The 288,358-nt window shown below is 40.3% G+C and overlaps 10 protein-coding genes across 16 annotated transcripts in view; 6 read left to right on the top strand and 4 right to left on the bottom strand.

The window, feature by feature from the left end:
• Positions 1-3,378: 3,378 nt before the first annotated feature.
• SNX29 (sorting nexin 29) lies at positions 3,379-101,819 on the bottom strand. 2 transcript variants are annotated; one of them, XM_071570749.1, is made up of 21 exons: positions 101,716-101,819; positions 96,361-96,425; positions 95,416-95,468; positions 94,894-95,018; positions 93,446-93,626; positions 92,208-92,278; positions 91,114-91,362; positions 88,723-89,101; positions 87,925-88,043; positions 85,659-85,737; positions 85,073-85,155; positions 76,886-76,949; positions 75,521-75,649; positions 69,936-70,018; positions 65,815-65,921; positions 61,875-61,991; positions 61,478-61,533; positions 60,822-60,903; positions 47,949-48,089; positions 33,638-33,777; positions 3,379-8,851 (listed from the first exon to the last, which is right to left on the bottom strand). In XM_071570749.1, exons 1-21 carry the CDS (start codon positions 101,720-101,722, stop codon positions 8,722-8,724), a joined length of 2,460 nt encoding a protein of 819 aa, XP_071426850.1. In that variant the 5' UTR covers positions 101,723-101,819; the 3' UTR covers positions 3,379-8,721. The 2 variants fall into 2 exon arrangements, with proteins under 2 accessions (XP_071426850.1, XP_071426851.1); XM_071570750.1 differs by lacking the exon at positions 3,379-8,851 and adding an exon at positions 14,456-14,648.
• Positions 101,820-103,343: 1,524 nt separating this feature from the next.
• On the bottom strand, positions 103,344-114,397 carry TNFRSF17 (TNF receptor superfamily member 17). The gene is made up of 5 exons (XM_071571167.1): positions 114,312-114,397; positions 107,924-107,990; positions 104,899-105,036; positions 104,634-104,765; positions 103,344-103,882 (listed from the first exon to the last, which is right to left on the bottom strand). The coding sequence occupies exons 3-5, from the start codon at positions 105,014-105,016 to the stop codon at positions 103,626-103,628; spliced, it is 507 nt and encodes a 168-aa protein (XP_071427268.1). The 5' UTR covers positions 105,017-105,036; positions 107,924-107,990; positions 114,312-114,397; the 3' UTR covers positions 103,344-103,625.
• Positions 114,398-118,024: 3,627 nt separating this feature from the next.
• GSPT1 (G1 to S phase transition 1) lies at positions 118,025-139,959 on the top strand. The gene is made up of 15 exons (XM_071570817.1): positions 118,025-118,459; positions 129,208-129,255; positions 129,645-129,686; positions 130,427-130,654; positions 131,673-131,706; positions 133,083-133,160; positions 133,895-134,075; positions 134,435-134,589; positions 135,561-135,701; positions 136,436-136,529; positions 136,865-136,945; positions 137,529-137,702; positions 138,143-138,232; positions 138,572-138,740; positions 139,467-139,959. The coding sequence occupies exons 1-15, from the start codon at positions 118,159-118,161 to the stop codon at positions 139,517-139,519; spliced, it is 1,869 nt and encodes a 622-aa protein (XP_071426918.1). The 5' UTR covers positions 118,025-118,158; the 3' UTR covers positions 139,520-139,959.
• A 6,867-nt stretch (positions 139,960-146,826) lies between these two features.
• On the top strand, positions 146,827-151,400 carry RSL1D1 (ribosomal L1 domain containing 1). The gene is made up of 9 exons (XM_071571543.1): positions 146,827-146,933; positions 147,175-147,314; positions 147,744-147,882; positions 148,443-148,591; positions 148,725-148,826; positions 149,392-149,485; positions 149,566-149,694; positions 150,427-150,633; positions 150,867-151,400. The coding sequence occupies exons 1-9, from the start codon at positions 146,865-146,867 to the stop codon at positions 151,209-151,211; spliced, it is 1,374 nt and encodes a 457-aa protein (XP_071427644.1). The 5' UTR covers positions 146,827-146,864; the 3' UTR covers positions 151,212-151,400.
• Positions 151,401-153,192: 1,792 nt separating this feature from the next.
• Positions 153,193-158,818, top strand: LOC139679632 (transmembrane protein 238-like). Its single transcript, XM_071571548.1, has 2 exons — positions 153,193-153,760; positions 155,982-158,818. Exons 1-2 carry the CDS (start codon positions 153,345-153,347, stop codon positions 155,989-155,991), a joined length of 426 nt encoding a protein of 141 aa, XP_071427649.1. The 5' UTR covers positions 153,193-153,344; the 3' UTR covers positions 155,992-158,818.
• Positions 158,819-160,070: 1,252 nt separating this feature from the next.
• Positions 160,071-173,398, top strand: RRN3 (RRN3 homolog, RNA polymerase I transcription factor). Of its 2 annotated transcripts, XM_071571542.1 has the most exons (18): positions 160,071-160,193; positions 160,307-160,415; positions 160,821-160,877; positions 161,862-161,951; positions 162,039-162,168; positions 162,363-162,422; positions 162,893-162,956; positions 163,448-163,517; positions 165,110-165,208; positions 165,818-165,913; positions 166,358-166,493; positions 167,295-167,425; positions 168,522-168,652; positions 169,501-169,685; positions 170,143-170,251; positions 170,672-170,824; positions 171,704-171,791; positions 172,169-173,398. In XM_071571542.1, the coding sequence occupies exons 2-18, from the start codon at positions 160,317-160,319 to the stop codon at positions 172,325-172,327; spliced, it is 1,857 nt and encodes a 618-aa protein (XP_071427643.1). In that variant the 5' UTR covers positions 160,071-160,193; positions 160,307-160,316; the 3' UTR covers positions 172,328-173,398. The 2 variants fall into 2 exon arrangements, with proteins under 2 accessions (XP_071427643.1, XP_071427642.1); XM_071571541.1 differs by lacking the exon at positions 160,071-160,193 and having other exon boundaries at positions 160,205-160,415.
• A 707-nt stretch (positions 173,399-174,105) lies between these two features.
• Positions 174,106-181,583, top strand: NTAN1 (N-terminal asparagine amidase). The gene is made up of 10 exons (XM_071571544.1): positions 174,106-175,139; positions 175,946-176,048; positions 176,133-176,198; positions 176,745-176,853; positions 177,782-177,855; positions 179,132-179,185; positions 179,990-180,043; positions 180,534-180,631; positions 180,944-181,057; positions 181,250-181,583. Exons 1-10 carry the CDS (start codon positions 175,059-175,061, stop codon positions 181,427-181,429), a joined length of 933 nt encoding a protein of 310 aa, XP_071427645.1. The 5' UTR covers positions 174,106-175,058; the 3' UTR covers positions 181,430-181,583.
• Positions 181,584-181,801: 218 nt separating this feature from the next.
• PDXDC1 (pyridoxal dependent decarboxylase domain containing 1) lies at positions 181,802-207,996 on the bottom strand. Of its 2 annotated transcripts, none has more exons than XM_071571539.1 (23): positions 207,867-207,996; positions 201,898-201,971; positions 201,329-201,394; positions 200,612-200,695; positions 199,543-199,710; positions 198,812-199,001; positions 197,227-197,295; positions 196,654-196,732; positions 196,041-196,125; positions 195,149-195,197; positions 194,941-195,042; positions 194,665-194,790; positions 193,542-193,592; positions 192,342-192,405; positions 190,955-191,043; positions 190,153-190,258; positions 188,970-189,141; positions 188,240-188,358; positions 187,304-187,425; positions 185,852-185,944; positions 185,663-185,759; positions 184,484-184,588; positions 181,802-183,685 (listed from the first exon to the last, which is right to left on the bottom strand). In XM_071571539.1, the coding sequence occupies exons 1-23, from the start codon at positions 207,885-207,887 to the stop codon at positions 183,426-183,428; spliced, it is 2,391 nt and encodes a 796-aa protein (XP_071427640.1). In that variant the 5' UTR covers positions 207,888-207,996; the 3' UTR covers positions 181,802-183,425. The 2 variants fall into 2 exon arrangements, with proteins under 2 accessions (XP_071427640.1, XP_071427641.1); XM_071571540.1 differs by having other exon boundaries at positions 199,543-199,689; positions 207,867-207,994.
• Positions 207,997-209,352: 1,356 nt separating this feature from the next.
• On the top strand, positions 209,353-269,030 carry BMERB1 (bMERB domain containing 1). 3 transcript variants are annotated; one of them, XM_071571547.1, is made up of 6 exons: positions 209,353-209,706; positions 245,809-245,932; positions 260,252-260,325; positions 263,024-263,138; positions 264,299-264,381; positions 265,679-269,030. In XM_071571547.1, the coding sequence occupies exons 1-6, from the start codon at positions 209,400-209,402 to the stop codon at positions 265,789-265,791; spliced, it is 816 nt and encodes a 271-aa protein (XP_071427648.1). In that variant the 5' UTR covers positions 209,353-209,399; the 3' UTR covers positions 265,792-269,030. The 3 variants fall into 3 exon arrangements, with proteins under 3 accessions (XP_071427648.1, XP_071427647.1, XP_071427646.1); XM_071571545.1 differs by lacking the exon at positions 209,353-209,706 and adding an exon at positions 225,271-225,465; XM_071571546.1 differs by lacking the exons at positions 245,809-245,932; positions 260,252-260,325; positions 263,024-263,138; positions 264,299-264,381; positions 265,679-269,030 and adding exons at positions 211,152-211,222; positions 212,462-212,491; positions 212,650-216,812.
• Positions 269,031-270,318: 1,288 nt separating this feature from the next.
• MARF1 (meiosis regulator and mRNA stability factor 1) overlaps positions 270,319-288,358 on the bottom strand; it is a 25,608-nt gene continuing 7,568 nt past the window's right edge. For both annotated transcript variants that reach the window (XM_071571085.1, XM_071571084.1), the window contains exons 7-27: positions 287,678-287,850; positions 286,446-286,880; positions 285,768-285,937; positions 285,505-285,666; positions 284,639-284,828; positions 283,796-283,974; positions 282,807-282,887; positions 282,241-282,477; positions 281,373-281,492; positions 280,865-281,040; positions 280,399-280,619; positions 279,568-279,710; positions 278,299-278,432; positions 277,588-277,790; positions 276,862-277,089; positions 275,833-276,063; positions 275,523-275,735; positions 274,688-274,748; positions 274,450-274,590; positions 273,283-273,453; positions 270,319-272,768 (exon numbers count right to left, since the gene is read on the bottom strand). In XM_071571085.1, the coding sequence (XP_071427186.1) occupies positions 272,536-272,768; positions 273,283-273,453; positions 274,450-274,590; positions 274,688-274,748; positions 275,523-275,735; positions 275,833-276,063; positions 276,862-277,089; positions 277,588-277,790; positions 278,299-278,432; positions 279,568-279,710; positions 280,399-280,619; positions 280,865-281,040; positions 281,373-281,492; positions 282,241-282,477; positions 282,807-282,887; positions 283,796-283,974; positions 284,639-284,828; positions 285,505-285,666; positions 285,768-285,937; positions 286,446-286,880; positions 287,678-287,850 (3,902 nt within the window). In that variant the 3' untranslated portion in view covers positions 270,319-272,535. The remainder of the gene's footprint in view (positions 272,769-273,282; positions 273,454-274,449; positions 274,591-274,687; positions 274,749-275,522; positions 275,736-275,832; positions 276,064-276,861; positions 277,090-277,587; positions 277,791-278,298; positions 278,433-279,567; positions 279,711-280,398; positions 280,620-280,864; positions 281,041-281,372; positions 281,493-282,240; positions 282,478-282,806; positions 282,888-283,795; positions 283,975-284,638; positions 284,829-285,504; positions 285,667-285,767; positions 285,938-286,445; positions 286,881-287,677; positions 287,851-288,358) is intronic.

Genomic DNA, 288,358 nt, shown 5'->3' on the forward strand with positions numbered 1-288,358 from the left:
TCAAGGTGTGTTGTCTTTGACAGTTTCTCTGTAACTAAGGAGTCGATTAACAAGGTCCGACACAGCACATTTTCACATCCCTGTTATCTACAAAACAAGAGCAGACCTGTTCTGCATCTCTAGACAAGGCAGAGGGCCATCATTATCCTCTGTGATGTGAGGAAAGGCTGCAGGTGGATGTGCAAACTCAGCAGGGCACTGAGGCCACGGGTCAGGTCTGGCAGCAGGACCATCCAAGCTGGGCAGAGCTCTCGGCCCACACTGGCAGTGCCAGGCTCGCTGTGCTCCGCTGTTTGCACACCCAGATTGCCCCTCAGTTACCCCTCAGCAGGAGCTCTGTGTGCAGCAGTGTGGTCAGAGACAATTCCAGTCCCTAAGGAAGAGCAGAATGGCACAGCCTTCCAATGCCGTGAGGGAGGAGAACCTGCCCGGGCTGATTAAGTGCTGCAGTTGACAGCAGATGTTATTTGTTAATTACTGACATAACCAAAGGGGGCTGTGGCTTGATAGGCTCCAGAACAGATACATTACCCACTTTGTTGTATCTCCTCATGGAACATATGGTGGCATTTTGATGTAGTACAATTTTAAACATTTCCTTAATGTATTCCTACATTGAATTCCTCACTCTTTCTGTTGCTTCTTGCTGGGTCAGAACATGTGCTTTCCTTTATTTTCCTTTTTTCTAGGATCCAATTACCCTCTATTTTCCGATACAGTAGAACTGCTCAGAGGTACTGATGTGTCTTTTCTGCCAATTCACACTTTTTTTTCCCACCTTTAAAAAATACCAACCAGATGGTTTCCAAAAATGCCAATTATATCTAATATATTGTTTGAAATTAAAGCATCACTGCAAAATGCCTCTCATCTTATTAACTGCTTGAAGCCATATGTATCCTTTTGGATGCACAAAGAACCGTGTGTTCCATCCCTGTATTAAACAAAAGCCTACTGAGAGTTTGAGCTGCTCCACGATCAGTCTGAGCACAGAGCTCACTTGTGTGATACAAAGTATTAGTGTGTATCTAAAGCTCAGATCTCAAAAGCAGATCCTTCAAACCGCTCAGCAGCTCAAATAGCACTCTATAAAGGACATTATCTTCTAATTTAGACTGGTAATTAAGAAATAGACCTCAATGAAGATACATATTTCCAGTGACAGATGTCTAAGGAATAATCTGCTTTGATTTGCAGCTAGGACGTTTCTTAACTATATTAAATGGTATTTAATTTCCTACTTTTCTGTAAGCCCACATTCCCACTCTGGAAGTCACCTGGGGATCTCCATAGCTGAAAGTTTTCTTAGGAGCAGCGTGGCCAGCAGGGCCAGGGCAGGGATTGTCCCTGTGCACTGGGCACTGGTGAGGCCACACCTCCAGTACTGTGTCCAGTTCTGGGCCCCTCAATTCAGGAAGGACACTGAGGGGCTGGAGTCCAGAGAAGGGCAGTGGGGCTGGGGAAGGGTCTGGGGCTCCTGTGAGGAGCAGCTGAGGGAGCTGGGGGTGCTTGGCCTGGAGGAGGCTCAGGGGGGACCTTCTCCCTCTCTCCTCCCTGGCAGGAGGTGCAGCCAAGTGAAGGTCAGGCTCACCAGTAACAGCAACAGGACAGGAGCAAGTGGCCCCAAGTTGCACCAGCGCAGGGTTAGGTTGGATTTAGGGAAATTTACTTCTCTGGAAGGGTTGTCAGGCACTGGAGCATGCTGGCCAGGGAAGGGGCAGAGCTCCCACCCCTGGAGGGAGTTAAAAGATGTGGTATTTGTGGGTATGGGTTAGTGGTGGACTTGGCAGTGCTGGGGTGACTGTTGGACTCGATCTGAGAGGGCTTTTCCAACCTAAACAACCTGATGATTCTGTACAAAATTGGGAATGTTAATGATCATAATTTAATTTCCTCCTAGAAACTGTTGCTGAAATTGACACATGCAAATGACTGAATTCATGGATGAATTAACACTTGGACAAAAGAGGGAATAAAGTGAAGAAAAAGCAAAATAATTATAAACCCCAGGTATTTAAATATTAATAACCTGATTAAATCTTTTCTTGCTATATTTGCTTAACCTATAAATATTTTTCACAGAGTGAAGCTACAGAATATCAGTGTGAAATCTAGTTTAAAGTAACAATAATTCCCAAGGAAAGGCCTTGTGTTTGACAGCTCTGGCAGATGTTAGTTGGAATCATCAAAAAGAGGCTTATGTCAGGCAAAGCTGATGACATGGAACTCACACTGAGTAAAGTAAACCCTTTATGCACTTAGCTGTTTCTGAACACCACGTAGCACCAGGAGTAAAATCAATTATGAAAATATTCCTAATAGGAGGATGAAGCAGTTAAAGCCAGAGCTGAAACTGTGCAAGGATGATTTTGCCAGACACGGGAATTCTAGAAAACTGTGGAAGGGCAGGGTTTAGGGATCCAAAAGAGACTCCAAAAATACCAGAAGCTCAACACAAGAAGGTGTAAAGAGCAAACAGCCAAGTGCACAGAGAGTCTGTGAAGCTTCCCAGGGAATGGCCAAGCACCAGCACTGCAGGCCTGGCATCGGGAACAGAGAGCCCCAAGGGCAGAGGCTCAGCCACAGCACAACAGGTCACGCAGCAGGAAGATCTAAAGGGGCAATTAATGAGGGGCCTACATAGGTGAAACAGTTCTAAGCTGCATCTGAGTAGGGATATAAGATCACTTTTCAAATAGAGACATACTTAAAATGATAAATGCAGTGCACTGAATAAGCTGTGTGCACTTGCTGAGCAATTTTAAAAACTGGGATATCAAGAGATGTTGCAAATGGCATGGACATTGTTGAACTGGCAATAAAATGGAAGTTATCACTGTAGTACTTAGAAACCTCACCAAGTAAAAACCTGCTGTTATGATGCAGGTCAAAAAAATGGCAAGAAAAATTCAGAAAATAACCATGACAAACACACACATGCCAGAGTTTGCACGATGATTTTCTAGAACAAAATCCAGCATGATTTGCAATATATCAAAATGTCGTGTATCTGTTTCAATTTGGGGAATACAGTGAACTCACAATACTTCAAAGGTCATTCATAAAGACTGAAGTGCAGTAGCAAAAATCTTACTTTAAACATTATCTTAAAAATATCTTTGCTCTTTCTTCTGACAGATCGTTTGTACAATGATTTTTTTCCTTATTTCCTTAAAATTTCTGTGGGGTTAAAAAAAAAAAAAAGGCAGTAAATGCTGCACAGGTCTTTTCCTAAAAGAAAACCTTTAAACTCTGTAGGCCAGTGTAGAAATGCCAAACCATTACATTTGAGGTCTAGAAACACATTGAAAAAATGAACACAAAACAAAGAAGCAAATACAAAAGAGCTGAATAAAGGAAAGTGTAAACACGCTCTACTTCAAACAAGAAATTATGGTGTTTTTTATTTTCTTCTTGATAAAGTAGCATATTTTAATAAGATTACAATAAAATTACCACAGGATATTAACAAAAAAAACCAAAACAGGTATTTAGAAAATTTTCTATATACACATTTGCTTAAAAATTCTATAATGTAAACATTAGCATAACAAGTTAAAATAATATTACAGTTTATTAATACCTATGTGAATACTGTACATGTATATGCTTAAGAATTAATACTATCTTTTCTACAGCTTAACAGGAAAAAAAAAGATTCCTCCCTCCCCACAGGAAAAGGGAAATGCAGCTCCCTCAGTTGCCAGCAGGTCTGGTCCCACACACAATTTGACACAATTTATCTCAGGGGTAGGCAAGAAGGAAAGCACAGCCTTTCTGAACTGTCTTTTCAACCACATTTACAGCTTGATAATTTTTAGTGTCTTAAATTATTAACAAGAAAACCTCTTATCACAGTTTAACTCCTGGGATGGCATGGAGATAATTTCTGCAATCTTGTCAGAGGAAGTCATTCCCCTACGTGGAAGTGCAATAAACTCATTTTGATGCAATAAAAAACAATGTTGGGGGTTTTTAAAGTCCAGATATTTGCAGCAATTTGTAAATCTGGAAAATTCATTCCTCTCTAAACATTTCAGCGCTGTTGTCTACTATAAATTCATGCCATTATGAACCAAAAACTAAGCCAGTATTATTAATTAGAAGTATGCTTTGATTATGTTTTTAAAATAAATTTTATATATAATCTAAGTTGTCTATACCTGGAGCACAGAAGCACAGTCAGTGCAGAGTAAGAAAGAAATGTACAGTGTCAGACCTCTGTGCAGGACAAGAGTTTTATCTGCCATTCAATATGTGAGATACAAAGCAGGTTAGCTGAGAGTTTTTAACATACTCTATATTTCATATAGATACTTTCATATAGTGAAGTGTTGCTTTGAATACAAAATGCTAAGAAACTACTGAAATTACAAAATAATCATCAAGGGAATATTCCATGTGGTGCTCACTGGAACACCCTGACCTACAGAAACTGCAGGAGACAAATTCTCTACTTCCTTGAGTTGTTAAATCACTATTCCAGAAGTGACTCAAGGTCCAATACAGAAGTATTATTATTGTTCCCAAGGAAAAGGTGTTAAACAGGTTTCTTCCCAGTTATCCAAGAGTTCCAGCTGAAGAGCCCAGAGCTGTTCCAGCCTCTGCCAGAGAGTGTAGCAGCAGGATTTGGGCAGGGAATATTTCTCTTTCTTTCCAACAGCTGTTCCACAGGTTTCTCATTGCAATTTCAAGCAGGTGACTGTATTTCTATCCACAGGTAAATATTATCTGTGCTCAGAATTCCAAAGCATGAGATGAAAAATGCTTTGGAGTAGGGGGGAGGTTGAACCTCTGAAACAGCAGGACACTTAGAGCAGAACTGAGATCCCTGCGTTCTTTGGGGGGAAAAGAATGACATCCATATCTGAAAGCACTAAAAACTGATTCTGGCAACAATCTCATATTCTTAAACCATTAATACATCCTGACAGAAGCATCATTAGTTCATTGGGGTCTCATTTTTTATTAGCTGGCTCCTCTGAGTCAGTCAACCCCATTTGTTAGTAGGTTCTTATTAATTAATTTGACAGCTACCATGCAGATATTGTTCTGTACAAAAAACCATGACTTTGTAACAAAAAAATAAAAAGCACCTTAGCAATAAGTCACAATTTTGAGCAAGTAAGCTTTAATACCATTGTGTTCTTTCTCTAAAGACTTGTATTAATCCAATCTCAATAGTTCATGACTCAGTAGATTCTGTAAGGTAGTTTAATTTGATTACAACTATCACATCAACAATAAATTCCATAAAAAAGACTGGTTTTGAAATTATTATCTTCCCAAGAATATGTGACTTAATGGACATATCAATTTAAGCCTTTATAACTACGTCAATATTCTGCCTCATATAAACCTTGAAAATTTATTGTTATTATGGAGAACTTTGATTTAATTTGCAAAAGCCAAGTCGACACAATGCTATAATGAATGACAGAATCTCCAAGTAAATGAGATTCTGAAAAACCACAGTCAGCCTGTGATAAATACTGGTAGACACATCTGCAAAAGCTGGAAGACCTTTGCCTGCTCTGTGTTTCTTAGGAAAATGTTCATTTTCCATGTGATTGGGCAGCAGCATTACAGTGAAAGTTGTGCCACTTTTTTACAGTTCATTTTTAATAGTCACTGATGAGAAGCCCTGGAGACCCAACACATCTAAAGATGAAGCAGGAATGAAATGCAAATGATAGCACAAATTCCTCTGCGCTGCCTCATGCCACGCCATAGCCCAGGGCTTGCAGGAACAGCTCCAGGCCCAGCCCAAGGCCCCTGTCTGGGATCACAGGAATGGGGAACCCATCACCTCGCTGAGCACATCCAGGGCTTTGGGAGCTTGGAGTCAGTGCAAAGGAAGTTAGAACTGCACAAAAATTGTAACAATGTGCACAGAATTAGGTGACAGAGAACAAACTGATCAAATCATTCCGTTGATAGAATAGTTGTTACACTTACAGCTATTTAATAGAATAACAGAACTACTTGGGATTCTTAACACCAGCTGGTCAACCTTCTCCAGCAAATTTTGTTCATGTTGGTTAATTATCAGAGGTGAGATTTGCAAGATACATGTGATTCTCTCTAAGGGCATTTCAGAAAGTCTTGAGGTGCTTAAAACGTGGCCATTCCTGTCCCAAGGAATCCCCCTGCAGTCATACAGGTCCTCCCTGATCTTCAGAATAACCAGGGCTATGGAGTGGGAGAGCCACCTTGAGAAAAAAGGCTTTCATTTGATTACTTTCTGGGACTTTAGAGAAACTACAGCTGAGCTTTTAAGTGGATTAGTGACACCCCTATTCCGGTCTCTTGTATCACCAAGTGAACATTGTTTGCACACTGTAATCTCAGGAGCTGACACACAATTCAGCTGAAGTTAACAAAGCAATTTGTACACGGTAAACAAGTTTAGTATTTTTATGTGATCTACATACATAGATTAAAAATTACAAGAAGCAAGACAATCAGGGATTTTAAGAGCCAGATGCAGACACAAACAATTCCTCTTAAACAACTAAAAAAGAATTCAGTCTGTGCTAAATGAGATTTCTTATAATTTTCAACTTTCTATTCTTGCATCTGTGGATTATTTCCTGAAAATGAAAACAGCTTTATGTGACAGATATATCACATAGGTTTCCACAGAGTGTTTGCTTTCTGATTTACTTGCAATTCAGTGCTAAAAGATGTGTGCCATATTACTATTAACCAACTTTCTGGAAAATGAATTAGAGTTGTTTCAAAGTGGGACCATCATTATAGCTACTTTTCTTTCCAACAAGGACAAACTAAACCACCAGCAGTGCATCAAAGAGTTTGGAGAAGGTGCTTAACTGACAAGGTACTCACTTTCCTTTCTTCTTAAGTAAGTGTCCCGCTGTAAGTTACACAGAACAAACAGTAACTCCCGTGTTAATGCAAACAAACCCGCTGGCTCCCAGGTTGGCCTTTGGGCTTTCCTATTTATCTGTTTATTTTGTAACTTGAGAACTCTTACTGGTTGAAAAACACTGTTTCATTCCTGTGTCATGATTTCACTTGGTGGCATTTCACCTACTGAAATTTCTGACCCGAGGAGTGAATTCCACTCCTCCCTGCCACGTTCTGCTGGTCAGTGCAATCTGAAAGCCACAGATGGCAGTGGTGGGAACCCGGCACCGGCGCTGCTCCCGGTGTGCAACAATCCTCTCCTGACTCAAGAAGTGCAACTGAAAATGACTGGACCACCCACCTGCCTGAATAACACAAATGTGCACAGGTTTGCAGAACGTAAGTTCCAGTTTGCTACAACTTCAGTAAAGCAGTGAGGTAAAAAATCTGTTATTAATAATCAGCTTGGTTTTTTTCTGGAGACTGATATAAGATTTCAGTATCCACTGATGTGAGAATTTAATATAATGAATGGGTAATAAAATGACAAGATACATCAATTTAAGTAACATTATCCAAAAAAACTTCTGAGAAGAAAGATGTTCTTACACAAAGGAAAACCAGAATACAATTAATAGAAAATGTGAACATATACTGCTTAAAGTTAATGAAGAGAAGAAGATAGCTAAACCATAATGAACTGCCTACGGCAGTGCAGCTAATGGATACTGAACTGGATTCCAGTTAATCCATGGCAGGACTTCCATCACTTGTAATAATTCTTGTCAATATTTTAGTCACTCTAACAGTAGTAGCATTACAAATTACTTTTCAATAAGAGGTGATGGGTAACAGGCACTTTCATTACAGGCATTTTTTGAGTATCACCACGTGAAGGGTTTTACAAAATCAGATTCATGATGGACTGTTCTGTAACAACAGCAACAGATGGGTAACAAAATAGAACCCAAGACTTGAAAGCACTATTTTGTAGCACACTCATTTTGTGTATCCTTGCAGTGGTTTGTAGAAATGAATAATATTGCACCTGCCTTCCAGCAGGACTGAAATTTTACTAAAAAATTATTACATTCTCTGATTTTAAAGAATACTTCCCACAAATGAAAGCTATTGAGAATATCTACCTAGAAATGTACAAAAAGATATTTTTCCACCTGTAATGTTTTTCTCATCATCTACATTGTCAAGTTTTTAAAAACCTTTGTGTGTCAGAGGTTTACAATTAAAAAAAACAATACAACCGAGTCTATTTACAAAAGGTAATAAATTAGTGAGGTTCTTTTAAGCACATCTTTCTGACATATTAAGTAGTGATAATTGTAACTGTTCTTCTAAGGAAAAAAATTATCTTGACATGATACCCATGTCTCTCTGGAACAGAAAAATGTACATGTAAAAAGGGAGAGAACATAATACAAACAAGGAATTCATTTTAACAGAAGGACTTCAGAGGAACAAAGGAGAATATGTGCAGTGCAGCTTTACAAAACAAAGGCAATGCCGAGCAGTTTGCAGAGCTCTGCTGAAGAGCCCTCGTATTCTTTTGAGAAAGTGATTACTGCCTTCCAAGTAGTTAATCAGGATGTGACCCTTGGTAATGAATGTCTCTTTTCAGGATTTGAGTTGATGCAGCTGTAGTCTCTTCAGGAGCTTAAATCACAAATGCAGGCCGGGGAGGCCTCGCAGCACATGTCCCAGCCCCGGAGCCCCCGCAGGGCCGGTCACAGCTCACGGCGGGGCCGGTCACAGGTCCCGGCAGGGCTGGTCACAGGTTCAGCGGGGCCGGTCACAGGTCCCCGCGGGGCCGGTCACAGGTCCCCGCAGGGTCGGTCACAGGTCCCCGCTCTGCGGCTCCAGGGTCCGCGTGTCCCGCGCGTGGCCGCGCGCCAGTCTGGGGAAGCGCGGGGTGACCCTCGGGCGGCCGCCCCTGCCCGCCGGCTCTCCAGAGGGGGGAATGTCACTGGGGAGACAAGAAAGAAAGACAGGAGGAGCTCGTTTGTGCTCCGTGTAAATCACTGCGTGGTTATTTCAAACATGAAGAAAGCAGATGTTATGAGAGCCTGGCACATGACTGCAGAGAACAGCACACAGCTCCAACACCACGGAATTGCATTCCTTCTACTGCTATCCGGAGTGGGAATTACAGAATGGGCTCTTTCAGAAATGAGAACTAGTAGAACTTTCAATACATTATGGAAGATTGCGAGTCACAGGATACAAGCAGATCTCTATGAGCTGCAGTTCCGAAATGGCGGGAAAAGCATTCGGAAGTGAGAAAAGTACAAGCAGAATAGACAAGAGCTTGGATGATGCTCAATTAACAATCCTCTAATTATGGATGGATGTATCATTACATGATGAAGCACATTAGTAATACATCCCTGTTGGGAATTCTTCTGTCTCTTCTGACCCACAACAGACTACAGCCCTACATGAACGAGCCTTTTGGCAAAGACTCGGAGAGGAAGAACATTAAGTCCAAAAACAAGCAGTAACAGAAAAATGGAGCTTACCCAGGTGATAGTCAGGCTATAGACTCCTCGGAAAACTACAGTATAAAGGGATAGCATTGTACTTTTGCCATTCTTTCAGAGGACTCCACATGGTTTTTAATTAAACTGCTTACATACAGATCAATAAATAAAAATCGCTTTGCATTTAGCAACTCGGCTAGGCAATGAAATTACACAGCATACAAAGCCAAGCTTATTTTCACAAGTTAAAAACCCCAACCTTTTAATACCTATCTTGAGAATGCAGTAAGTCTATAAGGGAGAAATTGCTCTTCTGCAGTTCTGGCCATATTAAACAAATACAGATATATTTTAAAACACTCCCTGACTTTCTCTGTGCAGTTCCCTTTTCCCTGCAGGGTGACCTTCCCCATGCACAGGTCAGACAGCCCTGCCAAAGCCACAGGCACACTCAAGCTCCACTGAGGCATTTTGAGCACCACATGAGAGGTGTTACCAAAGCAAAAGCCTCTAACAAGTCCTGGGACTGAGAGTAAAATTCACTTGCAGGGAGAAGAGCACTTCTGCCAGAAAGGGCAGCTGTCTTGCTGGGAACCATTAGCTTTGTAACCACAGTGCACACACACTGGCTCTTCCCATAGAAATAAGACGAAAAAACCACCATGGAAAAATTATGTTCAATTCAGACATGAAACATTAACAGAAAAATGAAAGTGATAGGTCTTTTTAATGGCAGTGTATTTAACTTGTCTACATTTCTAAGCAGAAAAACCTAAAACAATCTTAACTAAAATAATAAAGAATTTTCCTATATCAAGATTCACCACACTCCTCTTACAGTATTTAGTCTTCCAAGGTAACTAAGAAGCCCTTAATGTAAAAAAATGCCTAAAATACCTGTGATATACACCCTCTTCTTCTTCAAAAACAAAATTAACAAGTCAGGCCTTTAATTCCTTATTTTTCTTGTCACTAAAAGTCTAAAAATTAATTTAGCATGTGTTATTAATTCTTCGTAGCCAAGGATAATTGGACTTGCAACCATGGTCCTATGAGTTCTTATTTTGAAACTCAGCAATACTGTCTAAGTTGCTGTACAGAATTCTGATCATGTGAATCCAATTTCAGCTGTGCTCATTAGCATGAATTTCTTTTAGTAACATGAATATTATTACTCATAATTTTTACACCATTTATAAAATTGAGCAATGCAGGGTTGATACTCTTAATGCTTGTAAAACAGAGCATGGGATATTGGCTTCAGACAGTTGTGATTTTGTGTTAAGGTATGTATTTTACAGAACATGTAAACATAAAATAATCTAAATATCAAATTTACAATGGAATCAAATTAGGGTTTTCACCTGATTGGGCTTTGCTCAGTCTAAACTAGGTTAATTCACCAGCATGATGGCCACTGCTGGTGAGCTTTAGCTTCTTGAGCAGACAGACAGATGTACAGGTAGTTTACACTGCAGAGGAGAGCACGGACTTACTTGCAATTACTATAATTTGGTGATTGCTTTATTGAAAGCACATTTTAATCCACAAGCTCCTCCTGCTGGCACGTCCTCAAAACGACATTAGTGCCAGCCCATGGGGAGCAATGCCATGCAAAGGAAACAGGGCAAAAGGGGCAAGAGGAATTCCCCTAAAATGAAGAGTTATGGATCAATCCCAGTCTGCCCTGCCAGGCAAGGCTGAGGTAACCAGGTCATTTGGGGTAATTACATCAACACCAATGTCTGGGAGCAAAGGACAGACACTGCAAGTCACTCTGCTAATTTAAATGATGCTGCTCCAGAACAAGAGATATCTAACAACTAAATTAGAGGTAATTTGTCTTCAATGTCTTAGCTAATTTTTATAATGACAGTCCAGACTCCAAGACAAATCATTATGTTATGTAGGTTTGCAGAAATCAATGTATAGCTGAGGAATTAGCTCTTCACGAATCCAGCAAGAAAAAGGAAACTGAAGCTGAAATCAAATTCATCAACTTCCACACACCAGATGTTCTATGGGAAAAAAAGTTTAAAGTATTACAAAAGAGTAACAAATTTAAAGTTATATACCTTTCAGTCCCTTTCCATCTGCCCTTTTCAAAAGGCTGATGAGACAATCAGCCATCTCACTCGTATTTCAGTTCAAGCTTTTTTACCAAAAGGACCAACCACCCCCAAAACACGTGGTAATCAAGCAGGAGGAAAAGATTCATCTCCCATCTCTTCTGTCTTCTGTTACTAGGTTCAATAATTTAGTTCTGGCCCTGAGGTCAAATGATACCTATAAAGTCTCTGGCACTAAACAAGACACCTTTTTAAATGACGTGACAGTTCGATGGGTCAGATATTCCACAAACCTTTGGGCAGAGGTGTGGAGACCTTAAAATGATCCTGTCAGTATTTCTGGCAAATGGACACAAAGATGAAATTGAGACAAATCTATTTTTGCCTCGCTGTGTTTGGGACGGAGGAGGGAGGAATAAGCCACACCTCTGTGCAGTGCTGACAAACCCTCTCCTTTGCCCATCCGGCAGGAACAGCCCCCAGGCTCGTCAGGGGCTGAGTTCACCTACAGCTCATTGATTTACTCAGATTGAAATACAAACTTCAGATATGTAGATCTAAAGCAGGAGTAGCTGTGCTACAGTGACTCTGCCAGCCGCAGTCCCTGCAGTCAGCACTGACTCTTTAACCTACACCCATCCCAGCTACACCTGTTTGGTTTTAATACAACATTCTTCTTTTGCCTTCTGAGCCGCTGCAGTGAAACAGGGTTTCATTCTCTGGGCCGAGTGTGGCAGAGACAGATGCTTGCCAGGCACTGCACTGCTCAGCACTGGAATGTCCCTGTATTAAAGGCTCAGGTTCTTTTCTACATTCTCTCCTTGTCCCATTCTGAAGAAAAGAAGCAGCCTGCTGAGGCAATCAATTCCTCCTTCCCACCAGGCCATTGTTTAGCTTTCAAGCATTCCTGATTGATCTGCCCAGCGTTTGTTTGGCAAACGATTCAGTTTCATTGATTTTTGTCTTGGTGTCAAGTTCTGCCTGAGGTGCATCTATAGAAAATAGCTTAAAATAACCGGTCCTTTTCATCAGCTGCTGGTTTATTCATACCTTTGATTTATTGCTCTCCCTGTATCCAAATGTAAACTGCATTTTGTGGGGTTTTCTTTACATACTCAGCAGATGGAACTGCAGTATTCCCCGGGCTGATGTTGTGAACGTTTACATGAAGGAATTTATTTCCCATCTCACTGCCTACTCTCCAGATAAAATTAGAGAGAGGTGTTCCTATACAAACAGTGAAACATGCCTGCAATTGGACATACTTTTGTATCAGCCAGAGAGCAGAAGTCATCAGCAGGTCTTGGGAGTGTAACCAAGCTCAGGGTCAGCTATTTCATGTGTCTGTAGATCCATCTCACATGTAAATGCATCTCTGGAGACATTGGTAATTCTAGTGCTGCTTGAGTTGTGCTAAATACGCATCATGAAAAAAGGCATTTGCTGGCAGATAAATTTGGTGACTTTTGCCAGCTTCTTGTGTTATTAATTCTTTGTTAGTCGTTATAATAATGTAATTGCTGGTTATAAACCCAGTGTTTAATGTTGTAACTGGTCTCAGGCAGGAGCCTCCTCAGAAAGGCAGGATTAAACAATGCCCAGCCTGTCTTAAGAGATGCTTATTAGACAATTGAGTTTTAATTCTGACTTGCCAATACGACATAAAATCAGCTGAAATACCTGTTTAGTGGCATTATGAACTGAAATTCTGAATTCATAAAATCATTTCACATAATGTAGCAACTCATGCTTTGCAGTCAACTGGGCAAAATCCTTGTTTCCAGCTGTTCAAGTGTAAAAATAATCGGAGCCACATTCTTGCCGCTGCTCCCAATTTTGTAGAAATGAAATATAATTATTAATGAGAAACTGTAATCTCCATTTATTAATGAAAATGGCTGAGTTGGGATGTTTAAACAGTAAATTATTAACAGAAGAGATGGAAAGAAAAGGGAAAGATAATCCCTCTATAGTATACTTTGACACTGAAAATCCTGAAGACACTGTTAAAGCAAAGTTGTCAGGTTACAAACTGAATAATCATTTCCCATCAAGATTAGATCTGAAATGAAATTTCAAGAAATGGAAAGCATTAATTTTAATGCTCTGCCCAACCATTTGGTTAATGTACAGCTCCTTCTACTTGCACACACACACTTCTGCAGCAGAACACAATACTCATGAAGTATTTGATCTCTTCTGGCTGTGAAATAATGACACATAATGGTCCTTCCATTTGTTATAATTCAAATTATCCTGACTTGAACATTCACATGCCATAATTCAGTTTCCATACCCGCAGGAAGATATTCTTCATCAACATCTGCACAGATATTTGAATTTTTCTGTAAACCACAACACTGTACTTAAGTAATGATAGGATCTTTTTTTACTTCTGCTAACTTCATTTTGAAGCTGGCATAACAAGATGGTTACTGTAGAAATGAATAACACCTATGATTAATTTTGGCAATTAAATACACTCTCATTCAAGACATGCTCAGGACCTTTCATCCAAGCAATACTTAACCTGGAGTCTCATTCCTTGGATTTCCAATACTTAATGCCATCTGCATTTGGGAATGGTTACTTTGCATGGCCTGTGATGCCCCAGCCAGAATAACACAATGCATGAATACCAAATGAGCCCTTCACAGCTCACTAGAAAGCCAGAAACTTAAATACACATTTACAATGATTTATAAGTGGTATGATTGGTTTGTGTATTTCTGCGCTTAGTTGAAAGGCAGCAAGTTTGGCTGTTCCATCCTTTTCCATCCAGAAATCACCAACACTCCACTCCACTCCTCCTCCTCCTGTCAGGGGTTGACTGAGCTGTGTGAGCAGAACCATCTACACACACGAGGTGATTCACTGAGCAAAGGGGGCAGTAGCAGAACATGTTCCAAGGCTGTTTATATAACACAAAACACAGGATTTACTTTCAGAAGAACAATGCTCAGTTAATACCTGGATTTATTTTTTCCTGCTAATAAGTAATTATCTTTAATGAATGCAGAGACAGCTAGGATACATTTTTATTGAAAATACTGAGGTAACCAAAGACAGAAGATGTGCATCAGGATTCACAATGCATCTTACATGTGAAAATAAAAGGACTCAAACTCTTGTTTGACAAGTAGCAATTTCCATGTGCTGAGGCAGCAGTGCATTCCAGTGAATAGCCAGGCACTTCCTCCTCCATATTCACAAGCTGTTTGCACACAAAAATGACATGGAAGGAAGACAACTTTAATTACCAAATTAGCTTTTAAACAGCCCATAATCAATACAATTGGCATTGGGCACAACAGCAGAGCTTACACCAGCATCTGAGAAGCCAGGAGAAGTCAAGCATTAACCAGTGAGCGCCCCAGCTTCTAGTTTGCACAGAACACAAAATGCAGAAAATTAATCATGTTTCATGCCAAGGAGTGGGGAGAAAAAAAAAAGCTTAAAATATTTCTTCCTACCTGTTCATCCCTATCATCCCTATCATTTACCTGATAGTGAGCTCACTTGTTAGTCAGACTAATGGCAATTAAGGACTTGGTGCCTATTCCTGCCTTGCTTTACCAGGTGGGACTTGAAGCCTTCAACACTTCCTCACTCAGCTTCCTGGGAAAGGCAGCACAGTCACCAGTCTCCTGAAAACCTGCCACCTGTTTTACCACGTGCTCAGGAGCAAACAGCTCCTGAGGCTTCGGTTCTGGGCTGGGCAATGGCCCTGCTGCAGCCAATGGGCTGCTGTTTCCCTGCTGGGAGGTTCTGTCCCCTCCATGCTCCCTGACTCTGCTTTGCTACAAATCCAGCCAGGCAAGAAGATTTGCCCCAGAGCACTACCATGTACAGTGCTCAACAGAGTTGAAATAGTCTCCATGGGAATAATACAACTTTGCTTTGAGTTTTTCAAGCAAACTGCCCATCATAAAAAACAACCTGCACAATTGCCATCATTTTTAAGAACAAGCCCCTTCTTTCAAAATTACCATAAAAGCAAATGGAATGGTAAAGAAAAGTTGTGATCAAAACACTTTGTTTTGATCTTCCAAGGAAGTGCTTGAGTTTTAATTGCTCCATCAAGTTAAGAGGTATCAGCTGCTTCTCTCAAGTATCTGCATTTCTCCTGAAGATTGGACATGATGTTAACATGTGCAACAAGGCAGGAGGGAGCTCATGGGACAGTCTCAGGGGCAGATCCAGATTTGAATCAGTGTAATGTTAACAGTAATAGTTATGAATGTAAAGAATGAACAAATTTTAAAACTGTTCCTAAAGTCTTAGAGAATCAGAGCTCTCTTCTGGAAAATATGGTGGCAATGAGAAAGTGAAGAACTTGCTTTATAGCAATCACTCTTTCTAGTTTTTGGTTTTATTTTTTTAAATACTAAGAGCATGTAATTGCATTGAAACCAGAAGCTTGATACTAATAGTGATCCATGACCCAAAAACCTCAAAAAAACAGGCCATAATCACAACCCCCAGGAGCTTTTAGATCATTCTTCATTTTAGCCTATTATTTTTAGTTTCCCTAAGACAAAAAAAAAATCCCACTGAGTTGCACAGCCCAGAGAAAATAGTGCACCTGCACCTGGAAACATAATCACAGAAAGAGAGCTGAGACTTGGCATAGTGGAATTAAAATTTTACCCTCTAAATAAACAAAAGTAATCAAGATGGGGAAATATGTAAATAATTGAGCACTGTCAACAGAATAACAAGGGAAATGCTGACTTTGCTTGGTAATGAAGACAAGGACTGATGTTTACATTTAATCCAAGACAGAAGGGAAAGCTAATGGAAGGAATGACATTGCCTGGTAAATGCCTAAGGGAGCCAGCTTGGGATGCAGCACTCCTGATGGATCAGACAGAAACTAAACAAGCATCAGGCTGGCCAGCAAAAAGAAGGCCACAGGAACTGGCAACCAAAATCACATTTTCTGTTTAGTCATATTTCAGTTCTTTTCTCTGTAAAAAAGAAAATGTCAGTGATAAATACAGCTCATCTTTTTTTCCATTATGACTCCAAATTAGGTTAACAAGCAGCAAAATTTGCTACTGACTCCAGTGGGAGTTCAATGCGTGGTGCATTGCTGGCCAGGAGCCCCTGGAATTTGGGGTCAGCTCTCCAGGTATCATCTGATTCAGAGTATTTTAAAAGCTCCCTCTCTAATGCAGAACTTTGCCAATGAATTCAAAATAAAAATAAATCAGATTTGCAATAAGCTTGCTGCCTGCCAGAATATTAAAGAATCAATTGAGGACACCAGTGATCAGCTGGGACTCTCCCATTGCTGGCAGTCACTGCACTGTAGCTCCAGCCCTGGAGTGGCACTCCTGGCCACCAGGAGCTGCTGAACCTTCCTTGTTCTCAGCTCCATGGAGAAGCCTGGAAATGGCTGCTGCTGCCCAAGAATCTGCTTCTGTAGCCCAGCTGAGTTTTATCCCATAAGAAAGTTTCAGGATCACAAAACAAGCAATTTCATCTTTTACCTACGAAATTCCCAGTGAAGTTCTTCCTTTTCTTGTCTCTGAGTTTTGTGGCTTTTGAACACATGAAGATTTTGCTGTTAGGAAGACTAGTCAGCTTGGATAGAGGCCATTTATGGCTCCAAGTAAATTTTGAACTAAGTGGGAACTGAAAGAGCTGCTGAGATACCACTTTGCCTGGTTTAGGAACAGATCAGTGAAGGCCCTGTGTGCAGAGGTCAGGATTACACATGCATGTACCAGGGGGCAGTAAGATCACACAGAATTTTATCTTTGTTAGGGTAGTTCTGCTACTGCCCTGCTGGTGGGAGGCCCCACGAGGTGACACCCACGGGATGCAGAGCAGCCCCAGCCTGACAGGGAGCCTTTGCAGCCATACCCACACAGCTGCCCTGTGCTCAGGAAACACTGGGCACTGCATTTTATTGCTTTTAGGTGCATCTGACTCAGCTGTAACATTCACAGTGACAATATGATAAAATATTCAGTCTCCTGACAGTGCAGCCCAGCCCCATTTTCTTTCCTTTTGGTCATACCTTGCTATTCTCAATAGTGCTTTGGGATTTCTCTCTTTTAATATGTACAGTCCTTCTGTTGAAGGATTTCTAACAGAGCCAGACATTTAGAGCTATTCAGTATATTTATGATTTACCAGATTTACCCAGAAACTGTGTTAAGACTAATAAATTAAATCTTTTATGAAGAATTAATTTATGAGTTCTTAAAGGTTAAAATAGAAGATGAGAAACAAAATTTGAGGTCAAACAGACATGGAATAGTAAGAAAAGGGCTCTTTTGCTCATTTTTCAGTTTTAAAATTAGGCAATTTTATGCAAGCTGTTTGCAAGGCAGAGATTTCCAAGTTTGTGAACAGCAATTCCTGCAGACCCACATATTAGTGGGTCTCTTCTTACTATATATAATTCATTTTACTAAACTTTCAGGTGTAATTGTGTTACACTTCCAGAATCTTAATCTAAAAATAAACCTTCATGCTGCTATTGGTATAATCAAACTCTGGGGACTGTGTAATTAATATGTGAAGATTTGAAGAGAAATGGTTCTGGTCTGCTGTTGGCCATGGTGATATTGGCCAGCCCAGCACAAATCCTGCCTGGGATTCCTATCTGGGATGGGGTTGTCCCAGCACCTGTAAGCTGAAGAAGCCTGTTCCAGTATAAGGCAGATGTGCCTCAGGACATCTCAGCTATTCTGCCCAGATCCCACAGAGCAGGTGCCTGATGTTGGGCAGGTGCTGCAAACATGCCAAGTGCTCCAGCTGTGCTGTCCCTGGTGGGCGCCACACACAGTGGGTGGGATGGGCAGGGAGAGATTATTTGGAGACCTCTGAAGCACCTAAAGAATGTTTCAAAAAACCCAGCAATGATCACTGTTGTCACTCATTTGTTAATGGTGTGCAGGGCTATGGCAAGGAAGTACACAGGCACACTATTAATTTGTTTGTTATTAATAGACAAGTGCCTATAATTACACCAAGCTATTCTAGAATCCCTCAGCTAACTGTTCATGGACTGCTATCACCACAGAAGTGCCAAACAGATTAAAAATACACCACAAAAATAGCATCTGAAATGCAACAGAATTGAATGGTCTGTGTTTACAGCTGGCAGATAAACAAAACCAAGGAACAAAGCTTCTGTAGGATGTTTTGAATTTCACTGATGGCCTGTAGCTAATTCATGCTGTTTTCACATGAGACACTGAGGGCTGTTGCAATATTTTTCAATACAAGTTCAAATGAGGAAAAGAAATAACCCACCTCCTTTTGAAAAACTGTGCAGTTAGGCATAAACAAACTTGTTATGGTCTGGATTAAAGCCAAGTACATGCACAAGTACAAAGACACCTCCCTTATGAAGATTATTTGCTTTATGTATTGAGATGGATGCGTCCATTTATCCATTACTGTCAGTGTTGCACAGAAAGGAATATGAATAGGCACTGGAAGATGCAATATAAGGTGTATAAACAGGTTGTTCTAACCCACATTTTCATGAGTATTCCTTTCTGCTTCATATGCTAAGGGAAAGGAATAAAGTTTATATATCCATCTCTCAGCAAAGCCTCTTTTACTCCTCAAAATCTTTTCCACTGTGGAAAAGTAATTAAACTTAATCTTTGGTTTTATTCCCAGTGAAATAAGAATTATAGAATAGTTTTCCTTGTAATACTCAAAGAAAAAAAGTCATGTTGTTTTGTTAGCAAATTAACTTTTTAAAACCATTCTAGTCATTATGTAAAGTTTACATATATGAATATATTTACACACACACACATTCTGATTTCAAAAACTGTATTTTCAATAATTACTCCCCCTCTTTTTTCTCCCTAACAGATTTCTCAAGGGCAATTCCACTGAGATACTGACATTTCAGGGGATCTGTAGCAAACATCACGAACTCATGTCTGAGGGTTTAGCTTGTAGTACTCCTGACAATGGATTACAGAAACACACTACACCAAAACTGTTTGCAAATGCCACCCTGTGCCAAAAATGCTTGCAAATGTCACAGAGAAGCACCTAATGGGAGAAGGGCCCTTGGCTTAATGTGGAGCAATTCCTTGTGCCCAAAGGGCTGATGTGCAGGAAACAGGCACAGCCTGGGCCTGCCTGAGCTCACTGAGCCCCTCAGGGCAGTCACCAGGGGGAAGGAAAGCAGCAGTGACCTACAGGGATCATTCCCTGTGCACCAGATACCTGGGAAAAAATATCATTTGCAATTTCACAGAGTATTAGAGAGACAATTTGGTGATAAGACATTGGGTGTTTGGGAAGAGAGAAGAGTGGTTGTGCCCTGACTAGAAGAAGGAGACACAGGTGACCTGACAGCTCTGTCACTCACACCCTGGTTCCCAAACAATAAAGCCACTAAATGGTGCTCTCACTGGGGACTGCTGCCTCTGTACATCCAATGCACTGCTCTGTGAGTTCTTCCATTCTTCCACATTTGAGAAACTCTCAGAATAAAAGCAATTTTTAGATGGTCTGTGTTGTTGGCAAATATCTCAATCCAGCTCCCTTTTCAATAGCATTCAAGCTGAAAATGGCAAATTAAAGTCTTTCTCTTGAATACAGACTGAATTTCAGCAGCTCTTGTTTGTATCAGGAGTTATCTGTTATCAGTTTCATGACTTTATGTAATATTCTTTTAATTAATTAAATTCATGTCACACAGACCATTCTAGTGTAGTTTTGCATAGTATGTTTTGCCCTGCAGACAGGTTAAAGTGAGTAAGAAGCCCTTTAAGTTCCCTTCAACACACCAAAGCAAGCCAGGAGTAGAAATAACCTCACTCTTTGTTAGAACAGTTTGGCTTCAAAAACCTATTTAAGTGTCACAGTTGCACACTATGCAACTTCCAAATCTATTATAGATACAATATGTATGATAAATAAGACATTATTTTGTTTGGTTTTTTTCAGTACCATTAATCAGTTTCTATTCATTCTGTGAGCATATATTTAAATAATAATTCCCTCTTCAGTTGTACATTTCAAATTCTAATTTACAAAAAAACCCAACAAAACACTGATGGTGATTTGGAGTATGAGAACTTGTCAGTAGAGAAGGTACAGCCCCCCACCTGTCCGAGCCCCTCTGCCCTCCTGCCTACCTGAACTCTCTTTTAGCAATGCAGGGAATGCAGTGTCTCTTCCTGGAAGTGTCCTGGGCTTTTCCAGTGTTCTGCCATTCCAGCAGGGAGGTCAGGTCTGGGAGCACTGAGCTGTCTGTGTGTGCAGTGGGTCACACCATGAGCAGGGTCTCCTCCAAGGCCCTGCCCTGGAGCCCAGCAGTGGGGTCTGGATCTCCCGTCTCCATTCACACCTGCACACAGATGGCTCTGGCTGACCAGATGGCTCCTTACCAAACAACATGTTTAGAGCAATAGTGTTCAAAACACTTTCTGAGGCCACGCTTGTTTTCTGTCAGAGACCTGCAGATGGTTCCCTTCCCCTACCTACAAGTTCTCCAAAGCCCAGCTCCTGACTCGCTCTTACGCAATCTTCATATGCTGATATCTGACTGTGAATATCCAAAGCTGGCAATTTTCTTAAAATAATCTCCACAAAGAGAAACTTAACAAGCAATTATAGATCAGCTAGTTTAAGTGCAGCTGTAGAATAAATATTACAGACTGTTTTGCAGGACTTAGTAGGCCAAAATGTAAGCTTTGAAAGCCCAAACTTCATTATAGGGAATTCTTGTAGACCTGGGCAAGGCCAGGGTGGTCTTGTTCAAGTTGTATTCTTTGCCAATACCACTGCCATGGCAAAGCAGGTAACCAGTGGGTGACAATGCCTAAGGTTTCTAATTGTTATGACGTCTGATATAAGTTTCCACTAACCAGGAGGTAACATAATTTAGTGGGCAGGAAACTGGGCAAATGCTGTGAAAAGACCATTACACAGACCTATCAATGGTATCTGTGGGGTGCACACATAGAATCATAGAATCAGCTGGGTTAGAAGAGACCTCTGAGATCATCAAGTCCAACCCTTGATCCAAAACCCCACTTTGATTACTAGATCATGGCACTAAGTGCCATGTCCAGTCTTAATGACACATGACACAGTGAGGCACCTGAAACAGTCCTGAGCAACCATGTCAGGAATTGCTCTTATCAACCAAGTTTGCCATTATACATTCATTCTAGAAACTGCCATACAGAGGCAATTTAGTGTACTCTCAGCTGCTCAGTAGCTTAAAAAATTATACTGAGAAAAAAGTTTTCTTCATAACCAATAAAAATATTCACCTATTTCTTTGGCTAGTCTGGTGCTCTTTGATGATTTGGATGCCACATAAAAATATATATTAAGGTGTAACATAATTCTATATGTTTATGGACTTTTTATATTGAACATTCTGTGGCCATTCAAAAACATTGTATTAATATTTTGGACTTTGATAGGAAAAGGACAGAAAGATGCAGGTTTGGTAGTTCAAATCCATGCTGGGAGGTAGACACTGTCATACACCAGGGACAGCAAGAACATGGAGGAATCTGCACTTGCTCACATTCCCAACATTTTAGCACATTCCCAGCTACTGACTGTCTGAGCTGCAAACCCCTCTGTGTCCTCCTCCTCTGGAAAAGTCAATTCCAGCAGAGTAATGGAGCAAATTGTTGCAGACAGAGAAGATAACTAGGAAATAAAGTGTCCAGACATGTCTAGTCCCACTTACGAGAAAATGTAGGATAATACATAGAAAATAAAACCTTTTTTCATTAAATTAGGTATATTATTAGGAGCAATTTTTAAAAGGAATCCTATTCAAGCAATCATGCCAGAAACTGGTTTACACTGTAAAAAGAAATAACTAGAAAATTGCAAACAAGAGTATTAGACTTGGCTTCCTTTCATGTATACTTCTTAATGACAAAAAATAATCTGAAACTTTAATAATTACTATTATTTGAAGGGAGGAAGAAAGAAAATGCCCTTTAAGATTTCTTAGCAATAGCATTATGTTCTATGTGCTTACAAGAAAAGTTTTTATCAGTCCTGTAGAGATGTCAATCTCTCCCAAATACAAAAAGTTTGAATGTCATTGTTTTACAACTGTCAGCAATGAGGTGCAGAGCAGGAGGTTAATGGAGAGGTTTACATGCATTGTTTTCTATTTGACTATTTCCATGGTTGCACTTTGCAGCTCTTGATTATCATTTTGCATGAGAATCAAAACATGCACTTGTTTTATCCAAGTACAACCGTGTACCTGGAGACAAACACACACAAACAGCACATTAGCCCACTGCAGAGCTGCTGAACCAGAATGCATCTCTCTCAGGCTCTCACTGAGGCTTAATTTAACCAAGACAGGCAGGTAAAGAGAGTTGACAGGCAGAGTTTGAGGCTCTGGGCAAGCCTGGCTGAGCAGCAACACAACCAAAGGCCTGAGAGAGCCCAGTGACTCAGAGCCAGCCCTGACACAGCACCCAAAGAGGTGCCTCTGCCTGACCTAACAAATGGTTCAGATTCCTCTGTTTTCCCAAGGACTTCTTACCTTAGGCCTAGAGAATGAGCACAGTACCCTGGTAGAGATAATATAACAAATGCCTGTGTTTTAAATATTAAAATTGCTATTTAGATTTGAGTTTGTGAGTATTCACATGACCCACATGTGCACACTTCTTAATTTCATATATCCACTTACACTGTACTGATACCAATCAACAGTGACAACAGGGTTTTAAACTGTGCAAAGAAAATATTTCCTACAGAGGAAATACAGATATGGGTCTAGGGTTTCAGGATGAGCAGAGTGCACATACTGCTGCATGGAGGGCAACAAAAAAATCAACAGAGAAATTACCTGAGACTCTACTGAATGTTTACATGAGCAAAAATTGATTTAGGAGTATGCAGATGATGAAGATAGAAGATGTTTACTTGTGCATTTTCCAAGTTTCAGTACTTACAAAGAAACCCCATCCTGAATTATGCTGAAAGCACTTCACAAAAATATATTCAGGTATGAGAAGGAGAGAATATAAGCTTATAGGTATGAGAATTAAAGGAAGAAATCAAAGTTTTATCCCAGTAGCCACAGAACAGGCACAAGGAATGACCACCAAGCTGGTCAGATGTAACATAGAGGAGTCTCCTCTTGCCAGTCATTTACTTTGCTCTATACATGGAGCGACAGCTGAATGCAGAAAGTTCATTGCACAGATCTTCTCACCCCAAGATCCTATGTGGAGCTGAAACTTTACATGCAATAAGAATGTTCTAACATACCAGAATCCATGGATATATTTTGTCAAGCCTTGTTTTCGAAAGACAGAATACCTTCTACATAATGTTTAAGTCAAAAGTCTGTGCCTATGGTAAAGTTCTGCTTTAGATTCTGGTTAACAACCAGTGCCATTTCAAAACATGAGAGCAAACGCCAATCACTTATAATGAAATGCCTTCCTTTGTGTGTGCACAAAATCCATTAAAGGAAAATAAATCTCGAGTGCTACTGTGTTCTTTTTTTTACATTCTATCCCACCATCTTTCCTTTTTCACCTCATTTCAACATACATTTTCTTCATTTAGACCAAACTCTTTCATTTGGTCTCTTGATTGCTACATTTCACAGCACTGCTCTACTCTTCTCTACTCATTTATTCTTGTATTCCCTTCTCCAGTTCTATTTCCTTTAATAATTCCCATCAACAGCCAGATACCATTACCCAATCCTTTCCCAGCTATTGTTTGCTCCTCTTCATGCCTAATTCTTGCTCTCAACAAACTCCTGGGCTGAGTTGATTCTACACAGCTGAGTCAAACCTCCTGCACAGAAATCATCATTCCCACAGCTCCCCATGTAAACCAATTCCCTCTCCCTTCTCCTCTCTGCATTAACAACCTCCACATCAAGTTATCTCTTTAAATCAATTCACCTACTTCATGTTCCAGTTTGGCCTCATTTCACATTTTCTTCACTGCAATTTAGACCTCAGCTCCCTTTTGACTTGCTCAGGTTTTCAGCCACTCAGACCTGGAGCAGAGTGTGACCTTGGGCTGCCCCAGCTTTGGGAGGAAATCCTTCCTCTACCTTCCAAAACATATTTTGTGAAAAATTCCAGTATTTTCAGTACATTTCTCCAGGCTGAAAATTTCACTAGAAAATCCTTACTGAACAAGCCACTCCAGTTAAAAGAACAACTCCAATGAACAAGTGCCTGCTGTTGCAATCTGGACCCTTCTGTTTTCATGCACTGCTGTTAAATTAATTTAAACTAAATTAAAATTAAATTAAAAAACCCCTAAGGTATTATGATAATGACATATTTTTAGGATAAATTCTATTCCTATATGTCATTAATTAAATATATTAACCCATGTTGATAGACAGTAAGAAGAGAATCAAGTGAGAATATTGATAGAAAAGCACAGTGCTTACAAGAAACATGTGGTAGTTCTGATTTGGGATGTCAGGTACAGCTACATATGGATAGCCTGACAGGAACATCTCTGTCCTTTTATTGATTTAGGAAAATCATCCCACACTATAAAGACAAGGTCTAAGATGGCTGTCAACATTGCTGAAAGCCAAAGAAAGTAAGCTGATAGTCCATCCCTTACTCCCCAGTAAAGTGCTTTCATGCTGTCAAGAATGAGGACAGTCCTTTGAAGTCCTGCACACTTCACTGTATCAGCATTTGGAGCAGCACACTTTTCATAGCCAGGATGCAAAAAACTTGTTCCAGATCCAAAACTGGCATAAGGAGCTTTAAAAAATATTGGATCCATTGTTTATGAGTTAGAGATGGACAAAACAGAAGTGGGATTTTTTGTGTGTGTCTATAATTATAATTAACCAATCAAATTCACCTTGGCAAATCCTTGCCAGCTGGGCCAGGGAGCAGCGAGATGCTGACAGGAGCAGTTGCCTTTGTGGATGGCAAACTCCATTTGTTTTAAAATTCTGTTGTGCTCTACAAATTGTCTTCATATCTGTGCAAGAGATATTTGGGCATGGATGGTATTTATATTGTACATTTTCTGGTCTTAAGCAGCATTGTTCTTAGTTATAAGAGTACTGTTTGGTGTAAAAACCCCAGCAGAGAAAACCAAAAATGGGAATTTCAAGTAAGTGCTGAGAATTTTAAGACTGAAAAACAGGAATGGCAAGAGATTATATTTTCCCAAGTCTCTTTTCAGGTCTAATTTTATGTTGCTTGCAAAGTAAAGAAAAAAATTACAAATGCATTCTCTCCTCTTTTGCCCAACCTCAAGACTGAAAGTTTCTCTCCTGGCTCCAGAGCCCATTTTTGCTCCCAGTTTCAAACACCTGCTGCAGCACAGAAATACTGAATATAGAAAGAGTTCACTTTTTAACAAGGGAGTGCATGTGACTTGCCTGTAACCAAGGAAACAGGAGCACTGCTGTAATGACACAGAACTTTAACTGGCTGTGCGTTCTGCCAGGAGAGAAATCTTAACCTCTTCTTGCACTGCACCAAGTTGAGCGTGTTGGGGACAATCTGCAGTTTAGAAACCCTGTCTCATTGTGGGGATTTGCTGAGTTTGTTGGGAAGCAGGAAAAGAGCAAGACTAAAAGGAAGGAAATGCTACTGAGAATAACAAACCTTCCTCCAGAATGATCTTTCATTACAAAGCCTGTTGTTAACTGGGAGAGAAAATGATAGGAAGTGATGATAGAATTCTCAGGACCCTATGAAAAGGACATTCCAAAGCATCCTGATCCAGCCAGTTCCTTGCAAAAGACAGGTGGGAGTCAAGCATGTGAAAACACACAGCACAGGTAAAAGATCTTTTTGTACAGCCCTGGTTTGCTGCTGTAACATTGACCTTTTTTCCACATAATCTCCATTTGTTTCACAGCTTTAAGCTGTGTGTTTGTAAAGGAAACCAATCCATACCAGGGAGCTACCAAAGCAACACAGAAAGTGCTTTTGACTCTATTCATCTACTTGCTTCACATTTTTGACCCATTTTTCAAACCATGCAATGGAGAACATTTCCTGTACATTTCTACACATTCAAAGGGAATCTCATACCACAGCCTCTCCCTCGTTTGTTTCAATCATTTTAGACATAATTCTTTTTTCCTCTGGCAGCATTAAACAAGAGTTTATTCTGAGGCAACTGTAAAAGACCACCAGCCCTCAAACACTTCCAGTGGTGACTGGAGAGTATTTAATTCTAGTTGAGTATATACTAAATTATTCTTCTCATAAGCACTGTAAAGGTCACTTTGAATATAAAGAAGCATGACAAAAATCTCCTTTATGGAAATATGCTCATAAATACCTATTTGTGAGGCCTGTTGAACAATTCATGGCAATTAACTTTGCAAAGCAAGTCTCACTGTCTTTATTGAGATGGTAATTAGTATAAGTCAGAGTATTTGAAAGTGAAGTTGATTTTTGTTTTAATGGCAAGACTCAATAATGAGGCAATAAATGCAACACACAAAGCCTTTCAGCCTTACAGAGTTGCTGTATGACACCAGCTCTACTGAGCACCACACCAAGGCAAACAAACAACAAACACCTTTTCTTTGAGGTGTCTCAGTCCTGCAAGACCACAAGACTGAGGTGTTTCATTAGGGTGAGCTCCCAGGGATGTGTTTCTGTAATACTTTCACTATTACCCATATCTGCAGAACAGTGTTTCCAATTGTACTTTTACTGGATACTGAAACACTTCTGACTCAGTAGTGCCTTAAAGGTGAAAGGCTGAGAAAATGCAAGTGAGAACAAGAAATTGGGAGCCAAAGCAAGAAAACTGGTGGGCAGGAGTCAAGAGAACATAAACACATTCTTTCACCTGGATAAAACTTATTTCCATTGGGCACTGCTGGCAATTTCTCTTAGTAAGACCAAACATGAAATAGTCAGAAAATACCACACCACAGACAGGGCAGGGCTAGGGGGAACACAGAGAACATGAACAGGAATTTGGATATATCATTTGGATATATCATTGCTCTGATCACAAACCACATTAAGGAGCTTTGCCCTCTATGATACTTTTAATGGCACCTCTGTACAGCAAACTGTCCCTTGGGATAAACAGATCATCAAACAGACAATCCAATGTCTTGGCAGTGCAGACACATTGCTGCTTCCAGCACAGACAGCATCTCCCAAAAGTATTTCCACGCAGTGCTTTTCCATAGACACACTCCCAAAGATGAGCTAAAATTCAGTCAATGATGCACTTGAGTTAAAACAAAGCTTCCTTAACTCTTCTGCAGTGTCTTTCACACACCAATAAATAACACCATGCTCTGAGTTTGCATCATGGACACAATCACCTTCCACAGGTAATTCTTTCCCCGGCTCAGTTCAAGGATTTTAGCATTTATTCTGACCATTTAAAAAGGCAAACCCCTGCTAATAAAGTAAGAAATAGTTTTGGTCTGACTGAAATCAGAGGATGCTGGACAGTTCTTTGCCACGTGGAAAGGAGTAGCAGAGTTGCAACAAATGCTCCATGACAGACTCAAATAATCACTTGGAAAGTGTGTCAGTGATTAATGTCCTGTACAAAGCTTTAATTATTTCACAAACAGCCTGTCAGACCCCAGATAGGTCACTTGTACAATAAAAAACTACAATCAGATCATCTTCACCTGTTTGGATAAAATTACCTTTATAAAACCAGATGCTGCTAATAAGCCTGAAGCACCAGTATTATTCCAGAGCTCCTTACCAGATCCAACCCATGTTCCTTTTAACATCAAGCATCCCATGTCTCTCTTCCTGCATTTTCTTGCCCTCTTTATCACTGTTTATATTCCTCCTGATTCATTGTTCTCCTTCCTCTTTTTCCTCTAAAATTCATAAATCTTCTCAGCTACTCAGAGCAGGGAAAGGAAAATTTAAGACATTTGCATAATGGCATTAATACACATCTCCAGTGTCGACATGTGCCAAGACACAAAAGACAATATAACATGCAATTCTTGCAGAAAGAAATGAGATGAAAGTATGAATTCTCAGATACTTTGACCAAACAGTTTTTGCCCTACTTCTTCACATTTCACTCAGATCAAAACAGGCATGATGCTTTTTTTAAGTCTGATGTCAAGCATCATAGGTTATGAAAGACTAAAACCAAAACTGTCAGTTACAAAGTGAGGGATGCAGAAACCCAGAATAACAGTGAGACAACTCTGTGTTTGTTAACAACAATCCACTCAAATTCAAACATTTTAATGCTGTCATCAACAAAAGTTCCACAGAAGAACATCACATTTTTGCAATGAAACTCCCTGCATTGTCTGAACATGCTCATCGAATTTTAGGTATCTGAGATATTCTTGCTTCAACAATAATCAGCGCTTGGCAACACAGTTTTATTGAAAGATAAATACTGTGTAATGTCTCTACATAGTTTTATAAGTAAATCAATCAATTAACATAGCAATAAATTAGTTCCATTAGGATGTTTCAGGCATTAGGAGGTGCTTTACTAATTAGAAGTCCCATATTGAAGCAAATGCTATTGCCAGTTTGTTGATGTAAATTTTATGAGATCCTGAAGTTATTCAGTGCCAAGCTGACAGCACAAGCTGCCACTTCAGAGGATGCCACCGGGTGCAAACCTGGCCACTGGCCACGGCCCTTGGGGCTGCAGAAGCTGAGAGCTGCCACTGACCCTGGGGAAGGGACAGCTCCGCACTGAGAGCCTTGAGAAGGGCCTTGCCAGCACCAGCTCCGTTTTGGAAAAATTAACCTGTTTAAAATCGTATTCAAAACTTCCTTCCTTTGCACCAGAATTGTTTTACAGTGTCTCAGGGATTGCTTGTTTGCTTTTTCCTTATTGCTCATCTGAAGGTGCAGTGACAGCAGAACACTGGCACCTCTGTCTCCATATGTAAATATATTCATGTCTATGTGTTCAAAGATCTTATTTAAAATACTCCTCTACAGATGTTTCTGTGAGGAGAAACATCTGTTAGTTCTTTCTTTAGTTCATGCTTTACACCAAAACAGTGTCACATCTGCTGTGCATGACCTGCCCCTCGTGGGGAGAGGAAGCTGTTGAATGGAACACAATGGATGCACCAGTCTAGTTAACTTTAGGGCTGAGTAAATGTTTTTATCCCTCTAAAATATCTCAAAACTAACTTTGAAAGGGTCTATTGTCAACAACATCCACAGGTACCTCACAGTAATCTCCCTGAAAGTTTTGTTTCATTCATTCTTGCATAGCAGCATTTCAATACCAGCACTGGTTTGTAGAGAAGTTAAAGTTCTTTTTACCCCTCATGCCTTTAATACACACCTTTAAACGTTCTCAATGACACACTGAGAAGTACAACTGGAATAGGAATGATACCAAAAACACCCAAATCCAATGTAAACTGAAATTCTTCAACCCACTAAGGATAAACATCTATTCTTCCACAAAATTTTAACTTTGTATTCTGCAAGACCAAAAGCACGTATTTGGCTTTACACACTGTTTAGTGCTAAATAAATCTTTGAGGAGTTTTCCCAGAACAACATTTTTTTATTGATTGATTGATTGATTGATTGGCACTGAAGTTTGCCTGTCAGGTGGTACCTGTCTCTCTGTGACACTCCTCATAACTTTACCTTCCAGGAGGGGCAGAAGCATTTTACAAAATGAGAAAGATGTAGAAATTGTGCTTTCTATTTTTCTTTACTACAATGTAACTTGGTGACTCAAAGACAACTGACACAAACCACCTAAGAACACGACTTCTGCTATGAAATATGCTGCCAGTAATGTCACCCAGGGAAATGAAGACAACATATTTTTTAGAAAATTACAATCCTCTAATCAGCACAGAGAACTGATGACTCCTTTGGTGTTCAAACACATCCTGCAGACAACAGAACCTGCTGATTTACTGAGCAGATTCTCTGCTTTTCTTAAAGCTTCTGTTTGAGCAGCCACCACAAGGGAATAAATGTCCAGTTCTGCAGTTCAGCAGAACATACAACTGTTATTTAGAAACTGCTGTAGCTGTGGCCCAGAATATGAGACAAAGAAGTCCTCAGCACAGTGAAAATATTCACAAAGTTGCCTTTATACCATTCCTGCATATATTTTAATCCAAACATTTGCATTTCCAGTGCAGAGGAACTAAGTGGCTCTATGACTTGATCAGCACTGCAGAGCTGCTGGAGCAGTTTCCACTGTCCAGACTGGCCCTGCTCCCTCAGGACACCGTGCCCAGCTGTGACTGAGCCAACCTGTGCAGGGCTGATGGAAACACGGCTCAGGTTAAGGCTGCAGGTGGAGATTTTGGAGAATCACAGATCACTAAGCCAATCCCTGTGCCAGCCTGAAATCTTTAACTTTTAAAAAATGAGGCCAATTGATACAGAAACCACAGAGATGGAAAAATGGACCATCACAACATTATAGAGTTTCTTTTCCCAACTTTTTACAGCTTTTAGCTTTTTACATAATTGAAATCATATAACCTGTTGCGATGATTTATGTTGCAAACTCAATCATACAGTCCAGAGAACTGTGGTGATTGTTGCCAAAGATCCCTCTTGTTCTTACATATGTGCTAATGTGTGTGATATTTCCATATTGGTACAAATGTGACTAAAACAAAACTGTACTTGTTTCTCCATAATGTACCAATCATGAGTGCAAATAAATGTTAATTGAGGTAAGTACTAACAGCCAGGCCCTCCCCAGCTAGCAGATGTAGCAATCGAATTCAGCAGTGCCAACTCCTGATTTAGGTTTTGCTCCACATGGGCTGGAAAATTTATCTTGTGATGTGAATTTTATTATTACAAAGAATTCAGTATTCAGCATGTAAATAGACAAATTAGCAGAGCCAGAATCTATTTTTCAGATTAATCATGAAAGTGGACTATAAAGGAAACCCTTTGGCCAATCCTGTGGCTGAGCCAATAAAGTCTTAAAACTGGAAAATATACAAACTGAGATTACAAGTGGTAGAAATTGAGGAAAGAAAGAACACATTAATGACAGTTCACAGCATAAGGACTCAAACCAAATTACATTTCCATGATTAACCACCAGCATTTGACACAATAATGAAAAGAGATGCCAGCAAACTGATTCACATTATTGTACTGCAAACTGTTAACTGAGTTTCAAAATAAAAGCAATTTCATCCTTTGTGACAGTGGCAGGCTATTGCATACAGATAAATTAAAATGTTTTGCCTCATCAGATCTGTGCCTGATTGTATGGAATCACTGCACTTGCAAGGGAGAAATCCCCAAAGGAACAACCTCACAACAGAAATTCTGGGCAATATTCATTCCAGCATTAAATTATCAGCAGACTCAGAGACATTCATCTTATGTTCTGGTCACCACAATCATATCTTAGGACTAAAACCAGATCTTAAAAGTGGCTAATTAAAACTGACCCTGTAATTTCTATCTACAGGATGCCTAATCAGACATAACCTTCATGGGATTTTTCACTTTCACACCTAAGTTTGGTCATTTAATTTTGCAGTGAGAAGAAATTCCTGAAGACCAGACAATTATTTTTATATTTTATATTGCATTGCTTCCTAATAGACAGATCTAAAGCCCTAGAGACTGTTTATGCATGTTAAGACTGTAATTTTCCCCCCTAGACTGAGGTATCTACTCCCTGCACTCCTGTGCCTCATATCTCAATGTTTTGTAACTAATCTTTCATTGATAAAGGTGCAACAAACTGTACATACATTTGTGCTCCAAAGGACAAATTAAATATATCAGAATTATTATTTGTACCTACAGTGGTTTATACTAAAATATTATTAAGCCAAAATATTATTAAAACTAACAGAATAGAAGAATTACAGGCACAGTACAAAAGTTCCAACTGATTATTGTGATATACCCTTCAGAGTCCAGCACATCCAACACCTCCTGTCGATGAAGCTCAAAATCCATTAAGGAAGGCCAACACTGGGGAAGTTGGCAATATGAAGTGGAACTGAAATGCATTTTCACTTGGATGTTTTCTCTAAATCACCAACAGTGCCAGGTCAGGGCAGAAAATAAAGGACAGGGAGAGTTCAAATGATAGCCTGGAAATGATGATACTTTCAGACAATGACAGAAGGAGCACATCTTAGAAAATTCTTTATATTCATTTGATATTGCTGGTCTAGCTGCAGAGGAAGAGCCTGATATCTCAGTAGCAAAATGCATTAAAAAGCCATTTTGTCTGCTGCTGTAGATGGGGTATATAGTCATTGTGCTCAACAGCTTAATTTTTCCAGAATCCCACTAGTATTCCCAGAGAGGATGCTGAAACATCTACTATATGAGGAAAAGTTGTAAGGAAGTTAATTCCCAGGTACACACATGAAGAGAACCTCTTGGCCACATCACAGAATATTCTTGGATCCACTACAGTGCAATGTGTTGAGAACTATGAAATTGCCAAATGCAAAAAGTTGTGATGCTTCTTGCCAGAGATCCCTCCTGTTCTTATATATGTATTTACAAAGAGTTCTTGTGTATAGTGAAATATCATGAAAGCAAAATATTATTAAACAAGTAAACACCGCTTTCAAAAACCACTTTTCAGTAAAATTTTTTCTTAAATAGCTCTAATTATCATTTACAAATGCATAAAAAATGATATTTAAAGCAAAAAGGGAAGATTTTACCAGATTATATCCCTTGCATGATTGTGTATCAAAAGGTTTCTTTGGAGATTCTTAACAAATGACTGTGTTAAACTGTATCAGGACATATTGAACTTTAACATTCATGAAACCAGACCATGAATCAGCAGATTGCAAAACTCAGCTAGAAAGAGTCCAACAGCTTGAACTTTTAATGCAGTTAGGAAGTACCTCAATAGTGCTCTACCCTCAGCCCCCCAGATAAATTTATAAACAGTACAAACCTGACACAAGCAAAAGCAAAACAAAACTAAAAAAAAGACTAAATAAAAGAAACTGAAAACATCTAATGCTTGGAGGGTGCAGTCAGATGCAGATTTTGAACTCAGATGCTTCTGAAAGCTTTACACAGTAATTTGTATTCAAAGTCACCATCTAAACAAAAAAAAAATACTCCCTGTATCACATATTCCTTTTAATATAACAAAAGCACTTACAATGAGACCAGAAGCCTTCTATTTAAAAAACACCGTCTTAAAGATTTTGGTGATGTTGGCGATATATTTTAAATTATTTGTGATGAAAAAGCTTAATATTTTCTTGAGTACTTGACAGATACTTACACAAAAAAGGGCATCAGCTGAATAAGTGTCTCTTTTTTGGGGTTGGCTGTGAATTCTGGCACAGTTTGAATAATTTTGTTCATTACGTTCCTTAGGTAATTTTGTAGCTGCTTGCGTCGCTCTTCTACAAACTTTGCATCCTAAAAATAGAGGGGAAAAAATATAAATGGCACAAAGAATGTGGTTTTCAGTTCTATAATGTAGCTAAACTGTCCCAATAAGCATAAAAACTGATCTTTTGATGATCTCTGTTTATTATGTCTATATAAATACATTGGCAAGATGTAAAAGCCTTGTGACTCTGTCCTTAGAGATAAAGGGAAATCAAGAATCTGAGAAAAATGTGTTTCACAGAAGCACCCACTGCCAGGATGCTGAATCCTCTCCCTGGCAGAAAGTCTCCTCCTCTGGACCACACACCACTGCAGTCTCAGGGGCAGTGCAGAACAGCAGCACAAACAGTGGCAAAAAACTGATGTCATTCTTTGAGATGAGAATTGCCAGGAGGAAATGGCCATTTATTCTCACAGTTCATACTTTTCAGTTGTTGGGTGCAGAAACTGATGAATTTTCACCAGCATTTTTATTACTGTTAATAAATTAATATGTTGTGGTGGAGTTTTCATACAGCAGATTGCTTTTGCAAGTATTACAATCACAGCTCTCATTAAAATGTTTTACTGAAGTTTCTATACCATTTTAGACCTCAAGATTTTATACTATAAACAGTTCTATAAACTCCACATTCCACTGAGGGACTTAAAGTGTAACAACCACCAAAATGCCACAAGCCCTGTAACTTAAATCTAGTTTTAACTTTTTCCCTGTGAGGCACCACAACAGTGAACTATAAGATAAAGGTGGCACATTTCACAGTAACTCAGAACTGTAACAGGTTTCCAGTGACATCAGGTGCTGGATGGTTTATGCTCTGTCTCAGGAATGCAGGCTCTGATCACCTGGTTTAAATGTCACAGTATGTTCTTTAGGCGTGAAGCCAAACCTATTATTAGACAATTACAGCTCCCAGAGGTGACTGTTATCTGCAAGTTGCCTATCCAACCTCTATTATTTATCTCTGTAAGAAGGCATTGAAACAAATCCTTATTTCTTGGGGGAAAAAAAATAAAATAAAAAAGACGACCCACCACCAAATCCCCATAAATACATTTGACAACACTGAATAAATTCATTGTATGGAAAGGTTCAGACCATGGTGCCATGCATGGGATGCAAATCTGAGGATTATTGCTTCCTTAGATAGAACACACTGACATCAACAAGCAGGGATGCCCCTTGGAATTCAGGCGCTCTGCTGTAGTTCCTGGAACCTTCACTGACACTGTGTTCTGTTCTTCTCTCGCATTGGAAGTTGCCAGGAAGAGAAGTATTGTCAAGAATACGAAATTAGGCATAATAGTAGGGACATAATAGAAGAAGGCATGAGAAATTGCTGAAGACACACATACTCACAGGCTTCAAAAGCTTGGGCAGTGCTTATGTTGTTTAAATTCACAAAATTCCAAAATATATACGTATTCATTTTGTTCTCCACCTATGAACTTACATAAATGTCCAGTTCTGTTTCAATATTCCAGTTTTACATTAATAAGTTTAATAATCAAGACCTGAGTGAAAATAAAAATCCCTTGTGGTATTATGTGCTGTGAGAGTCTTCTGAGACTTCTTACCGTCTCATTGTTTTTCAGCAACACACACACACTACACACAAACTGTGTGCCAGTGATCTGATTCTAGGGATAATTAATTTACTGATAAATGAAGAAACTAAGTCTGAAAAGACCTGGAAATTCATGCTTTCCTAACAAATCAAAGCTCCCTGTGCCAACCCCAAGCAGTGCCCTCTGCAGAGCCCTCCCCAGCTGGGCATGGGCACTGCCTGCCCAGAGCTGAGCAACAGCCTCTTCTGTGCCCACTGCACGGGGATCTGCAAAGTGTGTGCAACAGAAGCCCAGACAAGCTGTTGGGAACGTTCAAGCAAACATTGTAATACACAGCGACTCATAATATTATCATAAAATGGAAGTATAATAATAAATAAAACTGCAGTTCAGTGCTAATTAACTGACTAACATCTGTGTGCTGTTTTTCTCCTTTTCACTAATATTTTTGTTCCTACTGGACTCTTTGAATAGGCTCAAGGAACAGCCTTGTATTCCCATATTTTGTCTCAAAGGGTTTAAATTATCACGCCCTGCCATTGATAGGGACACTAATGGGCTGCCACCAGCTGAGTGAGGCAGGGGACAAGAAAGGAGATGTCCAGGAAGAACAAGTTTGTCAGCAGCTTTGGTTCTGAATTAACCACATGGGCAGTGGTGATGTTTGGCAAATGAGCCCATTTCAGTTATGGAGTAACCCTCTCCCGAGGTCCTATATAGTATAATGTCCTCTATACAATAATATTATTATATTATACAGTCCTTGACTGTGTACCAGAAAAGCAGCCCTGCTTTGCCCTACAAGACAATGCCCAGGGCAGACCCAGCCTCAACTTTGGGCCATTCCAAGGAATGGCCTCACCTCCACTGCCCTCCCTTCATTCACCTTCCATCACTTCTGTCAATTCTGTTTTCAAGTCCACAAGAAAATCTCCATTTTTTAAGTATTACATTCATCAGCACTTTTTCAGTTCTTAAGTTTGTTTGGTCACAAATCCTCAACAACAGTGAAAGAGTTTCAACTCTGTTAAAATTTGCTCTTAAGCAGAAGCTGCATTGCTTTAGTATGACTTTGTACTCCACATGTATCTAAATAAAAACATAAAACATCTTTCACAGGCAGGGCCTCTGTTACAGACACAGGAACAGAATGCTGAAGGTAGGTACTTTCTATGTCTAATTGTAAAGAATCTCCTTGATTACAGATAATAATGGCACAAAGGGTTTTTCTAATTAGGACTGCCAGAACATGCTCAGGAACTGCACGTTTTGCTGCTTACAGCTGATCAAATCAGTGCTTCTAATACAGCAAAAGGCAGAACATGTCAGAAATTAAACTCAACCTAAAACCAGTTCAAAATGTTCTGTTAGCCTGACATAAACGTGACCTCTAAACCAAACCCCAAGCAGCGTTCCATGGAATTCTGCACCCCATTGTCCTCCCAAGAAGGAACATAAGCCAAGGTCAGAGCAATGCAGCTGCAGGTCTGCACTTCATCACCCAACGTGTGTTTTGCAACAGCAGGTTGGGTGCTCAGAGCAATGATTTTTAGCACACAGTTGTTACTGCCAAGATGTTGCAGCAATAAAGAGGTTTTGACACAATGTAGTAAACAGAACAATTGGTAACAGAAAAACACAATTGGCTCAAAGCCTGGCCAATTTCTTCAGTCTCAAATAATAAAAAGGTAACTCATTTCACTGGGCCCAATTATTTACAGCAGAAATCTAGTTAGTATTTTATATTCAAACTCGTAAACAAACTCCTATTTTTATTTACAAGCGAAAAGTAAAGGGAAATATTTTGGTTTCTATTTGTATCAGTGATCTCCTCATAGTTTTAGTCCATGTCTTTGGTGATTGTGTGAGGTTATATCTGTCAATACAAGTCCTCACTTGCAGATCTACTCACACAGAAAGCAGCAAGGACAGAAAACTTCTTCCCCTAGGATTTAATATACACATTTAGGTACACTTGATATGGACGTACTTTGAAGACAAAGTCATTTTGGTAAAATTACAAATACATATACTTTGGCAAAAAACTTATGTTTTCACATAATGAAAGGTTAGACTATATAGTTTCATTTTAGAAAATCAAACACATGCACAGAAAGATAAAGTAACAGTATTTAAACACACACTTTTAAGATTGCACTGAAGAGAGATCCTGCTTACATGGTTGGAAAAGGAGACCTGCTCTCAAAAATACAGGTGGGTATCACTGCAAATCTGAAACCCAGGTACAAAAAACATATAGAAGTAATGGAATGGGAAAGGAGAAGAAATAGCAGCTCTTGTCCCTAACAAGAACTTGTCTTGAATCAAGTTAGTCATTTGACCAGTTGGGGTCTGAAACAAAGCAAAGATCTTTTCTTTGCCTCATAAAGGCCTCTTTTGATTTGCAAGTAATATTTGACCTTTCTAATTTATTAAGAATATCTTTCCCTGTTAAAATTAAGGTTACCATATAGAGAAGGTTGTAGGAAAATATGCCCAAATTCTGATATACACCTGTAGGGCATCTTGGCCACACTTCCCACCGATTTATGCAGAGTAAACTTACACTGTACACAAATTGGGATTTAACACACCAGTATTCACCTTCAATCTTTGAGCATATTTTCTAAAAAATAAAGCTTCTATCTCTGCACTAACTACTGTGGAAGTTATTTCCCAGCCTACACTTCAAGAGCACACACTTTTGATCAAGAGTCCACACAACTTCAGATAACAGGCAAAACTGCCTCAGATTGCAGAGGCATCAAAGCACATCCGGGAAAATAGTTTTAATCTGAAAATCATGGTGTCCAAAATATTTTATGAAACTATTTGCCAAGTTTCTTCTTCCCCCAGCAAAAAGCCAATGCTGAATTACAAATCTCTAAAAATTGCAGTGTAGATAATGGACACCTTGCAGACTCTCAACAGATATTGGAGACGATGTTAAGCTATAAAACTAAGAAGCAGAGTCTTGATGCACCATATTTTATGTTAGGCTGTTTTGCAGTTTTCATTCCAAGCCAAGTTCATTCCAACTTGCAGTTTAAATTGTTTCACACAACTGCTGGGCTTTTATACACACTGTTGGTATGTAACAGATGGCAAAACACTGATACTCTTCATTATTAATGGACAGCTCACTTAAGATGTTTCAAATATTTTCCAGAGCTGCTGGAAATGCTCTGATTGCCATGGTTACCTGCCATGAGTTAGGGACAGATAAAACACTTTTAGATTCTGGGTTTGGTGCTGTTGCAATCAACACAAAACATGCTGCTTGTGATGTTCTAACCATAACTCATCATTTAACCAACCTCTGAAACAAAACCAAACCACAAAACAGCCAAGGGCTCAATCCAGCTCCATTAAAATAAAAGGAAATGTGGCTTTAGGACTTTAATTAATCAGCCTCTGGTACCACACAATGAATCCCACCCTAAATAAAGCTGACAACAGTGCTATTCAAAACTCAACCTGCAAATGCAGAAATAAATTCAGGTTATTCTAATGTAGCCTAATATTTTTCAGCATCTTGGTCAACCAGTCTTGGCAAAATTATTGCATCAGTTTTCATCTGTTTATGAGGTACCAAATCACGAACCTCAAAATGAAGCTGGAACTCAGAAGCTGAAATGGGAGCTAATTAAATATTGAATTGCTGAGTCATTCTCACTGTTTTGTGATTGAAAAATAGTTATACAGCAAGTATTAATTTTTACAGGCTAATTGACACCTTTGCAAAGGTCACAGTAAAATGGGACTTGAACACCTCTGTCCTTCAGTAACTGTTGCAGCACGAAACTTGTAGGAAGGTGCAGTTTCCAATACCAAATGTACCAGATACTACCAAATTAAACAAAAATCATCTCAAAATTATTGAAACTAAATGAGCTTAAAATTTCCACCTTACTTGCATTGCCAGGTTGTGTGTATTACACAGCATCACAAGGGGACACAACACAGCAAATTGCCATTTTCCCTACCCCAGGGTGAGATTTTTTTTGTTCATTTACTGTTCAGTGGAACAAAGAGGAATTTAAGAGGATGAGACACAAAGAAGAAATCACAGAACTGTCAGTTTTGAGAAGAAATCTATTTTCCTTTAAACAGAGATTTACTACATAATTGTCATTATTACTCTGTTTCTCCACTAAAATAGCTGATGCATTTCTATCTCCAACTCTGGGTTCACTTCAGTGGTACCAGAAAACCAAATAATGCTTTTAGATAATTTGAAAAAGGCACTGCTGCAAACCCATCCAGGAGCAGACATTTTAAGGGAGAGCTCCTGTCCTGCAATGCCCTCAGTGTCACACAAATTTCTGTGGAAAACTGCAACATTTTAATCAGCATTTCTATCTTTTGAAGCATCTCCTGCAGTACCATGTCGAGCTGCTCACACAAAAGACTTCTGATAAACCCTGCCCTGGACATCTCTCCATTGGCTCAGGCATTTACAGGGTCCTGGAACCCAGCAGACACTTGGCATGTCCAAGGCAGCAATTTATCACCCATCCAAAAGATCCTGAAAACCTACTCGAGAAAACAAGTGAAAAATGAAGAAATATCCCAACAGAATAAAGAATGCTTGAGAATAAACCTAAAACTGAGCTCTTTTTAGTGTTGAGCTTAACGGCACTGTTAGAACCCAGCTGGCAATGCTGGGCCACCAAAACCCAGTGGTACCTCAATATTTGGCTCTCTAAAGACACACGTGCCAGCCAGGGGTTCATCTGTCCACCAGTCAGGAATCAACTCTTCAATAAAAAGCATCAATAACTGCACCAAATCCACCAGGGTTTATCTTTTGCTCAGCTCTTGAACAGGGAAATCCTGCTTGTGTTTTCTCCTCAGATAAAGTATTTTCAGCCTACTCTTCATTCAGGAGATTCTGCAAACTACAACACAGCAGTTCTTGGAATTGAGAGCCATTTTTCCACCAGCCTATATTACAGTAATAACTATCAACAATATTAGTTAAAATGTGTCTCAGTTCAGTGCTTCCACCCAACACTGCAGTTTTCTTTCTTAATTTCTTTCTTTAATCAGGTTTGAAAATGCCCTGAAGACCAATAAAGACAGACTCTAACTTTAAAACAACTAAAAACCCCCTCAAAATGCTTGAGAAACACATCACATACAGTGCTTAAAGTATACAAGCTTATATATGTATATATAGGAAGCTTACAGTGATGCTTCCCCTTAAAAAACATATAATACTAAAATAAAAACTTTACTCTCATGTAAAAACTAGATAGCCCTTTAACAAAAAATTTATTTATTTATACTCCAATAGGATGATTCTGTTTCCTAAAATAAAAATAGAATGAATGAGGGATATTGGTATTTAGTGCCCATTATTTATTGTGCCTTCATGCAAAGATATTTCACATGGTACAATAAAGAAAACCAGATTTTTCATGCAGGAAGTGCCTCCAGCATTTCACACAATCTGAAGTATTCAATATTTAGTTTTCTTTTTAAAATATTAACACTGCATATGTTTAGTACCAGCAATTGCCCAAAAAGCTGTAGAGCAAGTAAGATGAAAATTTGCCAATATTTATAAAACAATGCATTTTAGGGGGCCTGTAAAATCAAGCATATTGAAGGGTTTACTTTTATTTTTGTAAGCAGGTGTCCCTGCTATGGTCTCTCTGAAAGGAAGTTTATTAACCCAAGTAACTTGGCAATTTAGCATCGCCATCACAATAAGAAATAAATTTAGAAAATTATTTTTGTATTTTCATTTCATACCAGGAGGCTACTAGAATATCTAAATGACGCAGGAGTTGTTATAAAACTGCCATATTTTTATCTAGCAGTTGTCCAAGCAGCATGTAAATGACTTGCTTTTTTTTCCACATAATGTCATGATGTAAAGCAACACCATCTGAACTGTTTCTATGGGCTCCACATTCAATAATTTGTTGGGATAAATTGCTTCCCTTCATTATAGTGTTACAAGACTGCAAGAATAAAAACACCTCTTGACAGGCAAAGTTTTGTTTTGTAGACCCTAAATAATCTGTATTTCTTCTTCCTAAACTTCACCAGTAATTAGCAGAAAATTTTTGGAAATTGAAAAGAAAAAGACTCAGTTCAATATTTCCTTGAGATGGTGCAAGTGAGCACCAAATGAACAGATTAATTCAGTGAGACATCCTGAAAGAGATGGAGAAGTATGAGTTGGTGAACTGTTTACCTTTGAAATTAAACCACTGAAAATGAAATATTCTGCTGTGCACTGGGCTGGATTAACCTCTATGCTGAGCTTCAGGTAACCCACACACCTCTCAGCACAGAATGAGAAGCGTTTGCTATAAAGTATTTGTCATATAAAAGCCAACCATTTCCTGCTGACTTATTTCTCTACTCTTTGATAGTGATATGGCAAAAAAATGGAAATGAAGGAGAACTGAATGCTCTTTTCTAAGTGCTGTATACATAAAATATCAACTGCAGTCTTATGAAGTAGGAAACCCTGAGGATTTGGATTCAAAATCTGAAATACTCTGTATTCCCCCCCAAGAGTGCAGGTGACTGTCAGGACAGAGGTGTGCTGTGACTACAAAACTGAATGATTATGCCAAGTGTGAATTATTTTTATTTCTATTTGCATGGTACTTCAATTAAGTTACATATTTGGAAACTGGATGGTATTCATTTAATCCCAATGGCTGTTTAGAGCTCATACTTCTTTGAGAATCAAACTTTCCAGCCATGAAGCAACATGTTGAAATCTGGAGGGAAAGTTTCTTTTGTGGCTTTGGAGTGCCATAAAAAGTGTGATAGAATTGCCACACAGAGCTATACATATAAGATTAATCTGAGTTCCTTTCCTGATGTGAACACAGTACAAATGGAGCCCTTTCTTTGCTTTTCACCCACATTATAGCACAATCACATCTGTCAAATTTATATTAACTACAGTTTTTCCTAAAGCCCTCAAGGCAAAAGAGTGTATGAAAATAACTCATCACACTAATTAAGTCCACTAAGAGGGTTGAAAATTAAAATCTACTCACTTTGAAAATCAAGAATAATACAGAATTTAAGCTTCTATATTACACCATCCAAAAATTAAGAAAGCATTAATGAATGCAGTCTTTAACTTTAAATTTTTAATACATAACTGAAGGATTTATATTTCCAAAGCTTTTCTCCTTTAATAAATGTATTCTAATTCTGAAACATCACAGAGTCATAATTTCCCACCATTTCTTCTTGAAGCCTTTGGATATCAAAGCTTAGCACTAAGAAACATTATTGAGCCACTGGCCCAAGTGCATTAGCTGCAAGTTTCACTTTCTTCCTGGGTCCCTGTGACAGTGTGACTTTGACAAACTAATCTGATGAAAGACAGTTTCTATGAGCCACTAAAGCCCATAAAGTACAAAAGCACATATATTTGTGCTTCCAATTTCAGTGCAAGTCAAACACATACTGAAATTTTAGGATGTCCTGAAAGGCTTTGCTGAATCGGGACACAAACACACCCAAATCTAAAATGAAATCACTTCCTTCCCTAAGATTGTTTGTGCATCATCCTCTTCCAAGCATCCCATATTCCTTCTGTTGTTGTCTATGCACTGGTTAAACAGGAATTGTTATACTTCCTATTTTAAAATCCATATTTTACGTGGGAGGGTGTGTGTGTTCCTTAAAAAACCTTGTTCCTCTCCTCCTCCTCCTCCTTTCATCCCTTTCCAAATGGACTTCAGTTCCTCCATCATCTGCTCTGAAAAGCTGCTTTAAGAGGGTGGTCATCTCTGAATAGCCAGGCCCTGAAAATGGCAGATCAACTTCTTATAACAAGGAAATACAGAACAGGAGTTACACATCAGTGTGAAACCCTTCAGAGCAAAAATAATACCATTCAAACTCTAATCTGAATGGCCTCAAGTTACCTCCCACATAGATATGTATACACACACAGCCAGACTTCTAAAAAAACAATAAACATTGTAAGCACAAGAGAAAGCTCTCTTGTTTTCTTTCATTAGCAGTAAAATCTTTACCTTCTACACCTTTTAATCCTAAAATAGTTATCATGCAAACTGTCTTAAACTCTTCCCTGTCTTCAGCAACAGGCAAACAGAGCAGTGACAGAACAGGGCTTTGCTGAGGGGAATAGTAGCAATGAATCCACCTGCAAAGGCAGGATTTCCACCGCCACAGATGGGAGAAAGGCAGAGCTGCTGGTGGAGGGAACTTGCAGAATTACAAGATACATTCCAGAAGCCAACTTGAAATATACCCTGAACGCTCTCTGATGTTGCATATGCACACACATGTGTGTATATGTATATACAATTAGAGATCTTTTTAAACATATGCACATAATATTTGTACTTTAAATACAAACTAAAGTACATACTATTTTAGTACATAAATAAAATAATCTACAATTTAGCTTTGTCACAAAAAGGTGAGAGGGTTACATTTATTTTACTGAACTAACATTTGGGCATGAAACAAGCTATGGCTACAGATACAACTCACAGACTTCAGCTGCATGGGCAAAAAAAGGATGAACTATGTTGCTCTCAACATTTTCTCCAGGACAGAAAATTTATTTTGGATTTCTCCTCCTGTGCAGGTGAGGAGTCACACCAAAGTCACTCTTCTGCTCTCCGAAAGTGCTGTGTATTCTTTCCATAAGGGATATCCAGTGTTTTAAAGGAAAGCACAGGATCTCGTGCAGTCAAGTCAGCACCCGGAGGAAACTGCCTGATTCAATTTCTACTCACTCAGACAGTCACTGAAGTCAAGTCTGCAGTGGAAGCATAGACCCATTTCTACTTTGATGTGCCCTCTGTTGGAACAATCCTCTTGCAAGAGGTTTCTTAATTAGATTTCTCCTTGGTTACACAACCTGCTCTGTGCAAAGTAGCAACTGAGATTTTAAGGATGCTGCAATGGTCAAAAAAGTAGAATAAGTCCAGTAAATAAGTATTATTACTTAACCATTAGTCTAAAGGTGAGACACCAACACAGCACTGACAAAAGTTCATAAGCTAAATGTCAGGGCTTACCTTAAATTAAGAAAATTAATCTGTATTTCTAGGCAAGGACACTCAAGGAGCCCTTTGCAATCAAGTGTTAGGTTTGTGTGAGGCTTCTGTTCCTGAGCTTCACATGGCTGGGCACACTCAGGACCTGGAATGTGCAGCCCCTTTGGGCGCTCCTGGCAGGAGGGCAGGAGCACAAAGACCTGAACTGGGCCAATGGAAGGTTGAGTTCAGAACAGCCAAAGCACCTGAAGGTTTGCTAAAAGGCACAAATCTATTTCATGCAAGAAAGATCAGAGTAGGAAATTACAATTCTGGGTATATACAGCTGCCTACAAAATCCTGAGCAAACCACAACCCAGGCTGACACATGGGGAGCATGTTTTAAAATTACAAAAACTGAACAGTTCAAGTGTCAAAAACACAGTTGAAATTTGTAGGTTTTAAATACAATGATCTGCAGCTTAAAAAGGAAGTACAAAATATATGATGAGTATATGACATTTCTCTTCTACATGCAACACAAGGGAACAAATATATTTCTTGGTTATATTCAAACAAATCAGCAATAAACTGAAGTTAGAACAATTATTCTTGCCAGGATTACTTATAAGGATTCTGACAACTATTTGCAACCAGCACTGAAATATCTTTAGTAGAAGATATACAGCAAGGGGAATAGTATACGAAAATTAATACATGGAGTCTTGCAAGCATTACTGTCATATTTTCCTTTGGTAAATACCTGCTCTAACTTGCTTCAAAGCAACATTTATAAATCAAATTATTTCCCTCATTGCTTTCTGTTGGTTCCAAGTTACTAAGTTCAAATGTTAAACTAATACACTGAAAATGAGGTTACCAACCTCAAAGGCAAACACACACTCTTCTCTGTAATGGAAAAAAGGTTCCTTGTCCAAAGCAGTGTTCCTTCCTCTTCTCCCTTCATTTTCAACTAATTGGTTTTTTGTATATTCAAGTTATGTTTCCTCAAGCATTAAAGCTAGTTTCTAATCCTATATACATAATTTGTTGAAAGATCATGAACTCTTAAGAGAAACTGTCCCAACTGAAGGCAAACAAATGAAAGGCAAAAACACATTAAAAACATAATAATTAGATTTATTATATTATAGTCTCAATATATTGGTTTATAATTGCTAAATATTTTCAAATTCCACTGCTACTTGATGAATATATAAGTAATAATAATTGATTTTCTGACTTTTTAAAACCCTCATTCAGCTGAAATTTGGCTTTCTTTCCACATTTTCTCAATGCCAAACTCTGCAACTTTGCATTTGAACCTGATCTGCCTTGATTTCTAATGCAAAAAGCAGGAAAATTATGTGTGAGAATTAATACTCCTCCATGTGCTTTTCTTCATTGTCTCTCCCAGGCAAGTTCCCTCCTCAGAGCTCCAATATTTAGCACAGCAAAACACTGGAGAGGACTTTGTCACTCTGCAGGAGCAATTCTGGGGCATTCTGCAGGACGTGGTGTCCTCTTGTGGCCCTGGAGGTTCCCAAACCTGAGCCAGGGAACTGAATTCCAGTTCAGTGCTCCTGTTAATCACAGAAAGACCTTCCAATGCCACTGACATTTAGAACAGTCACATCACCTGCAACCTCAAACAGTGCATTGAAGACATGCAACAAAAAACACCACTCAGGAACACACCTGAAGGATATAAAAGCACCAACACCATTTTCCAAAAGCTGTAAAATAGTAATTTTTAGCCATTTACACGTTTACGTATTTTTTACCAATATGTTATTTGGGCATCTGAGAACACTGAGGATTTGTAAAGGATACGGAAACCATAGATGGATGTAAGAGATAATTTTATAAGGGATTTCAGCTCCTGAAACTGCTCTTCAGGCACTGATTCAAGACTGCAGTGATTAATCTAGAAACAGGAAGACAGCTCCAGTTCCATCAGAACAGTGTAACTAATATCAGAGAGAAAAAATGTCTATTGAAATCTAAGTGAATCTTCAAAAGAGAATGTGCTTTGGTAGTCACTAAAGTTAAAAAAGCAATACTGAAAAAATAGTATTGGCAATATCTCTTCTACTGTTTATTGACAAACATTTGCACGTGTAACATCCTGCACAAATCCCTCATCCTAAACAGAAGGTTCTACAGAATTCCATGACAATGCATTCCCCTATGAATTAATTAATTTTACCCTGAATTTTTAACCCTTCAACTTGCCCTGCAGTGGAAGGAAGGGACATCTCAAGGCCATTAATCCATCTCAGTCAGTCACAGAGGCAATTATTGTCCAAGGAGTGACTGCACAAAATGATACAATATTCCTAAAGGCAACACAAACTGTGCCATAGACAGGAAACAGCCCCACTAAAAGGACATAAATATGCCTGCACAGAGTGCTGTGCAAAGAAGCTCTTGTGTGACAAACTGAGGTAAAAGCTCATGCAAAGCTGATGTGAAAGTATCACTGAGTTACTTAAAAGTTATTTACATCAGCCAGCCAGAAGTCTAATCATTAATAAACTAAATATTAGTTTATAATCACTAAACTAATATACAGAAGTATAATCACAACTGTCTCATGTCTCATCACAGCAGCCTTTCAGGAGAGCAGTGGATGGCACCCACTTCTTACTGCAAGAAATAAAGATACTTTTTCTGAGACCTGATACGACAGAAAGTGACTGTGGGTTTATGCAGGATTAAGGTAGAACTTTGGCTCAAAGCTAAAGCACTAAAAGAATAAGCAATGCAAATTTTTTAATGAGTTGTCCAACTGATAATTTTATACGCATCAATTGTGCAACTGAATTTGTAACTCAATTAGTATTTAAAGTAATTAAGGATGAAAGACTATCAAAAAAAAAACCTTAAAAGGCGGCTTTTGTAATTTACTGAAGTGGCTGATATTCCATCACTTCAAAAAAGCAGAATTAGTTATGTAACAAAGAAGAAAATACATTGTTTCTATTACAAAACCATCCACTAAAAATTAAATGACATATGCATGTCTTCTAACAGATGAAAAAAAAACCAAAAAGCTCTGGTAAGTGTGTTCATTTCCTGGGTTAGCAGCAATGAACAACCACATTAACTGGGGACTTCATGCCAAGCAGAGAGACCTACAGGTTTCACTGATGAATTTCAATACATTTATGTCACCACACTTATTCTGTATTCTGTTTAAAGAGCAGTTGGTGAAGAGCACAGGAAACACATGAAATTTAGACTGATACTTTTTGAATTGACAGAAATATTTAATGAATTGCTCACCTCTGTTAATTGCTGGCATTTTTGGAAAAAAATGGAGTAGAGACTTCATTTTACACACAGAGCTGTCCAGTACGATTTTTGAGGTTGTGTGCATTTGTTTATTGTGTATGCCATGAATATTTCATTTAATAGAACCAGTTTTCTTTTCAGTAAGTGGAAAAATAAATGCATTACCTACATCAGTGAATCTGCACCTGGTAAAGGGAACACCTGTATAAAAATAGCAGGTACTGTCTAGCAGGTGTAAAAACATTTATGAGTCACCTCTTTTTTGTGTGCATGAGTAAGAGAGGGTTTTTTCCCCCCCCAAATTCTACTGATACTGTGAGTTCTTTCAAGTACCTTGTTTCCAATGGCCTTTTTTGGTGGAAAGTTGAAAGTCCTCACTTGCTGGTATTTATTCTGCAATTTGTGATGCAAGCTTCTGAACTCTGCATACCTTCGATAAACATTCCATTCATCATCCTTTATCCTGATATAAACCTGCAAAACACACACAGGGAAGGAAACAGTAAGACAAACCCTGGGATGGTGCAGCTCTTCACTCCAAAGCCTCGTGTGATGCAAAGCACGAGGAGCTCCAGAGTCCTGCAGCCACGGGGTCAGCTCTGACTGTGCACTTGCTGCTTCTCTCCTACAGGTCATTACCCTTATTCTCTCTCTCCTTCCTTTTCCTTCTCTTTTTCTCTCTTCCTGTGATTTTAATCAAGACAAACACAGCTTGCTCATTTTAACCTGACTCTGGGGCAGCCCTGGCAGCACTTTTGTTACCATGGTTTCCAGCATATTCCACTACCCAGTGACCAAAGGAAAGAAATAATTTAATACCACTATAAAATTGATTTCTGTGTCCTCAACACAGTTTTTCAACTTTGTAAATTAGCTTTGTAGCATCAGAATTGCAAAACATAATTCTATCCCAAGTATGAAACTTAATTTACTTTCTAACAAAATTACATGGAAAACTGAACTAGAAATTTTATTGTTTGGAAAATAAACTCAGTTCATTCTTTCGGCTTGTATAGGACATTAAGTATAATTTAACACAGCTGTAGTTTTTGTGATTCTGCTTTTGTTTGCCACTCATTATTTCATGAGCATATTACCAATTACATGCTAAATATTCCCATTCTCTGGGAAAATTTCATGGAGAAGTGAAAGACACTGACAGAAAACTGAGATTTCACTCTTTTCTAGGGAACAACCTTTCCTCTACAGGAATGAACCCACCACAGTTTAGAAGGATGCTGAAACAGCCCATCAGAAACTCAAGATCCACAGTCACCTTCTCCTCACCTTCATTCATTCTTGTGTGTGTAATAATCTCAGTGTTCTGCATCAGAAATTTAACTGGAATTGTCCTGATGACCTGCACTGCCCTCCTGCACCAAAACCCAGCCATTTATTAGCAAGCTGTAAGAGAAGGATCAGGAGAACCCTGATGTGCCAAAGCAGCATCAAGCACATCACACAGTGGGCAGTAATAACTGTGGTTTTGGGAACACTTGGAAAAAATGAAATTTGGATTTGGATGTGGCTGATTTCAACAGCTCTTTGTGGTGACTGGAACATCAACATGGTCCTGCTCCTCTAGATCTGACAAGTCCTTAGAAAAAAAATTCTACTTTAGTAAGGACTTGTGGTGTTTCAGAGCTCAGGTGATGTCAAGTGGATGTCTCCTCCCACAAAAGCATCTCCTGGAGCCCTCCTGTGCTTTGGTCTGGAACAAGCCCTCTTATCCCTACAGAAACCTCATTTTTCAAATTTATAGGAGGCTTCTGTCTTTGCAACAAAACACAGTATACCATGCAAATACCATGCAACTTCTGCGAAATTAGACTATTTCAGTGTAGAAAATATGAATATATTTTTGACTGGAATACTCTAATTCCAAAAAAGTAATAGTATAATTCTAAAATTAGCACATCTAAGAATGCAAAAGATTGTGAATATTGTCTGAATTCCAAATGCATATGTAAACAAAAATTCATCTGGCTTTGGTAACAAGAATTCAGATAATGATGGAATCACAAGAGTAAGTCTGCAAGAAGTATTCAGATCTCTTTTTCACTTTGAAAATAAAGCCTGGATAATTAAACTCCTACAGGACCATCTGTTTTAACAATTAAGTACATCTTTCAAGGCAAATGAAGGGATATGAGAGGCAAGTGTTTTGCATAATTCTAATAAAATTTATTTAATGTAGTAAAAACTATATTAAAATCTTTCTTTACCCAGATCTAACCCCTCTCCCTGCCTGTTCTCACTTCAACCAGTTATTGTTTGGAATTTTGTGTACATTCCCAAGATTCATGATTCAATTTCCCTACAGGGGGTGGAGACGACAAAAAAACCCTGAAATTATTTTTAACTAAGTTATTTAATATGGAAATTCTAATTTAACTGAGCAGTTATCTTTGCACATGTGATTTGGTGAATCATGCAGTTCAACATTACCTGTTAAGCTGTAACCCATCGTTAACTAATTAAGGAATCCTGTACACTGTAATTGAAATTTTTAAGGACTGCAAAACCACAGATTAACTTCTTAGATGAAACCATTAGGAAATTTCTTGCTGTTCTTCTATGTACATGGATATTGATTTCATCTAGACAGTAAGAAATGAAAATGCAACATTTGGAGCCCTGTGCCATATTGAATCTATCGACAACCATATAATAGAGCAGGAAAGTTATATTACACTTCATGATCCAGTACACATTTAAGCCTTTATTATCTCAGAAGGGAATACTGTTCCCAAGCCAAGGTATTGCAAGGCAATGCAAATTCTTTTGGGAAATCAAACTAAGTAAATACTAAATATTAAATTATTTGGATAAACTTGTCCCAGTCTAGTCATTTAATGCATATAGTTATCCCCTTTTAGCTCAACTACAGGTCATACAAGCACAGGAAGATCAGGAGACAATTATTTTTGGAGACAAAATTTGGAAACGATACTGATAATACTAAATCAGTGCATGGTTTGAAATTGTCCTAGAAGTCACTAGGATTTTCCTTCAATGTATCCACAGTTTCAGTCATGCTCTTTCCACAGGAAATCAGTGACCTCTGTAGTTGCCAAATACACTTTGGTGTCTGTTTGCCCCAAATTCTCTCACTGCACCGTGGAGGACACTGACCTTTGCTACAGAAATACCTTGGCAGATGACATACAATTACAGAACAGTATTTTAGGATCACATTATAGAAAGTTTAAAGGACTACCCTTAGGCTTAGTCTCTGATCAATTTAAAAAATCAATTCTAAATCATTACATTTCTTTTCTAATGCCTGTTTTCCTGATATCATCCACTTCCTAACCTAGTTAAGTAATTGTCAAGGTAATGAAAACATTCAGACTAAATCAAAATCACCAGTAGAATGCTCATTTGTTTGTAGACAAAAGATTTGGCTTTAATATTCTCTTGAATATCAAAAAATTAGTTACATAGTTTCTGATTGCAATTTAGGAGCACTTTCCATTTGTGTCTCACATGTAAAGGTTGATTGGAAATTTTTCTGTAGCTTTGATTTACAGCAGCTCAAAGAAAAATTCCAGTTAATAAGTATGTGTAATGAATTACTCTGTTATTTTCTCATCACAAACATGTCTGAAGTCAAAGATGTGGAGAGCAACAGCAATAACAGTAGTAATTTAATATTGTGTTGATCAGCCAACCACCTGCTAACTTAATATTACTGAAATGCCAGAAATCTTCTGAGGATCAATTTGAAAGCACTAGTTTAATGATTGCATATTGAAATGAAAAATCCTACTGCCACAGTACTGCCCTTGGAGCCAAAAGTTTCTTTAATAGGTTAAGAAATCTTTAAGCAGTTCTGAGTCCAAAATGCTGTTAACAAGTCCTGGTAACAGACTGGTAACAACTGACACAGTTCCTCAGTACTTCTGTATAAAAACTTGAGGAAAATAAAGCACAAATGCTCAAACTCCAACCCCTCCATGTCCAGTGTCCAGCCCAAGTGCCTACAATGAGCACTCGCCCTCCAGCTCTGCAGAGCCCAGGGTGGGGCTTTTCCTCTTTGATGCAAGAACATGGATTGGCGTATTGAGGGTTCACTTGTGTGTCCCTCTGAAGTACAGTGGGCAGAAGAGATACTGGCTGGGATATTACAGAGTCTTCTTCTGGTGCATTCCTGGTTAGAAAAGTTCCAGATTAAGCCTCAGGAAGGATCTTCCCTACATGAAGTTACTCTTGAATCTTCCCTGCAAACACAATGGTCGCATTTCCTGGTAGGATGATCTGAAAAATGAATTCTAGCCAGAGAACTCTTTTCATGTGAGCTCCACAAACACAAAAATGCTGAAGTTAAAGTCCTTGTCAATCCATGGCTCATTCCAGAGGCAGGAAAAGCATCAGAAAGGGAGGGAATAATGCTAATGGAAGGGGAGCAGCCAAAGACTCAACCTTAATGTACCTCTTAATTATTCAAGAACATTAAATTAAAGAGATTTTGATCAAGTTCACCATTTAAGAAACAGTTGTTTTCAGTGGTTTGGGACTACCTTTTCTTCCTTTTAGGAAAGCACATTATGAAATAGGAGCAACAGATTTCAACCTGTTTAGGAGGTTTCTATCAAAATTATATATGTCTGCACTCAAGACAGATAAAAGAAGTAAAAGGTATGAATCCAAAGGGGAAGGATATAGCAAAAAAGGAAGAACTCATTTCATTTCTTGACTTCACTTGAGAAGAATGGGACTCTGTTTAGAATATAAACTCAAGCTCAATTCTCCAAAGTTACCCCTGAAGTGTGAGAAACAAATACAAATGCAAGTCATATTTTGACACAGCTGCAGGATGGTATTTATGGTTAAGTTTCCCCTTTGAAAACGATCCAGTTTAAGAATTTCTGCATAATGAAAAACAAATGGAACAATGAAACTTTTCAGCTGTGATATGAGCAGCTTTTTGTGTGCCACAGAGACATAATAGGAATTAAAGTGAATAAGCTCTTATCTCAATATGACCATTTTATCTACTTGCACAAAGACTACAAATACTAGAATACATTTTGTTACGTTCAATCTTCAAGGTTTTGCTATTTAATTCATAAAAATGAACAATACAGTGTCAAATGTATGACACAATGCACATCAAAGCATGAACCTTACAAACAGCCAATATTGTTCTACTAAAGAGAACATTGCCAAGCATTTTAGGCTCATCCCCAGTGACACACATGCAGAGTCATGTTCTCTGTGCTGCAGCCCCAGCTCTGCTCCCCTCACCACAGCACCCCAAAGTGCCTGGAACTGAAGAGCAAAGGCAGCACTGCCTTGGCTTTGCTGGAGGGGAGCAACAGTTCTGGTCTTTTTATATGCAAGTCCAACCAACACCAAAAAAATCACTCAATAATATAATAAGCTCCTTATGACAGTGACATGTGATCTATAATAACCCTAAATAATTAACATCATTTCACAAACATGCACTTTGAACCAATACAGTCATTGCAATGCATGACAACCACTGCAGTGAAAGAAGGTTCTGCAGAAGAGAAAATAGGTAAAATGACAGAAGTGCTGCCTTTTTCTCCAAACAGACTATTTTGGATGCTCTGGTAAGGGAAAGGAGGTTATCTCACCATTCATTTTCTAAGAGAGTTTTTATTTGAGATGTTTATTGGATCTAAATTATTTGCTTCTTTCTGTAGCAGTTATAAAGTTATCTGAAAATAGAAATTCTACTTTTGCTTTCCTAGTATTTTTTAATCCAGCATTTTAATAAGCAAATCAATGTATTAAATTGTATCATGGTTTCCTTTAGAAAATAAGTAGAAAATAAAGTCTTCAAGGACTGATCTCATCTTGTATACTCCCTCCAACACAGTTATTTAAAAATCTTTCTCCTTTAAGCTTTCTCTTATGCTTCTCTGACACATTCTGGGGTCCCACTGCAGAAAAAGGGGATTTCCACCTTTTTGGCTTCTGCACTCTCAAACCTCTCTGTCAGAATGCCACAAGTTGCATCTTTCTTTCAAATTCTCCAAATCATTCTACTTCATTTTCTTCTCTACTTGCCCTGAGCTGCACTGAAATGGAATATGATTACAAGCCTATTTATTTCTCCTTTTTGCCTGCTTAGTGCTGCAGCTGCTAAAGCCAACCAATTCATCATATCTCAGGAAAATTAAATGCAACTTTGTGGTTTATTTTTGCAACCCTTTGCTTACCTTTCAACTCTTAACTGCCAGTCCATTGTCTCTGTTGTTAAGACTTGGGTCTTTGATGAAATATTAAGGCTGTGCTGGTTTATGTACAAACTAAAGGTCAACAGGGAGGCTGCCCAGCCCTGGCACAGCTGCCCAAGCAAGGAGTGGAGTCACCACCTCTGGGGGAGTTAAAAAGATGTGTAGGTGAGGAACTTAAGGTCATGCTTTAGTGGTGGCCTTGGCAGGGCTGGGACAGTGCTGGGACTTGATGATCTAAAGGTGTTTTCCAAACAAAATGATCCTATGCAAACAGCCCTTCATATTAAGGAGTAATGGAGAGGAAAACATCATTGAAAGTAATATAAAAAGAAATATTATGAGCAAATATCTTGGTCAATATTCATCAGTAAGACTGAAGATAGTCAAAGGAATAAAAAAAAATCATAAGAAATATTTATTGATTATAATCTTAGGGAGTCCTATTCAGATGCAAATGGTAACAGTCTTGTCTGATTAGCATGTTAATCTTTAATCTTATTTGGTTTATAATGTAAAGTGTTCACTGCTCTGCAAACAAGGCATTTTTGCAAGAAGCCATTTAAATATTGATATCACTTTAAGAATCATAAAATCTCAGTTTCATTATCTTAAGTGTCAGGCATTGGTAATTATAGCAACAAAAGGCATGACTAATGTCATTTGCTGTACACTTCACAGGGAAGTGGAATCCATATGTACACAGAAAATAAGATACTCTACAGTTGAGAAATATGACAAAATAATATCATTGCAATAATCAACTTGCTTCACAGACACCAAAGGAACTGCATCTAACTATCACCATCTAGAGGTAAGATGCAAATGCAAAATTCTGTTTTATTCTGATCCAGATTCTGTCTTTATCTCTGTGAAAGTATCAGGCAAGAAACTATTTTCTAATGGTAGGCTGACTGAGCAGCATCTGCTACACAAAAAGGTGGGGATCAAACTGCAGAGAGCACAAACAGCAGTCACCAGAAAGCAACTGGTTAACTAGAGAAGACACGTTGTTTCCAAGAGAAGACTTTGGACAGCACGGCCCTGGTTTTCAAAGTCACCTCATACTTCAGCTGTGTGTTTAAAGCACTAGGCTTCCTTAACTGGTCCTTTGTTCAAAATATATTAGTTTCTCCATAGGTGATTAGCTCCTTTGATGCTTATAACTAATCAGTTTGCCACTCAGTCACAGCCACCACAGACTTTGTGAGAGAAGAAGCCTCTGAACCCCCTTTTGGAGAACTGCGGTCGCTCTGATGTCCCTGATAGAAGAAACAGTTGTGACAATCCAGACTGAGCTCCTGTCACAGCCCAGATAATTTCATTCAGTGATGTCTAAACAATCCTTATGATCTGTTGATTTCTAATAAGAACATCAACTGGTCATCTAATTAATTTTTCTACTCAGGTGTAAAATTAATTATAGCAGTAATCCATCAGCACTAATGAACGACAAGACAGTAGTTAAGATCTAAACCTGAGGCAAAGCAAATCTGAGCAAGCATAAGGAGAGAGGATGTGCTCTGAAAACATGCAGAATGAGCTTGCCATGCATAGAAGATTAGCATTAGTAGAAGGAAATATATTTCATCATCATAGTTAATATTTTCATTTTAGGACTAAATTAGCCATTATTAGCATAACTTTACAAGGGCAACCCATGTTTAGTTATCCTATGACCTCCAGGTTTCTTGCACCCTCCTCTTACAGCCAGGCACACTCATTTCAACAGTTCAGAAAATTCCTTGGGGAATTATAAAGTACATTTTATTCAGTACACTTAAACAGGAACAAAAGTCCAGTGACACTTACCCAGAAAAACTACCTTTCTTCCAAAATGTTGCTATCCAGGAATTTCCTAAGAAATAAGTCACGTCTTTGTGTTTGGATTGATTTGTCTTCATGCAATTAGCTCAATTAGTTTCTAGCCCTTTGTAAACTTTCAGTATTCACCCCAGTTACACATCGTGGACAAACCCACCGTCATGCACCTGGTTTGAAACTGCAGTGGGTGCTCCAATTTGCATTTTGAGACAGTTAAAACCCTCTGCATTTCCTTCATGATTTGAAAGACTGCTATTGTGTTCCCCTCTCAGCTGTCCTTCATGCAGGCTGAGAGTTCCCAATATGCTCTTCACTGAAAAAGTTTCATTTTTCACCCATATTCTTTCCATTTCTGATATATTTCTTTGGAGACAACTAGAACTGCACACAGATAAACCAGAGATTATACACAGCAAAACAGAGTTTTCTATTTTTCTCTCTCTTTCCTAATGACTTGTAACAAATTGGTTTTTAGATCTACCAAAACCCTTTTAAAAATTATGTCAGATTAGCTACTTTAAAATCTTCTGGTATGCAAGTCACAAACTATTTATCAGTCATTTTCCAGCTATTTCCTCTTTAAATTCCTGGTACACTGCATGTGGAGATTTATTCTTTATTTCTTCAACAAGATCTTCTACTGGTATCTCTTTTAAAACAGACAATCTGCTCATTCCCCACAAGCAATAACCCAGAATGGGAATAATGCATAACAACTCCATGGTGAAAAGAGATTTTAAAACATGCATTTTTCTGTTACTATTTTATATTCTGAGAAAACAAGTGAAAAAATAATTTTCATTGAACTTAATAACTGAGCTGAAGTTCATATCCAATTCTAAATAGCTTTTCCCCTAAAATTTATACACCTTCTAATTGTTGTAACATCCACAGCTGAATGGCTCTGTTGAGTCTTAAGGCAGTAGAGACAGAGCTGAGCTGTGAGCACTGAATTATCTGCTGCTCACAACTGTCCCCTCAAACTCAGTCATTCAAATTGAGCATAAAATTGGGCTGTTTCTAGACCTTGTTTTTAAGTCCTTAAGATCCATAACTAGTTCATTCTGCCAGTTAAACATTACTGCAGGAGCGCAGTGTAACTCTGCAAATACAGAGGTCTGATTGAAATTTCCACATCTAATAGGATTCATTATAAAATGTTGCTTGCTTTCCGAGTTCTGAGCTTGACCAGAATCCTTAATCCTTTATAGAAATTAAAGAAACTATTTGATGGTGGGAAGTATGTGACAAGTGTGTTTCTGGAGCTGCACTTTTTCCCTTCTACATTCCCTGAAGAACAACAACTGGAGTGTTTCTAAGCATGAAAGATGCACTGATTCTGAACATGACAACTAAAACCAACAAAAACATTAACGTGACACAACAAGAAATGCTGTGAAATGCCCTTCAAAGCATCATTACAAATCTGCATTCAATTAAATAAAATAAAATAAGATTTTAAAAACCAAACTCCAGAAGACAACTCCTGCAGGAGTCTATTCTTATCCAGGTCAGGCCCTCCTGATACGCAAATTAACATGTCCTTAATTTCTTTTCCTGTTTAAGAAGAACAGGTGCAGAATTGGCATTGACTTGGGAGAGGCACAGCAACCCGTATTTACTTCTCCTAATTCTTATATTCTTAGGAAGCATTTGTAAGCCCATGAGAACAGATGACAGATCCTGTGGAACTGGTAGGTTCATAATTTTCTAGACTACCTGAGGAACTCTGCAACTCTTTCCACCTTCTTTGGTCCTTTTCAAGGCAAGTGATACATACACAGTAATTCATTTTCTCCTAGAAAAGACTAATTTATAAGCAAAAAGGGACTGAAGAGGCAGAACAATTCTGAAGTGCATCAATACTAATGGTGACACAGCAAGTCTCCACTGGCAGACTGTCCTGCCCTTCCCATCAAGTGAAATGCTCCAGAGGTACCCAATTTCAAATCAGCAAAGGTTAACAAGGTGGCTCATAACAGGAGGGGAGAGGAGGTCAATCTCTTTAGCTTTCTAATGATAGCAAATGCAGAGGAAATCAGGCCATGTTAGAAATCCATTTACATGAACTGCATTTGGAAAAGCAGTGGCCAAGGTCCCTGCCCTTCTGTACCACCTTCATTTAGTAACAACATCCTACCTTAACAGTATTACAGATAGGATCTAATTTTCAGTCAGATTAAGCAGCCAAGGCTAATTTCCAATTAGCTTTAACTACAGTTGTCAGTACTTAGCATATCTCAAAATTATGCTTAACCAAACCAAAATTTCAAACTTTGCCTGTTCCAACTGGCACACTTTGACTTTCTTCAAAGTTCATTTAACATCTTTTTCTCTGATTTAACCAGCACAACCAAGAGTCAGTTTTTACACCTTAAGTTATGGTCACCGAAGTACTCACAGAGAGCCTGAACTCCAAAAGATGTTGGTAGTGATCTCACCAACATCAACATTCTGCAACATTGTTACCTTCCTTCACATTGGTATACCCCAAGTAAATTCTCATATTGCTTATCCAGAGAGTTATACATGCATTTTCATTTTCTGCCATTGGAGAAGTAAGTGATAAAGCAGTAAAATAATGTTTATTATGAATAAGAGGACTCTTGGAAATGAGCTCAATCATTCATCCTAATTGCACTCCCAGCCCTTGTCTGTTCAGTACATACTGGTAGCCTGGTAAATATCCTCTTCCACAATTTCAACACTGAATCAAATTCCCTGTAATCAGGAGCACATGTTTTGGCATAGATTTAACAAGATAAATGCACAGTGTTGTTATCGAAGCTGTTCTGAAGTTTTATAAATTAATGCTTTCCTGGTCACTATAAAGCATAAAATATAAATTCAGCAAGCACATGACCACATAATTGATCAGAGATGTGGCAGCCACTTCAAATGTTTTATCATGTGCTATGCTCAGAGTGTATGTTTACCTCAGAAAATTTCTTTTTTCCACATACACAGTTGGCACAAAACAAATCTATTTATCAGACAGATACTCTTCCCAGTCACACTTCAGCTACTGAGACCAGAAACTGGTAGGAATGCCCTGAATCTTTCCTTCCATAAGGAGAGATCTCAACAGGTACAATGAGCAAAGTTTAATAAGAATTATGGAAGCTTTAGGTCACTTCTAGAGGATGTTCTTCCTTGCTTTTTTTTAGCTATTAAAAGACAAAGTTGAGTAAAGGTACAACAGCTCACCAGAAGAATTCTGCAATACCCTCTGCTGTTCTATAAGTAAAGACAAACCAGTCTGACTGCATTCTATGTCTATTCTAGATGGCCATTATTTAACTTTTCCCGTTACATATATCTGTAAATTGCTACTGTGAATAGATAATGAGTAGGGCACATTCAAAAGAACTGGCACATTTTTCAAATATAGCAATTTTGCACACTATAAATGTCCAACGTGGAGTTTATACTGTAGACATAAAGAACCCAATAAAATTTTCAAAATTGTCATTTTGTAGATCCAGAATTTCCAATTCTTTAGAAATTTATAGTATTTTTATTCCTTTTTCCCTCTTCTCAAGAGGTTTATCCTTCAATCACAAGTTCTTTGTTTTCCATTGATGACAAGTAACAGAAATCTGAGAGGAACCTCTCACCCTCTACTCCCTTCAGCAGATTTTGGGTGAAGTTCTGAACCTCTTACAAATTGAGAAACTTGGTTTATCCCAGTATTTTCCCTTTTGAAATAGAACGAGCAAAACACACACAGTGTATGTGAATTGTGCACACTTGCCAGGCTTTCATGAGGCCACTTGTATAGTCATGTTCAGTCAAACTGCAGGACAAGTCCTGAACTCTTTAGAAACTAAATTTGATACCAAGTTACAAGTAAAATCAAAACCACATTAAGTTCTTCAAAGAATTCACAGAATGGGTTGGGTTGGAAGGGACCACAGCAGGTCATCTGGCCCAACCTCCTGCTCCCACAGGCTGGGAAGAATAAAACAGAGCCAACCTGGGACACAAGCAGGAGAAACCAGAGCTCTTCAGTGGCCATGGAACTGCAGCATCATTAGAGTGACAGAGATGTGGTGGGATGAGATGCTGCTGCTTTAAGAGCTCCTGTGCGGGCAATGAGTGTCTGGGGCTCAGAACATGCAGCTGGTGAGGGCTGAGTGGAGGAACATGTGAAAGCCAGAAAGACAAAAATAATCACTCTTGTCAACAAGTTAGGTTTCCACACACACTTGTGCCTCTGAATTTGATGGATTATTTGGTGAGTTTGAACAAATTACTAACTGTTCCATCCTGTTAGCTTTTCTTTCCATGACCTAAAGTCCTATTTTTCATTGTCTTTTACTGGCCGAAAGGTGGGTGTTTTCCTGTATTTTTCAACTATCTGCCAACACTTCATAAATGATTCAAAATTCTACAAAACCCATCATTCAGACTGAGAGGAATGTTAACAAGGTTCAGCAATCTTGTTCAGAACTAACTACAAGTGGCTGAAACAAAAGTGGAGAAATTTCGCAGCTGCTGATAATCCACAAATAAAGGAATGCAAACAGCCTGGCACAGCATATTAAATACTGTTTCAAGTTTGCTCTGCCATTCTGTCTGTGGAGGGTGTCACTGCTGAACCAAAAATTCAGGAATCAAGGGAGAGTATCAGCTTCTACCTAATAAAGGTTCAACTTCAATAATGCAATGCTTCAACTGCAAGTCAGGCCAGAGCACAGACTCCCAAATTCAGCCCTGTCTGACACAGAGCACACCATGAACACATTCAATGTCACACAGTGCAAACATTTTTCATCATTCAAAGTGGGGTTTTTAAGTGAAACTACTATAGTAAGCCACGCCTGTGTGTCTGTCAAGCAACATTTCTGGTCATTGCTATCCCCAAAATTGAAATAAAACATGTACATGTACATTGAAGAAGGCATTACTGATTAATACTGAATTGTTGCACTCCCTGATCAATGAAGGCAGGTTATTATCAGGCTTCTAAATATTAAACTACTAAAAGTCAACTCCCAAAATATGCTATTTGGATAAGCAACACAATCCTATGACTGAATACATATGAAGTTACTGTTGGCTGCTCCTTAGCTGATCTCTAATGAAATTATATGGATTTCTTTAAATTATTCAAATGTTCTATTTCAGTCAGAAACTTCTACACAAAATCTGTGTTAAATGTATCACTTACCTGATAAACATGGAATGCATTAGCAGCTTTTCCACGCAGGAAGACTGAGGGAATCCAAACATTGATCAGAGCACGATTTGATCTGGGAAGGAGAGAGAAAAACTTAAAATAGGGAATCATATTTATGTATATGAAATGCAAAGCAACTACAGCCAATGATTCAGATAATGAGCAAAGTGATCAACAGAGCAACTTAATATTTCAAATGAAGTATCAGAAAAATTGGAGTTCTGCCTGAACTTTTTATACATATTGTATTTAAAATTGTTCCCTAAAATTAACCCAACTGACACAGAGCACTAATACAGAGCACTGACACAACTCCTTCTGCAAGTTTTCTGGGGTTTGTTTCTCTTTTCACAGCATGGATTTGACAGCATTTGATTATACACATGGAACAAAAATTATTCATTTCATCAAATTCAACATTTTGGTCCACAAAACTCAACTAAATTTAAACTCCCTGCATTCAACATTATTAAAACTACACTAAGTCATGGACCATGCAACTCTCCATACTTTTTAACAATGGAATACCCAGCCAAGAACTGAATTATTGGAAATAACAGGAAAAGCAAATTCTTGAATCTGTTTGCTTATTCTTCTTTCCCATAAAGACAGTATGAAGAGAAAAATTCATGAATTATGATACTTACATTTCGAAATCTGACAAACTCTGATCTTCAGATGTTTGACTCAAATCTCCAGGGACCTATATTGACAAAATAGAAATAATTCCCACAAACTGGTTATTATGTTTTCAATTCAGAAAGCATAATATTATAAGGAAATTACAATTCAACATTCAATTTTATAAATGCCAATAAAAGCTATTACTGAGAAACAATAAAAGGAAAACATAATTGTTTGGAAGGATTGTGAACATATCACACTTGTGAGTCCTTAAGGTTTTGTAAAGAAACAACAATCAAATGCTATCAAAAATACCAAGTAAGATGTTGAGAGATCTGTTTCTTACAAGCTATTATGTATTTCATCATGAGTTTTAGTTGTTCCAGAGTCTATTCTACACTGCCACAAACAAACACTCACTGGCCCTCTCAGATCAATGAGTTCTTGTCTCATCTGGGACACCAGAGCTTCCTTGGCCATCAGGGCACGGTGCAGCCTCTCATTGAACTCAATCAGCTCCCCGTGCATCTCAGCCACCTGAAAAGCAAAGCCAAGAGGTCATTGTGTTCTAAACTTGAAAAAAAAACCAACACACTATGTAATTTCTTACATGTATATCACATTTTATTGATACTTTGCTTTATTTTGCAATACTCTCCAAGCAGTGCATCTCATTGCTAATGCATTAGTTGGAACTGACCATTAAGATCAGAGATTGTTATAATTTTGACTCATGCCTTGAAATGGGATTCTGATATTGAATTCAATAGGACAAAATAGAATTCTCTGTCAAATTTTATTCCTATCAGGGGACATCCTATGACAACTGATTCTAATAAAGTACTCATTAACTTTTGTTCTCAGTTTAATTCTTCAATGAACACAGCCCTCGACAGGTACAAACTAATGACAATATTCTGCACTGGGAGTAATGCAAAGTGCACAAACTGCATTAAACTTGTCAATAATTCATAAGTGATGCATTCTGCACTGTTAGCTGGAGTTTGAATAGGACTGAAGCTGGCAGTGCACTCATGCCAGGCACACCTGAGGGTCAGAGGAGCCTGAATGGCACTGGGGCACAGGTGACAGCACAGGCTCTCTGTGGCCTCCTTGGACACCAAGTCTGGCTGTGTCTGTGCTCCCCATTTTTGAGCTAAGAAAGCACCAAGTGGTGCAGGATGTTTCTGGAGTGACAAGGGTTGGATGAGCATTAAGGACATAAAGTGTACAGTGGTTGGAAGAGAACAGCAGCAGTCACTGGCTGGCCCCTGCAGTGGGGCTGCACCAGCACTGTCACACCTGCTCCCAGTTCCAGCAGCTCTGGAAACTCTTCGTGTCACCCTCCAAAGCTCAGGGAACAGCAGAGGCAAGAGGGCAACAAGATGAAACAGCTGAATGAGTATCAATCCAGTACCTTCAATAATACCACAGGGACTTGGACTGCTGCCAGAGTTTCCCTTCTGGAGGCAGTTCATTACTATCTATGAATTTCATGCTCTCCTTTACTTGAATTACTCTGCCTTCTCCCTCTTCCCCAGGGAAGGTTCCCAAATAAAGCAGGGGAATTCAGTTTAATTTAGTGCTCACTTTTAATTTTGTGCTTTGCTCCACACAACCTGCATCGTTCCCACAATCAAAGCAACCAGAAAAAAGCAGCTTCAATTTGACAAGGCAGGATCTGACATCATTGATTAAAAATAAAACATATATAATTTCCTGAGGTGAACTTCAAGTATTCTTTTCTAATTTCTTTTCACATTAGAGGAAGCCCTTCAAATCCAGTAATTCATCAGTGTAACACATGTGCAAAAAGGAGCTAAACTAAGTCGACTTTATACTGAGAAAATACTAATATAATGCCATAAACTCCATACAAATTATGTTCCATGCTAGCTTAACCACTAATTCCAATTTAAAGTGAGTGGTGTAACATTTAAGAATATCCTATGTGTCTGACTCTGGTTAATATTAACAGGTCACTGCTAATTACACAGAGCCTGGGCTGGGAGGCAGAACTTCCTTGCATTTCACATACAAAAAGACAGAGAATATTGCCAGCTGGAAATGCACAAAAAAACCCCATAATACAAATAACTGGTTATCAAAATCAATATACAAATTTGTGAAAGAACACAAAATTCAGTAGTTTACATAGCTGGAATCATGTTTGATTTGTCAGGGTCTGTCTCTATCAGAACAAAATTCAGACTATCTGATACAGTATGTGACTCTTCTCTTAGTCTAATTTGGATGTCCTTGAAATAACTTTCTACTTGCAGACTCAATTAATATGTAAATTCAACAACTCTCTCAAAGCACCAGAAGTAACACAAAAAATTATATGTCCCTAGCAAAGTTAAATAATAAAATGGAAATTGAACAGCAAATAAAACAACAATTAACTTGTTATGCATCATCAAAAGGACAAATTGCCAGGTATCACTTATTAGTAATTAGGTTACTTCAGTCCTTTTTCTTGTCAAACAAAAATGCATTACCCTCAAAGCAAACCCAAAGGAATGATCAGGTATCCTTATGAATAACAATACTAATTTAGGTTCCTTTAATTTTTCCTGCCTCAGTCTGCTAAAAACAACAGAGATCTCCTTATAATTATATCCTTTCAGTTACACTTCAAGTCATCACATCTTTATTCAATCCTCACTGAAGCTCAAGCAATAAATTTCCCTCCTGGGACTTCAATCATCTTCACAGTATTTTTTCTCCATACCAATATGTTTGAAGCAAAAAATCAAAGTAGAAATAAACAATCATTCAGACTTGTTCCTGTCCACATCAGAAAACACACTTAAAGAGCCCAAATTCTTATCACAAAGGGGGAGTGAGGTTAATGTGAAATACTTGAGACTCCACACTAACTAGTCCTGTGGTCAAAAGCAAACCTAAGCCTCCTCCAGCTGCCTCACAGCACAGCACTGTGAGGGGTTTTATTTGGACATAAGTTGTTACTGAGAAAATAAACAGACACATACATAAATGTATATTTTGCAATTCTTAGGAAATACAACAAAATGCTTTAAAGAATCACAAAAAAAGGCACTTCCCTGGCCAGATGAAATTCCATCTCACTGTATTTCAGTAATAGTTTCACTGACAAAAGCTACAGAAGGGCTTGTGGTTCCACAAAAGTGCTGGCCAATTTACTAAATTAAGACCTGCCTTCTGCACTGACTTCAAACACAATTAATTTAATACCAACGCTGTGTGCCTTGCTAAGACCTTTAAAGAAGGATTGTTACTGGAGTTTGTCTGCCACAAATTCCAGAAGTGTCAGCAACAAACTCCTGAACATGCAGAACAAACTTGGTAGAACTGAGGAGGCTTTCAAGGCTGAAAGAGATTTTACCTGTGTTCTTAATTAAGGTATTCTTTTGATAGGTACAGAACAGAGAGGAGTCAGAACCTCAGCAAAGGTGTGCATTAGGGAGAGAATTAGTTTCACTTGGTCCTATGAGAAAAGGATAACCAAGTATGAATGTTTTAGAAGAACTGTATTAATCTCTTTGATGCATGACCTGCATTTCTAGTCCTCTTCACGTTAATCAGTTAATGTGGGTGTTCAATTTCAGAGTATTTTGGGCAAGAGAAAGACATAGAGAATTGTTTTACTTTTTATAAAAATGTTCTTTTAATATTTAATAGGAGATTATGGGTATTAGATATTAAATTTCATTACTTTTGTCTTGAAAATAATTTGTATTTAAATTTAGGATGAAACCCTAATCTATCTTTCTTTTTTTCTTTAATGAATTTTACATTAGTCTTAAAAGTAAATATTGCATTAAGAACTTTTTCTAACCTGGCCATATCAAACAGAATTAGTGGCTTCCATCATCATTCCTGTAGTAGAGCACTGAATAAACAATACAAAAATGAAACATGGTTTGGCAATCAGAAACCAGCAGGAAGGCACAGAAAAAGCTACAGATTCCAGTATGTCCTCATTTTAAATAAAGCTCAAGTGCCAACACAGCAATGCCTGTAATTAAATACTGTGACTTACACACAACCTGAAACTCATTGCCTGCACCATCAGTTATAACCTTAAGGAACTTGTTTATTTATTAAAACTTTCATCTTAATATCAAAGCATAAAAATGTACCTCTCTTAGGAAAAATACTTTTAATTATCTGAATTGCTTTAAATGTGGCTTGAATGAAGAAATTTTAACTTCAGAATCTGAAAAGTCAATCTTTTTTTATTATTTTTGAAGGAAAAAATTCAGACTTTTACATTACTGGGGAGAAAAAATAACAACAAAGCAAAGAAATTATTTAAGCTTCAAATGTTATATTACAATTCTGATCCATTAAATTTGTGCAGCACAAACTTTACCTCAATCAGTTTTCTTTCATAGGAGCTGGCCAGTTCCTCATTGTTTTCTACTTGCTTTTGCTCTGGAACAGTAAAATCACCATCAGTGCTCCAAATGTTTGGCAGAACTGAAACAAAGAGATACCTCAAATTAAAATGCCATAAACATCTCAGACATCCTGTTTAGAAGTAACAGCTCTGTAAGAAACAGTTATTAAAAGTATCAAAACAGAATAATATTCAACAGTACTGGAAGCACTGAAACACAAATCCTGCAGGGAGCTTTTTTGGGCACAGTATTTACACTGGGACTCTGAATAGAAAAAAAAAGATGTAAACTAAAAGCACTTGGCTGTTCCATGACTAGAACTGTGTAATATATGTAGTAGCTGCAATTCCTGCCTAAAGTATTTTAGAACTAAGTCTGTGCTTCCCATTTAAGCCTTTCTTCTACCTGGCTTCCAAATATAATTTCATACTACTTGCACACACTGCTTACAGAACACAGGAATTACAGAAAACAGGGCTGAGAATGGACATTCCACAGCACATCAGTGTTTCATGTTTTTGCACAAAGCAGAATCAGCTGGAGTTATTCCATTCCTGACAGTTAATTATCTAATTTATTCCTAGAAACCTCCAGTAATGGAGATACCACGCTGCCCTGCACAATCTATTTAAATTTAAGTGTTCTTCTCATAAAGGTTGCCTTGATAGCTAATCAGGCTCCCTTCACCTGCCATGTAAGCCCATTACTGCTTCTTGGAGCTGCAGTGAATGAAAACTACAAGTTATTCTATTCCTGTTCCTACCTATCATTTTTGTGTTTGATGATCACTTTGAAGGCCTATTCTAAGCAAATCTCCAAGTTACACAAAGTCCAATTCAACTTTTCCTCAGAGATCATAAATTTCCAAGAACACAAGTGAGCACTTAAAAGTAAACAAGCCCTAATAAAAGAGGGGTTCAAAAATTCTTTCACCATTTTTCAAAATCTAAACTATATATACAATCACTATAAGACAGATAAAGACACTGTAATTCATCTGACTAAATACTCTTAAGCCTGAGAACTGATTTTTGCTTTGAGGAAGAATATATGCATTCAGAAGTTTATTACTATTTAAGGGAATTTGAATGCTATTTTAAGGTCTTTTTCTTGTAAATATTACTTGAAGTTCTTCAGCCAGAAACTTCTAAGATCAGCATTTTTATATAAATAATATTCTATATAAGCAAGTTTGAAGAATGGTACACAGCCAACTCCTGCTGATGACTGAGAAACCCAGATGATCATTTATTAAATATTTAAATACCAATATCAAACTGCTCAGTCCAGGGCAGTGATCACTCATTTTGAAAGCTGATATGATATTCTGAACTCAACTCAGTTCTGCCTCTTGGGCAATTTATTTATAATCACATTTGCTGAGTGGGGTTTTTTGGCTTTTTTAAGTCACCACAAGGCAAAGTATCATGCTGAGTTTCATTTATTATTTTAGGAAACTATTTAATAGCCATACTCAATAGCATTTTATCTGATTATTGTAGCAAACATGAAGAGCCTTTGCTATTTTCAGTGGTAAAAATAACAGCAGAAGCTCAATTTATTTTTACTCTTTCAAAATAGTTTCACAGAAAATCTAAAAAAAAGTGTCCTAAAATCCACAATGCATTCAAGGCTTTTGTTTTAATATCACTTGGAAGAAGATTAATTATCATCAAATCTATTTATTATGTATACAAACAATGAGTGAAATAATTTCTATAAATCTGGTAAAAGGAAAAACTTCCTTTGTTTCACTGTCCTTTTTTGCAGTTAGTTCTCAGCGATTATTTACATGCTTTAGTACTTACTTTGACTCAGAGGCCCAGTACCATTAAAATGTCACCTAAATCTTCAATGGCAGCTAAGAAAAAAATTTTAATTTTATAGAAATACATCGTGTGAAGTTAGAATGTCAGGAAAATTATTACAAACAGTGCATGCAGCTGAAATTTATTCTGGTCACTAATGATAAATATTACAGAAAATGACTGTGGATTGATTAAATATCCTTTGAGCATAAAGCATACATGTGTTCATTTTTAGAAATGTTGGTACTGTTCCATCCCCCTTTTTCATCTATAAAATCTGACCATCCTACTCAGTTTCTATTCTTATCACTCCTTAATTTGCATAATTTTAACATGGTGGAATATAGCTAGCCTAGGAATACTTTTTTTCTTTTCCTATAATTACTCTCATCATGGAAACTGTCACTATTTAATGAAGGATAATTTCTGCTATTATAAGAAGCCTAAGCGATGGTTTTCGTGAATAATTCTTAATATAAATCACTACACTCCAGTAAAGTTGAAAGTAAAAACATGTGCTCTCACTAACAAATATTCTTAAAGGATGAATGAAGTCTTTAAACTGCAGATAAGCAGAGTGACTGGCCCTTAAGAGCAGGAGAATTCATTCACATTGCCACTTACAGGACCACAATATTCACAATTAAAAACACATTAGACAGATGGTGCCAATTTCTGAAAAGCCATCTCGGCTCTCAAAACACCTTCCTGGAGTCAGTGGAAATGCAGGTCCCACCAGGAGAGGATTCAGAATCAGGACTTCAATTCATCTGGTCATGGGCACTTCTATCACAGACCACAGGAAAACAGGTGAGCCTGCTGATAACTCGTTATCTCTCAGATATCAAATCTGCTCATTGCTACTCACTACAGAGCCTACTTCAAACATACTGAACACCAAAACAAGAGTATAACCCAGAGATACTAAATTTTCTCTCCTCAAAATAATTATTTTTATGCTACAATATCACAGGAAGTCACAGATTATTGTTTAAACTAAATTTTCATCTGATAGCTTTTTCTGGAAAATTTCTTATCAAAAAAAGTAAGATCAACTCATCTACCAGAAAATGCTCTGTAAAAATAAGTATAAAAATCTACATCAGTACTTTTCTCAAAAGGAAAATACATAAATATGTTATTTTCACTATTGGGAGATATTACCCTAAGATAGTCGGAAGAGATAAATAGGGCTTATAATTATCTCTTGCTAAGCCCAGTTTCATGTAAATGATTTCATTTGTTTTGGTGAAGACTCAGTGAGGAAAGCAAAGACTTGGTCCTTGTTACTGCTCAGTAGTAATTTGACAATATCCCATCACATAGTTCTGTTGTTTGCTACCAATCTGCATTACAAAACCCCTCACACAACAGCAAACAGCCCAGCGCGAGATGAGTCAGGGCCAGTTCTCATGGAAACAGAAGCGTCCTCTCTCCAGCTGCTGGTGCTGCCCGGCGTGGGGAGAGCTGAGTCGCACAGGGCAGCGCAGGGAGCACGACCCTGTCCCGTCCCCATCCCCAGCCTGGCCGGCACTGTGTGACACCACCCTGTCCCTGTTCCATCCCCAGCCTGGCCGGCACTGTGTGACACCACCCTGTCCCTGTTCCATCCCCAGCCACACCGGCACTGTGTGACACCACCCTGTCCCTGTTCCATCCCCAGCCTGGCCGGCACTGTGTGACACCACCCTGTCCCTATTCCATCCCCAGCCTGGCCGGCACTGTGTGACACCACCCTGTCCCTGTTCCATCCCCAGCCACACCGGCACTGTGTGACACCACCCTGTCCCTGTTCCATCCCCAGCCACACCGGCACTGTGTGACACCACCCTGTCCCTGTTCCATCCCCAGCCACACCGGCACTGTGTGACACCACCCTGTCCCTGTTCCATCCCCAGCCACACCGGCACTGTGTGACACCACCCTGTCCCTGTTCCATCCCCAGCCACACCGGCACTGTGTGACACCACCCTGTCCCTGTTCCATCCCCAGCCAGGCCGGCACAGTGTGGGTCGGGAAGGGCTGGTTACAGACCAGGTTTGCACGGGACTGAGTGACTGCTTGTCTAAAAACATCCCTGCCAGGATCAATTGAAGAAAACCCCAAGAAGTCTCTTGTGGATCAGTCTGTTCACTGGGCGCTTTCACTGCTGGTTTCTCCGCGGGTCCAGGAGTCACTTCATCCTTAGCTCCTATCCCTGTGCCTCCAACATACTCTCAGTGGCAGCATCCAGAAAACCAAACCCTGTACATGGATTTCCTCCCTGCCCTTCATTTTATCTTTACCTTCCATTGTTTGACCTTCTCTTCTGAGCATCTGGACAGCTCCCACATACTTCTTAAGTTGCACTTTTAGCACCTCATTTTCTCTATTGATAAAAAGAACAGAATAAAAAAATATTTTTCAATGAAAACAAGCATACTATCTGTTATAAGCTTTACCCAAGTTGTGTCACCATAATGGGGGGAAAAAAATTACACATTAATATTACAACAACAGCAGAGCAGGAGGAAAACTGGTTTTCCAGGACCACATAAACACATCACGGAAACAGATAATGTCATAATCAAAAACTTTCATTAATTGTTCAAATGAGACAGTCTATTTAAATCAACAATCAATTAAAACCTAAGGATGGGATACTAGACAAGGAAATGCAGAATGGACAATATAAAATTACATAATTATGAGTTACAGACTCACAGAATCAGAATCCCAGAATATTCTGAGCTGGAAGGGACCCACAATGGTCACCAAACCCAGCTTTGAAGTGAATGGCCTGTACAGGGTTGTCCAACTATTTAATATCAAGCAAATAAGAATTTAGCTGTAGAAAGAGACTATCCCAGTAAGAAAATGTCAGCATTTCAGCAACAATATTCAAGGCAAAGGAGTTATTTTCCTGTATCTTAACAGAAAAAAAATAAAAAAATAACCTGAAACAAAACCCTGTTATCTGCTTCTTTAAAAAGATGGAAACATTCTCTAGGGCTTCTGTAAAATGAGCATGGCAAGTAAAACATTTTTAAGAGTCATTTCACATGTACCTCAACTTTAGTGGCTTGAAGAATACTGTAATTTTCTGCCACTAATATAAGATTCTCACAAGTGCTTTCTGTGGAGCTTCCTCCAAAAGGTGTCTTATTTTCAAATTCAGCATTGTAAAAAACAAAACAAACCCAACAAAAACAAACAAACCCCCCCACCAAAACAAAACAGCAAAACCACAAAAATCCAACAGATGACCTTGTTTTGATAATAACTTATGATTTTTAGAAAACACTACAAGGATAACAAACATCCAAACAATAAAAAACCCCTGCAAGGATCTTAAGAATGAATCAAAATAAAAGGTGAACTGCCACAATATGTAGCATCTACATGAGAGGCTGGGCTGGATGATTTCCAGAGGTGCCTTCTGATCTGAGTGATTCTACTGCTGGGAGATGCAAGATTGATCAAATATACCCTAAATTAAGTAAGGAAAATGAGAACTGTTACTCATAGAGGTGGAAGTTGAACTGCATACCACATAATGAGATTATATTACAAAACCAATCTCCACTTCTTCCTCCTGCTCCCTCTCAGAAGCAGCTCCTTCATCCCTTACTATTGATTAAGTTGATTACCATGTGTGCATCTCACTCTTTTTATAAAATGTTTTTGTAACTTGTGACATGTCACCAACTAAACGGGAAGAAAAAGTCGTTTATTACAGGAATATTCAAACTAGTTTTCACAAGCAGGAACAAGAGATATTTTTTCCTCTCTCTACGAAGCTTCTTGAGGAAAGTGAAGGAGTCATTTCAAGATGCACAACACACCATTTCACCCATCATTGATGGGCTGTGGCTGTGAATGAAGTGCTGTAAAACAGAATAATATAAAATGTCAAAGCCATATGCAATGTGGCCTGTAGAGAGGAGGTAGATGAAGTTACAGAATCTACAGCAAACGGAAGGCACAGAAAAGTGTAAGACAAAGCACAGCCAAACTCTCATCCCCCATTTCCCTACACTGTGCATTTTCATCTTCTCTATCTGCTTCTCTTGCTACAAAGCCTGTCCTTTGTAATGTGCTTTCCTCCAACGTTGCTGAATATAGTCTAAGAATATGCAATCTGAGATTATCCAATTTCACAGTCAACTTCAATACATTTCTTTGCCTTGCAAAGGGAAGTAATAGCATTCCATACAGAAAAAAGGAACCTCAATTAAAAAACTTCAGTATTGCCAAGAAGCCACTGGCACAATGTCCATGAATTTGAGAAAGGTTCATTGATGAGGATAAAAAAAAGCCAAGAAAAAACCAGCTGACAACATAATACTACAGAGTCTATTGAGTCTATTCTATTAGAAGACTAGGAAATAGGCTGAACACTGAGACTGCTCCTTTTGAAAGAATATAATAACTGTTATGAAAGAGCTATTCAGAGTTTTCACAAGAAAGAATGAGATTACCACTACTGGAAACTGAAGTGACCTAAGACTTTTTCCATTTTTCAAAGAGAACTTTGGAAACTTGGGGAAATTTCTCTCAGTAAGTAGCATTTTGTCTGGGAGACCAGAGACTCTTTGGAGAGTCCAGGAGTAACAGCTGAGTAACTGCAGACATCCAGAAGCCAACATTTCAGCATTGACTGATGTGTCACTGAAATTTGTGTTCTCAAAGCCTTCAGGAAGATACTTATGTCAAATTCTTCAAAATATCTTTGGGGATACATGTAAATATCAGCTCTCATAATGTGAAAAATATTCATTCATCAAATCACAACAGTCAGATTCTTACTGAATGACTTCTCCTGCCCTAGAATATTCAGGATTTTACAACTGAGGAACATTTTCTACTCTGGTCATGTGATCAATAGTTTTCAGTATAAGCTGAGATTTCACTACTTCAAAATACCTGAAACTTAGTTTCCTCTTACTCACCTATTCTATTATGCAGCACACACAAAGCAATTCCAAACTTCTTTGTTACTTCAAATTCTTTAGATTGTTCAGTTTTCCCAACTTCCTAGTTTAAACTATTATTCCTTAAAAAAATTTACCCCCCCTTACTAGTACAGCATCACCTACAGTGTCCAAAGTGAACCAACAAAAAAAAAAAAAGAAAAACCTATATTCCAAAATAACTATATGCAAAATTTCTTATGTTACTATGCTAGAAAATGAGTTGTAATGAATCACTAAAGAAATGCATTCCAAGTCCAAAGTAACTGCAGACACAAGAATTTGTTGTACCTAAGCAGCTCCCAACACTGTTTTTATCACATGACAAAACAAACTGACTTTCAGAAGAGCAATCAACACAACATACCCAGTCTCTGTAGCAATAAATCACATAAACTTCTTCAAAAATAACTAGATTAGTCTAAGTGAGCATCTCTTCAGATCTTGTTATAAAAGCTCCTTATCTATTTCTTAAAAAGGTCTGTGCATGACAAATATCTGATTCACCCATATGTCACTGCAAATTCTAAAACTGTGGGGGCAGTGAGTCAAAGAAATATGAATATACAATTCCTATAACCTGAAACGTGAATATTAAATCCTGAAGTATTTGCATTGTCTCTGCTGCCTTACAGCACATGAATGTCAAACTCAGCCATATCTCTCCCTCCCTCCAAGGGAGTAGTTTGGTTTGATGTGTCATCAAAAGCAGAATTAGTAATGTTCTAAATATCTTTTTCTTTTTTTTTTTTCTTTGAAGAAAGCTTTATATGTATCATTTTCAAACACTAGTTCTGCTATGCAATAAAAAGCTTACAGGACTCTCAGCTGTGGTACTTTATGACTGACACTGAGCACAAAGAAAACAAACACTTCTGTCTGGGACAAGGCACAGATTACTGTTCTTATTTAACTCTTGGGATGGGTTTGTTTACTATACATGTGACTCATTCCCAAGATCTTACACATCACAGATTACTCTAGAGATTATTTAGCATTGTAAAAAAATCAAACTATTACAGCAGCGTTTACCTTCAAAAGTCAGTCCTAAGCTGAATCCCATTTAGACAAGGGGAGGGTTACAATTCTCTCAGCACAGCTGTGGCACAAAGTCAAGCTGGAGGCCAATGCAGGGTAAGAGCTTCGCTAATGACCTGGATGCTGGGCCAGAGTGCACCCTCAGCAAGGTCCCAGCCAGCACAGAACTGGGAAGCCGTTGATCCGTGGGCTGTGCTGCCCGTCAGAGGGACTGGCACTGCCTGCAGAACTGGACTCACAAAAATTCTGTGTTCAGTAAGAGGAAATGGAGAGTCCTGCATCTGGGGAGAAATATATGCTGGGGGGCTGGAAACCAGCTCTGTGGAAAGTCCTGGAGGACAAGCAGCTGACCATGAGCCAGCAACACACCCTTTGTGCCAAAGAAAGGCAACAGCAGCTTGCACAGCATTAGGGACAGCACTGCCAATGAGTCACTGCCAGCAACACAGCCCAAAGGGCCTGGGGATCTTCAAAGCCTGGCTGGAAAGAGTCCTGAGCACCTTGTTCCAGCTGACCTTCCTAGAGGTGGGGTAAGACAGCTGCACCACTTCAGAAATTGGTACTTGTTTGTCAGTAATGTTTGGCAACAACTGTTGCTCTGATGGTCAGCCATGAAAACCTGTCAGGACAAAAGCAAAAAGCATCAGCCCAAAGAAAACAAAGTCATGCTTAAGTAATCCAACAGGAGAAAGGCAGACCAGATGGAAGTGTCACTGAAGAGGATGGATGATCCATTCTTTAGTGCTTACACACCTGAGGGCACATACAGAAGGGTACCTGGCAGGAGCAGCTGGCACTTACACTTGTTACATTAACTGAAAGCAATAAATAAGACATAAATATTCCTCCTCAAGTCAACTGACACTGGGACCACTCACACTTTCTACTGACTGAAGTAAGAACTTGCTGCGAGCAGAGGGGTCCCCATACTGATCTCAGTGTGACAATAGATAAAACACCTACCAAAGGAAACACTGTGAACTAATGAAATAGTTTCCAAACAAGTTCTCAGTGGCTCCAGATCTGACAGCTACAACCCCAACAATCCAGCTTGTGTATTTCAGGGGGAAAAAAAGAACAAGAAAAAAAATCACACAAAAAACTCACACCATAAAGAAACAAACAAACAACAAAGCTGAGTTACACATGCACCAAAACAGTCATTTCCACCACCAGAATCAGCATTTCCTTATTCCAGCACAGACAGATCAGTCCATTCACAGCAGACCCAGGCAGGGCGTTTCTGTTTCCCTCCCTGCCCTCTAAGATTCAAAAGCTGTATCAGGCAGCAGACTACTGTTTGTAGAAAGTGCTTTAACAACGTTAAGAATATCATATAGCAAATAGAAGGATAAAAAATTCCAGCATCTTGATATGGTCATTTGTTCCTGATTGGGCAGTCAGCTATACCAATAATCTCCTAAATATAAAATAAAATGAAAATGAATTAAAATTAAAATTAAAAGGAGGGGTAGAATTAGACAAAATAGGCATATGAAGAGATAAAAGTCTTCTTACATTTACCTTACCTATGAAGAAATCTTTGTATTAGTCTAGTTACTTTTAAAAATTAAACTTGATGTTGTCTTAAGTTCAGCTCCCTAAGGTACTTTCCTCTGGTGCTGTAACAGTGGTTTCACTTCTATTTTAACTCTCACTTACTGTTAACACCTAACAGAACAGAAATTTGTCAGAAAATCTTCCAAAGGTGGGGTTTTTTTACCTTAAATTCAACTAAAGTCTATGGGATTTTTAGGACTACGTCACCTACGTTCATCTGAAAACTGTAGTCTTTGAAAACCATTTTTCTTGGACGCAGATTATTTTCATTCCCTTTTTCCACTGCAGTTATTTTTGGAGACCTTTTCAGAGCTTCTTACCGTGCCAAGGCTTGGACTTTGGTGGCATGTCTCTCCTCCTGCTCTGCTACCTTCCTCCTGCAGTTGTCCATCTCCTGCCTCAGAGCTGCAGAGTGCTCCATCTCTGCGTCCAGCAGATTGCGCAGAGATCTGCAAGAAGGCAACAGCCCCTGGTTTGAACCCTGCAAACACTACTGAGTAATTAGAGTATGTTCTAGGAATCAGAGTAGGGTGCCTGAAGGATACCAATAATGTAACCTTAACATTTTCTTAATCAACGTAATAAATTCATCTCTATACAAAGGTCAGAAAAGCTACAAGGAAATAGACCCAATTTGAACAGTTGTAAATGCTTGCTATTAATTTGTAAAACATTCTTATCAACATGCCCAATGCACAACCTATTACAGGCCCTATGGAACCACCATGCAAAAAGAATTAATTATAACAAAGCTTATAGTCTGTTTTCAGTGCTTCAGTGCAAGTCCATACAACTCAGGAATCATCTATAAGGAATATTTTTACTAGCAAGGGCAGGAGACAGGTGGGCTCTTGTCTCTGCCACAGACCTGTGTAAAGCCTTTGATGAGATAGCAAAGGTCAGCACAATGGAAATTGGAAAAACCCAAAGCAGCCTGGTCCTTCTGCCAAAAATCAAAAAGCTGAATGGGGCAATAACTTGCAAATGTGTGAGTAGGAAGAGAGGCAGGAAAACAGGGTCAGTTGGTAGTCTCGACATTAAAAAAAACCCCAAAGCATGTATAGGAAAACTTAAACTACCAAAACAGCCCTACTAAAACATTGAATACATTTGTCCTTCATTCATCTAACTATGTGTTTCAATAAACTAATTAAATACAAAGTAGGTTTGATGGCATTTTAAGAAAGAGATTGACCATTTTTACATTTACATCATCATCTTGCCCCAAGTGGTCATAAAGACACTCACAGATGAAAGAAACTTTCAGCACTACATTGCAAGCCATCCTACATCAGCTCTTCACTGATCAGGGGAAAAAAAGAAATTTTCTGAGTATTTGTATAAGGACAAACTTTTGTTCACTTGCAAATTTGTCTTAAGAAATCCTCAGAATCTTTTAACTGTAAGCTTTGGGTTTGAAAAACTACAACTGCAAAAGCTCCCAAATACAAAGAGTTACCTGTAATTAAACTAAATTAACTAAAAGGAAGAAGTTGACATGAAAACATGACTTTCCATATCAACATTTAAATAGCAAAGTATTAGTTTATCTTTCACAGGAAAGTAATACATACATAAAAAAGATTACACAAAGATTATGTATAGCTTCACATAAATAACACCTTATATCAAAGAATTGATATTTTAAAAATTACAGTCCCTCTTGACTTAAAAAGGAGAACTACCTATTCTGCTCTTCCAGTTCATCCTTCCTGTTCATCATGGCCACGATAGCTTGACGAAGTTCATCTAAAGAGGAGGGACAAAACCGATTCAGTTTCTGTGTGCACTTCTGCTCATTTCAGATCTACAAGTCATGGACACACCAACACACCTCAGATGATGCCAACACCAATTGCTATTCAGCAAAACACATAAAAATGCTCTAAATCTCATCACTAATTTGAGCAAACTTTCAGAAGTATTGATCCAACCAAATGAGTCTGCAGCTGGTTTAATGCCAATGTTTACAAGTGTGCCCTGGGTGCAGCTGGTTTGGTTTAATCACAACTGTTCTGCAGAATGCACCTTTTCACTCTGGGCATATTAATGACATACATTGTTACTCATTCAGCTTCTTCAAATTGCTTCTTTTCCTTGGCATAATTCTGGCACAGGAAGTACAACCATTAAGGGAGATATGGGAGTAGAGAGACTGTCGCTGCTTCTTCGTGGCATTTCTTCTCAAGCTCAGTCTTAAAGATGATGGGATTTCTCAGCCTTGCATTTTCTATAAAAACCCTTCTATCTTTTAAAAATATCTTAAAAATACTTTCTGTCATTCAATTAAGAACAAAAATTTTTAAAAACCCAACTGACAGAATTTTAGAATTTTTAAAGATTTCTTGAGGGTTATGTTTACCATGATACCAGAACAGGCAAACACCATACAGAGAAGTGCCAGCTCAAAGCAGTGCCACCCCTGGAGTCCTGCTGAGGTTCTAATAAAGGTTTCACCATATAACTGTACAGATGTACCATTAGTACTTACTATAAATTTACAGGAAAATACTAGGACTTAATCATCTAATCTACAACAGATTTTGACTTCCAGATCTTGCATAAATACATGAAGTAAAAGAGGTCTTCAGAGATTTCAGTGGCTTCCAGCAATCATTAGGGTGGATATATGTCTTCTTAAACTAGATTTTTCTTAACACTTTCATGAATCATTTCACACATGTGAATCAACAATTTTATGAGTAGTACAAGGACACAATTATATTAAAACATCCCCCCCCCCAAAGTTAAATGAAAAGCTCCCATGTTTATATATAATAAATCAGCCAACTCTACTCTGCAAGTATTCAATGCAGATGTCAACAAATTTTGTGTGCTTTTACTGAAAACATTCCAACAGAACTGGTACTACTTCATTTCTTCAAGCAAGCAAAGCCAGTGGACAACATTTTTCCCTTTTACATTCAGTTCCATGATTTACTCCTCTCTTTCTTAATATTTTCTACAGTTACAGACATTTCTGCCCATTCAAAAAACACTTAACGTTGTCCTGTGGGCCAGATGAAGTGTGTCAAACTCCAGCAGTGGACAAAAATATGAAGGATTCGTGTCAACTCAATGTCCCAGCCAGTGCTGCAGACACCACAGCTCCAGTTTGGCACTGGCCAATCTGCAGGTGAACTCCAGCCCTGCAGGATTCAGCAGGGTTTTTTCTCAATCCAAATTTCTCCATGCTAAATTTTTGCTAAAACATTTTTGCTTCTTTGACCGCGGAGAAAGCAGATGATTATTCTTCTGCTCATTTCATATTATCCATATTACAGCTTAAGAACTAATTGACATTAGCAAGAAACATTTCAGTAGGTCATTAGAGGGATTTTGCACTTCATTAATTCAGCATAGTAAGAATAATTATTTTTCTACAGTAACAGCATCTTTTTTGGGTTCTCTATGCAACTCTCGAAGAGAAAAAAAAAAGAAAACAAATCCAAATCTTGCAGAAAAGTCAAAAGTGAATTTTTGTGGATATTAAATACTAGAGCACATTAAAAAAAAATCTGGAAGTTTCTGCTTTCTCATATTCAAAACCAAAACTGCCATGACATGGGTATTTTACCCAGTCCTCCCAAGGCTGTGCTTCCAGCAAAAAGGACGTTCCAGTTGCCTTTTCCATTATTGCCACCACGTCCCTTGTTGTGGCACTGGTGCTTCTACACACACTGGCCTGGCACGAATCCACCCAGCTCCACACTGGGGATTGTTTCTTTTTCTTCTCAGACAAGCAGGTGCCAAGTGGTTTGACTGTTGAGTTTAATGCTGTTGCTGGCACAGGACACGCAGCAGAAACCAGTCAGGGCAGAACACCTTCTTAGTTAATAAAAATGAGGAATAAAACATGGAATACCCTCTTGGGCAAGAGTAAAGTTCACATTGCATTGAAGTGACCAGGTAACCACTGTAACTTACACAGAAATTGCACAAAACCTTAGAGCTGAAGGTTATACGTGACATAATACACACTATGCTCCATTATTTTCACCACTATTTTTTCCAAAGATGTTCTGCAATAGCTTTGATAGACTATCAGTAATTTGGGGAGGGAGGGTGGGTAGGCAGAGGAACCAAAAAAAAAAACCACCAAATCCTACATTCTGAGATTTAAGTATTCTATTCAACTATAAAATATCAAACTTGGTGATAATGAAACTCACCACACTATGAGTATTATTTCAGTCATGATGAGACACTGCCACTTTGAGGGCAGATGGAAAGGTTGGGGATTTTGAGGTATTTTTGTGGTTTGTTAGTGGGACTTTTTGACGGTGAACAATTGTTGAGTTGTAACAGTTCTGAAAATATAATATGAAATGTTGTCAAAAGGTCCAAATGGACCACAGTCCATGAGCCTACCTGTGAAACAAACAATTGCCCTAATGATGAGGAAAACAGAATAATCCACTAAATGTTCAAGCACTGTACAAATGTACAACAGAAGCAGAAGGATCCACTGAAATCTTTCAGTACGGTAACACTCCGTAACAAAATAAAGACCCTAGACTAGAATGTTGAACTCAGAATCCTCTCAAGAAAGCATCAAGACAATGGTATTTTAAATATTTCACATGTGTCATTAAAATAGGATAATGCACAATCAACAGTTAGTTGCTATTATGTTTTTAACTGAGTAAATTAAAGCTGTTGCTACTCAGACAAGTACTGGGTGCCTCCTCTGCAATAATTGCCTGTGTGCATACTCAGGGTTTCAATGTGCACTGATCTACTAACATCTAAACAGTGAAACTATCATAAATGGTCTCCATTTCCTCAATTTTACCAGCCTATTCAAATTGTAACCTTAACTTGCCTAATAACTTCTTTTCCTTATTCCATCCAGAATCTTCTGCATGATTGGAGACCTGAAATCCCATCTTCTCTCAGTCCCCTCTCCCACACACACAAGCAGAGCACAAAAGCAAGATCCTGTCAAAGACCACGGTTTGCAAAAACAGAAGAAAAAAGCCTCTTGAAATAGATGATGTTAAAATGCTGTTCTGTTTCCATTTGCCTCATTTTTCTGAGAGTTCTGGAATCAACAACCCCATAGAGACACAACAAGGCAGAAACTCCAAATTTCATTATCACATATAGCACAAAAATCAATGCTTAATTTAGGACCACAAAAGCCAACACAACTTATATTCAGAATTTCTTGCTAATTTAGTTCAATTACAGATAGCAATGGAAATGTGGAAGAAGGTTCAACACAAACCACTGGTCTGGGCTGAGAGTCCAGAGTACCCAGGAGGCTGGAAGAGCCTGGGCCTGCCCAACCAGCAATATTGCTCATGTTGTTGGGATTGTTATTACTGGTGTTGTTTCTTCTTGGAGTGAGGAGTATGAAGGAGTAACATTTTCTATAATTTCTCTAAACAAACACAAGAATTACACAGTTTACTGCTAACACTTCTTTAACCTCTCCATCCACAATAAATACAAAAGAGTAAAGCACTATCAGTGTAATTAAACAAATAAAAAGAAACTTTAATTTCACGATCTTTTGATGCAAGGAATTGAATAGAACTAAGAGGGCACCATCCTATTTACATCAGGTATAACATTTAGAACTTCCAAAAATTCTAAATTCTTTCAGTTGTGCTTCTGGAAACATTTCAGCAGCACATCAGCCCAGTCAGCTGATGCAAACACAGGAAATCCAGCACCACACACGGAGGCAGGTTCCCTTCAAACGTGACAGAACGTCACAGCTCACCAGCTTTTGTCTGCCTGTTGTCTCCCCTCCAAGAAGAGTGTATGATCACAACCTAATTTTTCCAGCAGACTTATGTCTCATACATTGTGTGGGTTAGAAAAGGGAATAATTTTTTTTTAAATGTCAGAGTTGTAGCAGTAACCATAAATCTGGCATTTTCTGACTTCTGGACTTCGCAGTCTCGATCTTTCTCCTCCCTCTTCAATTTTTTTTTTTTTTAATAAAACAGTGAGAGGATGGCCAAGTATCCCTACTTCATGGAAGTGTTTGATGTTAGACTTTATGTCCTACTTTGGAATTGCTTTGTGCTTGATATGCCATTTCTGTTCTGCAAAGTACCACTAATGAAAAGTGATGCACTACAGTTACTGAGGATCAGTGTTCAACACCAACATGTCTAAAACTGAAGTGATAATCAGAGTTCTGAAAAGACAGAGATAAGAAAACTAGTGAAGCCTTTCAGATTATGTAACCTTAAGAGATATTTTTACAACAACTTCTTGAAAAAAGGATTGCCATGTGCAAACCCGTAATTCCAAACCATGTCTTTATTAAAAAGAAAAAAGAATAATATAAAAATCAAGGAACTAAATTTTTCATATTAAATCTCACTTTTTCAAACACTGAAAATCTTCTTTCAGGGTTGAAAATAATCTATGGTACATAATTACTCTTAAAGCAAATATTTGCTCTAAAGCATTTTTTAATTCAATTCCATACTACATGCAAAGTCTGCCTTCAGTAAAGCTTTTATAAGGTCCATTCAGAGCACAAAATATAGAACACTTTAAGAAACACCTGTCAATTTTCCAGCAACCTCCAGAAAAGTCGTAAGTTTCACAACTCTTCTGCTGTTTAGCCCAAGAGTGGATAAGTGATTTGCAATCACCTGTTGTGAAGAATGAGCTGTGAAATCATCTCTCAGAGTACACAAGGTCATGCAGAACTCCTCTGCAATCCTGCACACAGAATATCAGGGTGGGCTGGGAGCAGTCTACAGCAATGTTGTTTTTTTTTATTTTTATGAGTGCAAATTTACACAGATATTTTCAGAGACAAACAAAACTTCCAGCAGACTTGTTACATCTTAAATCAGAAGTCTGACCTTTAAAGGCATGTAGAGCTTCATGCTCCCCAAGCTGCCTGCATGAACACTGGCTGTTAACTCTTTACTTAGGGCTCAGAAAATCTTGTAAATATTATCCTGTCATGGCAAAATTCATAGGGCAAGTTTTAGTAGGAAGCAAATGAGACAATACAATGTTGGCCTTTGCAAAGGAGGCTCCTGACCAAAAATAAGTCTGTAAGATGAACTGCAGCCTTGCTGTTATTGAGGAAAGATAAACACCCCTTTCCACAGCTGTGCTTTCAAAGAAGCCACAAGAATTTAGTACCTGTCAGTGACCAGTGACAATCAGGTGACAGAACAGGTCAGGAGCTATTTAGAGGACACACAAAGTACAAAAACATACACCCTATTGACTTACACAACCAGGATAAAAATAAAACTGTAGGTTTGATTATTCAGTGATTGTGAGAAACCAGGGACTTTCTCAAAAACATATGAAAAAACATGGAATTATGTACAAAGCTACAACCTTTCCTAACCTTTGTGGTTAAGCCCAATTTTAAAAATTGGAGAAAATGATAGGGAAAAAACTAAATTACCAATTATTTACTAAAAATAGCACTGTAATGGAAGAACCTCGTAACAAAGGACACAAGTAGAATCCTTCTAAAATGAAAGTCCTGGAACTTCTTTTTTTTTTCCACTGCAAAAACAAAATGGGAAGACTTTTGATGGTAGAACAGATTGTTCTTCACCTGACCAATGCTGAAAACAATCTTCCAAAGGCAACACTCAGAAAAGACAAGGATGTTTGTGATTCAACTTTTTTAAAAACTGGAAAATGGCATAATAGAGTAGATACATATATGTATGTGAATATATATGTATGTAAATATATATATGTATATATAAAACTTCTGACAAACTCAATTCTTAATAAAATTGGTTCTAAGACAACAATCTGTAGAGTAGAGCAAGTTTTCAAACGATGTCTAACAATGAAGCTCTAACTCTATGGATTAGGATTTCTCTTAAGTGGAATCAGCATTTTTGAGCTGTATCTGCTGCTAAGTTAACCTGTACCTTACAAAGGTAAGGGACATAAATTCTGGAAAATAATTCAAAATGGCAGAAATTTTAAATTACAGCTTCTCAGCATGTAGTTTTCTAGCCTGCATATCAAAAAAAGCAGAGAAGGTTAAGTACCATACTAGTAAGTTGGAAAAGAAGGATGAAAAGAATAAAATTTTAAAAAATTCATTTCAGGCTTTGTCTTCAGAAGTGAGGAGCACAAAAATCCAGTCACTGGAGACCTCACAGCTTTTCTCACTGCACTACTGCATTCCATTTTTCTTGCCTGATGTGTTAGAATCAGTTGCTATGCAACCAAGCTATAAGCCTCACCATTTAATAATTCTTCTGTTAATTGCAATGGAGAAAAAGAGCTTCAGTGTCTGACTGTGCCACAGCACTGAATTCTTCCTGTACAAAGAATCTGCAACCAATAACAACTGACTTGAAAAAAGCATTTTTATTGAAGGTATCTGGGATCAGCTACTAAAAAGGTATTGACTGATGCTGCAAATGTAGTCATCTGAATTTTGATAATAATTATGATTCAATTATTTGCTAAGTGTCCTACTGCCTTTAATGATGGTTTTGAAATGCTTCCCCCCCTCTTTCTTCCACCAAAGCCTTCTCTGAAATGGGAAACTAATGATAGTGTGCATGCTTCTGTTGATCCTGTGTTTTCATTTCATTTACAAATTGCTAAGTATCAAGAATTGAACATGTCAAGATTTTCTTTCTATTTTATAGCTGTCTTCCCTACACCTCGGAACTCACTGAGCACTGAAGGAGACCAACTGCGGCCCCTGCTGGTCCCTGACATCCACAAACACAACCAACAGTGCAGCAACACCAGAAAATTGCCCATTGAAACTCTAGAACTGAAAAATCAAATAAAAATGCAAGAACAAAAGGATATTGTAGTAATAGCATCAGCAGAGAATATCTAGTGGCCAAAGTATCACAGTAACTAATAACAGTGACTCCATCTACACCCTCAATCGTGTCACTTAGAAGCCTCAAACCAGTTTCCCACTTCATGAAGTACTTTGCAAGAAAGGATTTTTCAGCTTTGTCAAGCCCAGACCAATGCCAGAGCCTGAAACCTTGCCCAGTGAAAACACATGGTCCTTTAACACCGACAGCATTTGAACATGACTTCAGAAAATGAGATTAGAATATCTTAAGGGTTCATCCGTTTTGTTGATTTCATGATTCAAGTTCAGTAAAGAATCTTGGCTACATCACTTCTAACTTCCCAAATGTCATAATTTAAAACTTGTACATATTTAAATTTATAAGAAGAATCAGACAAACACACTCCCAAGAGCTTTAGGAACAAAGCCAGTTCAGTTACAGAACATTCTGTACAGTGAGGAACATCAACATTTACTGGCTGACAGGCTTGGACTGTCAGTTCAAGAACTAAGTCTTTGTTCTACAAGAAAATAGATTAAAGATGGGGTAAACAAACTGCCTGTGCTTCTATTAATCTATCTCTACAGCAAGGGCTACTTTATCCTGTCTAGTTCTACTCTGAATACCACTGAAATATCCGTTCTCCATCTTAATCTTAAGTTTTTGCATCTGAAAGCTCATATTTATGTTTGGAGCACATTTTCATTTCAAAACCATGGTCTGAGTGTACACAGAAAGACTCCCAGGTTTGTTTGGTTTTTTTCTGAGTAGGGCACTAATGAAAGCAGGCAAAATAAATAAGGCCACATCAGAACCAACCACCAGTGTTTTCAGAGCTTGCAGAGATTTAAAGATGTTAATCAAATTAAATGATCATTTTTCATTTAACTTCTGAAGCCTCATCTACTATAAGGATATATCAGTTGCAATGAACCCTAACCTGGAACTGCCAATACAAAAATTAGCACATAAGAGGTGAAGTGCTCTGTGCCTCTCTAAACAGATCTTACAGAAATAAAAATAGAAAGAATTATAGGACTTTTGAATTTCTTTCCATCAATCCAGATACATCAAGGAATTACTTACTAATGGTCATGGATTCTGGCACGGTGGCTGAAGGCAACATACTGCTTAAGGTATTCCCTGGAGCTGGAGGACTGACTTCCACTCTAGTCATAAAAGTACAGTATAATCAATAAATGAAAACAAAGTCCTGAATTCAAACCTTAAGAAAAAAACATTCCAGAAACTAGAATTGCCACTCTATTCACTCACATTTAATCAACTTATGTTTAACTATCCTTTAATGATCTCCTGTGAACATGATTTAAGAAGACACACAAAAGAATTCCCAATTAACAGGACATGGAGAATAAAGTAAAAAAAATAACATAAATAAAACAAAATACAACTTATTCTCAAAACCAGGAGACCAAGTTTGTCTGTTATTTGTCTTGACAACATGAATTCTTCAAGATAATTAGAAGTTCAATATATGAAACCAGGCAAAAAGGGAAGTGCAGGGTTTTTGCATGTGTCTTTCCAAGCATTTGCAGAAGTACCCCAAAGAGTAGCTGGTTTTCCAGTACTGACTGCATTAGGTAACAAAAATAAGTTTCCAGCTACAGGCTGAAGGGTTTTTTCTTTTAAGAAAAACGTATTTGACACATACCTGTAAGGGAGATCAGATCTTCTGGGAACCAATTCTACTGGATGAACATGTTCGTGCCCCTCTCCATTCTCCAAGTTATCTAAAGTAGAATGCACAAGCATTAGCTTTCTTGAGTTTACAGTCCTTAAAAAAATAAAATTAAAACATAAACAAATCCAAAAGTAAGGTAGTTACAGTTTTAAATAGAAATACTCATCTTTACTAAAGTTTGAAACACTTTAAATTCCTTCTCCAAAGTTGGCTCTGCACATTCACCCTGAATGCCAGCAGGATTGTTAAGTCCCTCAGGAACACAGCCCTCATCCAAAAACTCAGTACAGCACAATTCCTACATTATATTTTATATGTACATTCAACACTAACAGTGTTGCAAAGCTAAGAAGAGACTTCTTACTGATGTTATTTCTGCAAGCCCCAGGAGTTTAACCATCACATGGCACCTGATACTCTGCAAATCTGTCTGTGACTTGCAGGAGAAGAATTTGTGGTTACTCCCAGCACATGAAACCTTGCAAAGACACCAGTCCTTTATGTATTCCCAACAGAGCACCATGGCTTTTCTCTGGCTCCCTGTGTCTGTTTAGTAAACATCAGGAATCAGACAGATGAGACATTGTTTAAAAAGCATGAATAATACCCATCTGTCCACAGACCCACAACTGTGGGGATCAAAACATACACATCACTGCACCTGACATTAAGGAAGTTCAGATGGAAAGAAACAAAAATCATATTTTATTGATGTTTTCTGCATCTCCCTATGTAAGGGTTACAAAGTTACTATAAGACTATCCTAAAAACATGAACTAAAATAGCACAGATTTAAAAAGCAGGGATTTTAGGAAAAAAATTATTGGTAATTAGAGTTATGTCAGAAAGACTATGGGTGAGAAAATTAATTTTTTAAACTGTAGTTTACTGAAGCTCAGTTCCTAAAATGCATACTCCATTTTTGTTCCAAGCAACTGAATTCTATCTGAGGCTTTCTCATTTCTACATTCATGGAGATGTGATATGCCCTGACACATCCCTGAAGCACTGCAATAGACTAACAGTGAAAACACAGACATCAACATACAACACTACAGATGAAGCTGTAATCTATTTCAAATATATGTATCTTATTATTTCTCTGTATTAAGACCTACAAACCAAAATATTGGGTTAAACTATATACTTTGCAAGAGATATTGAAGCTTGTTTTAACAAAAATGGTGACATAATAATAATGGGCTTGCCAGCTCCTGGGCTGAGCTGCCCTCAGAATAAGCTCATTCCTTCTGGTATCATTCATCTACAGCACAAGGGTAACTTGCAAAGCCAAGCAAACAACTGCCTAAGGCAACTTCCATCTGATCAAACTGTCAGTCTGACTGTACCCACGTGCCTCCCCTGGGCTGCAAGATGGGCCACTTAGTGTAGCCCTGCCTGCACCTCTGTCAGCTCCACACTGTCCACAGGGGCCCTTCAGACAGCACAGTCCACCTGGCTGTTCCCACGGCTGAGGGACAGCCCCTCTATCACTGCAGTGGTGTGTGACAGACCAGAGGGGTCAGCACAGACAGGGACACAAGGAGAACTGGAAATATCTGTGTGTTGGGCCACAAGGGATCTGAATGGGCCTCTTCATCACCTCTACTGGTCCAAGCATGGTATTTAAACAGTCCTGAGATGAAGCAAGACCAAACAAGGGTCTTTGTTACCCTCCCAACAAAAGTAAGCCCGTTACAGTTATTGTTGTCCTCTTTGGTCATTTGTATCCAGTAAAGTCTTGTCTCAGCCTCCTGACTTGGGATTTCAGCTGCAAACCCCCAGCTCACACTCCTGACATCCACTGACTCCAACAACTGCAGGTTGTCCCACACACCACTCCATAAACAGGAACAGTTACTTGCACTCCAGATTTCTCCTATGGGTGCTCTCCAGCAGTTTCCACATAAAATTCAAGGAAACATGATGTCACAAACTACACAATGTCTTCTAAATCCATTCCTTCATAAATTTGAAAAATGTGGCAGCGCAAATAAAAAATGAAAATGTACTTTCTATTTCCATTTTGAACCGCTGACATTTCTTAGAAGGTACATTTTAAAGTACAGCAGAGGGCAGTACAGCATTATTTTATGATTCACATTTTTATCACTGAATTCACAGAACTGAATTACACTTTTTCACAGGCCTTACAATCCCATTATTCCTTACCATTGTCCCTTGTTAGAAATTCCATTATAAAAGTTGCTGGAATTCTGAGAATTAAAATACCCACCTGTTTGGGAGTAAGAGCCAATGGCACTGACAGGAAACAGAACATCTGAGTCATCATTCAGGACCTGCAGAGGAGTCCAGCTGCATATCTGAGAATTGCATGTGACTATTTCATGAGTCCTAGATTCAAAACAAACAAAGAAAACAGTCAATATTCATGTTCATAATGCATATATTTCTTTCAGATACACCACTGCAATCTTTATTTCAATCTGCCTGCCAATTTCTTGGCCAGCCATACATTAATTCATTAAAGATGAGACATTCCAAAGCAGATGAGACAAATAGTGCTTGCCTTTTTCTGCAAATAAACTTGTCAGTAATAAAGCATATTAGTATTTGAAATTATTCTTTCTCTCTCTGTTTTGTTTAACTGCCTCCTGTGATGAAAAAGACTCACTCTGTTTATAATACACATTTTTATAGTAAAGCCAAAAGAGAATTTATATCATACTAAGAATAAAGAAAGACTAAGTAGGTCACAATTATAGTCTGGCTGTATCATGCAACAATTTTAACAATGGAGAACTTCAAGGAAAATGAGAAAACTGAATCTCAAAATGTTGGATTTCAGTGCAAATTAAAAGCCAAATATTGTCACCTCAGTGGTCCAAATGGTTTAAACAATGAAAAAGAAAGAAAAAAAAAGATTAAGAAAAAATAGGAAAAAAAAAAAAAACAAGAGAAAACCTATAGCTCAGTTCAACACATGAATTTGGCAGTACCCATGAAGGAAAGGGAGGGAAGGTTGGATAGAAAGCATGGAAAGTTTCCCACTACCTCCTGCTCCATTACTTACTTTTCAGAAGCTTCAGTTTCACCTTCTGTGCCTTTATTTGCTAATGTTTTTCCATACAGCTCATCCTCATCTGCATCTTCATCATCAATGCTCTTCACATCCAGTTTCTGGTACTCACACTCTCCATTCATGAGAGAATGAGGGAGCGAGTTGCTCTTCCACGAACTGTTACTTTCATCCCCATTCAAGTTTTTTCCAAGAGTGCTCTCAGATGAGGATAATGCAAGAACTGAGGATCTGTCTACACTCTCCTCTGAACTTTCTCCTGCAATCAGAGTCTTTGTGGAATCCCCCAAATTTTGCTCATCTTCCTCTTCGTCAAATGAGATAATATTGGTCACTCTCTTCTTCTTTTTTCGATCTTTTTTATATCTCAAATCTAGTAGGAATACAAAGTTTACATAATTTAGAAAGAGAAACAATGCAGTAAACCTGGTTTTACCTTAATAGAGCTCATGTACTAAATTACTTCAGTAAAGAAAAAGCCACTTATATGTACAAGGCATTCATTACCTTTCCATACATATGAACTTCTAAATCTTTAATTTTGTCTGCCTTATATAATTAGGATTTTAGAAGATATTTTAGAAGGTATTTCATAACATGATTTGATTGGAACTGGAAAAAAAGTTTAACAAACTCATAGAATCAAATTTAAATTCCCTTTCTCCCATGGAATACACCCAGTATATATTGCAGAGCAGGCCCACCTAACAGAGAAAACATGAAACACTTCCAGAGAAAAAACATGGAAAAGAACAAACACCATGAACAAAATCCATAAGTTGCAATCAAATAAAGTTAGTTTTGTCTATACTCTAAAAATTGAGTGGTCAGTTTCCAGAAAAAGAAATTAAACTTGTTCCCTCCCTCAGCTAATTAGCTCTTAGTCTAAAAGCAAACTAAAATCCTCTGATTACATCAGATCTGTTCAGTGACAGCATTTATTTTTAAATTGGTGCCTATTCTTACTAAATCTTCTGTGCACATGAAGCACAGAAGCAATGTAAAGTTGAAACACTCTAGGAAATATCAGAAATTTACTCATCAAAACAACTCACAGTGGGACTAAACTGCTTTGTTTAATTCAAGTCCAGCTGTTTTACACCCACAAAACACACTAACATACTTTTAAGAGGATGTTAAAACCTATTCTGCTTGCAAACAGAATTCCAACAAAGAACACAGATTTCAATGAAAACATCTGACTTGCTCTAAAGTTCCACATATAATTGCATTGGAGCAAACTCATTTCAGTGATATTTTACTCTAAGTTGCACATTTTATGTCCTGTGTACACATGCACTGCACACATAATGTACATTATGTTGCAGACTCATATGCATATATGGTTAATTATTCTCTTATTTCACCTTGCAAGTCTATTCTACACTAACAAAGTTAGCCCAAGTATCACCTACAGCTGTAATCTCATTTAAGTGCTGAACAACAAAAGCTTTACCACAAATTTGTTTTAAAAAACCTGTTTTGAGACAAAGTCTATCTTAAAAAGCAAATAAAACCCAGATTTTATCTCAACTTCCATTCCTATCAGATATCATTCACATGTGGGGTTTTTGCCTTTTTCCATAACCAAAACAATTTAATGCCTAAATTACAACCTTGTTTCTTAATTGAAAAGCACATAAATCTTCTGCAGTTTTGTAGCTTTACCAAGCAAAACAATCTTTCAGCTCAACGTCTGGAAACAGAGAAGATAAAATATTCCATTGCTATTTTTGAACTGAAAATACATAATGAAAAATCACATTTTGCTTGACTATTTTCAAATCATAAAAGATTAAGACTTTGGCTCTTTGATAATAACTGACATCCTACAAGTTGGTTGTAACTCTAAGACATTTAAAGGTAAAAGGAGCATATGAGTAAATCTTCATTTTGGCCATTATCTGCTTTGCACAGGAATCCAGACTACAAGCAGGGCCCAACTTCAGGAAGATTCCAAGCCAAGATGTGTGCCTGATATATAACAACAGATATATGGCAGTGTATTTCTGACTGATAAAATGCCACAGCAAAACACATTAAAAATGAAAAATCATTACAGCACAAGCTGCAAAGCATAATCTTATTAATAAGAAATTGAAATTCAGGTCACAAGCAAAGCACTACCAATAAAATAGCTTAGACTCCCTCTCACAGTGATGCAAGAAAGCTGAAATACACAGGTATCAACCAGTATTTACACCAGTAGTTCTAAAAACTTCATACTTTTTATTACACACTCAACCAGTTTGTATGTGCAGCACACACTTTTAAGATGTGTTCTACAATATTGCATTGAATTTAAATTAAAAAGTAATTTACGCATGCTTAAATATTTCATAAGTTTCTGAACACCACGAACATTGCATGAAAGTTTTTCCATACCAGCATTTACATTCCTGGAGAGAACAGGAAGGGGGTCTGTGTCTTGGTCAGGTTTGATGAGGATGGAGACGGCCGAGGACGCCGTGATCTCCCGCAGGAGGCTGCTCACCCCCTGCGTGGATTCCTTCAGCAGGGAAGTTACATTCTGTGTGGATTCCTTCAACAGATCAGACACTGTGGGTGTGCATTTGCTCTGCCCATTTAAATCCTTATTATCAATGTTGATTGCAAAAAGGATGGAGTTCAGACCTTCATATAAAAGAGAAAAAAGAGACCAAAAGCTCACTTTACACTTCACACAAAAGCTAAAAACATAGACCTCAAGGATTAACAAAGCTATGACATGTAAAATAATTTTCCCAAAAATTTCCCACAGTTCTCCATGCATGAATTCTTATTCCTTCATGCACCATTCTTTTTTAGACTATGTTCAAGCTGATGCAATCAGTTCTGAATTCATCTCAATGGCTGTTCGGCTGCACATTAAATAGGCAATAAGTACTGATAACTCATTTATTTATAACCTTTTACTTAAGCCCATTTCACTGCAACTTCAGTATTTGTAGGTTCCTATACTCTATTAGCAAAAACTCCTGTGAACCTTGTTTTGCAGAACAAAGCGTGTGACCACCTATCTGAGAAAAGGAGTATAAAATGTAATAATACACCACTTCTGTGGTTGAACTCTAGAAAATTAAATTATTTGTTATCATTCCTTATTGTTACTTTTCTTATCTCTACCTATAATTTGGATTCAACTACAAAATTCTATCATTACTCTTTTCTAGTCAGGAATAACCCATTTTGTTTTCTCCAAATTTCACTAGTTCTAAGTTAGCCTTGACTGTTGAAGAGCTAAAACATTTATGTGAAAGACTTTTGAATGCTAGGAAGGCCAGATCCAGGATTTTACCAATCCATCAATTCACAGCATAAACAGCATAATACCTTGACAATTCACCCTGACTGTGCCGCTGACACATTCTCCATATAAGCAGAGTATGTTAGAGAAGCTTCTCACAACCAGAAATAGATGTAACATCCCAAAATGCAATAGTTTTCCAAGGACAGTAATAGTTAAGAGACAGTCTTACCAGCTGCCATTGTAGGGATCATACTAGAACGTTCTTCGTCCATCATAAAAGACCAGTCTTCATAGAAGACACTAAAATTTGAAAGGGAAAGAAAAAAGAAGAATATGCAGTCCTAGAATAATGTGTATTCCAATGAAAAACAAGAAAACGCAAAAAAATAACTACGATTTTCCCAATGGATTCTGGAATAAGCCTTTTTAGAAACAGCATTACCATGTAGAGTGTGCTGATAATCCTGATACTGTGCAAGTATTACTACAAGCATGAGACTAATTAGTGACATAGCAATCCAAGTCACTAATTTCCTCACAAGGGTTTTCAGATTTTCCCTTATTGTTTCATTTGTCTTCACTTGATTTTATATAAAAAACTGTCTTTCAGGAAAGCTACAGAAGACTGGAACAAAAAAGAAAAGGAGGAACTAACAAGCTCAGTTTTGGCAATAAACTGATCCAGTACATCCATTAATCAATGCAAATAGAAAAAATGGCTTTCTGCTGAATCCACTGGATTTGATCAAGCTCAACAGTTCTTGCTAAAAGAAGGAGAACACCTCACATGTTCAAAAAGAACAGAAGCTGAAGATGTAGGAGGAAAAAGGTAGGGCTCAGTTTATGAACTTAAGTGCATTTTGCAACTGCAAAGCACTTTAGGATTTTGCAATGCAAGTCATTCTCAGTAACTGTAACAAAAAGTTCCCAAATTGCTCCCAAACCACTTCCAAGGGATCTGCAGTAGCAGCTCCCTTTGCTTCACTGCTGAAGCTTTGCAATTACAGGGCGAGCATCTCCAAAAGGCAACAGGCAATTGCCACTGATGAATTGGTCTGATCAAGGCTGCAGCTGTGCACTGTTCTTGTTCTAATGGAACAAGAGGAGCACCTCCAAGCACAGTGTCAATGTCTCAGTGAGGAAAACCGTTGAAAGAGCAGGGACAGGAAATAGGAAAGAGGATGGAAAGGGAAGTTAGGAAAGATGAGGATAAAAGCATATATTCTCATGTGGTAGAATGAAGCCAGTTTCAGATCACATGCTGATACAGGAACAAGCCACTGTCTTAATGGCTGCCAAAAATTTTAAAAGATGAACAAAAGCATCAAGTTCAGCGACTTGACCAGCATAGCAATTAATATGGTGTGTTACTCAGCTGTGGCTTTTGGTTGGTTGTCTGGGTTTCTTTTCTTCTCAGCCCTTCATTTGGCAACACGTGCCTGCATTGCAAAGGTGCAGAGCCAGTACCTGAGCCTGTTCTTGTCTGCCAGCAGCATGTGCACGTATCTCTCCAGGGAGTGCTCGTTGAGGGCGCAGCGCAGCCACGCGCGGCCCCGGCCGATGTCAGTGCCGATGGCCCGCAGGGAGTAGAAGCGCTGCAGCTCGTGCCTGTTCAGCACCTCCTTCACATAGTACCAAAACACGGGCTCTGCAATTTAATAACAAACTAATAATAACAGCAACTCAACCAAGGAAACCACCAAGCTCACACTTGAATGCATTTACATGTGAATTTATAAAACAAGCAGGTAACTCTGTAACTCTGAAGAAAGGTGAATCATTTACTGTCCTAGTGCAAAGCCCTTGTTAAACAGGTTATTTATTTCTGCAGAACTTTGGCTATTTAAGCACCCAGAACCTTTCACTTCAATGAAAAAGCCAAATACACAAACCATTCAATCTTATGCTTTTACACAGAACTCATATTTAATAGCAAACTTAAGGTAGTATTTCATCCATAGGACAGGCTCACATGTTCATCTGCAAATATATTATACAAAGAAAAAAAATTCTTTAGAATTCTCTTAGTGCTGATTGTGAAATGTTAGAAGCTCCATCCAAAGGAATGGATACCTCCAGAATCTGCATGTACTCAAAGGACAAATTCTTTTTTTTTTTTAAAAACCCAAAAGTGTTGCATTTAACAGGCAACAGCACTTCTTCAAACTAAAATACTTTCCTTGCCTTGTCTCCAAATACTGATAAAAAGTTTTTGCAGTTGCCTCAAATTTCTCAATTGGAGATAACAAAAATCTACATCAGTAATTGTAAACATACAACAAAACACCTGGTATTTGCCATATTCCCATTTCTGAGTAAGAACATAAAATAATACTGTACATCAAACTTTTCAACAAAACTGATTAATATCTTCATAGAGTTTTGATTAAAAAACCACAAGAAATATCAAGGTGAAGAGAAAAATAAAGGAATCTTCTATAATGTGGAGAAGGTAAATAAAAACCCACCTAAGCAATGCAAGTAATACAACTTTTCTTTCTAAAATTATATCAATACTTCCAACCTAAGCACATGTGATGCAATAGAATATGTCAGTTAAAAACTGGAGTAAGAGAAGGTAAGAGCAAAAACGTTGCTGTAAAAACATAACAGCACAATTACACAACATTTATCCCTGCTGGGAATTCAAAATAAATTTGCCACTATAGATGATGTAACTGTAGGAAGTGCAGATTTCCTAAGACCAAAATTTCTAGAGAAATTGGTATGAAAGTTAAACTGGATTAAGAAAGCAATAGTCCTTTTCAGTGCTACAGAACAACACACTGCCAAGTGTTGAGTATCCTACCTACAGACTGCAGTTTAAGCAATGCTTAAAGCTTCTGTTAGAAATCATACCACTTGATGGAACACATAGATTAATTAAAATAGCACAGTTACAATTAACCACTTACCTGTTTCAGTTTTACTGGAGAAACCTGCTGCCTGTTTGATTGCTGCTGCTGTCAGTGCCAATCCTCTGCTCCTCCTCAGGCCGTGCTGCAGCACAGCCTCAAACTGGGCACACAAACAAGTCACTCTGCAACATAATTTTTGAAGAAATCATATGAAAAGAACAACCAATTATGTTTCTATACAGCAAGTTTATTCCAATTCTCTGAATAGGGAATGTAAAGTGAAGCAATATCTTAAAAGATGAAAGACCCCTCCTATGAACTAATCTCATTATTTGCAAGTAGGATAATCTGCTTTTACCCTCAGTCTCACCATGAGGATGGAAAGCTGGGGCACAGATTACAGTCAGAATTGGCAGTCAGTTCGAGAAATCATCCCCAACTGCTGGAGGGGTTGTTAGTCATGTTATTTCAGCTTCAGATCACCTACATTTCATTTTTGAGCACATCAAGTATTTTGTGCCATGCTTTATGTCATGATGATGCATGATCTAAGATGTTAAAAGTTTCTTAGACTTTTACCTGCTATCAGAGTCTGAAGCAATTTCTTTTCTTCCTCCAAATCGTATTTGACACTGCAATAAAGAGATTTTAAGAAATTTTTGTTACACTAAACAAATACAGTTTTCCGAACTTCTTCCACATAAGAAACGAAGTCATTACAAAAAAAGGAGGCAGCACAAAATAAGACATTGGCAAATACAGCCTGTAATGAAAAATTGCTCCACAGCAACATGTTCCACTCATGGGCTACTCCTGCAGTTCAAATATATCATGTCAGAGCAACACACCTGCAGGTCCTTCACTAAACTGAAAATTGAATGGAAATTACCACTTTTCAGTTTTAAATGCACACCCACAAAACCAAACATTGCTCCTATTCAGCCCAGTGCTACAATTACAGAAGACTCATTCTTTATAAAACATATCCCTGCCTTACTCCTGACGCATTTTTCTGCCTCCCAAGATCTCCTAAATTGAATCTAGTCTGTGAAATTTACTTGCTGGGCTTCGTGTTGATGCAAAATGTAGACATAAGTAAATAAATCACATCTTTACATGTATTTTAACCATTCCCTAAAAACCTGGTGCACAGAAACAAAGCTGCTACTCTAAAATGTTAACCAAGTTAGCCTTAGCAGGACACTGCAATTTAGTTCAGTCATATCAGTATTATAAATATGTATGTTCATAATATATATTCTACAGTAATATATGTACTCAAAATATGTATATTACAAATATATTCTGTCAAGAACAAGAATTTTAAACAAATACTGCATAATAGTTGTTTGCTAGCAAAAAAAAAATCAGTAGTACTATGTGAAAGTCAAGATTTCTTCTTTGTCTCCTTTTCTTCTTATCCCTCCTCTTTGTCTAAGAGGAGGGAAAAGAGCAAAGACAATTCCTGCTGGTACTGACAACTCTGAATAAGGACACTACAGAAATGTGGGTTGGATTTCTCACCTGTTTAACTGCATCCAGCAAACGTTCTAGAAGAAACTGCCTTTTACTGTCATTGTTCTGTGAACCTGCAATTCAACAAAATTAAACCATTTCAAAACAAACAGGGTTTTTAAACACATTCAGGCCAACACAAGGCCCTGAAAACTTTCTTCCCATGCCAATTATTCCATTAAATTAACGAATGTATTATCTCTAAGTAAATTGATGCAGCATAAACTGAGGTTTCCAGTAGCCTTTCTATAATATGCTGCTATACATATATACAGTATCCTGTTGTAACAGGAATACTGTTTCAAATATCATCTAGAGTCTTATTTTAGTAAGACTGTGGTTTCATGATATAATGCATATTGCAGCAACACCAAATACAGCAAAATTGTGAAAGCTGATGCACAGTTTGCCTCAAGTTTCTTAGCACAACCATCTCTGGGGCCACACTGCAAGCCCAGAACTAACTTAGTTTAAGATTTGGGTTGGATTAGGTGCATGATTGACCTTGCACAACCACAGAAATGTTCACTCAAACTGGGACAACTACCAGTTTAGTAAAGCATCACAGCACAAGAAAAGAATGGAAAAGGAGAAAGAGACAGCAGGAATATCTTCTTACTGTCAAACAACCTCACTGCAGAAAGAATTTTAAGCCAGGTGAGCATTGTCACTGTTACAATAAATCTTTTATAATTTAACCACCAGCATAGTCCTTCTTCAGCCACACTTTTAAAATCTAGTTTGTTACTATACGAGCAACTAGACAGGACAATCTTTAACTTCTCAAGCATTTCAACAACAAATAGCATAATACTGTGCCTGTTGGAAGATCCTTTATAAACTGCCATGAATACGGGTAAAATGTATTCTTTAATTAACCCACATTACCACTATAATTATTTATTCTGAGCTTAAGTTCAAAATATCTATTAGAAACCTTTGTGACCTCTCTGGGATTAGAGTCATTCTATTATCCTTTCCGTCTCAAAGAACATGCAATCAATGTATGCATAGACTGAAAGCCAATTATCAAAACTCTGCATGAGCAAGTTCCTCCAGACACTGAAAATGAAACACCACACAATAAGCCCTCTAGTAAAGAGAGATGACATGAAGATTATGTGGCTCTTCCTCCTGGTATCCAACACTGTGAGGTCCAAATTCCAGAATTTATTCTCATAATACCATTCAAAACAGTTTGCTCCTAAACCAGAACAGGACAGAATTTGTCCTACTGAAATAGTTATTTGTTTAAACATATATACTCATATAATATATGAATATATATTGTATTAATATAGTGTGTGAATGTATATTCATATTGATTTGCCTATAAATATATTCATGTAATTCACAGTCCCTGTACACTCATTAAATATGGGCTTAGGAGAAGAAAACCCCCACCATATGCCAGAAGAAAAAAAACAGGAAAACCATGCAAACATTGCTGCTCCCTAACTAAGCTTCACAATGTTTATTCAGCTGATTACAGAGTTTTCAAGAAGTTTTACTTCCAGTTTTGAACTCTGACTCAGACTGTGCAGGCATGTGATGTGTGAGGTTTGGGTCTGTCAGCCAAGCTCTGCAGGGCACACAAACAATGCTCAGGGCTGGAGAGGGACTCCAGGACAAACCCCACACCAACAGGTTTGAACTCCTGACAACTCTGCCAGTTGTGCCACTGTGAGGATAAGGGTGAATTCATCCAATCCCCACCATTCCACTTTGTGCTCCTGCAGAGGTTATAATTTATTGAATTACATTCAGTGTTTTTACCAGGCATCCAGTGCCAAAGATGGAGACACACACATGCCTGTGTATCCATGTGCCTTATAATAAACCACAGAACTGCAAAATAAGGAAACCAATCCCAACTTTTAGTACAACCCCTCATGTTCAGTGACACTGAATATACACAAACCTGCAGATTTTCTTCACAACTCATTACTTTTACTTCTTATGCTACCCATATACCTGCAAGAATGGGTGCAACACAACTTTTATCTTTATATTAATAGTCTGAGGCTACATCAGAACAAATGCATGTAATTAATAATTTCATGACCTGAAAAACATCCATCAAATGAAAATATTGGTATGTGGGCTAAGGTTGACTTCCAAATGCAGTACATGTTAGATTTTGGGTTCACATCTCTTTGGACTCTTTGTATCTATTTGGTAACACAGAAAGGGTTTGCAACTGGATTCCAAATTGTTACCAACATAAAAAATGCACAAATACAGAAAACCTACAGATGTCCACTATACTAATTGCTGTTCTAAAACACTAAAACATGTGATACCAAATAGCTCTAAATTCACAGACTGAATGCAATGAGTATTTCATCTTTATTTGAGTTACAGATTTGCCCTAACAACAATCATGACCCCACGTGATTAAAAGTAATAATTTCACAAGAAGTTCAGGTCACCTTCACCATGAGCAGAGCTAAAAGGTCACATGTCAAGTCTACTCTGAGGGCTGACCAAGGTTTCAATGCATATCTCAAATTCTCCTACTGCTGTGCTTAAGGGAAATTCTGTATAGAAGAAAAAGAATATTCACAAAGTCTAACAATTTTTTAAACTGAAAGATTAAATTGTGTGGTTTTTCAAGCAGAGGATACACTCTCTGCAATAAGCCTAAAAAATGTAGTACTATTTAGCAATGTTTTAGTGGCAAAAACTGCAGTTAACACACATACAAATACAAAACATAGAATGCATAAACACAGTATTACTCAGAAAAAAGCTGTATTTGGACTGTTCCAATAAAAAAGGAAGTTCATGCATGAGTCTAAAAATAATTGTGAAAACATAAGTATAAGGTTGCAAAACCAAGAAACTTAGAGAGACTTCCCACCAACATCTACTCAGTCAAAAAGGGTTTAAAATAGGCTCAGGTGCTGCACCTGCCTCTGTGACCCTCCTCATTTGGGGTTGTTCAAGGTCATGCTTTTCTATTTTTAAAACAAGCTTCTCTCCATACCCTGACACAAACATCCACACCACCAGCAGCACAACACTGAGAGGTGAGCAAAGGAAAACAGAATTTCCATCCAATTCTTCACAGCTAAAACTTTCTTCAGCACCACGTGTAGCACACAGGTTAAAAAAATAAATCTCAGATTGCTCTTCAATACTACTTGCATTTAAGTCTTGTATGCAAAATTTCAGACTACAATCCCTTTTGCTTCCTCTAGCACAGGCTCTGAGGGTACAAATAAAACAAACACAGACTTAGTTTAAATGCTACCTTATACTACATTATGATGATTCTGCTGCCTCATCCTCAATGAGTTGCATTTTTAAGTTTTCTGAAATTGTCATTAAACAAGAGACAACACCCCTAATTTCTGAGAAACACATAAATCTACTCTCCTTTTGTTACTTCCCTTTAAAGTTTAGCCTATTCAGCACTTGTACAATAAAATGTATGTAATTAATAAGCAGCATTAGTAATTTTTAAGTCATGCTTAAATAAACAGGAAGTTACCTTCCAATCAGCAAGAAATACACTGTAGCTAAAAAAATAAACACTAACCATAATTAAAGCCATTAGGAAAAGAGGTTCTTTTATCTCTATTTTAAGAACAGCTCTTTTAATTTTAAGGGCTAAAACTAAGCAAGGAAATAAGTGCAGACAGTGCTGTTAGAGCCACTGAAAGGGGCACATGGTTAAAATTGATGTTAACATTAGCTGTCTCCTTTATCTGAAACAAGCATGACAATGATTGATATTCCTCTGTTCTGAACTATTTCATTTTTATTATTCTGGAAAAATACAGTACAGTATTGTATAACAGTAATATCTGGCAAAGTACAGCATCAGTGGGGTTTTTGCTACCTCTCTGTCTAATTGAAATTACTGGAAAAGTCTTGTAAGTCTTGGCAGGGGCTACACATGGGTAGATTACCAAGCAATTGAGGTAATGTCACCTTAGGCATTATTGTGTTTTAAGTAATTAAATGTTTTCTCTCCTCATAAACCTGTAGCGCTTCATTGTCTTAAAAAAAAAGAAAACCAAACCAAACCAAACAAAAAAAAAAAAAAACCAACAACCAAGACTAAAGGTATTAAAAATAACTACACCATGGAGTTCTAGGCCACAAGAGGTGCTACTTTGCCTTTGGAGTCACAGCATCCCTATAAGAGCCTCCAATGATGAGCATCCTAGGAAGATTCGGGCTCTGATTTGCACAAGGATAGTCCCAGCCAGAACTCATCAGTGAAGAGACAAAGTTTTCCATATGAACATGATACTCTCACAAATTTCATAGTTAGGATTTAGTCTATATTGTTCAAGATCTGAAACGTTTGAGAAACTTTCTTCTCCCACAGTTTGAAAGATTGCACTGTTACTTGCATTTTCACAAGGCCAATTAGCAAGTTTACCCAAAAATTTTTTTTTGCCTCATCTCATTATAAAATCTTCTGTTTTCCTCTTACCACAGATTTGAGAACAGAACAGAGAAAAATACAACTAAAGCAGTTTTAATTTTTATTTCATTTTCACCTACTACTGCAGTCCATAAAACGTAGCATTCAGTTACTCCAGTTAACTCTTCAGTATTTCCTTACAGCCTTTGGCAACAAATCTCTCCAGGTAATAAATCAGGGTGGGGACAAACAGCATCTCGTTTTCAGGTGCAGACTCGTCTGCAACTTCCACTACTGAAGTTGTACAAGGAACTTACTTATCGAAGTACTTACTGAAGCATCTCCCTTCTTCAGAAGGCCCAAACAAACATTTGCCAATGTGTTTTAGTACATATTAAGTAACTACCACTTATCCTTTACAAGAAAAATCTATTAAAGTATCTTCCCCCGTCTGAACAACTCTTCATGCTCAAGCGGCTTTGCTTCCTCAGCCCCGCAGTTCATGGGTCACAATCCTCAGGCAAAGCTCTTAAAGAATTTCCTCCGGCAGAGCCCTCGGGATTCAGCTCCCCCCGCACTTCCCCGGCCACGGAGGGCAGAATTCCCACATCCAGTCACCACATCCCGCCGGGACTGGAGACACATCCAACGCATCCCGAACACCAGCGAGAACCGCCCTCCGCCCTGCTCAGGCTTCTCACCTCTCCCACCAACGGCAGAGAGAGAATTGTTACTGTTTAGCGAATTTTGGTACTTCTATCTCTCTTCGCCACTTATTTTCCCAGTAATGCTGCCCGTGATCCGCACAGGCACCATCGAGCCCGGCCCCCCTGGGCTGCTCAGGGGCAGGGTTTGGGTTTGGGTTTGGGTTTGGCAGGAGGGTCAAACAGCCCTGCGGGCTCTCGGGGCGGGCTGTGGCCAAGGCGACCGAGGCACGGGGAGGGGACGGGGCAGGGCCACCCCCGGCCGTGCCCGCCACTCACCGCTCATGGTGCCCGCGGGGCTCCGGCCGCGGGGCCGCCGCTGTCCCCGCCGCCGTCCCCTCCGCCACGGCCGCGCCGGCAGCGCCCGCCGGGCCGGCAGCGCCCGCCCCGGAACCCGCCCGTGCCCCGGAAGGTAAACACGGCCCGGGCTGCGCCAGCGCCGGCCCCGCGGCCCTCACAGAGCCCCGGCCCCTCACGGCATCCCCACAGTCCCTCACGGAGCCCCTCACGGCAGTCCCGGCCCGGGAGACCGTCACGGTATCCCCGCGGCCCTTACGGAGCCCTTCACGGAGCCCCGGCCCGGGCGGGGACACTGCCCGAAGGAGGAATCAGACAGGTGGAGATAACCCGTCCTGTCCTGGCACAGGTGCTGGCCGAGGTGAAACCTCGCAAAGGGTCTTTTAAGGAAGGTTGCTTGGGTTTGGGTTTGGTTTGGTTTTGGTTTGTTGTTGTTGGGAGGGTGGTTCCCTGGGGAGAGTGTTTCATTTGTTTTTTGTGGGTTTGTTTGTTTTGTTTTTTAAGGATACAAAAACTGTGGAACCTTTAGTGAAATAAAATGTGATGCAACACCCAGAACACAGCTGTGATAATCTAAAGATTTTGTGGTACCTGGAACAGTGCCCGTCCTTCTGTAGCTTGCAGTGGAGATGAAGTTTCCCAGCTGGTCTCCAAGGTTTTCACCCAGCCCTGGTCACTGCAAGAGCGTTCTTGCAGTGGGTTCATTGGTGTTTCACTTGCATGCCTGATCTCTAAAAGCTGTCCTATGTAAGGACTTTCAGAAATTAAAAATTGCAGTATAAATTCAATGGCTGTGCATCCGGGCCTGTTTCAGAGGGTTTGGCTCTGTGTGCCCACACCTGTGCAGCCAAATCCCAGCTGGCCCGAGCTTTGTGTCAGCCTCCTAAATATGCTGTAATGGGGATTGTTCACTGATTTTGTGCAATAATTTACTAGTCCTAAAGAATTTTAATTCATCATTCATGCAAGAACCTGAAAGTTATCTATGGATAAAGAAGATCATCAGGTTTTTTCTGTTGTTGTTGCAGTTTTCCAGGAATTAAACTGGCCTAATATTAGGAAAATAATGCTTGGAAGGCAAGGGAACAGAAGTATATTCCTAATTTTAGGCCACATAGTAGTCAAGCATGACTCTTGCTAATCACCAATCCTTGTAAATATGACAAAGGTAAGGAAAAATCAGTAAAAGAGAAATACACCTTATAGAATACTGAAAGTAAAGCCTGTACCATGAGTGAATACATGGGGACTGCAGGGATTGCAATGAAGTCCAGGAGTAGGACTTTGATGACCCTTGTGGGTCCCTTCCAGCTCAGGATATTCCATGATTCTGTGGTTGGTGCTCCACAGCCTCCCTTAGTGTGGCCCAGTGACACCTTCTGAACTCAGGGGACTCCACACTGTACAGGGATCCATCATTGAAACATTCCTATTTCAGGTATCAGAGGGGCTATTTGAAATTATTCTTTGCAACACTGAGGATGTATTGTGGGTCTTCATTTCTGCCTCTTGGAACATTCCTTCTGTACCATCAAGTAATTTTTTGCACAAGATCTGAGTTTAACATAAAGTACATACTTGCAAACTTGTTTATTGATGGGTTTGTTATATCTGGTGTAAGTAGATACAATCTTTAAAGGCAGAAAAAGCTGTTCTGTGTAAAGACTTTGAGAAATCAAAAGTTCCAACAACTAGTTTATACCTGAAAATAATGTAGAAATGCTTGACTAAAGAAATACTAGAATTAGAAATAATATGGCAATATTAATGGGAGCTCAGTGGAAGGTCCATAAGGATGGTGTACTCTCCCACTGACTGCAAATATTCAGATTAAGCACTATACTGGGATAACTCATTTATTATTACACAGTAAGAATATACTTCTCTCACAGTCATCCAACACCCAGAACATAGTTGCAATAATCAAAAGACTTTGTGGTAACCAGAACAGTAGCTCGTTCTTCAGTAGCTGGTAATGGAAATGAAGTTTCACAGCCAGTCTGAGATTTTATCAAGCCACAGTCACTGCAAGTGCATTCTTCCACTGAATACATTAATGTTTCACTTTGAAGTGTGGCTCTAATTTCTTCTGTATTCACACTGCTTTCAGCATTAGCTTTGAGAACATTGTTTGGCTCCACAGAGGAGTCTGTAAATATACAGAAGTTCATGTACTACATACATCATATTATACCAAACACACAGTTATTAATGATCCAAATTTCATTATGTTCCAACTATGTTCTAACCTTAGTGAAAGTTTTAAGATACTGTGAAATTTTAAGATGTAGTTATATATTATAATATTTTGTTCTGTGAAAATGTAACTTCTGTACTTCAGGGTAAGCATTGAAGTAATGAAACACTTTTAAATCAGTTCCTGTTTATTGTCTGAACACTCACAAATACAGTATTTATAAAATGTAAAAATAGCTTAAATTTTTTCACTGTCACAAAATATACCACATATACAGAGTATATGTGCACACTGCAATATTAAATAAAATTATTTAAATTCTTATATGATGCAAAGCTAACAGTGAATGTGTATCCTCTACCTCTGTAGAATTCCTTTTGCATACAATGAGAAGAGGGTGAAAGTCTTAGAAAGGTTTCTGCTATTGAGGGTTCAAAAATTATTTCTCAAACACCTGCAAGTAAGGCAGGTATGAAAATACAACAATATAACAGAGATTGCTGCTTTTGCAAGTGACCATCTGGATATTTTATTGCCTAATAACTTTGATAACTTCGTGGAGACTATTTGAGGAATACAAAAGGTACAACAAAGACAGTCATCAGAACCTGGAATATAAGTGATATGCAAAATTCTTACATGGTAAGAGTAACTAAAATGTAAAAATATCTAAAATTATTGATAAAGAATCTTATTTATTCACCTGTGTTTTCCAATTTTTCTTTTAGTTGCTTTAGGTGCCTCCGTTTAAAGAAGACCATTAAGGTGAACAGAGCGAGCATTAAAATTACTCCTAAACCCAAACAAATCCAAAGAATTCCACTTGAATTGGTACCTTATGAAATAAAAGAGATGCATTAAATTAATCATAAACAAAACTGATGCACAGCAAACATGTCCAACACACAGAACCTCTGTGTAAAATACAACACAGAAATGCCCCCAAAGTATGTCAGGCAGTCACTTACTCTGCTCACAGTAGCTCTCACACGCAGGCGGCGGCGTCCCGGGACATCGCAGGTGACAGGGGGTACAGGAGAGCAGCAAATGATCAAAGTATTCATTTTTGGGGCAGGGTGGTGCCATCAGGATCAGCAATTACGGAACTACAAAGCCACAGAAATTGTTAAAGAGTGAGGATCATCTACAAAGGACTTCTCAGTTCTCAGTCTGAGCAACCCTAAGAACAGCCAGCACTAATGGACTTCCAACACAACTCCACTGCAGAGGATCATGTCACATAAAAAGCATTTAACTTTGAGGTCCCCAAGGAATTACTGCTCCCTTTTTGGCAATTCACAATTGTAGAAAAACTGTGCAGCTGCACCAATTTTGTCTGAAACAGAAAGTGGTTATTTATAGAAGCCATTTCTTGGACAGGTGCTAAACCTTACAAACCATAGAAAAGAAGATCTCCAAACAGGAGTTCATACTAATTGTTCTTGTCTCTAAAACTTGGTGTGTTATTTTTCTGGTGATGAGCTGCAGTAAATATGTTTTCTTATAATATGAAATGCTTACTTTTTGTTCCTGTCCAAAGAACATAAATACAAGATGAAAAAAACATAGAGGTGGCAGACATAGCAGTAAGAAGATGTGAGCAATTCAGTTTCTAGGTTTGGCAGTGACTCACTCCACAACTTCCACAGTACCTGTTTCCCTGGAAGGACAACAATATTTAGAACACATGGCTGATGAAAGAATTACTTCTTCTAAATGGGTGGGTTTCTGATTTTAAATGAGATACTGTTAAATTACAGGTTCAACAAGTACTTCATAATTGCATTGTCTAAAATGCTTCTAAGACCTTCAGGTATAATGGAATGACAAAATCTGGGGATTCAATCACTGTGATATTGCTGCTCAGTTCCAAATTTGCCTCATTTATCTCATCTACTAGGTTTGGATGGCCCTTTTGCTGGGTTCATTTTTGGGGTCTTTGCTATTTTTTTGTTTATAACCATGGTTATATGAGAACTTTATTAATATTACACTCTAATCATTAAAGAAAAACTTTATTAATATTTTACAATTTTTATTAAAAACATTATCTGAATTTTCCCTTTTTTTTCATAATACAGAACTGTCACTGTGCTAAAACTGCAGTACCCAGCATGGAAAAATGGGTGTATGTAACACCTTTCCCAGCCAGGTAGATGAATGGGCAGTGAATGTAACTTGTGAAAATGTATTTGGTTTTCTCAGAGGAAAAAGCTTTGCCAACAGACTGCCACAATGAAAACAGTTCACACAGCTAACTTGTATCTTGAAGTTTTAATCTAATAGAATTTAAATACAAAGTTAAACAGTAATATCTATCAGGTAACAATAATTGCCTCTATCCAGTATCACTGACACACCTGGGTCAGAATTACAGGCTTATTTATAATTAAATTTCTCTTTGCCATATTTAAGTTAGTTCCCTTTTTGGCTACAGAAGAAGAAAAACATTGTATAAGAAATGGTGATTTCCTACCACAGTACTTACGTATGAGACTTATTTTCCCACAAAACACACCATGTGGGAGTACACAAACTGTTTGGAGGGGAACAGTCTGACAAATCTGTATTCTAGTCTCTAGCAGATGGAAATGTTTATTGTATCTTCTGCACTTGTTTCTGTGGGCCAGGTGCACAGCTGAAGGTTTTCTATTACAGGCTTTTCTCCCTATTCCTATTCAAATAGGAATTGACAAAATCCGATTTAGGTGTCATGAAAGAAAATAAGGACACATTTTGGTGATGCCAAAAATTTCACCAGGAAGTCAAAGCTGGTGTTGAAGTCATAAAACTGGTTCTGACTTCCTTTATAGACTCACACTCCTGGGGAAGAAACCTGGATTATGGCTTGGATATCATTCCTGTTTCTGATGAAGCACCATTTGGTAGCTTATGCATAGAGTAATTTCAGTTTTTCCTTTTAAGGTGCTGTGTAACCTTAAAGAAAAAAAACCACAAAACAAAACCCATGCACGTAAACAAAACAAACCAACAAACTAACCATTTCAGTGAGGTGTAAGATACACATTGTATTTCTAAGTTTGAAGCTGGTGTGATTAAATCAACACTGCTTTTCTAAAGCAGATTAAGAAACTAACATTTGTGGTAAAGCAATTGAACTCTTGATGTGTTCAATGAAAAGAACCCAAGGCTGCTGCTCTTGCTGAGTGTCCCTGGAAATACAGAGCAGCTCAGAGGGGCAGTGGAAGCAAACAGACGATGGTAACTCTGTAGCTTTCTGTCTTCCAGGCCATGCACACTCTAACCCTTTCCATAACCCTCTGCACATGTTTTGACAGGACAAACCGACAGTAGTTGGGAAGAAATTGCATAGACCAGGTATTATTTTTAAAAAACCAATAGTGATTCTCCAGGTGTATTGTAACCTCAGTACTATTATGTGGAACACTTTTAAGATGAGCTGTTGGTGCTTCCCAGTAGATGTAACCCAAATATGGGACTTCTGGGAAAAGCATTAAAGACACGAGTGTAAGACTTGGCTTTACTTTGTGAGACAATTATCCATGAAAGGAACTACATGCTGTAATTCCTATCATAGATAGCATTATTAGACCCTGCACAACTACTTTTATTTTTGCTATTAAATTCTTTCCTCTGTTTGCCTAATGCAGAAGAAGTGCATCTGTTTCTTCTTGTTGGCAAGAGCTTTTCTTGTCTACACAAAATACCTCTTTCTCCAAAACAGCAGCCTGTCATTGAACTCTGGTCCATCTGCTGTGTGATATGCAGAAGTGTTAATATGGTGATTCCTGAAATACTTTCTCACTCAACTGTAGTGTGATATATTCTAAATCAGACTATTTTTGCACAGAAATGATTCATGTCTAATCAGTAAGACTGGTCTGGAGGTCACCAAAGATGTGGTAGATTATACACAGCTGAGCTGAGTAAATGTCTTGGTGCTGGTGAAAAGGATAGTCCTGCTCTCCCCTCTGTGTACTCTGAAGCAGAAGGAAGGGCTCTAGGGCTTACCTGACCCCATGGCAAGCAGCTTTAATTGATTAATCCAGGCAGTTCATGGAGTTTTACTTCCTGGGTCCTGGAAAAAGAGGCCAGAAACAAAAAAAAAAAAAAAAAAAAAAAAGAGCTGATTAACTAATGGGGATGTGATGCTCAGTCCACCATGGAAGTACACATTTGGTAAACTAATGCACCAATGTCTTCATTTGAAAGGTCCTGTCAAACTCTAAGTGCAGTAGAAATTAATTTGTGTCTAATTATTTGATACTGATATATGGGATCATAACATACTATGGCAGACACACTGTCACTCTCAATTGGTCAGAAAGTTTTCCTACGTGGTTAGTTAGAGTTTAAACACATTTTTCATATGGCAAGAAGTAAATATAAGGAAGTTTCATATTTTCAATCAAACTCTGGGAAACTTCCCCCCAGGTGAAAGGCCAAATTCAGCTCCTTTCATCAGAGCTCTGGAGGATGATGCTGCCTCTTACAGGGATAATTTTCCTCCTACAGTTGGACTACTATTTCCCAAAGCCTACAGCCTTTAGGGATGAACTAATTCCCAAAAGACAAATCCTTGGTTATTAAGCAATACAATTTTCACACACAGGAGCAATGATAGTAAAGGGTCTCTAATGTGCCATTGAGATAAACAACCAGCATGTGAGTCAGAGCCTCTTAGCTCTGTACAGTTCCAATGGAAGACAATGTCTTTCCATGGAAAGACAAAACAGGCAACAAACAGTTAGAAAAACTCTGAGGAATTACAGTTGCCATGGCCTGTTGCCTTTGTTTTCTGCACACCCTAACATTCAAAAGTCCTGCTTCTCAAGGCTGTGAAAGCAGGCGCATCATCAGATCTTCATAAGCAACAGTTCCCAGTGACAGATCTTGCTACACATCCCAAACAAGTGTTATTTCAAAATCTATGGCCAGGAATAAGGAATCCATTTTCTATCTCAACAAGATTCTTGTGTAACCTTCAATTTTGAGTAAGTTTGATAGAAGGAAGTTAACATTATTAAAACAAAACAAAACTTTAAGCACTTTTTTGGTAAAGTGTAGTATACCAACTGGCTTTAATATGAGAAATGGAATACCTGAATTCAGAAGCAGTTTATAAAGCAAAATACTGGATTCAGCCAACAAATTAAACAAGAAGCATTAAGAATAAATTCATTAAGTGACATTAAGATAATGACATTGTTACTTAGGAACTGTAGTTATGTTATGTTAATGATTTATTCACTGCCTTGTATAATACACAGTAAATCCTCTAAGCAGAACACGATTTGTTTATGTGCAGACTGTTCAAACACACACACACAAATGAGATGACTGGAATGATGGTTCTCCTACAGTGATATTTACCTTCAGAGAATAATAAATATCTGGCTTACTTACCAGCAAAGTTACATTTCAGCTTTTTTTCTGTTATGGTATTTACAGAGCTTGAATTGGCTTTCCACGTGGTTACATATTGATACTAGTAAATGCTTTCTCCTTGTCATTTGATATTGCTCCCAAAGGATGACAGAAATTAGCAGAGTTGTATGAAATACAAGAGGATTTTTCAAACACAATAATTCCTAACATGTTAAACTGGTATTATACTGGTATTACGTGACAGAAAACAGTCCCCTGAAAAAGGTAAGGAGGATTTTATCTTTCACTATTTAACTTGAAAAAGCTACTGTGAGCATCAAAGCCAAAATAATACAATGAAAACTCTGAATGGAAAATCGAAGCAAGTAGTACTATCATGTCAATAATTAAAGATTGAAATTCATCTGTCACAGAACAGCAACTTAAGGTCTATTTACCACACATAACTTCAACACCAAAGCTTTGCTCTGGCACTGCTCGGGGTTTCTCAGTTCCTGCTCGTGCCGTGTGTTTGCCTGACTGTACTTCAGAAATTCTGCTGGCACTATTACATAGCACTCACCAAGAGAAAGAGGGGTTTCTGCTAGCACTGTGACATTCCCCTCACAAACAACACTAGCCAGGCTAACAAAGGAATTCTTCTGGCTGTATAGTTGCTTCTACATTGGTGGGTTTGTGCTGGCACAGCTCTTTTTTTTCCCACTCACTGAGGCAACTGACCTACACTGTCAAATCTTGTAGTACAGGCTTGGTCTGAGTCCTCTCCAATTCTCTAAAGCTATTTACATACAAGGTGTAAAAAAATAAAGTCCCTCATAAAACACTTCATCTCAAAAATCCTAAAAATCTGTGAGACCAATGTACATACCCCACTATTTTTCTCCCCAAAAGTTACTGCACTTGAAGGGGCAGCTGCTTTTACAGACTGTCAGCTCCTAAAAGGTGTTGAAACTTTCTGAAACAGTTATTTTCAGAAATCCCTGGTTTGTGAGGTGTGTGCTTGAGCTGTATGGCTGGGAGGAGATAAGCTGTTCTAGGAATGGGGTACACACTGCAAGTAAATAAAAGAAAGGAGCTATTACAGGATTCATCATGTTCATTAACTTTTACAAGCTGCACAGAACAATGCTCTTTTTAGACAAAATACTGTTTAATGTCATTTGCACACAAGGCAAAATCAAGAACAATGTGGATTTTGTCTGTTTGGTTCAGCACATTTTAATTAGATGACTGCCTTGAAAAGAACAATGTTGCTGTTGCTACATCCAGTATTTCCAAAAGAGATTAAAGAACAAAACAACCAAAAAGAAAAACGTTCCTTTAAAATAGTAATTAAAATAACAATAGTATAAACATTGTCAACTGAATCACAGACAACTTCTGTACTCCTACAATGTTCAAAGCTGACTTAGCTGGGAGCCAACTTATGGAAAAGAAAACTAGTACTAACAGACTGCAAACCCCTTGGGGAAAGAAGATACCTTTTTAATTTTCTGTGATTTCATATGTGCCAAAATAGTTATGTAACTACTAAGGACAATGCATAAAACAGGAATTGTGCAAGTTTGGATTAAGCAAATGCTTGTTAGAATGTCAGTGACATTTTGATGTTGGTACAATAGTTTTTACAAAATGTAAACATCTTTTTTTTTCTTAATTTCTTAATACAAGCACTTACATTTTGTGTTGGAAAAATAATCTCCCACATACTACTATTTTAGTGACTTTGCAGATGGACAAAACAAACTGAAAATAGCAAGTGGCATAATGCAAACAGGAGTAATGGAGTTACAATGAAAATAAATGTGCATGAGCAATTGTGAGTGATGTGAAGTGCTTGGCATACACTAAAGTCTAAAACCAATTTTTCTTCTGATAATTTTAACCAAATTCTCCAGCCATTCAGTGTTTGTGGAGAAGTTCAAGTAACACACAATTTTTTAAAATTCTCATGTACAGCATCATAGTGCCAATATGTGCTCTCTCTTAAGACAGAAGGAAAATTCTAATTAATTTAGCTATTGCCATTCCAGAATAATTCCCCAAGCAAATTGACTTCTCTGCAATAAAAATACTGGCAAAGAATTCTTCTGGAGTAATTAGGCCTATTTAGTAACAAGCTCCGTATTTCATTCTCACAATTTCATAATGAACTAATTATTTTCTGCAACAATGTTAACCAGCCATAGAAGAACAGCTTTAAAAATCCCATGACACTGTTATTCTTTCTTCATAACAATAATGCCATTCTGCTTTAGTCATTCCTGAAAGTAAATTCGTAAGGAATCTCTAATGGACAACATGCTCCCTCAACTGGAATTCAGGAGAATTAAGAAGGTGAAAAGAAAGCACATGAAAATCCCACATGGAACTAGTTTTCTATTCCCTCTCCCTGGAGACAGACAGTCAGCATGTAAAACTTTCCATATGAAATGTGTTATAAAACTCTTACACATTTGTAAGGTAGGAGATCTGGCCTAGAGATTTTATGGAACCCAGCAGTGGACACGGTAACTCTGAGCTTCTCCCTGTCAGGGTCACTGCAATAAGGAAGGGTGTGAATAAACAGCATGTTACATTCCCAGCATTAACACCCTGTATTATTGGTATTTTCAGTGCTAAGTTCAACATTTCCACTATCTCAAAATCACTCTTTGTTAACAGTCTAGAACAATTTGTAAAAGATAAAGCTGAATTGCTTGACAATGGAGAATTGCCTTAGAATCACAGAATTTGTTTAGGTTGGAAGAGACCTCTAAGATGTTAAGTCCGACCATTCCCCCAGCACTGCCAAGTCCACCACAAAATCATGTCCCCAAGTGCTACACCTTTGTTCCTTTTAAATCCCTCCAGGGATAGTCACTCCACCACTTTCAGTGCTTGGCAACCCTTTTGCTGAAGAAAGTTTTCCTAATATCCAGTCTAAACCTCCCCGGCAGAACTTGAGGCTTTTTCCTCTTGCCCAATTGCTTGTTACTTGGGAGAAGAGACTGACCCCCACCTGGCTACACCCCCCATTGCAGAGAGCAATGAGGTCCTCCCTGAGCCTCCTTTTCTCCAGGCTGAACACCCCCAGCTCCCTCAGCTGCTCCTCTTAAGGCTTGTGCTTGAGACCCTTCCCCAGTTCCACTGCCCTTCTCTGGACAGGATTCAGCACCTCAATGTCCTCTTGGCATGAGGAACCCAGAACTGAGCACAGGACTCGAGGGGTCTCAGCAGTGCCAGCACAGGGGGACAATCAGTCCCCTGGTCCTGCTGGCCACACAGATTCTGGGGCCTTGTGCATCTGTGTCAGACTACAAGCCCCACTTTCAATGCCAGTCCTTTTCTGCATTGTTTTACCTGTATATCAAGCTACAAGACTGACAATTCAGTGGTGCCCAGAATTGCAAATTCTATTGGTTACTTGTCTCCTGCTAGAACAACACAAGCTTACATCCCATGGAAGAGCATCTCCTGAGGATCTGGTATTATAAATTATCATTGTTGCTTTGTCACCTTAACGTATCAGCCCTTGAGATTCTCAAATTTGTCTCAGGGAGCAAAAATACCCCTTGACCACTTCCAAGGAATCTAATCTCCACATCGTACAGATATACAGGGAAAACAGATTTATCCTAAGGAAGCAGAAGGTTAATTTTCTAAACAAAATGTTGCTAATCTAGATAAAAGCATAAAAACAGTTGAGGTCTGGACTGTACTTAACAAGATTTATTTTCAGGTGCTTCCGTATTTTAACTGAGATGATGCCTCCTCTCAGCGATCCCACACCTGGCTTTCAGAGCCCTGACACCACACAGTCTCTGCCTTTCTTCAAAATAGATGCCCTCCTGTCTCTAACCTTTCTAATCCCAACTCAGTCACTGTTTACATCATTAGTGATCTCATTCTCCCCTTCCTTGGATGCATTCTTTGCTCAGCACATTCCTTCCACATTAAGCAATCCTTCTGCTGTTTACAACACTTTTAACTGTCAGGAGGTTTATCTGTAGGTTCTTCACAACATGCACACCTAAACCCCCATCTTTGTTTATTTTGAGCTCTGATAGCAAAAGCACAGACACATAACAAACAGTTTTGACAGCAAAACTCCTTACCTAACCCACCCTCCTCCTCCTGTTTTTCACTGTGGAGGCTCATGGGATCAAAACCACAGAAGAAATTCTGTCTAAGGAGTGACTGCAATGACTGTGCATTCAGAGAAAGGCATCTTGAACAAAAAACCAGCCAGCACTCAACTTACAGATCTGAACAATACAGAAAAACTAAGCAATAGATCACATAGAACTCTGAGCCTCCCATTAAAGCCAGCTGAAAAAGGGAATGGTGCTTGTAAAAAGAATACCTTTCAGTCTTTCTTTCTAGAGAGAAAGAAAGGTTGTGTATATATACAAAACTGAGGGACATACCTGACAACATTGGAAAATAATGAGCTGAGCATGTGAAGTGTTTGAGAGATGAGAAGATGGACACAGGGGATTATAAACTGGTATTTTGGTTTACAGATCCATGTATTCCTTTTGCTATTTAAAGTAAAAACAATTAGGTTTATGCCCCTTTTGAAGCCTGAAGTGTGTGTTCAGTTTTTCCAAAAGAATGGCTCTAACTCCAGACTGGAGGCCTCAGAAAGAATCCAGCTCTGAAGTATTCACCACCAACCTCAATGAGATGTGGAAGAGTTAAGCTGCTAAATTCCACTGCAAACTTGGAGTAATTCTACAATGGATTGTGAAAGAGATCTTGTGCTCTGATGCCACATTTGGAAAATTAAAGACTTTTATTTGAAACTCTTCCAGTCAAATGGCTTCAAACTCATTACCGGGAGACAACGGACAGACGGCAGTTCCGTCAGTGCCCGGCAGAGGGAGAGCAGCGGGGCAGGAGGAGCGTTTGTTAAACAGCAGCGTTAGAACAAACACATCAGTGAAAAGATGTTTCCAGGGGATGGTATCTTAGTTTGGATTATACTTGTGTAAATATAAAAGCCCCTTTACAGTTCACTTGCACTTACAGGAATCCCAGAAAAGCTCAGAAGAGACTTGGCTCTTGACAAACCCATGATGCTGAAACACAGTTGTGTTTTCTGTTCTCTAGTTCTCAGCTACATCTCCACAGACTATCTGGAAAGAGAATTTGCCAGACTTTAAAAATATGAGTTTATATTCTCCTGGCACTTAGTCAAACTTTTAATAATTGCCCTCTTACCTCCTGTCTTTTTTTACCCTGTAAGTAATTCTGAAGGCTCATTCTGACTTCAAAGCAATTCTAAATATCAGGCTACTCATTTAGGTGCATAACTACTGTATAGATTTGAATACCTTTAAATTTCAGGGCATGGCTCACAGTGTGTCAGCTGGATTCCAGCTTCCTGACAGACCAGAAAGGGAAGTTGTCCTCCTTTGCTGCTCCTCCCAATCCCAGCCCAAAGGTTTCTTTCCCATTTTGCAGTAGCTCAGGAAGTTACCTGATGTCAAGGTAAACTGAGTCAAGGGACTCATAACCCAGCACCCTAAAACTCCTCCCCTTCCCTTCCCTTTTAAAACTGCTGCTGGTTTGGGGAGTTTAATAAGTTACCTGGAGGTGGTGAGCAGGTAAGTGAAGGTGTCAACCTGTTTGAAGCCTTCTAGTGAAATATCTCCTTCTCTTTTTCTTCAGTTCCCATGACTAAAGCACTGGAATAGCCTGGGTGTACCTGCCAGGTGCAAAGCGCTTGTGAGAACCTTGGAGGGAAGTTACTGCTAAAGTACAGGCTACTATTCCTAATATCATATGGATGAGGCCCTTCATTTCACTGGCACAGGACTGACTTACCACAGGCTGCAAACAGTGGTGAAGCCACCCTGAGACAGTTCATTATGTGAGTAGCTTGCTCTCACTGAAAAAGAAGAGCTGGTCCACATTCTTACTTTATACCAACTCTGGCATTTGTCAAATACCTCTTAGTTGATTCATCTTAATAGTCCAGGAGGAAAAATAAACTGGACTGTTCTGTAGCTAAATTTAATGAGCTAAACTGAGTCAGTAAAGGGTCTCACACAGGCAAAAGGCAGCACAAGGATGGTGGAACTGTGGCCATGGGGGGGGGACAGTTTCTCTGCACCCCAATCCCCAAATGTTAACCCTAAGGTGGGCCAGACTCTTCTTTTCTAAGCAGGGCTTTGGTAACTTAAGTCAGTCACAATGTGAGGTTGGATTCATTTACATGGTTCTCAGTAAAAAAAAAGAGGCATTTTAATATTTATTAAATGTACAGCTCATATATTTATTCTAAACATTTTGATGCAAAAGAGATTTAAACAAGAAAAGCTTCTATAATGCTTTAAAACCACAAGAGCAGGGCCATTTACACTCCAGCAGATATTTTGCCAGTAAGATTATCATGATTCCACTTAGGTTTTGTTTTGAGTACCAGCTGTTCCTAAGTGGAAAAACAAACTACTGGCCCTGTTAAAAATTTAGTGTTTCAGTTTACACAATTCCTCTGTGCAGCAGCCTGCAAAACAGGTTTGTACACTCTGAAGGACATCTGGCATCTTCTGAAATTCTGTGGGCTAATTGTTTACATCCCAGCAAGCACCCAGGGAATAAGAACCAGTCATGGAAGAAAGAAAGGTTGGGTAACAGAACTAATTCTTTTTCCCTAAAATCAGCCATAATATGCATTTCCATGCCCCTCATCATACACATATTTGGCCCTACTCTCTGCACTGAAAAGCAAAAAAAAATTATCTCAATTTGGTTCTTCGGGAGCCACCAGAGTGAAGCTCCATTTCAAAACCCTTGAGGAAACCTTTTTGAGGAATGCCCAGATGTGTGTAAGATTTGCTGTCTATGTGTTCTGTGTGCTGGTAATCTTAAACTAAAGCCTTAATTGCTCTGGAAACACAGCACCTGCCTCCAGTGAAGCCTTTCCCGACCTGTAAGCTGTGGCAGGGCTCAAACAAAACACAAGCTTGCAATGCAGCGTCACAGTCATTACCGACCTGAGCTGTTAAGTGCTCAGGGTGACAGTAAAAAGTGATCAACAACAAGCCACTGTGTCAGCAGAATGCACAAAGCTTGCTTTGCTTTCCACTGGGGTTTTATCTGTTACTCAACACTGATAACCCATGAGCATCATTGTTCCAAATGGTGTTAGCCTGTTTCCATACCAAATGAAATGTATCAGACACCTATTGGTTCATAAATGTCACCTAACAGGCAAAAGTTAGTATTAAAAAATACAAATCTCAGTGCACATTACTTGTTTTCTTTTTTGATTGATTTTTTTTAAAATAGAAACATGATTGTCACACATAGATGACAAACTTACTAGCAGTTTAACAAAATTGTAAATACTACAACAGTAACACAGGTGAGACTCTCCTTTAATTATACTCAGTTTGAACAGTAGGGACTGTGGCAATCTGTGTCTGGAAACTGGAAAGGAACTCTGCACCCCGAGTGGCTTTCACAAGGTCTTTAAAACTCATTCTTTTGGCTCTGGTGAGGGTAGGCTCTTGGTGGCTTGAAGAAAAGACTTTAACGTAGCAGAATTATATAGTCTCTCATTGTGAATTACACTTTTTCTTCCAAAATGAACTTGCTGTGATGTTGGAGGGGATTTTTTTTAATTATTTTTTAAGCCCTGCCCTATACACTGGTGTCTTCCCTGTGTATGATCAGCTGCAAGCCCATATTCCCACTAACACACATAGAATTTTTTGCTCATGGCTCTGGGTGTGCAGCCAGAAACCCTCTGGTTCTTGTGCCAGGATTTTGTCACCTAAACAACCCTTGAGGAGACTTTGTGTTCTCCAATCAAAACTGCGCCAGATTCTGTCCCAAATGGAGACCTTTACATTGTAGTTCTAAGCCCATTTGCTCTCAAAACAACTCTGTAATCCGTCCTCCAGCCTTCTAATATAAATAACGCTGCAGATGACTCAGTGCTCGCATGTCAGCACTGCCAGGAACTCCCTTCTCTGTCTCCCTACAAACACCCAGGCTGAGCCTTGCAGGATGAAACTCTGCCACGTGCTGCCCAGGAACCAAACTCTGCTTGTTTGCCCCAAACGCACTTCACTTCAAGCAACGCTTTTTGGGATTGTTTGTCGAGTTTGGGTTTTTGTAAAGTAACTTCTAACACTCCTACCAGCGCCAAGGGCCTCCACATTTGACAACTCCTAATGAATCTGGCTTAGCTGGATTGTCTTTTAAACGATAATAACCAACCCAAAGAATTGGCTAATAATAATAATAATCAAGTGCCGAAGCACTACCAAGACTGGGCCTTTCATGCGCCTTGGCTGGGCCGGCCCCGTGGCGTTCCCTCGGCACCCGCGGGGGCACGGGCAGGCTCTCCCCCGCACTGCCCGTGTGTGCCCGCACTCTGCCGTGCGGGAGGAGCGGGGCCGATGTCGCCCGGGCGGGTCCCACACCGGGGGTGCGGCCCCTCCGGCTTCGCGCCATCGCCCCGTCCCGTCCCGCCGCCGGGGGCGGGGCCGCAGCGCCGCGCGGGGCCTGCCGGGAGTTGTAGTCCTTTGGCGAGCAGAGAACGCAGCCTACTCCATTTCCCGTGCGTCCCCAGGAGGCGGGCGCGGGGTTTCGCGCGCAGCATGATGGGAATTGTAGTTCTTGCGCCGCGCCTCGGCCGTGCGGCCGGATGAGGCGCCGGAGGAGATAAAAACTACAATGATGGCGGCCGGGGAGGCTGCCGGGAGCGGGTACGGCAGCCGCGGGTGGCCACGCTGCGCTCGCGTCGGGGCGGCGGAGCACACGCGGAATCGGCGGAGCGAGTGCTGAGTCGGTGCCGCCGCCGGCTCCCCCCTCACCCGGGAGACGCTTCGGGGCGCGGAGCCTTGTGGGGCCGCCACAAAATGGAGGCGAACGGCAGCGGCAGCGGGAGCAGCAGCGACTCGGCCCCCGACTGCTGGGACCAGGCGGACATCGAGCCGGGCAGTGGCGCCGGGCCGGGCTGCGCCGCGCCGGCCGCGGAGGCCGAGGCGCAGCAGGAGCTGCTCGGGGCGGCCTTCAGCCGGCAGCTGAACGTCAACGCCAAGCCCTTCGTGCCCAACGTCCACGCCGCCGAGTTCGTGCCGTCCTTCCTGCGGGGCGGCCCCGCACCCGGCCTGCCGCCGCCCTCGCCCCCGCCCGGCCTGCCGCCGCCGCCGCCACACGGTACCGCGGGCCGGGGCCATGTTGGAGGGCGCGGGGCCGGGAGCGGCTGGGCAGGGGCAGCGGAGGGGCTCGGCCGGGCGGGGAGCGGGGCCCGGGCCGGGAACGGCTGGGCAGGGGCTCCTCGGCTGGGCCGGGAGCAGGGCCCGAAGCGGCAGGGGCTGGGCAGGGGCAGCGGAGGGGCTCGGCTGGGCCCGGGCCGGGAGCGGCTGGGCAGGAGCAGCGGAGGGGCTCGGCGGGGCTGGAGCGGAGCCCGGGGCGGCAGGGGCTCGGCCGGGCCGGGGGAGCAGCGGAGGAGTCCCCGGGCCGGGCGGGCTCTGCGGGTTCGTGCCCAGGGGCAGCAGGGCTGGGGCCAGTCGGGGGCCTCTGGCCGTGTGCGGGCCCCCAGTGCCTTTCTCCGGTGGCTTCGCTCGCAGAGGGTCACCCCACGAGGAGCGGAATCCTCTCCCTAAAGCGCTACAGGAGTTGTCGAAGGTTTTTCTTGGTCATAAATTTAGTGTTGCTGGGGAGAATAGCGCAGCTCTGGCCACCAGTGGCTCAGATGTGTCTTAAATGTGTTTTTGAGGATTATATCAAGTAGGGGTTTTTTTTCCCCAACATAATGCTGATAAAGGATTAGCAGGAAAGGGAGCTTTGTCCAGCTGGCCTCAGTCAATGGAATAACTTGAAATTTACCCTGCTTTTAATTTCAAAGGATCTTTGTGTACGCAGCCAATGTTTATTCGAGATTTACTTTGCATATGGGAAATTAAAGGAGAGCTACTTTTTCATTTCCAGCTCCAAACTGAAGGTCCTTCCAAACATCAGACGTGCTGGTTAACTTTGTGGTAGTGTTTTAATGTCACTCCTGCACCTAAGGAGTTTGAGACCCTCTTATTTTTTTCTATAGTTTCCTATATCACTATTGGTATAATACGAATCAAGCAAGTGTTCCAGGTATTTATCTAATTTAATTTCACTGAAGAACTTACTTGTTACATTGAATTTGACACAATTTCCTTTTCGCTGTGGCTTATTATTTATTGTGTTCTGCTTTCATATATTAATTAGTCTGGCTCTGCCTAGTATCTAAAGTTATCAGGTGTTAACAACTAAAAACTCTACCTTTCATGTATGAAGCATTAACATTTTCGTAACACAATATTATCACCTGTTTCTTATGTTGGAGCAAATGTTGGATTGTGTTCTCTACAGCTGTTCAGCATCCTGACTTATAAATTGCAGCTCATGTCCTGTGCAGGCAGGCAATGTTTAAGTGCATTAAAATATCCTTCCAAGAAGCCATGGGCACACTCCTGGATTCCATTTAGAGTAAATGAGTAAGTTAAAGTTCCCAGGTGTGAGGGCAGAGTGAGCACCTTGAGGTTATGGTGGGCATCTAATGCACCTTTGAGTAATCTCCAGAATCTATTCCAGTGATTTTCAGATATTGCAACCTGAATTGAAGTGTATTTTTTTTAACTGTGAATCAGTACTGTGACTGAAAACTTCCTTGGTGTTTTGAATGTGTTTTTAGTGTAACTTTGGGATTTTGTTTCCTCCTATCTACTTTTGTAAGGTCTCTTCTAAGGTTTCCTGTAGTTAATTTTTGTAGGATTTAAACTACATTTCCTCACCTGCTCATTATGTTTATTTCATCACACTCTCCTTTTCTCTGCTCTTTTGCTGCTTCTGAGGCCTGTGATGAGCTTTGTCTTTCCAGAAACTAGAGATGACGTTACTGGAAGCTGCCTGGCCATCTGGAGAGATCAGGAAAGCTTCTCTTTGCATGTTTGCTGCTGAGCACATTTCCTACATAGTGCCCTGATCTACCTGGTTTGAATTCACCTTGATGATACATCATCTTTAACATTCAGGATTTTGAGTTTCTCCAAGTAACTTCAATATCCCTAAGAGGGAGCAGACAAAAATCTGCAGTTAATAAAATGAAGTTTCTTTCTTAACTGCAATACTGGACTTGTTATGTACTTTTTCAGGTGTGATGAGCTTGGTTCCAGAAAGCAGTTGGCAAGCTTCTCCTTGCAGGTGTGTGTGTAAGGTGACAACTGCTTTCCTGGCTGGAAGAACTAGGTGGAGCTTCTGGAAAGTCAGAATAACGTGTGATTAGACAGTGGTGCTGAATAGGTTACTTTTCAGCAACCCAGTTTGCTTTTGTTCCCATAGGGAATTAGGTGTTCTGTGACACTCATTCTCCATTACATGGCTGGTGCTGGGAAGAATCTGAATTAATCTTGATTGTTAGGAAAACTCTAAAAATCTGAGTGTCAGTTCAGCAACTTCAGTGCCTCAGTGTTGAGTTCTAGTAATGCTTTTCTTCTTGGAACTTTCTCTTGGTGAGGTTTCATTCTAGTCATAATTCCTTAGTAATTCAAAGGCTGCTGTAGGTCAGGGTAAATGTGCAGCAGCAGCATGGCATATAAAAAAATTCTACAGGGCTGTTTCCATTGTGTGTCTGCTGTGTGTAATAGTGCTTCCTTTTATGCACACTAACTTCATGTTTCTAGTAATTTGAACAAAATTCCTGTCACTTGTGTTCAGAGCACAGAAATAACACTCTCAAGAAGCCATTTAAGGAACAAGATGTTAACTTTCTACAACTGGGAAACTCCTGAGACCTACATTGAGTACTTTAAGATTTCTGGTTTATGTATGCTTTCTTTTGATTGGGAATTGTGTATTAGGGAGAAGAGCTGGCTGGTGTTTGCCACCAATATAATTTTTGCTTGCAAATAGTTTCAGAATTAGTGCAGAATTAAACTACCATTTGATTGTATGCAGAAAGCATGTTATTTAAATTTTTGAGCCTAAGCAGCATATTAAAACCATGGTGGTCCAAATGTAGCTGTGAGGATTTGCTTTTATTAATTGTGTCCAAGTCAAACTTGTAAAATCTTTTGGTTGGATTCTATTGGAAATGTGAAATGGAGGCTGTTTGGTTTTGTATCTGCAGTAGAAGTTGCTGTTCCACAGGTACTCACATGGGACCTGGAAGGGTGTCATGGACAGGGGAGCTTTCTGTGGGCAGCACCTGCTGGATGAGCAACCCAATTAAGGCCCAGTGTCATAGCTCATAAAATGTCAACTGGTTGTGTAAAGGCTGCTAAACATTCTTAGTCACAACTGCCCCTTGCAACTTCACTCTTCTTTAGCATCTCTGACTTATTTTTGTACTATGATTTACTAATTTTGTAATTGTATGTAAGATACAGTTCCATTTGGGTGGCTTTTTATTCATTTCTGTATTAAGGCATGGCTCAGAGGGAATAGGGAACACCAACCCCTTGATTTATAAGATTTCTGGTATCTAACTCTATTTTTTTTTGAATCTTGGGTATGAGAGAAGCAGAACATTTCTGACAATGCAATGTGAATCTGCATTCTTGTGGTTCAATTTTTGTCATAGTTCTTGAGTATTCCCAGGATTCTTGGTAAAATTAATCACAGCTTCCTTGTGCAGTCTTTACTGTTTTTTGCTAATTTTTCTTTTTAGAATTGATTTTTAAGTATTCACTGTTAACTTTGCTCGGAGCAGAAGACTAAACTAGATATCTTCCTGGGATCCCTTCCAACCTGAATTCTTCAGTGGTTTGAAGTATGCAGTGGTTGTAGTAAGAAAAAAAGCTTCATTGGTACAAAAGTAACAAGAACACAAAGTGTGTGACACACAGCAGCTGGTGTAAGGAAAGCCAGCATTTCTCCTCTTGGTGGTATTGGTGATACTGCTTCATTTAGTAGCTCTCTTGACCCCTTCAAGTCACTTTCTGAACGTCTTTGTTCATGACTGCAGTTTAAACAACTTGCACCTACAGTCCTGAGCCAAGCAAAGATCTTTCTTAAGATGCAGTGCCCCTCAGTTTGCTTCACCCCCTGAACATCCTCACTTGCCTGCAGTGGTCACTTTTGAAATAGTTACATTCAAGCAGCTGGACACTTTCAGCCTTCAAATGCTGTAAATAAATGTGTATAGCATTTATCTTTCTGGTTTTCCCTCATTTTTTCTGACCTTGTAGCTGGCTGGGATGTCCATGTATTCCCCCCACACTGTCAGTCAGACATTAGGGGAGGAGTTTCAGTATTTTCTGGTTCAGTTCTGAAGCCTGTGGTTTCCAGAGTAGGCTGAGGAGTTACCTGTGTCACTGGGTTCATGTCATTTTACACTGTTCTCTGTAGACTGTATTTTAAGAATCTTCAAGAATTCAGTCCTTGAGACTTCACTTTGAACTCACTGAAAAAGTCTTGTCTAACCCTGGTAGGCTGCCACTCAAGAAGCTGCTGTGTTAAAGGGTTTCATGGTTTGCTCCTGTCAGCCCTTGAACAGCCAAGTGCTGATCTCCTCACACTCAGGGTGTTCTGGTGATGCTCCAGAGCTGTGAGCCTGCACTGCCCACATGGCAGCAAACCAGTGCTGTATTCTGAATGTCAGTATTTGGGATAAATTGTCCTTATCTGAAATCCTGATTGCAGTTGTCACTTGGCTATCTGGAGCCGTGCCCTTCTGTCCCAGCCTCTCGTGTGTGAGCTGCACAACTGCCCTCAGAAAGGCCGGGTGTGTTGGCACTGACACCCGGGGATCAGATACAGCACACCTGTGTGGTGCAGCCAAGGTGCCAGTGTATCACACAGATGGCCTTTGTCTACAGCTGAGGTGTCCCCAGGAAGGCAGCCAGGGCTGTGTTGCTCCTGTTGGAACAATTCATTGCACTGGTGGCCTTGCATGACTCCAGTAAAAGGCAGAGCGCTGGGAGTTGGCGTGGGCAGGAGGCTGCTTGCTGACCACGTGTTTGGCACCCTGGCCACAGCTACTCAGTTAATGGACTTCAAGCATGATGTTGTCTCTTAAAACTTGATTGCTCCATCGAAATGAACACAAAAATAAATTGGGATAAGTCTTAGAATCTATTTATAGTCTGGTTTTACAATTCCATTTTAGGAATTTGTAGATTTTTGTCCTGTTCTGTGATGAGAGATGCAAGCAAGAAAAGCTTGTATGATGCTAAGACAGGATGATGGGGAATGAGTTGTTTGGTTGTTTGCTTTTTTATTATGAAGGAATAAAGCAGTCATATTTTAATCCATGAAATCTGTGACTGTGTTTTGCAGAGGTCTGTAAGAAAATGTCAGTGTTTGGATTTTGGTACAAATGTCAGTTTAGGACAGGTAATACCACACTAAAAATACAGGTTATACTAACAATGCTGGGTTATGAGAGATCTTTGTTAGAGAGTGGAGTTCTGAGTTTGATTTCAAATACTGTGTTTGATTTCTTGATTATCTGTCTCAAAAATCAAGTTATCAACTAAGCACAAATACTTGGCCTTAAGCAAAAGGGTTTTTTCCCCTGAAAATCCCCAGAAGTTTTCTTAGACTTAGTTGTTAAGAAGCATGTGAGGTTAAGGTAAGATAAGGTGTGTCCTCACTGTGAAGGAAAAAGGTGGATCTTTTACTAAGCTAAGATGTAATAAAATCCTGTGAATATGAAGCAAGTGCAATTTTTTTTGGTGCATTTTAAAGTCATGTTAAACTGTTAAAGCTGCTCTTACAGTGGTGCATTTTGAAAGCTGGACTTACATCTCTGCCCACTGGTGATGATGGGGCATGAGCTGTGGAGCAGAGCAGAGATGAGAAGTAAATAATTTGGGGTTTAATTTTCAAAGCAACTGCCTTACAGTGAACTCTGGGAAACCTTTCTGTGTATTTTGAAATACTGAATATAAAATACTTTGTTCAGCTGTGGCACTTATTTGTGCTTAATGTAATTTTGTGCATTTTTGTTAACTAGGAATCTCTTGGGATTGTTTTATTCTACTTCTCATGCTGTGTGTGTTTGGCACAGACTTTTTTTTACTCTGGTGTAATTCCCTTTATGTTTTAATTTCACCAAAGAAAAAAGGGGGAGGGGGTAAAACATCTGTTATGTAATTCATGGAAACTGGTGTGACTGTAGGACTATTGTATAAATGTGCTGAACTCAGGTATTCAAATCACACATACGAAAAGGTGTTGAGAATCCTAAGGTGGATGTCATGTTGCTTCACTCCTCAGCCTTCCAGGAATTCCTGTGAAGGAACTTCATGCCTGTATTAGAATCATAGAATGGATTGGGTTGGAAAAGACCTCTGAGATCATCAAGTCCATCTCCAGTCCCTTTACCAGATCATGGCACTCAGTGGAATGTCCAATCTCAGTTTCAAAACATCCAGGGATGGGGAGTCCACCCCCTCTCTGGGCAGCCCATTCCAATCCCTGAGCACTCTCTCTGCAAAGAATTTCCTCCTGCTCTCCAACTTAAATTTCCCCTGGCAGAGCTTGAGCCCATCGTGCCCCCTTGTCCTGTTGCTGAGTGCCTGGGAGAAGAGACCAACCCCCACCTGGCCAGAACTTCCCTTCAGGTAGTTCTAGACAGTGCTGAGGTCACCTCTGAGCCTCCTCTTCTCCAGGCTAAACACCCCCAGCTCCCTCAGCCTCTCCCCACAGCACTTGTGCTCCAGTCCCTTCTCCAGCCTCGTTGCTCTTCTCTGGACCTGTAACAAATGGGGCCATAACAAATCCTCTATAGAGACCTTCTAAGTTTTGTAGATAAGATGCTTCTTTCAAATGGAATTTGCCTTTTTTGTTTTGTTTTATTTTTTAAATCCCTCTGCTCTGTGGCCAAGCAGTGTCATTAACCCCCCAGGTTTCCCCACTCCAGCAGCAGGGCAGGCTGGCAGCGCTGCCGGGCAGGGCCACAATTTGTGCCTCCCATCAGTTCTGTGAGGGCGTTTGCATCGTGGCTCAGGAACTGCTGCTGAGGACCCACCAGTTAACCCCGAGCAGTCTTGCCTGGGTGGGGATCAGCTTTGCCTGTGCCTCTGGTCAACACTGCAGGTTGGGCAAAGGTGGAAGTTGGCATTGCTGCTTAGCACTTACTTGAATTTAGTGCTGTATTTTATCTGCAGTTCTTCTAATATTGATTCTTAGTTTAGCAGCTGTACATATCCTATATATGAAAAACGTATTACATTTTAATATAAATTGAATTAAAAAGCAGTTTTCTATTGTTTATTTGCAAGTATTCTAATTTGTTTCTGCTGGAAAGTTCCTGGCTTTTACTCTCTTGAAACAGAACTTTCAGAGGTTGGGTGATAATTTCTAATTTGTTCTACATTTGCAACTTTGGTGATTGTACAACAAAAATCCATAAAAGTACAAAAGTTGGTGTGATATGCAACAAGCTTATCAGCTGTAGTAGAAGTCTGTGTGAGTGAAGCAGGCAGAGTGGATTCTTGCAGTACATCTTTAGGACATGAACTGCATTTTAAAGAGATCAATCACCATGTTTCAAAAGTTGTACAATTTTGGGCACTTTTTTGGCACCATGCACACTCCTCCTGTGAATTGTTATTTTAAAAAGCCCAAAAGAATTACCTTTTTCAGGCAAGACTCTGAATTATATAATGTTGTTGTCTGGTGGCACTAGCAGTTAATGCAGCATGTGTATCCATTTTTGCCTTTGGCATTGACAACAAAGATATTCCAAAAAATGTCCTAAGGCTCTGATGTTGATCAGGACTGAAGATAAACCACTCACTGTGTGTAATGCTGTGAATAAGGTTGCAATGGCAGTTCTTAAGGCTTGAGGCGGGATGGAGTATGGAGGATTCTGTGTAAAATCTAATGTTTGTTTATCATATATAACCCAATAATTTGAGGCATTACTTAAAAAAATGGCTTCACTTAAGACATGCTCTGAGTTTAAAACCAGACTTCATAGAAACTACATTTTTAATTCTCATATGACAACATTCCTATCTGAATAATTTACACAGATTAGAATTTTCAAGCTGGACTTGAGCTGTGTTACTGATTATTCTAATTTGTTGTTAATTTGCTGTATATGATGTGTTTAAAATAATAGGTAAAACTGTGTTAAGCATAAATGTTGTTAGTTAGTTACAGGCTTGCATAAAACACGAAATGGAAAACTTTGGCTTATCTACTTCAGTGTTTTGGAGGGATCAGGGAAAGTTGGAAGGACTACTTAGAACCTGTTTCCTTCACCTTTAAAGGTATTTTCTTACAATGACTCTTTATCTCACGGGCAAAATAAACAAGGTTATTTCAGTTCACTGGATTTGTCCAAACATTTTGCCACAGGGACAGTGTGGAGTTTGGACTTCTTCCCATGGCTGGTTTCAGTATGGAGAGTTAGGTGGTAAGCCTGTCTCACCTAGATTCAGAATTGTCATCTCCTTTTTATGTGATCCAAAGATTCCAAGGGGTTTCAGTACTGAAAGTGGTTTTCCTTGAGTTCCTGGGGCTGCTTTTGTGTGTTGTCTGTCACGGCCCTTGTAGCTCGTAGGTGGTTTCAGGGTGCTGATCCACCCAAAAGCTGGTGGATTCTTTGCTTGTTCAGCTCTGGTCAGAGCAGCTCCCTCTGTGGAGCTTCACTAACCCCTCGTGCTCTGGAGCTGTCACCAGGGCAGAGGGGACAGAACCAGTGGAGCAGCCCAGGGAGCAGTGGGATTGCATCCTGCTTTCCAGGTGATTGACTGCAGGCACACCTCGGGCAATCTCTTCACTTCCACACAGAAAGCGAGAAACCTGACCCCTTAAAGTCAGACCTTTGTATCTTTGTCTGAAACGTACCAGTGCCTGAAATAACCTGACATAAACTGAAATTATCAGAAGTAAACAATTACTGAGGAAGGTGTTTATCAGTTAGAGAATGTTAGTTTTGAAATTAAGATTTTTTTTTCACTTGGTTTCTTAACAATGAACTTTTTTGGAGAATGGTTTGTGTTTCTTTCTGCTTTGAAGAAATCATTCTGTGTCCTCTTTCAAAGCCTGCCACGTGTGTACCAAAGTGACCAGAGTTTGATCAATTACTGTGGTTATAACTGAGTATCTGCTGCCCTTTGGTTGTGTGGCTCTGGTACTCCTGAGCATCCATGCACAAACTGCTTTATTGACTCTCTTGTGTGCTGGACTTGTACAAAATTTAACAGAGAGACCTTTTTTTTCTGCCTCCTCTGTTAGTTGTGAAGTAACTTTTTTCCTGTCTGCACACCCGCTGTATTACAGACTGGAAAGTGAAAACTGAGTTTATTATGAATGCTGTCGATTAATAATGTATTTCTAAGTAATTAAGTCTTCAGCCACTTCTTGAACTTCTTTTTCAAGACAAGTGCATAAATACTGTCCTTTGATATGTTTTTGTTATGGATAAACTTCTGGAGTGAAATCCAAAGGTTGTTGAAGTGGTCTTGTAATGAAAACATTTATGCATCCCAACCACAGTATGTGTGAAATAGCCAAAAATCTTCTGCTAAGATATAAAATGGAGGCTTTAGGGTCATACCTGGGTTTTGTGCCACCTCCTTACCACACTCATAAATGGGCTGATTTGAGTCTTCTCCAGCTCCCAAATGGGAGTAATACATCATTCCTTTCAAGGCATCTCAAAGGATTCTATTCTTATGCTTTTACTTACTGTATTAAATAATTCTCTTCCAGTCCTGTTGGTGTGTTTTTGGGAGTGTAGTTCACACTTGGGCCAGCACAGGCGTGTGGGGAGCAGCTCCCTCCTGGGCTGGCCCCTGGTGTGTGCTGTGACCCACATTCCCTGCCTGCTCTGTCCTCTGGCCCCCCGCCAGCGTTCCCAGCGCTGCTCCAGTTTGGAGGAGTCTGCAGCAAATACGCAAACAGTGCGAAAGCAGAGAGGCTTAGAATCAGTTCTGTGTGGTTTTGTTCCTTTGAGGGGATTTGTTCCATCTTTAGGGCCCATCATGCATGTAGAGCAAGTGATGCTGTAAGATCTGTTTATAATTGAGTTGAAGGAGGGCTGGAGTACAGCTAACAGAGGGTATGAGTTTGGGAGGTGACTGGAAAAAAAGAGAACTTGTTTCAAAGAATTATGAAGTTGAATTTATACCAAGAGAAAGCTAAATAGGTTAAGATTTTAGGGATATTTATAGAAGGTCCCTTGATCATGTGGAATCATGTCCTGAAACATCAAGTGGTGTAATTGCTAATAGAAATGTATCAGTCCTGGTAGTTTAATAATTAGTTATACCTCAGCATATAGTTTAATGCAGGAGATGGTTGAGTGATTTATCCAAAAAAACACACTTGTGGCTTTGATAAGCAGGTGACTGGTGAGATTGTCCTCCAAGTAATGTGACTTTATTATGGTGTTTAAGAGGACTGGCAAAGGTACAGGCATCTGAATGAGTTTATCATCTCTTGCCCCAATAACTCCAGGAGACTGTAACAATTTATTCCTCCTAGCTTGGTTCTGGTTCCCCTCAGCGTTCTGTGGCACTGAGGCACACACAGCAGAGCACAGGTGCTGTGAGCTGCAGCTGGCACAGCCTCCCAAACACCACACACACATTGTTGCTTTGGATACAATAAAACTGCTTTGACATTTTCAAACACCAGTTAGACACTAAAACTTAAAATATCCAGCCTGTCCAGAAAGGGTGGGCAGGTAAAATACTATGTGTAGAAGAATTGCTTGCCTTAAGTGTATCTTTCCACGTAGGATGATAAATGGCCTGCTTTTAGAACTGATGTATTATTTTCACGGCTGGTAGGCAGTGTTCCTCGGCAGTGTTTGTGCTCAGAGGCTGTTTGGTACTCCATAGTGGGGAGGGAGGTGTTTGTTCTTTCAATACACTTTATGCAATAAGGTTGGGAGATGGTCATTTATGCCAAAGTTTGGAAATTATTTACCTCACTGTATTTTAACAGTTAAACTTTTTTCTCTGCAGGTGCATCTGTAGAGACTTCTCCAGAGGAGCAGACAGCCTCTTGTGAAGGTAGTTGTTTTTGTGTTCTGATGGAGCAACATTAAACATGATTTTTCAAAAATTACTGCAAATAATCTCCTCTTTAAAGTCTCTATGAACCTTTTCCAGTCTTCATTATCTTTATCCTCATACTACTATTGTAAGGCAGTGTGATTATCTGTAGCTATTTACAGATTTATAGGCAGTTGAACAAGGTGCATAAAGTGGCTTATGGAAGATCATAAAACTTGTATGAAACAGAATTTTTGAAATTGAATCTGTGTATTGAACAGCTTTGGCAAATGCCAAAACGTCTGAACTATTCTTTTATTAATTTAGTCACTCCATCTTCCTTTGTTCTTGATCCTATCATAGTAAATTTATGTGTCTTTAATGATTCCTTTCTTTTTCCCCTGCAGGTCCAAATGCTGCTGTTAACATGGAAGTTTCAGAGTCTGTTGGTAAGATAAAAATTGTTCTTTTTTCACTATAATAGCACTACAGTGTACTACTGTAGGGCTTTTGCTGAATCACTGCAAACAAAATAGAAAAGCCTTTACATTTTTGGTCCTTACTGTTTTTTGTTGTGTCCTTATACTTGGATGAGGAAAGAGGTAATGGACTCTTGTGTGCACTGACAGGTGCATGAGATTACAGGGACCCCAAAAGTGTCAGTGCTTTACTAAAAAATTGTTCCATATTACCAAGTTGTCTCATTAATATGCGTGGAATGGTGATTAACAAAAAACTTCAAAGTGATCAGTGATGTGAGCAATCAGAACATGGAAATTGTGTCTTTCTCACTGTGCTAATATGGCTTATAAGTGAACTTAAACCATAGTCCCTCTCCTTGGCTTTCTAAACGTACAACAGTGTGTGTGTGTGGTTTCAGACCAGTGTGATGGGCTGAGTGGATCTCCACATTTGCTTTTTCTTTGTAAAATTGTTGCCTGGTTAAATCAGAAGTTTCTTAATCCCTGTGAATCACAGGTTTCTTATGTCAGCACACAAGCTGGTTTGAAAGCTCCTGGTATTACTCATTTCAGAAACAAGCTGCAGTTATCCCTTTTTATTTAGGAAGATGTTACCAGACAGGTAGCTGAAACCTTTTGGTTGCGGTTTTGGGGCAGGGGCTTTTCCCCGTAGGAATTGCTTTTGAGTTCTTTACCTATTTGAATCTATCTGACTGGTTGATTTTTAGTGGAAAATGGAGAGACAGAAATGTCCCCAGAAGAGTCATGGGACCACAAAGAGGAGACAAGTGAAGCCGAGCTTGGCAGTGGCCCCACAGGGGACGCAGGGCCTTCGGAAGAAAGTGCTCAGGAAATGATGGAAGAGGAGGAGGAAATACCAAAACCCAAATCTGTTGTAGCACCTCCAGGTGCTCCTAAAAAAGAGCACGTAAATGTAGTATTCATTGGACACGTAGGTGAGTTGGAAGTGAATGTGGGGATCTGGATCTTTGTGTTGTGTATTATCTGGCACTCGGAGGATTAGAAATTAATGCTGTTCTTTGTGGGGATGTGTGTTCACTGTGCCTTGAGGCCAATAGGAGCTTCTAATGAAGCTGCTCTGGAAAAATGAAAAATATTCAAGAAGGTCTGTCGGGGTAGAATGCCAGTGGTGGAGTGTGTTCCCTTGGACACAGCAGTGCCTGTGCCCAGGATTTCTTAAGTACCTGCTCCTATTCAATGCTGCAGTGATTATGTGTTTATGATCTAAAGAACAAAATCAGAAAGCAGTGCTTCTTTTCTGCTTATTTTAAATAAAAAGGGTAAGGGTTCTTACTATTAGATTCAAAAATCACTATTTTATATACTAAAAACTGTCAGGTTGCAAACAATAGATTAACATAATTCATGGTTAAAAGGAGCACTTATAGCAAAATACCCTTATTTAATAGTTCCAACAGGCTTCAGAAAAACTCAGGTGGTGTCAGAAGTACAGAAGAATTACTGAATCAAAAGTTAGAGTAAATTCTGTCTTTTCATTTGTAAAGCCTCTTAACACCTTTAAAGCCCTGTAGTTTAGTCCTTGGGTAGATCCAGAACAGTCACACAGAGCAAAGGGCAGAGGGACATCCCAGTACTGAGAGCAGCCCATCCAGGTTGGCGACAACAGATAAAGGAAGCAGGGATGGGGATTCTGCAAGAGCTTCCCACACTCCTAACCCCTCCCTTAGCTGGATCACTCCTTGCTGAGGGTTTTTTGTTATGGATAATGCCCAATTTGTGTGTATGAAAGCAGAATTTTCAAAATTCAGTGTAATTGAATTGACAACAAATTATTATGGGAATGAGGGAAGGTGCAAGATGCTTCAAAAAACTTAGATTATGGTTAAAACATGTTTTTAAAAAATAGGTTACTTTGTTCATAATAGTTTTATTTTTTCTAGGACTTTCTTTTAAATTGTGCATGATTTAAGTTTTTCTTTTGGTTTTTTTCAGATGCTGGCAAGTCAACTATTGGAGGACAAATAATGTAAGGAAACTTAAAGTTTTAGATTTCTTGTGAATTAAAAACCTAATTAAAATGAGTAATATTTTCTTTATGGCTTTAATCAGCATAGATTAATACTTGTATAATTTTACTACCCCAGTCAATTTAGTTACTTATTGTCTTCGTAATTTCTGAATTCCAGCAGATTAATCTTATTGCTGTAGGATTTTCACTAAATGAAAACAATTATACAAAACCATACATTGTTTAATTTTAAAAAATTAATCACTTTCTTAGAATGTGGATGTTCTCCTTCATTATTTAAAAATGCTATTTGAAACTGTTTTATATCTTTTGTTAAATTTTGTCCTTTCTGAGAAGACTAAAAAAATTTAATATCTTTACTGCCCAGTGCCAGCGTTGCCAGACATAATCTGATTTCAAAATGTGAGAATATCTGCAAGATGAGATAAAACTAAATAAATGGAGATAGAATTTACAGTTTTTAAAAATGGAAATCAGTACATGAAGAAATAAATGCTATTTGCTGACACTAAGTATTTCTATGGTTTTACAATCATATTCTCAGCAAAAGTGGGAGGTCTTTGTCTTGGCATTTTCATCTTGTTTTGTTTTGACCAAATTGGAATGTTGGAATTGTCATGGTGCATTTAACCTTGTGGTTCATACTAGAACAAATTAGCATTTTATTATCTGATGTGTCTGAGTATTCTCCTTGTACAAGGAAATGCCTGTTCTTAACACTCCTACTGATGTGTTGTGTTTCTAAAGCTTTTTGTGGTCTCTCATTTTTGCACAATATCCCTTTGGTGTAAGGGGAAAAAACTGGGTGCTTGTACCAACTTTGTCATTAACCCATTATTTACTGTTATCATTAATTGTCCTTATAAAGTAAGGAGATTACTGTTATAAGAAGAACATGTAGAAATACCTGAGGAAAAAATATTAATGTTTTAATATAATAAAAATACAGTACTTGCTTATTTTCATAACTGAAAGCTCTCTTGAAATACAAGTTTTCTTTTCTGTGCAAAAAGAATGAAACCAAAGTTACTGTTCTGTACAGTTCAGAAATGGGGTGGAGGTGTGTGTGAAATCTTCTGTCATGATTTTCACTTAATTTGGATATATTGATTTAATCTCAGAAACAGAATTAACAGATGTAGTTCCTTTTGAAAACTTGCCTCTGTGGAACATTTTACAATTAGGCTTAAAAAAAAAAAAGACATTCCTCAAGTGGTGCTGGTGTACTTTTACATATCAGCAATGGTGTGGCTTTTTGTGGAGAAAAAATTCCACTGCTGATAACATCAAGCTATTCCATAAGGATTTAACTATTTGGAAATACTTTTCTGCTTTATATAAAATTGCACTTTTTTTCACCCGTGTTTTCTTAGGTATTTGACGGGAATGGTTGACAAAAGAACACTTGAAAAATATGAAAGAGAAGCTAAAGAAAAAAACAGAGAAACATGGTATGAACTTGCTGAAGATAACAGCACACTTTGCTCTTTTCACTGCAGTGAAATGGGAAGCAGATTTTAGTCTGTCCCAGTAGCCCTGTCTTCCCTCAGCAGGACAATGCCCTTGTCAGGGGTGGATTTTTGGGGGCCTCGTGCCTGGTTTGGGTTCTGTGGTTGTGTTTTGATTGTTTGGGGCTTGGGGGGCAGTGTGTGTATGTACAGCACATGTAGCAGCCTCATCTCTCCTTCAAACAACTCCTGGAAAATTCATTTCCCCTTTGAAAGCTTCCTATTCTTGGCTGTGCTGGAGGACAGTGGGGTCCAAAGGGCTCTGGAGAAGGAGCAGCTAAAGGTTTCCTTAGGGATAGAGCAGGGATGGGGCACTCAGGATGGGCACTGACCTGAAAAACAGTGTTGTGTGTGAGGGAGAGAACAGAAAGGGGGACAGACATTCATTTTACCAAACAACCATTGTCCCCCTCACCATTCTCAAATCTAATTTGTCAATGGCCAAAGGATAAAATATAATTAGGAGGGAACAACAGTTGATGTGATGAAAATGTCCATGGTAGAGTAAATAAAACAGTCAGTGAAAGTCACAGTTGGTCTTGGAAATGCTTAAGTTTGATAATGCTGACATGGTTAAAATAATTGAGGAGAAAAAAAAGAAATTTTCTTATAAATCATATATAAATTTAATAAAAATTAATATAAAAACAGAGTATTTGGGTTGGAACTTTTTTTAGGTACCTTTCATGGGCCTTAGACACAAACCAAGAAGAACGAGACAAAGGTAAAACAGTAGAAGTGGGTCGTGCCTATTTTGAGACGGAGAAGAAACACTTCACTATTTTAGATGCCCCTGGACATAAGAGCTTTGTTCCAAATATGATTGGTGGGGCTTCTCAAGCTGATCTTGCTGTGCTGGTAAGGACAAATCACATACTTTTATTTTGGCTATACTGTGCAATTAAACTTTTGACTTCTGATTTTTTTTTTGTTTGCTTGCTTATTCTTTTGGTTAGTTACAGTGGAATTTTCAAATGTTAAGTTTACCAAGTTAAGTGGGTTTTGGAGTAACTTAACAGACACTTAAAACTGTCCACAGGTGTCATGTGATTTCTTTATGTCAGTGTAGAAACTAATGGGCTATACCAGTGTATTTTGAAAGCTTTTACTAGTTTTGACTACCCAAAGTTATTTTTGAATAAGGCAATATTATCTGTTGTTGATTGTCCTGTTGAGAGAGTTGCAGAACTTTTATTAAAATATGTATTTTTAATTAGGTTATTTCTGCAAGAAAAGGAGAATTTGAAACTGGATTTGAGAAAGGTGGACAAACAAGAGAACATGCCATGTTAGCAAAAACAGCAGGTGTAAAACATTTAATAGTTCTTATTAATAAAATGGATGATCCAACTGTAAACTGGAGTAATGAAAGGTGAGTTTAATATTAAAAAATTATTCATCATTGAAAGACACTGAAATAAAATTATTTCTAGGTAATTTTTTATCCCATTTTTGCTGAAAAAATGGTAAACTAGTGGATTAAAGACAGATTATAAAAATGGCAGGAAAAGCAGAAGCATAGTGCCCAGGACAGTGCCTTTTAACTAAGTTTGAACTTCTACATTACTCTAAAACATTCATTTTCAACTGCTTGGGTCCCTGCAGACCTATCTAACAAATCCATGTGTTCTAACATAGTTTAACTGTTGACTTGGGAATGTTATACTGAATCCAAAAAAGAAGCGACTGTTTCCAGCAGTGGAATTGGCCACAGTTGCCAGAGAATTTGCTGTGTGTGCTGTCAGGAATTGTGAAAGGTTTTGAGGAAAGCCTTGAGGGCCTGTGCAACCTTAGAACATGAGCACACTTTACTGAGAGACTGAGGCGTGCCCAGCTCTGCTCTCTTAGTCCTGCCCTGACCCTCTGACATTATTGAATTGAGCCAAAACCGAGAGGAAGGAGCGTAACAGGAAAAATGGCAGGAAACCTTCAGAAATGATGTAGGAGATTGGAGGAGACCAAGGCAGCACTGAGGTGAAAGCTGCAGCACGACCTCAGTGACTGCTTGGACTGTCCTGCTGTGTTGGCCTGGATATCCTGCTTAAAGCAGTTTTGCAGCATGTGCTGCTGTTTATCCAGCCCAATAATTGAGGTATATGGACAAAACTGATAGTGTTTTATGGAGCAGAGGAATGAGGGGGAATAGACAATACCAAGTTGTGCTGGAAGATTGGGGAGAAGATGCACATCGACAACTAAGCTGTATTAGGTTTGCTTGCTGCTCACAAAGGCATTTAACTGATGTGAATGGTATGTCCATGGGGTGTGTTGGGGTTTTTTAAATCACAGTATTTTATGCTGGAATAAGTGAAACTTACCTTGATCTGCTTGTCATTTTAATAGATATGAGGAATGTAAAGAGAAACTGGTGCCATTTTTGAAGAAAGTTGGCTTCAATCCCAAAAAGGATATTCATTTCATGCCCTGCTCAGGACTGACTGGAGCAAACCTTAAAGAACAGTCAGAATTCTGTCCTTGGTATATGTATGTATCTTAAATTGAGTGACTTGAATATTTGCTGTATTTCAAAGTAAATGCTACAGTGAAGTTAGGAAGTGGTATAGTGTGGTATATTGTAGCTGTGTTCTAAAGTGCTTGAGGAAATACAGTGAGGGCAGCAAAACACAGCCATACACTGTGCCAACAGAAAGCATTTGCTGCCTGCAGAGAACTATTAGTAAAACATCAGCAGTGTTTCTGTGGCTGTGTGAGTTCAGTGCCATACAAGCACTGGAGTTTGCAGGTGCTGCTGCAGTTGACATGTTGCTGGAATGAGTAATTGTCTGATGTGGAAAGTTTTCTTGAAGCTGTTGTGTATAATCAGTGCCAAGCCGTGTCTCTCAGTGGATGTCATACCTTTCAATATTCATCATACTTAAAAAAGTACTAATGGAAATCATGTTTGGACCCAGCTTATGATTTTGTATTTCCAAAATATATTGCACATCAATCATGATCCACAATAATTAATTTGTGTACAATATGCCTGTGATAGAACTTAAAAACCTGCACTCCCTGGGTATTAACATGTTAGCTGGGGTAAAGTGGACACTACTGGTGGGATGTTATGATAGAATTAACTGTCTTGGAGGTCACTGTTCATTATGATGACAGAGTGAAAATCATTCCTTTTGTTGAACTGCATTTATCCATTCTGAGTGATTTTTTTCATGGGAGGGTGCTCACAAAATTGAAACAAATGTCTTCTGTTCTTTTAGTGGATTACCATTTATTCCATACCTGGATAATTTGCCAAACTTCAACCGTTCAGTTGATGGACCAATCAGGCTGCCAATTGTGGATAAATATAAGGTACAAATTAAAATAATAGGATGGAGAGTATAAATAGACTACTATCAGGGAGCAGTAAATGACCTATTTACAGTACTTTGAGGATATCTTTTTTTTTTCTTTGCTAATGTTACATTTCCAACTGTAAAATAAAGGTGGGAAGGGGAAGTAAATAATTTTATCATTATATGAAACTCTTAAAACTTGTAATCTTTCATGAGAACAGTTTCCAAAATATTAAGCATAGCAGTGGTAGATAACTTCATAGGGTTAAGTAACCAAACATAAATCATAAATAGAGCAGGCTCTTTAGGAAAATATTTTCAATTTTTCTGTAATGGTTTCTTTTTGTGAAGGATATGGGCACTGTGGTCCTTGGGAAGCTGGAGTCAGGCTCTATTTGCAAAGGACAGCAGCTTGTGATGATGCCAAACAAGGTATGGTATGTTTTGCAACCCTAAAAAAGGAGCTTGATTCTTAAAGATACTCATTACTTCATATCAGAAGATGTTGTACTGCTCTGTTGAACAGAACAAAGCTCTCAGGTTTTACAGGGATGATGTTTCTGGGGGCAGAATAGTCCCTTAGTGTTCAGAACTTGGGTTGTCTTGCCTTGGGAAACTCAGTTGCTGGACTGCAAGTCATTGTACTTTCTGAGCTGTGTTTTACTTAGTATTTTCACAGTTCACCTACTAAACCTTTTTCCTGCTGTGGGTTAATATTACTCAAAGGTTTACTTCTTTCTGCCTGCCCCCCTTTTTTTTTTCCCCCCTTTCCCTCAAAGGGAAAGGGGGGAAAAAAACCTTTTTAAAAAAAAAGCTCTTTTAAAAAGTTTTAGTAACTCATCATTCAAATATTTTCAATGTTCCAAAGCTTGCAAAGTCAAATATAATGAATTTAAACTGTAATGGAATGATTTATTGAAATATATATGATTTATTGAAATACTGCTATATTAAATTGATTTTATACCAGACTAAAATATTCACAATACAAAACTTTATTTTTGCTTTCTTTAAGCACAATGTGGAAGTTCTTGGAATTCTTTCTGATGATGTAGAAACTGATTCAGTAGCCCCAGGTGAAAATCTAAAAATCAGACTGAAGGGAATTGAAGAGGAGGAGATTCTTCCAGGATTTATTCTGTGTGATCTCAACAACCTTTGTCATTCTGGACGCACATTCGATGCCCAGGTACAATAAAAAGCTCTTAATTGCTGTGTAGGGGGGTAAAAAACATGAAAATACTTTGTTTCACTAATTCTAAACTTCAGTAATTTGAAGTTTCAGTTCAGATTTCTTATTCATTACCATATTTTTAAGTTGGCAGTAACATATATATTTAACACTGACATCATTAATTTGAGGTTTTAAAATATATTTTTTAATTTAAGTTCTCAGTGAAGTTTTAGATACTTTATAATGGTGAAAGCAAGATCTCCTCGAGCCAGTTCTTCAATTTTTATACTTTCATATTATAAACAAGTCAGTAACTTAAAAACTTTGGTTCTTTGACAAAACTTTGGAATGTATAATTGAAAAATATACACACAGTATAATTCTGCATTTCATTATTCTCTGTTCTTTTATAATTGAAATTAGGAAAAATGCACTTATTTTGAATTGTTTTGCAGATAGTGATAATTGAGCACAAATCCATTATCTGCCCAGGTTATAATGCTGTGCTGCACATCCACACCTGTATTGAAGAAGTTGAGATAACAGTAAGTGTCATTTTAAGTTGTGATGTGAAAATAGACAACCCAGCTGTTGGGATGAGTTGTTCTGTCATGACATAAATCTGCAGAGCAACTAATGCAACAAAGCTGCAGTCTTGACTGGCATTCTTGGTCAGTGCCCCAACACAAACAGAGTGGCTGTAACTTCAGCTGAGCTTTCTGGAGCGTGGGGTTGGTCATGTCTGACTCTTAGGCAGTAAATCTTGGAAGTTTCTTTACAACATATTTTTTTGTAAGTATTTTCTTTCTTAGATTCCAATTTGTTCATAAAGAAAAATCACCCTTTTTTTAGCAATCACAACTATTAATTCTCTTCTTATACAGGCCTTAATCTGCTTGGTAGACAAAAAGACAGGTGACAAAAGTAAGACACGGCCCCGCTTTGTGAAACAGGATCAAGTTTGCATTGCCCGTTTAAGGACAGCAGGAACCATCTGCCTTGAGACATTCAAAGACTTCCCTCAGATGGGTCGCTTCACCTTGAGGGATGAGGGTAAGGCTGTTCCCCCAGCAGTTCCTGACTGCTGCAAAAGTGCAGCTCCTTGAAATAGCACATCATGCCTGGCAGGGAGGTATTAAATGCTGGTATCTAGTGAAAGTCACTCTCTGGGTAACAATGGAAAAGGAAATCTAAGCAAATTGTTGTCATTGTGCAGAGTTCTTGCTAGTAACAGAAAGCTTTATTTTAGATGAATAATGTACAGAAACGTGCACTGTGAAGCAAAAGGCTGGATTTGAAAGATTACCAGCAATGCTTTCTTAATGTGTCCTGGAATGTCCACCTACAGTATGAATACCATAGTTTCACTATTTAAAGTTAGAAAATATCAGGAACTGGGGTTGTATGTTGGTCTTTAACTCATGCACACCCTGGTAAAACTCGCTGATTTGTGGGATGTATTTAAAATAAATGATCTTTAAAAGCAGTAAACAGATGTGGTAGTGATTCTGCTGTGCCTTCCCTTTAGATGAGTGCAGAGCAGGCTTTCCACAAGGCACATCATGTTCTTTGCTGTGAGAACAGCAGGTTTACTATTTTTAAGATTTTCTCCTGCTTTTAAAACACACTGATGCTTTTATTCTACAATGTAACAATTTCTTCTCTATATTTTCTAATACTCTCAAGAGCCTGTATTTTGGGGAAGGTTTTCATGTTCTTGGAGACTTACACATCCTTTTCACAATAAATGTAACTCTGCTGTTTGTCTCCTTGGTTTAGGTAAGACCATTGCAATTGGAAAAGTTCTGAAACTGGTTCCAGAGAAGGACTAAGCATTTTTCTCAATGACCCCGCACAAAACTGTGAGGAAAATCGACTCAGCAAAAGCCTACTTCACACCGCCTTCTTATTTTCTGCCCATTGATAAACTTCTCCCCATATTTTGCAAAGACAAATTTCACAGCAAAGGTCCACATTATGTCAGCTTTCTCATATTGAGAGCTCTGCTATGCCACTGTTGAATTTTCCCAAAAAGAATTTTTTTTTTCTCCCAAATTCTGCTTCCTTGGAAAGATTCGGCAATAGCTTTGTAAGTGATGTGGACATAATTGCCTATAATTATGAAAATCTAAAGTATTTTTAATGTTTAATTTCCCCCAGCATATATATTAAGACCTCTTTTTTCCAGGCAGATCATTCAGAGTGTGCGAGTGTGTGTGCACATGTTACAAAGATGACTACCATGTTAATAAACTATTCAATTTGAAATCTTTTTCGGTATTGGAATTGCTTTTGAATAATGTTTTTTATCCGGATGTAACACAGTTGCATTAGCTTTTTAACTTTCCAGTAACCCAGATAGTTGGTTACTTGGACTTTTCTAAACTCCTCAGCCTCCCCACACACACAGTTTTAAATGAGGCAATTGGGCACTCAACCAAGTTTGTATTAAAATAATTGTTTGCCCCTTCCCTTTGTTCAATGCATTCTGAAAATTAAAAAACATTCATGCAAATGTGGCACCTTCATTAGCTTTACATTTGTTAATATCTTCAGCAAATTAGGTTGACTTAACATCATTACTAGACACAATAAGTCAATTTTGAAGGCTAGAACTACATATTGTGACTTTATAAAAATTCAGCATTGTTAAATTCCTAACTGCAGAAAATGCTAACCAGTAAATCAGTGAAACTTGCAAAAATAAGAGAATCTGTGGCAATAGTGCCTATTAGTATTTATAAGAGCTGCATTTTGTGGGAGAACTGGGCCAATTAAAAAGTGCCAGTTATATAAATTACTCAGTTCACCCTGTCTTTAATTTAGAGGGCTGGATAATCCTTGCTGTTTTAAAGATCAGTCTGAACTGAGAGGGAGAAAGACTATTTAAATCCCTATGAATTTGCACATACCGAAATATGGGAGGGTCAGAATCAAGCACAGTCTGTAAATTTTTGCATATCAAAAGCAATGTAAGCTGATGAGAACCAGTGAAGTTTTTCTTGAGAAATTAAAGCAAAACTGGTTCAAAGTAAAGCTTACTCAGTACAACTTGAAGGAGCTGCATAATAAAACCCTATTTAGCTGCACTTTGGAAGTGGACTGTCTGCAATTGCTGTCCTGATTCTAGCAATTAGGATGAAGGCTAAGGGATTTTCTTCATTTCCCAGAGTATTACTAGTAATTATTAAAAGGTATCTTCAGAGCTTCTTCAGACTCCTTAACTAAACATTTTCAGTTGTACAATTGTGGTGAGCCCATCTTCTCCCCCAAAAGTTTACAGTCTTGTGACTGTGTCGGAATTCACAGATAACTCAAAACTGAAACAGATTTACCTTTTCTGGGGTTTGTTTTTTTTGTTTGTTTTGTTTTGGGGTTTTTTGTTTGTTTCTTTGTAACTGTGGAACTCCCATTCATTTCACTTACAGCTACATTGTATGGACAGAAGAAGTTATTGTCCTTCAGTTTCATATGACTACACTTGTAGCTACCGTAATGCATGGAATTTAAATAAATTTTATTATGTCTGCAAACCTCTGGGCTTTTATTTTTTTTGGTAAATTAGGGTTTAAAAGTAATTTTTTTCCCTGCCAAGAGAACAAAACCCACAGTTCCTTGGATCTTAAACTAATGAAGAAATTAAAATCCAAGGAAAATTACTGTCTTATTCGTATTCTGGACTGATTGCCAGATACCTGACTGCTGTCTTGATGAGCTCATGGATTTGAAATTTGCAAAGACCACTATTGGAGAATACTTACTTAGGTTCCTAAATTGTTAGATCTTTTAAAACTTTTTTTTTAAGGCATTGAAATGCATCTGAAGAGTACATGATGCTCCAGCAGAATTTTTCCACTTTTGAGCGAACTTAATGAGGGATTGTAAAACCTCATTATTATGAGGCTGGACTGAATATTTATTATTAAACTGAATAATCATCTGGTGGGTTGGAATATCAGTAGATAGAAAGTCTGAGTATTTCCCTTACTCATCCCATCTAGTGCATTTGATTACATTTCCATAAATGCAGTTAATGTCACCTTGTCTGTAAAGGGAGGCTGTGTTATTACAAATCCATTAACAGAATCCACATTATGCAATTAAAGATATTTCTATCCTGTAGGAAGTTTATATTTGGGTATAAAATATTTCCATTCTATGGCAGATATACTGATATGAAAACATAATAATAAATCTGCACAAATTTGGCTGCATTTTGGGTAGAAGAGCTGGAAGTACATTGTGTTTGAATAGTCCTCAGATCACATCTCAACTTTTTCATTTCATCTCCATTCTACATTTTGTAGTCCCATTTTTACTACTATTAAGTACAGCTAAATCTAGATGAAAGAAAAAAAGATAATGTGGCTTTGTTGGAAATAAATACTATTTGCTGATTCACTGATGTAATAAACTTTTTTAAATGACCATTTTGAATACTTCCTTGTGTGACAATGTGGTATGCTGCCTTGAAGATGAAACAAAACTAATGGAGCTGTGTGACCACACCAGTTGGGAGGAAGAGGGAAAAGAAGGAACTGGAAGTTGAATTGAAGCTACAGGAACAGCAGAAGCACTGCCAGGGTAACTGTGCTTGCACATGACACTGGCAGAGCATTCCTGGATCCTGACATGGCTGGAACTCACACCAGCAAAACTGAGAGTGTTTCTGCAGAAAGGAGGAATTTGGGTGGGTTTTTCCCCCATTAAAACAGCAATGAGGATTGTACCTATTTCCCTCTGATTGCTGCCCAAAGTTTCTAGTGTAGATATGGCTTGTTTAGCCATGATGTAACTTAGAAAACCAAAAAAATCTATAAAGACCTTGTATGTCTTTGAACTGAAAACCTTGGTATATGTAACAAACTAAATGTAAAGCAAAAAAAATCTGAATGTGCAACAGTACTAACTATTTGGCAACAGGAAAATATTTCCTTGTTTGTGTAAGTGACGAGAAGCAAAGCACACTCTGGAGAAATTGGTAACATTGCCAGCAGCTGCCCACCTGAAACCATTCCAGCCTCCTTGGTCATCTTTGCAGACAATCAGGAACTCAAACGCAGTCATGGTGACGCTGCTTTCCTGAGACACTTGCTCTGGTAGTAAATTGTATTCCTGAACAGCAGCAAGCTCTTGATGATGGTGTAACAGTATTGTAAGAAAAGCAGCTGCTTTAAGGAGGTTTATCCATGAGGATATTTGCTGGTCGTGACTTTCATGCCCCTCTGCAGATCTTTTTCAGTGGCATGAAAAGCTCAGTGAAAAGTGCTCAATGAACAACCTCTGTTTTAGACTACTTATGGCACCAGTCCATATATTAAAAATCATGTTAATTATGAGAAATGCGTTTTTATAAGTGTTTATTATTGAATCTTACCTAAGGAAAAAAAGATTGTTTCAATGTCCCAAGTACCCGATTCTGTATTACTCTGACTTTTGGGTTCTTAATGCAGACTGTTTAAATTATGATGATAAAGCAGATGAAATGTACTCCAGACAAGACTGTTTTCTTCCTGAACTGGTACTTAAAGGCTCTTACTTATTCTGCTGTTTTTGTATACCCTATAGAGGATTTGGTACAGAAAAATATACCAACAAAACTGGAGTTACTACTGAAGATTTTATATTGTGAACTTGTTTCTTTCCTTGTGTTTATTTTAACGCACTATGAACCTGACAAGACTTTTCCTCTGAAGAAATACTAGAAAAGATTCTAGTCTTAATATAAAATGGAAATTTATGCTAACAAACCCAAAATCTGTTGTCTGTGTATATATATCTTTGATAATACATATCCTTTCATTGCCTTTCCTTCCTGAAAAGTATCAACTTCCAGCACAAATTGGATTTTTCTACATCTCCCCTCAGTTACAAACATCTGAAAAAGTCCATGTACTTCTGAATAAAAGAAGTAATAAGAGACATACCAGGTGAAATGTTGGATGACAAAAAAGTACTTGGGGCAGTGTTCCTGTCACTTGTTAAGCCCTCTAGAAGTGGTGATAGGCACAGCGTTAGAACAGGAAAGGTCCTGTCACAGTGGCAGGAGCCTGTTCTGAAACAGTCTTGGAACAAGGGAATGACTTGCCCCACCAGCAGCCTGTGCCTGCCAGCCAGGGAACAGCTGGGGCTGCCACTGGGGCTGCAGAGGAACCCCACCTAAGGAAAACCAGTCTTGAACTCTGCATCTGGGGAGATATTCTCTTCTGAGGTCTCTTACAGAGGACTCCTTACTCCTGTTTTAATCTCTGCAGAGTCTTTGTGCTAGTTTTGTTGCAAGAAGTGCACTTACAGAGACCTGGGATTTTGACATCTGCCATCAAATAATCTGGAGGAACATAAACCTGGAACTTGAATAATTGTAAACCACAAAGATCTGTTTACAGCAGAAACAATTGCTATTTGTACTTCTCTTTTGCTATGAGAAAGTATAAAATTAGGCATACATGAGAAATACCTCATGTAAGTAATTAGGTAGAATTGTTTGCAATTATTTTACATCTTAGCATTTAAATCAGTGACACAAATGGCTTAAAGAAAAATATATATTTTCATAGTCAAAAAGGTTACATAGAGAGCTACAGCAGGATAGTGTACAGCAATGACACTCATCTAACAAACCTAATTTCCTTGCAGGAGTAACTGTAAATTGATGAACTTGCTAAATTAAAAGTGCACTCTTTTATACACATTGCATGCTGTATTAAGCTGAAATATTTCTTATCCAGAGATTAACTTAATTTTTCCAAGACAGCTCTGTTAGCTATGTCAAGTACCTTTAAGGAGAAAATGATTATACTAAGTCAGTTAAACCACATCTAGTAACATTCAGTCATGTCAGACCTAAAATTGTTCAGAAAAATGTACTTGGATGAGACTGATATGTGAAAAATTTGAATTTGAGTCACTAATAGTCCTTTTAGTTTTATCCTATTAATGCTACACTGACCCAGTACAGTCAGGCTTCAAATGTGCTGTTCAATCACATCTTACAAGACAAGCCTGGCTTATTTTCAGAGAGATGTTCCAGTCATCTGATTTTTTCTATTTTGTTTTAACATGTCACACTAGTATGCTGATGTTTTATTAAAATGCAGCTGCTCTAAAATATGCAAAGATGGAAGCAAGGCTAATACAATTATCAGAATATAAAACAGCACAGTTAGGATCACATGCCTAAATTCTACCAGTACTGAAAAGATTTTAACGAGTCTGCCCTCTTTGGCTACCCAGCATATTTCTCACCTTCAGTAATTTCTCTAATCAACACTTCATACAACAGGGGAACAAAGCATAGCTTTTCTTAGCCAGTTTCATTTATTTTGTTCAAATATCACAACAGGATCTAGGTTTTTTCACTCTTTAGAATCAATATATGTCCTTATAATTCTTTCATAAGTCTGGACATGTCTTGAAGCCATCAACTATCCCACTATTTCTGAAAAAAACACTAACAGCAGAATGAAAATATAAACTACATAAAGAAGCCTGTCACAAAACTAGGGTATTTTAGTTTCTTTACTGGCACACTGATGGAGCAACAAATTTTGTCGCAAGACATCTGATGGAAGGAATAAAAAACATAAATAGGCAAAGAGCAGGAAAAAATCTAGAGATAAGTGAATGACTCAGACTCCTGATTTCACGCATATTTAAGCCCTGGTTATGCAGAGCTGCGTTACCCAGGTAGCAGCTCACCTGTGTGGTGAATGCAGACAAGCCAGAGCTGCCAGGGCACACACAGCGCTCTGGGAATGAGGCCAAAATAACTCCAGGCTAGATTTTTATCTGAGAACAATGTATTTATCCAGCATGGATGGAATAAGCACCTCGCAATCAAGCTGCTTCCCTGTCAGTGTGTGCATTTCTAAACTGAACAGGAGATGCACCACTCCTGCCTTTATTAGTCATACATGAGGAAGAAATGGTTTGGCATGTGACAATCCGTGCCTGCCTCAACAGAAGGGACCCAGAAACAGCAGAGTTCAAGACGCAGTGTTTGAGGAAGATGAGGAGCAGAAGGCAGGCCCTGGACTCCATGACACACACACACTTTGGTTTATTCAGAGAACCTGCAGGCAGGATCCTGTGGGAGGCAGCTCTGAAGGGCAAAGCTGGCAGAAGGTTTAAGGTTGTCCTCCTCCAACTATAACAACAGTCCCTCCTGACAACTCAGGAAAACAAGTAATCTGTGAGGAAGGAGACTGGCTTAGCTAAACAGGGAAGTTAGAACCGCACTCCAGTGCAAAGGGACAGTAACACAGGAGGTAAAATTTGGGATACGCTTCAAAGAAGGAATCTGAAGACAATGCCCAATTAATTCATCCCAAATACGATGGCGGGGGGTTGAGCAACCAACTAAATGGGTTTGTTTGAACAGGGCTCTGAGGGCAGAGCTAAAGGCTTGTACTCTACCTGAATGCCAGTAATAAATGGAGTACTGCTAGGATTTATCCTGGGACACGAACTATTCAGTATCTCTATTAGTGACCCAAGCACGGTCACACCAAGTCTGCAGGTGGCATCAAACCTGGGGATCAATCCTTGCCCTTGAGGACACAGGCACAGAGGGCCCTGCACAGGTCACAGCGATCAGGCAGCACAAACCTGTCAATGCTCGACAAAGGGCAGCTGCAAGCGTGGATTTGGGACAGCGCAGCCCCCTGGGGCAGTGACCGGCCGGGCAGTGACCGGCAGTGAGCGGCAATGAGCGGCCGGGCAGGGAGCGCCGGGAGCGGCTCTGCCGGAGGCACCCGAGGGACAGCCCAGCTGAACAAGAGCCACCTGACCGCGTTCCCGGCGGGCAAAGGGGGACAACAGCATCCCTGCCTGGACCAGCGCAGCACCATCAATAAAACAAGGCGACTACAACTCCCCTTTTCCTAGCGTGAGGGCACTCTGCCATGGGCACAGGCCGCCCGGCCTTCCCTGGAGCCGGGAAGGACACAGCCCTGACCCCCGGCTGGCACTGCTCCGCTCCGAGGTGGCTGAGCCCGCGGCCGCGCTGGGCACAGCTGCGTGCGAGGGTAGGGACGCTGCTCCGGGAGCGCCATCGGCATCTCCGTCGATACCGCCACCGCCAGCCCCCTGCCCGCAGCCCCGCCCCGGACGGCCCCGCCATGCCCCGGAAAGGGCCCCCGCGCAGGCGCAGCCGCGGCACGTGGAGCCGGCGGGGCCATGGCGGGAGAGACGGAACGGCCGGAGCGCGGCCGGGGAGCCGAGAAAGAGCAGCTGGATCGTGCCCAGGTACCGGGGGGAGCTGGGGCAGAGCGCCTGGATCGTGCCCAGGCACCGGGGGGAGCCGGGATGAAGCCCCTGAAGCGTTCCCGAGGACCACGGGGAGCCGGGATGGAGCCCCTGGAGCGTTCGCGGGGAGCCGGGATGGAGCCCCTGGAGTGTTCGCGGGGGGTCGGGCGGGAACACCCGGAGCGTTCCCGGGCCGGCCCGGGGTTTACCTGCGGCTCTGGCCGCTGTGGTGCCGTTGCAGGTGAAGAAGGCGGTGGAGGCTCTCCTGGCTTTCTCTAGAAGCAAGGCCAAGGGAGACGCGCTGTTCCTCAACGAGGGCGAGAGCGTCCACCTCCTGGTGACGGTCTGGAAGGTCCCGCGGGTCGCAAAACTCATCAGAATGTAAGAAACTCAGCGCCGGCCTAACCCTGTGTGGTTACAGGGCTGCTCGTGTCCTTTGACTTGGAAAGAGCCCTTTGCTGATTCTGAGCGTAAGGGATTGGCTGCCACGGCCCCTCCTGGTCCTCCCGTGCCGAGGGTGAGAACGGCCGGGTTCGAGCACTGCTTTGCCCCCAGTTTGGTGTAACTGGGGCTGGGCTGTGCCATCCTTAAGCACAGAGCATACTGGTTCTGTGGTTGCCTTTCAGTCTTGAAACTCGACAAAATAAATCCCCCAAGGTTCCACTGAAGATGTTGAGTAGTTAACAGAATCTAAATACAAGAGCTTCCCTGTAGTTTTAAAGAGTAATGATCCCTTAGTGTAGATCTAGCTCTGGAAAAAAAATGCTTTCTCTTATTAGACATTCTTTGTCTGTGTCATTCTCATTGTAGACCACTGCCCCATGGCATTCGACCAGAAACAGCTGAGGTTTGCCTGTTCACAAAGGATGAGCCAAATTTATCAGCAGAACAGACTGAAAATCTGTACAGGAAACTTCTAATCCAGAATGGGATCAGAAGTATTAGCCAGGTAAGAGAGGTGCTTGGTGGCATGTAATTTCTCTTGTACCAAAATAAAAGGGACAGTAGTTGCTGTTTTCTTCTATTTAATACGGTAATCTCAATGATGCCAAGTTAATGATCTCTAGTAAGATTTTCCTGACTATTCAAACTGTAGTGTTTCTGAAATTCAACATTTAATCAGAATAATTTCTTCAGTTTGAAATAGAGTTTTTAGCAATCAGATAAAATTTTTAGATAAATGCTCAGTATTAAGTTTGAGTAAGCAACTAGAAAAATGCAGAATGTTTGAATAGAGTCCTTTGGACTGGATTGGATTGTTTATGCTACTAGTAATAAAATTATAAAATTATTTTATTGTATTTACTCTTGATTTAGATGTTACCATTTACTCAAGTTCAATCACTATGCAACAGTTACATATTGTTTGATTCTTAAAACAAAAGGAAAAGGATCAGTGCCTTTTGATTGTCTTCTGTATATTGAATCTAAAATAATTCTGTGCAGTTCTAAGAAGTGTTCTAGGCTGCCTTTTCAGCAGTGGGGACTAAACTGTTCCTTGCATTGCAGATCATCTCCTACAAGACTCTCAAAAAGGAGTATAAACTGTTTGAAGCAAAGCGGCGCCTCCTGAACAGCTTCGATCTCTTTCTGTCTGATGACCGAATCAGGAGGCTCTTGCCCTCACATCTAGGAAAACACTTCTATGAAAAGAAAAAGTAGGTCTTTGAATTTTGTAGATCCATTTTTCATTACCTTTTTTTAATACCAGATTCTTAGTAAAGCAGGGTGTTAGCTTTGCTTCAGGTTTTCTAATTATTTCCTTTTTTATCCTCTCCCTTTCTCTTTTAGGGCACCTTTATCTGTAAACCTGAAAGCCAAAGATCTTGCTAAGGAACTAGAAAAACATATCCAAGGGACTACACTCCCAGTTAACAACAAAGGGTGCTGTTAGTAAGTATGAATATATTAATACTTCACTTGAAGGATGGTTGTACCTTAACTGTAGCAATTTTGAGTTCTTTTTAGTCCCTTAATATGTGAATAAAATGTTAAAGGTCAACATTCCAAATAGGAGTAATTTTGAACCTTAACCTGTATAAAGAAATCAGTAGTTCTATTTAAGAAATTTTACTGTAAAATTCTACTTTTCACGTCTTTTTCCTTATACTGAAGGAATTTCTAGTCACCTGTCAGTGTCAAACAGCATGTACAATCTTAGAAAAATATTCCTGTTAAAAACTATTTTCAAAAAACTAGTAAAATTTTTTTCATATATTGTGTATCTAAATTGGTAATATGCTTCATAATATAAGGCAGAAGTCCCATATCCAAGTAAAATACAGGTGAATGTCTTCTAACTGCTATTACAAAAGATTTCTCCAATAGCCGTCCATCCTTTATGAAAGTAAAATAATTGTAGATAAATGGAATTTTTCCATTTCTGGGTATGCCTAAATACAGGTAACAAAGAGTGTTTATTTGCCCACATATAAATATTATTCATCTGTTGTTTCAGCACAACACGTATAGGTCACACTGGAATGAAAGTGGATGAGATCCTGGAGAATATCATTGCAGCAGCACAAGTGATTGCTAAAAAGTTACCAAAGGTACTGCTGATTGACTGTGTTAAAGCCAAGTTCACTCTTCAGCCTTGTTATTCTTACATAATGCACTGTTTTTGTTGCAGAATTGGAAAAATGTAAAAATTCTTCACCTCAAAACACTTAAATCAGTTGCGCTTCCAATATTTACTGCAAATGTCTCCAACCTGGATGAGCTTGACACAGAGCCACCTCTCAAAAAGAAGGAAGTAAAGGTAAAACAAATTTTCTCCAAACTTTGCATAAAGTCAGATTGGTGCATCTCATTCTTTGTCTTCCTTTTATGCATTGTAGTGTTGGGTTTAAACATTTTAGCAGTTGGTCCCAGGTGTTTATGGGTTAGGCCATCAGAGTCTCAGTGCTTCAATTTCTCAGTAATGATGAAATTATGGAAACTCCCTGAGGGATTGTAAGGCAAACTGGAAATGAATGTTTCTAGTCACAACTAAAGAGATGTGAAATTCAATGTTAGAACTTTGCTTGTATTGTTTATTCATATTTGCCTTCTGAAAATACACTCATTAACATATATGTGGATTCAGACTATGCATCTGTTTTTATTGGCTAATCAGTGGCATCTGAATAATTCATAAGCTCATATATTTGTACATATAGGGGGGCTTATACTTGTAAAAAAGTAATTGGCTATTCCTTTGTACTGAGTTCTGCTTGTGTTAGTTTGTCTGAAGTAAATTTGGAATCTGAATATTCACCTTAAAGACTGTAACCTTGACACTGTTATAGTTGTGAGATATTCACAATAACCTGCATGCCATGCATTTTTTTCTTATTTTACATATGGTTGATCAGTCTGGGTCTGTTGAACAAGAGTCTGTCTTTAAATTAATGTTGCTACACCTTCTAATTTTTAACCACATTAAAACAGTTATTATACATGTAGAAATATCATGGGGATTTGTCTGAGATAAACTTCTGATTAACTCTAGAAGGCAAAACCCAAGAAACCAAAGAAGACAGCTAAAAAACTGAAGTCAAGTCAAGTCACTGAGACAACTGGAAGTAAAGCTGCTGCTGCTACTCAGAAGTCTGAAATAAAAGAAAAAGAGGAAATAGTCCAAGAACCAGGTGAACATGATGATGAGGAAATTCCACAACTGGTGCCTATACAAACAAAGAGTCTAACTGAGCTGAAGGTAATTGTTTCATAATACTGCAAAACTCATATTTCAGTTAAAACTAAAGATTTTGAACTGTTTAAATTGTTCTTTTCTCTTTAGGGAACAGTGTGTGTTAACACATTTCAAGCACATGCTTTCAGGTTCATTGATAAAAAGGATTTGTCACTTACAATAATTTTCATTTTCCTGAAAAGCTTGAAATAACTTTCTTAAGTGGAAGGGTAATTTTTTGTCTCTCTTAAATACAGAAAACCAAACCAAGTGCAGGAAAGGTTGACAGCTTGGGCAAGAAAAGTAAAACACCCCTCGGGAAGAGAAAGAAACAGCCTCTTGTTCCAGAGACTCCAAAATCAAAACCTGATGTTACAGGAGAGCAAGCAGACTTGCAGCCATCACCAAAACAGAAAAAAGCAAAGCAGGTCAGCAAGCCAAAGGAAGTAACAAAAGAAAAAGACATGAAAAAGACTCCAAAAAAACCTGAAGCGAAGTCTTTTGCAACACCCAAAGCTGCCAAATCAATCCAGTCAGCCAAGAAGTCTTCAAAATCACTGAAACAAGCACCCAAGAAAGGGCGAGTGCCACAGTCAGCGTGAATAGTGTCTGTTGTAACAGTTTGTAGTCATTCAGTGGTGTATTTTTAGTAAACAAATATATTGACAAAGTAAAATACCTTCTTCAGAAATCTGATCCCAAGGGTTTTTTCCACCAACATCTGTAATGATTCGTTTCTTTCCCTTCTAATTTACAAGCTGGTACAAATAAACTCAGTCTTAACAGCCCTATCAGTTTTTACTTATTCCTGACCCAGAACAAAAGCACCCAAATTCTTCAAGTGTCAAAGGGCAGGGAGGGGACTATTCCAGGGAAAAAAGGCTGAGAAATACTTTATGTGACATTTCCTGAAGCATAGATTGGTACAGATGGGGTCTGAAGCAAGAAGAATGCATGCCAGAAGCAGCAATCTGCATGTACTCTTAAAGGGGAAATAGTTGCTACCACTTTTTCCTCTGATTTTTTTCAACATAATTAGGACAGGTTGACATCTGTTGATCTTACTACACATATTAAAGTTACCAGCCCAATACCAAGCCAAGCAATATAATTTTTAGCTGTTCTTATCTAGGATACTTGTGTGTTAAAAAAAAGGCACAAAGCAAATTTTCTTTAACCATTTATAATTTGTGACATCAAGCTAAACCTTACCTTCACTTGTGGGCTTTTTTGCTGCTACTGGAACAGTTGAGGATGTTCCTGCATGATGGTCCCAGTACCATTGTTTCTTCTATCTGAAAAAAGCCAAAGGCTGTATGAATTCCAGGTGTGCCAGCCAGGACTGAAAGGTGATATACTTGAAGTTTTACAGAACAACCAAGTTGTTCTTTGTATCATCACTTTATATCCTCAGAGTGAGAATACAAGGTGAATTTGTGTTGAAATGTCCTAGGGGTAAAAACTGAAATCCAAATAGGAACAAGTTGGTAAGAGATAAGAAGATTAATCAACAGGATGCAACCAACCTAATTTGCCAGTCAAAAACCCCCATCCCATCTCCTTTTTAGGCCATCCCATATTGGTTGCCCAGGAAGTAAGCTGGTGCTGAGCAAAAAGTGGTCAAAGAAACGAGAATATGAAAAGATTCTGCTTGATTCGTGGTGTCAACTGTTTGTAACCCTTTTTGTAACTTTTCAACTGCTTTGTGAACCAACTGTTATAAAAGGAACTGAGTCTGTGGTCACAGTAAACCAACAGCACTCGCTGTCACTGGAGGAATATTCCTCAGCAGCCTCATTCCTGGCACACTGTTCTTCCCCAGAAACAGGGAAGCTCCATGTGCTCTTAGTCTGTCAGACTTTCCATCAGCCTGGCATTCCTAGTTACTGAACAGTGTAGCTTTCCCATTGTTAAATAAACTGTTGGACATAAAGGCAGGCTCGAGGGATCCTGCAGCCAAACAGTTCCTGTGCTTGAGGACTTGGAGTGTTAACAGGTGTGTACCACGTCATCAACTAACACAAGAGTGAACTCAAATACGTCTTCCCTTTTGCACAACTGTTTGCTTGCTGAATTTTACATCTTGAGTGGACAATTTGCTTTCTGTTTGTCATCCTGATGCTGTATCCCAATTGCTCTTTTTAAGCCTTCTCAAGCACAGAGTTCAGGGGGTCTGTCTGCACTTGCAGATGCACCTTATAACTCTTGCAAATCTCTGCTGTCTAATATACCAGGAGCCTCTTGAGAGTGTGGGGGTTTACAAAGTGGATTTTCATCTGAGGACCGGCTTTTTTCAGCGCCTCCTTTCTGGGTGTCTGAGCGAGGTGGCACTGCTGGAACAGCTGAGTGGGTCGGGCCGTGCCCATCTCGCTGCGCAGGAGGCGGCAGCGACCAGACCTTCCCAGGGATGCCCCGGAATGCCCCTGGGCACCTCCAGCACCCACCGCGGGGCCGCCCGAGAGGATCGCGTTTCTCGCCTTGTCGGGACGGGAACTGAGGTGCCTTCGGGGGGGCGTGGCCTGAAGGTGCCCGCAGGTACGGGGGCGTGGCCCGGAGGTGCCCGCAGGTGCGGGGGGCGTGTCCTGGAGGTGCCCACAGGTGCGGGGGGACCTGTCCCGGAGGTGCCCGCAGGTGCGGTGGCCTCGGCCCGGAGGTGCCCGCAGGTAGGCGCCGCCCTCCCGCCGCTGCCGCCTCCGCTCAGGTGCGGGCGGCCCGAGGCGGCGGCGCCGCTGCCGATGGCGGCCCCGGGCGGGCTGGGCCGCTGCGTGGCCGCCTTCTGGCTGGCACTGGCATTCGACGCGCTGGGGCTGGCGGTGCTGCTGGCCGGGGTGTTCGCCGACGTGTTCTTCTCCGACCTGCTCATCTACGCGGGCGGCATCGGCATCTTCCTCAGCCTCGTCTGGTGGGTGTTCTGGTACGCGGGCAACCTGGAGGTGCCGCCCGAGGAGCTGCGGGACGACGTGGGGCTGGCGGCGCCCAAGGGCCGCGGGGACACGCTGCTGCGGCGGCTGGTGCAGGGGCTCAGCCTGCGCCTCACGTCCGCGCTCGGGCCCGCCCGGCCCGCAGAGACGGGGCTGCAGCCGCCCCGGGACTGCCCCGGAGAGATGGAGCTGCAGCCGCCCCCCCGGTGCCGCCCCGCCGAGCCCGACAGGTGAGAGACCGCGGGGGCACCAGCGCAGGGCAACCTGGGGCGAGGGGGAGCCGTGAGTTTGGCCAGAAGTCGGCAAAGCTCTCCTGCCTGAGGTTCGAGTTAAACTTGCTGTGTTAAACCATCTGCTCGCAGCTGGCGCTTCTTAAAGTAAAGGTGGTGGGGAATCTTTCTCAGCTCCGGCGGTAATAGAAGCTGAGGGAGAAGGATGGCCCGAATGTGCTCCGGCAGGCAAGGCGCTTCCTGGAGCCGTCTAAGGACGGGAGAGGAGCTGGAGCAGAGCACGGTGGGCGTGATGGAGTTTTGTGTCAGAGCACAGCACAGAACGCTTCTGGTGCTGAACTGGTCCTGACAGTAACTTAATGCTCCCAGAAATAAATGGGGGGTAGTGAACAGCCGTTAACCACAGGAGCTCTTGTGAGGGGAACCCCCTCTTTAGCACCACGGACTGCTGCCTTCTTCAACAAGAACGGTGAAGTGCTGACTTGTATTTAACTTGGGGGCAGAGTTCTAGCTAATGGGTTGAAACTCGTAAATGCAATCATTAGTTAAACTACCTGTCTTGAATGAACCTCAGACATCTGGAAAAGATGTGAAAATATCCAATGTACAAAGAAAGTGTCTAAGTACCATTTCAAAGCACAGCTGAAGATCATCAAGCCTTTCAAAACATCCTTAGTTTTTCCATTTACATGGCATGTTCATTTAGGAAGAAAACCACGTGTAATTCCTTGAAAATGTGTATGGGGGGAACCCTCAAATTTTCACTTCACTATGTAAAATCCTTTATCAAAGGAACTGTAAATACAGTTTTGCACTAAGTGCTTGAATTTTTCAAGGCTTCTGAACATCTTGCTGTTCTGATTGACTGCATACAAGACCAGCTTTTTTGTCTGTCCCTGAAACTAAATTCTGGAGCTACTCTCATGGTTTACAGAAAAGTTCATTTGGAAATCGTCTTCCTTCATGAAATCCACAAAATTTTTCCTGAGAGGAAGTTTTAAAAGTAAGGAGATTGAGTATAGATAAGAATTGCTTAATAGAAAACTTGTAGGAGGCAGAGAAGAGCAGCAGCAACACAACTTTCAAAAGACTTGATACTACTCACTAGTTTATTATTAACTACATCTGCAATTAGAAAACAGGCTGTTGAAAATTAATCATTCTCTTTTCAGACTTTCTTTTTTTTTAAAGTGAGTCTAGGGGTGGCAGAGATCCATATTTGCAGGGAAGAAATTACATTTGTAAATGACCTTTTTCATGTAAAAATCATGGCAACTGCAAGTCTTGAGTTGTCCATTATTTTAAAATATTTTAAGTCTTACTCCTGGTCCTAATTAGGTATATTATTTCCTATATAGTGCTTTAGTACAAGTTATCCCAAGTAAATACAGCTTCTCATGTTACAGCAAACAATCTTCAGTACAATTGGATTAGTAATGGTAATTCAGAAGGAACCAAAACAGAGGGAGTGTATAAGAGTTATGTTACACATTGTAACATAAAACTCTATGATTTTACTTTCAAGGTAGAATAAAGGACAACAGTGGTTGCACCTCCAAAGTTAACTGAGAGTTTCTTTTTGAAGTAAGTTCATCTGAAGTACTTTATATCTTCTCATAAACAACTGTCTGAATCAGATCATTCCATACTGATAGACCAAATCCTCTCCCCATCTGGAGATATGAACTTAACCAAACGGGTTAAACGTGTTTGGGCAGATATTGTCAGGAGAGAGAAAGGAAAAAACACCAGCACCACACACACACACACACACACATGAAGAAAAAAAAAAAGAACAGCCCCCTCCTCAAAAACCACCAACCCCTCCAAAAAACCCCAACACCACAAAACCAACAATAAAACCCCTCACCAGACTGGCCCTTAGAAAATCTTCCGTTAATAACTTTTGGAAGTTTGAATATTGCATTCTGTTCTGATTTCCCATCTTAAAAATTATATAGTAAAAATTAATGAGAAAAGTGAGAATTCTCAAGATGTGGAACATTTTCACTAAAGGAAGAACAAGTAGATTAGATTTCTTGAGCCTGAAAAGAGATTTCAGGTGCTATTGGAGATGGGCTGTTGACTTGCTGGATCTTTCATTTGGGTCCCAATTGCCTGTTAAACATGAGGAAAATACTTATAAGATGGATCTCAAATAACAGTTTAGAGTTTTATATGACTATTTTTGAGTAACCTTTTCTTTCTCTGTTATCTTCAGAGTCTGTTGAAGACACACCTAATGAAGTTACTGCCTCAAAAAGCAGGGGAAGTGCTGCAAATTACGGAAAGAGGATTCCCTACTCAAAGCAATAGGATTCTCTCATTGTGGAATAATCTCTGCAAGCATTGTGGACTCTGTATAAAATGGACACATGGAGCCACATCTCTGCCAAACACACCTATTTCAGTGTTGGATTGGATACACTTTGAAATGGTGGGAAAAACTCCAAAACCAAACACAAAATCTCTTCAAGATGTGAGACTGAAAAAGAATCGAACACAATTCACAGAGAAATCACTGCAGCTTGTCATACAGATGAGTTTTTAAATTATTATTATTTTTAATAACCTGGAAGGTTTGGATGAAAAGCTCTTGCACAATGAAAAGCTCTTGCACTGTTTTACCAAGGTCTGGAAGTTAAACTTACTGTGAATTTTTATAATGCCAGTGCAATACTTTTGTTTGTAAGGGTGCTTTTAAAATATCTAAATTAAACTCTTGATGCAAAGCTGCAAGTGTAGTAGAAATTGTTTATAGTGTAAGTATACAATTTACAGTGCCTCTTGTTAAGTGTCATTGTTATTTTGGAATAACCTGGAACTTGAGATTTTATAAGTGGAGCAAGTGAAACCAATGATGTTGCACACCAGTATGGTTTTTGTAGTTGCAAACAATATAGTGTGGTGACTCTTGCAAGAGGCATTTTTAGTTCACTGATATTGGGAATTATTTTCCTGATGCTGAAGCATTCAGGGGAGGGGATATGACCAAAAGAAACCCTGTTGATAAACAAACACTCTGAGGCTTTATAAAATATCAACAAACAGTACCCGGAAAAAGACTTATGTTAATGATACCTAAAATTCTTGTGTGGAGAAATTCCTCACGAGTTCCTCTGTTTTTGAACTACGAGTCTGAGCCCAACATCAACAACTACTTGTAGGTCTTAAAATTTCAATGTACAGTTGGTTTTATGCCACACCTACTGAGTACTAGAGGTGGAGTTAAGGAAATAGGTACTAAGAACACTGTGCCTGTACTTCCTTGTGAACTCTTGAAGTGTCTTTCAATGTTTTATTGTAAATTACTGAAGTGACTTCTTTTCTATGACTTCTTTTCTCTTCTTAAATGCTTTCCAAATGCTCTCAGACTTTTAACAAATTTAGAAGAATGCTAAATTGGAAGTTCTGCAATGAGATTTCTTCTGTACTGCAGTTTTTAGGAGGCGTGTGCAATTGTTTCCTCCTTTTGATGGAACTGCAGTGTGACGACATTGTGGTGCTACAATGCTCTGATTAACAACCAAAGCAAACAAGCTCCTCCCTTAAAATCTGGAGATCAATTTTTGCTTGCAAGAATTTTTTTTTTCATTTATTTGTTCTGGAGAGAGAGAACTGATTTTTCTGATTCCCCATGGTTTCAGTTGTAAAGGGAACTCTGAGATACAGTGTTTAATAAGTGGAATGATTAGTAGCAGCTCTAAGTTAAACCAAGCCTTTGTGTGCAGCCATTCACATACTTAGTCTGGTGCAAAGCAATTTTTTTCTGATTTGAGTGTTGCAATCATAATTACCAGAGTGAATTGAGCAGGGCTTTGCATTCATTGTACATTGCAATGTAATTAGTCTTAAATCCAGAGCCAATGCTTAATGATTGTTGCATAAGATGGTAGCCAGCATGTTGCTGCAACTTCATTCAAAAATTGTGTGGAATTCAAACGTTTGCTACTATAAGCAGTATGTATGTTTTAAAAATGAAATACAGGAGCTGATCTATCACTTAAGGAGAATGTTAAGCATAGAGAAGCACCAGAATGTTACTGGGACGGTGTGTCTAAACAATGAGAAAGGAAGTAATTGCTGTGGAGCAATGATACCTATTGTAAGTATTGTAACTATTTTCTTTTGAAAATGTAAAGCAGTTACTCTTTCATGCGATCAATTTGCCTTTTAAACAAGGAAGGCTAATACTAAATAGAGTCTGACAACAGAGTAATTGTTAAACATTAACAAATATTTAACACTATTTTATAGTCTCATGATATCCTTATCAGCTGTAGGTGGAAGCAGCACAAAGTCCATTCAAAGAACTTTTACATTCCTGACTGGAACACTTGTACATGTTTAGAACTGCTTGCTGTAGTGTCAACACAGAGGTGTACAGCTAAAACTAGAATTCATTTAGGCATTGAGGACAGTTCTATGCATAGCCAAAATCACAAAGAATCAAACTCTAGTTCCTGGAGTGTGAATGCAAGAGCCTTTTGTATTTGATTAATCCTTAAAACTAGCTCAAAATAGTGTATTTTATTGCACTAAAGGAAAAACACCAACTTCCTAACTTCTAACTATGTAGATGGATTAAATGCTTATTAAACTCTTTAACTGAGGACTGCATCTAAAGATAGTTTTCATGTGGTATATGTTGTCTGCTGAAATAGGAACATCATCGGGGAGAGATTAAATTATTAGTAACTACTAAAATCTGTCTGGTGTGACTTCTGGTAGTGAGAGTTCCTGGAGAGGAGGTGATTATTACAGAAGCAGTTTGTGTAAAGAATAAGCCAAAGTGTTTAGCTGGTTGAGAGGGCTAAGGTCAAATAGTGTCACATGTCACTGGAACTAGTTTGTACGAATTGGTGAAGTAAATGTCATATATTCAAACAAAGTAAATTTTGAGCAGATTGGGCATTACTGAAGAACTACAGAGGAAATGCATGTCCCTGTTTATACTTATCCAGGTTGCCCTAACAGTAGTATTTATGTGTGTGTACACAATGCTTTGAGAGGAAAATAGACCTAGCCTACAAGGAGAGGATGAAAGCATCCACAAATTTCGATTAAAGTTCCTGTGCCTCTCTGTTCTAGCAAATGCATAATTGCCTCCAAAGGTCATTCTGCTTTGTTTAGAGCAAATTCTTAGCCTTCTTTAATCTCAAGTAAGTTGTTTGGGTAATTTAGTTTATCCGACTTGCAGTGCTAGTTTTGAGTTGAAAACCCTGCGTGTCCTGGCTGGCCATGCCCTTGGTGTCACCTCTGCTGTCACCGCTCCGGGCAGCTGCTCGCGGGGTCAGGGAGCGCTCGCTTGTGCCTGAACTCGGGTTCGGATCGCTCCACCGTGGCGTTGTGGATAAACTGGGATTCCTCTTCCCTGTTACCCTCCGGCGCTGGGGTCACGTCCCACACTCCGGGACGCTGGGAGCAACACCGCTCCCTCCGGGAGTCAGCGATAAACCCCGAGCGGTGCCGTCTGCGGAGCTTCCCGCGACTCCTGCCCCGCTCCATCCCCGCACATCGGCGCGGAAAGTGCCTACTCCGGACCCGCTCAGCTGTTCCAGCAGTGCCACCCCGCTCAGACACCGAGAAAGGAGGCGCTGAAAAAATGGGGTCCCCAGATGAACATCCACTTTGTAGATCCCCCACGCTCTCAAGAGGGAGCTGGTGGCAGAGTTGCAAGAGTTATAAGGTGCATCTGCAAACGTGGACGGACCCCTTTAACTCTGTGCTTGAGGAGGCTTAAAAAGAGCAATCGGGATACAGCTTCAGGGTGACAAACAGGAAGCGAGTTGCCGAGGCAAGATGTAAAATTCAGCAAGTAAACAGCTGTGTAAAAGGCAAGACACGTATTTGGGTTCACCCTTGTGTTAGCTCATGCCCTGGCTCGCTCGGTGTGCCCACACCAGAGCGGGCGGAGGCAGAGCCGCGGCCGCCCCGTCCCTGCGCTCCCTCTCGGCTGGAGCCGCTCTCAGTGGTGCGAGGGGCGGAGCGCTCCATGTGACGGCTTTCGGTGCTTGCTCTGCATGGAGCCGCTCCGCGTTTCGCCGCTCGAGGGAGCCGCTCCGAGTGCCGGCTCTGGATGATGTGCAGAGGGCGGAGCGCTCCGAGCGCCGGCTCTGGGTGATATGCAGAGGGTGGAGCACTCCGTGTGCCGGCTCTGGATGATGTGCAGAGGGTGGAGCGCTCCGAGGGCAGGCTCTGGGTGATATGCAGAGGGTGGAGCACTCCGTGTGCCGGCTCTGAATGATGTGCGGAGGGCGGAGCGCTTCGAGGGCAGGCTCTGGAGGATGTGCGGAGGGCGGAGCGCTCCCCGTTTCCGCCGCGCCGCTCTCCCTTTCCGCCCGGTGGGGGACATGTGGCGGCGCGGGTTGCGCGGGCTGTGCGGGGCGCGGCGCCGCGGGCCGCGGTAGCGGTGGGGCATCGCCACCGCAAGGCAAGGGGGGACAGCGCGGGGGGACCCTCGGGAAGGGGGCGAACGGCTCCTCCTGCCGCGGACGGGGACGGGGGCGCTCCCGGGCGGTGCTCACGCCGCTCCCCGTCCCGCAGGCGCGGGGCCATGGCCATGCTGGGAGCGGACGAGTTCATCAGCTCCCCGCCCAGGAAGACGGTGCGGTTCGGGGGCACCCTTAGCGACATCCTGCTCAAGTACGAGAAGGTGAGCGCGGCTCCGCCGGTGCCTCCGCTGCGTCCCCCCGGGTCCTGGGGGGTCACTCGAGGAGAAGACTCGTTTCATCTTGCACAGGACCGTGTCTGAAGACTTAGGGAAAAAAGCTGGATGCAGTGAAAGGATTTCCCCCGTGAGTCAGCCTGGGTGGATGTAGAGCCTGGCTTATGCCGAAGGGATCCCAGCTGTGCGTGCAGGGATTGCTGCTGGACGGGAGCCAGCGCTCGGGTGTCTTTCAGCACCCTGTTACTGCTGCCTCAGCCTCCCCTGAGCCGTCTCCCTTGTGTTCTTGATGTACCAGTTCAGCAGTAATAGTTTTTCAGATACGTTCATGAAATTGGTATGTATTGCTGGAGAAAAACTCGAATATTTACATATTTTTGTTTCCCCTGCTAGGGTGATACCACAGATTTTGAGTTGTTAAAGCATCAGCTGTCAGATCCAGACATAAAGGTAAGAGCTTTGGTAGTCAGGAGTCTGATGATTTAAAATCTGAATGTAATCATCAGAGTCGCTCTGGTGCTTACACAAATCTTTTGCTTTAAACATTTAGTTGCACGTAATAGCTTTTTGCCTTGTGGAAACTTTCAGAATTAAAACTCTTAAAAAAAAAGCAATTGTCTGTTTATACACATACATATATGCAGGATCTCATAAATGGTGTCTCATGCTTACTGACTCTTTGCTCTAGAGGGAGAAACCTTTGAGTCTGTTCCAGATACCATCTTTCTCAGGCACTGATGCTTGATTTTAGATATACTTCTGTAGATCAAACTGTGGTTTGTAACTATAACCTTAAGTTGCACCAAATCTTACCTTCTGTTCTCCCTAAAAACTTGCTTAATTAGGCAGTAGCATACATAGGCATTTAGTAGTATACCCAGAAATAGTTTCACAGCCTGTCTGTACAGCTGCTTGTACCCACCACATTTGCTGTCCTTTTTTTTTCCCCTTTTAATTAAACCACAAAGCAGTGAGCAGAGTGCTGCAGGAAGCACCACACTTTTCTCTTTAAGAGGACATTTTGTAGAACACTGTTTTTAGCAGGGTTTTGGAGCATACAGGCAAAATCAGTGGATTTGTTGCTGTTTCAGTATCATCTTTCAAGACTTGAATGTCCCTTCTGCTTAAACTAGAGGGGGAAAAAAATGAAGATTGAGTGCCATTTCTTTTAACTATGTTCTGTGTGAGTGAGTGAGCCTTGCTCAGTCTGCAGCTGGAGCCTTCCAGGCAGGCTGGTTTAGGAGTCACTTTGCACCTATTGCATTCAGAAACTTCTTTTGGCGAGGACACAAACTTAAAAGAATTCCTTGCATGTTAATGTGAAAACAATTTCTATTTGCAGTCTTAATATTTGACTTTTAAGGATTTTGTTGCTTTTTACTAGTAGGTAGTACTGCTTATTGTAATAGTTATCTATTTTTTTCCTATTTAAAGGATGCCCAGATCATTAATTGGCTCCATGAATTTCGAACCTCTGTTGCGTATTTGACCAAAGAGCTTGAACAACTGGTCAACATTTTGCTGGTAAATATCAGTTTGTTCCATGGAAAGATTAAGAGTTTAGTACTCAGGACATCTTTCTCTGACATCTTGCTCTTTGCTTCCTGTCAGAAGCTGCCATGGTTGAGGAGGAGCCGAGAGGTAGTGGAAGAATATCTGGGTTTTCTTGGCAATCTGGTGTCAGCACAGACTGTCCATCTCAGGCCGTGCCTCCGCATGATTGTGTCACAGTTTGTCCCCCGTGAGTTGCTTCTACTCCTCTTTGTTTGCTTATCAAAATGTCTTCCCCAGATAAATCCTGTATAAGTACAATGCATGACAATTCATTAACTGATGCTTTTGTCCTGATGAGGGCTGTTGTCCAGTATGTTTACATTGAACCTGTTACCTGTAAGATTTACACAATTCTGATACAATAATCTCACTTTTTGCTAGCTCGAATAACCATCAGAGAAGATGATGTGGATATTTCAGACTCTGATGATGATGATGAAAGTGAGTATCCAGAAACATGGCTTATATCTGCTGCTGTAGTACCTTTACTGCAGAAGTGTACAGTGCATGTTGCTTCTTTTTTACATAATTAATTCAACTGTTCAAGTAAAACCTTAAACTGCACATCCTTAAATACCCAAGTCAAAGACTTTCTTGTACACAAAGCAATTGTGTGCTGACCCACTCCTTGTGATTTTCAAAATACTCCTGTTTGTGCAGCATCTGTAGGAATAGAATGCATGGGAAAACATTCCTAGTCTAATTTGTTTCAAAGCTTAAGAAAAGTTATGAGTTGTGTGGTTTCCATTTCATTTACCTCAATGTGCACCCTTCCCAAAATAACATTTTGGCAAATGTGGTTTCCTTGGGAATCTTTCAATTGTTTAGTTGGTATGAACTCTTTTTACTGGTTTCTGATTTAATTTTCTGTAACCAAATGCATAAGAATACCTCTTTCTTTCTTCCTTTAGACATTTCTGAAAACTTCAATACGTGCCACAGAGCATTGCAAACTGTTGCAAGATATGTCCCTTCGTAAGTATATAATTCCATGGGTTTGCATGCCCATGTCTTGCAGATTTAAAGCTTGAGAACTGATGGGTTTTTTTCCTTTCTTAATTGGAATTACAATACTTGTTTCATTACATGTTTTTCCCTAATATTCCCTGACAAGTGGAATGCTGTATCCAAACATCATGAGATTTCCATAGGCATCAGCAGCTGAAAGTTAATGAAAACAGGAAGTAGGAACAGTTGTATTTGTAGAGGATTTTATGTTCTTCTTTATTCTAGAGTGATATTTGAAGTGGCTCCTAACAAGTGCACAGTGAAAGTTTGCCACTTATTATCTGTCCAGGGATTCTTGCAAACCCTTATTTTATACAATTACTTACCTTAAAATAACATTAATGTGAAATAAGCTTATTCCAGTATGTCTTCAGAGTGCTGGAGTTCAATATTTACTCTTATGGTAAAAACCTATAACTTGTGGGTTTGATCTTTCTTTCTTTTTTTTTTAATTACAGGACACCACAGTTTCTCATGCCCATACTTGTGGAATACTTCCCTTTCATTAATAAATCAGAAAGAACTCTGGTAAGAGTTGTGAAAATTTTTGTTGATTTGTTCACTGGTTTTCTTATTATGTATAAATGTACTAAATAGCCTTACAACTGATTTGGTGGCATTGAGTGCTGATTCTTGAGAGTATTTACATATATATAAATAAAAATGTGGTTGTGCCTGTTTAGTGTAAGGCTGTCCAAGCATACTGAAGTTCCCTGTGCATAAGCATTATGCAAGTCTTTGATGACATAACTGCATGTCTTTTCCACAGGACTGCTTTGTTACTCAGTGCACTCGATGGACCCCTGAGGAGGAGTCTCAGGGTTGTGTAGTGAGGAGACGGTAGGACACCTGTCTCATTTGTTATCAAAAGGGGAAGGTGTTTTTCAGAGGAACAGGGCATTTGATAAGCAGACAGGAAGCAATGACATCACAGGTGAAATCCAAATTGCCAGTAGTGTTTTAGTACAGCTTTGGTATAGGGCTCATGTGCTGAGAAACAAGCTGGAAACTTTGTCAGGGTATGGCTCTTGTGTCATTATATTTACTTGTTCCAGCTTGTTATGCTGGCATGTGCTGTTACAGAAAGGCAGAGCCCTGCTCCTCCAGCCAGGTGCAGGTGGAGCTGTGTTTGAACACATCAGGTGCTGAAAAATCCCCAAAGGTCTTTGTATATCTTGCTAGGTTTGTTTATTTTGTTGTTGTTTTAATCCAAATAACTTTAAGCATCAGTTGCCTGTCTGTAAAATGGGATGGAAATAGCTCTTAGATGGTGTTTGGAGAAGATCTATTTACTTACTCAGCAGCTCAGTGAGGAACAAGTCATGAAGAAATGTGTAACTGTTTTTCAGGGCAAGGCTTGAATGGAGTGTAATAAAATAGGTCCATGCATTGTTCTTAAATATTTCCAGTTTATGCTTTCTCATTAAACTGCCTCTACTCATTTTATGTGCTGAACAAGCCAGATGGCCTGTGGAAAAATCCTGTGTGCTCATGTAATTAAAAGCTGTGTTATAAAGCATATTCACAAAGGGACTATGGTGTAGTTCAGTGTGGGGCTTTACCTGATTTTATGTACTGACTTCACAGCTTGGCTGTCTGAAAGTTGCAGGGTTGTCTTTTGTAGATACTTGTGTGTACATGGGTGGGCCTGTGCATGCTCACAAAACTTGTCTGTTAACCTGCTTGATTTATAAGCAAAATGACTCTGAGGAGGCAAACCTGTGGAATTTAGAATTGTTGCTGGTGTATTATAATAATCTGAAATAAAGATGGGTTTGGTCTCACTGGTTCTAGCTGCAGTGGGAAATAGCCTTAATTTTCCTACAGAAAGTTAGACAAACTCCCACGGAAATAACTTTTCTTGTAGAATATTTACATTCTAGAGGTAGTTGGGAAAAATTGCATGAAAATTGTAGATTAAGTAGTTAATGATAACACAGTTTACCAATTGAAAGTTGATGTTTAGTTTATATGTTAACTTATTCTAGATTGAATACAGTCTGTTCAAACCTATTAGGTCTTTAGGTAATAAATGAAGAAACTTGTTTTCTAAAAATCCCTGGCAGAAATTAGACTTTGTGTTAACATTATTACAGATACCAATTAATTTTGTGTTCCAGGAATGTTATGTGCATAACCTGCTGAGGGTTACAGTGTACCTTCCAACTTTGAGGCTTCAGATTCTGGAGCTTATTATTGAAAAGCTGCTAAAGTTGGATGTAAGTTTATTTTGTGTTGCCTTTTATGGAAGCTTGGTGTTAAAAGACAGAGTAGGAAATGAAATACACTTCAGTTTTAAACTTGACAAAAACTCTGCTGCAGTAGTGCTTGTGATTATGAATTAAAACCAGCCAAATTTACACTTCATTCTCAGGCCTAAGATGTTGCCACTGGAACTGTCTGGTGTGCACTGTCACACCCTGCAGGAATCTCCCTGCCAGAATCAAAACAACTGCTGAGTGGTGGTCGGTGCTGATGTGCAGAGAAGGTGCTTCTCTTCGTGGGATTAATTGGTCATATCATCTCTAGGAAGTAAAAGGATTTACAGTCTTAGAAAAGGCAGGAGGGGTAGCACTGGAAATGATTGAGGCTTTTTACCTCAGCATGTAACAGTCTGGGGAGAGCTTATATTTGGGAGGTAAAGTTTCAGGCAGTTTGGAGTGTGCATTTCTATATGGCATATTCCTTTTAAAATGTTTAATTAGTCCAGAGCAAAATCTAGTGAAAAACTTACTAGTGTTGTCATTTCTTTTTTATAAATAATAATAAAAATGTTTCATATTATTGTCATAGTTTTATAAAAATTAATCTCTTGTTTCCAACTGTAGGTCAGCACTCCACAGCAAGATATTGAAGATGCTGAAGAAACTGCTAATAACTCTGGTAGTGAGGAGAAATCTACAGAGGAGGGACTGTTTGACATGGTTGGCTATCTTGTTCTACAACCTAAATTCTAATATTTATTATTTTTTAGTAAAATTTTCACTTCTGAGGTGGCTGTGAACTGTAGGAATTCATTATTGCTTTGTTGTTACTGCTCTGCACACAGCTCTTGAGACCTGATAAGAAATGATTAATGTGTTCTCAGGTGTTGACTTTATTCATGTAAATACCCAGTGTACCTGCAGTGAATCAATTTCCTTATGTAAAAGCACAAGCAGCTGTGCCTAAACCTGGTTAAAGAATTCACAGTGCTTGGCTCAGCTCACCCAAATTGGCTCATACTGTGTAACTAGATACTGCTTTTCTTAAAAAATTATGACACTTTAGTGTATCACCGAAAGATAAATTTAGTTTCACTTTTCCTGTGATTGCTGTCTCTCTGCTGTTGTGTCTGTAAAAGCTGCATGTGTCATTTTATCTCCCAGGAGGAAGATGAAGAAAGGAAAGGGAGCACAGTTGTGTCTGGCAGCAGTGAGAGAATGGCCCACCCACTCGCAGAGCGCCTGGACATCCTGATGACCATCCTGTTTTCCTACATTAAAGATGTTTGCCACATGGATGGTAAGAACACTTGCACTATACCCAAATCTGTTGTTTTGCTGACAAGTAAGAAACACAGAAGAGGAGTTCTTGCTTTCTGCTGCTGCAAGATAGAGCAGAAATCAGCAGCCTGCAGTCCTCAGTCCTGCCTCTGCCCAGTGCTACTGAGAGAGGTACAGTTATGACTTAAACATTTAATCTTCATTTGGAGACATTCTGATTGCACAAATATGACACTGTATCCAAACTGTGACAGAGTATAAGTGTTTTATCATTTGCTCTACTTGAGTGTTAGAATTGGATCCTTTCAATGTTACAAGGACTGGAAGTAGATCAAAACAACCAGACACGTCACTCAGTTGGAATTGCTACAGCAAGGATTTGTGTTAGGAAAAAAAATGAAAGAAATCTCTCACACTGGTGTGTATTAAGGGTTTGAATTCCTTAAATTTGTATATTTGAAACAGAGTATTTAGAAGCCATTTTACTGTATCCTCTCCACAGAAGTCAGGTGATGTATTTGTTGGTGTTTTTTTTTCTGGCTCTCTGAATTAACGTATTGCAAAATCTGCATGTCTGCCAGTTTTATACATGTGTGCACACAGATACCCTTCATATCCACCACCTTTAAAAAGCAATGGAACTGAAGACCTGCAAGGTCTCACTATTTTTTTGATGTCAGATAAGTTGAAAAGTCAGTTTGCCAGTGTTTCTTTACATACTTCTTACTGGTGTAGGAAGATATGAATACCACTTTTGCAGCACATGGGTGGCAAAAAGCCCCTGGAATGTCTCATTTTGTGCTGTTTCTTTGTTGTGTAGGCAAGCTCAATATCAACACCACCAAGGACTTGTACCGGGATCTGGTTTCTGTTTTTGACAAGCTCATTTTACCAACTCATGCCTCGTGTCACGTGCAGTATTTCATGTTTTACATCTGCAGCTTCAAATTGGTGAGTAAAAGCTGTTTTCAAAATGGAGTGTCTTCTGTCATTTCTCCATCCTTGTTTTGGCTTTTCTTATATAAAATAGTTGTTTTCTACTGGAATTCTAGCCTGAATATAGCAAGTACATCAGGATCATTAGTACCTTTGCTTTCTTTTCCTTCTCTGTTACTCCTCTTGGCAAGTTTTTCTTTATGTGGTTACACTCACCATGTTGTTCATAAACTGCACAAGGATGGAGTCTGAGCAAGTGTGGTTAAAGTGGACCTCTTGTACAAAAATCAGTTGGAATCCTGCACCCAAGACATGGTGCTCCAGCAAGTTTCTTCAGCATTCCAAAACTCTTAAAAAACCCTGTCCTTTTAGCTCTTACCTGTGAAAATCATGTCTGCCGTTTGTTTTTTCCCCCTTATTTTCCCATCTCAAGAAACTTTTGTTCCCTCTTTTACACATAAAAGTGAGAACAGACATGGTTTTTGCATGAGAGTAACTGAAGGGCCAGTGAAGCTGCTGCCCTGTCTCTGACAGTGGGGAACAGAGCTGGGAAGAACATCAGAATGGAGCCAGCAGGTGCCACGTGTGGCTGCAGAGCCCTGAGCCTTCCCAGCAGCCTGGTAACTTCCTGAGCCAAAGTGATGTTCCTCCATGGCAACATTTGGTCAGATTCAAGGAGAAAATTTTTGGCATCATGAACTTCTGTGGCAAAAGGTTCCACAATATAACCATTTAAGGTGAAGAATTTTGTTCTCTAAATTATTTTTCCTGCTGTTTTCCTTGGATATCCCTAAATACTTCTGCTACTACACTCTGTGAACAGACACTTCATATTTACTTTCTTATCACACTTGTTTTTAAACACTTCTCCTGTATCTATTCCTGACTCTTTCCTAGACTTGGTTCCCCTTGCGTTTTACAACTAAGTGTAGAAAGAGGCACAGAAATGAGTGCTCTTCCATCATGTATAGGAATTGTTATTTACTACAGTTACAGGTAGATTTTTTTTAATGGTTTGGTTATGGAAATTATGGGAATTGAGTAGTGGCCATTTATTACTTAAACACTGTTATCAGTATAACAACTCACAATTTCTGTGTATCTTTTCCAGGGGTTGGCTGAGGCATTTTTAGACCATCTTTGGAAAAAACTGCAGGATCCAAACAATCCTTCAGTGATCAGGCAGACTGCTGGGAGTTATATTGGCAGCTTCTTGGCAAGAGCTAAATTTATTCCAGTTGTGTAAGTTGTTTTGATACATGAGCAGAACCAAACAGTTTTTGCTGATTGCTGAGCTTCACTCACAGTGTTTGTCTTCTATTTCCATTGCTTTGTCAGTAAGCCTGAATCAAGAATCTTGTTTGTCCTTTCAGCAGTGCTGTTTCAGTATTGTCTGGAAGTTTCCTTGAAAGTTTTGCATGTACAGGATGCAAACTAATGATTGCTGGGCTTAATGACTTGCTGTTTAAGGCTTCATTTGCTAAGAAGTGCTGAGCACAGGCTGGTTGTTTTGACTTCAGGCAGAGCCATGGATTCCTGGCGTATCTCATGTTCAGAAGCAGAGATTTTTAATGCCCAGTGGTAGGCATTTTATGTAGGCTGGGATGGGGAAATCAGGTGTTCTAGTATTTTGATACAGCTGGATTGAAATAGTCAAGCAGATGGGTGAAAATGTGTGTGTTTGTATGTACACATTCTGTATTTTTATGCTGTTCAGGGGTGGGCACAGTGACTTGAACACTGAAGTTAAGTTTGATGTTGGAATTACCTGTTGGACATGGGAAGCATCTCTCTCTGTACCACCTGTAGCCCAGGATTGTTATTGTTTACTGTGTGTTCTCATACAATGTGCCTTCATGGGTGGATCTCTTCTGGCATCTTGTGCTTTCACTGAGTGCAGTTTCCAGTGCAGATTGATTCACTGATGTTGAGATGAAGGAGAAAGCTCGTAACAGAATCTCATTTTTACAATGAGACATTCTTATTTATGTTTTATAACCACTGAGATCCTTGCATACTTGTTTAACATCTTTTCTGCATCATTTCAGGGGCTATTTTTACACTTCCTTTTTTTCCCCTCTCCATTATAGCACAGTAAAAGCATGTCTGGATCTTCTGGTGAACTGGATGCATAAATACATTGATAATCAGGATACAGGAACTAATGCTTTCTGTGATGTAGCTCTCCATGGGCCATTTTATTCTACATGTCAGGCAGTGTTCTATACACTTATTTTCCGCCATAAACAACTTTTGGATGGAAACTTAAGGAAAGGTGAGTATATTAGATTTGAAAGGATGCATTTCAAGTATCTGATGGCAAGTGTGTGTTGTTGTGCTATAAATAAAATGAGATGGCTTGTACACATGTTGGGCAAGCAGGCTAAATTATCTTTCTCCCCGCTATTGAAAACAATGCTGATAGCTGTAGAAAACAAGCATGGGCTTCAGCTAATCATCTGTACTGATGACTCTGCCTCTGTCAGTGCCTCTAATGGGCGTGCAAGTGTAGTGTGTGTGTTTGGAGAATCCCTCATCTCTGACAGGTTGCTGTTGTTAGAGTAACTTCTCTGCTGCACAAGCCTTGGGCCAGATCTCCGTGTGGAGAGAGTGCCCCAGCTTGTGCCCCTGTGGTGTGCAAGGTGCAGGCTTGGCACACTGGGCATTCTTAGTAATTAAGTTCAGTTTATATGATATATAACCTGTATTTGTCAATTGTTCTTGTTTTTAAGGTCTGTCATATCTGCAGAGTTTAAATTTCGAGCGCATTGTCATGTGTCAGCTCAACCCCCTGAAGATTTGTATCCCCTCTGTTGTCAACTTGTTTGCTGCCATTACCAGGTACCTCCTCACTTATTTCAGTTTCAGCTTCACACCTTCGTGTGTGTCTAAAATCAGCACAGTAGTGAGAACATGGGCTTTGGTAGACACAGGATTGAGTATTATCTGAGACATAACACTGCCCATGTTCCAGGTGTGGTAAGTTTATTTCCGGTTCAGTTTCAATTAAAGCCTGCAGTGCTATGAAACTGATTGCTTTGTGTTTGAGCCAATGTGATGCTACTTGGAGTAAAGTTTATAAGATTGTAGAGAAAGAGAGAACAGACTCCTTACCTTGTGACTATCTTGAAAACTCCTCCTATCAGCTGGAAAATGGAAGTGATATTTTTTAAAAATTACCTTCATATTTTAATGCCACCTGAAATTCTTGCTTTGGGTGTGCTAGAAGTGCTTATCTTTTCTTTCTGACCTTTTTCAAAGGAAATACCAGTTGGTGTTCTGCTACACCATTATCGAGAGGAACAACAGGCAGCTCATCCCGGTTGTTCGGAGCGGCACGGGGGGTGACCTTGTGCAGACCTGCACCAACCCACTGGACAGCTTCTTCCCCTTTGACCCCTACATACTCAAAAGGTATTGTGTAAAAATAAATAACTTCTTTCTGCCTTGTAGGAAATAAGGAATAGAAACTGTAGGAAACTGTTAGTGTTTTTACACTACAGTTCACTTTCCTCCCTGATCTTCAGTACCTCTCATGTTACATATTTTAACCAGGGATTGTCAAAGGTTTGAGTTTAAATTTCCCCTGCTGTGACAGAGAGCAGTGAAGAAGGACAGGATCCAGTTTCCTGGAGGGTCTAGTTAATATGTTTGGTGATTTTTGTTTTTTCCTTGTTACAAGCAGCCTCTGAAGTATCCTGTTAGCCCAAATCTTATTTAGTTGGAACTGTAGTGGTGGTGTCATTTTTTTGTCATTTTGTTTTGATTTTTTGCACTGTGAGTATGCTACTTCTTGATTGGAGACTTCATCTTATTTTAAATACCTTGATTTTTAATGATAGAGGGAAACAATCTGGCTTTTTTTAGTCTCTTAAAAAATCCGTCTCCACAGAAGGGAGACCTTACTTAGAATTATAAATTATTAATAATCATTAATATTCATATAACAACAAATTAATAGTATTAATACGAATATTTCTATAATCTTTAAAATTTTGGGAGGAAAATTATGCTTCTTTGTGAGCATAGTGTAGCTATTAAAAATACCCAGTTAGGAGACCTGACTGTATCAGAAGTCCTCAAGCAAACCTTTGTGATTTATACCCATCAGCAAAATAGAGGTATTTTTTCATGGGATTAATTGAGGATTATATAGGGATTAATGGAGTAATTTGTAAAACCCTAGAGAAGGCTATCAAAATGTCAGCCATTTTATATGGTATTATTAAAATGAAATATATATAACTTCTACTGAATATATTAACTTATTCTGTGTTTTGATTCCTCTCTCAGGTCAAAGAAGACCATTGACCCTCTTTATCAGTTCTGGGAAGAGCTGAGTGCTGAAGATCTTGAGAATCTAAAGAAACCCATTAAAAAGGTAATCTTTCCTGATGAAAATGCAGTTTAGGTTTTTCTAAATGCAGGATTTTTTTTAAAGTAATTATGAGTACACTGAAGTGTGATTGAAATTTGGAAGCTTTAGGAATTGATCCATTCTTGCCTTGAGAGTACTTTTCCCCTCTTCTGCAGCAAAGGACCCCTGTGAAAGCTTTATGAACACTCTCAGAATATGGACACGATGATGTCACTGGGAAATCCACTTTAGATGGATTTAGTTCCCATATTTCATAGTGAGAGAACGTCTAATTCTGTTACTGTCCCAACTAGTCATGACAATTGTAGTGTGAATTCCAGCTCTGTCTTAAGATTTGACAGTATCTTTCTGCTCTCACCAATCCTTTTAAATTCATGCAGGGTATTTCTGAAGATGAAGATGATGACTTTTTGAAAGGAGAAACCCCTCAAAATGATGGTGTGGTTGGAATTGCTGCCCATTCCTACGAGTCCAACACGCGGAGCCCCGTGAGCAGCATTGGCTCCCCCCCAGACTGCTATGTGCCATTCCCTCAGTGAAAAGGGGCAGTCAGAAGTGAAAGGTTGAAAACTGTGTGCAATGTTTTGCTCTGTAAAGAGACTTTAGCTCAACTTTCCAAACTGGCAAATGTTTTAAGTAACTACATTTAAGAAAAATTACTTTTTAATCATCAGATTTCTACAGATATGTTATAGTAGAGTCTTATGTTGCCAGAAAAGCTTAGAGAATAAATAGGGTGATATTTTGCAAATTTCACATTGAAATGGCTTTTATGACATAGAGGGGGATTTTTTTTAAGTTTTTCCTGACTCTTAAAAAAACTTTGTTTACTAATATTTCTCTACAAGGTTTTATATGTCGGGGTGAAATTCTGGTATTTCTCCTGCTGATTTATGTGGGGGGCCAGAATTCCACTGTCAATGTTCAAACTCTACTCTGATGACTCTTCTTGAGTTGCTTTCAAAGTAATGGTGTGATCCCTGGATAGGCAGGCCATGAACCAGTGTGGCAGTGGTTCTTCTACACACATCTCTTAAGCTTTTCCTGTCTGTAGAACAGTTATTTGGTGAAGCCACTTGACAGTGGAGTGTCCTCAGACAGTAAGCAATAGTGCTCCTTAAATCCATAGCTGACACTCACCTTTCCCAGCTAGGAAAGGTCACACATGTAAAGGTGATGATTTTTGGAAGTGTTAAGAAGGAGGGAGTAGCTGAATGTATTATTTGTAGATAGATTTCTTTGGAGTGCTTGTGAAGCACTCTGAGACAGGTATTTATTTGCAGGATTTGAAGTTTATATGTGAATGCTAAAAAAGAAAAAAAATCTTCCCTTGTGGAAAGAAAGTGTTGGTGTCAGTGGTGTCCTTGTGTTGTCCATGTCAGTGTAGTTTCTCTACAGAAGTTTCTTGTCTTTTCATGGTTGCTGGCTTTTAGATTTGAGTAAGAATATAAACAGTGGGGAAAACTGTTATTTATGTAACATTCAGTTGAAAATTTTATGCATTTGGGACTCAACTCTAACTGCCCTTCTTTAGAATCTGAACGTGGAGGCTTTCAAGACATTTTAATTTGAAATCAATAAAGATTGATGCCAACAGTGCAATTCCTACACCTTTAAGCAACCCACATCTCTGTATGTAACTGAGGTGCTCTCTCCGTAGTTTGGCTTCTCAAGGCCAGGCTGTTTGTTCTGACATTGCAGAAATGAGCTCTGGGGATGACACTGCAAAGTGCATCAGTGCATCTGTTCATCACTGTATAAACTGAGAGAGTTTTGGTGGTTTAGTCCTCTTTGTTGTCAGTCCTGAGTAATAAACAATAGATTTCCATCTGAAATAATTTGCATTTTCTCCTGGCATGGAAGAACCCTTTTTGGATCAACAGCAAGAAAAGCATCCCTTGAAAGATGCCTTTCAGCCTCTTCTTCCAAAATGAGGCTGTGTAAAACTTCTTCAATTTTAATACCAGGTATGTGACTCAGGAGCTTCCATGTCTCATTAAAAACAAACAAAGAAACCTCTGTAAGTGTAGTATCATGTCAAAAAACATGCAGACACTGAACTGTCTGTACTGAAGTTTTAACTTGAAGGGCTTCTGGTCCCTCTGCTGTGCCAGCTCTGCTCTCATTGCAGGCAGGTGTGCTGGCAGGTGCTGACATTTTACTAAAGAGACACTGTAAATACCACCAGCAGTAAGAGGAATGCTGATGGAGAGGGGGAATTTTGTCTCAGCTGAGAAACTGAGTGTACCTTTTGAAGAAAGTATCTGGTACGGCATCACAGAATGGCCTGGGTTGGAAGGGACTTTAAAGATGACCCATTTCCACCCCCTGCCATGGGCAGGGACACCTTCCCCTAGAGCGGGTTATGCAGAGCCCTGTCCAACCTGGCCTGGGACACTTCCAGGAACAGTTTATTTTGGTGAAAGTGGGTGGAAAGGTCAGGTGGGGGTTTCTGTGTGTGAGTTGTGGACAGTCCTGGTGCCTGGCTGTCCACTCTCCTGCAGGGTGAGTTACCTCTGTTGCTATCAGTTGTTTTTCTTAATGTCTTACACAGACAGCTGGAGGAAAAATCCCTGGTCTTTAAGGAAAAATGATTGTCTTTGGAATAGTTTGAAAGCCCAGGTCTGTGGTTGCTGAGGGACGGCCCTTCTCCCAGACAGCAATGGGGCCAGAGGAGCAGCTTGGGCTGCTCCAAGGGAGATTTTACTGGACATGAGGAAGAAATTCCTCACAGAAAGGGTGATCAGACATTGGAAGGGGCTGCCCATGGAGGTGCTGGAGTCACCCTCAGGAGCAAGGAAATACGGGATGTGGCACTGGGTGCTGTCTGTGGTCTAGTTGATGCGGTGCTGGGTCATAGGTGGGACTCGATGACCTGAGAGATCACTCCCACCCTAATTTATTATGTGATTTGTACATTCGGGGCTTTATCACTGGTACTTAAAAAGCGTGGCTTTACGGGTAACCCCGCAGGGACGGCAGGAGGGAGGACTTGTCAGAGGTGACCCTGTCAGGCTGTCAGCGGGGCGGATCCCCGGGCGGTGCCGATCCCCGGGCCCATCCCCGTTCCCGTCCCCGGGCCCATCCCCGTTCCCGTCCCCTGGCGGTGCCGCTGCCCAGCCCCATTCCCGTCCCCTGGCGGTGCCGCTGCCCAGCTCCCTTCCCGTCCCCGGGCGGTGCCACCGCCCCCCGCGCTTTCCCAGCGCCCTGCGCGGCCCGGCCCGGCCCGGCAGGGATCGCGGCGCCGCCCCGGGCCCAGCGCTGTCCGCGATGCCGCTGCTGGTTAACGGGGCGCGGGTGGACGTGTCCCGGCCCACGGCCGACATGGTCCGGGCCCACCCGCAGCTCGAGGTGAGGGCAGGGCCGGGCCGGGGCGGGGGCAACGCGGGGGCACCCAAAACAAGCGGGATCGGTGTTGGGGGTGCCTCGGCCGGGCCTGCTCTGCGCTAAAAAAAAAACCCTGGCGATAAAAGACGAGGTGGTCGCTGTCAGGAGGGGGCGAACCTCCCCCCAGGGTATAAATGGATAATCCCAGAGGCGGGCCGGGAATGCCGAGTAGAGCTGGGGGGAAGGTGTTTCTTCGTATAAACTGAATTTATGCACAAACCCAGGGCAGTCTGGTAGCGCTGGGAGGTGGTTTTTGTGCGACCCAGGGTGGAAATTCAGTTCCTGCCCAGCAGGTCTGTGGGGAGCACTGCAGGAGTCACAGCACAGGAATTTGGGTTTCCAGGCACCAGCCAAGCTTATAAACAGCGGTATTGTGATAATTGCCGTATAAATATCCTGGATTGTGGCTGTAGAAGGCTGAAATTTATCCATTTCAAAAGTTTCCTGTCCTGATTAAACTTCTAAGATCAGCTCTGGTATTGTCTAATGTAATCTTTGCCAAGTTCAAGTGCTTTTTATTGTGCCTCCATTTTATGGTCTGTACAACAGGGCAAAGTATTTTGGGTGTCTCTGGAATGATGGTATTTAACCATTAACTTGATCACTGGCAGGTAAGCAAAAAATTCTAAAAATTCAGAATACTTTGTAATACAAAAGGCTTGTTTCTCTCTGACCTGAGTCCCTTTGCTTTTCAGAGCTGAGGTTTCTGTCAGGTAATGGATACATCTGAGGATTCAGCCACTGTAGTCTCTGTTTTTATTTATCTTTAGGAAAAGGCAAAACTTCTGAGAAGTCAGCCTGCTCAGACTGTGGAACCCAAAGGCCTTCTCTATGTCCAGCAGAGAGAGTTTGCAGTGACCACCCCCAAAGATGGTGTGTAGGAAATTAAACATCTTCTCTATTGCAGCAGTGATTGTGAGAATGAAGTTCTTACAGTGTTTCTCTCCTTTAAAATAGGTTCTGTTTCCATTCTTGGATCAGATGATGCAACTACCTGCCACATAGTTGTGCTCCGACACACAGGTATCCTTGAAGGATGTTCAGAAAAAAACTTGTACCCTGAAGTAAGGAATTGGTGTTGGTTTATGCAGCATTAATAAAATAAACTGCAGTTAGATTTATGCAAACCCGAATCTCCAAAAGTCATGTAAGTGTCACTGAACGACTTGTTCAAAGGGTTGGTGTGTTTGGAGTCAGAGGTTCAGTGTTCTGGTTACTCAGTGAGCAGATGTTTGTTGCTCTGCTCCTGTGCCCAGTGGCATTGCAGCCATGGGCTGTGTCCAGCAGGGTGGGAATGAGGGGTTTGGAAGTTACAGAGGTAGAGTTTGTGGAAAGATCCTCCTTATGTGCCTGGATTTCTGACTGGTTGTGCTCTCAGAGGGTTGTGGTTTTACAGCGGGCACAGGCAGAGATTGTTGCCTCATTCAGCCGGTCCATGTCCTCTGCTGGAGGGTGCCGTGCTGAGGGGCAGCCAGGTGGTGGTGGGTGCAGCTCTCACATCTCTGCAGCACTGTAAAGTCTCACTGTTAACAAACAGCCTGTAAGTCACTGTGTCCTCGTGCCCCTCAGGCAGTGGAGCCACCTGCCTGACACACTGCGACGGGTCGGACACTGAGGCCGAGGTGTCGCTCATCATGAGCTCAGTGAAGTCCTTCTCCAACGCCCCAGGCTGTGGCAGGTCAGCTCTGCTCCTTTCCTCTGTGCTGCTTTTCACCAAGGCTGCTGCAGTGTGTGTGATGGGGTGTTTTGATGTGCTTAGATGGGGTTCGTTGTGCTTTAATCAGCAGCTGCATGTGCAGTGAAAATTATTTCCTTGATGATGATTTTGGGGGTATTTTTAGCAGTTGCTGAAAACATGGTTCTGTTCCGAGTAGTGTCTCTGTAAAACCACTGGGAGGTTTGTGTTTACTGTTTCCCAGTGGACTTTTGTTTCAGATGAGCAAAATTTTCCATATAACTGTTGATTTTATAAATTCGTTTCGGTATCTGAGAATCCATCTGGGATTTTTCTAAGTCCACATTTAAAAAAAAAACAACAAAAAAAAGGGTGTGTATGAGACAGGACATGAAATGGAGTTTAGCAAACAAAATTCTTTCTGGATGTGGAGGGGTTTGCCTCTGTAGTTTTGTTATAACAAAACCTAGATGAACTTAGATGTGATCTCTAAAACTCATGATTTGTAAGGACTTGTCTTTACATAGACACTTCTTGGAGGAGACCCTGCTGCATGGTCCACAATAGTTGTGAGGTCATGGGAGCAAAAATCTTCATGTTTAATTAACTCTTTTATGGGAACTGAAAGATTGTTACAAAGTTTAGTCCAGACAGAGGTGCTGAGCATCAGAGATACCCCTGGGTTAGAAATGCATGTATGTAATGCTTCTTTAAGCTTTTATTCTGTGCCATTTCCTTGTGATCCCTGAAGTGTTGAGAATGGAATTACCATAACTTGCTGTGTCATGCAAACCAGCTTGGTGCATGTGATTGTAGTAAGTGAGGCTTCTCTAATGATTGCTTTGCAGTTTGGGCTGGGGATTATTTTGTAAAGCTATTCATTTTGAGATGTCTTTTTAATTGCTGTTTCCTGTTATTCCATCTCTGTTAGGCTGGAAGTGCACCTAGTTGGAGGTTTCAATGATGATAGGCAGTTATCACAAAAACTTACTAATCAGCTTCTTAGTAAGTTCACTTTTTTTCCACTCTCATGTCCAAAAACAATAGTTCTGCCTGGATTTGGATTAAATTTGTTTGTAATCTGAATCTCCAGTCACTTACTGGAACAAAACATGGATTCATTTTGAAGGGTGTTTTTCTCTGCCTGAGAACTTGCTGTGGAGAGGGGTTGGGCTGCTGAGGCTGCTCCGTGGCAGTGTGTGGGATGCAGGGTCTGATCCTGTCATTTCCCCCTGGGTTGGGCTGCTGAGGCTGCTCATGGCAGTGTGTGGGATGCAGGGTCTGATCCTGTCATTTCCCCTTGGCTCATATTCCATTTGGAGAGTTGGGGTGCAGGTCAGCTGGCCTTGACTCCTGGCTTGGCTCCTGCTGATGTGCTGTGTGGTCTTGGGCAAGTGTCATCCAAATCTGTACGTGTGGGTGACTTCACTGGTTACCTTAATGGGATGAGGTAAAATTTAATTATTGTTTGGAATTCCCTGTTAAGAAATGTCAGGTCTGTTTGTAGAATCCATAGTCCAGAGGGGCAGTGCTTTACTAACAAATTGGAAAAGTAAAGTACCTGCTTACCTGCCAGTGCTCTGATTGTGCCCAGCACTTTCTGAGTGTGGAGAGGCTTTGGCCCCACTGGAATGGGGAGGGAGGAGGGATGGGGCAGGTGTCAGGATTGGAGGGAGGTGTTTAAGGGGGTAAACAAAAAGGAAAACAGAACTGGCAGAGGCCCTCGGGCTGCAGCTTTGTGGCTGTTATACCTGGTCTGTGTTGTATGGCACATGAGAGTTCTGTTCAGAATAAACTATTTTGGTTAATTTGCTTTTTCAACCTTCTGATTTTCATGCATCAAGTTACAATTTGAATCGATGCTCTATTGCTGTCAGAACTTCCAGAAAAAGAGGATTTTTTTTCTGGTGTTTCAGATGATGAAAGGCAGATTTAATTTACAGCTAATGAAAGACTGGGTTTGCTCACTATATATATAATGTTTAGGAAAAAACTTAAATACAAGCTGCTAAATGTGTATAGTGAACTAAAGGAGCTGATGTTCTGCCAGAGCTAAACCAGTGTCAGCAAAAGCAGTAAGTGGCACAACAGTCTTTTAGCACAACTTTGCTATTACAAATGGCTCCTCTCTGTAAATTACTGTTAGTGTGAAGCAAACATGCAAAAGGCTGTTTGCTGTGTTGCCCTCCCCAGGAGCAGTGGTTTAGGTGTGTGCCCACCACTGCAATGCCCCTGCCCTGCCACCCTCACTCACACATTGCTGCTGTCCTTGTCACCGTAGGGGCATTTGATCTCCAGCCAGATGATGTTCATTTAGTGACCTTCTGTGTAACAGGTAAGAAGATGTTTCCTTGGGTATTGCAGTACCTTTATCCACTGAAATCGATGGGTGGGGTCTTTCATGCATGGCTTTTTATCCTTCCTGTATGACAGGACACCACAAGTTCTCCAGAATGGTTTGTAACTGTGTTACTGCTGGTCAGTGAGTGTGGTGATGGCAGAGCCAGTGCAGGGAGGATTCTCTGCTTACCAAGGGCTGCTGCCCTGCAGCCAACAGCAGAACCACTCATGATCATGGCCAGGTATTTTGGCATGTTTGTCCTGTGGAACAGGCTCTGCACCTGTGGAGATCTTGTGAGACAGTTGAAGAGAGCACTTGCAGACCTTTGTCTTGCTGGGCTGCTGGACCTGTCTCTCTGCAGGGTCCAGGGAATTCATAAACTCCTTCAGTTAGTTCATAGTGTGTGATGTCACATAAAGAAAGTTATTTCCTTTTCTTTGTATCATGTTGAGGTCATATGTCCATCTTCTTTCCAGGACAGTGCTGTTGGTGACTTAGATCTTTGGAATTTGGCATCATAGTTGTTTTGCAGTGTGTTTTTTTCCCTGTAAATTGCCCGTGCAGAAGTAGAGGGCATTGGCTGGAGCTGGCCCTTCTGTTGGGACACAGCTCTCCTCCAGGCCCCAGATGTGTTGTGACTGACTTGCACTTTCTTTTCCATATTTGTTTTAGGCTTTCTTGGTTTTTTTGTCTTTATGCAACATCAGATCTGTTGTTCTCAGATAACTTACAACTAAATGCCACTGACTTTTAAAAAAGTCCAAAGCCCTTCAAATTAACTTATTTTTCTTCTTACAGAACTAAATGATAGAGAAGAACAGGATATTCACTTTCCAATCATTTATGGAATAGGTGAGTTAAATTAGAATTTTTTTTTAACTGGATTGCTTTTAACTTCTAGTAGTAAAAGGGCTCTTAGTTAGTGACTGGGTAAAATCCATCCTAAAAGTTACGTGCTGCTGTCAGAGGCACAGGTGGTCCCACAGCTGGAGATGCACATGTGGAAGGGGCCATGTACAAATACAAGTAGATTTTTTTTCCTCTAATTGCACTTGAAATTTTATCAATATCAAGCTACTGCACTGAATCTTCTGCTTAGAATTCAACCTTCTTGTGGACTATTGAGTGGTTTTTCTAATGAGCTCAGGTGTCTGTGGAATACTGAAAGGCTGCCAAAGGAAATGGAGTAGAAATGTGCTATTGCAGGCTCAGGGGTCTGAGAAGTACGAGTGTGTGATGGTTCTGAAGTTCTGCACCACAGTTGTCTTGGGGACATTGTCATTGTAAACAAGTGCCTTGTAGGAATTAATTGTTTCCGTATTTAATCTCTATTTCCCACCAGCTGTGAATGTTAAAACAGCAGAGATTTTCCCTGCAACCTTCCCAGAAAAGGGGCCAGATGAGGATTTGCGTGCTGCCCATGTTTTAACAGGAGCACCAGTGAGTAAAAATAATGGGGGAAAAACAGTATTTTTGCCAGAAGGGCAGAGACCAGTTGGGGGCAATGAAATATCCAAAGTTTGAGGGGACAAAAATCCCTCAGTAGTGCTCTTCCTCTTTGGGCTCTGGGTTTGCTGTTGCTGATGGATGTCGTGTGTGTCAGAATTGGTTCCTGTTAACAGTTGGAAGGAAGGGCTGAGCTGGCCCCTGGTGTGTCTGGGGCAGGAGCTGCAGCCCAAGGCCCTCGGGCTGAGGGCACTGCTCACTGTCTGGGGAGCACTGTCTGACCCCCCAGGCTCCCTGTCCTTACAGCTGACCAACATCTACGATGCAAAGACAGAACAACTCCGAATTGGGCCTTATTTCTGGGAGCCTTTCCCACACGTGGATTTCTGGTTGGAACAAGATGATGCACAGATTTTACAGGTACCTGAAACAGATCTATTTTTTTTTCCCTTCAGCTTAGCTAAGTAGAGAGAGGGGGGTGCAGTCTGTCAGAACCTTTTCCTGTGCACTGATGTCCCCAGGAGGGTGGGGAGTAACCCTACTGGAAGGCAGGATATGAAGAACATTGTCCTCTGAATGTCAAACAGCTCTTGCTCCTGTTTTCTTTTTCAGAATCTTTCCACATCGCCCCTGGCTGAGCCACCCCACTTTGTGTCCCACATTAGATCTACATTAACATTTCTAAAAGCACATCCCTTTCCATCTCGGTCCCTGTTCCCTGACAGAAAACCTCACATCTACAAGAAAAATGAAGAAGGGTTGTGGGAAAAGGTTTGTTCTGACAAGATTTAACCTGGAACCCACCACTACAACTGCTTTAGGGAAGTACAGTCTTGCAAGAGCAGTTTGTTGTAAGAAGGGTATTGCTGGTCACAGACACCATTATTCCTGTGCTTTTCAAAATAAAATATTTTAGTAGAAGTAAGTTGCTTTTCTGCATTACTTACACATGAATCAGTGTTTTTTTGAAGAAAGAGTTTGGCTTTGTGTAGGTTCTGTTGCTCCAGGGCAGTAATTTGATGGGCACAGGAGGAGAGGGGCCAGTGCTGGAGACTGAGAAGGTGAGTCACTGCACTGGTGTGCACTTCAGAGAATGATTGTGCACACACAGTGAAAGAAAGTTGCACACACTTAAGAGTTTGCTTCCATAAGATAAGAACTTAATTCCAGAGTAATAATTGGAAGAATCTTTATTGAAACATTCAGATAAGTATCTAAAGAATGAAGCTCATTCCAACAAAACTACTGATTTAACACTTCCAAATATAAAAACATTAAAAATTAATCCTTGTGGTGATAACTTTATTCTGAACAAATTACTCTTATTAACATACTTCATTGCACCAAAGAAACCAAGGAGGAAGACTAGTCAACTTAATTGCTTTTGCACTTTAGAAAAATTGCACTGATTTACATAAATTACCCCAACAGCAAAATTAACCTTGTTTATGGCATCCCAGCCCCACAGGTGTGAGGAACTCAGTCAAAGCAGGTGACAGTATAATTCAGAACCCCCAAATTTTTCAGATTATCAAAGTCCCACTACCACTACATCCATTTTGGTATTAATGGATACCCATTGGGAGGGGAAGAAAAAACCCAGTATTTGAATCCAGTTCTAGAGGGATGGGATGGTTTGCATCAAAATCACATAATTTGGGGAAAGCAATAATTTCCAGAGATCTTTCCGCAAGAGGCTCTGAAAATTTGCAGCACAGTGATTAAGATGATCCAGGGGGAAAACACTTTCACACCTTAGGTTTTGATTTATCCAAAGCTCTGCTTGTGCATTAAGTAGTCCCAGACACTCAGAAGTTGTGCTGTACTGTAAGTAATCTAATTAATTCTTTTGAGTCTGTACAATCCTACCAGAGGTAAGTTACTGTTACTCAAAAAATAAGTGTTGAAACCATCACAAATGTATTGGTTTTTCAAGCTTTACTACAACTATCTTTAAAAATACACAACAGAAAGAACTCCAGTTACACCACATCGACGTGTCCGAGCGGATTTGGTGTATGAATGCCGTGCAAAGGAACGGAACGGTGCCTTGGTGATCCTTCCCAGGGGTGGAGGCAGGAAGCTGGTCAGGCATGCAGAGGCACTATTTCTGTCTAAAAGGCTTAGAACTCATGAACTCAGTCCCCACTGTACCCAGGGCCGTGGCTGGATGGGTGAAATCCAACAGCAGAACTAAGGGATGCTGGCTGAGCACTCCCCAGTGACCCCTATTTACATGGGCACCCACCCCCCAGGGTGCTGGGCAAGGTGCTGGGTCAGGTAACAAAAGGGAAGCAAGACAAAGTAGTGTGACTGCAGGAGAGGCTAAACTGAATTTTAAATACTAAAAAGGTGAACAACCAGGAGTCATTTGGGGTTTTTTTATAAAGTGTAGTAGCATAAGATCATTTGGTAATTACTGGGTGCAACTGTACTTTTAACTGTGCATGGCTGATGGTTTGTTAGCAAGTGTTACCATGCAGAGATTCCTGCAGGAAGAATAACTGCCAAGTGTTCTTACAAATGTTTATGAGCACTTAATAAATTTCACTACTGCTTTGGTGGCACTGACATGTGGAGGATTAAAGCAACTGTAACAAGTGTTGTATGATAAGAGAAATCTCTGTCCCAGGGGAGGGAATTTATATTTGTGCAAAATCCCAGTTAATAAGTTACAGTAGTTATTACTGTACTAGTGTGTGGCACTGTTCACATTTTCAATGCATCAGTAACACCCTGCCCTGGGCATGGGCTTCCTCAGCAAAGTCTGAAATCCACACTCTGGATTTTATCTGGCACTTGCTTGTTCCTCTCCCCTCGTGCAGTTGGGTGGTGGTTTGTCACTGTGAGTGTCCTCACTGTTTGTCTGTGCCTGTGCCACCTCCTTCTGCTCCTCTGTTTTTTCTGTCTCCAAAGGTCCTTGCTCTTGGCCTGGGGATAGAGCTGGGGGTCTCTGATCCATCTTCTCCAGGTCATCACAGTGGCTGATGGAACTGGTCTCACTGAACCCATCAGAGCTTCTTAGAGACCTTTTAAAAGCTTTCTGACCTGTGAAGTGTTGGAAGCACACAGTACCCATGAGGTCAGCAACCACAGAAAGTTCAGTTTTAAAGGAAATACTGGAACTCTACAACTGCAAAGAAGTAGATTTTGTTTGGGTGCTACTTTGTACCCTAATTATAGACCCACTCCCTTGCAATTAGAGACAGGTCTGCAAAGTAATTCCACCTGTCACCGTTTCCTGTGTATGCAGAGACAGAACTGAGCTGAAACCACACTGCCTGCACACACACACTGAAGTCATTCCAGGGGAAAAAGCTGCATGGCAAACCACAGGCTGGAAGCCACCAGCTCAAAAGATGAGTTAAAACTGTGGGTTTCCTGCCAATCAAATCAGCATTAATTACTAATGAACTACACAGAGAATGCTATAGATTAAACAGATCTTAGAATGGCTTTGTCCACAAAATACTTGGTAGCAACAGAAATGCAGTTGCTGAACTATGTGATTACACGCTGTTAGGCTTCTATTTCAAATAGAACTTTTGGCTTGTTACCTGCTCATTTTTAAAGCTCAATAACCTCGTAATATTCCAGAGGAAGATTCCAGACTTCACAGGCAGTTGTCAGTTAATGGGATGATAACTTCTGAAGTCCCAGGAAGAATGTGTGGGGAGAAAAAGAGGCTTGGGTGGTGTTCTGTGCCGTGTGTACATTATGATTTTTAAGGCAGTACAAAATGAGCCCCAGTGCCAGGTATTATGGGAGATGGAAAATCATGTGGATCATCCTGTATCAGGATGTTTTAGCAAGCTTTGGAAATTGAACTAAGACACACAAACTCACCAGGAAGTCTTTGCTTTGCAAGGCTGGAAGTGGGAGTTGGTGGTGGAGTAGTGCCTGTTCCTTGGGCCTTTGATACATATGTGGATTCCGTGGATTCCAGAGAGCCTGCAGGTTAAAAAGAATAAAAGCTGACTATAACCCAAGCTGGACAAGTTTTCTGTTTGTATTTATAAGGTATGTAAGTCTTACTGTTGATGCGCATTTCTTAAACTGCATGTGCTGGTTGAGTTCAAACTGCCACATGGTGGTGGATCCATGTCCGAGTCCCCAGGGACACCAGTGCTGAGACTTCAAAAATGAATAGTTTCCCCTCACACTTACTTCACAACACTGCTACACCCTGTAGTCCCTTTTCCTTTCTTCACTGGACACTTGACATCTTCCCAGCTGCAAGCTATGGAGCAGTGCACATGGAAGGGGATCCAACCATGCAGGTTGGAACCCGGCCGTTCTCCACTGTGAGAACCTGCCAGTTGGTGCATCCAGAATCAGAAAGGCCCCAAGGGCAGCAAGAAGCCTTCCCTGCAGGTGACAGACACAGCTAGCTGGGCCCTTGTTCCAGGTGTGACAGACACTGCTGAGTCCAGGAATATTCATAAGACTCTGCCACAGTATTTTTACAGGGAGATTCTTTCCCATTGCACTATTCTGTTCATTACCATCTCCCACACAGCCCAGTTCATGCCAGTCCCCAGCTGGCTTTAAGCTGTCCTTGTTGGACATGCCCTGTTTAGCACAGACCAACCCTTCCAGCGTGGCAATAGCCAGGTGATATTCCAGCCTGGATTTCAGACAGACATCCCATTCCAGGGCACAGCAGAACACAGTGCAAGCACGGCGGGGAGGATGCACCTGCAGGGGGAGCAGCAAGCTGAGGCCAAGCTACCCCACCAGCTCACATATTTTAAACTCCAAACTCCTGCAGCGTGTGCAGCCAAAAGTCACAGAAATCATTCCTCTATTAATAAATGCTGATGCCTATCACAGCCCTTTTAATGTGACAACATGTAAGAACAAAACGTGAACTGTAAAGTGAGTGTAGAAGATCCTTCCCAAGTGTTACAGAAATGGTGCAAAGCCTGTTGCTGTGCCTCCTGTCCCCCAGGATGATCCCAGCACAGCACTGTAGGTTCAGCACAGCACTGGAAGCAGCACCAAGGGCAGCAAACACAGCCCTACCTGCTGTTAAATTGAATGTCCTTCCCTTGGGAGAGGCTTGGAAGGGAGAAAACCAGTTCAGCACAGAGCCCACCACAGGAATCTGTCGCAGCAGCCCCTGCAAACACAACCCAACACTGGCTGGTGAGGAAGTGACCCACTTGGGACAGGGTAACTCAAGGTGCCAGAAGCTGATCTTTACAGCCTTACCTCTTCCAGAAGTCGTTCTTCATTTGCTTTCTGAAGCTGGAGCTGTGCTTCCTGTATCCCTTTTCTAACAACTTCAGTCATGTTTTCCAACAGCTAATAAAACCCAGAAATAATTATTTATATTATTTGGACTTGAAATTGTCTTTTTAGTTCAGGTTTTCAGGATCTAGAGAGGGTATTCAGATATTTTTCTCATTGAAGACAGTATTTGACAATCTCTATTTCATTATGGTTGTAAATTAAAGAATGTAGAGGCCAACTGCAGGATCTTTTACAATTAAACTCAGAGAAGAGAATGTAATTTTAAACAGGAATGGTATTTTTTCCTTACACTTGTTACTGTCACTTAATAAAAAGGAAAAAGAGGAACCTGCTCCTTTCCCCTGTGGGAGAGGTCAGGCAGGAATTAAGCCCCACAGAAAGCTCAATACCCTGAGGCATTGGCTACAGGAGAGAGTGCGATGGAATTGCATTTGGAGTACCAGGAAGGACCACTGTGAAGATGTTTATCTTCAGTTTTGGTTCTGCCTTTTATTGTATTTACTTCATGTCCTCAGGGCAGGCTGGGACTGAGTAGGTTTTCTCTAAAAGCTTCCCTCTTGTACCAACCATCCCTCACCCACATGGGACAAGTGGCAGCTCCCAGGTGGGTTCTGCTGCTCAGTTTGGGATCAAAGGGTGTAGGATCCTCTCAGTGTCAGTACTCTACAGGCAAAGCTTTCTTCTGTCACCCTCAGAGCACCACAGGGAGTCAGGAGTGGGCAGGAGATCTCCAGAAAACACTGCTAGAAAAAAACTCATTGCCAAAAGCAACATATTCCCATGGGCAGAAATAGGCCAAGGATTTCTGAAGTTCTATTTATTTTTTAGGTGAGTAAATACCCAAGACCAGAGGAAATAAGGGGCAGATGTTCACTTGTGATGCAGGTCATTTAGGAATTTTCCTTTAGGGAACATTTGGAGAACTCTACTCAGGTAAATGCTTTGACAAACAGAAGTTGCATCATCAGCTTTATTACTTCAATAGGTTATTTGTAATTTCTGGCTTTAAGCCACCAATTTAAAATTTTTCACATGTTTTAGGGCATAGTCTCATCTTAAAACTGGCATATAAGGAATCTCAATCCCACCACATCAAGCAGTGAAGAGAAACACCAGCTCACAATCAACCCCCGCCTTGTTTTTTAACAGCTTAAATTTTAGTGACAGAATGAGTCTATTTCAGTACCACTAAAGTTTTTCATTAGAACTGCTGCACACAGGACCATGAACACAAATCCAAACATCCTCAGAATATCATAATCTGTAAAAAAATGTTCCTTCCACAGTAATTAAGACTGTTGTGGGCAATTATAACTTTTACTTTCACAAGGAACAAAACCACGTCCTGAAGCCAATATGAAAGGGGAAAAAAAAAGGTGCTGAAATGTTTTGTGATTTATTAATACATACTCTAGAGTTTTCTTCAATTTCTCTGCCTGTTGCTGCAATGGTTTCAACCAGCTCTGAGACATCCAGGTCCTCTGTGACCATGCCAATGTAAACACAGTTCTTCTGCCCTCCAAATTCTGGACCTGTGAGCACAGGGAGAATCAAGTCTTTGTGATGAACAAACACAGTCTTGCAATGGCTGCAACACTTGTGTGTGAATGGGGAAAAATTACTACAGTAATTACCCCCTTTAGTAATTAAGGGCAGGATCTGCACGGGTATAAGTTATGCAGCCTAAAAGTTCAGCCCTGGGGGTTTTCAAAGACAGAAAACATAAATCTGAGCAAGAAAAACGGAGGGTATTTTATACAGCCAAGGAGTTGTACTATAAATATCAGCACTGAATATGCTTCAAACTCCTTGACTTTCTGCCATTTACAGATTACTTGGTTCCACTACTGGAGGGCACTTAGTTCTTGAAAGCTGCCTAGAACAAGATCAGAGTTCAGAGTAAGCAAATTAACACTACTTCAGCTGTCATGTGGCACTGTATATATGAAAGTGTTGCTAATTATCACAAAAGTCATCTGCAGCTTTTAATCCAGCTACAGAGAGCAGTGAAACCATCAGTGCCAGTGGGTTTGGAATGAGATCTGCTTTTCAGTAGATCCAACACTGCTGGAGGAGGCTCAGTGTACAGAGGAACTCTGCAGCTTTTGTTCTTTCTGCCATGGGAACCCTTCTTGTCTCATCGTCCATAAGTCAGTTCTCACAAGTATTCCTGGGAATGGTGCACTTTGCTCACCTGGTGAGCAGTTCCCAACTGAAACAGGAGGAAGGAGTCACAGATGTTCTGACTACAATACCCACATAGGCAGCAGCTAATTTTGCATTATAATGACCTATCAAACCATTCTAACACAGCTGGGACAGAAGGGTTTTAAATAGTGCAGTTACCCAAAGAAAAAGTGAGATCTGACTCCAGTTCATTTAACTTTTTCAGAAGTTCTGCATTGATTTTTTCTAGTTCTTTCTCTTGTTTGTCATCATTCTTCTCATCACTGTGGTAGTTGTACCTTCAAACAAAGCCAAGAAACAGTAATTTTACTTTACAGTACATTAAAAAATACCTGCACATTTATCGTGTTTTATATTTTATGAACAAAAACATCTGAGGATGTTACAGCTCAGATGAGCAAGTTTATTGCATTTGTAACCAGAGATTGAGCCTGCTGCTGGAAACTCAACTCCATAGATTTCCAGTTAATATACTGATTATACTTGAACTGTTCTGACTATACAGAGTTGTTCCCACAGGATCAGAACAGGCACTTGGAGGGTTTTTTCTGGTGCTATTCAGCATATCAGTGAGTGCCATTACAGAGAAAACCATCAGTTACCATTGGCTAAATACAGGATGCCCTTGCACATTGCCCATCCCTCCAGTGGAGCCCCACACTGCCTCCAACATTAAAACTGGTACCCTAATTTTGCCAAAAGAGCTCTGCAGCTTTTCTTTAAAAATATAATCAAAGTAAACAGCATTATAAAGCACTCAAAAGCTTCAACTGGGTGCAAAGACAGATAATCAGCAAACAATACATCCAAATCATCATTGAAGAGACCACGTAACTCCTGTCTATTAAAGCACAGTCTGTGCAAATACAGAATGAAGAAAATAATTTACCTCACAACACCTAACCCTGGCCAGCCAAGGTCCTCAATATACAACAGGCCAACTGTTCTTCTCACTTCTTGCTCAAATTCCTCCCTCAGCTGCAGTGTACTTGTCAATACTGGTATCTTCATCTTCAAGCAGTCCACTAACTGGTCAATGTCTTGTATTTCAGTTCCTAAAACTGAAGAGCAGATGTGTTAGTGAGTGGTAAATGTGATGGACATCACATAGATGTCTGAATGAGGTAATTTGTAAAGAAGCCTCTCTGCAAGTCAATTATAAATGGAATTTACAGACAGTATTGAATACCTTGATCTGTGTAAGTGGTTTTTTATTTCAGTTTTCTATCCACTGATACATCAAAATGAAAAGAAGTAAGGATTTCATAAAAAGCTAATAAAAAAGATTTTCTCATGTTACAAACTAATAAGGAAATGGTACAATTTCCTTTTTCATTACATCAGTAGCTGGGATCAGAAAAAAATCATCTTCCCATAGCCCGACTGATCACAAATTAGCTCCCATGCTGGTTTCAAACAAAACATCACAGCATCACCAAGTCATTTTATTCTAAAATCTACTTTTCTGTGCACACCAGGACCCTCTCACATGAGCCACTCCTCCCACACAAGCTAACAGGGGATACTGTGCATCACCCTAAGCCCCTGGCAAGCTGCTCTGTGCATCTGCCAAGGCTAAACAGAAAGCAGTACAACAGTGCTGGCTTAAACATGAAATTTAAGATACTTTCCAAAGCATCCCCCCCAATAATTATAGAAAAACCTATAGATTTAGTAAATAATTATTCTACTTAAGTAGCTATATTTTGAACACAGCATCTTGCAGTGTTGAAAGGTCAGGCACCAGGTGTTGAGCAGCTGAGAGAAGGAATGCAGCTGTTAGAAGCAAACACCTTCTCCCCTTGCTTTTCCTAATGAATTTATAAAATAACCAGTAGGAGTCTTTGTCTGCAGAGGCAGTGGGGCAATGGCACCCACAGCAGTTGAGCCACCACTAATGCCCCCAGTGCCAGGGCACAGCAGAATGATAAAGCTGAGACAGTTTGGTTTTGTTTAGAAGAAAGTCCTCACCACAGAGTTTCTGGAGCACACCTGCTGGTACAGCAGGAGATGGTTGGACAATTCTGTAGCAATCCCAGCTTTTACAAGGGGCTGAACAAAGAGAATGTTACCTGCAGAAGTCATCAGTGGGCTGAAACGCACACAGGTGCCTTCATCTTCCAGTTCCACCACATCGACTCCACTGGCAGGAACCAGCTGTGCCAGCTGCTCTCCCAGCTGCAGGGACAGGGCACAGTCAGAGACCCACACCAGCACGGCCTCCTGCAGCCCCTGCCCTCAGGACTGCCCACAGCCCAGGGGAGCCACATGCAGACAGTTTTCTGTACTCCTCAAAATCAGCTCTTGCAACAAAACACTCTGCCTTGCTGGGGATATGCCTAAGTTTGACAAACACTTAAAATAATGAAAATTCAGGATAAGCTGCAAGTGTTACACATCAGAAGTTTATGCAGAATTGTCATTGCCATTAAACATGCCATGATGACACCACAATCAATCCAATCCAGCCACGTGCTCAGTTCTGACAACACAGGTTTCTAGAACTGACTCTCCAGATCTGGAAGACAAAGCTGTCTATTCAAGAATACACAGACATTGTCAACAGAGTATCTGGCTGATTTAAAAGAATTCCAAAGTTTGCACATATTCCCAAAAGACCAAGGGAAAAATCAACAACTTAAGATGCAGGAAAGATTTCATCAGTAATTACATATAAAATAATCAAAAATGTGAAAACAACTTTGCTGCAGAGTAAATGAATCTTTCAAATCCAAAATACCTGCTAGTTTTGCAAAGGGTATCAGAGAGAGAGTAACTTTCAAACCGGTCTAACAGGTTTGTAACTCCTGAGGAACCCCTGAAGCATTCCACTGTCACTTCTCTTTCCCTAAAGAGAAAAGCATCCATTCTTACCCACTGGTTGAAAGTGTCATAAACGTGTCTTTCGTTGCTTATTATGGGGTGCTGAATAGTTGAGGCCTGTGCAGCACGGGAGGTCTGATCTGAATCCAAAGACACAAGAACCACAGAAGTGGATTTTTATTTACTTAGTTAAACAAAAGGCAACCTAAAATTTAGATAAAAGACAACTACATTTCCTAGATAATGTAACACATTTACTCCATGTTCTGGGCCTCAACCAGATGGACCTTTTTTATAAAGGTATGCTTAGCAGGATAAATACCAGAAGTAAAGCATAGTTGAATATAATTAAAAAAAACCACCTCAGTAAAATACTTCTGAGTTTTGAGGTTCAAATGCCCCAATGGAAATAAAACCAGTGTCTTCACAAAGCAAAATCCTGTCACAGCAGGCTGCAATATTTAATTTGATGCTTTCAGCTACTTTTTAATCAAGTTTTAATGATTATTTTGTTTGAAGCCACACAAAGATACTACTAAGAATTTGAGCCCATTATAAACATAAAACATGCAGAAATGGACATTTTACACTGTAATTCAGGTGGGTGACTTCTCCCCAGTAAAGCTTTTCCAATCAGTGCACAAAGCCACCCACCAAGTCACTGGAGCTGATGAATAGGTTTACTTTGTGAGCACAACCAGTAATTTCATTAAACTCCAAACCAATACTCCCTCATGCCCAACACAAAAAAAATCCACAGGCAATTTAAAACCAACACTCATAACAAAACCACACATTCTTCTAGAGGTGTTTTGCCACATTCCCACCCTCAGGGCACGCTCATACAAGCAGTACAGCAACATCCTCTGCTGTAACTGAGAGGATAAAATCCTCTTTCCTGGGAGCACATCTCAGTACAGATGTTCTGCTCAGAGAAACAAGTGGCTCCTGGATACCCGTGACAGCATTTCCAGAGCTGTTCTTGATGTGCTCTGCTGGTTTTTCAGTTACTGCAACAGCAAGTGTAACCAGTGAACCAGAGAAACGTGCTTGCCAGTGCCATGAGATGTTTGAAAGGAACAGAAAAACTGAACAAACCAAGATCTTCCCCCACCAGTACAGTCAAACACAGCCTGCAGTTTGTGAGACTTCCATCATCTGCTCTCAAGATGAAAATCATATGCAAATCTCTCTTCACTCAAGAAGGCAGAAAATTACTTGTTATGAAAATTTAAAACACTGCAGTCTATCTAAAAAAAGCAGCTGTCACGTGTGTGGATCCTGTCACTAGAATATGACCAGCATTCACCACCTTTTTAAAAGGATGCCACACAAGAGAAGTGCACCACTGTATCTCAAATTCATTTGATGAATTAGTCATTTAAAACACTGTAAAGAGATGGGGTTTTTTTCGTTCAGTTTTCAATAAATCACATACCTCTATTTGAGTATTCCTGGAAAAACTTGAAAACCACCACTGGTGAACTCAGTTCATCTTCAACCTTAAAAAAAATACATATTTTCTCATGCTTTTTTAAAGATTTAACACTGTGTATAATTCCTCAGACTGGTGAGCAGAGCATTTTGTTTTGACAGCAGTAACAAGGTTCACACTATCTCAGTACTAGAAGTTCACTCCAGGAGTGCAAACATCTCTAAACACAGGAGAGTCAGTAATTATTCTGTTAAAGAACTGTATTGATTTAAGGTATGCAGCATTCAAACTTGAGCACTATAATGTATAAAATCTAAACACAGTGATTAGCAAACATGCTCTATTGAAGAGTTTATTTACTTTTGAGTATTTTCAGATATTAACATTAAAAAATTCTCTTGGAAATCACCCCAGAATCCTTGGGAAACATCAAGAAAGTTCCAGCAGGAATGATAAGATTGTAATTGATCCTGCTTTGGGGATAAGAGAAATGGACTGGGCAACTGCTGGAGGCAATCTGAGGTTACAATTTACAATCCTAAAAATGCAGGGTTTATTTAAGTGGAAGGTTAAGTGATACAGTAACTTGAACCCCCAAGTCAATTAATACTCTTCAGCTTACTCTGCATATAATAAGCTGACTAGATTTTCTATACATCAAGTACCAATTAAATTGGGGGGCAGGGGTAGGGAGTAAAATCACCAAACCCTGTTGGACAGAACATCTCATAGAAACTGAATTTGGAATGATTATATGTAATTTCTAAAACTATTTCTGGTGTAAAAACCTCAGCTGGGATAATGTTTGTGTACAATTTCCCAGGGTTCGCATTGTGATCTCAACAGCAGGGAAAGATACTGACAGAATGTATTAAAGGCACTTATGGAAACTGGTTTCCATAGATTTATTGCTGAGAAAATCCATGTTTTAAGTGGAATTAAATCAACCTCTGTACACAATTCCTGGAGGTTGTTCTGTCAGCTCCCCTGAGTGCACGAGCACAGAGCGATGGAACAAACACACAGACGAGCTGTGAGATGTCACTGAACAACAGACCTTGACTAGAAAGATCCCAAGCATCTTCAAAACAATGGCTATGATTTGAGTAATATTTTTAAATATTTATTTTAGTCAAAGTAATTCTAATCATTTAACAGGCAGACACTAAGCTATAGAACCAAAGCATGAAAAGTAGACTGTACCGAAGTTTTAATGAAATCCAGGTTTTTCAAGTTTTCCAGCAGCCTTTGACTCTAGAAGACCACAGCAGAAGGGAAACAAAAGGAAGAGAAACAGTTTTTAAAGTTGAAAATTATTCTGAAAAACATTAAACAGTCACTACCAAAATCTCTGTTTTTTAAGAAACCCCTACAACACCTCAGAGAATTATCCAGTTTTCAGCTGTAAATTTAGAATGTAATGGAAAAATATTGTCTGGTATTAGTAAGACACTGACTACAAAGTGATTTTCACTAACAGTAAGTCTTGGTGTATTTGTTTACAAAGTTCCAGAGGTATTACAACTCCAGGAACCAACTAAAGCAGTGTGTAGCAGCAGTTAATTTTCTCAAAGCTATCACAGCCACTGGCTATGGTGGCTTCCTAACATGCTCTCATAAGAAAAGACATTCTTACATTGTGGTTTAAGACTATTAATAGACTGTTATAAAAGCTAAGATCAATCTTAGATGCCATAAAGTCTTAGTGACTAATGCCACTTTCTCACTCTTTTAGGTCTTTCATGCCAACATCATCTTCACTAACCACTACAGAAACTTCTCATTTCCATTTTGCCCCTCTGAATTTTTTGTATGTGCTGTACCTTTAAGAAAGTGCTCTGCATATAAAAAATGCATTTTGTACCTAACACATTATATTGGATCTTATTTTTACTAAGGGAAGGACTCAACTTCAAAAGTAATGCACATGCCACTGTATTTCAAGAAATGTTTTGAAGTCCTATTTACTAAAAGTAATTTACTGTAACTTAAATAAATACAATGCCAAGTAGGAAAATAAAGTCTTTCTCTGAACATGTTTCAAGCAAAAATAGTTGAGAAGTGACAAAGAAGGAAGGGATTATGTTATTTCACTGTTTAGAAAGAACAAAGACTGATTGTTTCTCAGTTAAAAAAATACAATCTCACAGTAAAAGCACATCCTTCCCCCAGCACTCTCCTCTGCTTTCATTCTTTCTAACAGCATGAACCCATGTGCTCTGCTGTCAACAGCCACAGCATTTTAGTTGGTTCTCCTACAGCACATCACAATAGTCACCAGCATCTATTAACAGCTATCATGAAACACTGCTAAGCTGTTGCTCACCAGCTGAGAGGCGTGTTTGATCCTCTCCACGATGCCATCATGGCCCAGGTACTGCAGGGACAGCCACAGAGGCAGCGCACGGAGCTTCTCCACCGGCTGACTCGAGGTCAGCCCGGCTGCCAAGGACTAGGGAAAACAAACAAAACACTATTAACCTCTCCTCAATGCTGCCCTTTTGACCAGCTTTTGCAAATTATAATTTAAATGTTTATCAAGAAGAAGATAAAAATCAAGATGTCAAGATCTTGAGAAGAGTGACTGAACAGTTGAACTCACCAAAGATGGATCCTCGTGTCTGTAGAGTGTCACTGCAGGCACAGCTGGGAGGCCCAGCCAGGACCCCAGGGTGAGAGTCATGCTGTCACATTTGGTAGCAGCCTGGAGTTTATTAAAGTAAGCAGAACATAAGCCATATATTTTCTGATTAGATCACAACCTTAGAATCTAGAGCACATTATTAAGTTTCTAGATGCAGTAAACATACCAGGACAGAAGAGGAGACATAACCCAAAGCCAAAGTTGCCAGATTCACACTGCAAAAAATATGTGGATTTAGCACACATTATATATGTATTAAGAGACAGCATTTTGATCTGCAGTTTAAATATTTCATGTTGATGTGTAAAGGGAGGTAATTTTTGTTCATATATTTCTCATTGACAACGCAGTAGATGTTGCCACTTGGTATCCCAAGACTGAAATCCGTTTCAATCCAGAAGTGTTTCAGTCCAACGTTTGGGGAAATCATTCCCTAAAGTCCTACCCATAATTTAGCATCAATTTGGTATCAGAAATAAAAAGTATGCAAATATAATGCTATAGTACGAAATATCAAGAGAAATAATCTCTCTACTCCATGCTCAAATTTACAGCACTGGAGTCTTTGCTGACATTGCCTGAGTTTGGTTTGACCCCCCTCCCAGTTCTGCTACACACTGCACTTGCTGCAGTCTTTCCTGAAAACTTTCACTGAAGTGTCATCCCTTCCATACTCATTTCATTCCCCCTTCTCATCCTCAGTAATCACTGTGTAACATCCTTCCTGACTCAGAAGGTCTTTCAGGCCTCCCTGGCCTAGAAATTCTTTTTATTCCTATTTCAAGCTCTTCAAAGAAAGGGCAGATAAGATCACCATATGAATAAAAGCAATCACTAATCTATGCTGAAATAACCCCTCCAATTAATTCTTCCTGTGTATGTAAATCAATTTCTATCTCAAAACAGCAAAATTATAACCATATAAAATGCTTAATATGACAAAATAAACCTGGCCTGATGGCTCACTACTAACTGATTAGCTCTAAAATTCCATGCTAAGAATTAGCTAGACTTGGTAATGAATACAGTTACACAGAGATATATTCCAAGTTCCATACCCTTCCACATGGAGCCACATGTTGTACTGCTCACAGAGCTCCTTCAGCCGGCCCAGCTTGTCCGTGTGTCCGGCGCCAGGAGTGCCTGGGTTGGACAGGGAAAAGGCAATGGCAGAGGGTCAGCCTGCAAACCAGGGCTCTGCAGAAAGCACCTCCTGTACTCACTGACATCTCAGATATTTTTCCAAGCCCAAAGCAAGTAACAGTCACCTCCATCATCTGTACTTAATGCAAATTTTGTCCATGAGCAGTTACGCTTAATTAGCTGGAAGAGAAACAATTTTTCCAGCTGAAGTTGATGGCACACCCATCAAAAAATACTGCAGTGTAAATGTGGAACTGATCTTCAACAAGACATCTGCCCTCACTAAAATAAGTTATATTAAAAAATCAACTGATATAAGCAGAAGTGCAACCACATAATCCAACTTTAAATCAGCTAAATAAAACCCCCTCTAGACAGATAATTATTGTGTGGTCATTAAGGTATCTCCTGATACTTCTTGATATGCAACCACTAAGCTGCTTAAGAAAATGTATTTTTATTTTTTTATTACCTATGTATTTGTGAAATAGCAGGTTTTATTTACTATTGTTTGTCCACAGCACTTACCAGCATTAGCCACAAGCAACAAAGGCAGTTTTCCAGACTCAACATCATCTTTAATCACTCTGTCCAACAAAGCAACATCCTGTTACCAATAAGAAAACAGTATGTTTGTCAAACTCCAAACTGCTTCTCCTGAATTCAAAAAATGCGTTAAGAGTAGAAATGGACAGCATTCTGAAGTTCTGAAAGACATTCTCAATGTCTTTGATTGTGGCTTTCAGTTTCTTCTTCTCAAAGGCAAAATAATCTGAAGGTCAAATAAAGCATTTTTGAAAAATACAACACAGATACATCATGTAGTTGGTAAAGGTACCTCCAACTACTTGTGTTGCAGAAATCTTGCACTAAAAAGCACCTTACTTAGATGCCATTCAAAATATTCTGCAAATCACATGTCCAGGATACAAGCTGCTTTTAGAAAATTTCCATCTATGGTTTGTACAGCTACAAAACAGAAGACTTGGAGGTTGACAAAGTTTATTAATAAGCTGTTCCTAACAATATAACTGACATTCATTTAATGAGGTTTAAAATAAAAGAAAAAACCAAAAGAGCTCTTAGGAAAGACAAACTTACCATTTGGTGCTGAGATCCAAACATGGTGTTACAAGGCACACGGCACATGCAGGAAAGGGGCAACCCAAGCTGCAAGAAAAAGGATGGAATTTCAGCAACTGAGAAATGCTCATTTCCTGCATTCACACAGATACACAAAAAAAACAATACAACAACAGAAAACTTAATATTAGATTATAAAGGAAGTTTCCTACTAAAACTTATAATCAAATTAATAGCAGAGAAAAACAATAGTCAGCTTTTAGTTGACTCGTCAATTGTGCTCAAGTTCTTTAATGAGGTACCAGTGTCCTTGACAACAGCCCAAACTTGATCCTTTTCTTGGCCACCCCTGCAATCAACACATCTACAAGCAATGTGTTATTTGTGCATGGGCCATGTCCCACTGGAAGTTCACAGTCACTTCACTATTGAGTAAAGATCACTAGACAATGAAATCCAGTTGATCATTCCTATCCATCACTGAAGAGAAGATTCAGCAAAATAAGAGGACTGCAGTTACAGACAGGTTTGCTTTGATTGTTTCATGTACAAGAAATTGAATTAGTATCTGATAATTCAGTTCCAGTTGTCTGCTCTACAATATACACAGCTGCTCAGAACTGAAGATGCAATGTTATCACTTTGAAATTCAGCAATCAGCTAATGTGGACAGGTTACCTTACACACAAAAGATAAGGCACTGGTATTATCAGCACACTCCAATCTGCACTCAGAAGCAAAAGGCTCCCAAAATACTGATCCTTACTACTATTTCTGCTATCAAAAAGTTTCAGTCAACAGCACCAACTTACTCCAACAAACTTTTATCAGCTACTTCCCAAGTCATTTTGGCCAAGACAAGTTCCATCTAAAATACCATTTTTATTTCTCTACAGTCTACATCTTTAATTTGTTGGTAGTACCTCTGCCTGCCTTCTCCAAAGGATTAAAAAACAAAGGCCCCACAAACTTGACTCTTCCTTTTCAGTGCATGTGGTGTATGAAAAGTATCACTAGTGCACCCAATGCTAGACAGACCATAGGAAAGTCTGTATATAGCTCAATGAGCTTATTTAAGTCTAAACACTCATGCAAATAACTACTTGGCAAAAGCCCTAAGTTTTAAGCATAATTAGGAAAAAATGGGTTTCTTTAAGGCACTGGGTTGTGGGGGTAATCTTAACTATCCCAAACAAGACCTTCTGAAATTGGATCAGCACAGCCTACTCTTCCCTTAATGGTTTTTCTTTTTAAAAAATATAGATGTTTCTTGAACACAGGAGTACAGGGGCATTATTCACTATTAACTGAATTCAGTACTAACTCTGCAATAATTCAATGCTTGCAAATACAGTATGTTTGGGCTTGGGTCTATTTCACCATGACCAACAGCTTATGCATAGCACAATGCAATCTAGAAACAATCACTCATTTTTAAGAAGTTAGCACGTAGGATCCTTTCACTGGAAATATTCAGAAAATTTCTCCTCCTCCCACTGTAACTCTGCTGCAAACAGAGGCTGTGAATGAAAACTGAAAGTATTTTTACCAGATTTACTTGCAAGCTCTACTTGCAGCCAAATCCCCACCTGACTGACGTTACCTGATTGCAGAGAGCTTGGCCCAGGCCTGTTCTGGCTGCAGCACTGATGTATATGACAGGCTGCTTACTGTAGAGTACATTAAATCCTTCTATTGTGTAATCCTCATAGCGCGTGTGAATGACAAGCCGGCAGATTTTTAGGAGACCTTCACGATCATCCTCATGATAATAAGCTGATCCATTTTCATACCTGCAAGAAAAGCCAAGTCAATATGACCAACAAAACCAACAGGGAGTTTAGTGACTAAAATGAACACTGACCAGCCAAGGAGCTCATCAAAGGACAAAGACAATAGAAAAAACCCCTTCTATTTTCCCAGGTTCAAGCAAATTAGGAGGAAACTTTGATAAGACAGGCTGAGATTAAACAATGAGGGAAGCCTAGTATATAATTCATTTAGACTCAGAGAAAGAATACGGAAGGAAAAACATCTAAGTTCCTAAGTTTGCCTTTACAGACTTTAAAACCTTGCTTACTAAGAGCAGAGTGCAGGAGGAAACACACTAAAGACTTTATTCTGGTTTAATATACATGTAAATTCTGGACTGATAATTTTAAAGAGAATGCAACCTGACATTCCTCAGGCTAAGTTAAGGTTGTGTTTCAGACCTTTCAACCATTTGTGGCTTTGTGACACAATGGTTCCTTCTGTTGAGATCTTCAGTCCAGTCACCCATTTTTAAACAACCATCACTACTTCATCACACACAAGTTATTCCCAGGGACTCACCTGAAAAGCCTGCAGAGCCAGAGAGTGGTATCAGAAAGGATCCTTGTTGTCAGTTTTCTCAGTCTTTCCCTGTCCAGCACTGATATATAGGCAGCCAAACTATGTCCCAGTAGAGCCATGTGACCCTGTTCACCAACATTTTGGAGTCTGCAAGTCAGAACAGAGTAACTGCCAACTAAATACAAGTCATGGATGTTATGGTAACTTCAGATCTATGAGGTTTCTAATGTAGAGTGACAGAACTCTTTGACATGCAATTTAAATACTTAGAGAGAAGCCCAGTGTATCACAGTCACCTTCCTGCCACTGTGCATTACACACTGAACTGCCAGAGCAGACAGAAGCACTTGCACTGCACCTGGCCCAGAAACAGCTTAGCTCCCTCTGAGCCAAACAGCCCCCACGAGCTGGAACTGAGCACCTTCTCTGCACTGGGACTTCTAAGTGCATCAAACACAGACCCTTCTCTCCTCACACAGAGGACACTCAGGAGACTTAACAGTTTTAGAGGCACAGCCTTTATTTGTTTTGTGGGGCTTTTTTGTTGGTTGGTCATTTTCTTGTGTGTTTTTTTAAATGCTCTTCAAATATTAAGTTTTCAGTATCTTCTGCAGAATTGGTATTATTTCCATTTGATAGAAAAACGGAAACCAATTTTATTTCCTTTTCTTTCTAAAGCTACAGAGGTCTATGGTATATACCAGTATTCAAAGCTTTAAGACTTTCAGACTTAAAACAACTTCCAGGAAGTAGAAAAAAATGAGCTGTCACCTCAAAAACAACTCCCTTGCATAACTCAATTTAGTAATTAGCAATGAAAGCTTTATCATTTTAAGAAAGCCAAGCCTCATGGATTATTCTGCTTCACTACACAGTACAAGGTGCCTTTAAAAAGTTGCCTGGTTGCACGATATTTTACACTTGAAAATATTTAATATATATACTTAAATATGTATATAAATTATATACACTTGTACATATATAGAGCTTATACTTAAATGTGTAATCTCTATAATAGAACACAACAAAATCAGTATCTTCCATGTACAGAAACTGGTACTGGCCTTACCGGTAGGACTGTGAAGTTTCCTCCTCCTCCTCCCCATGCATGAGGTTCTGGACTAACTGAAGTATGCTCACCATATCCTGGCCACTGGGGGGGGAAAACACAAACCACGTTAAAAAAAACCAAACAAAAAAGGTAAGTACCAGCATCTAAAAGAGGCCATGTGGGACACTGCACAGTGGGACATGAAGAAGACACTGCACTTCTACTGAGTGCCCAAAATAGCAGCAAAAATGGTTCACTGCTCTCAGAAAAACAGATCCCAAAGATGAGGATGCTGAATCAATAAATTCAAACCCCTACTTAATTATTGCAAGAGACTCTGAAAAATAAATCTACTCATATCTGAAAACTTGGACTGAAAAAGCCTTACTTGACAACACTGAATTATTATTGCTACAGAGCAAAGGAAAGTAATATCTGAGGATGTGCATTTTCCTTCACGTGAACCAGCTGCAGCTCAGAACTCAGCACCTCTCAGACAATCACCCACCCACTTTCAGGCAAACACAAGCCATGTCAGACTCCTGACACAATGCACTTGAACATGGTGAAATGGGCAGAGATCCACAAGACTTCAACTTTTGTAATTCCAACTAAAATTTACAGTAGTGTAAGAACTCACCTCTGACCACTGAAATTGCTTTTCATTCGTAGAAAAGATAATTCAGATTTTACATATTTTGAAAAGAGCCTTATCTAAAAACTGCTGCTGCCTACCTGCCTTGGAGCGGCCCAGGAATATCCTTCCGTGCATACTTCTTTTCATTCTCCTCCTCCACTTTTCTAAGTTAAAGACACAAGAATAAACTATGGCATTTAGTTTGTGTTTTATAACATCAAATAAGTAACTGACTTTGACTTGCAGAAATACATACTGACATGTTTGCAATCTATTTCACTGACAACAGGTTCATAAATAAATCCGATGAGACCAACACAAAAAGCTCAGATTGAATTTAAGAGTTGCCAAGTTGGTTTTTTCAATTCTTTAACAGAAAGCTTACAGAAAAGTCTCATACATACAGGAATTAAAAATTACTTGCACTGCAATAATAATAAAAAACCCCTTAACATCTCTGAATAAACAAGCTCACTGACTTTTTCTGAATATTACAGAACAAGCATAAAAATCCCCTCATTTGAGAAGCAAAGTGATTTGCAGAAGTGTAACCTTCAGAATGGCAATATCACCTTAAACTACTACGAAAATGAGTGTTTTTTCTGCTAATAACTCTCCCCTTCAGCACAAAGAGCTGCTGGGTTTGCATTGTCTCCTTTGCACACACCTCTGATTGTCTTCCAGCATCTTCATGGCTTCATTCAGATTCTTTCCCATTTCTGCCAGAGTAGGGTCGACCATCTTTCAGGAAAAAGAAAACAAGTTTTAAGAAAAAAAACCAAAAACATTTATCTTACTACTGTCCCCACAGAATCCTCAATACAAATTCATGCACTGGCCAAATTCTTTCAATTAGCCTGCAAGTAGTCATTTAAAAATAGTATGTTGAACATCCTGAACTCAAAATATGCACAAAATAAGAAAATTGTAGTAACTTGAAATAAACCAAAAGAAAACTCAACTGTGGTGTGGATTTTATTATTGATAGATCCAATCTCTTTCTGCACAAAGAAAGTCAGATTTTTTTTTCTGGCAAGTGAGTGTTCAAGTAAGTGTTCATTATAATACTTGAACTAAAAAAAAAGTATGTGCCACATTAGCCCAAGTAAATTTTTTCTTTTTCACAACAATTTCACACCAGCAATATTGCAATCCTATCCAAAATCATAAAAACCCCAAACAACCCCAAACCAAAATGAAGAATCTGCTAAGGGGCACCCTGAACCAGCAGTCAGCTCCAAGACAAGTAAGCAGCAGAATGCAAAGAACTGTCTCTTCCATGAACTTGGACCCAGGGGCCTGACCTAAATTTGTGATACATGAGAGATCTGGACAGGAACACTTATCCATTTAAGGATTAGATATCACTTGAAGCTTCCAGAGAATGTGAAAGGTGTCATCTGGCAGAGTCTGATTTACCTACAGTGAGTGACATTAAACTGAATTTGAAAAACAAATATACCCCAACATGAAGGTTTAAGGCCACACTACAGTAACACCCATCACATCAGAGAGCAAAGCCCGCTGATACTCAGGTGATGCTGGTACAGAATCTCCTTTCCCTGCCTCTGCATGGGCTCCATAAATTCCACACCAACCCTTTTCCAAGCCATCAGCCCACACACCACAAACTCTGGAGTTACCCCATAGGCTGCTGAAGGTGGGGGATACCAGGGGGGTGATGGGTTTGTTCAAAGAAAAAAATCCCAAACAAGTTTAATATCTGAACACACACTGTCCCACTGCAGGGATCCAGAATAGCTTGTCTGCCACAGCATTTGAGCAGCAGAGTTCCTAAAGGCCAGCATACTCTTTCTTTCCATCTCCATCACTGCAGATGGAACACACGGGACATGGGCAAATGCCTTCACTCGTGCAGATGCAGACACAAAGCAAGTTTAATCACAGAAGGCAACAGGAGTCATTTACATGAGGATTTTATACTATTTTCATCCAGAGGACTAATCAAGGAGTGAAAAAAAAATTAAGTTGAGAGTTACCATAAGTTCAAAGACTATTTTTACCAAAATATTTTGAGTTTTAACTCATATTACAGCAGGTGGCAGGTGGCTGAAAGAATCATTAGCCAGGCATGGGCACAGTGATCAGACCCAGACTGACAGCTCCATATTCCATGGCTTTGGCAGTGCCCAGGAACAAAAGGACACTGCAAGTACTGAGCAGTATTTCCTCACCAGAACTCCCAGCATTCAGCAATAAATAGATTTTTACACTTCCCTCTTCTGTAACATCCACTAAGGGCCACAACTTAATCTAGTACTGAGTGAAGAAGCAGTACAAATACAAAAAGTTCAAGACCTCATCATAGAGATTTAAAAAACCCAACACACACTGCAAGAACTCAATACTCAGGATTCAATATATACAGCTAAAAGCAAAACCTAAATACAATCTTTGGCAGTATTCCCACACAATTTAAGTGGTTTCCAGAGCTGTACCACATCAAAGAAACACTGAAAAGAAGTTGGGGAAAAAAATCAGTTTTCCTCCTGGGAGCCCTTAGGGGAGTAAATGACTGGACTAATTTACTGATTGTGACTATCTCATCATTTGCTTCAGGCTGCCATAAAACATGATCAGGGACTGGAAGGCAGTTACTTGTTTGAACCTCCCTTACCATCACCTGCAGATATTCAAGCAGATGAGCTGTAGATGAGGACACAAGATTTGGAGGCATTAAAAAAGGGCTCTGAGCTGCTTTTGCTACTAACATAAAACTCACATCACATGTTAAAAGCTGCACATGCTTACCTGTGACTCATCCTGCCTCACTAATGATTACTCACACATGAAACCCTTCTGCCAATAAGCTGGAAGAATAAATACATAAAATACAGCTTCAAAACTCTTAAGAAGATACAGTAAACTCCATAAAATGCTATGAAATCCAGGAAGTCTCTGAATACTGATGTGGGCTTAACTGGAAAATGAATCCCTTCTGAATTTTTCCAATTGCTAAGTGGATATGCAGCATCTTATTTTCTCCTCTGAATTATGGGAAGAGGAAGAACCCACCTTTTACAGGTGCATGCTGAACTCTAGACATGCTCCTCCTCTGCTCACATTAGTAAGGGCATGGAGGTGGGAAGCAGGAGACCTTCTGTTTATTTTAAGCAGCAAGAAAAATAGGTGTGGCAGAGTAGCAGCAACAAACCAATTAGTTCAGAAAGGTTTCTGAACACATTTTTATAACATGCCATAATAAATTACTATATTCCTTTAGTTTTATCTGTAAATGAGACCAAGTGTGTATAGAATCCAATCAGTAATAAACTAAATACTTTTTCCATGGTCTTGAACTGTTTTTACAAATGACTGGTGGGCAAGTTCTTGAATAGACCTCCTGAAGCACAGGACAACAAGCTTTTTGAGGGGGTTAAAACAGCTGCACTCAGTCCTGTCCTTCTCCAGGTCTGGCCCTGATCAGTCAGGGGAGCCTTTGACCAGTTACAGACATGCAATGTCCTCCCAAGCCCTGAGGAGGGACCAGCCATGGCTTCTTCCTTCCAGATGTCCATTCAGTCCCAACATCCCCTGCCTCCCTCAGCCCCTCACAGACCCTGATCTGCCTGGACTTTTATCATTCACTGCCTTCAAAATGTGTTAATCCAATTTACTAAGATTATCCTGCAACAGATTTGATTTGTGGTTACTTCCCTATTCTGTAACTAATCTATTTTTAAGCACTTTGAACTGTAAACTATTTATGATTTTATAGGCAGGATGTCACACCTTGGAGTCACTTGGCAGCTGGGGAGAGGATAAGGCACCATTCTCCTACTGTAATAAGGCTGAACATCAGGTGCAAATTAAAAAAAGAGAATATTGCTTCATATACCAACGTTTTAGAATCTTGGTTTTGTATTTCTATAGGCTGTACTCCTAATGAAATGAAGGGACAATTTTCAAACACCACATGAACTAGTGTGGTGCAAAGCAACTTGCAGGTGTAGCTCATTCCCTGTTCCATGGGAAGCACCCCTCAGTTTCCCACCACATTATTGTAACTGCCTGGGAGAAAGTTACCATCAAACACCCAAAACTATTCTCAACAGTAAATTCATCTCAAACAATATCAGAATTGTTTAGCCAAAAGAATATTGTGTTTATTCTCCAGGCTAAGAAAAGATAATAAAAAAGAAAGCAGCCACTTCATGACTGCTGGGCTTGAGTGAGAATGGCACTGAGTCCCCATAAGGCCTCTGATGATACATATTTGCTTTTTGAATCTTTATTATCGTCTCCTGACTCGCAGCAGGACCTGCAGGCAGGTGCTCTCACCAGTTTGCTGTCCAGTTACCAGGATGTTGTGGAAAATAGCACAGCAAAAAAGACAAAAGCCACAGGCTGAGAAGGAAACCAAACCAGGTGTTCATGTTTAGGGAAAACACTGTTGTAGAGACAGCAAGAAGTTACAAGGGGAAAATGTGCACTATTTTACCATTGACAAAGTCATCTAAGTTGAATAAAATCCTTCAGAAAATTGGTGACTTATGCCAAAATATGAATTGATGGAAAAATTATATATAATTCTAAAAAAACATAGCTGTGTTAGCCAAACTCATCAAATTTTACACAGTCTTCCAGAAGAATTTAAATCTGAAGTTCATCCCAAAAAAGATTTCTGGATTTCAGATAAAATTTATTGTAACTATACCACTTAAGACACACAATTAATACATTAAAAAAAAAGAAAAAAACCACACAAAAATGTATGATAAAACCAAGTTATTTTTCCATATCAAACTGTGAGATGGTTGGTGTGCACACCCATTTGTCCAACTCTACAGTGCTTTTCCTTGCAGTCCTATTGCACAATGTTGTCAATTCTCCTGAAGTTTCTCATCTGCTAAAAAAAGTCTTTCTCCATTTGCAAGAACCCGACTGCAGTCACTCAGTGTCACTGCATCACAGCTAATTAGGTGACTGTACCAAAATGGTTATGAAAAATACAAGGGTTTGACAAATTTTAACAGAAGTTAAAAAGTTTTTATCACTGGCATCCCAATAAGCTACACGTGTAAAACTATGAGAAGGAGAAAATCCATGGTTCAAGTAAAAGAGTCTCTGATCTGATAATACTTAAATAGCACAAGATAAGTGGACACACACTCCCTGAAGATAACTGTATCCCAGCTTGGATGAATTCCAAATTTACTTATTTAGGGAGATGACTTCTTGCTTTTTATTCTCAAGACTACATAAAATGGAAATTGTACAGATGTACCACAATCTTAACCAAAGACTCTTCCAAGAGGGCACTACCAAGTGACTAGAAGACCATAACTGTATTTTGGCATGTTATTATCCAGTGGGCTACAGTTTTTATCACCCATGAGGGAAAAGCCACAATAAATGAGAGTAAAAAATGCTAACTCTTTATACACATCTATCTGCATTTATTCAAAAATCAGCATGCAAGTTTTTGCAGGGCCATCACCATTACAGACTATGCCTTATGTCAACACAAATAAACAAAACATGTACTGGTTTTTAGGTATTTCATTTTTACACAGTGTTTTTATTGCTTCTTATGATGAGCTAGTCAAGCAGAGTTTATAAGAACTTTGTCAGTACTACACTTGCCATATACTAATGCACCTTCTTTAAAAAACTCCCTCTATTGTCTTGGAGTCCAGCTGATTGAGACCATACTCCAAGCTATTTCAATTGAGTTTTACTTAATAATAAAACCTTTCACAACAAGCAGTAGTCACTGTAACTTTCATCAGCACTAGGAAAGAACTTAAGCTTTGAAAAACTACAAAATACTCTATAACAGCCTGTTCTTCAAACTGTTTTGCTACCAACCCATTAGTCACATCCAAAAGGTACTACCTGAATTTCCCAACTATCCATTCTGCTGGAGCACATCCCACTCTGGGCAACCCCAAAGATGCCACAATACGCCACGTACAGTAAATGATACAGGGAGGGGTCTGTGCATGAACAACCCCTGAGCGCCCAAAGTGCTCCCCACTCCACAGGCACGGACAGCTGTGCCCAGGTGAGGGCAGGTGTGCCCAGGTGTGCCCAGGTGTGGGGCAGGTGAGGGCAGGTGTGCCCAGGTGAGGGCAGGTGTGCCCAGGTGTGGAGCAGGTGAGGGCAGCTGTGCCCAGGTGTGGGGCAGGTGAGGGCAGCTGTGCCCAGGTGAGGGCAGGTGTGCCCAGGTGTGGGCACCCCGCGGCGCTGTGACAGGGTCAGAAGGAGCACTGTCAGTCCCTCCCGGGCTACAGGGCCAATTCCTGCTCTGTACAGAGCGCTGGGCAGAACCGCAAACACAGCGCAGGCAACACTTCCGTGTAAAAAGGGAAAAAAAGGGTCAGCGACTATTTCCTTCATTCCCCTCCTGCCCTGCTGAAGGCTCGCATTCCCAGGCAAGAAGCTCCATTTTTTTTCCCTTTCCAAGAAAACAAACACCCACTCCCAAGCGTTTCCTGGTAGTTATCCCGAGTAGCTCCAGCCCCGGGACGCGGTGCCGGTCACACCCGCGGCCGGTAGGGCTTCTGCGCTCTCCCGAGAGGCGAAGCCGCCGCGCTCCGAGCCCCTCCCCGCGGTCGCAACCCCTCTGCCCGTCGCCGCCCCAGCCCGGCCCGGCCGGCGCTGCCCTCAGACCTTCTCCAGCGAAGCGTCCATGCCGCTCCCGGCCCGGCCCGGCCCGGCCCCGCCGCTCCACGCTGGCAGCGCTGACGGGGCCGCGCTCACCTGCCGCGGGACCGCCCCCGCCGCGCGCACCACCGCGCCGGGCCGCCGGGGGGGGCACGCCGCAGCCACACCGCGCACTGCGCGGCGGGCACTGCGCAGAGCAGCCTCCGCTCCCCCCACGCCGCGCCAGCTGGTGGAACGGTCCCGGAGAGGGGCCGGGGAGGTGACAGGTGGCGGCGCATGCGCATGGAGCGCGGCCCGCGCGGCCATGGCGCCCTCCGGGAAGCAGTGGCCGGGTTCGAGTTCTTGGTTCGAGTTCGCTCTTCGAGTCCTGGGTTCAAGTCCTGCCGCGAAGTGTCGTGGCGGCCCCGGGGCCCCGGGAGGGCTCCCCTCGGCTCCAGCCGTGGCAAACCGCTCGGTTGTCCCGCCGCTGTCGCCGGCACTGGCAGCAAAGCCTTTCCTCCGCGGACGGGCCCGAGAACGCGCACTGCCCGCGGCCCCACCATACACAAACCCGGGGCTCTGCCTGAGCTTTACTTCTGTGCCACCAAGTTGGGGTTTTTCCGTACATATCCCTCTTCCCTTTAGCGCCACTGATACTGTTGAATAGCACCCCTCGCACAGTGTTGGTGTTTCCCGCAGGGATGTGCCGGGATGCAGAGCTGGGAGCAGTTCCCGGGCCTGACGTGTCCGTGAGCGCTCAGCGCTGCTGCTGAAATGTGTTTGACTGTACAGGCCATCCATGCCTGTTTATAGCCATCCATGGGCGGTCCCGTGATGGTTTCAGGTGCACTGGTCCAGGTCACAGAGCGAACTACCACCTCCAGCCTGGAGATGGTTCTCTTGGTCAAGGCTGAGCTCATTCCCAGGACCAAGGGGAAGCTCCCGGCGCTCCGGGATGCGCTCCTTGTTTCCTGTGGCCAAGGGCTGCCTTGCAGGACAGGGGCCGCTCCCGGTGTCATCTCACTATATGGATTTTAGATTGGCCTTGTGGTACTGGTTCTGTGTATACAACAGTCTCTTCAATAACCAAACACCACTTCTTTCTCCTCAGTTTGTCTCAGGAGCTGAAGGCAAAGCAGAGGAACCCCGCGAGCCGCTGCTGCTCAGCTGGGTAGCAGAAACCAGACTGCAAAACCGCAGCAAAACTGTAAAGAAAAAAGCCATACTCATGTAAGCAAGCAGCAAGGAGACAAAAAAGATAATAAACAGTGTCTAGTTTACACGTGTCTCTGAATAGCTGCAGCAATACTGCACAGTGACTCCATGGTGCTACTCAGACCAAAGCCCAGGAGTCACTGCAGTGAGCGTACGGTCACTTGAAAAATAAGTCCAGAACCCGGTGGACAGCGGGTGATGCCACACCGGGGCCCGGCCCTGCCTGGCACGGGAGGATCCTTGGGAGCGCCCCGGGGCAGCGGGGATGGCGAGGGCGGCGGCGGGGCCGGGAGGAGGAGAAGGAGGAGGAGGAGGAGGAGAAGGAGGCGGAAGAGGCGGCGGGCGATGGCCGGGGCGCTGCTCCGCGGCGTGCGGCGCTTCCCCTGGCTCTGCAATGTGCTGCTCTACGGGGGGCTCTTCGCGGCGGGGGACGCGGCGCAGCAGCTGCTGCGGCGGAGGGGACACCCGCCCGACTGGGCACAGACGCGGCGAGTGGCTCTGGTGGCCCTCGCCTTCCACGGCAACTTCAGCTACGTGTGGCTGCGGGCGTTGGAGCGGGCACTGCCCGGCCGCCGCCCGCCCGCCGTGCTCGGCAAGGTGCTGTGCGACCAGCTGCTGGGCGCGCCCGTGGCCGTGCTCGCCTTCTACACCGGTGAGTGCGGCCGTGCCCGGCGCAGAACCCTGCGGGGTTGGCTTTGCGCCCCAAATAGGTTGGGTACATCCCTCCCGAGGCCCCAGAAAAGGCCGGCGCGGGGTGCGCGGTCCGCGGGCGGTGGGGACGGATGCACTCGGAGCTGGGGGCGGCGGGGATGGATGCGCTCGGAGCTGGGGGCGCGGGTGGGCATCGAGGATGCTGAGCAGCCTGGGGCACTCCGCAGCTTCACAGAAGGCGGTGCTGGGCCGAAGGGGAGTCCTGCCGTGGGCTCGCTTGGGCCCGTAGCTTTTAATTGGCAGCAGTTGTACCATCCGTGCCTGCTTGAATTGCTCTGCTCTTCTCAGTTCTCGACATCAGCTGTCATTTCCAAAACAACTGTAAATGTCAAGAAATAGTGCAGTTCAGAGAATGAACTGTACCAGCTTCTGCTGTGAGAGTATATAGAAATACAGTGTATGTATGTGTGGCCAGACTTCACAAACAAAGATCTGGGAAGGGCTCTCCCCACGTGGGTGGCCCTTCGAGCCTGTGCAGTGGATGTTTTAGGTGAGGCACAGCGTGTGCAGAACTGGCCCCACCGTTTCAGTCCTAAGGTCCATCTGCCATGGCTGAGCGAGCTTGGACAGTGACAGTGAAGTCCTCAGGACTGTCACAGCACCCAGTACTGACCAGGGCTGACCCTGCTGAGCATCCGAGATCTGATGGGATCAGATGGAAGGGAGGCTTTAACTGCCAGGGTATGGTGCCCAGTGAGACTCGAACTCAGGTCCTTGGGATTCAGAGTCCAGAGTGCTCTCCATTACACCACGGTACCGCCCCTACTAATGGATAATCTCCAAAGCCAACAAATAAGAAGGGGCTTTAGAGAAGACTAGCACCAATTTCAAAAATAAATATGAGGGAATAAGAAAATTAAGAGCTGAGACTAGTGTAATTAAATGCTCTCATTTGACTTAAACTTTATGTGAAAGAAGAGCGAGATAGGCCCTCTTTTTGTTTGGTATTGGTCGATCTGCATTCTATGACCCCATCAGGGAAATCATTCAATTTGTGATTGAAGAAAAATGAAGCAATGAAAGAAGTCAAACACCACGTCTTTACACCCAAAATCAGAGAATTGCCCAAGGACCAGGAGGATCTGAAGGACCAGAAAAGGGATGGTAAAAATACTGAAATTGGGTATCAGTAAAATGATGTATCCATTGAGAGATACTGATAACCTCAGGACATGCAAGTACCTGGAGACATCCCTGGGCTGAGCTAAGCAGCTTTGGACCTCTGCATGTGTGCAAATGTGTAGCTTTTGATTTTGGACTGACTTAGTGAAAGCATGTTGTCTAATACCTTTGCTTAATACAGGTCACATCTTCCAGTTAAGATGGAAAAAAATTAACATTTTATTTTTGCATTTTATCTGATTGTTGTAAATATTTTGCCACTAGGAATGAGCATCCTTCAGAAGAAAGAGGACATCTTTTCAGACTGTAAAAAGAAATTTTGGAATACATATAAGGTGAGTCAAATAATTCGTTTATCTCACAGCTAAGCAAAAACAAACAAACAAAAAAATTGAAGTATTCCTTCTTCCGCTGTTTTTACCTCCTTTCTCTCATTCTGCTAGTTGATTGTGTGCAGAAAATTTAAGTATCACGAGTCATATGAAGTAAGGGCAGTCTGGAGCAGGCACTGCTGCCAGATGAGTGAAATGATACCATTTAAAAAATGTAGTGTTTATATACATAACCCTTGCACCCAGCTCTGTTTGAATGGCAGCCCTACAACACAAGACTGATTCAGGTTGTACTACCTTTTGTCTTAAGAAGCACCCACACATTATCTATCAGTTAGTAATAGCATTGACAGCACTTACATGCACACTTGTTAAAATCATTACTTATAGAGGCATGTTTAGGAATCGTTTTTAGCCTGTACTTTCCAGTGACAATCTCTCATTTTCAGAAGCACAAACCCTTGTTTTAAGAAGACTTTTTTATAAACAGCTGGCTTTGATTTGCATTTCTGCATACACAAGGAAAAATTATCTGTGCCACCTCAGGGCTGAGCAAGCTAAGAATGTTAAAGATTTCCCAGATGCAAGAAGAATTAATTGATAGATCAGCAGGAAAAAATGTAATAGGGGGAGAAAATGTGGTGCAACCTGAATTTATCTTCATATTGTGGAACTACATAGGTAGGATAGAGAAGGATTATTTTTATCCCTATGGAGGATGATTCTAAAAGCAGTGCCCACTATACCCTATCAAAACATAAGGTTTCTATTGACATTATGTTCTATGAGTAAATTATCCATTGATTTTTCTAAATATGCCTTACATGTATGAGTAAGTACAAGGAGCGTTGCAAATGTGAAATAAATAGTGTTCAGTGGTATTTTTCATTAATGACTGAAACAAATGTTCACATATTTAAACATTTGTTCACCCATCTGGTAAATGTGCATATTGTATCTGGTGTCAGCTGACTATGAAGATTTAAATGTAGTTAGACTTTTGTATTTAAAATGACTTAGAATAATGTGTTTGAAAAACTCATAGAGGCTCACCAAGATGGTTAGAAATGTAATATGGCAACCTGAAGTTAAACAACTTCATTTGCAACTAAACACTTCTAATTAACTTTAACTAATTAATTTTACTCAAATATGTTTCAGTTTTCAGTAATGTGGGAAGAAAAAAATGAATCTTTGTGGTTGAAATCTGTAAGAATAATGAGTGACTCATTTTCATTTCAGACAGGACTGATGTACTGGCCTTTCGTGCAGGTGAGTTCTCAGAGTGGCCCTTGCTTTCTCATAAACCCAATCCCTCCCAGACAGAGTGGATCTGACCCCCTGAGAAGGCAGGGGAGGTGTTGGGTGTGGAGGTGGAAGCCCTGGGGATGCCTGGAGCACTAACTGAGCTGTCTCTCCTTCCAACACAGCTGTCAAACTTCATTCTGATCCCCGTTCACCTGCGAACAGCTTACACGGGGCTCTGTGGCTTTGTCTGGGCTTCCTTCATCTGCTTTTCCCAACAGAGTGGAGATGGCACAGCAAAGTCAGCACTTATGTGGCTCCAAGGAGAGAAGGTCAATGCAGATGAAGAATCAGAGGAGAAAAAAGAACTTTAGTTCTGTACACATTCTAAATTGCTAAACTGGGTTTATGAAAGTCAGTTAATTGCAGTGCAGCTTCATTGCTGTGTTTAAAATAAACAGTTATCTCAACATTTGCTGGTTAGTATAAGCAGTAGAACAGTTTGTGCTTGTTTATTTTTCTTTCATAAAATAGGCCAGTTGTATATTGACATTTAATTATTTTCATGCTGTCATCCCATCTCATCTGGGAATAACTGACTTGCAGGGCAATGGAAGCATTTGCACCTCATGTCAAACTGCCTCACTGGGGAGAAATATTAACTGTAATTTAATTTTCAAGCAACTTGTAGTTGCTAGAAAAAGGGGAATAGAACATTAAATCATCAGTTGTCGGACTTGACAATTGTTATCAATGCAAGACTGCTTTTGCAGAACAAAATTTAATGGATTCCATATCTACACAGTGGCATTGAGTTGGTTTTACTGAGAGATAACAAAAGTGCTGTGTTTGTAGGGCCCACTTTTGTATGGGGCCAACTTACTTTATTCAATGTGAAAATTTATATAGCAAATGAGTTATTTCATAGAATGTACAAACCTGAACTATATTTGTACATGTTTTATCATAACTGGGAGAATATAACTAACTTTGGTCAGAGTTCTTTGGGGTGGGTGCTGGAGGTTGACACACCTGGGGGAAGCATCAGTCCTAAGCAGCTCCTATGGGATGGAACCTGACCAAGCCCTGCAGGGAGCTTTGGTTCTCTGTGCCAACAGCTGCCTCCTTTGCCCCCCAGGGGTCAAAGCATAGAAGTTTTGAAAGTATAGAAGTACATGGGAGTCTTGACTCCTCCACTCTTTTCAACTGTTTCATTATACTGAAGATATAATTAAGATTGTGAAGGAAAAAAGCATTAGAAGGAAAGTAAGATGAATACCAGAATCCACCCCAAACCAAACCTGCTATAAATAAGGAACTTAAATTTCTTCCTCAAATGATTTTTAAACATTCCTACTCATAAAAGACACTGGATAACTATGCATAGGTGACTAGGAAAAGGTGAAAATTAATTATAGATCTGCTTTGTCAGCTTGAGGGTCAGGTCTGGATATGGGTATTTTTTAAATGTGCATATATATGTGTGTCAGAACAGGAACTGTGTAAATTTCTGTGGTTGCAGAAAACTGAAATCAGACCAGTAGAGGAACCCTTGGTATATTACAAAGGGATTTTAAGCCTTGAAATTACTAAACAGTAAGATTGAAACAGTATCTGATTTGATGCATCTGATTGAAAAGTCTCAACACTCTGTTACAATAAGGATAAACCACTTTGAGGAAGGTTTGAATTCCTCAGTCTTGTCCCAAAGCCTGCCTGGGCTATAAATATACATTCCTTTGGCCAGCAGCTGTACTAAATATATTGCTAACAGTTATTTGTCACTGTAGGAGCCCAGTGCTGCTTAGCTGAGACAGGGAAAGGGATCATGCAAGCACTGCCTAATCTATTTCAGGTAATATCAGCTTGTTTAGCATAACCCAGTGCTCAGAAGTGATGCAATGTCCCCATATGGCTTGGACTGCAGGACTGCAGCAGTGGGAGAAGGGTGGATGGCAGGAGCTGCTGCTACAGCCTGTTCTGCTGGCAGACAGGTGGAGGAGGTGCTTCCCTCTCAGGACAGAAAAGTCACTGCAATTCCATCTGCAGCTGCACAGGCAGATGTGGCAGAGCACACCTGCCTGCAACCTGAAAGTGGAAGCAATTTTCCTTGACTTTTGACACCTGTAATCTGGACATTTCCAACTTGGCTAGTTGGTTTAAGCTCTGTATGGTGAATTGTGCACTGGAAGGGTCTGTTTCTTCCCAGCTGTGACACAGAGGCTCAGACAACTGGCTGCTCTGTCAGTGGCTTCCATGTAGATGCTTCCATGTGGTGGGTTGAATTCCCCTGCTGGTGTTGCTGCACAAATCCCTGAACAGTTCACAAATCTGTGAACTGAGCAGTGCTGATGCTGGACATCCCAGCAGGAGGAGAAATCCACAGAGGAGCTGACTGCATTTTATCTGCCTGTTTAAAAATGAGTGAACAGATGTGTCAGACAGCTATAGCTGTTAAATTGCTCTTGTGCACATAAAACCCCTCAGGATAGAGAAGCAGTTTCAGTAGTGGGTTTTTTTCTGTTGATATTTTTAGGAGCAGAATAGTATTTTAAAGTCTGTTCTATTCATTAAGAGGTAAAAATTTCATTTAAGGTGTGCTAATTAATGTTTAACTTTTTTTTAATGGATGCTATTTATTTTTATTTCTGTTTGTGCCTTAAGTGTTCAATGATTAATAGAATTCACTTGGAGAAGGGAACTGGAAAATAATGACATTTCAAGGAGAGTGAAATGGTGTTGATCTGCTGTATATGATGTTCTGCTGAAACTCAGAGCAAAAAAATCCTGCTTCATGTGTAGAGCTGGTAAAACTTAATCCTCAGGCAGATCAAGAATTTATAACTGTTCTCATGATCTGTGTAATGCTGATGTTTTTCTTCATCAAGACTAATGAATGGAAGTTCCAACTTTTATTTTAATTGTCTTAAAAGCTTATGTAAGCTGTGCTTTATTGCTGTATGCTTTAGTGCTGCCAGCTTTTTGCTTGGGAATTTGAGCTAAATCCTGCTTTATCTTCAAGTTTCTCTGGCTGTGGGCTTCAGGATTTCTCTCCATAGTTCTATTGCTTGAAGTACAGTTTCTTCATGTAATGGAAGCCTGTGGCTCTTATGTTTCAGTAGACTTTAGATCCTGCAAAATCCTTTCATTTCCTCTCTTTCTCTTGTTGACAGTTAAGTAACCCAAGTCCCTTTTCACATTAAAAAAATTAGGTTTTTTTTCTTGTATTTATGAGCACTGATTTGTCTTACAAACATTTCAGACCCACATAATGCAAAACAATGAGGCTGTGTTGGGACAAATTCACAGTGTGCATAAATTAATGCACCTTCTAAAGATTTTATTCCTGTCAGTTTAGTCTGAGGGCCTAATCCCTTGGTTGTTAGAGACATCATTATTTCTTGACATGTTTTTGGCTCAGAAGATTAATTTCACAGAATAACAGAATGGTTGAGGTAGAAAAGCCCTCTGGATGCCCATCCCAGGTCACCTAGTCCAGCGTTATTTGTCATCTATCCAAACTTTTGTTTGCTTCTTCCAGTAATTCAGTAGTTTCTTGGTGGGGGAAAGATGAGTGAGACTTGTCCTGATGTGTCTCTGCCACCTTTTCAAAAACAGTCCCAAGGGCTTTAGGACTATTTCAAGGAATTGCACTGATCTTACTGCCAGCTGAACAAGCAGATTCCCATAACCAGGAGGATGAACAGAATTACCCATCACATGGTGCTCAGCAAGGAGGGAACACACTGCCAGTACCTATAGGCTGCATCCAGGTGGTATTTTTGTGTTGTGGATTCTCTCCAGGAGCAAATGGGGTAAGGAGACTTTTATATCAGGCTCAGTCCCAGCTTTGTGTTGTTCTGGATGGCTGTGGAGATGTAGAGTCTGAATTCGATAAAATGAGAAATTCAAAATGTATTTTTCTACTGCAAATCTTTTATGCAAATGAACCGTCTGTGCTTACTAGTATGTTAAATACACCCTTCCAGGCTTGGAAAATTCACCAGAAGGCCTCTGTCTTTTTCACACCAGAAGCAACCACCCAGTAACAGCATAAAATAACCAGTTTCAGACTGCAGCAAAGGTGAAACTGCCTGGGCTTTGTTACCATAGCTGATATGTTGAGTTTCCTGTATAGCACAACTTTTGAAATCTATGCAGCCTCAGCCTTCCAATTCTCTGCTGTAAGTGCCAATGCTTCCTGCTCGTGCTGCTGCCTCTGCTGCTACTGCCAATCCAGTGAGATGTGCAAGAAATACTTGAATTTTACTAAAGTAATGAATTTCAAGTTGACTGAAATTGTCTGTGTTTTTGCAAAGACTTAATAAATGTTAAATGTTGTTCTTTGGCTCTGTCTCTCTTGAACTAGTATGTATATAAACAAACCAAGATTTTATGTTCCTGTGGGAACATAAAACAGTTCCTGTGGGATCTTCATGGACCACATGCAACAAAAAGCTGAATTTAATGTCACAAACCTTAACACAGCAGCAGAGTGAAAAATAAGCAGGGATTATTCCCTCTCTTTAAAGATCAGTTACATACATTTAGTCATCTGCCACTTCTGGACAAATTCAAACAAAATCCCATCTTCAAAGCCTTGTGGTGAAGCTGGTGGACTTAATTTCCCTGCTGTTAAAAAGAGGTAAGATCATGATGTAATTATTGGTTTAGATAATTAACGTATTTGCAGAAGGAACTGAGGAATTCAAGTAGGAAAAAGATATAAAAAACTTTTAAAACCTTTTAAAGAGGGCAAAGGTTAACAATGGGGTCCTTACTGAAGGGCTTCGCTTGGTGTGGTTTGTGTGGGATGCTCTTGGGAAGGAAATGGTTCAGAAGATTTGAGTCTGAAGGAAGAAATGTATTCCACAACTGGAAGAGAGACACCACCTCCATTCCTTGCTGCAACTTCTTATATATTTAGAATGAGGAGGAAGCTTTATGGAAAGATTTCAAGTTGAAAATTTCTGTTTCATAGACTTCATGGCCAACAGGAAGAAAAAAGATCATTCAGTCTGATTCCTTCCATAATGCAAAGCCAAGAGTTCTTCCTGAACCAAACCAGTGATGTCGAGTCTCATGCCATCATTTAGAAATGTATCCAAAGACTTCATGTAACAGAGGATCTTCTGCATCTCTAAGAATTACTTATGTATTTTTATGAAATTTGATTATCTATCAAAATCAAGTTAGCATTAACATTCTAATAAGATGTTACTCCCTTTCTGACAAGATTTAAAGACAGCACAGCAGACAAAGCCTTCTGTATGAACATAGTGGTAAACAAAGTTTGTGTTTAATCCTTAGATAAACTGTAACAGGTTTAGCTCTGTTAGCCCCATGTTAAATCATTCTTCAAGCCCATTTGTGAACCCTGTTTTGCTGTGCAATTTCTAATTTTAAATGTAGACAGTAACACTATTAATCCCAGTGACTGTTTCACATATGCCTCAGATAATATTTTTGTCTATTTCTGCTCAATATTTCTGTGCTTAAACAGCCAAAGACTGTGTGTGCTCTCTTCTCAAAGTTGCACTGAGAACTCACATGCAAATACCAGTCCTTGATAACCCAAGTTACTGTAATCCATTTTAAACAAGAACAAAGAATGCAGATTACACATCTGTATGTGTTGCATATACTTTTCAACATCATCAGCGTCATCCACTCTAACCAATATTGCCTTCCTTCTTTTTTGTACTTTAATAATTAATGTGGCAGTGCCCCAAAGTCTTGCACCTTCTATCCATAGAGAAAAAACGCGGTGCAAAGAGTAAAGTCAATGTATCATCCCCTCTATGCGACAGTAGCATCAATTACACGGGTTTGTGCTGGGAGAAGCCTGAGGACCGGAAAAGCCTAATGAGGTGTGAAGTATGGCCAGAAAAGCCGCTGCCAAGGACAGCTCTGCTGTAGCAGCGGGTGAGGGAGCTTCGGGAAATGAAGAATGGGTGGGTTTCTTTGCTGTGTTCAGGGAAAGCCTGTTGTGAAGCGGGGCTGTAACACAGCAGGGTAAAACTGCCAGCAGGTCAGCCTGTGCACACACCTGGGATTTTGGAAGGGATGGGACACCCGTGCAAATGCTCCCTCTGCCAGTGGAAGACAAATATGGGATATTGATGCAGTCACCTTTTGCCATTTTACACAATCAAGGCTGATAAAACCAGACACACCAAGAGGGACCGTGGATATATAACCTAGCAGGAGTCATCAGAGATACAGGGAAAGTGGGAGCTGCATGGGAATGGGAACTGTTCCCCGGGTCTGCTACTGCACTTGACAGTTGTAACAGAACTAAAATTCAAGCACTCAGATGGCTGTGAGAAATACTGGGCTTGGCCCATATGGACTCACCAACCATGCACACAAGGTTCTGCACCACATGAGATCCTCTGTCTGTGGAGGAAGCGTTAGCTTATTCTGAATTCTGTGTCCTTTTACAGGGTAGAATAAGTTACAACATTCTGCCCTGGAATCAGCATTAAAATAAATATGTCACTGTAAGATGTGCACTTAGCATGTGCATACGAAAGAATAAACCTTCACATTATTATTATTTCTTTGATTTATCAGGAAATCAACTTTCCTCTCATTGCACAAATATTTAGGAAATAAAATATGATTTTTTGGTGTTTTGTTTTTTCGCTTCTAGTTGTTTGCTTTCTCCTGTTCTATGCTGGCCAGGACAAATCTCCCTCTGAAAGACTGTGGAATTCTTATCTTACCATTTCTGACACCTCTCTGTGGAGTAAAAAGCACCTTTACTTACCTGCTAAGGGTGTGCAGCTGCTTCCATTTCATGCATCACATACTTTTACATCCAAGAGGTACCAAGACTGTTAACTGCAGCTGATTAGCCATCACAGGCCAGTGACACTGAAGGATTTTGCATTAGTTCAATGTTGAGATCAGAATGGTCATCATACAGTAATGAATTGTTATGTGTTCATAATTACACCTGATACATTATGGCAATTACCTACACATTGTTTTGCTTACTGTTTTGGGGCAAAACTTGAAAATGCAGTGGAACACAGGTATGATATAGACAGAAATTCAAGTCCTAAAGAATTCAGGGCTGTGACATTATAGCTTCCAGTTCCAGTGAGGGTGTATGAAATGGTCCACAGAAGGCAAGGGCAGAAGGACTCAGGGGCAGTAGAGCTTGGACTCTGCACAGGAACATGCATCAGCAAGACACTGATACAGTCTCTGCATGTGCCTCACAGCTTGTAAGCAGTTTTGTGCTCTGTGTGTAAGATGCAAACTCATGCAGGTAAAACGGAAGCTCCTAGAAAGTCACCTTTGCATTTTGGGCTGAGTGAAATGAGGAAAGGCTCAGGCCCTGAGAGAGCTGTGCTTGGGGGTGGATGTTGCTGTGATTGCAAAATTTACACAGTACGTTTGTTACTTCCAAATGGACATGCCCCCCATGCACACTGAAATATTATTTATTGTCTGCTGTGTTTGCAAGTCTCCTAAACTGGCCCAGACCAATTTGTCTCGACATCTAAATGTACTGAACTCAAACTATGTAGCTATGGCCACACATCACTGATGCAAAAGCCACCTGCACAATGACTCACCTGCACAACAGTCAGTCCAGTCATACCCTTGGACTCCACTCCAAGTGCCAAAAATAAGACTCTTACATGGGCGACTTCACTACCCATGGTATTAGTAACGTATCTGACAGATGCTATAACAGCTTTTTCTGTAAAACTTGTACCTTAAAAGGACAGTAAATGCAGAAAGAGTTTACTAAGACAAAAATAAAATGGGAAGTAAAAGAGTTTAAAGAAGTGTATGTCTGAAATCTGTGTCATGGTCACCACTACAGCTGTTGAAGTCTGCAAACTGTTTCCATTCCTTCTACCAGACATTTATGCCCTGTCTCTTCTGTTACTGCATCTCCTGAATTTGTGTTGTGTTTTCTTGGCCTTCTACACTGAAAATGGCTGAGATAAATCTAAATAAGTGGAAAGAACTGTGCCAGCTTTAGTAGCCTCCAGTACTCACCTCTCAGGAACGTTTGCAAATAGGCTCTGTACGGGCACACAGATTGTCAACACAGACACTTTAAAACTTGGCATAGTTGAGTATAAGCCATTAATTTACCAGTTCAATTTCACCTGAACTTTATTTTAAACTGGCCAAATGTTTAAGAAGCTGTGTCCAGACTAGACTGTGTCTTGGGAGTTCAGTCCTGCAAGACTATCTCGATTTGAGATAGAAAAGCAATTAAGAACTACTCCTCCTCAGAATTATCTAAATATTTGGTGGATCAGACTCAGTTTCACAGGATAGATCTCCAAATTTGAATAAGAGACAGGTAGTCAGATACTGTAGCTTCAGTGCTGCCAGTTAACTTTTATCACCCATAAGAAAATTCCCCTAGAAAAACAGTTTCTAGGACACAATGTACTTTAGCATAGTCCAACCCAGACCCTGTGGAGCAAGTCATATCTCACATATAACTAGTGGTACACTGTTCACTAAAATTTACCATTAAAAGTTCATCTTTTGCTTCCATAGCTCTATTAGAAATTCAGCTTTCTAGAAACAGTAAGTTGAATATATAACCAATTTTTTTCTGTGTGCATGTTTGATGAACTGGTTAATGACATGTGGGAAACAGCATTACATTCATGCAATATTTCACATGGAAACGTTATTAAAATGAAAAAATCAGAATAAGATGACATTTAATAGGTGTTTGGGTGGAAATACTTATGAACACTCAAACACTTGGATCACTATCAAATCTCAGACTCATGACATTAAATTCAAGGCATCTCATTTGCCTTATAGTGGAAAAGGACCAACATCCCAGTCACTTTACTGCAACTATTATAAATTATTTATGAAGTTACTTTATCCTAAAAAAATGGTTTTAAAGGAACAATTGATATATGAAAACACAGTAATTCCAAATAAAGGAATAAGTATAAAAAGGGTAGTAATTAAACATGAGCTAGGATTCATAAAAAAGGGAGCAATATAATAAGGATATGCTTTGGTTTATGTGTCCAGGCTCTTAGTCTGCAGCTGTGGTACAGCAGATCCTCTTTCAAGTGCAGAAAGGCAGAGCCCAGGCTTCTGAGAACTCTTTCATGCTAGCACTAAATTGAAGGTGGAAGCTTACAGCAAGAAATTATTTTCTGTACCAAGGATCTTCCGGCAAGTTTTAGTTATTCCCCTCTTTTTAGTGAGGTCATATTTATTTATGGCTCTTTGAAAAGCAAATGAGTTTTACTCTGGTCCAATACTGATCTTTTAGGGATAATGATAACATAAATATTTAAGATAATACTTAGAATTATACAGACCTGATCTTTTTGTGATAGCTTGAATTCATAAAACAGTAATATACCATTTACTCAGAGAAACTCCTACTGTGCTATGACACAGGATAGGGACACTAACACATTAAAACCACTTTCCCCCACTATGTAAACCTGGATATATAGGCTGGTCTTAATAATCTGGGAAAGTGAGATACAAAGCACAGATTTACCACTCCAGCTCCCAGGACAGCAGAGTGCTGCCTTAACTCAGAGCTGCACAGACCCACCCAGGGGGGTGTGGGGTTTGCCATCAGGCAGGCACTGGCCTTTAATGCTCTAGCACAGCCTTTCACCTGTGCCAAGACATTTTCGTGCCTGGCAAGTGTGATCTGGAGGTGGCAGGGGGGCTGCAGCACAGCAATATGGACGTGTGAGGGCTGACAGCCCCCAGGCTCCTAATGCTGAATCAGTTTGTGGGATCCAAGGGGCACTCCTTGAACAGGGTTCCAGGAGTACCTGGGTACATTCTAAGAATCTGGAACTACAAAGAACCCTAAGAGTTCAGACAGCAAGATTCAAGAGGAGGTATTTTCATAGGAAATAAGATTAAACATGGCATCAAGTATTACAGAATTATGGCAACTCCTTCAGTACAGAAATGTTCTGAATCCAGACTTAGTGTTTAACAAAATATTACAGGACAAATTCATAGAAATCCCACAAACTGTGTTGTGTAAGCAATTAACTTACATGAGCACAGTGCCCCTTCAGTTCCTTCTAGATATGGATCTGGGTATTTTTGCATACAAAGTGGAATAACTGTGCATAATCCACTTAATTTCATTTTGTTTCATCAGCTGAGTTGCAAGGTTTTATTATAATGATAAATCAATTAAAAACCTGGGCAGAATTTTAACACTTTCTATTATTTTTGGGCAAGAAAGGCTGCTCTGGGTGACAAAGAACAACAGCCTTAACTTTTATCTTCACTTGCAGCCCACCCCAGTCCCACTCACCAGCTTTAGAAAATGCTTTTGATACACTGGATGTGGCCATGAAGGTAAGAGAGCTCTGAGAACTTCAAGCTGAGAAATCTACAATGCTTGAGAAGCTCCATGAAAGCAAAGACTGCTGTTCCCCTGCAGATTTACAAGCCATGCTGCCATAGGGACTTCTGCTGCGTAAGGTGTGTCTGTTGTTATATAGTGTTGTCTGCCATGGGGCATCCATGATTTCTAATGGAGGCCAAAGAGCAAGAGACAGGAGGGTGGATTTGCCAACTGCTGCTGCCCAGCTATAGCTCCTGGTGGCAGGACTTGGTAAGAAATGGAAACTAAAGCAGTCAGGGGAAATGACTGCAAGAGCAAAGTGCACCTCTGTTTTTCTACCAGGCATGATCTTATGAGCAGTGAGAGAAGACCTGAGTTTTTATATTTTCTGTTTTAATGGTGCTTTCAGCAGAAGAAAAGCAGCCTTTGTGAGTAAAGGAATGCACACGTATATTGCTGAGGTGCACTGAAGGACCTCATCAGTAGAGGAGAAATTTAATACCACTTGTGACTGCAGCAGTAACAAAGCTCCAGTCACAGCAATCAAAATGCTGATCTTACAACACTCACAGAACAATTGATACATAGTGAGGGCCTAGGCTGGCAAAAACTGTTGTGCAAATGAAAAGCAGGACAGGTTCCACATACCTGCTCTCATGTGGAGCAGTCTGCAGAACTGGGTCCTTACAGGATTTTCTGACTTTTCAGAATGGGCAGGTGATAACTTTCTCATCTCAATAATTCATCTTATATATTCTTTGCTTTACATAAGCAAACTCTGTGCATCCAAGTTTCTGGCTAGTGGGTGTTTTTCACCCATACTAACAAATACAGAGCTTTAAATATTCACTCATTTCTAGGATCATTCCTCCATCTCCTAAACAATGCACTTGGATTGTGATTACCTAAAAAACTTGAAAGGATGGACTGAAGTTAAATAGTCCTCAGATCCACCAAAAATTGGCCTTTCTCCCTGATCAGCTTTAGTCCCACTCTCATCCAGATCCCAGATGGACTTTTATTCCTCCCACACTTGTGTTCCTCACTTCTAGCAGTGACTCAGTCCAGCCCACCCCAGCAGGCAGCTGTGCTGTCACCCAAAATCAGCTGTGCAGTGTTGCCCCCAGCTTCTCTGCTTGACTCACAGCTCTGTTTGGGCTCCGTCTCTAAAGGCCAAAACCAGCGAGGATGGAGCACTGCACAGACAACAAGAGCTGTTCCAGCATGTCTGGTGCTCAAATCATGGTATATCCCTGGGGAGCACAGCTGACAGACCTCCAAAAACACTTTCCAACCCACTTCGTTAGCTAATTCCAATTCTCAGAAAGAAAAACAGAGAATTTTTCAGTTACGATTTTAAAAGCAACGTGGAGGTTTTCTCTCCTCCAACATGTGAAGCACTCCCCCAAAAAATTGTTCATGCAATCACATCAAAGTGTGTCAGTCCAATTAGGAAGTACATCACTGAGGTGGTACTTCTGAAGTGTTGACGAGTGAAGGACAAGACAAGGTTTGCAGGCAAAGGTAGGTGACAAAAAAAACAAGCTTTCCCAGAGTTCACCCAGTATGTGTTCAGCATTATCGGTGCCCCAAGACTCTTTGTAAATCAGGCAAAGAGTGTTTAACCCAGGATTTGCCAAGAGGCACTGGCCAACCTGCCTAACCCCTGTTCACTGTCTGTATGTAAGAACTGATAAACTCACAGTAAAGTGCAATGGGATCTCACTAGAAAAGGTACTCTCCAACTGTAAAATAGTGGTCAGGGATTTTATCCATACAACCTTCCCTACAATGAAAGAAAAAAATTAACAACAATAATTATCACTACACTTGTTCTTCCTTCCTGCAAAGTCATTTCCTTCTCCTCTAATCCCAGCAGGCTGCATAAGCAGCAAAGCTGCATGCTTATGAAAAATAAAAATGGTTATGAAAAATACAAATGGTTATGAGAAATACAAATGGTTATGAGAAATACAAAATCCCATCACTTGTTTGAGTGCTGTACTCTGGCTTTCAGCAATGCGATGATGGGATGAGTGTCATTCCATTCAGTGCAGGACTTTCAGGAAAGCCAAAGGCTGCGTGTACAGCAGCCTGAGGAGTGTGAGACTGCAAAAGCCATGAGTGGCTGTGGATTTTACCACGATTCCCCCGCGGCTCAGGGCAGAAGCTGCGCTGAGCGCTGCGCCGGCCGCAGGATGGCCAGTTCTGCCGTGCCCTCCAGCGAGTGCCTTTCCGAACTCTCGTCTTTCGGAGCAGCTTGGTGAGGAAGGGGCGCAGGGATGGGCGCGGACAAGCGCAGCCCCGCAGGGGCTCCGAGCCCACGGCAGCTCCATCGCGGGGGTCGGCGCGTTCCCCCGCGCGGGAGGGCGGGCGGGAGGCGGGCGGGGGCGCAGCGTGTGCGGGGTCCGGCCTCGCAGCGCGGCACAGCCATTGTGTGCCCGCTGCCCGCCCAGCCCCGCACACTGAGCATGTGCGCGGAGCCCCTCCCGCCCCCCGCCCGCGGGCCGAGCCCCGCGCAGGGAGCGCGCACCGAGCCCGGCGCCCCGCACGGCCATGGAGCTCCGGAGATCCATCTCGGCCAGCGCCGAGGCCGAGAGACCGCTGAGGCGCTACGGGGCAGTGGAGGAGACGGAGTGGAAGGCGGAGGCGCTGGGGAGAAGTGAGTGGGGGCCGCGGGTGCGGGGCCGGGCGGTGCGGTGTCCCCCGCGCCGAGTCCCGCTCCAATCTGCGGGGCGAAGCCTCATCGGGCTTCTCGGAGAGGAAGGTCTGTGTGACCATTTTGCCCTCTGGTGCGTCCCGAGGGGGCTGTGCCGAACACACACAGCTTTTCTGGGGGTCAGGGCAGCCCCGGCGCTCCAGTCTGTCCCTGCGGCGCGGGGTGTTCGCTCGCTCCGCAAGTGCAGCGATGAGCGGGTGGCCGAGGAAGGACGGCTGGGACGTTTGTTTAGCTGGTGGGATTTCATATATGGTTTTTTCATAAATATTGCTAGTCTTCAATGTGTTTCACATTTGGAAAGCACGGACAGCAACTACGATGTTCCCTCCTGTTATCTCAGGCGGAGTGTGCAGCAATACAGCACTTAGTTCATGCCTTCAGTGGCTGCACTGTATTGATGAGCTCAACAAATGTTCTATGCTGGAAGAGCTTTCTTGAAATCATAATTTTTCACAAAGCAGCAACTGACATTACCTTTCCCAGATGCCGATGGAAAGAGTAGTTAAAAAGATACATAGCTGCCGATTCAGGTTATCCTTGGGACCTTGTTGTCTCCGAGATAGCAGCTATTATTCTTTTATTGACAGAACTATCTTCTTTACAACGTAATAAGCTGGTAAGCCCCTTCTGATTTTCCAGGTAACCACTGAGGCAAGAGATGTTGATAAGATTTTCACAAAAAGCTCTGTACTAGTGTTAAGAAAAATATTTTTAAGTTTCATCAAGTGTTTGATTCAGTCACAGGAAAAAACATTTTATGTGTTACCTGTTGTGACACCTTCAACTTGGCTGATACTGGTTTTGGTGATATTCTTTATTTCCCAACCAGCTTTTTGTGTGCATTGTGAAGTCTCACCTGGATGCCTTTCAACATTTCATGGCTTTGCAGCACCTTGATAGCAGATTTTAGTCAGTGCTTCTACTGTGTTTACTTTTCAGATACTGCTGTGTTCTGGAATGATACTTTACCTCTGCTTCAGTTTTTCTTGCATATGTCATTGTCTACCATGCACTGATGACAGGGTGTAACTCTCCCACCCCAGTGCTTCAGTTGCAGTGCTGGTTTTGTTGCAGTGCCTGGCATGGGTTCAGGACTGAGAAACTCCACACTTTCTAAAATGGAATTGAAGGCTGAAATCACTGTTGACTGAGTTGATTGAGTCAGCCACATGCAACAGTTTTGCAGGTGCTCTGGCGTGATACAGACGTGCTCTTCTTGCTCTCACAACTATGTCTGGGTTTGTTCCAGCACTCAGGAGCTGAGTGCAGTGCAGCGCTTGTGATAACAATAATAAAAAATCTGGTAACCTGAGGTGACAGAAGGGTTATGTCTTGCAAGCCTTGGACAAGAGATGGTCTGTTGGGCAGAGGCAATGTGCAGGATGAGTGGGAGACCCGATCTGCTCACAAATATGTGCTCAGCATTGAGCTGCCACCCAAATGACAGGTTGACCCAGCACCAGAATGGGCTGTTGGCAGGACTAGAACCCAGTGTCCAGGTGTCTGCACACTGGCTCTGCTGCTGAGCTGCCCTTCTGCACACTGGTTTCCATTGAATGGCCATATTTCTCTGTGTATAAAAATTTAGATATAGAATAGGAATTAATCTAGAGGCCCTGATCTGTTCTTTGAAAAGCATAAAATTATTATATTATATATTTGAATAATTTATCTCTTTTGTTTGCTCATAGATGTCAGCTTTCTTAAAATACTATGGAAAGTGCTATTTATAGTAGATGGTTTAGATGATCCCTGCATATCTTTCCTATTTAAATACTAAAACTGACCTCTGGTTACATTTTTGCATTGATTAAAATAAATAGCTTTGACTATTTACTGTAATCCTTCCTTATAGCCATCCTGAATTGCATGGCATGATGACAGTAGTCTCCAGAAGGTCTGTGAAGATGCTGAAAAGCCATCATTCCCTTTTTTACCAATTTCAGCAATTAATCTTTGGTATTTGCATATTATTTTAAATATTAAATGCTCAGAAATAGTATTAACAAAACCAGAAGCCCATTTATTGCATATGCATTGAGTCTTTTTGTTCTGATGATTTGTTGCATTAAGTGAGGAGCTCTTTGGAGGCAGAACTTGTGTCTCTGTACAACAGAGTGCTGTGTCCTGGTCAGAGCCTTGTAGTGTGAGTGCAGTCATATCACAAGAGAATGTGCATCCTGGTTATGTCCGTTCCAGAGAGAATGTCATAGAAGTTGAATAGTTTCTGTTTAATCTGTTGAATGGAAAGGAGTGTGTGCCAATGTCTCTATCCATGGTACTGAAAGCGTTGCTCGTTATTGGTTAAAACTAAAGACGAGTTACTTCACAGCAATGAAATGTAACATGCACGTTTCTGCTCTGCAACGGCCTCTTTCAGCCAGATTATCAGTGGAGTTAAGCTGGTTAGCAGCGGCTGAGGATCTGATGCCCTGCAGCCTGAGGGTGTCATGATCTCCAGTGGGTTTACAAGCACAAAGCAGATTAAAGATGTCTCTTTAAGAACCTTTCTCTTCACATACAGAAGGAAATTTCCAGGTATTAGAGAACACTGAAAAAGATGGTTTACCATGTACAGAGCAACTCATGCATTTTCTAGTGCTTGCAGGTAAAAGACAAGCTTATAAATTGTCAGGCTTGTGTAATAATAACGTGGTTACAGCTTTTTCAGTGAGTGGTTTTTACAATATTGTCTTGGGGAGTCTGCTCTGAAGCAGAGCACTCAAGTGCTTTGGTCAGTCCTCATTACTGAATGCACAGCTTCATTTAGAATAGTCTGTCTTGCCGTTGGCAGGGGCTCACAACGCCCTCATTAAATACTGCATGCCACATCAGAGAAATAGCCACAAAGAAACAAATCAGTTTTTTGCCACCCTTTTTAACACTGTGCTTCTCAGATACATTTCTGCTGAGCATTTCTGTCCTCTTTCAGTTTCTATGAGGTCTGGAGCTAAATGTAAAATTCACCAAGAATGCTGCAGCTTCAGTCAGTGCAAGGAAGCAGAAATGTCAGAAAACTGCAAAGGTTTTGTTTTGATGGGATTTAGTATATCATGAATTTGTTTGATTGTTTTCATTTGGATGGTAACTTAGCATTGTAGGTAAGGTGTCACACTCCTGTGGTGCAGAGATCCACCTTTTCAACTGTCCTTGATACGAAGTGGAGAATAGGGAAAGGGGCCCAGCACTGAAGAAGCTGGAGATTCCCAGAAGATGGAGATTCCCAGAAGCTGGAGATTGCCAGCATGAGACTCAGCAGTAGCAGGAAGCCTCTGCAACCAGCTTTCCTTGCTCTCCCTTCATGCTGTGAGTGTTGTGGAACAGATTATGTCCAGGCAAGGATCTGTGAGATGGCAGGTCACTCCAGAACAGCATCAGCTGGTGAACCCAGTTCTGTGATTGCTCTGATTTGTCCCAACAGCAGAAAGATAGTACCAGTTCCAGATCACAGAGATCTGTGCAGACACATATGAAAACTTATTTCTCTGTATTCAGTTGGTTTATCTTGAAAATCTTTGTCAGCTTGTTATCCAGAAAGAGGCTGTTGTGTGTATTTATATGCTCTGCTGCTGAACACTGAAAAAAATTGCACTATTTAATATTTTGCATTTGCATTTCTTGGCACTATAGGAAGGTGGGTGACTTCTCTATTTGGAACATTTTTGGCTCAAGAACCATTTTAGAAGTGCTATGATGCACAGAGATGGTCTTTCAGCTTGCAGAAGGTTGAAAAGTTAAAAGAAAACCATAGATCACAGACAGCAATACCATAGATAGTGGTCATGTAGCCTGGTCATCTGTGCTCTTTGGTGACCAAAGGAAGAAAAAAACATCCATACACTGGTTATAGCTACTTGCTTTATCTCATCTATTGGAAAATGCTTGTGTGACTTTTAAGGCCTGATTTAATTAACAGAAGAGAATGGCTGCACCTTAGAACAGGATCTGGCTCATGGCAAGTTAATGTTGCTTGATAACATTTTATAATAATTTAAAAAATTTCTGTTGCAACATTAAAAAATCAATCAAGTAGCAACAGAGAAGCACATTTGTCTTGCACAATAAAGCCTGTACAGCTGGTGTTGTGTGACATCTATCCATCATTCTGATCCCTGATGAGTAGTTGGGATGGGTTTGTATTAATCATATGCCTCTATGTATTAGTCAAAAAGTAGGTAAATGACAATTTATTCTTGAATGTTTGTGTCAGCTCTATAAATGTTGGAGATTTAAGAGCTCTCTGTGTCCCTACTACTGACAGACTGGATAGTGTGTTGGTCCCTGGGAGGCATCAGTGCACTCGGGTGTATTCGAGCTGGATTGGTCCCAAGTGGATGTAGGACTTTAATCTCTACCAAAGGTGGACACAGCCCTGGCATGGGGTGTGGGGTGCAGCCAGAGCTCCTCATTGTCTTGCTCCTGTATTGCTCCATGAGAGTGAAAGGTGGCTTATGTTGTCTGACAAGGGAGGACAGAAAACAATGGTTAGGAAGCTGCAGTGGTGCTCAGGTCTGCCACTTCAGAAACCACAGAGCAATACTGGGAATTCAGGAGCTCTCAGAATGAGGGAAGACTCATAAGCCGGGACTGACAAGGGGCTGAAGTTTGCTCTGCACTACCCACAATTAAATCCAAACATGAATCAATTACAGCTGTTTCTATAATCTGATAGTTAAATATTCAAACATACAACTTTGGGCCTTCTTCTATAATACCCCACATATTTCACAGACATCCACAAATCTATAAAAACTTTGTTACTTTAACACCTCCCCAGTCAGTCAGGAATGCAGTATGACCCTGCCTACCCTGCTCTCCTAATACTGTCCCCCAGCATCATCATGTTTTCACAGTGACTTAAAAAAGAAAGTTTCATGGGCACAAAGGGAATTCATATAGCTCAGCCAGCACTGCTATTTCTCCACAGTGATGCCCTTGTGTTATTGTAAATTCCACATAACTTTTAATTCTATCTATTACAGGCAATAAAGGAAACAAAACAGATTAGGCTTATTCAGGCCATCTATTAAATAGGTGGGAAAGAGGCTAACGGAAGGATATACACAGTTATGCTTCTTTTTATAGAAACATCAGGACTGCTGGTTTTATGAAGCTCTGAACACAGGCTTCAAACAGAAATGTAATTCATATTCTTTCTATGTCTTCAATTAAAAAAAAAAGAAAAAAGAAAAAAAACCCAGCAGTGTAAAACTTTTGAAAAGAGAGTGACCAAAAAAAAATCAAAGTGACAATAAAAACATTAATAGTCAACATTAGACCCTTTTAGAAAATATTTGACAAAGTATTGTACTCAACAAAGACAACTGATTCAAAGGATGCCATCAGTTCTAGATTTTCTCCTTGTTCATCATTTTTAATGTTAACATATTTATATTGAACATCAAGAGGAAAAGCAGCCTGTGTCTGATCTGTGGAACCAAGACAGAACTCCCACACTGAAAATCAGAAAGGGTTTCTAGAAAGGATTGAGGGTATTTTCTATAAAACAGTTGTAAAACTCAGCTGCTTTGATGGCAGTCAGATGGCTCTAAAATTCTCCTACACAGCTTAGTGTTTTTATAAGTCATTGGTGATTTTGGCTAGCAGACTGTACATATAATTTATATACGTTTGCATTACTTATCCACATTTACATGTACTGCCTCCTGATCCTTCTCCTTAAAACCAAAATGTACCTCTTAATCATCTCCACCAGGTCATTGCTGCATCTCCTGTAACTCATAAAGGATCTATCTTTTAATTCACAAAGAGCCAGAGAATGATTTACAGAGTGAGACTAATCCAGTCTATACTATCTACACGTTGGCTCATTTTTCTAATGCCTCCTCCCACAGCTGATTGCTCCAGGCAGCTGCTGAGGCAGGGAATGAAGGAAAAGGGAGAACTGGAAATATTCTAGTGCCTCAGAGTGCATTCCTACTGAAATATTGGTCAATGGGAAGAACTCTGACTCTCTAAGCAGCTTCTTCCAGGTGATACTTCATGTGGGTTTCTCAAGTTCACAGAACAGAAATAGAAAGAGTTAATGGGTTACCCTTGCCCCTGTAGTGTCTCTGTCATATTCCATGAGTTTTGCTTTTTCTTCAGTTCTTTGTTGAGCTATGTTTGTCCAAGGTTTCTCAATGAAATGCAGCTTATTTACTCCCTAACTTGTCCTATGGCTCTGAACATAATTGTCTCTTTATAATACTTTGCATTGTACATACTCCAACCTGTCCTACAAAACAGAGTAAATGAGGAAAACAGCAACCAAACCCACCCCAATCTAATTAAAGCCAGAGGGGCTGAGGGTGGTGGGGAAGGGCTGAAGGGCTGGGCCAGTTCAGACTCAAGCACTGGTGACTGAGAGGGGACCTCATCAATGTCAGTGTCTGCAGGGAGGGGTCAGAGGGGGGCCCAACAATGGGACAACAGGAACGGGCAGAAACTGATGCTCAGGAAGTTCCACCTAAACATGAGGAAGATCTTCACTGTGCAGTGACTGAGCACTGGAACAGATTGCCCAGAGAGGGTGTGGAGTCTCTCTTACTGCAGGCATTCCATCTGGACACAATCCTGTGCCATGTGCTCTGGGATGACCCTGCTGGAGCAGGGAGGTGGGACCAGGTGACCTGCTGTGGTATCTTTCAGTGTTCCTCATTCTGTGATTTTGTGTAGTTCTGAACAGTGGCTGCCTTGCAAAAACACATGGGTTATTTTGGAACAAGATCTTACTGTTGCACCTACACTCACATATCTCAACAAAGACATTTCTCTCAGCTGAAATACTTGTAAATCTGAGCATTAATGACTTCCAAAAACTCTGTGCCCAACCGTGGGTGCCAAGCAGGAAATGAACACTTAATATGTAATGCAATGTTTATAGTCAAACCAGCGCCAACTAATTGCTGGAAAAGTTATAGATGAAGCTAAAGTGTCGTATTTGGGAGTGTTGTTCATGAATTTTCTCATTGCCTTTAAACATATTTTACAGAAAAACTGCATTAGATCTGGAAAGTAGGACACTTTGAACTACACAAATCATCCTTGCTGTTGGTTGCCTGTGGGATTATGGACTCAGTCTGTGAAGTTTTTTTGACTGCGTTTGATAACTGTTCTCTTAGTTGCATGGCATGTTTACATCAGAGAAACCACTTGTGAGAATATGTGTATGTCTGCCTGTTATAAAACAGGAATAAAAACTTACATTCAGGATTGGGCATGCTCTGCATTTATCATGTGTGAAGCTTCCAGAGTTTTCTTGTGGTTATTGAGCACAAGAAAGGTTGGAACTCAGCATTCCCTAATCCTGATTCCTGATTCCCAGAGGGCTTTTCCTCTGTAGCTCAATATGTTCCATTTTCATAGAAGTCTTAGCTAGTAAAATAGACCCAGAGACTCAATAAATAATGCTAATTCTTTTTCATGAGCCATGGTCTGCTGTCTGACTACATAAAAGGCATAATATAGATGCATTCAAAACTCAGAGATGAAAAATGTATGCTTGGAGGGCAAACTATGAGAAATCAGGAGGAGCACCCTTGCATAATTATGTAATTTGCCCTTCAGAATCAACAATGAAATGTGAATTATCAACAATTCGTCAGCTCATAAATGGCAAAATATTTGAGAAAACAATTTGTCACTGAGTGGGGTTGAATGACATTCAGTGAGACAAGCTGCTCACTGCAAAAGCCCCCTGATTGCAAACACTACCAAAATGCAAGAGGTAATTTGTTATTGTAAGAATATCAGCAGTGTTTAAGGATGTCTTAATTGCCCTGAACCCTTCCACCACCTAAACCTGTATTGATTAGAGTTTTAAAAGGTTTTTTACAGACACATTTGAGTTTTTCATACACTGATAAAACTGGAACAAAATATCTCACTGTGAAGTGGTTTAATGGTTTCTTTTGGAGAAAACAACTCCAAAACCAGAAAAGGAGTCAACAGTTGTTCTACCACTAATGTCCTTTGAGAGGCCAAAGTAAGTTGTGGAATAATGGTGTTGAACCCCAAAGAGCACAACAGTGACCTGACCTCCCTGGGAAAGGACAGAGCAGCCTGACTGACACTTTCTTGGTTACAAATACAAAACACAGTCCTGATTTCATTGACATCAATGAAAATTTCCTCTCTGAGCGAGGCTGCCCCAGGAGCGTGGTGTCTGCCCTCACTGCTCACTGGGCCTGTCCTTTGGCCACCAGCAATGCCCAGCAGAACTGTTTGCCCTGGCAGGGGAATGGCATTTCAGCCTCCTTGTCTCTGAGCAATGAATCATTAGGTAAAACATCGGAGCCCCTGCGGTGAGTGGCTGTTCCTCAAATTATCCTGTTTGACAGAAGAGAAAGCCACGGAAATTCAGTTATGAATTTGTGCCCTTGCTTTCCTCATTCAATCTGTGCTTTCTCTCATCTTCTTCCATGGATTCCCATACAACTTCCTCTGGGCACTGTGCCTGGGAGGGGACTGAAGTTGCTGCAGTTTGGCAGACTGAGACTTCAGGCTGATGCTCGTCTGTGGCACAGGCAGAGTGTGTGGGATGTGATAGTGAAGGGCACAGCCACGGTGTTTTAAGAGCCACTAAAATCAAAATCCATTTGTCTCTGCCTTGGTGAGGTGTGAAACATTCTGCAATTGGGAAATTTCTTTCTCTCTCATGCAAAGGGAAGGTGACAGCCAGCTATCTGTTTGTGTCAGATGTAGATAAGGCTCTGCTGAACTGCCTTCATTTCTTCACTTCTGAGCCCTCGGTCAGCTCAGCCTCACAGCAGCCAAGTGCCAGCTGTGAGAAACAAAATAGGAGCATATTTTAAAAACTGAATCAAAACTAAGCATGCAAAAGCAATTTGCCTGGTGAAGACAGGGTGCTCAAGAATGACTCCACAGCCACAGACAAAAGACAAATACAAACCAGGTTTGTTTGCCAGTTGTCATTGTTTGTGTGAGCTGAAGAGATGGAGCCCTGTGCTGCTTCACCTGAGAGTTCACTTGGAAAGAACCAGCCAGTTTTGGCTCCACTGGCTCTGGCAATGTGATCTTTAAGAAAGGACAACTTTGCATGAGGCTCCCTGAAAGTACTGAGTGCCTCTTACACTGAAGAACAAGATCCCAGTATGATTCTCCACTGTGACCTTCCACTTTGCTGTCAGACTGGACACACTGTGTGCCGTTGGCTTTAGGAATAACAACAATAATCCCTCTGGAAAATTACTGGTCCTATCAAACATGAAGCACCTTTTTTTTCTTGGCTTCTGAGGAGCATCTTCTCAGTATTTAATTACTTGTTGATATGTGAAGCAGTTTCTTTACTCTCTGAAGCAATTCTCCATAGCAGTATCACTTTGTTCTTTATTGCATTGGACTCTATGTCTATAATAATTACCCAATGGTTTTAAGGTTGCCTAAAATTCTCTGTGAGCTGCTGGTAAGATGTTTAGACGGTTGTTAGAAAACTGTGTTATTAGAGAATCGTGTCACAGAGTGGGGAGAGAGAGAGAAACAAGGCTCCTGGTATGCAATCAGGTAATTCCAAAGGAGAGTGTTGTGAAGATGTGAAACACAGAATGTCAGTGACCCTTTTGCTATTATTTCATTTGAAACATATGCTGCTCTTTATCAATTGATGCTCATAGGAGAAACCATAAACCATATATTGGTTCCTAAAGAGAATGAAAGACTCTTCGAGATTGGGCATTTCATTGACTTTTTGTTGTAATTGAAAGAAAAATTAATGAAGATAGAAAAAGTCTTAAAAAACCCAAAACTATATAAGTTTTAAAAGACTGACTGTAAGTTGTGGTTGGCATTGTTACAGCATTTGAAATGTAAATATTGAAGCTCCTTGTTAGTATTGCAGGATCAGAATATGACTCTGGTGAGGAATAAAATGGAAATCCACAGGCTGTCTCCTTTGACCAGTGAGCAAATGACAGAAGTAAATGAAAAAGTAATGTGTGTTTCTTAATACTGCTTTTTAAATCTCTATGACATAAAATGAAATGATGAAACATGAACTGCTTTCCTCTCAGTGTGGCTTAAAGCCAGTCTTACTCCAGATGGGAATGTCATTGATTCCAGTGGGAGCTGCACACCAGGAAAGGTGCCCACCCCAGTAACTATCTGTCCCAGCTTCTATTTACAGCCTTCTGCTAGCACTCAGCCTCATGCAGGGTTGGGGCAGGACTGGGCACAGAAACCCTTCCTGAGCCTTCCTCACTCCTGGCAGGCTTCCTGAGCCAGACTAAAATAACTCCTTGCATGTAAAGCTCTAACCCAGTGCCACTGAATAAAACTGACAATGAGGGTTTTGGGTCACACCTTGAAAGACAATTTTCCCTCATTTTTTTGCATCCTGCTTTGGATCCATTTTTTCATAGAAACAGCTGTCAGAGCATACACAGTGTGCACACTTTCCCACCAGACTGCACACAGCTCCATGTTCTCCCTGTTCTCTGAAGGACAAACTGCTGTTTAAACTGCAGAAAAATGTATTTTCAGCTCTTAACATGATGGGAGAAGGTGAAAGAAATATGGAAACCCAACCGTAACTACACTGTCAGCATCATGGTTTACTTGAATGTAAACCAAGTTTTCATCTCACACAGATTTAATTTGAAAAATAAAATATTCTTTTAAGCACTTGGTTCATTCCTCTGCCTGCTCTGTCCTGCTCTGTCCCCACCACGGTGTGAGGGCATTAAGGGGCAGATACAAGAGTTAATCCTGGGACTAGCAACTCCTGTCTCTAGATTTAGGATAGTCAGAGAGCTACTTTGTTCTCACAAATCAGACCTTGAGGAATAGGTAACTAGTGCAGTTTGATTTCTGGATTGTATTTTCTCTCTCTGAGGCACTGGAGGTCACTAGAGTGAGCTTGTGGTGTGAGGAGCACTGAGGTACCTGGAGGCAGCCAGTGCCCAGCATGGGCCTTTTTACTCTTTTATTGATAAAGTGAACAAAGTATTCAGTAGGGATGTAATGGTGGTACTAAGGCAAAACTGGGGGAGGAGGGGGATATTAAGGCCTATTTCAAGGTTTGCCTACATTTTATGAAATCATTTCCATATACTACCATGGGGTCTGACCAAGGTGGGGGCCAGCTCTTGGACAGGCTCCAGCCACATTTTCCACTCCATTCATTCTTGACTGATACACAGGCAAGCTGTGTTAGAATGAATGGCTGAGCTTAATTCATCCACTCTCCTTGATTCCTCCTGTCTTTACTGCAGCTTTCTGCCTCATCTCCCATGTTCATTCAAAGGAAAAGATCCAGCTATGACTCAAACCAGAGAACTCCTGCTCTAGGTGTGTATGTGCAGAGCTGCAGGGATTTGAGAAAGGGACACATCACACCTAATGCATAAAACCCACTCCGAGCTTGTTTAGTCTGTGTCTGTTCAGCAGAGATTTACTGCAAGGATGCTGAAAATTCAGGCATGTACAAGAGCTCTTCCAACATCAATCTTAGCCAGGCAAAGCATTTTTCAAGCATCTTCCTAGTTTTATTTTCTTGCAGTCATTTCATAACTTTTAAGAATTTTCATTGACTTTGGTTTATGTAGGATAGCCTGGATATAAAATACCTTAATAAAAATTCTTGCAGTGAAGAAAATCATAGCACTTAATTTTATTGTTTTAAAATTATGTGGTTAGCCACAACAGGGTAAATCTAATGTAACTATTTTCATCCTGGAAGGTGTTTCACCACTGTCTTGTAAACAAGAAAAAACTGTCTCCTTCTGTGAGCCCTCCACATATATGGGTTATTTACCAAAGAAAACACTGTCCTTGTAGAATGTTTGCACTCACCCTGCACAAGGGAGAAAAGACATTTCTTAGAAGTCCAATCGTGTGTGTGTTTCTAAGGAGGCCACGCACTGCCCTTTGCAGGAGTAAAATATACAGAATCCCTTCTCAGGGAATAACCTTTTGATAATTTCCCCAGGCTTTCTTACTCTGGAATGGTAGTAAGGCAAAATATCCCAGCTAGAAACCATTTTATATCCACTAGAACAGATTCTCCTCAGTTTCTTGGTACGATGGAAAGTCCTTTTCTGCCAACAGCAGGGAGTTTTCTGTTTGCTGTCCAAAAAGTCTGGATGGTGATGACATTTCTGTGGGCAAAACCAGGGCACTCTCAGATGCTGGGTAGGATAAGATGGGTGTTTGCTTGTGAGTCAAATAAAGAAAGAGGCAGCATAGGAGGTGGCTGGTTTGAATTATGTATCTTTCTACATGGATCAATATTGCAAATGATCTGAAAAATGTGCAAACAGATGCAAATAAAAGAGCATCAGCTGTTTCCAGCAATACCTGAGTATTAGTTTATACCCCAACACAAATTAGGTCAAAGATAATCAATTCAGATGAAGGTCAGTAAAAATGAGGCTCATCACCAAGGCTTACTGGACCCAGGAGGTGATTAACTTTGCATAGTGACTTCTTGGGAAATAATTAAAAGGAACTTATATTTTCCTTTTTACAAAAAATCCCCCAAACAATAAAAACAAGAATTTGCAAGCAGAACTTAAAATTGGAAACAAAAGGTAATTGTATTACTTAATCCTGTAGAATTTACTGTATGAACAGTGGTCTGAGACAGGTTACAGTGTGTTTTGTCTATTCAGTTGATCTGAAAACATTTACTGAATGGAGTCAATATTATTTTCTTTTCTGGTTGCAAGAAGTTTTCATATAGCAACAGGGGAGATATAAACACCTAATGAAATAGGAAAATCTCATTGTAAAGCCAGAGAATTGAATAGGAAAGGCTACCTAGGGGGGAAAGAGAAAGAAAAAAGGAAGCAATGTAGCTAATTCATTTAAAAAAAACCCAACAGATTTCATGCTGGTGGCATCCCAATATTTCACTGAATGACAAGTTCTTTCTAACTCTTTTTAGGCTTATGTTTAATTCATAAATAGGGAACTTTACTTAAGAAACACAGGAGTGTGGTCTGTTGGTTTTCTGGTGACTGATTCTGGCAGAATACTGGCACCAAGTATTTGTATCACACACATGGATTTTTGCAAACTGGGAGAGTTCACAAATGAAGTGGGAGGGTCTGTGACTTATTACCTTAGTACTGAGAACTTTCTGGGCAGCACCTGAAATGGGACACATTCCAGGCTGGGTATGTAATTAGGAAAATCTTCTCCAAGTCTGTGATATGTGTTATAGCTGTGACTGTGATAAGAAGCAGCTTGTTAGTTCAAGAAGGTAACTTAAACCTAAGCTGCTTATGAATAAAGCACAACAAAATAGGGGCTTATACCTTCCCCAAAGCAGGCAGGAGGGGAGGGCTGAGCCACTGGCACAGCCATTGTTCTGTCCCTTCCAAGCTAAATTGCTGGTTTTTCTGCAAGCAGCTCTTACTTGAGTGCTGAAAAAGTACCATGAAAAATCAGCTTATTTGTCTCATATGCAGAGATTTATTTGTTTGTTAATCTCTGTGTGTAGTGGGGGACAGAAAAGAAACCAGAAGAACAGAGTATTAGAAGCTTCTGGTTTTAGACCTGCTGGGATAATGAGGGCACCCTTCCATCTGGCTAGGTCAGTAGGAGAATAACTGATATGAAATGCATGGTGGCACATCTCCTAGAAAGAGGTGGAAAAATGCCACTGTTATTTCAGTTACAGCAAGACAAATTAGGTTGCTTGGTTTCAGACTGACATGTAATGTGGTCTGGGAGAAATTGCTTTCACACCTCACCTAAAGTCACCAGCCAAATGTGTGAAAAATCCTGTTGTCAGAGCATCTGACAACAAGGAATGTGGTACTGATACCCAAACCAGAATTTATTTAAAACTGGAAATAACAGTAGGAAGTCTGGAAAATGTTCTTGCACAGTTCAACCATAGTACTTTGTTAAGTCTGTCATAATTCTCTGCAGACCTAATTATATGGGACAGCTTTTCTTTAAATCCCACTCAAACTCACTTCATCCTTCCTTACACACAACGAAATGGTTGGATGAGGTACCACAGCTATTTGGCAAATGGACTGTACTGTCCTGAACAGAGTTCATGGCTCAGTTCAGGCACTGAGGACACTGGAACCTGCAGGCTGAAGTGGTCACACCAAACATGGGGATGACCTTCCAGTGTGCTGTAACTGCTCTGAAAGACTTCTCTATGTGAGCAAATGCTGTTTGCACTCTGTCAGTGCACCTGAGGCACCACTAAGGACACTGTTACTGGATTTTTATGTCTGATGTGAGACAGGAACTGTGCTGAGATGATGCTAAGCTGGCTACTGAGCAGTCAATTCAGACCAGTTTGCATGTGAAGGCGTGAGCTGTTGTGACCTTATCACAGCCACCACAAGAACAAAATTGTTAAACCTGCCAAATTTAGAATCTGGATATTTGAAAACTGTCTCAATTCAGAGATGCAGCTGATATTAAAACAGGGAATGCAGTTTCAGCTGAGTGGAGAATCACGTGTGAACCCATGAATAATGTCTCTGGGGTTTCTTAATTCAATAGAACTTGAGTTTAAAAAGGATTTTATAAAACGACATTAATTCCAGCTCCCTTTGCTGTTTTCATAGTTCTGTTTTCCTCATTTTTATGCATTTGCCCTCTAACGGGCTGAAGAGCTGCGTGCAACCTCGTTATCAGTGACTGTGATGGAAATTGGCCTGGGCATGCAAATTACCTACACAGAGCCTTGGAAGCATCTTCAAAGCACAAGGTTGAGCCCTGTAACTGGAGCATCAAACCCCTAAGGGTTTTCAAGACCCAACCTGTAGTGTCATTTGTGTAATTTATCTTAGTGGACACTTCTGCATATCCTGAATTTATTACACATCAGGAGCACTTCCTGCAAATTTCAATCACACTAAAAATCTGTATTTTGGACAATATTGTGGCATAATCAAATCCAGCCTGGGGCTTTTGTTTCATTGTTTATGGGAAGATTCCCATAGGAAGTTATTTTTATCTTGTCTTTTCAAAGAACCCTTTAGTTCAATATTAAGTTCTGACTTCTTGGTCATTTATTGCTATGAGTGCTGAAATCCAGTTTCCTGATCTGTAAATATGGTCTGTATTAGCTTTTAAACTGCTGACAGAGGGTACTGCTGAGGAAAAGTCCTCCCTCTGCCCCTAAAATTGGCTGTTTAAGGTACTCTTAAGGGTATTGGGAGTCACAAATCAAAGACATATAAAAATAGAGAAATCAAATAGAACTCTCAGTGGTAGAAAAACCTACATGTAAATCATACTGATATTGCTATAAAACCAGTGAATCATGCCCAGATTTACAATTGTTTCTAGTTACAGATAATTACATTGTCCCCCTGTGCTGAGTCAGGTCCTTGCACACACAGTCACCCTCAGATCCAGAGGGAAGAGCAGAGATTGGCACTGTGTTGAAGTGACAGTTTCATTTGGTGGGATGGATCTTTGACGTCTACATGGAGGAAGTCTGGGGTCTCTGTATGGGCAGTGTCTGACTGCAGAGAACACTGGACCTCAAAAAGCTAAATCCTACCTTAATGAGTAAAGCCCCAGATAATGGTCAAATTAATATTTTCTGCTTCCTGAGTCCACCCTCCTACATTGCAAACAGTCAGACAATGCCTGAGCTTATTCAAGGACCTGTCTGGCTTTTTTCCCCACCAAGTGAGGCCAAACCCTTTAAAGAGCCATATGCTCTTGTCTTAGTTTAAAACACCTTTGGATCCTTTCCTCCAACAACCCACCTGAAAGACTGCTGCAGAAACTTATTGGTCTGGATTGTTACTAGTTTCCAGTCTAAGCTTATTCTTTACTTCTGCTTAATTTTACACCAGAATTATCATTTACCATAAACAATCCTTTCCCCTGTCCTTGATCCTTTCCTCCTGGCTAACTGGAATCTCCATCACCACAAGGAGATGAATACCATGGTGTTGACAGCACCAGAAGTCAGGAGAAGGCTGAAATCTGAAAGCTTAAGTGCAAGGTAAAAAGAATGGAGTTTATGATCCAAATACAGGATAGCAGTATAGATTTTAAGATACATTAAGTCTGAGTATCACATTAAGACCTATGCACCACATTAAATTTCTGCCACACCTCCACCCTGGTGCTGATTCCCAGGATCTTCATTGTCAGAGCAGGATTAACAACTACTGCCAGATGAGCTGTTTTTTCAGGATATAATTATAACCAAAATGAAGTCTTCTGTGCACAGAGCAGTTTCTTAAGACTAGAGAGATCCTTTTCCTGGGGGAAGTGTAAGATTAAAGGGTTGCATAATTACCCACTTAGGAAACTGGAACTGTCATAAACTGACAAAAAACAAAGCCAAGAATAATTGCTGCTTATAAATTTTACAAGGAAACAAACAAGACAATTTAATTGATGCTTTTTTTGAGAGAGGCAGGACCTTTATAGAACTCATCATTATGGACTTGGGCTGGTATATATTTTTAAATAGGGAGCAAGGGCAGAAAATGGTCCCTAAATTAGAAAGTTGGAACCATCATTGTACTGTAAAACTTCTAGTTAGCAAAGTACTGAAGACCATCCTTAATTAGCAATCACTTTTACCACTTAATGTCTCTTTCTGCTTGGGACTATGTAGCTGTATGAGAAACTCAAAGCAGGATCTCTTTCAGGTTCAGTTTTAAAACCAGATGTATTCAGTGCAATACAACTTGTTCTACAGGAGTGCATCATAAAAGATGGAAAGCAGCTAAGGATCTTATTTGTGCAGTGGGCAATTACAGGCACTTTCATCATATGTGACAGGAGCCATTGTGTGCAATACTTTGAGTATAATACCACAGAAACCAGAAGGACTCCCAGAGTTAGATACTAAGGAATGGTAGAAAGTATTTATTCTTCTCTCCAGTTGTATAACAAAAACTTTTTCCCTGCAGCTGTTGCTGCAACAGTGATTTTCCCAGTGATTCCAACCATTACTATGAAAGCAAGATTTCCTGTCCTCCCACAAGTGGCAAGTTCATATTTGGGACAATTAATTTTAATGCTCTCAGAGGGGTGTCGTACTTCTCTACAGACATGAAATTCTGACCTCTTAACCAAGGAGCTACTGAATGGAACTGAGACATGAAGGGACTGCTCCAGTCCTGCAGTTCATGTCAGAACAGAATTATCTTGCACAGCACGGGGCTGAGATGGCCAGCACCTCAGCTTTACTGGAAGATGCACAACAATGGCCCATGAATCAGAAAAAATGCCCCATTTTCTCCCTCTCTCTCCCCAAATGACAGTTCAGAAGCAGGAATGTTTGATGACCGTGACATTCCCAGAGGTCCTGGCATTTAAACAGCTTTCAGTGTGCATCTCTGGATCCTTCCTGCCAAGGGTTTCCCAGGAGCTGCCAGATTCCACAGCTGCCTGTTGCAAAGCCAAGCTGTAAGGGAATCAGCCAGCCCAGAGGTTTGCTCTGAGACATGAAGCATGTGAAAAAAACCAGCTTTGGGATTTCTAGGTGCCTTGCTGTCTGGCCAAAATACAGGAAGCTTTGATGGCTGGTTTGAGGCAATATATCACGGCTCCAAGATGATCTCCTTGTCCAAGGCTCACTGCAGTCATTTCCATCAATCTGTACATGAAGGACTCATGATGGGTGCAAACCCTGTGCTGAGATCCATGGCAAGGCAGGAGGGGCAGGGACAGGTTCCTCACTGGCAAGGAGACCTGAACAAGGAAAACACAGCAGGTCTAGTGACAGCCACCAAACTCAGCACAGTCCAGGTCTCCAGGCAAATCTGCAGTACAAGGCAGGCCCAAGGTCAGGTGAGAAGTCAAGTTCAGGTTCTCAGCAGGGGAACAGGAGTCAAGGGGCAGAGACTCAGCTGCAATCTGCTTCTGAGTTAAGGCAGAGCAGCCTCTGATGAGGCTTCTCACACCAGACACCTGCACTGTGTCCAAAGCAGCCACAGCAGCGGGGGGGTGGGATGTGCTCAGCACCATGATAATCAGATCCTTTCCATCCCATACCACCCTTTCCCCTTCCCCCAGCCTGCCCCTTTGGAAGTGCACAACATTCCTGCCTGCAGGAACCTGGGAACCAAATCCGTCGCAGCTGTCTGTGTTGTGTTTAGCCACCAGCTATACTTATATGGTAATTCCATCATAAAGCATGGAATAAGTGTTGTTCCACACTCATGCCAAATTTAATAATTGTTAGGATTCACAGCAACAGAATGCTGCAGGAGGCTAGATTAGGAATAAGCAATTAGATGTAGGGGGTTTGTCTACACAGGTTGGTTAATGGCCACTGCATCCTGCTCCAGATGGGTTAAATCAAAGAGGAAAAAACCTCAACTCTGAATACACTTGAAGCAACAGTAAAAGGTATAGCAAAAAGACTAGTCATTTGTGCCTCCAGGTGGCAAACTACAGGAACAATATGATTCTTTTCACATCAATATTTTTTTATCTGGAATATTCTGTACTATAACAAATTTGTTTTACTGCATTATGTGACTATTTCAATTTCCACCAAGCGTGCTGTATTTATCTGCCTCATCTGCTTCTCTCTTCATCTGTCTCTGGCCTGTGCCTCCTGCTTACTTATGATTTGTCTTATCAACTACTAGAGGTCTTGAAAATCTTGATTTTGATACATGAAGCAGATTAAGAGTTTACTTGCTGTGCTGTGCTCTATTAGCATTTCATATACTTCAGTGAAAAAGGGTTATTTTGAGAATTTCACTGAATTTTTGAGAAAGACCCAAAAGTGCTGACCCAGATTTGGAACAAAACTTATCCATTAACAATTTTTTAACAAGGATTTTCTCATTATTGGACAAATTAAGGGAGTGGAAATAGGCCTCAAATTGCTCAGTTTAAATCCAGTGCAGAACAAAGACTGGGAATAATTTTCCACTAAAGCACCATAACTGAGTGGGCTGAACAGCCAGGCTGGTGGCCAGATTAGAGGAGCATCAGCCCATCTGTGCTGCAGGCCTTTGAAGACTCTCAGCAGTCATGGGCTGAACAAACACAGAGGCTCATTTAAGATGGTTCATCCATGTCAGAGATGAAAAAAAAAATGGCAGAATGGCTGGGCCATTACCCTTAACCTGTGCTGGAGCTCTTGTCTTGCTGAATGACTGAGATGACTCTTCAAGGTTGAATGACTGATAGTTTCCAACAAGCAAGCAAGCAAAGAATGATGGGCCGAGAACTTGAGTAGAACTAAAACCTTCCCTTCTCAGACCCTTGGCATTGATGAAGCTTTAGTAGTCTGAAAAAACTCACCTGCTTTTCTAATGCTAAAGTACAAAGTACTTTGACACTTACACCTGGAGGTTAATTTCTCCAGGTGTTTGTCTCCACTTAGTCTTTTCTCATGCTTTTTGTTTGCCGTTTTTTGCATAATCACATTGAGTACACTTTGACCTCTCCATTTCCCCCTTTTTAAAATCAATAGAGCTGAAACAGGCCTTCTTGCAGGAATATCTCTCCATCTGGGTACCAAAACATTCAGGCAGTCTTTTTCAGTCTCTAAATTCTTGTTCAACATGAAGGTTAAGCATAGTGAACCCTTGGAACAGGGTTTTCCAGAGGCCAAATTGCCCTTTCCCAAAAACACGTTATATAAATCATTTTCTTCTGCCTTCAGGGAATACAGTTCATAGCCCTGTTTCTCTCTGGATTACAGAGGTAATACCTCAATTATAGAGAAATAATCACAGAACCACCCTGACCTTACCAGTTGCTAAGTAATTACAACAAAGTGCTTTTTGTCTCCTCAACTGATGTCAATGCCCTTGTGAGAAACCCTCAGCCCTTGCAGGATCAGGTCCTGTGCCATTGCCAGTCACAGCCTTGGCTCCTTTCCTGTGGCCTTTGGCTCCTGGTCAAGGTAAGATGGTAGAATGGCATAATGGGTTTTAAGTATTAAAGATGGGGACATTCCTCAGTTTGCATTGTCTGCACCACGACAGGCTCTTCAGAGCTGCAAGTGCCTCCTGTGGGGGAGTTTTGCAGCAGCTCCTCCAGGTGGGAGTGACACCAAGGAAGGAACAGCACCTGTAGGGATGTAACAGTGCTGGGATTCCTTAGAGGTGGGAGTGTCTGACTAACAAAATCATTGTCACCTTGGCTTAGGGGTTCTTTCACTTCAAAATGGTTACATTGAAAGTAATAAACAAAACAACAGAGAAACCAGTCAGCATAGCACTCAGCCAGGATATTTTTTACTACTTGTATTAATTACCCCATAATGAGATAGCTCTGTAATTTAATTTACGTTCCTAAAAACACATTTAAGACAGCTCGACTAGTCTAATTCATTTTCTCTGCTTTCACACACAGATCAACTTGACATCATTTCAATGGCTGAAACAACAATGATGCCTGAGGAAATTGAGCTTGAGATGGCAAAGATCCAGAGACTTCGGGAAGTCTTAGTCAGAAGAGAATCAGAACTCAGGTTTATGTAAGTATCAATACTTCTGGGAAAACACTATGCAAAATTAATCCAAATAGGAAAGAATGCTATTTAGAAGACATTTGTCTTCTTGACATTTAAAAGGGAGATAGATAAAGAGCATCCCACTTAGGTGAGCACTTGCAAGATGCTGTTGGGAAATGATTTTTGTAGTTGCAAAGGAAATTACTTTTTTTATTCAGCTGATTTGCAGAAGGAAACTTTAGCAAAGCATGTGTCTACAGAGCATAGTTTCATACCTGATTTCAGTCTTGTGTGGGAAGGATATTTGTCTGAACAAAATATCACCAGATAGGGGATTTGGACCTTCCACAGTGTAACCTAATTCAGGCTTTATTCCTCACTTCATTAGCAGTCTCAGACAATTTATGTCACAGGAGAGCACACTGTGTTCTGCACTAATAGCAGCCAAGATTTGACATTTGTTAAATGGAAAGCATTAAGTTATGAACACAAAACACATTTTGATATATCAAATTAAATATCAATACTCCAGGAGAGGTTTTCAAAACTGCCAAAAAGGTCAGGCATAGGAGCCTCACTGAAGGATCAATAATATTAACCCTGTTCTGATGATGACGTCAATAGGGTTTATATACCTAAATCATTGAATTTAGAAGATCAGAACTGACTTATTAATAAGAAGAATATTATTTTGAAGTCTCCTCTGTCTGTGAGCATCTGAGATCAGAAAGTAATGCCTTTGCTGATGGGCCAAGAACCTGAGTAGATCTAAAACCTTCCCAACTCAGACCCTTGGCATTGAAGCTTTAGTAGTCTGAAAAAACTCACTTGCTTTTCTCACACTAAAGTACAAAGTACTTTGACTCTTACACCTGGAGGTTGATTTTAATGCCCTCACTTGCACTGCTGAAGCTGAAAACTTCACCCACAAACAGCACAGACATCTGTCTCTGAGTATTATCCCAGAAGATTCTGCCCAGAATCACTGCTTAGAAACCTTTGGAAATACAGACTGGTAATAGTGGCACTGACCTTTAATAACACTGAAGTGGTATAAATAAAGTAAACAGGAAAGGTTTTGTCACACCTGCTCCTGATAGTCAAATAACTGCTTGGTTATTGGCTTGTACATAAATGTAATCCAGAAGAAGCCCTGTCATTGACACCTGCACTTCTCTTGACATTATCTATGTCAAACAAAGTGCTGAAATAAAGCATCCCAGTGAATGAGAGAGATTGTTCTGCTTGTTTTGATATCCAGTCTGTTCTTTTCATCTCCCCCATGCTCCCACTCTTTACACTGTATTGCCTGGCAGGTGTTTGAGTAAGGGATTTAACACAGAAGAGTTTGCTTGTTGAAAAGGGAACAGAACTGATGTTCATACTGTGCAACTGTTCCCTTCCTGCATTAAATCTCATCCTAACACACTGCCTAGAGCTGCCCAGGAGCACTCCCAGCCGTTCCTGGCTGAGAGAGGAAAGCTCTTCTGAGCTTCAGAGTCTCCACGAGGCTTGGCAAAGCTGGCAGGTGACAGAGGCAGCCACTGCCACAGATGGTCCCAGTCTTTTCCAAGTCATGGAAAGCTAAATGTCTTGCTGTCACCACTGAGGGCTGTGCCATGGCCACAGACCCTCCTCATTCCCTCAGCTGAAGGGCCAGGATGATATTCACACAGCTTTCTAGCCCAGCTGCTCCCTGCTCTGTGCAGAATAGCCTGACACTGCTCATTAATCCCTGAGGCAGTTAAATTCAGTTTGTTAATGCCACTGCATGAAATGGTGAGACAGCACCTGTCTCTGCACTGGGATGATGCTTGCAAACTAAGACTTCACTGATCATGACCTTTCCAGCCCCGTGTAGGCTTCCCATCTTTCTACAGCCATTTACAACAGCCAAGTTCTTCATATTAGTTCATCAAGCAGCCTCTCTCACTCACAAAGGCCTCAAGAACCAGAACACATTTAGCTTTTAGAAGTCAAGAAATTTGTCTATTTGACTTTATCTAATTTTTGAAATGATTTTACAATTTATTCCTGACAGAAGAGAAGCATGTTGCTAGTGAGACCCAAATAATACACCTGTTCTTTACTGCCTTTCATGCTGGATACTTTACTCTGACAGAGGGCCTTGGCTTCATTTGTCTTCAGTGACAAACAGCTTTTAATACCAAATGTAGTTTAATGACCTCTTGCTGAGATTAACAGCACAAGTCATGGTCACCTCAGTGGTCCAAGATTTGTATCTGTTTAATGAAGCAAATTATATTCATTCTAACTCATAGACATATTGAGAAAAACTTTATATGTGACCATTTTTTTTTCCAGTTGATTTCTGAAGTAATACAATACCATTGCCCCAAAACCAGAAGTCTGTATGTAGGTCATGAATTTTAGCAATTGATTTCTTCTGACAAGACTAAATTCCCCTGGGAATGACCTGTACAAGCAGCCACAAGAAGCTGAGCTGCCTCAGACAGGTTTGAGGCAGACTGGCCTTTGAGCGCTGCTAACGAGCAGCTCTGCTCCTACCCAGCCCACAGAGCTCCTCGCCAGCTTTAATGAGAGCCACATCTCTGCAGCTCCTGCAACTGCTTTAGCTTTTCCTTCAATTATAACCAAAGCATAAAACACACACATGGTAACAGAGAAAATGTGTGGTATGTTTGTATCCTTTTTGCCCCTCATGCTGTTGGCAACAGAATTGAAATTCTCTTCAGTTAAACTGGGCTTTTTTAGTTATTGAAAAAGCATGGACATGATGAAATAATCCTCTATCACACATCCAGCTACAGCTTACATTTCTTGCTACATTTTTTAAAGTAATGGCTCATTCTTCTCCCTGTCTGTCTTTATTACTGATTTTTTTATTCACATGTGGTCAGATCCTAAAGCTGGGACAGAGCACATTGTAGCTGTGCTTAAAGAAAGCAGAGCCCTGTAGTTGTACTCTGTGTCACCAGCCCTAAGAGTGGCCATGGCTCCCTCCTGCCAGAGCACCCCAGCCTGGCACTCTGCTCACACACACCAGCAACACAACTCCACAGCACAGACACTGTGTCTGAAAATACTCACACTCAACACTAAGAAAACAAAACACTGCTGGTGATGGAAATCCAAGCAAGCTCTTGCCCTGTCAGAGGGAACTCTATTCAGAACACTATTTGTTGTATACCACAGTGAAACAGTTCATCCTGTAGTGTGGCCTTTAAAAGAGGCCTGATAATCCTTGATTGCCTTTTTATCAATACAAAGAAAGAAAGAAAAATCAGCTGAAGCAATTGATTTACAGGTTGTGAGGTTCCCAGACCATGGTGCAAATCTCAAGTCAGACATTAACATTTGTAAATGTGTCCTTTGCTTTGCTCCTTGCTGTTATTTCCTCCTTTAAAAAGAAAAGGAGATCATCTGAAGGCAGCTGTTCTCTTCATATCCAGGAAGTCCATACTATTGCCAGCTGAATACCTGCTTGCTATGAAGAATTACCTGACGTTTATTTGGAAACAATTTTCAGACTATAAAATCAAGCCTTCCTCAATTAGGTAATGCCACAATTTACGTTGCACAATCACATTTTAGCTCAGGCAACCACAGTCACTGCAGAGCAGATGCACCGTGATTTGGTCTGTAATTACATTATTCAACCCTATTTTTGTCCTGAGCACGTGTCTCACTCAGTGCCCAGGAGGAACCTCCTCAGGATATGTCCACGTTATGTAGAATTGTGGCTGTTTGTAGCATCTCTCCTTCAATGCGTCTGATACTATGAAATTTCATAAAACTATGCCAGGAGCTGTTATGACCATCTCCAGCCAGCCCAGGAAATGAAAATACAGCTCGAAGCCATCATAAGCCATCTCCAGTTCTTCTGGGTTTATTTTTAGATGAGCTGAGAACTCGGCATGTATTGATATGAAGGAGACAATATGCACAGAAAAGCACCAGCTTGCAGTTCCCCAGCATTCCCCCTCATTCGCTTCTCTCAGCTCATTTCTTAAAATGTTCACTATAAAAAGAGTTCTGGGTCAAACTGTAAATGTTCAATCTGTCTGTGCTGTTAAGGAAAGCAAACATACCACTTCAGAACATGCCCACTGTCTCTGCCTCCCTAATTCTCCTGTCCCACTTCCTTTTCTTTTCCTTTCCTGGTGAGATAACAGACCAAAAAGCTGAGGGAGCTGCTCAAGCAGCATCCTCTTTGTTGCACATTTAATGTGTTACTGCTATGGATGTGTGTGGCTTCAGAAGCAGTTTAGGATTCACATCACTGGGGGCATGGAAATCTACTGTGCTGAAAGATATGATTTAAAAATGGATAATGCATGTGTTAGCTCAGTTTCCCTGACAGAGACAGGAAGCCAAACCTCAGACCTCTCAATGATACAGTTCAGATCAAAGCTGAACTCTACAATCATTTGTAGTGCAAAATTCATGCATTTTAAAATGCATTATCATGCTTGGATCCAATATATATTAATAGTATAGGTGAGATGACCCACAGGTACTGCCTGTGCCTGGGAGTTCTTATAAAACAGCATCCACTGCCACCATGGAACACTCTGGGAAACCTGCCAGTGCCTGGCACTGCTGGCTTTTCAGATGGGAAGCAAATCTTGAAGCCAGCTATATTGGATGACCTTGAACTAGAACTGTGGAAGTCTCTTCCACCTGTGATAGCTGCCTTGGGATGGTTGTTCTGCCATGTAGGTGATACTGAATGGCAGTTTTGTAATGCATGGGGAACAGAAGATATTAAACAGGAAGCACCACTAGGTTGCTTAAGGCAATTACTGAAAACATTTTACTCATTAAACTTTTTTTTTAATCTGTAAAAATATTACAAATAGACTATTTGCTTAATGTCTGTGTGGTTATTACATTACTAAACTAATACCATGAATAAGCCAAATTCACTTCCACACTGACTTAGCAGGATTAAAATTTTCCTTGTACACTCTCACTACACACTATTGGATGACTCCCTCTTCTCCACAGTGCTCATAATACCTACACCATCCATATTCTCCATAGATCTGCTTAGGTTTTTAGAGCATTTTACACCATTGTTTGCTGACTTGAAATCCCAGACCTTTTATGTAGTTTGCTGTAACTTTGCCCTGGCAATAAATTCATAGTAGCAGTTCCACAGCTTCATTAGCTGTCCAGAGTATATAAATAATTCTTAATTTGTTTGGTTTTTTTTCTTGTTTCAAATCAGGCTTACTTTCTTTTTACTTGCCTTTTTAACGTTTAGCCTTCTCCCAGTTTTCAAAACCCCTACAAATCTCCATTTTCCTGCTGTGACATTGCTGTATCCATTGACAGCAGTAGTAGATGTGGGATAGTCAGTATTGGTCACTCTGTAGGGTATTGGGTAAAATGGAAGAATCTCAAACTTAGGGCAAATTCATGGAGAAAAACGTATATTCCATTTTGCTTCTTCAGAGCAGTAACACATTCCCTGAGGTCAGACAGGAGTCTCACCCTTCTGTCTCCTGCAGTACCCACAGCACACTGGTATTTTAGATACAAAATGGTTTGTCTGCTGCTTGCCTGGCTTTATGCAACCACTGCAAAGGGAAGAAACACCAAACTGCACAAGAACTGCAGAAGCAAGAGGTTAATTCCTTTGGTGATAACCTTAAATAAACCAACTTAGAAACCCTAATTTTTAATTTAAAAAGAGTGCAACAAGTTTAGTAGCCACAGAGTGGGAACTTGAAATAGTGTCTCATTGTGGAAGATAATAGAGTACTGCAAAGCCTGTGTTCATTCTTCATGGAGGAAAAGCAGCAATGATTGCTTTCTATGAACTGAGTTTAATTTCAAATTTTAATTATTTTTTTCAACCAAATACTTTAACTCTGTTTCTAGTGTCTCACTAATGTAACATCAACTATGATTTCTCACTGGCTCAATGCCACGTGTGGCAACAGTGCCACACACTGAGCATCACCATGGGCAAGGGTGAGAGGGAGGAGAGTGTAAGGAACAGAACAGGCTCAGAGGTGTCAATAGCAGAGGGAACTCACTGGTTATGCACTGTTAAGCAGCTGTTCTGACTTTTGCTACCTTTGGTACTTTTCATTCTTTCTCTACATTTTTTTCTTTGAACTGTTATCAATTTTCTCTTGTCTAAGGTTAAGCATGGAATTCTCTTAGGACTGTTTACTTATATGTACAGCAGCTGGTACTTTCCTCTGAGTTGGGCACCTTGCTGTTACTGTATGCAAATAAATAACACCAACAAAATCAGAGTTTTGTTCATGAATAGAGTTGTTGTTGTTGTCAGTGTTTTCTGATAAGAACTGTCTTTTCATGGAAAGTAGTAATAAATCTTTTCTCCTTCACATTTCTAGAATCTTAACAATACAGCATCACTTACTGTGATTTCCTTCATTTTTTTTGCCTGATTGTATCTTGCTCTGGGAACAAAGGATGCACTTCAGGATGCTGTAGAGAAGGAGGCAGTTTATTCAATAAATATATGGGTCAGGTTGTCATCTTCATAAGATAAGGCACCACCAGGGAAAAAGCCAGCCCAGTGTGTGAGGGACACCCTGGCTGTGCCAGTGATTCAGCCTGATGTGGCACACGCTCTTCTGCAAGGCAGGATTACATTGTGGCTGTGCCAGTGTGTCCTCATTGACCTTTCTCAAATACCTGGAGTCCTCAAGGAAATAATCAGGAAACTGTAAGGTGAGAAAAGGCACAATGTGGTTCTGTAGTGAAAGTTGTCAGATAGTCAAAGCCCGAGGGATAGTATTTCTTGGGAACTGCCGTGGATCTGGGAGCCTCCAGGGTGTCAGTGTGGCCACTGCAGAACTGGGAACTCCTGCAAGGGCCAGCTCTGGTGAGGGTCTTCCAGCTCTTCACATGGAAGCCTGGAAGCCTCAAGAACATGAGTTCTTGGACAGAATTGTAAAGCTCTGGACTGTACACTTTAAGCTATAAATACAGAGATCAGCTTTCAAAGAGGAAGGAAAAATGCCTCTGTTCAGTTTGGTCTCTCTGCAGACCCATCTCCTTTGCCCTGTTTGACAGCAAACAATCAGCCCCAGAGGAAAACATGACATTACACTTTCAGCTGTGTGGCAGTAAAAATGGTGCATTAAAATGCTCAGAAAGCAAAGGCATTTTTTTTAGTGGTGCATAATGATAAACATATTAGCAAAGTATTTAATTAATCGTAGGCTTACTACTTGCTAGTAGAGAAGTTTATGTCTTAAGAAAAAATGTAAAAGGAAGAATTCCCATCATTATCTCTGTTGGATGGCTAGGAAAATATTTCTTTAATAGAGAATTTTTCTAAATAGCATTTTGTACACTGAATATATGTTATGGTGGGGCCAGTTCTGCGCACGCTGAGCCTCACCTAAAATCCACTGCGCAGGCTGGAAGGGCACACCCATGTGGGGAGAGCCCTGCCCAAATCTTCGTTAGTGAAGTTTGGCCATACACATATGTTGTGGTTGTCACAAAATGCTGTTAATAGAAGAGGGAGCAGCTTTAACCTTGTAGCCATTTTCAGTCCAGTAATTTAGCATTGCATTTCCAAATGTGGCCTTTAATCCCAAACTGTTTTTCACATCCCAGTTCTCAGCTACCTGTGGGCTGGTTTCATGAGTGGGTGGTACAAGCAGTTGTGTCCCCTGAGACCATCATGTTAACACCTCATGTCCGTACAGTACTCACAGTCACTGGGGCCCATCCTTTGGCACAGCTGCAGACGAGGATGTTCTGTAATGATGGGTGACTCTTGCCCCCTGGTATTTTACTGGTCTTTCCCACTTGCCTTCTGCTATAAAGAGAAGAGTATACTGATTTGAAAAGTCAGGAAATGGACCTTCAGTGTTTTATTTTATACCAGATATCTCTATATTCTTTTCAGATTTGATAACAAATAATTGCTCCACTGGTTTTAAAAATAAGAAAAGATCAAACACAGAGGTAAGTTAAGAAGGAAAATTATAATTGATTCACAGCTAAATCTAGAGTTGCCTCCTTCTGCTAATAACAAAAAAATGAATATCAGACTAGTTCAAATGAACCAGGTACGTAAGTTGGTCCTGTGCTTTTACATGCAGTCTTCTGTGCACTGCTGCAAAGGAGTTAGATATTTGGGAATTTAAACCTGACTTCTCTGTTGCATGTTTTTAGACAAATTAACTTAGTTTTTGACATGTGAAGAAATATTCCCCTCCACAGTGGGGCATTTTCAGGAAAGCTCCTCTTGTTACTGTTGATATTTACAGTCAAACTTCCTAACTGCCCAAGCTCAAGAGAATTTAGCAATGTCAGTAAAAATGAAAACCAGACAGCTTCTTTAGCCACTGTTCTGAATTCCTGGGAAATATGCCTTAAATATGACCCTTCAGGGACTGAGATTTTCAAGTCTTCATCTTCAGTTCTCTGAAACAGCAGCTGAATTACAACATTTCTTTGCAAGTTGCAGTCCAGTGTTTGTATCCACTGTTCCTCCAGCAAAGAGCACTTTTAACAAGAGAAGTTAGACACACTTATTGTGATAGTTCAAGTTAAACATAGGACTTCTGATTTGTTACCTGACCTGCCAAGGCTGGTCAGCAATCTGTTATCTTAATTGCCAGCTTTGTGTCTTCCAGCCTGAGCAGCATCAGGTGCTGAGCTAAATAACAAGGTGATAAACACACTCCATAATGACTCAAAATACGTGTTCTGTATTCATTAAATTCTGTCTGTGATTTCACAGATTTATAATTAGAAGCTTTAAGTAACTAAGCTGAGTTGACAGGGACAAAATGCATCAAATGTAGTAGAGGGGCATCAGATGGGAATCAATCTCTTTTCCCACATAAAAAGGAATAGGACAAGAGGAAATGGTCCCAAGACTACCAAAGAGGTTTAGATTGGCTGTTAGGAAAGATTTCTTGGCTGAAAGGGTGATCAGGCATTGGAACAGGCTGCCCATGGCAGTGGTGGACTCACCATCCCTGGAAATGTTCAAAACACATGTAGATGTGGCATGTGGGGCTGTGGTGTAGTGGTGAACATGGCAGTGCTGAGTAAAACAATTGGACTCTACAATTTTAGAGGTATTTTACAACCTCAACAATTATATGATTCTATAAACTTACTGTGTTCTTGTATTCCAAGAATACTTTCACCTTCGCAGATTCCCCACAGCTTTGGGAGAGCCTTAAACACCTGCAGTCCCCAAAGCAGCCGCCACTGAAGTCCCTCAAATCTGCATCCTGACAACACATCACCATCTCTGGCTGTAGCAAGCAATTTCTACACAGCTTTATCCTTCAGTCACCCTCTCCATCACTACTGGTTGCTCTTGTTTGGTGTTCAGGATGATTGTTGGTGAAACCACCAAGGGGATGATTTTCTTATCCCTCTACTGAGACCTTCTTCAGACACATAATCACGTCAGCTTATGACTCAGCATGACACCTCATTCTTAGGCTACCTTCTAGACTGGCACTATCAAAGTCTTGAGAAACTCCAACAATTTCAAGCATTTTATTCCTGGAACAGCAATAAATTAAAACAGAACTAAAAATAACCTAAGTGCCTGTAAACCCTCTTGGAAGACAAGGAAGGAATCCAACAAAATCACTCCACGTTCCTTTTTTAACTTGAAGCACTTTAAATGCAATAACAGAAAACAACAGAATCCCAGACCTCCTCTCACAGACTTGCTAGAGGGAACACAGATCTATTTCTAGCTTTGAAAGTCATTCAGCAAAGGCAGAAGCTCTCTAGACACACTGAACTGCTGTGCTCATCCTGAAATCAATAAAAAAGATATTTGATGCTTATGTAGCTGTTATTATTAATAGTTCTTACTCTCAAGTATTAAGTAGTTGTCAGTGTTATTGGCTCTTTTTTCTTTAGCTGACCATAAGGTGTTCAGTGATTTTTCTACAATGTTTTACTATACATTTTTGCTTTTTCCCTGTCCATGTCTTTAGATGGTACCTAGGGCTTGCACTGGGCAATTTGTTTTTCTTCCTTGGCTGAAAAGAAGATAGAAAAATGTAGCTGTTAAGGAATCAATTCTATTGAAACAAACCAAAACAATTCTCCTGTGTCTGATACAGAATGTTTGTTTTTTCAAGTCCTGCCTCCCACTATCTTGCACAGCCTTTGAGACCTGCCAGGGCACAGCTGAATGGGAGGTCTCTCCTCTGTTTGCTGCCCTGCTGCCCCTCGGCCCAGATGGTGCACAGCAGAGGTGACTCAGCTGTCCCCTCACCTGTGGGGTGTGTGACAGTGCTCAGGGCATTCTCCTGGTAACTGGACCACAGAGACAGGGATGGGGCTGAGTCACTGCCAGATCACTGCAGGCTCTGCTGACCCACTTATTTTCCTGTCATTTTGTGACATGTTTAGAAAATTCTTTGCTCATGTTGTTTATTCATTAGGAGAAATTTGGTTGGTTTTTTTTAACAGTCTGCTTTTAGGTTTTGATGATATACCAAGAGAGAAAGGAATAACACATATTTATGTGGTATCTCTGGGCATACAGAGGGTGTTTTGCAATAAGCCATCGAGGAAGAGAAAAGCAAAATTGCAGTCAGCATGTCAGGAATACATGAAAGCACACTGGGAATTCATCCCTAGTTCAATACTATTGCAATTACTCCAGGAATGGGTTTGGGCTTTTAACAAGAGAAATGGTTTATCATACTCATAACTCACGTGTTTAAGATTCCTGGGCAGGCATTTAAAGCTCAGCTCTGGAGGGAAAACTGCCATATCAAAACTGCCATTTGTTGCACTGATGTTTTTCCTACAACATGAAAAACAATTTCACAGGGACTGGAAAGGATGCATTGTCTATTCCAGAGAACAGAGTCCAGCAAAGTTTGGTTGTATATTGCAAATTTTATGTAAATGTCCCCAGTAGCTTTGCAGGTAACTCAACCAGCCTCGAGGGTGCTGTCCCAGTGCCTGGGCTGTGCTGGGTCTGTAGGAAAACCCATTGCATTCTGCACAGATCAACAACCTCACCATGCTGCCTTCCTTCAAGAAGGCACCAGGTACACAGGGAGTGTAACAGTGCTTTGGAATTAGCTGGACAAGAGTCTGTGGGACTCCTCCTCAAGCCTGTCTTACAATGATAGGTTTGACTTAAAACATAGGAGAGAACATGCTGCAAAATGAGGCTCAGTGTGTTTCTCCAGCCTCTGTAGGTTAGGGGATACAAAGGAGGTTTTTTTCCTCTATGCTGCAGTTTGCTGCTCCCCTCAGGATTTCCAAAAGCCCTTTCTACTTCATAAAGATGTCTGACAGTAACACAAATACACTCTCCGTCAAACCCTTCTGATTATCCAGCTTTCAAATGAAAAATCCTCTGGGATTTGAGAAGCAGCATTAACCTCTCCAGGGACTCCTATAACAGCTCACATCCAACCAGAGCATAAGGGGGGAAAGAGAGGAAGGGTCATAGTACCAATACAGGTTGAATGGCCTTCCAAGAGCTTTCCCTCCAAGGAGATCCTCCTCTTGCCTTTGTTTTGAGGGCTGTAAGGGGACCCTTGCCCAGGGCAGCAACTGCAGCCCTGCATTCAGTATTATTTGCTAGCAGACATGTTGTGGGCTTTATAGTTACAAGCAACTGTAGTTTCTGCTTTCATTAAGTCAGATGGTCCCATATATATTTTTGGTTGGTTTTTTTGTGTTGTTGTTTTTTTGTTTGTTTTTTGGGGTTTTTTTGTTGGTTTTTTTTTACTTTTCCACTAATTAGCACCATGGAGGGGATGAAACACAAAGGCTGTTTGACACAGATGGGAAGAAACATGTCCCATGTGCTTGAGGGGTTTGGTACAGATGGCAGGTTTAGTTTTTGTCCATCATCAAAATGCACCAGCCTACGGAACTGGGACTCTGGAGAGGTCATCTGGCTTATGACTTTTGGAATCCAGATTGCCATGGAGCTGTTGCAGCCCTTAAGTGTTTTGGCCACGTATTTACTTCCCTCCTGTGAGTTACAAGACAGCAACAAAGTTTAGGTTTCAGGAAAAAGAGATACTAAGGATATACCTGGACAGTACTACCTACAAGCTCTGCTGTCAAACTATGAACTGGAGCCAAAATAATGGGCAGGAAGTGCAACTACAGTTGCAATATGAGGCCACTACCTTGGCCACAAATTAGGCACAGAGACTGGAGGGACTTCTGAGCATTAATCATCTTGCTCACTGGGAACATATTGCCACTGATACTTTAAATTCCTGAAAATCTTCAGAAAAGAGCAGTGCCATTAGCTTTTGGGAGTTCTTTGAGGAGGGCAGGGAGCCAAACTGATTAAGTATTTTAATCAGTACCTTTCAGAGCTTCCCAGAATGAAGCCAAATCTACTCAATCAGGGGAAAAATTATCCTCTCTCTGTCCATCATGGACATCTCTTTGGTAGAAACTCACTGTTTTCTTCACTAGAGAGTCTGGCCTTTACATACCACTTGAATACAGCAGTTCAACAATGAATATTTCTTGCCAAGAAGCATCACCTTTGTTAACCATTTTACTCAAATACACTAATGTGACACCCAAACTGCAAGAACATTGAATAGATAAGGAGCTGATAGGTTTGCTCACATCCCAAGCACATTTTGAATGTTGATTCTCCTGAGAGAACAGCATTTAATATTGTTAATTGATAAAAGTAATTGCAGGACCATTTAGCATGATGGATCCCAAGAGTAAAATGGGCTTTGCTTGTGATGAGCAAACCTAAGTGAGAATAATCACCAGTAAAATCGTCTCTGCCTCCAAGTGTCCCAAACACAGGCAGCAGTGCACCATGTACTAGCCCTGGGGCCAGCAGGCTGAGCTTCCCAATAAAGCTGAGTCTTCCAAGAGAGATGGAGAGTGAGAGAGCAGATCCTCAGTGGAGGTGACAGGGTACACAAAGAAGGAAAAGAGGTCAGCAATGAGGATTATTATGAGAGGGGTAAAAAGGCAACAAGAATAGCTGTCTAGCACAATGAAAGTAGCAGAACAGGCAAGACAGAGTTAACCAAAGCAGCAAATAATAAAAGGAACAACATGTTTTACTAACAGGAGTAAAGCAGCTGAAGGACAGCTCCGTGCAGAGACCTGTGCTCTGTGCAGAGGCAGCGGGGAGAATAAAAGCTCTCGGGTTGTGATTAAAATCTTATTTGTGTCAGAAACACCTGTTTTTTCCACCCCTCACTTAATTCAATAATTTGGCTGCATTACCCTTTGGGTGCTCACTGTCACGTACTCTCATCCCTCAGCTCTCCGCTCCTGAAGCACCACAGTGACAACCCACATTCTGATGGCACTTGAGCCTCCTGCAGGTGCTCACAGGCACCAGGCAATCCACCTTCAGGCACAGGCTTGGCAAAGAACAACTCAGAGATCTGTGGGCAAGGATAGTGTTAATAACACCCAAATTGAGAATGCACAGTTACTCCCAAAGGCTGTTTTTTTTATTCGGGGTGTGATTTCAAAATGGAAGCCCCTCATGTAGCCCTTGGAACCAACACCTGAGCCTTGGCTAGCAGTATGCATGAAACACTCAATTAAAACTTCTGCCAGGGAGATAATGCTGAAGGTTGCTGCCTTCCAGGGGGATAAATCAGGATGGCAGCTCTCAGGAGAGGTATCAGGTTCAACTAGAATTGAAGGTGAAGTTTCTGCTAATGTTACCTTTCCTCGCCACTCCCCCCCCCCTTTTTTAAGCCATTTACTGTGTCTTAACATTAATGGACTTTGTGCACACATCAACTATGGAGGACATTCACCCAAGACCTCAAAACAGATAAATGCCAAATTATGACAGTTTTCAGAACTTTGGCATAAAGGCTGAGTTATTAAGGTCACAAGAAAGGTGGTAGTGGAATATAAAACTTGCCCTGGCTGTGCCAAATAATGCATCACCTCCTGCTGCCCCTTTCCAGGGTCTCTGATTCTCACCCTTGCTCTTTCCCCCAGGGGAAAATGTGCCTGCATGTTGCAGCAACACTATGGCACATCTGTCTTTTCCCACAACCATTACATATACAAGTGCCTTTTCCAGAATGTTTACTGACAACCAAGAAAGCAAAAGGCATCTGAAATTCTCTGCAGTGACAGGTACGACCTCCACACAAATTAGAGCCAGTAAAACAAGTAATCAAGGGCTCAATAGGCATTTAGCATTAAATATCCTTTGCTAGCTGTTAAAATTGGTGACTGATGAGTGCCAGGATCCCAGGGTTAAACCTCTCCTTTCAGGCTGCTTCACAGGGCCCAGGCAGGAGTCCCTCTGTGTGTTCAGAGATGTGGCCAATCCCACCAGCACAGGATGGAGTCTGCATGTCTCTGACCATGCTTTTTCTGTTTCTGCAGGATGGATGACATCCAGCTGTGCAAAGACATTATGAACCTTAAGAAAGAGCTGCAGAGTTTGGTAGCAATCCCAGGTAATGGCTATCTCCATCCAATATTAGGATAATATTTGTGTTCCTGACACCACCCCCTCCTGTGCATCACCCACCTCTGCCCCTGACAATCACAATGTCCGTCCCCCAGGGCTGAGCTTCATATTTCTTTCCTCTACTCCTTACTTTTTCTTCCCATTTTCCTGCCCATCTTTAAGCTCCTGGGCTCTGAATTTTTTTTCATGCTGTATTTCACTGCTCCCATGGCAGCAAGCCTGCAAATATCCCTCAAACAAGGTGCACATTCCTCAGTTCCTGCACTTCCCTGGCAATCCCAAGGGAACCAAGGGGCACAGAGATTGTCAGGGAGAAAAGACAGCCCTGAGACACAAGAGGGGGAAGGGAGAGGGATTTATAACCACTGCTGTGAATGTGACTTTTTTTTTCTCTTGCTACACCAATTTGCTGTCAAACCTGTAGTTAAATCACTTGTGAAATAAGGTCTACTTGAGACTACATATTTTTATCTGTGTAAGAACTTTGCCCTGCTTTGTACCCAACAGAAATGAATTAATGATATTTAGTATTCTTTCTTTATACTTTATAGTTGTTTATAGGCCATATTTTAAATTTTTGATAGCACTGGTGGTTCATTATTGGTCTTAATGGTATTGGAAAGGATTATAACCCCTCCAAAAAAAATCTAAGAATGATGCTCCTTGCCACACCTCTTCAAAGCTTTCCTGCCCCTCCTTTCAGATTATAGTTAGAGTCCATCAGTTTTTATTCTTCTGGTGTTCTTGTTGCTTGTTTTTTCCAATCTTTTAGAAACTGCCAGTCACAAAGCCTTAAGCAGAGATCCACAGACAGCAGTTTCTCCTCAGCAGTTTGCAAACCTCAGCAAACTTAAGGATTGAGTCTGTGCAGTTCCAGCAGCAGCATCTTCAGGCAGAATCACAATAAGAGCTCGGCCTTAACGAAGGCAAAGCAGCTGCTGGCACTGACACAGCACCAAGTGCTGACACAGCACGTGCCTAACCCAGAAAAACACCTTCCAGAAATGGGTTAATTCACAGTATCTCTATCAAAATTTCCCTGTTAGTATAAAGGATTTGTAGAGATCTGCTCTTTGTTCTCAGTAGGCACAGCTCAGCCAGTTTCAGTAGACATGGAATCAGCCTTTTCATACACAGAATATGCAGCACTTCATGCAGTTCAAATTGCAGGTATTTGGCAGTTTCCTGAAGGATATAATGTAAGAGCAGGAAAAGGATAGATTTAAAGGAAGTAGAAAGTAGCTTTTACCTTCAGAAGTGAGGAGAGCCCTTACTCCATAGGCATAGGAGGCAAAACAAGAAAAAGCAGAGATTTCTAAGCATTCTTTTTTCTCAGATACAAATTCAACATTAATCACAGAAATTCTCCACAGGTAACAATGCAGAGGCCTTTAAATCTTCATAGCAGTCAATAACCACCTTCCTTTATCACTTCTAAAAGATAACCCACAGAAAAGATATCCCAGGCAGTGCAGCCTTGGGTTACAATACAAATTATTTCCTCTGCTACTGGCAGACCATAACTTAAAATTCCCCAAGGAGTACAACTTTGAGACAGAGACTTACAGATTTCATTGCCTTAAAAACACATTCAAGGTGCTTTTATCTCACTTATTAAGGAATTCATTTATTGCAGGATTTCCTAGCAGAAGCATCCTGAAGCCCAAGATCCAAAATTAAGCTCTACTAAACAATTGTTTTCAAGTGTTTGATTAATTCAGTTGTTGAAAATATAACTGAAATAAGCAGACATGACACAGCTCAGATGCAACAGACTGCAGGCAGCTTGTTCTCCTTCCCACAGCTCTTACTGTACTGAACTGTGTAGTTCTCTAAACACAGTTCTACTGCTCAAAACCAAAATTCTTTATTTAATGCAATGTGTCTTCACAGCTAATCAAAATTTTCAGCTTCTTAAGAAAATACATGAGCTTGGATTTGCCTCTGGCTTTCTCATCTCTGCTTGCCAGGTTTGAAGATTTCTGCCTTAAAATGTATTTGGCTTTGCAACCTTAAACAGCTCTGTAATCCCCAACATTCAGCGCTTTTAGTTTGTGACGGGCACATCTTTCATGTCACAAATGTTGTTTACAGACAACCCAGCTATTTCAGACTGGCCAATTAACAAGGACATTTATTAATTATTCAGATTTTTGAAGCCCATGGAAAAGAAACTTTCATTTATTTTTCCACATTTTACGATTGATGCTATTTCTGTGGATTTGCAGCTCTCCTGCCTTACCAGAGTAGAACAAATGTGTTACAGTCAACAGCCAAAGCTGTCTTGAAACACAGAAATAGTTCCTTCTGGTGTGATCTCATTTCCCCTAAGGTCAAAGAGAGTTTGTACCATGGATTTAACAAAGCACCCTGGACTGTATTCCTGCCAAGGCTCTTAAAAAAATTGAAAGCAATGCCTTGCAGGGTAATTTAATGTTAAAAGTAGGCTTGGCAAGCCCCACAGAGTGTTCAGACCACTGAGCTGATCAGCTCAACAGCAGCAAGTGGAAGGCAGAGAAGTGGCAGTGCCCAGGCTCGCTGGGGTTTGGTTTGGCAGCTCAGGTCTGAAGAACCATTGGCTTCAATCAGCAATTCATTCTTACACATCTGCAATGTTCAACAGCACCCACACACACTCCATGGAGTCCAAAGTAATAATTTCTTTTTCTCTGGTTTTTGATCAGAAAAAGAAAAAACAAAGATGGAGAAACAAAGAGAGGATGAACTGATTCAGAAGATCCATCGACTGGTACAAAAAAGAGATTTTCTGGTAGATGATGCAGAGGTGGAGAGGTTACGGTAAGAACCAAGGGCAGCTGAAGTGATTAGTGAGATCCCAGCCTAATGCTACACTGGATGGGGTGAAAGTTTATATCAACATTAATGGAAGAGAATTGGTCCTTCAAAACAACTTAACCAAGTTACAATCCTCCTCCTGGTTCCAAAGGAAAAACATTAAAATTGGATTACTCTAATCTGTGGTTCTTTATCCCAGTAATGATTCAGTAATCTCATGAATACAGTGGGATTTGGTCTCTTATTTTCCTACCAGAAAGTGTCTGGGCATTTATCATTTAAAAGAAAAGGATTTTTTCTGCTATCAGAGAATCCTGTTGGCATAAGAAATAGACATAACATGGAATTCTACAGGAGGCAGATTTGTAGACACCTACCAGCTGCGGTTTGGGGTTTTTTTTATTTTATTTTTTATCCATGTGGTCAGGTTTGATTAGTACTATTCCCACCCTGTCACAGCATGACAATCTTGTAGCCTTCCTCAGAAATTCATTGCCAGCTTTTGCTGGAAATCCCAAACCCCAAACCCAATCTTTTGTTTGAGATCCCAACACTGCCAAGATTCACTTTTGCTATTACCTCCCCCTCTCTCAACAGTAAACACTCAATCCATTTATCCAAAATGACAATATCTCCTCCAACACATTTACATCCTATGCAAGCAGGGAGAGGATAAAGGAAAGCTTTCCAGAGCCCTGTAGCTGATCAAAGAGCTGGCCAAAGGCAGAGCTGACAGCAGCCTGAGCTCCAAACCCAAGCAGGAGCTCTCGCTGGGAGTTCCACATGCACATTACAGCAGCTCAGCGGGAACCCTGGGCTGGGCACTGTGCAGGTGAGACATGACAGTGCCCACTGACACCTGCAGCACAACCTGAGGCTTTGCTTTAACCCTTGGTAATAAAATCTGCTTTTTTTTGCAAGCCAAGGTATTCAATCAGCACCTCGTTGTTATCATTTCCACAACAAAATGGCCAAGGAATTAACATGGGAGTGTTGATAAAACTCGCTATCTTTTTGGTTTGGGCCCAATACTGTCAACTTCAGGCAAAGAGAAATATCTTCCTGACAACACTAACAACACAAGACTGTGAGATCCAGTCTTTTGTCTAAGCAGGGCTTTTAACAATTGCAGCTGGAACGCTTGTTTTCCTTCTTTCCACCAGGGAAAAAGAAGAAGACAGAGAGATGGCCGAGTTCCTCCGCACCAAGTTAAAACCCATTGACAAAGCAACACAGTCTCCTACCAGTGAGTAAAAACCCCAAAAGAGTAAAAGGAAAAACTCCAAAGGCAACTATATAAGAGAGCATTTTCAAAGCCCATGGTGGGACAGCCTCTGGCAAAGTCCAGGTTAAGCTACCTGGTCACTGCAAAATTGCTTTGTGGGTTTTAAATATGCAAAGTACATTTGTATCCACATTGCCATAACCTGCTTTTGTAAGCAACTAAATTTTAGTTAATGATTTTCCTACCTGATTCTGCAAAAATGACTGAAAGACCCCTCTTCAGATCCATGCTAGAATATCTGCAGCAAAGTTTTGCCTGGTTTACTGGAGGCAAGATGAAAACGAAAGGACTGCAAACTTTCCCAGCTGACCCAAATTTCTTACATATTACCAACAGAACAGGCTTTTCAATCACCTCAACCCAAATCACCTGTAGACAGAATGGCAAACAAGTTTCTGAGGAACTAAGTGGATTACATGGTCCCTTGGAAGCTTTTAACTGCAGCTTTCAAACAGAACAGTCACAGCATGAGCCTAGAAGTTCCCAGGCTGATGTTGCCCTGTCTCAAGCTGAGCTCTGAGGCAGGAAGATTGCAAAGTGAGAGTGGTGCCCTTGTTAAAACGTGACTCTGCTGCACCAGCTGAGGAGGTTTGTATCAAACAAACACACTGCCACATTCTGCACAGAACAAGATTTTGCTCAAGAGTTTCCATAGGGACTAGAATGACTGTGAAGTTCGAGTACAAGGTTGTAGAGAGACATTTTGAGATGCATCACTAATTATTTATACCCCCTGAGTCACTGGGAGCATGACTAATCCCCCTTGTTAGTTTACCTTGTTGCTTTTAAATGCAGTTTTAGAGATAAGAAGTTACTTTTCACCCTGAAAAATGAAAAGCTACATTTATCTTCTCCTAATTAGAACGTCCAAGTTGATTAGAGAATAAATTCTAGTAACGTTTTCGGTTCTTCAGCTCCTCAGCTGTTGGGAGTTAAACACAGTAAGAGGACTTTGGGAAAGGACCTGTTATCTGATCCTATTTCTGTAAAAAGGGATATACCTGGCTGAACAAGACACAATTTTACCCTCTCACTGAGATGTATAGATTCTTTAGCCCCTCTTAAACACCCTTCCCCGAAGGCATAAAACTTCCTGAGCAGTTTCAAACCAGGTATCAACTTTGTTACCACCAAAGTGTATTGTTCAAATTCAGGGTGGGTGGAGAGAGGGCAGGAAAGGCTTGCATCCTTTAAGCCAGAAGTAGGAAGAAACAGTCCAGCTGTTGATTCTAATGGTGCCCTGTTTTGAACCTTGCAGGCAGCCCAGCAGAAAAGAAGGCAGAACCTCCTCCAAGCAAGCCCACCATTGCCAAAGCAGGGCTGGCAATTATTAAAGATTGTTGTGGGGCCACACAATGCAACATCATGTAGCTCTGGGCTTTCTACCCCGTCTGTCTTTCCAATGTTTTCATTGAATGGGACTGTCTGGTGAGGGGAACCAACAGCATCCTGCTAAAGGAGTCGAGAGCAACTGGTACAACAGTAATCCATGGACTGTACAATGGCAGGTTCTTCACTGTTGCATGGATCACTCACGCATGCCTAAAACAAAAGAAATCTATATAGTGGCTGTCCAGGGACCAGAAGAGATCAGTAGTAGAGTCAAAGACACCCCAGTGACACAAAGTGAATGAAAAGAGGGTACATTTTATCCAGTAAGGTGTAAAACTGTGATTTTAATAGGCTAAAAATTTGTCATACTTTTCCCCCCTGTGACAAACTACACTCAAAATTTGCTGAGCTGTCCTATTCTGGCTACTTTTCACAACAAAAGCCACAGTAGCAATGCTGTATAGCACAACTGAGAGATGAAGCAACTTTAGGATAACTGATGTTGCATACAAAACATTAATCAAACTTGTGTGATGTTCAACTGCTTCAAATTCTTCCTGAAGAATGAGATCAGTGACAAGGATGCTGCAAGTAGCTACAGGTTTTTATACCCCACATGATTTCTGAATTACTCAAGTCAAATTAATATTGCTTGCACCAGGGGAAATAAATCTCTGGCAAAGCTTTAGCAAGCACAGCTACAGTAACCTGCAAATAGGTGATGCAGCCCAAAGCTGTGTCATTTCTGTTTTAGATCTCCACCTCACATGGAGTCAGAAATACTCACCCAAACAGTTTCATCCACTTCTAGAAGCTACATGCAGGAGATTAGACATCATGGGAAGTTGCAGGGAGAAGACAAAGTTTAACTAATATTCAAACAATGCTTAAAACAAGTACTAATTGTATATTTTGTGACCATAAGAAATATAAATTATCAAGCATAGGATGACACAAACCACCCAAGACAAATTAATCATGAGACAAACACACAAATGCAGAAGTAGGTATTTGGGGCAAAAAAAAAAATCACATTCTATTCAAAATGGGTTTAAAATGAAGGGAAATACAGAAAGACTTCTGTGTTTAACCATTAAATGTGTTTCTGGTCTCTATGCAGATTAAACCTTGTGGAATCTAATATCTTAATATTAGCTGTCAGTAGCTGGTTTGTCTGTGTGATGGTATTCCATATAAATGTACTGTGATAGGTGTAAATAGTAAAATAAATGTACATGGATCTAGTGTGAAAATCTCAGGCTTAGAAATAACAAACAGATAGCTAAAAGTTCCTAAAATAAAGTTTTACAAGAGGAACTTTCATGTTGTGAAGCCAGCTAAGTGAAGTGTGTGCTTATATACAAAGGAACCACAGTATAGGAAAGGAGAAAAAAATTAACAGCAGTTACCCCAAAAGAATAAAGTTATTTTTTTAGAGAGTAAAAATACATTATTAAGGCTCAAGGCAATAGACAGCACCTAAAGTAACTCAGACTATTCTTGTGCAAAGAAAACCTAATCCCTAGCACAGACTGATTTGATTTGTATTTCCAGAATAATCTGTTTCAGTATTGCAGACTGACTTGAGACAAATAATCTACGTCACTAAGTTCCTTAAGGTTTAAGGATCAAAGAGGAAAAACCACAAAACTTTTCCACTAAGACATGAGGCACTTTAATTACTTTGACCAAAGACAGAGGAAAGAGAATAAAAAGGCTGAAGAGCCAGACACAGATATTGCATCCTTGTTGGTACACACAGCATCACACCAAGCCCTGGAGCTGTTGGTATCTGCTGTACCTCATGTGGGTTGGACTCCACAGCACCTGTGCACAGTAACAGGCATGGGGAAGACTGCCTGGAGGGCACAATACACACTGGAGGGAAAGAAACACCCACTGGATGCTGGGAAATTCAACAGCTTCTGAAATTTCTAGTGCCCAGTTAGGTTACTGGTAATTCCTGGTGTCTTGAGACAAGAGGCAGATGTTCAGTGCCCTTAATAAAGGCAAATGGAAGCCAGAGAAAAAGCTGTAGTGAAGGCCCAAACTTCAGGCCTTAAGAGGATCAGCTGTTACAACCCAGTGCTGTGAATGCCAGTAAGTAAAGGAACCAGAAGGCCTTTGCACATGGTTTTTAAGGCACAAAGTAACTTAGGCACATTAGTTTTTACCCAGGCTGTGCTCATGATTGGGCTGATCCCTACGTGCTACACAGAATCCACAGTCCCTTGGGAAGAAAAGTGAGATGGGTGCAACGTGGGTTTCCATGAAAAAACTTCATTAACAGGAAACAGAGTTAGATGCTCCTGGGATGCAACACATGACTACGTTACAGAGCCCTGTCCTTTAATTAAAGCACAGCAGAAACACAGCAAGTATGAACAGGCAACACTCCTACAGTTCAGCACTGGAAGGCAGTGTCCCATAGGGACTTGAACTAAGCAGCATTAACAAGAGTGAATTTTCAGGAGTTCTAGCTTGGCTCAGCCAAAAGGTTTTCTTTGTGTGAGTTTGTATTTAGTTAGCAAGTGCTTAACTTCTGTTGTTATTTGTGGGGTTTGAACAGCTTTTGCCTGCAGTGCACCAGTGGTTCCTTTAGAAGTGGGGCAGTGATGCTGCTTAGCAATAAAGTCCTGGGTTTTTAGACTGAGGTCAGATCCTCAACTGTGTTCAACACTGGCTTACAGTGTTGTCCAACCAGTACACAGCAGAGCTCTAATGGCTTATGCCAAAGATAAGGGTTGCAATTAAACAAATTAAACTTGGAAATGAATTGAGTGTAAAAATCTTGGTCTTCATTTTTAAAAATCAGACTAAATCACTGAATATCCCAAGAACAATCAGGGGCTTTGTAACTTTCATGATCCTGTGAACAACACATTATACAATTATAAAATCAGCAGAATATCAGACAAGTATCTTTAGGTGACCATATAGAGTAAGTGACATGATTTCAGAGCTGATTTTTAGTTATCAGCTACTCTCTGCAAAAAGGGACATTGAGGGACTGCAGCACCAAAATCTCTTCTGGAATCCTGGCTGTTTATCACTTCAGAAAGAAGGCAAAGCATCAGAAAACGTGAGGTGGATTTGACACACTCTGGTAAACATGACTATGTTCAGGAAAGAATCTTGGTCTACTGAGAAAAATAAAAGTGCTGAAGTGCTATTTGTACAAATCACTAATTCTACCAGCAAATGGTTCTCTTGTACCTTCCCCTAGGCCTACTGAATCAAGTTAAACATATTTCCAAATAAACTAAGCTGCTGTGTTATACTGAGCATTTGTTTCTTCCTGTTACTAAAGGACATAAGTGGTTGTGGAGTGAGTGGGATGAACTTACCATGCTGCTACACTTTTCAAAAAGAACAGAGTTACTATTTTGCAAGAGAAGAATATTTAGAGAAGTTAGTGATGCTACCAAATTAAGGATCTTTTCACCATAAAAAACCCCAAACCCCAATCTCATTATGCTCCCAGATGACTTTGGAACCTCACTGCAGCCCAGAGCACTGCACAGAGACAGTTCCCAGCCCTACATTGAGAATATAAAAGGTCTTAACATATCTATGTATCAAAAATTGCCAAGGCAAAAGGGCAGTCATGTTACTTAAATGAAAACAGTCCTACTCAGCCCCAGCATAAATGCTACCCTTCCCCATGATCCCATCCATCCTATAAACTGCCACCTAAGCAGGCTGCTTTCAGACAGGATCACATAAAAAATATAATTCAAGCTCAAAACTTAACTGTTCCTTCCATGTGGATATAACACTTCACATGGGATACTGAGAACACATCAGCATTCAAGCCTGAATCCCGACAGCCTTGGCAACAACTTAGTCTCAGAGACGAACAAGGAGGTGTCTTAACAGCAGCTTTGCCCTTAAAAGTAACTTGCACCTTTTACAGCATTGTTGGTTTCTGAATGAGAGGCAGTTTTCTTCAACACCACTTCATGTGAGGTTCAACTAACTGCGGTAAGACACTAAGAAATGCTTAGACTGATACCTGAAAATTAAAACTCATCAGCTACAGAAGTCAGTGGATTATAACAGGCTTGGTGCTCTAAAGGATTAGACTTTCAAATCTACTTTGACACACTTTAGAGAGACTGGAAGTTTTTCTATTCCTGCCCTAATCCATTTAGGATTATTTAATCCTTGCTCAATTGCTCTGGAAGAATCCTGGAAGTTTCCACGTACTATTCCACTCTCACATTCCCCTCCCACACTTTTAAAAACACAACAGAAAATATAAAAGCAATCTTGGGCTACAGGGCTGTCTGTGGACTGTTCCCCTCCTTCCCTCTGTACAACTTCACTGTTTTCCTCTGAGTTCCCTTCACATATGAAATACTTATCTTGGTCTTCAGATAAAATGAAATTACTCACCAACAGTCTGAGAAGCTGCTTAGGTCTCACTGCATACTGATATTCATGTATCCTTTTTATCTCAACTATGTTGGCAACACCTTCAGTTATCACGTAAGAATCCAGTCCTAATGGTTTGAGTTTAAATGTGAGACTTTTTTTTTCCAGGTCTTCAGACAAGGACAAGAGTTATGCTTGCTTGAAAATTTTATTGACACAACTGTTTGGTCCCAACACACAAAACAGCACTTGAGCCACAAAAGAAAGTGTCCAAACAAAGTAGACAGCTAAGAAAAGAATTTGCTTCTCTCTCCCTTTCCAAGAAAAAAGATAGTGCATGAATTGAGGGCTTCAGTGACATTTTTTCTTTTAAACAAACATGACTCTGAAGTAGTACATTTATTTGCTAAATTAAAGAATTTCATGGTTGTAATGCTTTTCAATCTAAGTCACATCATTCATTTAACCCTTTGGATAAAAAAATATATTGCAATTCAATTAGCTATTTTGTTACACTATGAACACAACTTCTCAAAAGTATTACTCTATTACTTTCAAACAGCTATTTCAGCAGAATCACACACAAATCCAGATAAGATATGCTGACCTCTGTATGTGGCATAACCACCAAACTTATTTTGGCAAATACCATAATTTCCTCTGAAGCAAAAACCTGCTTTTCTTTAGTACTCCAGATGACTTGTAGCTGCATCTCATGAAAATATGATTCCCAGCTGGTCTTTTCTCCCATGTGTGCTCTTCTCAAATAAAGAACTAGACTGATCACTGTTAACTTTATCAAACTTCAGGTGAAAGCAGATTTTCTTACATTTAACTTATTAAAAGCATTCCAAGAAAGCTTACTTCTAAATTCCTTTTTCTATAGCAGAATGTCTGTAGAGGTTTACTAGGGACTCAAAATACTGTGCCATAATGCCCAGAAAAACTTCAAGTGTTTCTATGCACTTACAATGGCTCCAAGTTTGCTAATGGTAATACTTCCCTAAATATAAAAGAGTTTATAACAAAATCTGACTAGTAAAATTCTGTCTATAGCCATTATTCAGTGGCATTTCTTGCTGCTGGCAGAGAAATTAGAGCCTGTGTTCCATCTCTTGCACATTACAATAGAATCCATTTAAAAATCTTTCACTGGCCAGTGGAAAGCCTCTAGTATAGGTTCTTTCAATACTACAAGCAATTTATTTGCTGTCTGGCAAATACAACCCATTGTAAATGCCATGGTTACCCAGAATGGGTATAAAGTCTCACACATTGGACAATTCTGCCAACTAGAGTTAAGGTCTTCCACTGACTGAACTTCCCTTCCAAAGCTGGCCCTTTCAAAAGCCAACACAAGATACCACAATTCAGAAACAGCTTCCAACACTAGGAGTAAGTTTTAGAATAAAAACAGACACAGCTAAAAGACAGCAAAGAATGAGCTTCCCATTTACTGAGCATGCTTAAAAATAGAAAACAAGGTTAAGCAGAACAACCTTAGCATTTCCACATGTAGCTAGAACTTTCCTTACAGGTGGAAATAGCATCAGGACCTTCCATCACAAACCACTTTAATAAGACCCGCTCCATTATCTCTAATTTATGCATTAAATGCATATTTCAGAAATATCAGAATCTTCCTAAACTTCATTTCTAGACACAGTGAAAATGTGTGTGTCTGTATCTTAAACTCACGATCCAGAGACAGTCTTTTCCTTAACCAAACCCATGCCAGACTGAAACTAAATGTAAGAGGGAAGCTTAAAGCATCAGTGTCTTAGAAAGCTCCTAAATGGAACTGAAAGCTACAGAAAAAACACATTTAAAACAAGTTTTACCCAAGATCCACAAAACCTTCTACAGACATTTTTAGGCAAGGATTTCCAATGCATTTACAAGTCATCTGAAAGGTCAGAGAACAAGTTTCTTCTCTGGAGGACAATCAATTCCTTTCACTCTTGTCATTTCAGGTCAGTGAGTTAAAATTTCTCAACAGGCTTTTGAAAGACAAATCATGCATTTCATTAATACTGTCTGAAACAATACCAGTAAGCAACAGCTTATAGAATACAATATGCTACATTTATGATTACATCACCAACGAGGCTTAAAGAAAATAAAATCTGTTCCTTTTTTAATTTTTTTGCTTTTACTGAACACATTTATGAAAAACTGTAAAATTTAAGAATAATTTAACAAATGCCAGATTTTTTTTCAAAGTAATAGAAAAAAATCTGCCCTGCTAACAGTTGTGTTCAGTGTAAAAGGAACAAAATCTTCACAGAATACATTAAATACAAATTAATTCTTTTAGGCCTCTCATTAAAATATATCTGGGCTAGCAAACAGCTTTACTTTGTGCAGAGTCCATAGGTATTTGTCTTTCACACTAAAAAGAACAAGTTAAAGCTTGGTTACAGGTGCAAGTGAGAAGTTGGCTGCCAATTTCACCTTGTTTTTGTGTTGCTTTTTGGCTGGGCTGTCCGTTGCTTCCTTGTTTCCTTGGGTTTCAGAGGAATGACAGGGAGGCACTGAAGCAATCTCTGTGGTGTCAGGTACCACAGAACCAGAGATCAATTTTTCTTGAGCTGCAGTAACAATTCTTTGTTTTTCTTCTTCTGTTAAAATCATTATCTCTGAAATAAATAAGACAACTCAAGTTACTGAAGCCCTGTTCTTCAAAAATAAACAACATTTATTTGCTATGAGGCAATAAAATACTTAAAAAGAACTTATCAGCCTGATTTGAAGCCACCAAATGTGCCATACTTTGCAGCTAATGTGATGTTTGCTTCTGGCTCTGTCTGCATCACATACTATTTAGAAGGTTTAACTTAATTCTCATACACTAAGTCTCTCAATGCTCAGAAAAGCACCATGAAATGATGTGGTGAAAAGGTTGCTACATGTTGGCCAAATACAGTTTTAGAGGTGGGTAAGTTCCCTGTAAAAAACAGTAGGGCACTCCTAGTCAGTACTGGAGTTTCTGATGGAAGCCACCTGTGCTCCAACACATCCCACTGTGTGATACACACACATGTGTTTATTTGAATGGAATTTCACACAGTCAGCCATTTGCTGGATGCTTTATTTTCCAAACTGTCAAGTTATTTTTCATAAGTAACACAACCTAGGCAGGTAAACTCCTACCAGAGAGAGGAGCAGGGCGTTCCTCAAACTGAATGAGGTCTGCAGACTCCAGGACCACGGGGTCAGGTCTCAGCTGTGGGGATGGCAGGCAGGAAGGGACTGGCTCACACAACAGGTCGATGGGAGATGTATTGGTGAGGCAAAGGAGCTCTTGCTCTGTTTGATTAGAAACTACAAAAACAAAGGAACATCTTTCCAAGTGTCTGTAAGATGTGAAGGTATCAGTGTTTCAGAGCTGGTAAAGTCTTCAGCTGCAATTCTGAGGATCTGAGAGCTATTAGGTATTTGAAATATTTATACAAAGCTAATTTAATGAATTATAATTAACCTTAGATTCATTTGCTGCATCAAGAGCATCTAACTAAATACAATTCAGCAGGCAAAGCACTGGTATGCTAAACTATTGCCTGTCTAAGTAAACATATCCCTAGAGCAAAACATGGTATTTGCCAAACTTATGTGATAAAAGAAAAGCAGAGGAAACAAGTCCTACGAAACAGTCTTGAACAGAGAAGAATCAGTTACCAGACAATCCCCTGCAAACACACCAATATCTTATCAACTATTTATGTACTATCGAACACACACACATGTGAAAATTAAGTTGGAAGTTTCAAAATGAAGTGATTTGTCCTTACTAAAAGGGACAAGCCTAGAGTTCTCAAATAATTTAGGAACCATTTCACAAGTTCTCCAGCTGGCAGGTAGCAAAAGAATTAGAGACCACAGCACAATATGAAGGAGGTCACCATTTCCCAGTTATTTTTACTTGGAGACAGATTTATGCCAACTGCCATGGTTATTTGCAAATAAATAACACAAAGTCAACATAACCATGATAAGAGAGCACTATATTCTCATCAGAATACACTGCTAGCAGAAGTTGCTACTAACCATCCTCTCTCATTATCTTAATGCCTGTAGACTTTAATTTCCATCGCAATCCATGGCAAGCAGTCCCCTTGCAGCTAGAGACATGTATACACTGACAGCTGGGGCAGATGCCTAGCTATATACTCAGAGAAGTTCAACTAACTTTCAAGCCATAATGCACATTTCCAGAAGTTCAGATTTACCAGCTCACACACCCTTGCCCATGCTGCTTCAATTACTGTGCTTATTTCCTTTAAGATAATAAAATTCTTATACAAATCAGTTTTGCATTACCATTGCTAGGTCTTTCTAGACTTAGTTCCAGTGATGAAGTGGTTCCAGGGGTATCCATAGTATGTCCATTATCCTCAGTAAGTTGATTTACATGCTCATCCACATGATCAGCAGGGGGAAAACTAGGTGAGCTAAAACGAGCTACAAAAAGGTATGTTAATTTGGTTAGTTTACTCAAGTTGCTTTTTAAAAGAAATAAAAGCAAACTAAGATACTGCTAAAAATTGACATGGCTTACTTTTCATATCATTCTTCAGGACCACGATTCTCTTATGGCCATGTCCTTTAATCCAGACCACCTGTTGAGAGAAAAGGAGAATTGAACACCAGCACATGTTAAGCTCAAAGCCCAAAGCAGTTTGTTCACTGCCTTTCATCCAGCTTTGCACAGACATTATTTCTAAAGCAAACTAAATTCCATTGCTAACTTGCACTACATTACCCATGTAAAAGCTTTATCTCAAAATAAGTGATACTGAAAGACAAACCACAGAGCCAGAAAGTGTAGTAACTATGTATTAACCAAACTAAAAGTTTACATGTGGAGTTGCAAAATTTTATTTTCTCACTCTCCACTTAAAGGACTTACTTGAAGGGAAGCTTGTAGCCATGAACTGGGTCCCAACATTATCTGACAGCACTTAGGACACATGGATGACAAAGATATGCCACAGCAAAATTGCACTATGTGGCACTTCTGACAAAGTCCGACAATTCCTCACTCCTAATCCCAGTAATGTACTCTGATCAAAATCAGGTTTCAGGACTGTACAATTTATTCACTCAAGACAGAAAATCATTTCTCTCACTTGATAAAGATGCCAGGGATGTTTATGGCCTTACTAGGAACAGTTCTTAAGCAAAATTTGAACCAAAACATGTAGTGGTTTATTTTTTTTATTATACAATCCAGATTTCTCAGAAATTTGTATTTTTAGTAACTGGTATAAGCTTCCTTGGAGAAAGTAATTATTCCAGTAATTCACTCCAATTAACAGAAACTGTAGTTGTGTAACTACTTACAATTCACGTAGATCTCTCAATATGGTTGTGCAAAACTAAATTCTTCATACCTGTGGAATTGCTCCCAAGAGCTCTTCCAAATTATTGCATCCATATGCTTTAGGCTGCAGCACTTCTCCAGTGTATTGGCTATATGCTCCTGGGAACTCATGAAGAAAAATTTGCTGATAATGGTAAGTGTGAAGTAAGGACCTTACATTCTTTGCAAACATATACAGATTTGTAAGCTTGACATATTCTTCTGCTGCACCATTGGTAAAAACCTGTTAGAAAAGAAAAAAAGAGAAAGAATAAGAGCACACCCCCTGCAGTCACAGTGCCTTTTGCACTGAGACATCAGAAAGGCAAGAGCTTACACACCTCAACCAAGTAAGGCAGACTCTTCAGGAGTTCAGTTAAGGTTATAAATCCATATTCACACGGATTAAGTGAAGTACTGTGGACTTTTTCATAATGTTGCTTGAGCTGTTCTACAGAGGGAAAGGACGTTCCATCCCAGGACATCAGCAGGACCAGCAGTTGGGCAGTCAGAGTCCGCAGAGATTTCCTGTTTATCAGCTGAATTTGCTTGCCAGACTCTGTGTCAACCACCTGGATAAATGAATTGGGAATGAAGTTAGGGACAGGGAAAAGATTGATTTATAAATAGGATGTGTAGCTGAGGTTTGTTTGACCACAGCTGTATCTGATATTGCATACCAGCATCTGATATTCCCTTAGCCAAAAAGCAGACAGAATCAAGCTTATTACATGGAAAGATTTATATGGAAATATTTACTTTAAAGACACAAAATCTGTATAGCTGTGTGGCATTTTCTGTCCACGTGACTTTACCCTTTGTTCCAAGCCAGCTGGACCTGACTGAGATCCAGCCTGAACACCAGCTACTAAGTTAACACAACTGGAGCAACTAAACCAATGTGCCCACATCCACGTAATTGTAACCTCTCTTCTCCACTGACATATAAGACTATCTATTTATTTACATTCAGAGTCAGTCTCAAACCATAGCTCAAAAAACCCCCCAAAGTTAAAGCATTAGGAGACTGACAACTACCACAGCTATCAGAAAGTTGTTTTTTCACAGTTAGAAGTCAGGCAGAGTGGGAAAAAACAACTTGTACTGTTAAAGAAGGTACGATTAACACAGTCTTTTACTTATTATCTGCTAAATAAACAGGACTATTCCCAGAGAAAGCTGAAAGGCTGCAGAAGAACAAAGAGAACATCATAAGGAAACAAACAACATTTAAAATCCTTTTGGAATTTCCTCCTCCTGACAAAGCTGGCAGAAATAACATTTCATTACACATATTGAGACATACAACTCAAGACAGAAAATTCCTTAACACAACCTCACATACAAAAATGCCAAAGGTAAGAGTTCACCTTCACAACATGGCAGAGCTTCTGCATTAGGGCTGGCACTGAGCTGACGTCATAGTCCTGCAGGCGCAGGCTGTAGCCGAAGGTCCTGCTGTACTCGGGCAGTAACTCTGTCAGCAACAGGCAGTTGTCCTTCTGCAACCGCAGCAGCTTCACCAACTGCGCAGCAACTGCCTTCACTTGCTCCACCTCCGTGAGGGTCAGGATTTTGTCCTCCCCACATTCCAGTACCTACAAAACAGAAACAACACTGTTGAGGTGATTGAGCCAGCCTGGATGGATAAAGCGTGGTCTGCAGCTAAACTGAGTGCTGGCAGGCAACCCTTTGCTATCCAGGAGGGCTCAGCCAACTCAAAAGTTGTTTATGTAGAGCAAGGAACACTATGTGACTTGGAAATACTAGAAAATTAGCAGTGAAATAGTTAACTATTTTAAAATAAGTTGAACCCAACTGTAATGAATCTGAGTTCTAATTCTGACATGCTGAATTTTGTGAGGTAACCCAATTTAGGAAATTTGAATTTGTTAACAGATAGCCTCCTGAATGTGTTCAAAAGCTTGGACCATTTTATCAGAATAGTTATCATGAAAGATCTTAAATACGGCTCTCTAAACATTACAGATGCACAGTTTATAACTCATACCAAAGTTTATGAGAAATACAACCTTTGCTGAAACAGTGTAATCCCAGAGAAAAGTTTCAATATAGCTTAAGATTCTAGAACTTACAAGTAAGACATCTGGTATGGCTTCAAAGAGTTCAAGTAGTTTTGTAAAACCATAATAAGCAAGTTTGCACTGACGACCAAAGTGGTGGTGGTAACAAGGAATGAATTTATTGAAGGGCATCCGAAAATGGGGTTGGTGGCGCAGCAAGTCCACTACCTCCTTCGAAAACTGTTTGGTTCTTTCAATTTCTTCTTGTGTACGTTCTGAAATTTAAAAAACAAAGCTAGAGCTACATCACAACACTTAAAAAATGCACAGAATATAATAAAAAATATGGTGGCTGATTTTAGCCTAATCACATATCCTGCCAAGTCACTATGTTCTTCCACTACTGAAGACCTTTACTAAACTCACATGTTGAAAATACATCAAACTCATGTAATCAGCACTTTAGGAGGTTTTAAGTAACTAATTCTGTTAGTATATTTTTCTGTATAGAAACCTATTCTCTAATCCACAGAAAGCTTAACTACAGGCAGAAGGAATAACATTATTTTGTGTGTTTTGCCACCTGTTTTTCTGTCTGTTCCATGTTAAGTGTTCAAAGAAAGAAAAATTCTTGAGTTGCTAGAAGTTAGCAACTTAGTTATAAAGGTAGAAATACAATTATAAAAAAAATCCAAGTCACTCCTATACACTTGAGTTACTAGTTTTAAAACAGTCAAAGAGCAATCTATTTAGAAATAATACAAGAGATGTACATGGACATACCTTTTTTGGGAATACAAATGACCATTTCATTGTCTTGCTGCGACAAACAGATGGTTGTATCCGGAATTTCTGATATGATATCAGCCAGTTCACACACTCCATACTCAGTAATATTCCAGTCCTTAGAGAAGCACCTGAAAGTTTTAGAAAATTGTGTGTAATACAAGGATTAAGGTGTGCTGTGTGGCAATAACACGAACCAGTGGAAAAAAAGGGAAACCTAGAAATCCCTTCTACTTAGAAAAATAAGACACAGTGACTGTTCACATCACAGTAGAACAAAGAACTGTATATATCAACCACTGGATTCCTCACACTAGTTGTACTAAGTGACAATGTAAAGTAACAGTTTTTAATCTCAATCTCAAATTTCACGTACTTTAGGAAAAAAGTAACTGTGGTGTGTACAGCTCCATGTGGCTACATATTTAATAGTCTGTATTTACTTAATAGTTACAGATTTACACTCTTAAATGAGCAGAAGTCAAGAGAAGGCAGAGATCACATCCTGGACAACACCATATTAGACTTCCCAATACAATGTAATATATTGAAGTGTATTTTACTCTTCGCACCTCCCTGACCAAAGTATCTTAGAAGCAAGAACACTTCACATCTGCTCTTATTCAACAAATGGCTGGTGATGACTCTACATTCAGTAGATTTAGAAGCAACCAGTAATGTATTTTTGCCAAGTGTGGAAAGAGAAGTGCACTCCCAAAAAGGCACTGTTGGCACATGATGCACAACAGAATACATGCAAAAGTAGACCACAGGTTAAAAAAAACAAAAACAAACCAACAAAAAAAATTAACAAACAAAACTCCTATTTTTTACCACTCTAGAACAGAATGTTCCAGACAGGTGTTAATTTTCATTTTTGCCATTGCTAGTTTTTCCTCTAAAGAAAGTCTAACATTAAGTTTTCACTTCGTGGTTCAAGTTAATGTGCCACAAACCTACTTGCTTAAATCCAACCTTGCAGCCATGGCTTCAAAGAACCAATGAAACACAATAACCCATTTCCAACACTCACAAAATTAAATGAACCTACTATTAAAGAAAGCAGTAGAGTATGCCAGAGAGCTTTTAATATTTGTTTTCATTAGGAGTTTCAACTTCCACATCACCATGAAGAGGCAATATAGTTGTCACAGCTTTGCACAGTGATTTCAAATGCTGACTCTTCTCACACTGGCTATGGTATCGAAGCTACCATTGGTAGCCATGTCCTGCACAGTTGTCCTTGTTTCATTAAGGGTAACTTACCAGTGATAGGCCTGCAAGAATTCCCTCACAATAACTCGTTTACTGGCCTGGGATTTGAGAAGCTTCAGCAAGTCTTGAGTAAAGCGCTTCACTTGAGCTCTGTGCGTTAGAGTTAACAAGCGCTGGGAACCCATGCCAAGGATCTGAAAGAAAATTTCATTTGGTCACTCACCTCTAGCATCCTCAACAAAAGGTATTTAAAAGCCAGTTCTATTACAGGTAGGTGAGAAATAAAGACTACAGTAGAGACAGTGTTTGGAATGGCAGCCTCATGAAGCCACACATTCTCTGCACTGACATGTGTCATCAAGAAATTCAATGCTTCATCCGTAAGTGCTATTGCAACTTTCTGCACATTTGTATTGGTTATTTAAGAGTTCTACAGCCAACTGGTGTTCAAAATTGTAAGCTAATGTGACCATAGTGGTTTCGTAACATAAGATCATGTGACCTATTTCACAGAGAAATCCTTCACAGCACAAACTACACCTCTCAGCCCAACTCACAAGCACTTGGCACTTGCTGTGTTCTTATGATACATAGCACAACTAAAAGTTTTACCCAAGCACAATCCACTTCAAACTTTATTCTAAGAGCCTTAAATGAAGAGTTAATTTCCCCAGAAGCTGTTTTGAAAGGGCAGGCACAATAGAAACAACACAGAAACAGCATCTCCAAAAAGAATACAATTACCCATGGAGGTTCAGTTAACCATCTCTCTCAAGGTGGGGTAGGTAATTGTACAGCACCTACTTTACAATAGCAGCCAGTAATTCAGATAGCTGCAGACACAATTGCCCAGTTCCAAAGGAACAGAGCCATATCACTCACTTGCAGTACATGAGGCACTGCCTCCAGCAGATCTATTAATCTGGAATACCCATAGTCAGTCACTCGGCACTGCTTTGCAAAGTGGTGGTGGTACATTGGGATGAATTTGCTGACAGGGATGACGCAGGACGGTTGGCTTTGGAGGAGATCTATCACTTCTCTACTGAACTGAATGAGTTGTGGATTGCCCACAGGGCTCTTGGGACGTAGAAGCCAAGGATCTACAAATGGAAAAGTCATATTACTGAACCTTTCACTAGTATTCTTCCACTAAATACTGCACTTTATTTATGGATAGAAGCTACAGCATAAGAAAAAATAACTATGATCACTCAAACTAGAAGTTTCTCCTTATAAAAAGTTTAACAGTTATATAACATGTTTATTTCATTAGCAGACTTTATTAGCTTCATTCTTTAGCATAAAAAAATTAGTTCAGAGAAAAGATTTAAACAGAAATACTTACCTGCAGTAGGAGGTGGTGGCTTGTTATGGATCCATTTAATAACTTTAATGCCATTTTGGGCAGTGGCAATGTTAACTCCAGGAACACAGGTAATCAGATGTTCTAAAGGAACACCACCCTGGCCTTCTGGCACTATTTCAAGATCACTGAATTCAGACATGTAACAATCAGGAAAACTTTGGAAGAAAAAGAAAGGCTTCTATTATACACTAAAATACCATTGTAACAATTCTCCTAATAATATCATTATTTTCAGACACTCCATGAGCAAGAAGCTTCAACAGCCAACACATTACACAAATTTTTGTAAAATACACGTTTCAAGAAAGCATGCTGTTTCTGCTCAACACGAATTTTGAAAGCAATAATTTCATAATGCACTCATTTGCTATAGAGAATACCACCTTACATAAGAATTGAAGTTTTTATACAACAGGTAATTCCCATAAGGCTTTAAATCTTTTATCTATCAGACCTTACATTAACAATATAAATTAAAATATTTTACCTCAGTAAAGGCACAGTACCCTCATGTGTCTGTAGCAGACTATGAACTTGAGGAGCAAATGTCTTCAGAGACAAAATCACAAAAGGAACACTATAAGAATCTGGATCAAACTCATGCTCACTGCAAAAATAAGAGGTTCAAATTTATATGCTTATTCTACACAGAGCTTTAGCATAATATGTCTGTTCTCACATGTACACCCCCATTATACTACATGCATATAACATACTGCTACTGGCTGACAATAGCACTATACACAGGCACAAACAACTTTCATCTTTTTTTCCACAAAAATGAATACAGATACAGCAAGTTTCCAGAAGTAACATCTGGATTACAACATTTCTACTACTATTAGATTAAAACTTCCAAATTAAGTTTTAGCAGCACATACCAGGCAGTTAACAGTGAACATCTCTTAACTGCTCTAGTAGCACAACCTGGCTCTTGCTGAATGAAATAAAAAACTAAATACATGGCTTCAGGAAACCTTCAACCCAGTATGAATCACTTACTAAACACAGCTGGAGGACAGAATCAGTTGCAGCTACAATTATGTAATAAAACTCATGTTAAAAGGAATCTCTAGTATGTATTGCCTCCCTACATCACCAGAGGAACACAGTGTACCTTCCAGCTTCTGCTCAACAGGTGTGCTGGAACAGTCATCCTACCTGGACACACTAACCCACGAAAAATGCCTAAAAAAATTCACTGTGCCAACTATTTTCTAACTTGTTCCTGTATGCATATAAAGTGTCCAGAGCACACTATGAGAACATATACACCTCAACTTTATTATACCTACACAGGACAAATGCTGTTCAAATGTTTTGTAAGATTTTATAGTATTTTATGCAGAGCTTACATAAAGTCTTTATTCAGGCAATGCTGCTTACAAACAGGCTCGTGATATTCCAACTCTTCAAATATGATAGGGCTACAGTTTGCTGATGACCCATCGTGTGACTGGGAAGATCCCAGTGGGCTCTGCCGGGCCTGGCTGCTGGGCAGGAGGCACACCAGCCTCCCACTGCCCTGGTCCCGGACTGCCACAGTGTCTGTCAGCTTGTACAAGTCTGATACAATTAACTTCCGACCAAACCTAAAAGAAAGATGGAAAGAAAAGCATGTTACAAACAGTTAAGCCAAGGCTGTAATCTGCATATCTTGATTAATAAACCAGAATCTGGTAGAAATTATTGTATGCAAAATATTAAGGTAACTAACCTATTCTTACCAAAGTAGAAAAATTAAGCAAAGTACTGGAAGTAGAACCCTCTAAGAAAGGCCAGTCATTGCCTCTGGATACAAAATATGCTGCAATATCAAACCACAACAACCCATAACTCCCCTTTCAGTTGTCACAGTAAACAATCTCATAAGATCAGACTATTTTTAGAAGTTCTTGGTTGTTTTCCCTCTAGTACTTACCTTTTTTCATAAATTTCTGTGAATTTGAACACAGGCAAACAACAAGCAGGTGCATCCTGCAGAATGGATGCTGCTTCTGAGCTATAAAAGAAGTTTTGCAACATTAGCACAAAATTAATCTGTTGTGATTGTTAATCTTCAACCCAGATTAGTGAGATATTTACAAATAAAATAAAACAAATTGCCTTCCCTTACATTCCAGCACTACAAAAGTTGTTATTTAAGATCAGGCAGTGCAAGTTGTAACATTTCCCCTAACACATCATGTCATGTTTCTGAAGGAGCTGCATCCTTCTTTCATAGGTGATGGTAAGATGGTAAGATTTGAGCCTCTATAAAATTCAACACCAAAGCTGCAGCATTAGAAGTTACCAGACTGGCCATTAAGTTACAAACTTTGAACATTAAATCAACTTGTAACTTATATAATGGCAAGTAGTACACAATTGTAGACCACTCTACACTCCAAGCATCAGTTTTATTCTGTGAATAAACAATGAGAACTTTTTTCCTACTGATTTCTTTCACTATGAAGAAAATAAATGCTTGTATTCTCACTAGCATCAGCACTCTAGTTGTATCATCTTCCATCTAAAAAACACATCAAGGAAACACCAACAGTGCACCCATCCTCAAAAAGAGGCAATTACATGCACTTTCATGAAGGAAAGAAAAAATTAAGATGCCAAGCGCAACCTTAACTCAGCTGCACAAATTAAGTTTGAGATATATCAGTATTATGAAAGAATACTAGTGAAGCTATTAAACTCTATTAATCAGAGATCCAGCCTCTTTGGATGCAACTCAGAATATAAGCAGTATAAAAATGCTAAACTTAAAACTAATCTAGTTGTATTGAACACATTGATCAGGTCATATGACAGATTTGACTTTACTTCCCTATCATCCCTTTAATAAGTATTTTAAATCACCTCTCAGCTACTAAATACATGCTAGGACAATTAAGAAGATACCAAAGTGCTTATTACCTAAGTAGAGACAGTGATTTACTACCAGCTCCCGTTGCTAATGAGACCTGGATCCTCTTACTACCAATCTTGTATCTGTGAAGATTGTTGACAGCACTGATTGCTTCTTGAAGGTTTTCCATCTGAACTAGAGCCTTCAGCTGGTAGTCTGTGTGTGGGCTGAGCTCAACCCTTTTTACCTAAGGAAGGAAACACCCAATATGTTTATAACAAAATATTAACCCCAGACAAGCCACACCAGAGCAGCATTGTCTTGCTTTGCCCAAGAGCCAAATACAATGTAGACAAGAGCCAAGTGCAGGGAATCTGGACATGAACAACAGCATCATCTTCCCACATAGAAGATTATGCCAGAAGAGTATCATCCACAGATCAGATAGAAATAGGACTGCTGCAGAAGTGACCTTACCCTCCATAGCTGCTTTTTACCAATTCACATTCCCCTTACTTTTGATCACTTCTTTTTCAAAACAGAAATTCAGTTTTTACTGTAATTCTTAAGCTGGCATTTGAAATTCAGCCTTACAGTTTAAAAAGGTCATCCTGTTAAAGCCCAAGTCTCTTCTCTGCATAACTAATGAGCCACTTAGTAAGAAGTTAAAATACAAAACTCTAGAATATGAGTCCTATGAAGATGATAAATTAAAAACTTAGTGCGCAAGTGATGATCTGGTTGTCTTAAAGGAAAAAACCACAATACTTTGTTTGAATAAAGTTTAAAAAAGTCCTGCTCAGGTAAGTTTTCATTGCTGCTCACCTGAAGCTAGACCATAAATATGCTCCTAAATACATTAATTGAAAGTACTTCGAAAACAGACTTAATAAAGGAATTTGAGCCTTTACCTTGCCATATCTTGAGAAAATTTCTTGCAAATTTTGCTGCAACTCTTTTCTGGACAATCTGTAATCTATGTTGCTGATTTGAATGTCTGCACCATTGGCGAAAGGATCGGGGTTGTCTGCACCACTGGTATGATTTACTACGTTAAATGTGAGTGGAGATGATCTGTTTGAAAGGTTTGGAGACATACTCCTGTGTAAATAAAAACATTTATGAGCTAAAGCAGCTATTGCATAATTCTTATATATACATCTCAAAGTCAGTCAGAAAATAGGCACAGATCAAGTGCACAAATACAGCACTTTGAATGCATTTTCTAGTACATATCTATGCAACCAAAACAAATTCCACTCAAGCAGAACATCGTAAGTATTTTCTATGAGAAGAAAGCAAATAGTTCATACTGCATTTCAAAGTCACCCAATTTAATAATATATTTGGCACCAAGTATTCTACTATCCTACAAACACATTAAAAAGGCAAACTCATTTATATGATTCTTATAACTGGCAAACACCAGACAGACAAGTTTATGAGAATATAATTGTCTGGAAAGATCTCTACTAGCACTGAAAGAAAGAGGAGTAAGATGTCTGTAACACCTCTCAGGATTTTTCAGAAGTTTTAAAGTCAACGTTTGCATGAAACAATTATCACACCAGGAGTTTCTGAAGAGTTCTCTCCACCTTATCTTTATCCCCAACCTCTCCTAGCTGCTATACAGCACCACCATGGATTCCTTTTGTCTCCAAATAGATCAGTGTAATAAGAAATGTGATTAACATACACAACTCCACATGCAGCTGTCAAAAATCAACGTACATATTGAGAAGTCTCACCTCAGCTCCCAAATAACACAGACACTTACCGAGATGACCAGCAGCTCTGAGACATGAGTAAAGGACTGAGCTGTCTTGAGGCTGTCAACTTACTGAAAGCAGAGGGATAGCTGACTTGAAATACAGTTTCATCTTTATCTTTCTTATCCACAGGGGAATTGGTAATGCTTCTGGAGGCAGAATTCTCTTTTCTGTTTACAAATACATGTAAGAAAAAGAAAACACATTATGTTGCAGAATTTACTTTAAAAAAATAAAACTAACATTGACTTTCTTCTATTTTTAAACATACTTCTGACTACTTTTAGAAGATGATTCTCCTGCTCCCATTTTTTTTGTTGCCGGAGACACAGAAATTGCTGCATCAGAGTTACTCTGAGGAGAGGGAATTTCTTCTCTCAGATGTTCTTGCTGGTTTTCCGTATTTCTGCTGATGTTCTTTGATTCAATACGGCACAGCTCCTACATGAAAGAGATAAAAGGACAGCATAAAAGCACCAGACATGCCTTGCCAAAAGCCTTCCTTCTGATGGAACCCTAGAGACTGACAAATAGCATTTTCATTGGCATTTCATAACAAGGAAGTTTTTACTTTCTGTGACTGTCAATTAGTTGAAGTGTTTGGTTACACTGTAGATCTAACCTACTTTTCCTTAAAACCTGCAAAATGGATCACTCTAGATGTAAAGATTCATTACCAGAGCAAAGGTCAAAACTGGCTAGGATTCATGACTCTTAAGTAGCACCAGCAGTTCCAGATAGAGAAGAAAGGGGCAGGAAAAGGGAACACAACCACCCTCAAATTCATTGTCTGCTTTCCAAGCATATGAATACAGCTCTCGTTCAGCAACGTCACTATACATTACAATTATTTGTTTAATAGGACTGACAAGATAAAGATAAAACTGTAACAGAAGCAATCCTGAGAACACAGGGAAAAACAAGAGTACTGGACAAGGCAGAACAATACCTGTAAACTTTTAACATTTGTGGGTTTGACAACAGATCCATGAATCTGGAATCCTCTCCCAGCAGAGCCTTTGGTACCAGAAGACTGATCACTTGAGTCTTTGTTGAGGACGCACAGCTTCGTGTTCTTGTTAATTTTTTTGGGAGACTTGACCTTCTCGGTTCCCACAAAGCTAGAGCTTTTTGTTTCATTGAGTTCTTTGGTTTTGGGAGTAAAAGACACGACGATCCTGTTCCCAAAAACATCTTCATTCTCCATTCTCTTGCGAGCGCGCTCAGCACTCTCCTGGTTTAAGAAGCGGAGAATGGCACTGCTGCCAGAAATGCTCAGCACCTTCCCTCCACAGTTGTCTGACAAACGCCTCAGCCTATTACTGACACTTTTGCTGTCTCTGTTTGTTGGCAGATTATAGACATATAACAGCGTATGGCAGGCCTGTTTGAAGGGAAGGAGAGTTTAATTTCACTATGTCAAAATATCCTCTCATTCAAAACCAGTAGTTTTACATTGGTTCTGGTGACACTGCCACCCACCCACCACTCCCATCCCATCCTCAAGTCATTCCTTTTGCAGCACTTGATTTGTTTGGAAAACTCTCATACCTGGTTAGAACCTCAAACTTCCATCTCCAATATAATTTAAAATTAGAAGAGACTATGGAGAACCTGATCAATGGACCACTAGCTGACCAATTCTCCAGATGAGAAAGCATCATTGTTAACCATCCAATCATCTACACATTCTGCACAGGCACATGAACATATAGTTCAGGAAGCGATTTCAAAGAAAGTAAAATCCATGAGTGATGTACAAAGACAACACAACAAATCCAGAGGGAATCACTCAGGAGGACAAAAACCCAACAAAAAGAGATATAGTCAATAGTGCTTTCTTAAGTTTTGAGTATGTCTTAATGCACAACTTTCTGCAAGTGAAAGATTAGCATGTAAAGTACCTCATCTGGTGAAATACTTATTGATAAGAACATGACCTTGCTATTTTACTTTTTAGTCAATTACTTTTGCACTCAGTTATTTCATTCTTTCAGTCTTAAAGAGGCAAACGGTCACATGGTAGTAAGTGAAATATGAAACAATAATCAAATACACAGCAGACATGATGCCTCACCACAACACTTAAGTAATTTCAGCCTGCTCTTCTCTTAAATCAGAAGAAAAAAATGGAATTTGACAGTTGGAAACATGTGTTGCATCAAGAATTAAAAACTTTACCGGCACTTTCAGTGGTAACCTTGGTGGCAAGTCTGAAATAAACTCTTCAAAACAAATAAGCTCATGAGCATGATGTAAGAGTGCTTCTGAAGCTTGGGTTTTATGAATCAAAATTATTCGGAAACCATGTCGATGTCTCAGGTCGCTCAGTTCCAAAGCAAAGTTGACATCCGCTGGAGAATAAAATAAAATACACAAGGAAACACTTGAAAAAGCTAAAAAGATCAGATTAAAGAACAAAACTACAACTTGTCAATTGAGATTTGCAGTTATTGAGAATTTCCAAAGAAAAAGCATTGACAGCAACAAGGCTTTTCCACAGACAATTTAAATCAGCAGTTTGTGTTCAGTCTCAAGACAAGGGCTTCCTTCAAACAGCAGCCTGTATAGTAGCAATTCATCAGCAGCCCTTCGACTGGTACTGGATATTTCTACAGCAAACATTCGTTAAGCTTTAGGGAGAAACCCAAGGCAATACAGCAATTCAACAGCTGAGTGGCTGCATATTCAACTGTATAATAAGCTGCTATGAGAATTAAAAGCAAATACATTTTGCTCAGACCATAAACACAAGTCCAGGAGTTGTACTTTATCAGATTCCTGCTGGAGCTAACTTTGTACAGTATGTACATACACACCTACTGACAGTGAACAAGACATCAGATAACTGACTGAACTAAG

Source organism: Pithys albifrons, chromosome 16, assembly GCF_047495875.1.
Source record: "Pithys albifrons albifrons isolate INPA30051 chromosome 16, PitAlb_v1, whole genome shotgun sequence".
Taxonomy (NCBI): Eukaryota; Metazoa; Chordata; class Aves; order Passeriformes; family Thamnophilidae; genus Pithys; species Pithys albifrons.

Bases quoted from the DNA above. Each gene is read 5' to 3' on its own strand.
- SNX29 (XM_071570749.1), bottom strand. The intron at 60,904-61,477 runs GTAAGTATCATA...TCTCCTTCCCAG, and splicing joins AGTTTGTCAGATTTCGAAAT to ATCAAATCGTGCTCTGATCA. The intron at 48,090-60,821 runs GTAAGTGATACA...TGTGTTTTGCAG, and splicing joins ATGCATTCCATGTTTATCAG to GTTTATATCAGGATAAAGGA.
- TNFRSF17 (XM_071571167.1), bottom strand. From the start codon at position 105,016: ATGGCACCACCCTGCCCCAAAAATGAATACTTTGATCATTTGCTGCTC. The intron at 104,766-104,898 runs GTAAGTGACTGC...TTATTTCATAAG, and splicing joins TGAGAGCTACTGTGAGCAGA to GTACCAATTCAAGTGGAATT. The intron at 103,883-104,633 runs GTGAATAAATAA...GTATATTTACAG, and splicing joins AGAAAAATTGGAAAACACAG to ACTCCTCTGTGGAGCCAAAC.
- GSPT1 (XM_071570817.1), top strand. From the start codon at position 118,159: ATGGAGGCGAACGGCAGCGGCAGCGGGAGCAGCAGCGACTCGGCCCCC. The intron at 129,256-129,644 runs GTAGTTGTTTTT...TTTCCCCTGCAG, and splicing joins GCAGACAGCCTCTTGTGAAG to GTCCAAATGCTGCTGTTAAC. The intron at 135,702-136,435 runs GTATGTATCTTA...CTGTTCTTTTAG, and splicing joins GAATTCTGTCCTTGGTATAT to TGGATTACCATTTATTCCAT.
- RSL1D1 (XM_071571543.1), top strand. From the start codon at position 146,865: ATGGCGGGAGAGACGGAACGGCCGGAGCGCGGCCGGGGAGCCGAGAAA. The intron at 147,315-147,743 runs GTAAGAAACTCA...TTCTCATTGTAG, and splicing joins GTCGCAAAACTCATCAGAAT to ACCACTGCCCCATGGCATTC. The intron at 148,827-149,391 runs GTAAGTATGAAT...CTGTTGTTTCAG, and splicing joins AACAACAAAGGGTGCTGTTA to CACAACACGTATAGGTCACA.
- LOC139679632 (XM_071571548.1), top strand. From the start codon at position 153,345: ATGGCGGCCCCGGGCGGGCTGGGCCGCTGCGTGGCCGCCTTCTGGCTG.
- RRN3 (XM_071571542.1), top strand. From the start codon at position 160,317: ATGGCCATGCTGGGAGCGGACGAGTTCATCAGCTCCCCGCCCAGGAAG. The intron at 161,952-162,038 runs GTAAATATCAGT...GCTTCCTGTCAG, and splicing joins AACTGGTCAACATTTTGCTG to AAGCTGCCATGGTTGAGGAG. The intron at 167,426-168,521 runs GTGAGTAAAAGC...TATCTTTTCCAG, and splicing joins ACATCTGCAGCTTCAAATTG to GGGTTGGCTGAGGCATTTTT.
- NTAN1 (XM_071571544.1), top strand. From the start codon at position 175,059: ATGCCGCTGCTGGTTAACGGGGCGCGGGTGGACGTGTCCCGGCCCACG. The intron at 180,044-180,533 runs GTGAGTTAAATT...ATTTCCCACCAG, and splicing joins TCCAATCATTTATGGAATAG to CTGTGAATGTTAAAACAGCA. The intron at 181,058-181,249 runs GTACCTGAAACA...TTTCTTTTTCAG, and splicing joins ATGATGCACAGATTTTACAG to AATCTTTCCACATCGCCCCT.
- PDXDC1 (XM_071571539.1), bottom strand. From the start codon at position 207,887: ATGGACGCTTCGCTGGAGAAG. The intron at 199,002-199,542 runs GTGAGTCCCTGG...CTTTTCTTGCAG, and splicing joins TGGCTCTGCAGGCTTTTCAG to GTATGAAAATGGATCAGCTT. The intron at 184,589-185,662 runs GTAGGGCTGTGT...TTTAACCTGCAG, and splicing joins GACATTCAATTTAACAGCAG to GCTCTCTGGAATCCACGGAA.
- BMERB1 (XM_071571547.1), top strand. From the start codon at position 209,400: ATGGCCGGGGCGCTGCTCCGCGGCGTGCGGCGCTTCCCCTGGCTCTGC. The intron at 209,707-245,808 runs GTGAGTGCGGCC...TTTCACACACAG, and splicing joins CGTGCTCGCCTTCTACACCG to ATCAACTTGACATCATTTCA. The intron at 245,933-260,251 runs GTAAGTATCAAT...CTGTTTCTGCAG, and splicing joins GAATCAGAACTCAGGTTTAT to GATGGATGACATCCAGCTGT.